The sequence below is a fragment of the Carassius gibelio genome, chromosome B1 (genome assembly GCF_023724105.1).
Source record: "Carassius gibelio isolate Cgi1373 ecotype wild population from Czech Republic chromosome B1, carGib1.2-hapl.c, whole genome shotgun sequence".
Classification (NCBI taxonomy): Eukaryota; Metazoa; Chordata; class Actinopteri; order Cypriniformes; family Cyprinidae; genus Carassius; species Carassius gibelio.
The window spans coordinates 6131076-6403053 of record NC_068396.1 but is presented as its reverse complement, the minus strand read 5'-3'; the positions used below and the strand labels follow the sequence as shown (position 1 = coordinate 6403053).

Sequence of the window (271978 nt, the reverse complement as noted above, 5' to 3'; positions counted from 1 at the left end):
TGCACACACACAGAGCAGTGAACACACACACACACACACACTGTGAATACACACCCAGAGCAGTGGGCAGCCATTTATGCTGCGGCGCCCACTGCTGGGGTTCGATGCCTTGCTCAAGGGCACCTAAGTCGTGGTATTGACAGTGGAGAGAAAACTGTACATGCACTCCCCCCACCCACAATTCCTGCCGGCCCAGGACTCGAACTCACAAACCTTTGATTGGGAGTCCGACTCTCTAACCATTAGGCCACGACTCCTGAAGCAATAAGCCCTGTGGAGGTCTGACATCCAAATTCTACCAATGGAAAGACCTTTCTTTTCTAAACTATGGCATTTTGTGAAGAAAAGCAAGTGCTCCTGAGACTAATCAAGATTGCGTTAGAGGTCATGGACCTCCCACAGGCATTCAGTCACTAATACAGATAATCCTCCATCTTACCCACGTCCATCAAACCAGCGCTTTAATCACCAGCAACAATGAAAACCTCCAGGCAGAAAAAAGTTCACTGTACAAACTTAAGGCCTACATGGAAAAATGTTTTCCCAGACAGCAGTAAAGTACGTAGTGGTTAATTATATGAGTCAGCGCCTACTTTCTTTATTCTTTCATATCTCACTGCACATTTATTTATTTTCAAACAGTCACAAGGTTATTTTTTTTTTAAATGCACATATTTACAAACCCTGAAGGAAAGAATGATGAAACTGGTGAATGTGTGAGTTTGATTACAAGGTGAAAGGTGTCAAAGTGAAATCTTGACTTTGTGAACAATTAGTCCAAGCAGCAGGGGTTGGAGGGGTTAATGACTCTCAACTGAGGATCCATTGATTCTCCAACATGCCAAAGATGATCACTTCTAAAGGGAAAATTACAGTCTTCTTGTCGTATTGAATGGAAACATGATGGAAAAGAATGAAGCTTGGTGTGTGGGTTGCATTCATGCACTCTTGAAGCGGGTAAACCTTCACAGTTCACCACAATGGAAAAAGAAACCCATGTCAATGAGCGCTGGTCATTAACGTAAATTAGAATCCCTTTGGTCTGTGGATGGAAAACTGCTTAATGTAAACCTAGTTTGAAGGCCAGAACGAGTATTGAGTAAATCTTGGCTTAACTATTTATACAAAGAATGAAATATTAAGCCTATTATTAACCAGAGGTTTCATAAGCAGAAGTTCTATAACTCCATGTGGTAGTGATACAGTACATGTACTGTAATGAGTTTGGACAAGACTGTTTAACAATGAGCTGAAAAGAAAGATAGTATTTCAAAGGACATACAACTAAACAATCATGTGACTCCATACTACGGTTACGTGACAACAATGTACTAAAAACATTTTTCCTTCACGTGTTTGCATACCAAAAAAAAAAAAAAAAAAAAAAAAGGTTAAAAACAATGTATTATTCATGCAAGACCATTTTGTAAACATGCATTTTAAAACACATTTTTGCCATTATGTAAATTAATTCAATCATATGAATTGAAAAGAATAATAGCTGCTGAAAATTTAGCTTTACATCACACACATAATTTATATTTTTAAATATATTAACATAGAAAACAGTTATATTATGTTGTAATACTATTCACAATAATACTGTTTTATTGCATTTTTAATCAAATAAATGCAGCCTTGCTGAGCAGACATTTAAAAGAAAAACAATACTGAATCCAAACCTGAAGTTTTGTTTACTGCTACTTAGTTCATACTCATTAGTTTATGCTGACAGACAGAATGTTATTATAAAGTTTTACCAAGAAAACATGAGGATACAATTCTGCTGTGTGATGGCACTGTTTTAAAATGTGTACAATGCAATGACAGCTTGTATGTGATGTTCAAATACACTAAAGTGAAAAAAGCTCATGTGTGGGTGTGAATAAATTAATGTCACCTGGAAACCTGAATCCACTCATGAGTCTTCTGTCTGCAGCATTTCTCTCAAGGGATTTAATGCAGCTTCTCTCATCTTTCTCAGTATTAAGTAAAAACACAACATGAAGGCCATAGCACGTAGCAACAGAGACAGAGAAGTTTCTTTTTAAGGCTTGGACAGGATGTTCTGCTATATGACATGCTAAACACAGACAAAGGCTTTTCAAGGACATATTTCAAATCAGCAAATATCAAACTTGGCTCCTTTTGTGCAACAATCTGAATTTTTCATGCTGGTCCAATGTTGAAAGAAATATTTCACCCCAAAATTAAAATGTCCCTTTCATGGTCATCCAAGATCAGTGTTGGGTTTAACTAGTTACTAAGTAATTAATTATTGTACTAAAAAAATAAAATAAATAAAATCCAATGAAAAAGTAAAAGATTGCTCTTTTTTTCAGTAATTTAATTACAGTTACTTCTTATGTAATTGAACGTGAAACTGAGTATAGAATGTAAAACATTTTTATACAATAGAACATTGGATTTAACACTAAAATTGTATATCTAACATTAAAATCTGTGCTTTTTATGCACCCTTTAAATACTTTAAATATTTTGGTGAGTTAATAAGAATATTGGTAATGCCTCAGTGTGCGATTCTTAGAATTAACTAGTTGGTTATTATGAGTATTACTGTTTATTATTATTTAAAAAGTGCATAATATCTTATTCTGCAAGACCTCATTTGTACAGCAATTTAAATACACTGTTGAAGATGTAAGTAATAACTAGTAATTAAGTATATATTTATTTTTTAGAGTAACTAAAAGATGTAAATTAACTGTAGATGTTGATTTACAGTAGTTTGTTTCTTCATCAGAACAGATTTTAGAAATTTAGCATCACGTCACTTGCTCACCAATGAATCCTCTGCAGTGAATGGGTGCCGTCAGAATGGGAGTCCAAACAGCTAGTTTCAATAATCAACAGACATCACAATAATCCACATGGACTACAAGTAATACACAAACTGCATGCTTATAATAAACAAATCCATTCATGATTAAGATGCGTTTAACTTCAAACAGGAAATAGCCTTTTGGGTGAACTATTACTTTAACATTAATTTTGCTCATGCACACAAGAAAAAAAAAAAAAAAAAAACAGCAAAAATTGTGCAAATTACGTAAATCGCATGCTTAAGAATAGCAGTTTAAATGTAGTTGAGATCTTTTAAAATGAATTTGCCCTATATTTACACCATCAAAACATTGCTCTGCGATCACCAGAGACTGAAAGACACTGGAAAGATGCATGACTAATCAGTCAGCTTTCATTTCTTTTGAGAGGATAATGGGCAGAGAGAGCCGCTGCCCTCATCAATCACACTGTCATCCACTTCCTGTCTCAATGTCTGTGTTAATTAGTCGTCTGTAAGGACAGTTTGGTGGAGGAAAGCACTGCGGCATTACTATGTTGATCACTGATGGGGTCAAATCAGTACATTTATGTGAGGAGCTGATGGAGGTACACATAAAGCTGTCACGTCGTTCCGTAAACGTACGCTGCGTCTGGACTGCAAATGAAAGCTGCAAGATGATGCGACTGTATTGCTCTCATTATAATCAATGATGCATTTTGCACTAGGAAAAAAAAAAATCATTAAACACTTCTGTTTTCATTTTTTATTCCAAATATTCTTAATTTTACATTTAAAACAATATTGGTGAGCACTCATTATTATAATTAGATTTGAAATCATCCATTTCTTTTACAAAGACATAATGGTTTGTATTGTAGTCTTTTTGTAAGCAAGGTAAAATGGCCAACTTCAGATTTTCCCCTAAAACTGGTACAATACGTGGTTAGAGAATAAATTACTGGTGCTGGATAAGAACAGATGTGCTTTTGTCGCTGCTGGGCCAAATCAGACATTATTTTTTCAGCGTTGAAAAAAGCAGCTGGTTCCTGAATGAAGCCATTGCAACATTGCTAATGTTACTAGGAACCATGTTTCTTCAAAGACTAGCCCATCTGTGCAACTTAAATTCCAATTATAGATGGTTCGGCTGGATAATTTAAGAGAAATGTTGGGATATCAATCATGTAATATTGAGGCTTTGGGCCTATTTGCTGCTTTTGTTATATAGGCAAGTTCTGCAATATTTAAATGATGTCAATATTTAGATTCTCCAACTCATCAATAAAATATGTAAATATGAGTATGCTTTTTTAAAATAAGAATAATAATAATAATTTAAAAAATTGCTTAAGCTCTTAATAATTAAATATGTGCCACATGGTATGAGCTTCTTTGACTGTTAAGACTTTCGATCACACTGCTGTAATTTCACATTAGTTTTCTGCATATTGTCTATTCTGCCAGAATAATTCAGTTTTCAGTTGATTATATATATATATATATATATATATATATATATATATATATATATATATATATATATATATATATATATATAGAGAGAGAGAGAGAGAGAGAGAGAGAGAGAGAGAGAGAGAGAATAAAGATATGCAAACCTGTAATCGTGCAATATTAACAAATGCTAATGTGTGAGTAGCTTATACTGTATGTGTAAGAATATAAGTGTACATATAAGCATGCTACTGTTAAATTACTGAATAACAAAGCAGATTGATAATGTTTTAATCTGTATATTTATTCTAATTTAAGATTAATCATTTAAAAACAACATCTGTGCTTCCGAATGTAATACTTTTATTTAATAGTAAGATGGAATGGTACTGTACAATTATTACTTATTATTTTGTAAACCATTATTTTTTATGATTATTTATACATAATGAATTGTTTTGTATAAATACTCATTTTATTTATTTACTCAGTTGTTTGTGTTTATTCATTTCTTTTGATATGTTTTTACTTCAGCAGGTTTGTCCTTTTGCTGATTTATCTTGGCTGCTTCATGTGAATGAACAAATCTTTGTGTTCTCCAGCAAAGGTGTTGTAAGCATTCAGTTAGCAGATGCTTTCATCCAAAGTGACTTTCTGTACACAATTTATAAGGACTATCCCCTGGAGCAAGCTGGAGTTAAGTGCCTCACTCGAGGGCTCAGTGGTGGTGCCTCTTGGTTTGCTCCTAATGGGGTTCGAACCAGGTTTGAACTTTAGTCATTATGTCACACTCCCAGAGGAGTTTGGAAAAGCAGAGAATTAAATCCTCAGAGACCTAAGAAACAAATTTGAATCTGATACTCTTTCATTCGAAGTGACTTACTGGAGCCTCATTACAACAACTGTGCCTCTCTAGCATCCCTTGGTTGAGTGTTTTACTCAAGGACACAGCAAAGGTGCTTGTAATTGGGAGTACCAACTCAGAAGAAAAACCACTGCACCTTTTTTTATCATGAGACTCACTCAAAAAGTTAAAGTACTTGGAAAAATTGAATTTGCTTTGAGTTTATTAGAATGTCTCAGAGCTGTGGATATACTGTATGTTGGTTTTCAGCGTCTCAAGCATTAAAAATGCCATTTGGATTAAAACAGTTCTCAACAGAAAGTTCACCAGTAATGTATGAAAATATATAATCTGCCTCCAGCATGTAATCACAACCTACACAACTCCTAAACTGAATGTTTACATAACTAATGAAGCATAAAACCTTGTTTTATGAGAGTGCTCTTGAATCTTTTAATGGAGTTTTATGTCAGCAGTTTGAATGAGCGCCTGGAGAGTTTTCAAAACAGCTGTGAAGTGCCAATCACTGCTCATAATGTCAACAGGTCCATTTTGCTCTTGATGTCTCATTTCATGAATTATTAATTTGTCATTATTTGCCCATGTATATTCTAATGAAGTCACTAATTTAGTGAATAATAGAATACTGTATTTATGTTACCTGAAAGATGAGAACGATAACGAGCGTTTGACATTCTCAAGTCTCAGCTTAAGAGTTTTGTACCAATTCTGACCAACCAAAAATAATTTGTAAAATCTTTCAGTTACTTTGTTGCCATTAAAGCATTAAAAAGAGTGAACAACATTGTTCTAGTTCCTGCTTTTTAGAACTGCATCTATATCAGGCTTAAAATAACCCTTATGTTTCCCTGGAAATAGACAGTCAGAGTTTAAATGAGGCCATTAATGATTCCATCTCTAGGTTACTTCATCCAAATATATTTTCAACAAAGCTTCATTTTCAGCCTTCTTGTGTTTTCAGGGGTGTAATGGTACTCATTTTGGACTATGTCGTCTATCAGAAAAATGTAATTTCATGAGCTCCACTTTTGATAAGAGATCAATTATTTGATTGTTCCAAAAAATTCCTGAGGATCTTTGTTTCTTAATCTTTTTCAGTCACTTGTCTAGGTCTCAGTCTTTAAATTTTGCAGAAATGCTTCAACATAGCTATAAATAACTAAAAACATATTCTAATCAATATAAGCAATATTCTAATCAACAATGATCTGCATTACGTCAAAGCATTAATACAACTGAACCAGCACAGCGTGATGAGTCACACCTAGAAGAAGTTCTGACTTCACAGTTCATCTGTGATTCTTTTAGTGCTTTGAGGAGTATGAATGTGTTGGATGATGGATACATTGGTTTATTGACATTTCTGTATATAGCACTTAATTTGAGGACATTATTATTTACATGTCTTAAAGAAGTCTATTATGTTCACCAAGGCTGCATTTCTCAGAAATAAAGTAAAAACCATAATACTGTGAAATAAAAGTATTTTAAAATAACTCTTTTCTATTTTAATATATTTTAAATGTGTTTAAATGTGTCTAAATCATTCTAATATCCTGATCTGCTTTTTAAGAAACATTTCTTCTAGTTTTGAGAACAATTGATGTTTTTTTTTTTTTTCATTATTATCTGATGAATATAAAATAAAAAAGAACAGCATTTATTTATTTATTTATTTATTTTAAATGTGTTTACTGTCAAATTTGAACAAGCTGTTTAAAGCTGAATTTCTTCTGAATCTGAGCAGTTTTTGATCAATGCCCTGCTTAATTTCAAGCAACAATTTTAGAAGAGGACTTGAATTTCATGAAGTCAAAGCTACAAAATAAAAAGTAAGAAAGAAGGAAGGAAGACAAGACAAACGAGTTCTTGCATAGAACATTTTTTCTTAATATTATTTTTTTTTTCTTTACATCCATACAATATAAACTGCTTTTTTATTATTATTATCAAAATACATCTTTCATTCTATCTCAGGCTTATGTTTTGAATTGTTGTCCATTTCATGTAGCCTCAGACAGCAAACCACCCACAAACCATCTTATCTATATTCATTGCATACAAATGTCCAGAGGTAATTATATATATAATATATATATATATATATATATACACACACACACTGTACTATAACACTGTACTAAATAATACTGTAATAAAATGGGTCATTTACATGTTGCCTGCAAAATAATAATAATAATAATAATAATAATAAAATAACAATAAAAAAAAAAAAAAAAAAAAAAAAAACATCAATTGATTTTTCAGCACTTTTGAATGTTTTTTACAGTCAAATGTTGTAGTTCTGACAACATTCACCAGCAGGGGTTAACAGGGCTATAAGCAGCCAAACTGTGACACCTGATGCATTTCCCAAAGGCATTGTTAGCTTAAGTAGATGGTAGATTGGCACAAATGATCTCTATAAATAGTACATTGTCTTACAGTGCTCTTGGGACATGCAAAAGGTTGGTCCACCAATAGTCTGGTTGCACTCTTCAGGGTAAGGCACCTGAGGAGCGGAGATGACTGAGGTCATGTTCAAGAACTGAACACTAACATAAACTCAATATTTTAATGCAGATAAATCCCAGGGATGAACATTCGGTGCTCACAGAGTGTTTAAGCTTCACTCTTTTAACCTGCATTTCTTTGGTCATCAAAAATCAATTCCATGAGAAGTGCCTTTGATATGGGAGTCAGGCAAGCCCAAATGAGCAGGCTTGTCAGGATACTGAAGCAGCTAATATTCCATTACTTAGATCTGGGCAAAAAATCGAACTCTCCGATGAGAGGCCTTTCAGCGGCTGACAGCAGCAGTTTCTGAAACTCTCCTGGTCAGAATCTTCACATTACCTATCTATCTATCTATCTATCTATCTATCTATCTATCTATCTATCTATCTATCTATCTATCTATCTATCTATCTATCGATCTATCGATCTATCGATCTATCTATCTATCTATCTATCTATCTATCTATCTATCTATCTATCTATCTCTTGATCCGATAGATAGATAGATAGATCGATAGATAGATAGATAGATCGATCGATAGATAGATAGATAGATAGATAGATAGATAGATGTTAGTGATTTTAAAGTATTAAAAGTAAAATAATAACAATAATACAAAAGTAATAAATACACTTTATTATTTTTGTTATGTTATGAACATTACAGCTAAATGATTAAATAGATAACACTTTTTAATGGTTTCTATAATACAATTATATATAAAATATACTATACAGGGCCGGGTTTCCCGATAACGATTGATCTTAGAGCTTATGAATGTTTTCTACGAATAATTTTACGATCATTCATTATTGTTTCACGTGTTTCCCAACATTGCACGTAAACCAATCACACGTAGCTGTACTTTACAGTCTTCCTCAGTCACTTTGGTGCATTTCTCAAATCAGAAATGAAATTCTCAAAACTACTTGTACAACCTCCACATCATCTAGTCATTCATTCACATCATAAAACTCAAAGGTTCATCTCATGAACCTTCAGTTGGAAAGCGTATACTGTATAGACAGAGGACAACACAAGAGTTACAAATTCAGAAAATTGACTTATTTTCATCTTTGTGCCAATATGTGCCTTTTCTATATCACAATGGCATTGAAAAGGTTTTTATAATTATTATTATTTGGGTCAGGCCACTAGTGAAAGTGTAACTGGGAATTCTATCCAGTCTCTTTCAATCAATATCCCACATACAGTAATGTGCAAATTTGTATATTTGAAATGGATATATGGCATACATAAGCATATGGCAGACTCAGAACTTTCCTCCAAAGTACACTGTTTTATTGACAACATGACTAAGCAATTTGACTGTCTTATCCGTAAACTACGACACAAGGACTTGTCATTCTGATGCCAACTAAGGATTTTGAGCAAGAGCCCAGCTTTTGCAGGTAATCCATTGTGTTTTGCTATCTGTACGAGTTGTTTTGAGATATTCACTTACTGTTTTGCAAATCTCAAGGATGATTCGAGAAATGTACCAAAGCAACTGAGAAAAACTGCAAGTGCTACTTAGGAGTCACTATCAGTTTGTCAAGTGCTGTATTGTCGCCATTTAGAATGGCTCTTAATTGCAGTACACTGATGTGTATTGATGCTAACCTAATGCTCCATTCCAACTATAATACAATACAATACAATACAATACAATACTATATTATATTATATTATATTATATTATATTATATTATATTATATTATATTATATTATATTATACTTTACATATTAATATATAATATACTTTATATACTTATATATTATGTTAGTTAAAAAAATTAGCCTGAATGCACTGTAAGTCGCTTTGGATAAAGGCGTCCGCTATATGCATACATTTATTTAAATGTATTTATTTATATACAGTATAGAGAGAGAGTGAGACATTATTTCCTGGGTCCAATGCATAGTTAGTTTTTATGCACTTCAGCAAGCCATTAACATATCAGTATTTGAAGCATTTCCTACATTATTTCTTTTATTCTTTTTTTTATTCTTTTTTTTTTCAGTCATTGAAATGTGTATTTCAAAAATTCCCTGCCCTTTTTAATTAATTTATTCATAAATTAATAATAATAAAAAAAAAAAAAAAAAAAATAAATATATATATATATATATATATATATATATATATATATATATATATATATATATATATATATATATATATATATATGAAGAAAACGAGTTATGAAGTGTACAATAAAGCATGATTTTGGGAAACAGACCGTAATATTAAGATCAGTCGTACTATAGTTTTTACGAACTTCTTAGGCTTACAACGTTTTTGGGAAACTCAGCCCAGATTAGAGGAGTGTAACTGACTGCTGCATAATTGTCAATAACTAACATATGAAATGTAGGATATTACTCAGTTTTGAATTGAGATATTCCTCAGCTTTTTCAATGTAGACAGTTGGTGAATCAGAAATGCAGAAACACACTTGCTCTTTGATCTGTGATGGCCCCATTACAGCAAACTGGCATCGGGGAGTGTAAAGATCAGTGTGTTCAGTCAGACAGGTTCACTTCAGTGTAACATCCTAAGGGACGGCAGCAGACGAGATTAGTACTGCACATTAATACTAATGCACTGTTAGATCAGACAGAATGACAGAGAGAGCAAGAAAGTAGAGAGTAGTAGAGATCTTTAGCAAAAAAGTTACTGAAATCAATCCCAGAGACGGTCAGTTCTAGTGACAGTGTGAGGAAGGTTAAAGTGTCCATGAGAAAATTTTCCAATAAAGGGAGCATACAGGTTTTGTTCATGTAAATTATACATTCCCTTTATTAGGTACACATTGCTAGTACCAGGTTGGACCCCCTTTTGCCTTCAGAACTGTCTTAATTCTTCGTGGCATAGATTCAAGGTGTTGAAAACATTCCTCAGATATTTTGTTCCATATTGACATGAAAGCATCACACAGTTTCTGCAGATCTGTCGGCTGCACATCCATGATGTCAATCTCCCGTTCCATCACATCCCAAAGGTAGTCTATTGTACGGAGATCTAGTGACTGTGGTGGCAATCTGAGTAAAGTAAACTCATTGTCATGACTCATGATCAAGAAACCAGTCTGAGATGATTTGAGCTTGTGACATGGTGCATTATCCTACTGGAAGTAGAAGAAGATGGATACACTGTAGTCATAAAGGGATGGACATGGTCTTCCACAAAACTGGTTGTAAAAAGTGGCTATTTGAGTTACTGTTCCCTCTCTATCATTGCTAACCAGTCTGCCCATTCTCTTCTGACCTCTGACATCAAGAAAGCATTTTTGTCCAAACAACTACAAATTGATAATTTCTCTTTTTCTGACCATTCTCTTTAAACCCTAGAGATGGTTGTGTATGAAAATCCCAGTAGTTCAGCAGTTTTTGAAATACTGAGCCCATCTGGCACCAACAACCATTCCATGTTCAAAGTCGCTTAAATCCCCTTTCGTCCCCATTCTGATGCTCTGTTTAAACTTCAGAAAATCGTCTGCACCACATCTACATGCCTAAATCCATTGAGTTGCTGCCATGTGATTGGCTGATTAGCAATTTGTGTTACGAAGCAATTGAACAGGTTTACCTAATATAGTGACTGACGAGTGTAGAGTAAATACAATAATAATTTGCATTACTTCATTTGCATTTGTCAAAAGTAATGTGATCACAAAATACTCAACCTGAAAATTCAGCATGCTTAACGCTGCAAATATGTCCTCAACTATGTGATCATAATAGTGTGGTGTCTGTAAACAACTGCTCTGTTTCTTGTATGATTTTAGATGCAACAAGTGAACAGAGACACAGTAAAAAGTTCATAATTATGAAGATAAATGTTGAATTTTCTTCCACAAAAAAATCCATGATCAAATTGTGTCTGAGGGGCTTTGAAACTGGACTGAGAGAATTATCAAGGAGGCTCCATTTGTTTGGCTCAACAGTTGATCTATAGCCTAGTCTGTTTATTTGCTGTATAGTTATAATGTATGAGCTGATGGTGCTGAAGGGAAAGCAGTGGTAATAAGATGTTATTGAAACCCTGAAGGAAACTGTGTCTCCATATTCTACAAAACAGAGCACAGCCTATTGCCCTCAGAGTGGCCAACAACATATTACAAACCACTAGCAATAAAACACAGTAAGGCACCTAAAAGCCGTCCTTTTTCTAAAGGCACAAATTTAGATGTGTTTGATATCCTGTTGAGGAATTACCCTGGTTACTTGTTTTGTCTGTTCCTTGCAGGGTTAAGGATCTGATCTACTGACCCAAACTTAGTGGTATAACCCCATGAATTTGTGCTTCAAATATTATTACACTGGCATCATTTTATAGGAGAATGACTCAAACTCATGCCGCCTGATTCTGCCCATGTTCTAACTTCAAGATCACCAGACACATTTAAATGCATAAAACATAACAATATGTTAATCAAGAACAAGTAATCAACTGCTAATTAACTATATTTTAAATTAATAAAAATAAGAGACTTAAAATTTTCCACAGAAAGCCTAGTTCATTGCCCATATATATATATATATATATATATATATATATATATATATATATATATATATATATATATACACACACACACACACACACACACACACACACACATTTAATCTCAATAAATTAGAATGCCGTGGAAAGGTTCATTTGTTTCAGTAGTTGAACTCAAAAAAAAAGCTTGTGAAACTGGTGTATTAAATAAATTCAATGCACACAGACTGAAGCAGTTTAAGTCTTTGGTTGTTTTACCAACAAATTAGAATACTTCATAAGACCAAAAAAAAAAAAATATATATATATATTTTTTAGTGAATTGTACTTATGAAAAGTATGTTCATTTACTGTCATCTACTCAATACTTGGTAGGGGCTCCTTTTACTTTAATTACTGCCTCAACTCGGCGTGGCATGGAGGTGATCAGTTTGTGGCACTGCTGAGGTGGTATGGAAGCCCAGGTTTCTTTGAGAGTGGCCTTCAGCTCTTCTGCATTTTTTTTTTTTTTTTTGGTCTCTTGTTTCTCATTTTCCTCTTGACAATACCTCATAGATTCTCTATGGGGTTCAGGTCTGGTGAGTTTGTTAGCCAGTCAAGCACACCAACACCATGGACATTTAACCAGCTTTTTGTGCTTTTGGCAAAGTGGGCAGGTGCCAAATCCTGCTGGAAAATGAAATCAGCATCTTCAAAAAGCTGGTCAGCAGAAGGAAGCATGAAGTGCTCCAAAATTTCTTGGTAAATTTGGCATTGACTTTGGTTTTCAAAAAAACATAGTAGACCAAAACCAGCAGATGACACTGCACCCAAATCATGACAGGATGTGGAAACTTAAGACTGGACTTCAAGCAACTTGGGCTATGTGCTTCTCCACCCTTCCTCCAGACTCTAGGACCTTGGTTTCCAAATGAAATACAAAACTTTCTCTCATCTGAAAAGAGGTCTTTGGACGACTGGGCAACAGTCCAGTTCTTCTTTTCCTTAGCCCAGGTAAGACCCCTCTGACGTTGTCAGTGGTTCAGGAGTGGCTTAACAAGAGGAATACGACAACTGTAGCCAAATTCCTTGACACGTCTGTATGACCTGACCCCAGCCTCAGTCCATTCCTTATAAAGTTCACTCAAATTCTTGAATCGATTTTGCTTGACTGTCCTCATAAGGCTGCGGTTCTCTCAGCTGGTTGTGCATCTTTTTCTTCCACTCAACTTTCTGTTAACATGCTTGGATACAGCACTCTGAACAGCCAGCTTCTTTGGCAATGAATGCTTGTGGCTTACCCTCCTTGTGAAGGGTGTCAATGATTGTCTTCTGGACAACTGTCAGATCAGCATTCTTTCCCATGATTGTGTAGCCTAGTGAACCAAACTGAGGGACCATATCAAAGGCTCAGGAAACCTTTGCAGGTGTTTTGAGTTGATTAGCTGATTGGCATGTCACCATATTCTAATTTGCTGATACTGAATTGGTGGGTTTTTGTTGAATGCGAGCCAAAATCATCACATATATATATATTCTGAAGATTAATATGTTAATTTGGCCCAATGAGTGCATCTACTGTACGGTGCAAAAGCCAGGAAAATAGTCAGTTTTAGCATTTGGATGGTTTATGCAAAGAGCTTCTGTGCAGGACATCAAATGAATCAGTAAATCTGTGATTCATTGTAGTGAATCACAAATTGTTTAATTGATTAACATGAGTGTACCTTTTGATATACATGAGCTGTCAAGAGGTACTGTGTGTCATTTTGCATCTTTTTGTTGCAAAATATTTGTTAGTATTACAGTGTTTCTGAATTGCTAAAACACTAGTGCTGTTATTTGATTTTGATGGAAGAGTCAGAGGTTTTGTGAATTTAGCTTGAGTATCTGGATTTGTGTTAAAGGTTTTGATAAAATGAGTGATGGTTTCAAGAAATGTGTTTTAGCTATTCAGAAAAACTGTAATCTTTCACCATTATTATTATTTTTTTCTTCCAACTAGATGAATATATACCCCTGCTTTTAAATACTGACAAGACAGATTATTAATTGATTATCAAAAGAAATTACACATTATAATTTTTACAGCATCTCAGTTTTCAGAGCACCCAACCAACAACACAGCAGCTAACAAACTAGAACAATAACTGGTTTAGACTTCCTTATTAGCAAACATTTCTTTAAAAAATATGATTTCTCATAAACATCTTGTGGGAGCTGAAGCCACACAGAGGATTGTATTTATTGCAGGACTCTCCTCTGTGATAGTAATATTGTTGAAACTTATTACTACTTTCTTAATACTTTCTTCCTTACTACAGCTTTGGGATGACATAAGAAAGAAATAGCAGCAAACTAAAGCTATCATCAAGACAAAGTGTTTTATTTTTTTTAACTTTAACAGTGACAAACCTTGGAAAAGCAGACGTTTTGCAGTACAGCTCAATATTACACATTTTAAAAAGCCATGTAAACTGTATATACAGCAGAAAAAACAGCATGTACCTTTTTTGAGGAAAAATTAATAAATCCTGGCATATGAATGAAATATATTACTGTATTTCTATATATCTATATATTATTTGGCTCACATAACCTCAAACAAGCTCACAATACTGTTGATATCAGACTTTTTTTGTTTTTTTGATGTTTTATTTCATATTTGCATAGGAATTCAGTTAATATATGTATTGCTGAGAACTGAATTGAAAATATCAAGAACGGATGATTGTAATAGAAAGAAAGAAAGAAAGAAAGAAAGAAAGAAAGAAAGAAAGAAAGAAAGAAAGAAAGAAAGAAAAAAAGAAAAAAAGAAAGAAAGAAAGATGTCCTCATGAGAGAAATGCTGTTGAATTAAATATACACATTTTATATGTAAAAGCTACAATATTATAATTTATCCTGATTAATTACAAACAATTATAAAATACTTTGTAATCTATAATTTGTAGCAATGTAATAAAATCATAATGAATTCAAAATCCAGGGTCAATAACTATGCAAGTATAATTTTGGAGTCAGATATTATCGTGTCATTCAGTTTCCATTATGATGATATGACAATAACAGGCTCTTAAAGTATGAAAAAAAGGAACATATTTAGCGTTAATCTTTTAATAATATAATAAAATATATGTTTTACAATATACATTAAGTGGGGTATATACAGTGTAAGTATATATATATATATATATATATATATATATATATATATATATATATATATATATATATATATATATATAATTCATTGAAATTAATCACAAAGGAAGTGACATAATTTGGACATATATATACCTTTAATTTGAGTAAAGACCCATTTTCAACAATTTTTCCTTTCTGTCATCATGTTTTTTTTTTTTTTTTTATGTTAGAGTGCAAAACCCTTGAGAAAGAATAGACATACACAGAGACATAGAGGCTAAATCTGATTTATTTCTTAGAATAGGACTCAACTATTTCCAGTGAAAAATGGCCAATGGCTGAAGAACTACAAAATCTCATTTAGAATGATGAACCAGTGCAAGTTGAATGAGGACAGTTGCTAAAATGGCTGAAAGAAACTTAAGAGAGACATTGTCTTTTTATCATCATTTGTTTCTGTGCTGAGTGAGCTAATATGAGCTGTCCTACATTCAGTGAGCCACACAGACGCCGGAATCAGCAGTGGCAGTGGGTGGGATTCACGCTATCCTACAGCCGTACACAGGTGACGGATGACTCTATGTGTTACTGCTTACCTGTCTCAGAGAAGATATTTGAGTGAGGACATCGATTTTCACGGGCAGGCTGTCAAGTGTGTAGACCTAGAAGATGGCAGCTGATAAAAAAGAAAGATACAGTGGAGTATAAAACAGCATTAGTGATTTATTTAAAAGGCAGAATGTAAGGTGAGGTGAATGACTGCATCCCAAAATGCAAACGAAAAACAGCTATTTCTTTTAAAAATTACATTCCTAACTTCCATAATGGGCTTTATACGAAAAAAATTATAAAAAATATGTAGTAATTATATTTATTTACAATATGACGACTGAACAGGATTTGTTGAATTATTGTGCATGTGAAGTCATCAGACCAACAGTCTAACATAGAACTTTTTTAAGTGTTACATATTTATTTTGTATTTTTTCACATGTATTCTATATAGGCAATCCCAGAATGCACTCCAGTCAGGTCAGTTAATAAAAGCTAACTGTGCCACAACACTACTGTCAACAAAATAACTAAACTTTCAATCTAAAAAGCACAGCAAATAGTTACAAAAAGAAATTTTGTAATAAAATTATCTAAATTATTTTTAATCAATATAATATAATATAATATAATATAATATAATATAATATAATATAATATAATATAATATAATATAATATAAAATAATATAATATAATATAATATAATATAATATAATATAATATAATATAAAACCAGATTTCAAATTGCAGTGAGTGCACTTTTTCTTGCTTTTAGTCATTTAGCATGTTTTTAATATGATGACAAAAAATATATAATAATAATGTATATATATATATATATATATATATATATATATATATATATATATATATATATATATATATATATATATATATATATATATATATATATATATATATATATATATATATATATATATATATATATATAAAGCAGTTTCTTAAATATAAATTAGAAATTATGTTTGACAAAAATAAATAAATACATTACTGGTAGAATATCTTTCTTATTGCAAAGCTATTTATGGGCCATCACAAACTCATATTAAAGCTTTGTGTAAACTGTAATCTTACCACCAGGGATTCATGAAAATTCTTGTTTGCTGTTGAATAAGATATAGATACTGTGAGCTTATCCTGACTTCATGTGTAAATAAGTCGCTGTTTGTTCACAGGCGCTCCTAGTAGTTAATATTCTATGTGCTGCGCATTTAAATTTGGCATTCTCCCCAACGTCATCTTTTTTTCAGTGAGCTGCTTGTGCACAGAAAAGCTTGCCTCTCATTAACCATGGAAAGAGAGCTTCATTGGTGCTGACTGCAGTCGTCTTTACACATTCACAAATAGACCCAACGCTGAATGCAAACGTAGAAGAAAACCGTAGTCCTGGTCAAAGGCCCAGAGTTTGATTCCAGGCGATTTAGTTGAAAATTATGCATGAATAGCCGGTTGAAATATAATTAATATGTGAAACTCATGCATCATTTATATAGAGCTATGACAGAGATGTTTCCAGATACATTGGATAAAGAAACGTCTGAAAAATGCGTACTTGAATGGAATTTCTCTACATTAAATACTTTAAGCTGGCTCCTCCTGGGTGGTGTCAAGTGTCATATCTCAAAATTTACTTGAATATCTTATCGTTAAATAAAATTATTTATGTATATATATATATATATATATATATAAATAATGGAGTTTGGGTGTCACCTGGAGGCTATTTTTGGCATAGTGCCTAAGCAAAATATTAAAGGAACCTCAATTTTTGTGACATCAACTTCAAATTTGAAACATAATTTAGTTAGACATGTGACTTTGATTGTATATAGCCATTTTAGATGTTTCAAAATGTTTTACATTTTATATATATATATATATATATATATACATATATATATATATATATATATATATATATATATATATATATATATATATATATATATATATATATATATATATATATATTTGCAGTTAACTTATACATCTATACCATTTAACTTTGTATTATGCTTACACTTTAGAAATAATCTGCTGACTGTCTTCTTTAAAAATAGACCAACATCCGGACACTATTTTAAAGCATTCCAGTTATAACCATTTAAAAGTTCAGATGTGACAGTTAATATTATTTCCCACATTTTAAATTACATTATTATTATTATCAACATTTACTTGATTACAGACCTAGGACAGATTTGTAAATATACAGACAAAGGGAAGAATCTTACATTAATTTAATGTTATAACTTTTTACAAAAAAAAAATTTCGATTCCAGATTTCAGTTAGGGTTACAAAATTAAAATTGAACTTGTAAACCTACTCGACAAATAGAATTAACAAACCCACTGGCTAGACTAGAATGTGGTTTGTGCTTCTTTAGAGCTGATGTGTTGGTTGATTAAGGGTTTGGATTGGTTTAGTACTTTACTTTTTAAAAAGTCTCTCCAAATTCTTACCTGTGGGTGGACGTACCCTTTCTGTCCGATTTATCATCCATTCCCATCAGGATTTACTGGTCCATTCACATTTGTTCATTTAATGGAGCGATTCCTCTTTCTACAGCATATGTTCAGGAAAGTGAGGGTCAATTTATGTGACTGACACTGACAGATTCCTCAATACTAAAGCCCAGAATTTACAACACATCTAAAATCAACCCTCTACCTGACCATTCAGTCCTCTTTATTGGCTGCAGCTTTTCAAGTGCCTGTAGTGCTCATTTTGACCTTCCACAGTTCAACATTGGAGTCTTCAGTTGTATCTTTAAAAGAATTATTACATTTTGAAACAGAATAAAGGCTAAGGTCACACTGTCTACAGCAAAAAATGAAAGAATAGAAATTATATGTTCTCTCTCAGATATACTAAATGAACAAATCAAAGTTTCAAAATAAAGCTAAGAAAATGATTTAACTGAATTAATCATTAACTTCCATACAGTGTATTTTAGAATGAATAATTTATTAATATGTAAACTGACTGATGATCTTATTCAATAATGAAAATAATTATATATATATATATATATATATATATATATATATATATATATATATATATATATATATATATATATATATATATATATATATATATATATATATTATTATTATTATTATTATTATTATTTTATTTTATTTTTTTATTCCTTGATAAAACCCCATAAGTGTCCAGAATTGCAGGTAAAAAAAAAGAAATAGACATGCGAATGATTCATTTAAAATATTTCTGGCATAAAACTAAATCCATAAAGTATTTGCACTCAATTATACTATCATTATATACTACCATTTATACTATCATATAATTAGCTAAGTGCAAATGATATACTGACTTGGGCTTTGTAAACTGAGTTTGGCAATAAACCATAGATGCACATTTATATTTTTCAACACTGAGGTAACATTTTAATATGCTGCTCGGATATAGTTTTTTTTTTTCTTCTTCTTCTTTTGTGGCTTCCAGGAAGCTTTTAAAATTGTTTGTCATTCAGTGGCACAGAAAAAGCAAAAGGGATGGTTCCAATGCCATCTGCTCTTGTGTTGAAGAATATCAGGGCTGCTTCAGCGACTGAAAAAAAAATATTTCTGCCAAGTGTAAGACTGACTCAAGCTGTTGAAAAAAAAAAAAAAAAATGATGTGGCTTTTGCCCTACATTTGACCCTCTGTGGAACAGCTTTCCAAATCTGTTTCCTATACAGTACCTGCTATTTCAAAGGCTCATGTCCAATCTCAAAATACACTTCCCCTGCAGTTAAAATGACTATTCTCAAAAGCATAATGCAAAAAAAAAAAAAAAAAATGGGTAAAATTCTACTCTGAATTTAATTCTACGCTTTTTGTAACAATAAGGAAAAGGCTAATTACATATTGTGGCAAAAAAATAAATAAAATAAAATTAGTTTTCTCTCTCAGATATACTGCATGAACAAATCAGTGTTTTGTAAGCAAATAATTGGTGGCATTAAGCTTAAAGGGATGCTCCACCCCAAAACTAAAATTTTGTCACTAATCACTTCGTGCTCATCGGGGGAGGCACAGCTTCCCCAAAGTTTTAAGGGGAAATATGAGGACGATTTAATGTTAATAAAATTCACAATTCATTTCATTTCATGTCTCAGAATGAATATATTTTTGTTTGTAATTTCACAGTTGTAATAACATTACGTGAAAGCTTCACTTTTCTATCATGAATGTGCCGAATCTGCTGATGTAATTACAACCGCTAAGTGAAAGAGAAGGGGAGGGGGAGGCCGGGAGAGAGATGAGCCCTCATGCCTCCGTTGTTAAAAAAAATAAGCATCAAGTGTTCACTTTTAGCACTGAGGAGTGTTAAGAAAAGGAACATCATAGAGGAAGCTAGCCTCCCTTCTGGTATATCAACCAATCATCATAGAGATGTAAATTACATGCTATTAGTTTGAACGTCTCCCGTAGCGTCCAGGCTGAAGTATTTATGATGAGTAGCGATATTGAATATGTTTTGTTTTGTTCAACATGGTTTATGGATCCCAAAATGGTTCACTGCAGAAACACCCTTAAGAGTGTACTTCAGTGACAAGTTGAACCCCTCCTATTCAAACTGATTCAAACCAGCACTTTCACATTTTGCTTGTATAAACAAACTGATTGATATGAATTTTGCATAAGCTGAGTACCGACTGCAGAACGAGAACCAGCACCATTATGGTGGAAAAGAGGTATTAGTGTACAACAGACACATTTGGTCATCATACAGATTGACTTTGTCCTTGTGTGGGTATTGTGTCTGAGAGAACAAGCCCTAGTTTCAGGAGCACAAAGACTTGGTCCACATAAAATATTCAGGCTAACAAAAAAGACTCCCTAGTTTTTGATGGCTGGTTCAAAGCCCATTACAACCCGTTTGAAAAGTTACCAGTGGGAAAAGTTCTTTAGAGAGTCTAAGAGGAGCAAGCAGTGATGATGTGGCAGCTATCTTCTCCTTTTTCCCCCAGAATCCCTGACAGAATACTCAATAAACAACATCAAGCCAGAGTCCTGATTTTCAGGGACTAAAGGGACTCAGGGATCAGTAGTACCTTTTCCTGCCTCGCAAAACTTGAATTCAGCTTCCTCTGTACGAACCCAAAAGTCATGGTGCAAAAACATTTGAATCTATATATCTATCTAAAATATCAGATTTTTATTTTTGCCATGTTGAATTAAATGTGAAATGTTATCCGAGGTCATGTTAATATGTTTCTTCATTTGTGAACAGCATAGTATTTCACACGGCCACCTTTTATGAAAACAATAAAACATAATGAGGAAATAAAATAAGTAATATCTCCTCAATTTTTTTTAATATAATACCTTCAAGTCCAAGTTAACTCTTCCATAATTCCTCTTCGATAACTGATTATATGCCCAGATGCATTAATCAATCACTTAAGTGCTAATTATTGCCAGTAATTTCTCTTCAGCGGTTAAATTCACGGCTACAAAGATGGAGAAAAAGTGTACCGCCTGCCTTTTATCGCTCTGTAAGATAATTATAAGCTTGTAATGCTCAATTAAATGAGACAGAACACTGATCGACATGCCAGCGGAAACTTTTTTTAACACCACGCCCACCTAACAAGAGCAATTAGTGCTATTGTTCTGTTGGTGGAGGGTGAATTTTGTGGTCAGATGCTCTGAGCTTAAGACTGGATATTTTTTAGATTAAACCATGTGGGTTTCGCAGACAAACCTGGTGCGGATCAGGCCCCGTGCTCCCTCGCACGACGTCTGTCTGCCAAGGGTGGCAATCTGGCACCAAGAAAGCATCAGCGAGGTCAGGGAAGCATATCTGAGCACACCTGTCAACACAGATGTGGATTAACCAACAGTTGTATTCAGGATTCGCACTACCAGACTCTGGCAAGGTTGACTGCAATATTAAGGCTAATAAATAAAAGATCAAGGCGACATTTCTTATTTAGCAAATTACAGTAACGTCTGATTTCCTGAAGCAGTCAAAGCATGTCAGTGAACCAAAAGTGTAATTACACTGATCTTAAATGCCCTATGCAACAAGGATATCCATAGAAAGATAGCGCTATTATATAAGGCACGTCATTTAGAATTGATCTTAAAACAGTCCTTGATCAAAACGCCCTTGAGAAGTTGAACAAGTCGGACATGACAGCACAGTCACACACTTTTAATATTCCCCCATGTCTCTCACCATCTGTATGTCTATCTGCAAACATGACATTCATCATGTCAACACCTCTGTGGATGTCCCTACCACACGTGTGTGTCTATATGATTTATGCCTCTGTCATTTAAATGTCTGCTATCTTCTGGTGACTCCTGTCTTTGTGATTTTCAAATCTGTATCAGTATATATTACTCTTGAAATTCTCACTTTCTCTAGCAAATACTAGTGCTTGCAAAACAGCAAACATAGCCCTAAAGGTTTTGATGACATGAGCTAGAAATGAAAAAGAAAACCAGAAGAATATAATGCAGCCTTTCAATGCTATAAATATAGAAATGTAGACACATGCAGAACTGATTCGGTATATTATACTTTTTAAACTGATTACAACAATACTGCTCCCAGAGTTCAAGCAGTACAATTTTAGCTCTATGATAATACTAATATGGAAATAATGGCATGAATATCATGTGGAAGGAAGAAGAGCCTAATTTTATGTCTGCGTAGGTCTAGGCAAAGCAGGCGATTGCCTGGAGCCTCAGGCTTTGAGGAGGGGCCTTCATAACAGTAACATCCCCCATACGCCAGTCCACCGGTAAAGACGGGCAGAAATACTAGCCTCATTGTTCACTGGATATAGTTCAATTGTCTCTCATCTGCAATTAAACCAATTGATGTTGCAGTTTCAATGGTGGTCCCGCCTTCTAGCTGCTCAAACAGATAAATAGGCATGCAAAGAAGTACAGCTCTTAATGGTGTGTGAGTTCTTGTAATCTATTTTGGAGAGCTAGCAATGTTTTCTAAATATAAACTTGTTCTGTCGAGCGTCATTTCTGTCATACAGATCATTCACTGCTTTATTTTGAGTTTAAAAGACCACGAGATGTGACGCTTTGGATTTGCGCGTACAGTGAATGACATCGTGTCGGGATCTGACTTGGCAAAATAGCTACAAAAGTAAAAGCAGAGATGTTTGTATTGAAAGTTAAAAAGCAGACACACTAGAACATGTTTTTTAAGGTTTAAATAAAGTATCTCAAGTGTATCTTCTAAATTTGGCTGATCATTAGGATTACTGCTCTGACATAACACTTATAACTAAATAACTTTTTTTCTGCTCAGTAACAATCGCGTCTTTCTGTTCTCCTTGATGTATATACTGTTTACAGTACATGGTTGTGTATCATTCATAACTGAAAAATGTTTTCCTGAATTTATAATAAATTTAATTTAGGGCTGCAAAGTGGAAATAGAATATAAGTTAAAACTTAATTGTAAGCATGCATTTAAGTTAACAGCAGTAGTGTAGCCAGAAAAGAGACTCTGGGTGTGCATATGAAAATCTGGGTGTGCCACATTTATTGTCAGATTACTGTGCAAAATTATGGGATAGTATTTTGGTCGCACTGCTTCTGTCCAACCATACGACATATTGCTAGCTAGCAATGTGCAATCAAAAATTATCTGTTTATAGGTTAGGGTTAGGTTCAGCTTTCGTGTGTTTGCTGGCACTGAGCCAGAGACGGACGTGTGCGCTCAGCGCTTGTCATATATCAAATTTTAAATTTAAATTTAATTTCATATATCACAATTAATATGCAGTGTTTTCAACCACATACTGTTTATTTTAGGTTTCATACATTTAAATATACATAATCACTAGTAAAACAATACATTGGTAGTTTTTTAAAATACACACTGATGTCTACGAAAGGGGATGGATGGGTGGACGGATGGGTGTTCGGTGCCTTGCTCAAGGGCACCTAAGTCATGGTATTGAAGGTGGAGACATGAACTACCCCCACCCACAATTCCTGCCGGCCCAGGACTCGAACTCACAACCTTTCGATTGGGAGTCCGACTCTCTAACCATTAGGCCACGACTTCACTAACAATCTAGTCAAATGTAATTTGCCGACGTTTTATTCATATATCAGACACATAGCAGAAAAATAAAGTTTACTCTAATACTCTAATTCTTTGTCCAGTTCAACAGCCACTTGCTTTCATGTATTTCGGGAAAAACTGGGGAATTCAAGTGCTGTACGTAAAATCCAACTAACAGGACTCTGAACTGCAGCGCTCATCTCGTTATAGATCAAGACAATTTATAAAGGTTTTTAAAAGAAGAAATGGAATATCAGATAGTTGACATGGTAAGCAAGTTTGTGTATACATTTTAATTTAAAAAAAATGAAAAACTAAATAAAACGAATACCGATAGTTCTGTTAGTGGCTGAGGTGTGTCACGTGACCATTATGACGCGTTGCCATGGAAACAAGGGGTCAGTTAAAATATTTGTAACTTACGCGATTTAAATATATATATAAGTAAACAACAATAGTAAAAAAAAAAAATTTGAGACTATAAAAAATAATTCTGCATCTATTTTTAGGTGTGCCAGCTGCCACTGTGGGTGCCACCGGCACACCCTGGCACACCCGTGGCTACGCCACTGGTTAACAGATATTACACAACTATAAAAATACAATAAAGCACATATCAGCAGCAACATATGCTGCTCCTAATTATATGAACCTTCAAAAAAGCAAAGAAAATCAAACTAATCTAAACAAAACTAATCTTTGAGTCTAATCCTGGTTTCCTGGTTTTTGTTTATTATTATTATTATTATTTATTTTGTTTATTTTTTTGTCCTGGGTGTGCCTCCCTCAGACCTACTGTACATGTCACATAAACACTGAGACTGTTGATGAGACTCATCAACTGCAGAACTATATGCAATATGTGCTAAAATTATGCCATGGAGCTTGTGGGGGTTGACTGTACACTGGTAGTATGTATACTTGAGCACTGAATAATTATCAGTTCCATATGTACTGTAAATAAATAAGTTCAGTCATTTTCATTTGTAAATAACCGCATGCACTCCCAGATCTCTGAGGTATATGTGCATCTAGCGTGGATAAACTAACTCCTTCTCTTTGACTCCCTCAAACATATGTTTGTCAATTGAAATCAGTGGCTTAGTTATGCTCAGTAAATAGCAATAAATGATATGCCTTATGAGTGTATAATGTTCAGTGAACCTTGAAGTGGATTCCATTACCCTTTTTTACGCTTCTGCATGGGTGCCAAAATATATAATTTCATTGGGTATGTGGATCCAAATGAACCCATTTAATTTATTTCTTGTCTTCTTGTTGCAGTCTAGCTTAAAAATGTGGATGTTTGTGGACAGAATAGAGAGCTAAGAAGAGCTAATCACTTCACCTGACAGAAGCTTGATCTATTCACTCTATGCTCTCATTTTATGCACCGGTCTTGCCCTGCAAATATCTCTTAAATGTCTAAGATGATCTAAATAACTGATTTAGCAGAAATCTTTCTTATATATTAAAATCACTCAAAAGATTATATTACAGTATGAGTATGACAAGCTTAGCAGTTATTCATTTCACTGGCATTTAATTACCCTACGCTTTTGCTCATATCTTATATCTTAACAGAAGATTCTGTCAAACTTAAAGCAAGAACCAGTAATTTTACAGTGTTACCCATTTATCACTTACCATTTAGCAAACAGAAATTTACAGTGCAATGCATGTAACGTATTTCATTTAATTCAATCTGACCCACACCTGATTTCCAAACTGCTCAAAATACTGATTAAACTTATTTCTTGAAATGCTGTGCAACTTTTTTCTTCTACCATGGTATTTGTTTTTAATTTAATTTAATTTTTTTTATTTTAATCCAGCAAAGGTGCATTACATTAATCAAAAGAGACTGTAAAGACATATGTTATCATATCAACTTGTGGAAAATGGGCATCCGATGACCCCTTTAAACAGTAGTGCATGACCTCTGAAGTGGCTCAAATGTCACATGACCTCAACAGTTCACTTCCTGGATTAATGTCCCTGCATACAATACAATACAATTACCATCTCAATAATCATCTTACATGTCTCCTTTAGCTGACTTAACTAGTCAAGCTAAATATTACCCATCTGCATACTAGGGTAGTAATGTCGAACTGTACGGTAATTATTTTTTGTCTGAACAGCAGGACTGACAGTTTCACAGAGCAGCAGTGTTAGTGCAGGCCATCTGTTTGAGTGAACTATGAGTCCAGTGACAGTTAGACAAAGCCAACTTGCATAATGAAATGCCATGTTCTACATTATCATTTGCCCTAAGTGACCCCTGACAAACCACAAGACCACCAAGAGCTCCAAGTTTTTATAAGGCAATTATGAGCCCAAATCTCAGGAATAGTCTCTCTCTCTCTCTCTCTCTCTCTCTCTCTCTCTCTCTCTTTATTCTTTCTAAATGGGATGATTTTGCCATTATTTTATTGACAAAGTTATTTAGTTGAAATACAGTAGACATTAGCTGAAATAACACTGACCTTAAACTCATTTATATTTCGGATAGCTTACATATTTTAGCTGAAGTACTAAAATAACTAAAACTTATATAAACTTACGGAAAAAGCACACAAGACAATTATTGAAACTAAAATGAAATTGCACCGCAAATAAATAAAATAAAAAAATAATCCTTAATTATTATGTTTTCTTGTTTTCTGGGACAACTAAAAAAATATATAATAATAATAATAATAATAATAATAATAATACATTATATATATATATATATATATATATATATATATATATATATATATATATATATATATATATATATATATATATATATATATATATATAATCATACTTTTTTTAAAAAGTATGCTGATTTAAGAATTTTTAGATATTTGTAGGACAAGACAAAAATTAGAAAGAAAGTAAGGGGGGCAAAATAATTTTTGCAGTGTGTAAACACAATCTAATTTGTTATGTTAGCAATAACTATTACAGTTATGTCAGTAATAGAAAAATAACACTGGTGATTACACACTATGGTTGCATTTACAGCAGCATAAATCAATACAAAAACCTTTGAAAAAAAAAAAAAACTCATAGTAGGTCTGGAAAGGTTTGTACATTAACTAAAAATATTTTGTTCTGTGGAGAAAATGAATGAGAAATGAACCTCCAGAGCCCTGCTGTTACACTCTATTATTTGACTGAATATGACCTCAGCGTCTTGTTAAGGGTAGAAAAAACTTCCCTCTGCCACTCTTTCACCATGTCTGAGAAAGTCGAGCAGCTTGGACAGCAGTAGGGAGACTGATTCCGCCGTGTGCCATCAACAGGCATGCTGGGAATAAACATGTCCACCTGCCATTCATTTTTGTCCCTCTATTGCAACACAGGCAAAACCGAATCTCAACAACAGGACCACCAAAGGCAAGAGTCAGTGCTCATCAAACCACATCGTTATACAGCCTGAGCACTAATGAGGAAGATGCTGTGAGTGTGACAGCCTCGGTCTTGAATATCTCTTGGGGGTACAGAGTGTTGAATGTAAACAACACAGAAGAACAAAAAGTCCATGAGGACCACTAGTTGCCCATATGTAGTCTTACATGGACATCAATGGAAATACGTAAGTCCCGCTTTGTGCCAACTCCATAGGCCATACACATAGTCACCCTCTCCGCTCCCTTCCCAGCCATCTGTGGACATGCTGAGCACCCAAATCATGCCTGGGTCTGCCACAGAAGCACGTTCCCTTCTCTACGAGAACATGGCAATGAAGTCATCCCTGTTGGTATCACTGGAATAACATCCAAAAAAAAAAAAAAAAAAAGAACCAATGTGCCTTAGCTTGCTTCAAGAAGAATTATTATCCAGTTTTCTGTATATGCATTTGTTTTGCTTCAACGATTTCATATTTAAAATATGTTTTATTAAAATCTTCTGTTGTTTTTTTATGTTTTTGAAAGTTTTTTGCATGTATTTGATAAAAAAAGAGTAAAAAGGTAATATTCAGAAATATTACAATTATTACAAAACTGTTTTCTATTGTAAAATATTTTGTAAATGTGATGTATTCCTGCGAATACAAAATAAATGTTTTAATTGTAATCTACTTGATCAAAAATTATAATTTAGATAGATAGATAGATAGATAGATAGATAGATAGATAGATAGATAGATAGATAGATAGATAGATAGATAGATAGATAGATAGATAGATAGATAGATAGATTGATTTAATAGGACACCTCTCCCCAAAAAGCCACGATTCATGTACAGCAGGCTGGCTTACTCAAAAAAAAAAAAAAAAAAAAAAAAAAGATTTTCTGCATGAAAAAGCAAATAACTAATTTAATGTGTTTATGATAAAAAAAAAAGATTTGAGTTCAGGAGGGACTTTGGTTCTTTGGGCTAAGCAGAGCTAGTTGTCATTCAGTGGCTGATGCTAGTGATGGGCTTGCACTAATTAATGAGGGCTTGTGTGTGGGTCTCTCTCATAGGAGTCGCCTAATGAAAGAGACTCCTGCTGTATTGCCCATTTACCCAAGAACAAGCGCAGCAGTGTGGAGATCCCATCTCTGGCTGTGTAGCTCTAGCAGCTGTCAATCAAACTAAAGCCTCCTGGTGCCTGGGAGGTGCAGATTCCATTGCTAAAGGCACACGGACTCATGTGCTGTAAGTGTGGAAAGCATGCTTAATGCAAATACCGGCAAATCTAGATGGTGAGAATGCTAATTTAAAGTGGTATAATGGCAAACCTGTGATCAAAACCTCATTTATTTCATGTCATTGAATTTGAATGCATTAAACAGAAGTGCATGTGTGTGTATTTACATATAAATAATAAATATACACAGTATACTACTACACACATATTATGCAGGATGTGATTAATCATGATTAATCATTTGACAGCATTAATATATATATATATATATATATATATATATATATATATATATATATATATATACACAACCCTATATATATATATATATATATATATATATATATATATATATATATATATATATATATATATATATATATATATATACTGTATATAGTATATCAAGTGCATTTACTGAACTAGTCAGTTCAGTTAAACAGAATCTGTGATAGCAAGGACTTGCTAAATGAACCAAGAGTGAACCTGTCATGAATTGACTTTAAAGACATCAGTAGCAAGGAGGAAGAGGAGGTGGCCTGGGGGAAAGAAAACACGCAGAACAGAGAGAATGAAAGAGACGAAAAAAGACAAGCAGGCAGAGAAGACGACTGCAGTCCCCAAGCTCTCTCTTCCTCTGAATTCTTCCATCTCTCAGTTCAACAGCCAGTACCCGCCGAATCTGGCTCTGGCTGATTGCAAATGTTTTTTGTTGTGTTAAGCTAATTGATTGGCCACTGGTCAGCGTAACCATAGCGATAAAACAAGAGGGACTGCTTTGACATTGAGCTGAATGCTCTACTGAAAAATATACCTCAAACCTGTGCATATTATTCAAATAATCCTTGGACTTTGTCTGCATGTTAAGTCACATCTGCACCAAGCTTATCCGTCATTCCAGCCATGTTGAGTCAGACCCTGAAGAGTAATCCATTTAAGTGTTTCCAGAAATTTTATTTTAATTTCCTCCTTAGCACCACTTGTTCTTCTTTATCAGACTACTATTTCTTAAAGCAACATGACTTTCTCCCATTGAGCACTGCCTTCTGTCAAAAAAAAAAAATGTCAAAAGACAGAACAAAAAATTCAAATTAGGTTTGAAACTTTCCATTTCTAATACATGCATGTACAAATAAGCTACATTTACACTTTTACAATTGATGTATTCTTTAATATTTAGTGCAGAATGAATATTAAATGTGTGGAAAAAAAAAACAACTGCTATTGAGATGAATGGGAATGCCAACAGCTAAATTTCATCAGATATTATATATGTGGTTTAAAAACAGTCATGTCTAATCCAATTACATTTGGTCACCTTTATTTCCTTAGTGCAAACAGCATGTTGAAGTGAATATATTTCGTTTCTATTTGTCCTAGCTCTGGTTATAATGACTGTCATTAGACTGTCAAGTGTGCGAATAGCAGAGATCAGTCTGAAGTAGCTCTCCTGTGGAGAAGGCGGGCAGAAATCCAGCGCTGGCTCACGGTCCAAACAATCACTGTAACTAAATACTGTAGTTTAGTCAATGAGCTTGTGAGTGCAAACCTTAGAGAGTGGCCAGTGGAGACTTTTACAAGGTCCTGAATAATTTAAAGCATCACTGATGCCTGCTGTTGATTAAACACTATAGGTGGTAACCATACTATGATGTGTCAATTTTATAACAGTATGTACATGCACACATACAAAAGACAAAAGAGTGTCATTATTTTACTTAATTTAAATAGTTAATTAGCAGTGTTGGCATTCCAAAGTTTATTTTAATTTACTAAATGTCAGTGTTGCAAGTTCATCAATTGTGAAACAAATTAAGATCGGCTATAAAGCAGCTCTACAGAACACAAGGTGTCATTACTCAGCTCAATTCAGTTAATTTCCAGATTTTCCAGATCCAAACAGAGGCCCTGCTGTCTGTGCATAACAGGCTGCTTTCCGTCCTGTTGTGACTAACAAATCATCGCCGTGTGAATGCACTTTGCTCTCAGTGGGAGAATGTGAACTCTCTCCACAGGCCTGTTTCTGCCCTCATTTAATGGCCATGTCTGAAGACCTGACACAGAGAGGTGAGTGCGTGGCATTTGTCATCATTACCTGCGTAATGTCAGAATGACTCCAGTGAAAAAGAGGACAGGGATGAAACAAAAGGTAAGGACATTCATAAACACTGTGCAATGTGCATGAGCCTTTCAGTTTCTATATCTTTATGTTTTAAGACTTTTACTCCAAAAAATATTACTCAGACTGCCTGTGAACAGAGCTCTTACAGTGCATCACTTCAGTCGGTCCTTGATATTGGGTCTCCATTAAGATCGCAAAAGCAATCTCACTGGTTCAAAAAACCTTACTTTAGCGTCTGATTGATTCCTATAATGTCTGTTTTAGTTAGATTATAGCATACAGATCCCTTTCTCACGTCCTTTTCTTATGTCTCAGTCCCCTCCACAAAGACCCGTAGGCAGTTTATCAGTAAAACAGCAGCCAAGAGACCTCATTCCCGTTTGGTTTTGATAGCATGACCAATCTGCGTCCTCCAAACGTCTCCCTCAGGAACCCGTAACAGTGGAGTGCAGATTCACGCTAGCTTGATGGAGAAATACCCCCTTAAAATAACATTGAGCACCATAATAGAAGAAACACTTTGTTGAAAATAATAATAATAATAATAATAATTAAAGGTTGTGCAATTTTGAAAACTGTTTGAATAAGGCCCATTTAAAGAGGTTTAAAATAAATAAAATTTGCACATCATGAACAATTTACTTTAGCGTAACTGCATTACATCTCTCTTCACTTTAAGGGGGGGGGGGGGGGGGGGGGGGTGAAATGCTCGTTTTCACTCAATATCCTGTTAATCTTGAGTACCTATAGAGTAGTACTGCATCCTTCATAACTCCAAAAAGTCTTTAGTTTTACTCTCCGCCTGCGGTTCCAACACACGATCGTGACCCTTTTTCGTTGGGATTGCATCATCCTTAAGAAATAAACGATACGCAAATCCGTCGTCAAACTGGGCCTTGTTTGTAAAACAAGCATCTTCGAAATGCAGAGAACAAACACAAACACTTGCACAACTCCGTTGATGCTCTGTAAAAATAAACTCCATCCACTGGTCCCTTAATGCTGTTTTTTCTTTGGTAATCTGTGCAGGGTTGTCTTGCCCTGGAAACCAAAAACACACTCCTTTTGTGACATTTCGCGACGCTCTCGCTCTGATCAGTGATTGTCTGTGCACAGCCTCTCTCTGCTCTGCTATACGGGAGCGCACGCTCTTCCGGCAGACGTGCCCTTAGGACCCATATAAGGAAATTCCGCTCCATCTAACGTCACACAGAGCCATACTCGAAAAAAACTTTCCGAAACTTGTGACAAACCGGAAGGAGTATTTTTGGAACAGAAGTACAACTTAATTTTTGAAACTTTGTCCATGTTTAGCATGGAAATCCAACTCTTTAACAGAGTATAAAACTCAGTATGCATGAAATAGCATTTCACCCCCCCCCCCCCCTTAATATTTAATTAATTTACCCCCACCCTGCCAAATCCATTTAAACATCTAATACAATATAATGTATATAATTTAATATATTTTAATATTTAAATTATAAAGCTAAACATTTTGAAACAGCTGAAACTAAAGACTTTATTAAAGTGAAATCCTCTTGTAATCATTCGTAATGATAGTTATGATAATGTCTGAATGAAGTGCGCTTTTGTTAATTCATGCATCTAGCTGCTAATAACTCCAATGCACACTATGAATTGCATGCTGCCAAACAGAAAACAGCATCATCATTAAGAGTCTTTCACTCCATTCACATTAACAGTGAAATGCTGACAGCATTTGGAGAGAATAGAAACAAATGGAATCACTGTGCCAGGGGCGTCAGAACACAGCCTCACACTTTCATTTGTCATTCATTTTCATTCAGCAGACCAGAGCAAAGCAACTGAGAACAAACATCTCGCGGCCAGTTTTGATAATTGATAATTACTAAATATTTGTCAATAATATGTTTTCAGAGTGTTCCATTAGCAGCACAACTATCACAGAAGTCGAAGAGTGGTCTTCAGACATCAGGAACACAGTAAACATTTCAAAAGGTTTATATTGTATGAACACCAACAGCCATCCACTGAATTGTCATAAAAGGGATTTTACTGTGATCTTTTTCTCAGTATCATGTCATTCAAACCTGCATTTCTGACTTTCCTCATAAAAACATTGACTGTCGAGGACTACAATTCACCATTAAAGCTGAAAAGCAAATTTATCAAATTTCATTCATAATTCTCCATATTTAAACTTGCTGCTAAATTTGTGGTTAATAAAGCTGGCAGAAGGGTAGAAAAATACCAGTGTGAGCATTTTAGCTAAGTAAACTCTTTTGTGCTGCATGAAAGACACTCACATGGGTTCAAAATTTTCATTTTAGGAGAACTATTCCTTTAGCAAAGTTAGACTGATCCTAGACTTAAATCTATTGTTTACTAAGTTTCCCAATTTATTAATCCTACCTTGTATCACTTTGACCAAATATGACCAGAACTTTGCTGAAAAACCTGTTGTTCACAATCTACTACAGTACATGCCTTATGTTGTCTAACTAGCGGTTTTTACTTTAAAGCAAGTAAAAGTAATTTCAGTATAATTCTTAAAAAATAAATAAAAAACTCCTTTCAGGTTGTGGTATATGTTGTAGGTAATATGTATATTAATTTAATTTAATTTAATTTAATTTAATTTAATTTAATTTAATTTAATTTAATTTAATTTAATTATTTTGTTATTTTTTAAATCTGTAAAGTTATTTTATGCAAACATTAAGTAAATGTAAGCTTAATGCTTGTTTATATATTTTATTTTTAGTATAGTATTATTTAATAATTCTGAATATTTGTTAATAATAACTATTATTAATAATATTTGAAGGTGAACATTTACTGGACTGAAGAGACTTAAGTTTTTTTATTTAAGTTTATTTTATTATATATTACCTGAAACAACTACACACAATGTGTAAAGAACCTCCACTTTACACTTTTTCCATCAGGACATACAGTTGGTCTGTACACTCTAATGATTCGGTATTGTAATTCACTTTGCAATCAAAGCATAAAACGGCAGTTAAGAAGGGGCACTGTGACTGATTGCCAATGTTAAAGGTGAAAAAAGGATTGCTGTACATCAGATTGGAATTATAATGGAATATTGTATAGGCTATTGGATGAGGGAATGCAGGGTCTAGGATTCAGAACACACATTTCAACTTAATGAGGCTTTGAAACCGGTGGGGTTCAATGTCACCCTCATTTGTCCCACTCAGGCCACCAGAGCATGAAATGTTGCCTTTCACTGTGATTGCCATCGGCTATTGCCCCTACCACAAAGAAGGTGCATCCCACAATAGGATGGGGACCAGTTCTGCTAAACCTTGCATTACCTTTACATTTCATAAACACGATAGGAAACATCAGCTAGTGGCCTTAATGGGAGAAAAGACCAAATTAATGCATGACTCTTCTTAATGCTTTGCCGAGCACTAAACACAAATCTCTGTGGTCCACTTGCAAAAAAAAAAATCACAACATCCATCAAAGCTAGAAACTAAATGAAACAAGAATGTTCTTCAAAATTGCAAACGCAAGAGATAACCGTCCCTCACCATTAGAAACTTGGCTGTACATTTGCCCCAGACAATCATAAAGCATATATGAGAATGGTACAAATGACCAAAAGTATTGTGTAATGATAAAGTACGGCCGTCTCTAACCACTTTAAATCACCGAGAGCTGCCCATCTGAGTTTTGAGTTGCACAACCGTTCATAAAAGAGTTTACAGCAAAGGCCTAAGAACACTGAAACTACTCGTCGGATAAATAAATCTTCACAATATGTGGGCCACAGTCATATTCTGAACCAGACCTCTCTAATAGGATTTATGCAATCTTGTTAGGTAATAATGATCAATGAGGTTTCACAGCACTGATGAGGCAATAAAAGATGAGAAATCCGTTAAGATCAGGTAAATATATTATTATTTCTGTGAAAAGCATTTCATTTTGGAAGATTATTATCTATTAGCTTTCAAAAATCCCAATGCTCCTTTGGCACAAAATATGCTGGATGGGTTCTACTGATGTCTAGGAAGCCTGTAGATGTTATAGGAAAGAGTAGAGGTGAACAAAAGGCTGTTTTGTTATTTATTTGAGAGTAAAACAGATCGACTAATTGCTCTCAAGCTGCAGATGTCTAAAGTTGTCTAGATATGAAAGAAAATATTGGTTCAATTCAAGTTGTTATTTTCTATAGTAACAATGCCACAAATGCTGTGGCTGAAGCTTAATTTCTAATGATCCACCAACTTTGCTTTTAATAACTCCAAAAAATAAGATAAAGATTTCACATTATAATCAAAACCAAACTGAAAACACATCCACTGCAGCACTGTTTTGTAGCCATTGAGCACATGGCTCATCTGCCATCTGCAAAGAATAAGGAAAGGGATAAGAATGTATTTTGTTTCAAAAGAGGGACTTTTAGGACCTCACAAAGCAGTTTGAGAGCCAATAATACGGCATCATTCAAGAGGTGGGAACTATAAGGTTTGCTTTATCTTTTAGGTGCCTAATTCAAGGTGTTGTAAATCCTGACATTTTGCCCCATTTAGCTACACTGACTGTGGATCTTCGAGTGAAACCCTCTGCTGATGGAGTAAATGCTTACTCAGGGGGATCGTGACTGTAGAGAAAGAGAGAGAGAGAGAGAGAGAGAGAGAGAGAGAGAGAAAAATGCACTAGATAATGTATAAGATGTTTCATTGTCTGTCTAATAAGCAGCTTGAATTCCTAACTGAAATACAGCATCCTAAGTGATTGATTTAAGATGCACATTTGATTCCAGTGCAGTTTGACATCATAACTGTTCACTAGCCATAAATTCTGATCCACATAAATTCTGCTTATTCTGGTCTACAATGGCATGTAAAATTAGTAACATCAGTTTGTGTTGTTTTCAAATGCAGTTTAGGGTAAATCTGAAATAGCAATGAAAATATCATTGGGACAGCAGTCTCTGAAAATGGTTCTACAAAAAAACTAAATAAAATAAATAAATAAATAATTATAATAACAACATTTTTTATAAAAAAATAAAATGATAAAAATTAAGCAAATTACACTTCAGTTTGTGAGATTAGTTTGTTGTTTTTTATACTAAGAACATCAAACAAAACAGTATTTTTCAAAGATAGGAATCCAGTTTAAGAAAATTTGGCAAACTTAGTGTTTAGTTGCTTCCTCACAAGTGCTCAGTCTGGTAACATTTAAACCATTGGAATGATGTTGTGTTCAGGCAATCTGACTGGAGTGTGCACTTTTTCATAAATGCTTTAGTGTTTAGTGTATAGTATTAATTAATCAGTGAATAGATAATCTGTGAATGAGGAGTTTGATACTCAGACTTATAGACACACATGTAATGTTGCAAAAAATATATTTTATGAGTAAGCTTACTTAGAATTAATTATTTTAGAATAGGGCTTGAGTAATCCTTTTTCTCAATAATGAATGAATTAATAAATAAAAAAAGACAAAAGTAAAACTGATATTTAAGTGTTTAAAAAAATGGTGATCCACTTCATATGAGTGAACCTAAACTGAACCTAGTGATGATTGTGCACCAGAAAAGTGTGTTTCAGCTGAAGCTGCTGTAAGTTTGGACTTGGAATAGATGAGCATATCAGAATGCCTGATCACACAAAGATCTGCACGAGTCTCTGAGGAGTCCTGAAAAGACAGAATCGAAAGATCCTGCAGGGAAGAGTTCTAAGAAAGCACAATCAAACACGGCTCTTACTGAAATGGAAGAGGCTTCCACTATTTGACCAGCCCGGAAGGTGCAATTCACCTACTTTATTACACACTCAGTCTTGCCCCGTTCCTACAAACACAGTGACACATCCCACCAACCTTTTGAAGTAAGTGTAAGCAGAAAGTGATGCTTTCACAAAGCCTTAGGTCATCGAGGGAATTTCTGAGAATTGAGGCTCTTTTCCCCCCTTTTTTGCAGGTCAACCTCTTCCTCTTTATCCATCCATCTATTTTTTTCTCTCTCTCTCTTTGTGGTTTTTGTGGATATAAGGTCTGAATCTGCATGTATATATCATACTGTATATTACATTCAACTGAGACTGCCTTGCTCTCAGTTGTTGAAGTTCTAAGACTGGCAAGAGCGGAATCCAAATCTTCAGTACTTCCTGCTTGATCTGTCCGTTGCTTTTGACATGGTTAACCACAAGATCCTCCTATCAACCCTACTGACAAAGGGCATCTCAGGAACCACACTTCAATGGTTTGAGTCTTACCTATCAGATAGGTCCTTCAAAATATCTTGAAGAGGTGAGGTGTCCAAGGCACCACATCTAACTACTGGGGTGCCTCAGGGCTCAGTTCTCGGACCACTTCTCTTCTCCGTCTACATGGCATTATTAGGTTCTGTCATTCAGAAACATGGCTTTTCATACCACTGGTATGGTGATGACACTCAACTCTACCTCTCATTCCATCCTGATGATCCGACGGTAGCTATTCGCATCTCAACTTGTCTAACAGACATTTCTTGCTGGATGATGGACCATCACCTTCAACTCAACCTTACCAAGACAGAACTGCTTGTGATTCCACCAAACCCATCGTTTCATCACAATTTCAACATCAAGTTAGGCACATCAACCATAGCTCTTACAAAAACAGCTAGAAGCCTTGGAGTTATGATTGATGATCAGCTGACTTTCTTAGACCACATTGCTAAAACAGCTAAAGGCGTGCAGGCGGATGATGTAGTACGTCAGCGCTGCATGGTTATTGATGAGCATGGAGAGAGAGCAAAACAGTACACTGGTCAAAAATTAGAAGCACAAAACAAGGATTTGTAAAGAACAACGTTAAAAGGTTGCAATATAAGCAAGAGGAGACTGGTTTTCCTTTGCTAAAGTAAGGGAACTTTGTTCCCTTTGCTCCTACATTTCCCAGAGGCACACAAGACACATATATCTTCCACCTGCATGTCTTCTGTGTCCCACCGTCAGCAGATGTGAGAAAAAAAAGTGTTTGTTATGTTTGAAATCTGGATTTTTATCTTTCAAAAACGCATGGATTCACTACTGGGGGCCTTTATTCACCCCCGGAGCCATGTGAAGGACATTTTATTACAGACACTTTATTTCATGTCATCAGACCTGTTGACAACAAACACCCACTTAGCCCCATTGAAAGGCTTGGAAGAGCAAGCATATTTTTTTATGTAACTCTGACTGGATTCGTCTGAAAGACAAAAGTCATATACACCCAGGATGCTTCGAGGTTGAGTAAAGCATGGACAAATTTTCATATTTTGGTGAACTAACCCTTTAATACATATATTTTTACCTTTGATAATTGTATTGTGCATGTTGTGGCCTCTTGTACCTTATTGGTTACTTAATATTAGTAAACATATAGTACCAAAAATGTATCAACATTTCGACAAGGGTTTTTTTTTTTTTTTTTTTTTTTTTTATAATTATAATATTATCTGAGAATCCTGGCTCAATCTTGCATTAAGTTTGGGCAGGACTATTTTTTTTTTTTTTTTTTTTTTAATAATGGCACAAATAATAATTGAATGATCGAAGGTTAGTAAATCAAATTGCACAATTCATTTAAATGCTTTCCTACTATACATTTTGTGTATAAAAGTTGGTTTGCTTTTAGCTGTTAGTAAATCTGGCCCCTGACCTTTCAGGCTTGCAAATGTAAAAAAATAAATAAACAAACAAAAAACACTTTACTTTTTCTCAGAAGCCCTTTTTTTTTTTTTTTTTTTTTTTTTTTTTTTTAAATGGGTCTTATACTGTAAGAAAATGTTATTGTATGATGAGTCTGCAAATCGCAAAAAGTTAAGGCTCTGGCTAAATATGTTTGACAGTTTCCAGTGATTAGATGTCTGTCCGCACTGAACTGCTGTACTAAGTAACTCTCTGTGATACATTTGCATGTATTTAATCTTTAATATAAAGCAGGATTTTTAACCAATGAAATTTAACAGTGGGTGGGGCTATATAAATAGAAATCAAAAGATTGATCGATTGTCTTGATACTTGACACATTTCTGGTTGGTTGGGAAAAAACTGATCAAAAACGCTTTTAGCATTTGTTACTTTGACTATAGGATATGGCAAAAGGTTAGTGGGAACATTCTTGATTAGTTAAAATTCCAACCAAAATTAAAAAATTTGCCATTATTTACTCACCCTCAAGCTGTTCTGAACCCATCTCCTCCATTACACACACAAAAGGAGATTATCATGGCAACAAAGACGCAATGTCCATGCTCCTTCTTTCTACTCAATGCAAGTGAATGATAATCAAGGTCTGTTAACTTCCAAAATAATTAAATAAATAAATAAATAATTTGATTAAATGAGATTATTTATTTTATTAATTTTATGCAGCACCATTGATTTACAACACTCAGTTTAATGATGTAAGCATGTGGTTGGCATTTGATGAAATATTTTCTTCTAAGTAATTACCACTGACTAGCTTTAGATCTGAATTTTGTAGCTTTTCTACAATTAGAAAGAGAAAATAATGGCCCAGGTGGAACGAAAGAGAGAGAGAGAGTCAAATATAAGCAGCCAGACCCGTTCATCATTATTCCATTATCTCTTTAGTCCACTAGCAGACTCAGCGTTCATTGTGACGCTCTATTGTCCCCATCTGTATGTTACCATGGCAACCAATGGGGACACCCAAGCCCTGGCATGGGCTCTTTTGTGTGCACTGATGCTACTGCCAGAGAAATGTGTGCCATCATTAAAGCTCTCTAACTCACCACAGACTGAATCTCTGTCTTATTAAAAATGTTTAGTGTGAAAATTAGAGCTGCCAAAGTTAATATCCTCACCTTTGAGATCAATTACATATGTTAAGGGGGGAAATATTTGAAGAGGTAATTGGCTCTTTTACAGAAGTTTTGTGCTAAAAACAAAGACATATACAGCACTGTCTGTGCTCTACAAATGAGTAAAAATAATCGGAACTTCACAAAACCATTCGATATACAGACACTTTCATTTATTAGAACACAATGAAGAAAAACTCCCATGATGTCTTATAAATTCTCGATAACTCAAATCCAAATAAATTGTCTATACATAAGACACCATGCATACAGTATACATGTGATGGTAAAACTGAATTTTCAACAGCCATTAATCATGTTTCTTTTATTTATTTATTTATATATTTTTTTTCATTAAACATTTATTATTATTATCAGTGTTGAATGCTGGAAACTTATTTATTTATTTATTTTTTGCAGGATTCAAAAATAATCTTCAAAAGAACGGAAGTCAGTTTAAACAGAACAATTTCTGAATAAAACTAAATAATCAAGTACATCCTTACTTAGTCAAATAATTACTTTCTTTTAAAAAACAATTTACTGACCCCAAATATCTGAACAACATAGTGTATGTTTATATGCATATACTATTGTTCAAAAGTTTGGGATCAGTAAGATTTTTATATTTTTTACCAAAGTTTTTTGTGCTCATCAAGGATGTATTTATTTGATCAAAAATACAGATTTTTTTTTTTTTTTTTTTTTTTTTTTTTTTTTATCAAATATTATTGCAGTTTAAAATTTCAGTTTCTATTTTAATGTACTTTAAAATATAATTTATTTCTGTGCAAAGCTGAATTTTCAGCATCATCAGTCTTCAGTGCCAAGTGATCCTTTAAAATGATTATAATATGCCGATTTATTATCATTGTTGGAAACATTGTATTTTACAGTATATTTTAACAGAAATACAATATTAGAAATTAAAATAATATCACAAAATATAAATTTTGTTCGATCAAATAAATACAGCCTTGATGAGCACGAGACTTCATAAAAAAAAATAATAATCAATTAAAAAAAAAAAAAAAAAATCTTACTGATCCCAAACTTTTTAATTATGTTCTGACTTTATATATACTGACTGTCCTGGTGAATACAAGTTTTTATTTATTTATTTATTTATGCATTTATCTGAAGGAAAATGAAAGCAATGTGGTGCCTCGGTGAGCAGTGCTAGGTGCATTAGCTCTTTCACAGTGGTGGTGTAAAGGCGATTTCCCCAGGCACTGCAACAGCTATAAAAGGGCTAGTCAGTTAACCTGTCCACTGGATCGGTGTCAGACTATATATGAGGGCTAAGGGAGCACTGAGAGAATGAGAAGAACAAAATAAACAGAGCAACAGAGGGGAAAAGGGGAAAGGCATTTGTCTGCTGACAGAAATCTCTAAATGATGCATCCTGATGATAGTCTTTGCACAGGATGGATGGGGAAGTTATGCATAAACTACAAGGAGAACCCGTTTCATCAAGGTTGACTGTAATAAAAATGCATTACTTTAGACATTCAGAAAGCCAATGCTTCTGAAACAAAGACAGCACATTCATACTCATAAGTTACTCACCTTCAGGTCAAGATGTAGTTTTTTCAACCGTTTGGACTCTCTTTCTGATGGCACCCATTCACTGCAGAGAATCCATTAGTGAACAAATAATGTAATAATACATTTCTCCAAATCTATTCCAATGAAGAAACACACTCTTTTATATCTACATCGGTCTGAGGGTGAGTATATTTTCAGCAAATTCACATTTTTAGGTCAAGTGTTTCTAGAAAAACAACTATTTCAGAAAACAAGCATTCATTCAATTGGACTTTTGATTCAAAATTTCAAACAGTGCTGAGCTATAACACTCCTCCCATCCTCTCCATCCTCCCCATGTGAAACTAGCTGCTACAACATGTACTCAATGACTGATCCGGCAATAAACTTTTCAAGCACCCCCACACATGCTCCAAATGGACTCCACTAGAATTCAATTGATGCATGATTACCATTTAAGTATCAACTGCTGCTTTAATTTCTTTTTGCTTATTGGCCATGTAGCACTGCTATCCAAAGTTTAATTGCAGAAAATGTCCTCCAGGAACAATCTGGGGTTAAGTGCGAGGCATTATTCTCAAGTTCATGATGACATCCATTTGGCCAGCACCACCCCCTGGCACCACCGTGCTTTATAATCAGATAAGAGTTGAAACTCTGAAACAATCATAATGTAGTAGTACTTTACTCAAAAGCTTCTCATGTATCAGAAAAGTCTGATTACGGTAATTATCCCTGAATGTGTTATTCAGAGAAGCTTTGAAGAACATTTCATAACTACAACAATAAAACAAGAACTATCTCTGCATGCCCTTACATAGCTTACAAGTTTAAGACACATGTAAAACAACATGCTCAGCTTAATTAGTCAAGGAGATTAAACTCAAATGCTAATGCTAATTGCATACAGTGAATATAACTAAGACCCTAGAAAACAAGACGTATGTGTTGCAGATCATTTTTGAGGGTTAAAACAATACAAATTCAAATTACGTAAACTAAACTAAGCATGTGATTATGCATACTGTAGTTAGCAAAAAGCTTATCTACATTAACCCTCTATAATCTATTTTATAGCAGACCTTAATTTGTTCCTCATGGTCTCAGTTGTGAATCATGACATATGACTTCAACAACAAAGATGATTTTCTTGTTCTTTAAACCCTCAATTTCCATTTGGGAAAAATTTGGGCAAAAAAACAACAACATTTCAACCAATATATATATTTATATATTTATATATATATATATATATATATATATATATATATATATATATATATATATATATATATATATATATATATATATAAATATATATATATATATATATATTTTTTTTTTTTTTTTGCCCAAATTTTTCCCAAATGGAAATTGAGGGTTTAAAGAAAAATGTAATCTTTGTTAATGATCTAATCAAACTATTATGGCCCAAATCTGTCACAGAGTAAAATAATTGGTACTACTAAAATGAAAAATGTATATAAAATAAAATAACGAATTCCAGTGATGTGTTGGATTATTGTCATTAAGTTAAAAATAAAACTATACATTTTTTTACTTGAAATAAAGAACAATAAAATAAAAAAGTATTTTATTTCAGCTAGTTGCAACAAACTAGAGTTAACCTTATTTAGAAAGATTTTTTTCAGTGAAAAACGACAAAATTAAAGTGAAAACTGAAAGAAAATAATCTGATTAAAATACTTACAAAAAGTACAACTACTGTACCAAAGTTTGCAATTAAAAGTCAGATTTCAATATAAACTCATATCTCACATAATTTTATAAGAATAAATTATCTTAAATATCTTAATAGTCTACTACTGTATGAACACAAATATCTTAACATGTTTTTTGACACAATATAACATTTTATTGTGTATATTATTTTTACAGTATACAACAGAACATAATTTGTATAGAAACAGAATTTATAATTAAATGAAACATAATGGGAAAGAAACCTACTGTAATCTGAAAGAGCAACCCCTGAGCAATAGGTTTTCTGCCTAGTCAGCATTTTATAAAAACAAAAATGTTCAGCTGAAACCTTCAAACATGTCTATGTTGAACAAAAATGCAGTCTAGAAAGGCAGCTTTCTAGGTTTGCAAACCCAGTCTGTTGGAAGAAGAAAACACTTCTGAGGAAATGTGAGACTATCAGGAGGTGCTAGAAAGACACAATTCCACTCTCATTTGTTATTCCAGAGTCTGACAGTGAGGTGGAAACAACAGGGACACAATCTACAGAGGGAGATAGAGACAGTCACAGAAAGAAATGTTTTGTGCTAAATGTTGGATATCAATTCCTGGTGTATTGTAAACACTGACAGTTCAAACAATCTCTCTGACATTCATCAAACACTAACAATATCATGTTTTCACATGCATCCCACTTATGATGAAGTACAGGAATATTTTATTGGCCAGAGGTTTATTTTTCTTATTTTGTTTCAAAAGTTAGAGTAATCTCTTAAGTAAAAAAAACAACACATAATTGCACTGAAATAATTCACATCCCGGAAGAATATATAGATATAAAATGAATACAAATAATTAAGATCATTTGATGCTGAAAAAAAAATGATGATAAATGTTTGAGTTTGAGTTCAGGAGATCTCTGACTTTTGATTACAGACTTTGGTAGCTTGGCAATTCTTAAAACAATGTGAGAAAATTATATTTTTATTAGGGTTCATTTATTCCCATTTCTGAGAAGACATATCTGAGAATTAGGAAAATTAAAGACATAGATCACCCAAAAAATAACATTTTCTCATCATTTCTTTTTATTTTATTTATTTATTTATTAACACAAAAGAAGCTATTTTAAAGAATGCTGATAATCAAACAGTTACTAGCCCCCACTGACTGTCATAGTATGGAGAAAAGAAAATATAATTATATGGCTACCATCAACTTTTCGGTTACCAACCTACTTGTATAAAATCTCAGTTTATATATATACTTTATATATATATATACTTTATATATATATATATATATATATATATATATATATATATATATATATATATATATATATATATATATATATATACTTTACTTTTGTGTTCAGCAGAAGAAATAAAATATAGTTTTGGAACAGCTTGAGGTTGAGTGACATGATGAGAAAATGTAAATTTTGAGGTGAACTATTCTACAGTTAATCCCATTAAAAATAAAAGGGTCTTATTTTTTATTAATATTTTCCTGTGGAGATTTCTTTATGTAAAAGAATGGCTTTGCCCTTCATAGTTCCTTAATTTGGATTTCATACCATGCCTGAGTAACAGTACACTATAATGTGAAACTACAGTAAAATACAGAAAATGTGTGCAGTACATTTTTTTAAGGAATAACAGGATGTTACTTCCTAAATGCATCATCCACTGCAGCAAACTCAGACATTTCCCATCATTTCATCAGCTTCTTTTAGCAAATAACCAGTGGACAATCCGCAGGCTGGAGAATCACAGCGACTGTGACCTCTTCACACACACACACACACACACACACACACAAACACAAACAAACTCAGCCATATTCACAAACTATTTGAAGTGTGCGCAAAGATTTCCCACTTACTGACAATATGAAGTGTTAAATCAATGACAATTATCAGTTGTAAGAAGAAGAAAAAAAATACTTTATTTTTTCTTGATGTTAAGAGGATTATGTACTCTATTCTCACTCAGTGATTCTTAAATTATGCGTCATGACTTGAAAATGATTCGCTGGTCGGTTTTAAAAGGGGGGAAATCTTACCTCATTTCCTGTTGTTTATCCATTTTAACTAGCATTCAGGCTCAAATTCATCTGCTAGAAGCTAAATTAGGCAGATGTCAACATAGACTGGCTGTGGGGCATGACCTCACTCTAAAGTTCAAGACAACACAATCTAAACCAACATTATATAAATGTTCACTTTCAGGAAGCATAAAAACGGTTTGTGCTTTTATTATTAGCCTGTAAGGAATCCCAAAATTTTTAAAATTATTATTATTTATAAAAAATAAAATAAAAAATAAAACAAAAATCCCTAAAATTTAAGTTTCCAAATGTTACACTGATTTCCAACAGGATATTAGGATTTTTTTATTTTATTTTATTATTATTTTTAAAATGCATTAAATTGATTACCGAAACTGACAGTAATTGCTTTCACATATGCCAATTAAGTTTGAAAAACTTAACCCTAAACTTTTTTTTTTTTTTTCTCTTATTATTCTAAATTGTGTTCAACATGTACAATACTTCATTGCTTTTTGGTTTGGATTTCCCTCACACACAAAATAAATGCTGTTAAATTCTTATAATCCACAGCAATGTCCTCCTGCTTTGTCTTACTGTATCAATTAAAAACTGTTTTCATTTCCTGGACAGAGGAGTTAACAGTCATGGAAAATTTGCAAAAGAGAATGAGAAATGATGCATAATAAACAGGGCTGTCAATCTATTTAAAAATGTGATCAAATTAATTGCATGACATGCCGATTAATTAACTGAATAATTGCATATAACAATATTAGCTGAGAAATTCCCACAAATGAAGATAATTCAAAAACGTTAGCCTAAATTATTGTGGCAGATGAGCCATAAATCACTAAACAGACATTACGTTAAAGACATTAGAAGTGTCTTTATAAGTAAATATAGTGTTTGTTACATGTCCTTCATTAAACATGGAGAGACCTACAGGCCACAGCAGTCGAGTTTGCAAACAAACCACTGAAACCTACTCTAAGAGTGTGATATATGGTGCACACAATCAATGTGAGAAACTGCTAAATGCCTGTCTTTAATCTGAAAGGACCTCTCCTGAGAAACATCTATTCTGGCCATGAACGCCCTGCTAAGTGTTCTCACGGCGCTAATGTGGATGCTAATTCAGCACAGCGCTAACTGTGCAGCACAGCAGGCCTAGTTAACGTGAATTAAATTAAACCTCCTCCGTAGTGTCATAATCATCCTCATAAACATGGAATGATGCAGAAAATGAACTTCAAAGACACTAAATAATAGCAGCACCTCCTCTGTTCATTATAAAGCACTTGATCTTTTTCACACTCTCATGATTTGCTGCTGGATTACATATTTGTCATAAATTGGTTAATAAAGTAAGCCAATGTAATAAATGTGATTTATTCAGACAAATTTTCTAATTAAATTTGGTCAATGTCACAAATTTGCTTTTTGATTAGTGACCTAGAAATAATGCAAAATGTAACATAATAATGTAATTCTTCTTAAACCCCAAAATGAAAATTACCCCATGATTTACTCACCTTCAAAGTCATCCTAGGTGTATATGACTTTCAGACGAGAAAATTAATAAATAAATAAATACATCCTCATTAATAAAATAATGTGTTTCAGTAACTCCAAAGATGAAACCAACTAAAAACCATTATAAAAAAAAAAATACAATAACAAGATTTGAAGACAGATTTTAAATGCCTTTAGTTGGAAGGAAGATTGCTTGTCATTATACTGTATATGGTTGCAGACATATAGATTATCTGAGGACGGTCAGTAGTTGGCAGATCTCATCTCATCAGTCACTAGTGTGTCAAATAAAAGAGAGGTGAGACAGAGGAAAGAGAGGAAAGAGAGTGAAAGACATGGTCTGAGGGATGCTTCATAATGCAGGAGGGATCTGTGTGAAAGAAACTTTTCATCAGATGTTGAAGGAGGACACAAAGAATAGGACAGCGAACAGATGAAGCACAAGACAATATAAAACAATCATCACAACAAATATCATATCACATGTCTCAACTATGCACAATGTGGTTCTAAAGATTGGGGTCAGTAAGATTGATTGATGGATTTATTATTTATTCATGAAAAGAAATTAATATTCAGTAAAGCCTGTTTTTTTTTTTTTTTTTTTTTTTTTTTTTAACTGTATTAATTGAATTGTGATTTGACTCTATCAAGAATAATCTTTACACCATGAACAGGTCACAGACCTTCAAGTTAAATCAGACACTATTGTAGTGCAGTTTGAAATGTTCATATTCAAAGTCATGAAATGGAATATGAATCCCCAAACAGTGCATTATCTGACATAATAAGTGCTTACAAGGCTGGGTGCATGGCCCTTTATAGTTGTCATGCTTGAGTAAACAGGAGGCAAAAAGAGCAGAGTGATAGGAAAAGAAGAGAGCAAAGCATATCTAAATATGTAAAAACATACGCTATTTAATGATTCATTCAGGAGCTGGCTAGCAGAAGATGAGAAGCACTCATCCTTCCTTACCCCACTCTTTTCTCTCACCTAATATCTGAGAGAGGGCGTTAGTCAATGACACTGAGCATTAACCTGTCTTTATATTAAAAAAGAGATGGAGAGATCTATCTCCATCTTTAGTGACAGCAGACAGGAAAATATACAGGGCAAACTGACTGAACAATGACCACAGAAGGATGTTCAGTAAATGTATGATTAAATCCAATACACTATCTATATATATATAATGAAGTAACCTGTTTCAAAATACAATATTCAGTTTAGTAATTGACAAAAAAAAAATACAAACTAAAATAATAATAATTATAATAACCATAATTTTTTGTATGCTTAATAACTTAGTTTTGATAATTCAAACACAATTAGTTCATAGAAAAATAAGCAGACTTACAGAAATACAATTACAATTATTTTCACATACATTTTCAATAACTTTTAAAACTATTTCTGTATTATTTTTTTATTAACTTGTTAACTATTACTAAGAAAATAAATAAATAAATAAATAAACAAAACACTGGTTGTGCTTGTAGTGCAGTGTAGTGTGCAATAACTTCCACATATTCTATAATCAGAGCTGTTGTCTGATTCACTCTGTTCGGATACTTTCATTAGAAGATCTAGAATATAACACACAAGTCATGTAAACTACGTTTAGTTTATTTATTTTCATTATAGAAAAAGGGACAGTGTGAACAATCTGCTAAACATTCTTTTTTTGTCATTTCATTTTGTCATTTTCTTAAGCACTATTCAAACAACCAAAAGGAGTTTCACCAAAATGCTATACAGACATTAATAAAACATTGGTATGGGAAAAATCAAATCATAAAACAACAACATAAAACCATGAAAGCAATTAAACTCAACCTTCTACACTCACAAAGGCTATAGAGAGGAAGTGGATTTTTACTTTTAAAATGGCTAATGTAGGAGCAGATCATCTTCCTATGAAAGAATAAAGAATAATACGATTTAACATCCATACAAGATATTTATGAGTGAATTTGTTCCTTTATCTCATTGTACATGTCAACTTCTGCAGATAATCTGCTAATCTAGACATCATTATATCAATTAAGCAAGAGCACATCTACTAATGAGTTCTTGATCCAAGCTAGACGCTGAGACTGACACTGTATAGGCACAAATAATGAATCAAAACCAATATCTACAGACCGGTTTGTGTGCGTGTGTTTGTGCCAACTGGTAGTCATAAATAACCTCAGGCAGGCTTTCATTTTCTCGTCCTTCTCCAAAATAATATCAGTTCATGTGTTGGATTTGCCTCTAATTAAAACACGGCCGTCAAAGAGGTGCCAGCAATTGTGTACCCTTATTGAAATTAGCTGCCCCAGCCCTCCATGGGACTTCATGTCAGAAGCATAATTATCCAACACAAGTACATTTTGGAAAACATAATTCCAAAACTATCAAGTTACACTGGCACAGCGAGCAATCAAGTTGTCCCAAACAAAAGTTGCTGCTTTGCATTCCGATGAGCCTGTTCCATCCCTGCCTTTTAAAAGTACTTCAGATGTCCCGTCAAAGTGAAAAGCCCCTCGGTCTCACAGTGTTTGAAAGCCAACCCTATGAAATTTCAAGGCAACTGAGAATTAAATCAGCTATAGTTCAATAAACCTATTAAAATGTAAGTAAGCTCTAATAAATGAAAAAACAATGGATACATTTTGATTTTGTAGGACCTCTAAGACCATGTTTAAAAAAAGGTTTAAAAGTTTTGAATGGATTTTTTTTTTATGTTTCTAAAAGAAGGGTCTAATGCTGCATTTATTTGATAAAAAAAAAAAAAAAAAAAAAAAAAATATATATATATATATATATATATATATATATATATATATATATATATATAGTAAATACAGTACTATTGCTAAATAGTATTAACATTTTAAATAACTGTTTTCTGTTTGAATACATTGCATAAATGTAATTTATTCCTGTGATGGAATGTTGAATTTTCAGCATACTCCAGTCTCCATTATCCTTTTGAAATCATTCTAATCATTTTAATATGCTGTTCTGCAGCTCAGGAATCTATTGGGAAATTGTAAATCTCTTTTGATCAATTTATTGTCTTTACTTAATAAAAATATGAATTTATATGCATAAAAATCTTTATAAAGGTCCATGCATTTACCACAAACTTTTCAAAAGTTGAGAATATTTACATGAAAAGCAGTTGTAAATAAAACACAATCACCTGGATCTTCTACACCCCAACAGATTTCACAAAATGCATTTTTGGCCAAGGACCTCAAGATTTCTCTCAAACCGAATGCTGTTTCATAACGTAGGTATGAAACTAGATTTGTACATTATTTTAAGAATGGTAACTTTTACATGTTGTGTTAGCTATTGCCTTCATCTAGTTTTATTCATCAAAATCATCTACCAAAGTCTGTTACAGATATAATTATCCAAGCATGTGTATAACTACATTTGCAGATGTACAGTCAACTGGCTTTTGAGTGTTCATGGACCTGCTTTGACAATACCAATATGCTCGATGACTTTTTTATAGCAGCCCATTGAAACAGCTGCTAATGAGGCTTCTGTGTATATGTCTATGGCTCTGGCTACTGCATTGATTTTTTTTTTTTTTTTTTTTCTTCAGTCCAAACATTTAAAAAGGAATCATGCTTGTATTCCTGATTAGAGGTTTGTTAAAAATCCCTAACCCTATAAGCAACATTTTGCCTTAGCAAATTCTGTTAATTAGCATTCAATTAACTGGATTGGCGGCAACAGATGCACTGAACATCACATCAAGTACTGGAGGGTCAGCAGCCAGACTTCACTTCAGACTGAGGTCACAGGAGACAAATCAGACACCACATGTGTCATAAACCAGCATGTGAGACACCAGCCTGCCTTGAAAAACCATTAATCACTTTAATATTCAATGTTCAACTGGATTTGTGTTCATTGACTGGGGTTTTCAATCCGCAGAACATGGGCACATCAGAGCTGTCACAGCGGCGGCTGCAGCACATCAGAGAGTTTCGTTATGTTCTTAATTAAGCTGAAATTCAAAAGCTGTGTGAATGGATGTACTGGAAGAGCAGAAAGAAGGAGCAACGTCTGCGCAAGAAAACAATGAAAATGAAAATAAAATGAAAATAGCCAGGCCCATATGCATGGCTGGATACATTAAATCTGTTGTGGTATTTCAATTTTAAGATTAATCAGTATGTTACACCTTTTGTTTTCTTCTTCATATGACATTGTATATTTTCAGTGTCACACAATTCTTCAATAAATCATAATAAAATGCTGTTTTGGTGCTCAAGATACATTTATGATTATTGTAAATGTTGAAATGAAATACTTAACTTTTTTTTCTCTCTCTCTTCTTTTTTTTTGGAAATTGTGATACCAGTTTTTCAGGATTGATAAGTAAAAAAGTTCAAAATAACTCAATTTATTTCAAATAGATATATTCTGTAAGTAATTGTAAATGTTTTGACTGAATTGCTGTCAGGATTGGAGCTGTTGTCATGTGTGTCAGTTCCTGTTTTTCCTTATTTGGTCTGTTTCCTGTCCTTGTATAGTTTGATTATATTTGACTCCCTGCACCTGTCTGTTCCTCGTTATCCTGCCTTTATAAGCCCATGTCCTTTCTGTTCAGTTTTGTTGGGTCTACTAGTAATGTATGTGTGTCTTCCTCCTGTTTTCCATGTTGGATTTACGCTGTGTTCCTTCCAGCAGAATAGTGTGACAATTTCCTTGAGCAAACGTATTATGTTTTTATTTCATATCTTTAAAAAAATACTTACCTCAGACATTTGGACAGTTGTGTATGTTTGCTATTAATAATTAATACAAAAAAATATATATATTCAGTTAAACGTTAAATAAATGGTTGGAATTTCCATGTTCCATTTTAGACGCAGTTATTATTGTAAAGAAATTATTTCTGAAAACAGCAGTTGAATGCTAGTAAACATTCTATTTCCAACCAAGATTCCATTTCTCTGCAGATGGCGATGATTTGTCGTGTCACTTCAGGTCACCAGAGGCATTAACTTTTAATAAAATGAGCCGGTGTGTGGAGCTCAGGGTTTCTCTGCTGAGCACCTGATGGTGTCTATTCCTGCCAGTTCCTCTCATCGCCAGAATTAATTAGTGACAAGAGCCATGCAGAAGTCACTGTATTCATCTCCAGCCCTTCGCCAGTCCCTGTTCCTCAGGATGTTTAAAGGCTAGTTAATAAAGGTAGCACTGATTGCATATATATCCCCATCATTAAGATGTCATAAAGGATGACAGATTTGAAGCAATAATGTCAAATTGGCTAATAAAATGTTTATAGGTTAGCTAGCAATTCATTCTTAAAGAATTAAAGACTATTCGCCCATCACCATAGTGTTGATGTGGAAGACATACACCTTTCATTTTTCATCTTCAAATCTGTTTTTGCACCTGTAGATGTTGATCTGCACATTAGTCAGAAGACACAAATGTTTTAAAGGAGAAGATAAAATGAGAAGTACATTAAAATTATTAAAACTCTTAGAACCATTAAGAAACTAGCCTAGCTGCTAGTATTTAAATCTTCAATGTATTATTGATGCTTAATTTATTATTATTATTAATTGATAATCACACACACACACACACACACACATATATATATTATGAATTCTTACCACTACCGACAAAAACTAAATAAATAAAATATAAAAACATATAATTGATGATAATGATAATTATTATTATTAATTGATAATCACACACACACACATTTTAGTTATATATATATATATATATATATATATATATATATATATATATATATATATATATATATATATATATATATAATGAATTCTTATCACTACCAACAAAAACTAAATAGATAAAATATAAAAACATATAATTGATGATAATTATGTTAACACATTATTTTAGGGTCTCTTAACTAGTTGCTTATTAATATGCATATTATCAGTTTATTAGTTTTAATTAAGCACATAGTAATGCATAAACTTAACAACTACCTTACTAACCATTAATAAGCAGCAAATCTATTGAGGGAAAAATCGTAGTCAATAGTGAACAAGTGTTCCCTATTCAGAAGTGTTACCATTATTATGAATTAGTTAATAATTTTATTATTATTTAATATATACAGTGCCCTCTACTAATATTGGCACATTTATGAGTTATTTTCTTCTATAATGCCTGAAGAGTTTGGAGAGCACCTGATAAGAGATCATAGACCATTCCTTTGGTCTTCAAAAAAATAAAGACCAAAAGCTCCATTTTGTGCTGTGACCCATTTTTGTGTTGATTCTGACGTTTTATTTGGAGTATTGTCCTGATGGAATATCACACACTGGCCCATTAGAAGATTTCTAACAGAGGCAGTCAGGTTTACATTTTTTATCTGTTGATAGAATCCATGGATGCTATGCATCTGAACAAGATGTCCAGGATCTCCGACAGGAAAAATCCCTGTTTGTACTAAACCCTTCTGGTGTGTTTGCAGTCAAAAAGCTTTTTTTTTTCTTATCTAACCATAGAAGCCAGTGTCATTTGAAGTTCCAGTTGTGTCTGACAACTAAATATGCTGGAGTTTGTTTCTGGAAGAGTGAGGATCATTTTTATTGAGAGAATGTTCCCTCCCCAACAACATGTGGTGATATAGAGACTGCTTGATTTTCTTTTAGGCTTTCTGACCCCAAGACTCAACTAATTTAATCATAATTATCATCATCATCATCATCATCATCATTACTGTTGTTGTCATTATTATTATTCATACATGAGTTCACTTTTGGACTCGGATTTGTTTGAACAGAAGTGGTGGTTCTGGAATAGTTGACCTTGAATGTGTCTTGATATCTGCTGGTAAGAGTCCCAGTGGAAGAGATGTGTGGTAGTATCTTGTTCTTTCCTCACACACACACATGCACACACCAATCCACAGAGAATGAATCTGATTAATTGGTCTGACTGGGTTTGGAAATGTTGTTGTGGCTGTGGCTCACCAGGGAGAAGCAGCACTGACCACACAACTGACTCTCACACACACACACACACGAAAACAGCTCGCTTCAAACACTTCCTGGACTCCACTGTGAGAGTCTCTCACTGTCTCTCATTAATAATACAGTTCAGCACAGATTCACCTTGCCAGGAGGAAAGTGTTTCATCACAATGGGTGGTGCTAAAGGAAGACACATGGGAACAGAACTGTGTTTGCATTTGAGTGTGAGGACACAGATATGTTCTCCAAAGCACCAGCCGACAATGTCACTACAGGTTTACTTCTCTTATAGTATTTAAGTAGTGTAATTTCATATGGCGAAGTCATACATTTTGCATGGACCTTTCAGCCAGCATTCTATAATTAGCAAGTATTAATAATGGACCACAGATCACCAAAAACAAATATTCTGTCAACATTTACTCATGCCTTCTTCTAAAAAAAACTTTCCTCATTTATTTTTGTATTAATTTTTTTCTGAACTTGTAAATATGAAAACTTAAATAATATATTAATTAAATATATTTTATTTAAATTAATTATACAAATCAATCAATCAATCAATCAACCAATCAATCAATCAATAACATTTATATTTATGTTGTTTGTTTGAAGTTTCTTAATTTTGAAATACTAAACTAATTATCATTGTAATAATAATAATAATAATAATAATAATAATAATAATAATAATAATAATAATAATAATTTGCATCACCTATGTCTATATATACGAACTATGAACTTAGAATCATCTTTTTTAATTAGATGATTATTTAAAGCTGGACATAATGATTTACAAACTTGTTTTATCACAGCGTTTGATTGACTGGTGAACAGACAGTCCTTTGATGCTGTTTAAGTTCATTTAACTGCATACGCATTTGCCGTATGCATGCAGTGTCTCATGCAATTCCAACCATCTTCAGATGTGCATTAAAAAAGATCCCATTTACACTTCTATTTAGCATTGCATTGCATATATCTAGTGCATCTTGATACGGTGTAAACAGGCCCTAAAATAGATCCAACAGATCCAGCTCAGCATTGTTCACACTGGGGCTCTGAGTTGGATGTGCACTGAAAGCCCACTTTTAGTGTGAATGAATTTTGTAGAGAAATTAACAAAATGTCTATTTTGGGGCTTACGGCGAGCTTTTATTCTGAACGGCACGCTAATTCTTTGCAATGTCTCAGTTGCTTGAACTCCTCCTTCACTAAAACACATTCCCGTCTGCTCTCCCCTCTAATCCAATTTCTTACTATTGTGAGCGAATAGCACATCAAACTCCCTACTGAGGGCATAAAGCACAGTCATGATGGTTTCTCAGAACCTCCTTTTGAAGAGCCAGTAATCCAAGGTCACACATCATCACCCCCACCTCCTCACACAGAGCTTTATGTGCCTTTAAACTCGGGGAAACAGCAGCTATATTTCTGCTGCAAAGTGACTGCTTTGCTCTTACTGTCACATACATGAAGCGCACGTTTTTACACACAAGCTCTGCTCCAAAGAGTATGGGGATTTAACACATTTACCATTCGAATATTCAAATAAGAAAACTACATGACAATGCCTTCCACATAAAATATAGATAAATATTGATTTAGGTATATTTACAGTAGGTCCAAAATTATTAGAACACTAGTATTTTCACCAGCTAAAAAAAAAAAAAAAAAAAAAATGGTTTTAAGTCATTTATTTCCATCTTTTGCTGTAGACTAAATACAGAAGAACTGTGGTGACGTATCCAAGATTCTTTGCAGGTAGGTTTTCTTGAATAAACAGGAATGCTAAAAATAATAAAAATAATAAATAAATAAAGATGACAAAAGACCATGGTGAAATTATTAAAACAAAAATAAAAATGGAAATGGAAAACTAAAACTTAAAACTAAACTTAAAATGTCAAAATTAAAAACAAAGTATATAAAATGAAAGTATATAAAGAAATAATACAAAATAACAAATAGTATAATTATAAGTATGTTGAAATAAAATAAAGCTAAACAGAAATATTTAAAATGATAAAAGCACAATAACATCTCTAAAACAAAACCAAATATGAAACCTGAAATATTAAAACTAAACTTAAAATTACAATATTCAAACTAAAAATAAAGTAAATTAAATGAAATATAAAAAAATAAATAATGAAAAATATGAATAATTAGTATAATTGTTCTGAAATAAAAGAAAGTTAAACAGAGATATTTAAATGACAAAAGCAAATGACAAAATTACTAAAATTAAAATTAAAAATGAAAATTGAAATACTTAAAACTACATTAAAAGTTAAAATAAACATGTAAATAAAATAATAATAAAATATGAAAAAAAAATCTAAATATCAAAACACTATAATATTATAGTACATTAATACAAAAAATAACAGTGCATTTTGGAATTGCCTTAGTCTCAATACCATGCACTTCTTCTTCAAAATTTGGTCAAAAAGAGATTATTTTATAAGTTGCCATTATTTTGATGCATTAGGAACATGCATGCGATGCCTAAGCATCCTAGATAGGCCATGCACTAGGTTTTGGAAAAGCTCCATAGTTGTGGTGTTTCTCATTCCTCTAGAATTCCCTCTCTCCCTAATCACTTCAAACAGCTGCCACTTTAAACACACACTCATTTATTACAGGTCACCAACACAAAAGGAGTCATTCAAAAGGACAATGCTGGCACTGCGCATGAAGATCATCATACCCAATGTACCGAGCGAGACAGGAATGTCTCACTAACTGATCCTGTCAAATAAACATACATCAGTGGAGCACAGGACAAGTTATGGAGCGCTCAGACCTTGAACCTTGCGTATGAGCAATAATAACAGCGCCATTTTTCTTCACTTGAAATCACTGTAGCAATAACATTTTGGCTGAAACTATATAGCATAGTGCAATGTTGTGATGCTGGAATAGAGAGGACAAAGAGAAACATCCAAAGGCATTCAGGAACAACATGGGTTGAGGTAAACCTCCATGTGCTGACTGTTTGATTCATTTACTGCCTCTGCCTAGCTGGAATAAAGCCTCCATGCAGAGATCAGGGAGCTAAAATACTCTACCTCCTTCACACTAGTTCTTTGTCTTATGAACAAAAGAGATAGCAATAAACGCTACTGCAGTCTGGGAGACAGACCATAATGTTTTTAAAAATATAAGCCAGACTGAGGGAAACTGAAACATAATCTGTTATTTATAATGTTGCCTTCATGGAAAATGATTTTTATTAATACGGTCCAGTGAAAAAAACAAAAACAAAAAAAACGTATTGGTGGATTTGGGTGTTTCAAATAATAATAATAATAATAATAATAATAATAATAATAATAATAATAATAATAATAATAATAATAATTCACTCCAAAATGAAAATTTGTTGAAAGCTTGTTCACCCTTAGGTCATCCAAGATGTAGATGAGTTCAGACTACATTATTTATTTTTTTTGTCGGTTACAGATTATGCGATTTTGATTCCTAAATCTTGTCATGAACAAGAAACATTTCAGACTACTCATTGTTACCTGACCATTCCTGGCACTGGATGTCTTCCACTCTGACAAACCATTGTTGTTTATGAATCCCCTACATCAAGCAGATCGTGCTCAAAATCAGGTAAAAATTGTGTAGTCTGATCCAGGCTTTATTGGAAAAAGATAAATGTAGCATTACATCACTTTCTCACCAATGGATCCTCTGCCGTGAATGGGTGCCGTCAAAACAGCTCACATCACTTTTGATGGACACATTTGTTTCTTACAAACACACAGCTTCTCACTTTACAAGATGTCAGTTGAAGGACTGGAGTGGTGTGGATTACTGTGATTTCATCAGCAGTTTGGATTATCATTCTGACGGCACCCATTCACTGCAGATGATCCATTGGTGAGCAAGTAATGCATTGCTAATTGCCTTAAAATCTGTTCTGATAAAGAAAAAAAACTAATCTACATCTTTGGGTATACTTTTTGAATGAACTTTTCCTTTAATTCAATATTATTTTCCATTCAAATAGCCTACTAATCGTCAGTTCAAAGAATAGTAATTAAAATAAATAAATAGATAAATAAATAAAAAGTAGCTGAAGCAGCAAAAATATTAATCTAACTTACTGGCGAATCTGATTCGATAACACCATGGTACACGTTTGTAAGGGCAAGTTCAGACATGATGGATTACAACTGAAGAGTGTTGTGAACAAGCTGGTGCTCGAACCATGCAACAACAAAAGAGCCTCACATCTCAGACTCTAGGAATTTAAGAACAAGTTCAAAATCTCAAACAAGACCTTTATTGTGTCATTCCATCAAACAGAATTACAACAGGGATGAGATGCATCTTTTGGAATAGCCCCAAAACAAACAACAGTACAAGGCAAAGAATAGATTAAAACAGAAAAGCCAAACAAATCTAGCTACATCTCTCATGGCAGTTCAGTCGAAAGCAAATCAAAGTTTCATAATTTCAGCATGGTATGTTTAGGACTAGATTTGCACAGTCACAACTTCTTATCTGCTATGACACTCTGACATAATTAATGACAAAAGCCCATTACAGTTTATAAAACATATGAACAGTTTCTCCCTGGCCACAATACAGTCACACTCTCACTGAGAGCAGGATACATTTCCGACAAAAGTATTTTCTGTCACAGTACATTGTAAAACTCTCCATTGGAGATCAGTAGTTTGAGTTTGTATTGTGCCCTCCATCACCTGTAATATTGCCTTCCAGAATGTATGGATCTTGCCGTTAAATTCATTACTAGATGAATTAAATACAACAACATATTTTCAATACATGGTTCCCGGCTCTGAGTGAGTCTATTTGCACATGGGTGGCTCAGTAGTAGTAAATATCCAAATTGGTTTCACATATATTTACAGCAGTTAAAGATTCCAGGTCAAATCACTCCATTGACACGTCCACCGATGCTTTTGTGCCATTGAGAAAGGCACTTATTTCCCATTAGCTCAAGAAGCTGTATGGCTGCCCATGTGCTCTTTCTCTGCCTGTGTATCAGATTTGTTAATAATTCCTATATACGAGTACAAAACTGGGGGGAAATTGGTAAGATCTTTAACACGAAGAAGAACTGAATGACTGAAAATAGCAAAATAGCAGTATAGTCCATGAATAAATCCACTACAGTACAAGAAGATGCACCAAATTACAATCCACATCATAGTCTCATTCACATAAGAGTTACGGTACCCCGGTTTTCTTGAGGGCGATCCTAGATTCACAATGCATCTGTGTCCTTCAGTCAAGAAAATGGAAGAGAATATAGCTTACGGCATCAACAGCAACAATACAAGATGGATGGAAAGTGGTCAAAAAGACAGCTGATCTAAACCACAAAGAAATAATAGTAAAGTCCTTTTCCTTTAAAAATAATAATAAAAAAACATGAGAAAGTGTGATTTCTTGTTTCTCTTTAAATTCCTTATCCAGTGTCCACAATGTTACGTTGCAAGAATCAGTCAGAGGTGAGAATTAAAGGGTTAGTTCGCACAAAAATGAATATTCTTTCATCATTTAACCCATGAAAGCACATAAGACGTTATATTTGAAACACTAAATATATTGTTATTTTGATATTTTAAAAGATATCTAAGATATTTCTGTCCCATCACCTAAACTTAAATATATTGTAAGAGAAATTAATATAAATAAGTTTCATCTAAATTTTCTGCAGATACATGATTGCTTAAATGTTATGATTTAATTTAGGCATTTATTCATAAACACTGATCAATGTACATACTGTACATAGAGCTCAGCTATCAACTATGGTAAATTTATGCTCAACCGTACTTGCTTGACACAAGAGAACAAGCGATTCGTATGTATTTATTTTACGATATCTTTATGAATGTTTTGAAAGTTTTGTTGAACACAAAAAAAGTGAAAAAAAAAACAAAACAAATAACTATCATTTATGTAAAGACCTTTTACTTCATACGAATGTAAATTTTCGGACTTTGGTCAAATTTTTCATTAATATTGAATCAAAATGTAAGGTTTTCACAAACCACAAATATATGGTTTAAGAAAAACTGAATAAATTTGACTTTGTTTGTTTGTTTGTTAGTTTTTCAGTGGAGGGACATAAATCACTCAGGCTTCATTAAAAAAATACAGTATCTTTATTTGTGTTTGAAAGTATTTTAGGTTTGGAGTGACATGAGGGAGAATAAATGATGACAGAATGTCCATTTTTGGTTTACACTTCCCCTTTAAAGGATGTACAGTAGATCTGATTAAATTCGGATTTGTTGGAATAGAAAAGATGGAATGGTTTTGGAATAGTTTAGAGGCACTTTGGTTAATCGGTTTTCCCTTTAAAGTCTGACAAGTCTCCTTCAGTAATTCCTGAAGCTGGGAGCTTTCTTGTTCCTCAGTAATTCCAATTTAGCATATGGTGCTGGTAAAAGAATCTGGCTCTCTAAAACCGCGGGGGTTACACTACCGTATTCCTGTGCCGGTAAGGTGGAGGTGGAAGAACCGTTACCGGCCTCCTGTTAAACTCGGAAAGATACTCAGGGTTGTCAGCCACGGTGATGCGACTTCGGATGCTGTGCCTGTAGAGATGTTTGCTTTTGCACACTTGAGTTGGATCTTGAGGGTTTGGTTGGGTCACCTTGGGTGGTAGACTATGCTGCCAGTAGTCAGGATTATCAAAATTCTTCTTTGACTTCCTGTCAACCATTACGGTCCCAGAATGACCCGTTTGAAGCATGTTACCTGGATAGACAAGGTGGCCGGGAAGGCCGGATATACTTTTACTAGTGACTGCAGATTTCGCCACTTGAGCCGGATGAGTTGAAGGGCCCGACTGATTCGTCAGAGCAGGTTGGATCTGTTGGCTGACGAAGGAGATTTGGGTTAATAAGGAGGGATTGCCAGACATGCTGGAGGAATTAGAATCTGCACCGTGTGGCGACTGGGAATGCTGGTCATTTTGGCTCATTGATCTTGTCTGGGGAGGCTGAACAGGTGGAACGGCGAAATGAACATGTGTTCCCTGGCCATGGTGGTGGGCTTTCCCAGTTTGTGTTGAGAGGATAACGTGGCTACTTGCGGTGTTGGCTGCTGTTGTCATCTGTGGTGGGACGGAAGCTCCATTTTTCCTCATAATCTCCTGGTTCGTCCCACTAGTGTTGTTGTATGTGTTGAGGTAAAGGGGTTCATTGATGTACTCATCCTCACCCTTGGGTTTCCTGTCAGGGGTGCTGTGGTAACCAGGGTTGTCCAGTGCAGTGATATTTCCATTTTTCCGCTGGTTTACAAAAGGATTCTCCTCGACGGGACTAAGATGGACTGTAGACACAAAAGAAAATTAAAACAGAATGACAAAAGATTTATTCCATTTAATAACATTCTTAAAAAGACTTAGCAATAGAGTTAGCAAAACTGGTATAAGTCGGATACTAGGTAAAATTCATTTTTACCTTAATCAAAAAGTCATGAAAACAAATGAACTAGATTAAGACCAATGTCCAGCTTTCATAAATCTAAACAGATATATGATTGTATTAATCAGAATTTTGGATCTTGTAAACACTAGTATGCATAAATCACCTCATAGAGCACTCGTGAATTGGTGAAAATACAAAGAAATATAATTAGTTTTTTTTTTTGTTTTTTTGTTTTTTTTTTAGGAGAAAAGGAGATTTAGATATTTTACACACATTAAAAGGTATTTTACAAACATTAAAAGGAACACAATACATTTGAACACATTTCATGACCTACATTTTACAATTCATTGCATTCTTGTGTGCTATTGTTCAGGAAATGAATGAGAATAAATGAGCTGATTAAATTACTGTTCGCATAATAAATAAGCAATGTCTCTAGTATTTCCAGAAGAGAACATCAGTGTTAGTTTATATCAAATATGCTGATTACGTGTGCACAGAAATATTCATTCAGTTGTGGAGCATGTGAACATCTTCAGAGTAAAGGCTTAAAAAAGAACTTGAACATTTATTGTACATTATGTAAATATGGTCACCAAAATTAGCAACACTACTTACTTAGCTACATTTTTCAGTTTTTAAAATAAAGTAGCTTTACCAGTTAAGAATTAGTTAACTCAAATAGTGGTGCAGCACGACAGCAAGCTACACTGATGTTTTTGCACATGAAGCATTTTAAATCTGCAGGCAATATTTTTTTTACAGAATGTCCTAGTTAGGATAAGTGAATTTGTTAGTAAATGTCATGTCATGTGACAATGAACACTGTAATAATGGCTTTACCTTCACATGAATAAATTACATTTTGAAATATATGATAATAATATATTTATTTTCAATTATATATATATATATATATATATATATATATATATATATATATATATATATATATATATATATATATATATATATATATATATATTACAATATTACTGTTTTTAACATTTTATTGACCCCAAGCTTTTGAATGACCTTCAAATGTTAGTGTCCTTACATAGCTACAGTTAGCCACTGGCTGTAGTTTAACTACTGATACTGGCATTAAAACTGTGAGTAGCCTAACTGTTGTAGTTAACCACCCACAATTCATTGGCACTCCTTAGTTTGAGGCCTCTTGAGGTGAAGGATGAGACCATTAACTGCTGCCAAAATTTGTAATGGAGGAACTCAGAATCTATTGATTTATCATCCTACTCAACCCACCACACTGGATTAATGTTTTACTCCAGACACCCTTTTGTTTTAAACTATCTGAGGTTGAAATGGAATGGCCGCGATATTATCGACCAGAGAATGTGTAATAAAAGACTTTCAGAGGTGATTTACACCAAACTAATTCCCAGTAATACCCAGAAGCGACATGCACATTCCCACACATATTTTTGCAAACATATTTTGAATGCAACTCCTCAAAAAGGAGACTGGATATTTCAAATTGCTCTCTTTTTTATTTTACCTGAGGCTGATTTGTTCATAGGACTCATGTAACCATCTTCACCAGTGGCCTTCGGAGTCCTTTCTCCGAAAAAGACAGTTGGGTCTGCGCTGTAGCGCTGGCCATCGCAGTCGTCTCCAGCGGACATGGGCTGTTTTTTCAAGCTCCCGTTACAGTGTTGTTCCTCAAGGGCATCGAGACCTGCACCTTGTGTGCTTATAGGAATGAAGATGCCACTCGCTGTACCAGCAGTATCATGAGAACAAGCTCCAATCCCGTCTTCTGGGCTAAAAACTCTTTCACGACACTTCAGCTGGGGCTACATGGGGAACAAAAATCAAGTTTAGATGGATCATCCACCTTTAGATGGACCATCCACATTTTGTTTTTTTTTTAATCAAAGGGATGATGTCAAGTTTCATTACAGGTGACACTAAAGGCTCCAGGGACATACAGAATTAGCAAAAATAGTGATTATTTCCAAAATAAGGGGTCAAGGTTTGGCCGGTTAGCATTAATAAGTAAATAAGTGAAATGAAAGACACTGTTTTCCCTTAATGATTCTGCAATCATTTTTCTAATAGGAATAATTTTGCCAAAATCTTCTGAAAGTTTACTCTCAGGTGAATAAACATCACCTTGTTGTCCTCTCCACCAACATATTTGTATAAAAGTGTTTTGTAATGTTTTCACCAATAAACTTCTTAATAAATAAGATTGATTATTGATTATTGTGATGTTTTTATCAGCTGTTTGAGCTCTCATTCTGACGGCACCCATTCACTGTAGAGTATTCATTGGTGAGCAAATGATGTGATGCTAAATTTCTCTAACCCAGTTTCAATGAAGAAACAAACTCTTCTTCATCTTGTATGCCATGAGGCTGAGTACATTTTCTGCAAATTGTCCTTTTCTGCCAGCCCAATTGTGTTCCCATAAGCGAAGATGACTGACTAAACAACTTCCATTGACATGAATGGAAACACTACTAGCTACCCCCTCCATCTTCCCAAGCTGTCTTTAATTGGACAAACTAGTTAATTCCTTATTAAACTGCTGTTAAACAGATAGTCCTGACCATAAACTCACAGTCTTTGTATCTACTGTATTTGCAGTCCCTCATTCTGATTGGTCAACAGCTGTGGTTCAATTACATTAAAGCACAGCTACGACCACTTCACACAAGGGTTCTATGTATCACATTCTTAGCAGCAATCAATACAGCATCAAAACTATTCTATGTATTAAGTATTTCAGAAAGATAAAGCTTTTTTTCTGTTATAATTATTGTACTGTATGTCCATTATGGTATGTACACCATAATGATATTTGCAAACTCACACTGTGCCACAAATTGGCCTGTTTTAAACTAAATGACAGAAAACAGAAATGTTATCATGCTGAGAGATAAGCAAATGTATGTGTGCAAAAATATCATATATGGTGCAAAAAAAAAAATAATAAAAAAATAATCACACAGCAGTTGAGAACTGTACCTATTCTATGTCTTTACTTGAATTTATTTGAAAGATAAAGCATGTTACACCAGAACATTTTCTTGCCATGTATTATTGTTATTTTTTTTTAGTAGCAGGACTGCATTTATTGAATTTACATCACAGAACTAAATTACATTCTAAAATATATTCAAACAGAAGATGTATTTTCAATTGTAAAAACATTATTTCACAATATAACATTTTATATTTGTATTTTTGATTAAATAAATGCAGCCTTGGTGAACATAAGATACTTTTTTCAAAAATATAAAAAAAATCATAACTATTCCAAGGTTCAGGCATGTAGTGTACAATAAAACGATTAAAGTAAAAAAATATTTTAAAAAAGCTTCACCGTTAAATATTTTATTTATTTAAAATGACTTGCACTGCATACATTTAAGGTATACATTTGATCACTTCATCAAGAGAACTGTAAAGAAAGCAAAAAGCTATTCTTACCTTACTGGTATCCATTGGTGGTCTTGATGTGTAAGAAGAGGTAGCGATATTGAAGGTCTGAGGAACCAAGTACTCCTCAGCATCCATCAGGTCATCCAGCTCCTCCTCATCTAGAAGACTCTGGAAGAACTTACTGTGGTTGGGGCTGGGCAGCTTCATGCGATCGTCCCCCTGAGAGCAGAAATGACACCATCATACTCTGCGATCACCTTGAGTTAAATGGGTGGTGTAGGACAAAATTATTGATTTTCAAGGTGACATGTAATACAAAAATAGTCGTATTCTCACCTGTATGACGAGGTATCTCTGAGGGTCTCGTGCCATGCGGCTGAACTCTGCAGCGAGTTCTTTAAACCGAGGCCGACTATCAGCATCAATCATCCAGCCTGGAGGTGAAGACAGTAAGAAATGCCATGTAGTAACTGCATTTGTCATATACACAGTTTTTATGGACAGTGCAATGCAGTTGCACAAATTCAGTTAAATTTTTTGTATTATTATTATTTTTTTTAAAGAGACAGACACAAAAACAGACATACAGAGATAGATAGATAGATAGATAGATAGATAGATAGATAGATAGATAGATAGATAGATAGATAGATAGATAGATAGATAGATAGATAGATAGATAGATAGATAGATAGATAGATAGATAGATAGATAGATAGATAGATAGATAGATAGACTATTTTTCATATCGGCGTTAGAATTTTCTCCAAATTACTGAAAGTTCTAATATGTGTCTGACAGGAAGTAACATGCCCTCACCTTGCAGCAGCCTGCTCCTTATTTCCTCCCAATTAATTTCCTGTCAGTTTTCACACTCCAACACATTATCCAAATGAGCAGCAATTACTCACGCAATCACACCACGTTTCATCTCCATCAATATTTTGCATTTCATTGTCCGTGGGGTTACAGATGTCACAGGGAGCAGAATCACAAACAACAGCTTACAGTCAAAATGTAATTAGAATTAATGGGTTCAATCTGCGTCTCATTTCATCTCTTTGTGTTTATTTGATTGAACCAGCTGAGAAACCCCAGCTGCTTATTTCCACAGTCCCCAAGACTGGCTGGCAAAACATGGTGAGCGGCTGGGCTAAAAACCACATGACTGCATGTATCTTGAGCTAAATAAAATATCACTGTGTTAGCAGAAAAACTATAGCATGGAAAAATCATGATAGTTCTGTTTTGTGGGCAATAAAGTTATTGTCATAGGTTCGAATCCAAGTGCCTTTCAGGATCAATCAAATGGTACACCAGACAAGTGTACTATTTGAATACAAGACGTATGTGTGCTAGCGTGTTAGTGCCATACTGAAGCATTTGAGCTGCTGATCACATTCAGGGTTCTGCGTGACACTCACATTTGACCATCACCATATAGACGTCTATGGTGCAGATGGGCGGCTGGGGCAAACGCTCGCCCTTCTCCAAGATGTCTGGAATATCACGTGTGGGAATCCCATCGTAGGGCTTTCCCCCAAACGTCATCAGCTCCCAGATAGTCACTCCTGAATGACAATATATAAAGTCAACACATCATGTTCTATATATAAAAAAATAAAATAAAATTAAGCTATGCCACATGCATCAAATGCATTTTATTTTTCTATTATTATATATATAAAAAAAATATTATTTATATTTTGTAATTGTATCTTATTTTAATGTGCTTTTATAACATGTTTTATCTATCAATTGTCAATACTATACTATCAAAATATTTTTATTAAATTAAAAATATAGAAAAATAAATATAATAATATATAACTATTAATTTAATTTAAAATATTGCATTATATAAAATATTACACAATGTAGAGCAAATCTGCAATTTTAAAACTTGTAACTGTAAAAGATTATTTATATTATATGTACAATATTATATCATATTCAGATTACCCAGATACCAACAGAGTGTTAAAGTTTGGGGTCGGTTTTGAAAAAAAGTATTTTATGCTCACCAAAGCTTGCATTTAATAAAAATAACTGATTTTATTTTAATTTACTTTAAAAACGTAAGTTTATTCCTGTGATTCAAAGTTGAATGTTCAGCATCATTCCTCCAGTCTTAAGTGTCACATGATCAGTCAGAAATCATTTTAATATGCTGATTTGCTGCTCAAGAAACAGTTAAATTGTGCTGCTTAATATTTTGTTTGTGGAAACCGCTGTACATTTATTTCTGAAAACAGAAAGATTACACGTCTTTGTTGTCACTTTTAATCAATTACTGCATCATTGCTGAATAAAAGCATTGAGCTCTTTCAAGCAAACAAACAAAACAAAACAAAACAAAATATATATAATAATATTAATAATAAAATAGGACAGTCTAAAAGTGTTTTACTCACCATAACTCCATATATCACTCTGATGTGTGAACTTTCTGTAATGAATGCACTCCAGGGCCATCCACTTGATGGGCATCTGCATAAGAGAGAATTCTCATTAGGATGTGATCAGCTATATAGTAATGCAATCATGCATTAGAAAAAAAAAATGCACTGCAGTATAAGTAGAAATTACATTTGCAATCAACTAAATACCATTCTCATAGATTAACATTGATTAATGGTTTGATGTCCAATCCACCATATGAATTACAAAATCACATTAAATCAAATTAAATAATAAAAATGTAAAGTTCAATGATTTCAAATCAGTGTGTCTCGGGTTTTAAACTCTTACCTTCCCTCCATCTGAATTATACTCTTTTTCATCAGCATCCAGAAGTCGAGCAAGTCCAAAATCAGTGATCTTGATGTGGTTTGGAGATTTCACCAGGACATTACGTGCCGCGAGGTCCCTGTGCACCAGACGCCTCTCCTCCAGATACATCATACCCTGCCAAAGAGGAGATCTAAGGACTTCTGACCAAAAACACGATGATTATCACAAATACAGCTATGAATCAGTACATTCAGAAGAGCAGAAGTCTGTTAAGGATATTCAACATACTACAACTGAAAACTAAATTAGCTGTTTTTGAAGTAAAAACTGAAATAACTTTTATTGACAAGTTTAAGTTATTTCATTGGACAAGTTAGGAATTCAAAAGAAAATGATCTTGATTGACAGTGAAAAGAAATAGATGAAAAACAAGATGTTATATCAATTATGAAGAATGTTTTAGTGTCTATGTAGTTATTGCTCATAAATCATCCCATCCAAAAAAAAAATATATATTTATTTATTTATTTATTTATTTATTCTGGTAAAACAACATTTTGCAGATCTTTACAAACATCCTTCCTTGTGTATACCCAAATTGTGACAGTGGTGTTTCAGAAATATTGCACTTAAAACAACAGATTTCTTTTTTTACCAGAAATATAAGCGTTAAAACTTGTAAAGAAACAAATAACATTGTGTAGCAAACAAATTGACATGTTTGAAACTCTGAAGACAGCAATAGTCCCTAGCAAGTTGTGTTTCTTTTGTTGCTCATATTTACTGTGAAAAATATTGAAAGGCACAGTGATATAAAATTGCTTTCATTTCAGTCAGTAATATTTCGCAAAGAAAGTTCAATAATACACCCCAAGGGACAACAAAAACGTTTCAAGTGTCCATTTGTATTGAGAAAAAAAAAATGATGAGAATCATGATGGTAGAACTGGTCTGAATATTTCCAATGTTTTTATTATGAACACCAAATTCAATAGAAGATATCAGTGACCATCAGGCTGTCTTCAAAACAGTAAATGTCTGAAAAGTGAGAAACAGTTCTCTGTAATACACTGTTCCATTTGCAACATTGTCCACCGTTTCATAGACAATATGTATATCTCTTTTTCTTGCCTAAGTGCTGCTAACAATTATTTAGACAGCAGCAACAGAAAAGAAGGCAGACAAAAGCAAGCACATTGTACTACAATGCATTTTGCCCTGAAACTTTTCAACATTACAGACAAATGTGAGAATTGAACCAAGGAGAAGACACCTGACACTGAGAGAGTGAATCAAGGACCGATCGATCACCAGCCACACATACACACACACACACACACACACACACACACACACCCCTAGGCCACAGTGTGAAACAGTGCAAAACTTTTTTTCCAATTGAAGCTTTTCAATTACTGTATTAATAAAAAGTGTACTGTACTGTATTAGAAACATTTTATTACTATCTGTATACAACCTAACAAGTCAACATGAAATATCAGGATATAATGTTACATATCTTGATACATTTTCAAACTTGTTTACAAAGAAATATGCGTTAAGTGTACACCACCCTTTGAAACGCAAATATTGTGAAATATTATTACAGTTTAAAACAGCTGTTTTCTGTTTTAATATATTTTAACAACTATGCAAAAAAAGAAGTAGGATTAATTCGTAGATTAAGCTAAGTTTAATAATGAAAGATATGTAGATTTATTGATTCATTCATTATGAATATGGTTCTTTTTGTCACTCGTTTACAGATAGAACAATATTTACTGTAAATGGAGAACTTGGCTTTAGATGTCCCTATCCCCATTTCTTACAGTTTATTCTCTAATTTAGCATGAATAATATGCACATTCTCCAGTCACTTAACAGCAATAAAACTTACCCACTCCAAATCATAACTGTGTCAACAGCAGTGCAAGCCCAGCATCTCTCATATGACAAATTACACAGCACTATTCTAAATGAGCAGCATCTTTCCGTAGACTTACAAACCATCCGTTTATTTTTGTATTAACCATTAAACTGAAATTCATTCCCTCTGGCTCGTTCCGCTCTTCCCTTTCGTCATGACCATTGCTTTAGTACTAAAGGATCAAGTGTTTAATGTCTTACACGCTCCATGGATTTCTAATTCTTTTAAACAGATACAGGACTGAATGAATACTACTTGGCTCAGGTATGCTGAGGTTTGTAGTAATCAGCATTTCCATTGGTTGACTGTCCAGTCCCAGAAGTAATCTGTTTTAAATACACTTTCATTTCACTGCACTGTAATTGCATTGGCGTGGCTCCATGCTGGCTCTCCTGAAGTAGCCAAATAAATACATGGAATAAAATTGCTGTTTACTTGTACTGTTTTGGCTGATTGGTCTGAAACATTTATCATTTATTATTGGCATCTGTTAATAAATAATGATGGTTATACAGTTATGTCGGCTAAACATCTTGATGAGGATTTGTTTCTTACAAACACATACTGTAGGTTGTCACTTTACAAGGCGGTAACTGATGGACTGGAGTGATTTTGGGGATTGTTGTGATGTTCTCATCAGCTATTTGGACTCTCATTCTGACGGCACCCATTCACTGCAGAGTTAATGAAACATTTCTCTAATTGTGCACATGAGACCAGAAACGCATTAATACTGTAAATAAAGTAATTTTGAACTGACAGGAGTGAAGGTTGATAAGTAAACACAATCAGATAAGAATACAGGTGCAAGAAGTCATTTGCTGTGTTATATTATTATTTTATATTATATTAATTACTACTGTGGTTGTTGCCAAGTTGTCAAGGTTAATATGGTTATTTGAATGGAAATGCTAATGAAGAGATTTCTCCATTTATAATAAGCATCCTTGGATGTTGTAGTGCATTTTTAGGAGCATCCATTGCTTTTAGGAGGCTTAAGCTTTTTTGTATATTCAGAGCTTTAACTTCACTTGAAAACAGAGAGAAAGAGACCGCATATATAAAACAGGCAGCAAAGAGCAGTCCTTTGTGTCCACTGTTTGAGAGCACCCAGATGAAAGTACGAGTAACCTAATCAAAACGCCGCCTGCATTTAGCATAACAAGCCATCTGCATGCCAATCCAGGGAGCGAGACTTAGTGCTGGTGTGAGGTGCATTCGGGGGCATTCATAGAGCGACTCCTCATCTCACTCTTTTATGCAGCAGCTTTTATGTGTGCATTAATAAAGGTTAAAGTTTCTGTGGAACGGAAGGGAAGAGGGTCCCTCTGTGCCCTATTACAACATATTCTCACCTCTGAATAGACAAATAACAAAATTAGACTCACTTGATTATTTGGAACTAATTAGAGAGTAAAAAAAAAAACCACAGGCGCTATGGTGAAAGCATGCTTAATTCTGCAGACAATAATGCTGACAAAGGTGGAAAGAGGAAGTGGGCTGGAACGAGAGAGAGGCTATACTCAGCATCACAATGGGAACGGAAAGTGAAAGAGAGGACTGGCATAAAACATACCGCAAGGACACATAGCAACATATGATATAGACCCAAAAATTATGGGTAATATGGACTGTCAACTATATTACTATTCTACAAGAACACACAGAAGACATACAGTATACAAAATGAATTGATCAAAAGGAATTGCCATCCACCATTTTTAAAGAAAATCCTCAGATTCAAAAAGACTTCATTCAAAAATACCTTTACAGTAGATTCTGTTGCATTTGTGTGTGCTCATCTCAAAAATGCAATCATTCTGAAATGTCTTGAAGGCAGCATCTCTCTATTTAGGGAAAATAATGAAACTCCAAAATGGGAAGAACAAAAATTGCTCCGATATTGCTCCAAATAATAATAATTAGATGTTTATTTTATGAACTTAGATATTTACAGACTTAGAACTCTTACAAATTCAAAGTGAATCAGTCATTATTAAATTTTTATATACATATATATTATATGTATATAAAATATATATATATATATATATATATATATATATTCCTGCCTCTTCTAAGCTTTATAATGGCAGTGAATGGGGATTCAGATTTTGAAACCCAAAAAAGTGCACCCATCCACCTTAATAAATACTCGACTCGGGTAATAAAGGCCTTCTGAAGTGAAGCAATACGTTTGTGTAAGTGTGTTGTACAAGCATTCATGAGAGACTGGTACTGAAGCAGATGACACAGGAAATAGGCACAGCAAAGGCTCCGGTGAGAATATGCTAGTTTTATTAGAACAACGTTTTTTTTTTTTTACAGCAAAGGTAAATCAGTGTCCTCTTGCTTATATCGAAATCCTTTATCGAAATTTGTACTTCTAATTCGTAACCGGTGTTTTGTTTTTTTCCTCCTCTGCCCTTCTACCTTCATTACTTCTCACCAGGGCTTATGCTACACCTTAATCCTACATTAACTGCTGAAACGCCTCTCTCTCGTGAATGAGCGTTTGACAGTTAGCGGAAGCTAGAGACTAGAGTTTATAACATTTTCAATATGGATATTTTTTTTTAAAACACACACATTGCTTCACTTAAGAAAACATGTGGAGTACTTTTATGATGGATGGATGGATGGATGGATGCTCTTTTTTTGGGCTTCAAAATTTCAACCATCATTCACTGCTAATGTAAAGCTGCGAAGAGCCAAGACACACACATATATATATATATATATATATATATATATATATATATATATATATATATATATATATATATATATATATATATATATATATATATATATATATATATATATATGATAGTAATTCTGATAGTATTTGCCTGAAAGAAGAAAGTTATACACCTAGGATGGCTTGAGAGTGAGTAAATCATGGGGTAATCTTCATTTTGGGGTGAAATATCCCTTTAAAAGACTAGCTTATTTCTGTGCTAATGCTACATGCTTTAAACTAATAAATAACTGCTAATCTTTCCGATAATATAAATCAATGCCAATCTATTGACAATTCTTACAGAGGAAATGTAATGGTAATGCACTCATGTTAGCTATATCAGCTATATGAGACAAAGTACTTTTGGCATCAAACTACATCAGACCAAAACTTACCAAATATGCAAAAAATACAGATGACATGCTTTTAAAGCTGCAGTCACATTAACCACATTAACCATAATGTCCTGCAGATTCATCACACTGGCCAGATATAGTGTCTTCTATGTGAGCTGTGCTCAATACTATACATTACTACACTAATGACAATATAAAATACACAATAAACAAAAGCATGTTTAAGAAACACAAGTTATACGTAACCATATGGTACATACTGTACAGTGGTCAACTACAAGAAATAAACAAATTTGAAATCGCTGAAATCATTCTGTGTGCATGACTGAGTGCTTGTTATCCATTTGATAACCAAACATGTTTGTATATATCAAAAGCGAAAAGACTGCACTTAGAGCCGTTGTATCCCCTAAACATGCATGAATCATACAGGAACTGCACTAATAAACTCTACATACTGAAACTGTGCACTGGTAATACAAGTATGAAAATCTCCCTATGGAGTCTCCTGAAGCATAACACTGTTTTCCAGAGACATTGTGAGTTTTGTCTCTACCCTAAACCTGTGGACTGACAAGAGCACAGCCGTGAGACTGTCCATCATCTGGATGGGTCTCAAATGACACCTATACTGTACAAGAACACACTGTTTCAGACGCAAAATAGGGCACTTATCTAACAGTACAATAGGTTTGGAGAGAAATAGACTCACTGGCAATGATGCAGCTTACGATGAAATAAAGACAAAAAAAAAAAAATGTAGTTCTCCAATGTAAAACACAAAACTGAATAAGTGAAAAGAATGTGACAGAGCATAGAAAAAGAGACTAACTTAAGGCAGTATCCATTTAAACAAGGTTTTCAGGATTATGTCTGGGCAGATTTTGACCAAAGAGAAAGGATTGCCCAGATCTGAAGAGCAGAGGTGAGCTCCTCTATTCCCAGAGCGTCCCACTGCCCCCTCTCATGGCATCTTCTGAAATGTCACCACTCAGGTAATAAAACAATAAATCTTTTTGATATTTAGGAGAGTAAATATCACGGAGTAGCCCTGATTTTTTGAGAAGGTAGAAACAAATAAAAAATGAAAGAGAAAATGTGGCTATTAATATTACAATACCAAAACTTCAGCTCAAGATTATTAGAGTTCGGCTTCGGCTCATGGTTATTAGAGTTAACTCAATCTAAAACCATGGAAAGAAAAAAAAAAAAAAAAAATAGTTGCATTCTCTGAGTTCATTACCAAAAGGTACACAAAAGGAGGTTAGAAATTATTGGTTTTGAGAAATGTTAGAGAGAGTAATTGTGGGCTGTAAAAAGGTTCTAGAACCTCTCTCACATTTCTTTGAGTCCCAAGAGAAGGAGAGGCTAAGATTAAATACCGTGAAAAGATGAAGGTGCAAATTAAACCAGAATGCCATTAATTTCCATGTTTCGTTTCTGGTAATGGCTACAATTTCAGTGACACTCTGGCTGACATGGCCTTGGCTTTTCGTTCCCATTACAAACTGCAATTATCTACAAATTAAGCCCAGTGTCACCAGTGGTGTCAACAGCTTACACAACCCCAAACTCTCCAGATGAAATCCTGCATTGTAACAGACAAATGGATATTTACACACTCATGTGTGGAGTCCTTCTAAGAGGCTCATTGAAATTTTTGTTTAGCAGTTCCTCTAATCTGTTAGAAACCATATTACCTGTATATGATACTTCAGTTGAGCAGAATCCACTGGTGTATTTGCTCCTGTGTCCCTCTAACCGACATAATATCATTTGTATTAGTAGGTATTTACTGTACATATAAAGTGTACAGATACCTTTTTTTAAGTTTAGATTCATGTCACTGTTCCAACACTGCAACGAGGAAATTATAATAAATAAATGTGCTAGTAAGTATATATTAAGAAAGAAAGAAAGAAAAAAGTGACAGTTTTCTAACTTTTTTGTACAAAAATCAACATTACTAAATTATTTATGAGTCAAAAAGAGCTCATAGTGACTTTTAAAAAGACTCTTCTTCTTTTTGAGGCTGATTTCTCAGTCCTAAGACTGTGTCTTACAATTTCACAGGAGATCTAAAATTAGTATAATGTTATTAGATTTGCCAAGATAACTTCAAAAGTCAAAGATTTCAGATTTCAGCTAAAGAAAAAAAAAATATTATCAAATACTTCCCACACAAAATTATCTTAACTGAAGTTGATACTTTGAAATTAAACATAGATTCATGCAGAAATGTGAAGCAAACATATCTAAAACCAGTTGAAACATAAACATACCGGAACACAGTTAATATGGTTAATCATCTTATCATTTGGAAAAACAGAAAAGTCCCTTTTGTGATTAAATATGGAAAATATATGTCGATAGCACGTCTAGCAGAGTTTTTATATAGGAGTCAGTCTGGAAAGCCATAAGTAGGTACTGCTCTGCAATATAAAAAATCAACAGTAGGTTAACCTGTATGCAAATGTGTCATAGAAACCAAGATAAGCTTCTCATTTGGATTCTCCACAGAAAAGCATTAGATGAATGAAAGATGGAATGAATAAGAGGTCTCTGGGACCTGAAGCTCTTTAATGAGGCCAAAGGAGATACGCCTGAAGCAAGAGAAAGCCAACTGTGCAGGGAAATTACACTGAGGTATTCACAATATACACCGGTTTACCAATCCTGCATCTCAGGAGAACACACAGAGTATGCAAAACAGGGAATCTTGGAAGAAGATCCCTTTGGCACAATGGGAAATTTCTGAGGGGTTCCTAACCGGTGAAACACTTTTCAAAGAAAGCACTCATAATGGCAGACAAAAAGAAACAAGATTACAGAAAATGCCTTATTGTGAATAAGAAAAATGATGTTTTGGAAAATTATGAATAGCTCCGTAATACCGAGGGTGGAAAAATATCAATTATAACATTTGCATCATTTAAACTCCCTCTTGCATGATAAAAGAACCACTGTAGGCGCAGTACTGAGCTGCTGATGGAAATCGAAGCATGCTGGGAAAAGATGTTTGTGTGTTGGAGGTCTGCCCATTGTCATAACTGTAGTGCACAGGGGGTTAACGCCACTTCTGATTGGTCAACTGAAATGTCTCATGGTCAAGAAGAGCTAGTTTGTTGCACTATTCACACTTGTTAACATTTCAGTTAAAAACTGAAGCACGTAACCTGCTTTAAATACATCATCTCATAATGAGCGTAATCTCATCCTCATGCCGAGGTCATTATTTCACTGTGTGCTGGAGCAGTTTGGCAGCTCAATGAGAATTTGGCCGGCAACAGCATTTTAACTTTTCACAGCGTGACCGTGAAAACCTCCAGCAGCGGGTCTGAGTCACCAGCAGAATTCCAAGGCAGGAATAGGCAAGGTTGTCGAGCAGTTTGCTCAACCTACAACCTGATTAATAGGTGCCATTAAGGTAAAGCCCAAAGCCCTGAGTTACAACAAACCAGCACACATCTCTTGAACTCAGCCAATCCATTTACAACAGACAGATTAAATGACCAGCTCTACGGCAGTGGAACGGAGGTAACTTAAACAGGAAAGCTGTGAAATACAGCTCAGAGAATCTCCGTTGACTTTTACATGACTTCTCCAGCAATTATTTAAAAAGTAAATTAAACAAAAAATTATATAAGGACTAATGTTGCAGAAAGTTCTGTGCTTCAGTGCTATATTAAGAACCAAATATTGCCGTCCATTATGTCCATATATTGAAATATTTTTATAATTTCATAATCTTAATTATAAGGCAGTGTTGCTTCAGTATTTGTAAAAAAAAAAAATAATAATAATAGACAAATAAAAAATACACAGCTATAAAGTGTTCAATAGCTCAGTTGAAAAGTCACAGATGGTCAGTTTTTTTTTCAATTAAAAGCTGAAATGAAGACTGATGAAAGCCTTTAAAATACATGTTGCCTTCATTTACCCAGCATGCCCTTTAATATAATATCACGCAGCAGACCAACAAATGTATTTGTACACTACAAACATTATTATTTTTATTTTTTTTAATTAACATGATCTTAGGGAATAAAGGAAAATACAAGCACGAATGTGTGTGTGTGTGTGTGTGTGTGTGTGTGTGTGTGTGCGCGTGTTTGTGTGTGTGTGTGTGTGCTTATGTTAAAATGCTGTATCCTACTTCTGCTTGATGTGCAGTACATACCAAACGTTGAAAGGCTGATATTACTTTGAAAATACTGTGGTGCTATTAAAACAACACTCTGTTTGAGCGATCTGAAATGACAGCATTGCCCTGGACATGGCCAAAGTTTATGCTTGCCCGATTACTGGAAGATGGGAAAACTACTCTCAAAAGATCTTTGCCACAGTAGACCTTATTCAAATGTCATTTAATTATTTTTTTTAGTTTGATTGTAAACATGAGATAGAAATGTGACACAAGAAATAATGATGTCTGAAGTCAGTAACTCTTTATGATTTGAGCTCTCCAGTGAGGGGGGCAGATTTTTGGTGAATAACAACTTAAATTTTGGACTTTTTCTCACAAAAATCTATTGTATGATTTCAAAAGACTGAAAATACTTAATACACTAAGTAATAGATAATCCACAGGTACTGTAGGTGTGCATTAAATTAATTTCAATGCATGGAGTTGAGGCAAAGAATCGACGCTAATTTAAAGCTGTCACTGATGTTTGAACTGCAATATTTGTCCATAAAGGTAAAAACTACTTTAAACCTGACAACTACTTTAAATCTGACACAGAGATAAATGGAATAACGGTTTCAGAATCAAGAATCAGAATGAAGCAAAATTCTAAAGTATTTAAAGGGATGGTGTCTGACCAGTTGCACAAACATGTGAAATGCTTCTTACCTTTGCGATCTGCACACACCAGTTGAGCAGCAGCTGGGAGCCGATGTTCTCCTGGTGTTCATGTACGTAGTCCAGCAGGCAGCCGTGGGGCATCAGCTGAGTTACCAGCTGAATAGTGGGACTCAAGCAGACTCCCAAAAGACGCACTAGATGAGGATGATCCACACTGGCCATGATCAGTGCCTCCTGTAAGACAAAAACAGAAAAAATAGGGTGTTGAAGTCACATCATAAAAATATTTCTCTGGAGATGTTTTCCCATTGACAACCGAAATGTCTCTTAAAGAACGTTAGAATAGTACTTCACAATATACACAGAAAAATGATTTTTGTGAAAACATGTAAACATCTTTTGCAGCATCTCACGTATGTGTGGGCATTTTTAATGTGCTGTTTTAATGAAATGTTTTAACTTTTAAAACATTAATTTTAATACACATCTTCAAAGTATCCAACTTTGCATAAATAAATAAATATATATATATATATATATATATATATATATATATATATATATATATATATATATATATATATATATATATATATATATATATATATATATATATATATATATATATTGAAATGCTTGTATAATGTGAAATGTATGTTTTGTCACTTCTGTTTACAATTTACAAACACCTGACTGCAATCTTTAATCTGTACTCTTTATTTTTACAGCACTTTTTATGATTACATTTTTATGAAATATTCAAGATAATTAATAAAATAAATTAGTTCAACAGAAATCAACATCCTGGACATTGAAAGCCGAAAGATTAGACAAATTATACAAAACATAACAAAATCTATAATATAATTTACAAAATGCTAAATGCATAAAAAAATTAATTCATTGAGACAGTGATTATCAAAGTGCAGGATACTCAAATCTTGTCCCCTTCATCACTTTTAAATCTGTCTCTTGCCATTATAAAAAAAAAAGAAAAAAAAGAAAAAAAAAAGAACATGGTGCATATTTTTTTTCCATTCAATTGGTTGTTATTTAAGGACAGAATTGTTCAAACTTGACTGGAGCTGACAACAAATCTTCATTTCATAGTGCTGTTTAAACAGAAGTCTTCATGTACAAACAGCAAATAAACAGCTCATTTAATTCAAAGGGTTGGAGAGAAGGTCAAGAACAACTCTTGGCGGCTAAAACTTATCATTATCATTACACAAAACAATGGCAAAAAATAATAATAATAATATGACCCCTTTACATTTTTAGCTTTATTTTGAAGCAAATAGCAGCACTATAAGCATAAATCATACACAAAGCATAACAAGTCTCTCTGCAAATACTATCGTACTCTTGCCTCCTACAGTGAAGATAACCTCCATTAGTGAGCCTGACCTCGCCAGCCACTGCTGGCCTGTCTCACTTAATTAGCTATATGTTTCAAAAGGAAAAAGGCCCTTCAAAAAAGCACATATAGTATATAAATATTTATGTGTTACAACGAAGACAAGGATGAATACGGATATTTCATGAGTAGGTCTGAATCATCTTGCCTGCTTATGTATGTGCACAGATAACAGAACACACAAAAACGCGCGTGCACACACACACACACACACACACACAAAGAAATTCCCTGGCAATCACAGTCAGCCGCAGCACATGAGGCTGCGTTTTGATGGCTTTTTAAAGGAGCCTGACCTCTCCCTGAATCTCGGGAGAGCAAGAAAGAGACAGAAAAAAAGAGTGACAAGAAAAAAAGGAGACGTGATATACTGTAGTATGTGATTTCTTGCAGTTATTGGACTCTTCTGTCCACAGATCATGGCTTCCTTTTATAGCATTTCTTTACTACATTTACCTTGACAATAAATTACAATTGATCTCATTTTATGTCTGTTATTGGGGTTTAATTACTTAATTAAAATGATATTGCCATAACATTTATAATGATATTATTTGACACTTCCATATTTATTAGCATTTATTTATTATTACTTGTACTTTTAAAGGTTTCATTGTTCAAAACTTCTCTCTCTCTCTGAATATACGTGTGTGTGTGTGTGTGTGTGTGTGTGTGTGTGTGTATTTTTTATTTTAAAAGAAAAAATGCTCAAAAAAGCTGAATTTATTAAATCAACAATCCAATAAACCAAATACAGAATATTGTGACATATTACATTTTAAAATAACTAGTTTCTATTTTAATATATATATTATTAATATAATTTATTACAGTGATCAAAGCTGATTTTTCAGTCTTTAAAATCACATGATTCTTCAGAAATCATTATAATATGCTGATATGGTGCAAAAGAAAAATGGATAATCAATTTTAGTGGAAGCTGTGATACAGTATTTTCAGGATTCCTTGATGATTACAAAGTTTAAAAGAAAAAATCCTTTGTAATATTTAACATTAATTTAATCCCTCTTTGCTGAATAAAATAATTAATTTCTTGCAAAAAATAGTATTTCAAATGGTAATATAAGGAAGCTACATCTCTTATTTAACTAGGATAAACTTTTTATTAGAATAATGTGCACAATATTATGTGATATTAAGACCAGGAAAGAAAGTAAATGGGATTGCAGTTGATTTTATGACTACCTTTATAGCTGAACTGACATTCAAACAACGCTTTATAGTGGTATTATAAGAATCAAAGTAATTAACTCACATCCATAAACTCCACATTGGCTTTAGGTCCTGTACTTTCATTGAGTATCTTTATAGCGACAGGAATCTTCACAGTTTCTCCTTCTGGAACCCAGATTCCCTTATAAATAAGACATCAGAATCAGTCAACAGCCCTTCAAATCATATAAAACAACAAATGCTGACAGGTACACACATTAAACGTAGAAGTGCTACCTTATAGACCATGCCAAAGGCTCCAGTTCCCAGAATCTTGACTCTCTTGAGCTCAGTTTCCTTCAGTATTCGCAGCAGAGCTTGGTTTGGTGCTGTACCACTGGGTGTCAACGGCTCCACCAACTGCTTAAACAACCAGGTCTTCAGTCACAACTACTGAACACCCAAAAACAGAGAGCTCCAAAACAAGCTCTTTTTTTTAAATTACACTTAACCATATTTTTTTGGTATTAAGTTTGTTTATGCAGCAGTCATTAGACTTCCCAGGAGGGAAAATAAAGATGTTACTAGATATTTACAGAGTAAACAGTTGTGAAGGGAACCAAGTGAAGATGAGAGGGTTAGAGAAGAGGTGAGGTTGAAAAGTATGTACAGAGACATAATTGCTAAATATAAAGTGGCGTTTGTAGTTTCATTAGGGCTGGAGCTGTGTGTGTGTGTGTGTGTGTGTGTGTGTGTGTGTGTGTGTGTGTGTGTGTGTGTGTGTGTGTGTGTGTGTGTGTGCGTGTGTGTGTGTGTGTCAGACATGTTTAATAGCATGACTTCATAATAAACAGACTTCAGACCTGAATAAGAAAAAGCCAGTGTTTTTCAACTATGCGCACTAGAGATTTAAAATCTAAATATTATTAATATAGTGGTGTAGGATATTACTGAAACCAAAAGACTCCAAAGCCCTTAAAAATAAAGTTTTAGGGATTTAGAACAATTAAGGAGTTAAATGAATTATTAATCTGGTGTGAACTATTCCTTTAACACCAGGTTTCTCCAGGGGGATTGTCCCTTTTGTCCACCACATAAACAAGTATTTGCTAAACGACAACTTAGTTATTGTTTTTCTGAATTGAGAAATTAAACCATTGACAGCTAAATAGCAGCTAAAAGAATTATATTTAGTCCCTGGATGCACTGTTCTTATTTATGTGAAAAGAAAGAGGAAACTCCCAGCACATCCTATACAAACAGTCCACTCAGCACTTTCAATCTTAGATAATTGAAAATACATTTTTATAGTGATATTTTAACAATCTATAAATGTGTACATTTGGTTATCCATTATTCATGGGGTTAACTGTTACTTTGTTTAACCAATCACAGCACAGACTGGAGGGATGCCACTTTGATTTATGAAAGTACAGACTAAACACACAATGTAGAACTGTCCATCTCTGTGGTGCTGAAACCCAGCATTCAGACTGAGCATTAGAAGGAGCTGTCCAGATATGTGGTGCTGAAAGAGAAATGTCTGTCAATCAAAAAATAGATTTATTGTTCCAATTGTAAAAGTACAGTATATGTGCACACTGACATAGCTAAAAAAAAAAAAAGCTTTTATCTTAGCTGAAGTAAATTAATATTTCAGGTTCAACAATCCCTCTGTTTAAGCAACAAAAGAGTAATGCACATAAAATGTAAATGCAGGGAGAGGACTTCAAAAGAGTTTAATACAAAAATGTGCAGATTCTTTATATATATATATATATATATATATATATATATATATATATATATATATATATATATATATATATATATATATATATATATATATATATATAAACTAGGTGGTCTAGACCTCGCCTCGACCTCGCAAAAACACACCACTTTCTACTTGAAAAGAGGCCTCAGGTTTGCTAAAACGGATTTCGGGATTCTAGTGCGTGAGTGTCTCTGTCAGCTTTTGGATACAGGGCATCTTCTCAGCCTGACAGCTGTCTATAACACTGATGCTCCACCTGCAAATTATCCAAACCAGCATAGACAGGCCATGTTTTTTAATAGGCTGCACAGTCATTCAGGGCAACAGGGCTATGCATTAACCCAACAAACCTGCCACACGTTTAAGGAAGGCCCTCCACTGAATACTTTATGGGCTATGTGTTGTGGAATTTTTAAGCATGCAGCTCACCAAGAAACAAAACTAAACGAATGAAAAAGCTGTGGACAGGGAAGGATTTTGATGCAAAGTGACAGACAGAAGAGACACAAGAAATAATGCATAATGTATGGAATGTTTCTCTTCTAGTCTGTGTTCACTGATTTAATCAAACTTATATGAGAACAGGCCACTCTCACCTCAGTCTCCAGGAAACGACGTAAAGCTCTCTTTTTCTTAATGCTCTTTCGACGGATGTAAACGGCCACACCCAGAGCTATGATCACCATCACAAAGAGACTCCCAATTAACCCAGCTGCAATCAGAGGAGTCCTGAAAGATCATAGGATAATAAACAAGTTGATTTTTCTATAAACCAGTAAAGCAACCCCCCCCCCCCCCCCCACCCCTATGATTATTTTTTATTATTTTATTAGTGTTGGTATTAGTTTTTTTTTTTATTATTATTATTTTTTTTTTATTGTAATTTGTCCTTTGTCAAAGCTGCACTTGTGAGATATCTTACCTGTCCAACATGCCAATGCAATCTTGTACTCTGGGTCCAGTACAACTACAACACAGAAAAATATATAACAATGAATAATTAATAGACTTGAGTTGCATTGCAACAGACTGGTAGATTTTACCAGTATTATTGAATTACTTTTCACCATGGTTTCCATTTCTTATTCTGTCCTGTAAAAAATAACAAAATAAGTAGCCTGAAAAAAAAACAACTATAAAAAACAATTAGCATCATACTAATATATGGTGCATTACAGTTATGTTAATATAAGACAAAAAATGTGCTAAACTATCTTGAAAATGTAAAAGATTAAAAAAAAATTAGCCTTCATTTTCTTCATGTAAAATATAATTTCTTAAATTTTCCTCTGATCTGACATGTGACCTGGACATTTTTTTGTAAGATTTGCCCATCCAGGTAAAAAAAATATATATAAATAAATAAAAGAAAAGTGTTGAGCGGAGAATAATAAATAAAGGCATGAAATGTGATTATTACAAATTAAACACTCAATACATGTTAATAATTGTGCATATTACTTAGTTTAGGCCATTCATTTAACCCCTATGCATTTCAGTGTTCAATTTTAACAGTCCAATAAACAATCTTATCACTGATGGATCATCACACAAGTCCAGCGCAAAATCTAGGTCCTGCAGCAAAACTATTCAAGAACCATTGATCTAGGAATTCAGGAACTAGTTTTTCTGCTCTCAAATCCCCCAGGTTCATGCGTCTAACTGAATGCGGTAACCACAATGGCTTTACCCACATGGTCAATTAGGTTAGTGCTCTAGGCATATTGTGCTTGATGTAGTTGAAGGAAGGAAAGAAGCTTACAAATAGATGTAAGTGCAAACACAAGCAAACAGTCATACCCCTGGGTGCAGTTGGGGTGGCAGGGATGGCACTCGTTGTTGGTCTCAGCATATTTGAAGATGAAGCTGTTTGCTCCCTGCAGACCATCAGGGCATTTCTCCACACAGTTGGGACCATCTTTGAGATGCAAGCACTTCACACAGTGATCTGGACCCTGTAATGGGAGAAGAGAGAAAGATTTAAGATTAAGAAATTAAAAGTGTCTCAATAGACTGAAGCATTGTTTTAAATGGGGAAAGGAATCATTTAATGAAATGTGTAATATCATTTTCCTAACACCTAACACATTCAACCACAAAAACAAAATATTTTGAAGTTATAAATGATTTTCTGGTCTTTAGATACTCAGACCCAACCCCGAACCCCCCATGTATATACTGTATAACATGATCTTTCATTAATTACTCTAATATGCCGGATACAAATAAAAAAAAAAAAAGGTATTATTACCATATTATTATAGTATTATATTGAAAACAGTGGTTCTGCATAATATTTTTATGGAAATTATATATATTTATTTATAGTTTTTTGTTGTTGTTGTTGTTTTACTAAGTATTCAAATGAAACTATTTTGTAACATGTAAAAGTTGTTTATGCATCCTTGCAGAATAAATAAACATACATCTCAAAATTTAGCAAAAAAAAAAAAAAATGTAATTTATGTAATTAAACATGTTTTATTGTCCAACAAACAAAAATATAAAGCTCATTTGGAAAAGCAAGTAAAAGCACTCATCTTTAAAATAAATAAATAAAGTAAACATTCATATAATTTCGATATTAATATCAGAGATGCAGAACAATTGGAACATGTTATGCACCATGGTTTAATTATTTGTTTAAAGGGATTTATCCCAATGTAAGTATAACATACATATTAAATGCAAGCACCACTTATAAACAACCTCTTTGCATCAATAACATGCAACTGCGTAATACAGCATGGTTAGCCAAGCCTTGCATCATCTAATACGGTTTGACAATACGTTCTGAATGAGGCTACAGACAGGATTTAAATTTGAGACTGTAAGTGGATAGTTTAATTTGTTTCTTATCAACACCACTCTGTTTCATGCTATATGCAGACTGGAGCTATGATGAGATGATGGCGCTTTTTCTGTTGTTTGACGTCAAGGTTGTGAAGTCTTAATACAAGCAAAAACAAAATCCAGTAACTAATATAGTCTCAGATGGCCTGTAGGCTCGTACCGGACCATGGCACGTCAAACTTTTCTCTCCAGCTTTTTCACACTGGCTGTCACACTCAACACAAACTGAGCCATTGGTGTACTCTCGAACATCCCTAGAACAGACAGAGATCAATGTGTTATGAGCCAATTATTGTATACTGTGGTACATTCTACAAAAACATGTATATAGCGAAATGCACTGTTTGACAAATATACACAGTTTGCATAACACTGAAGGCCTTTATACTCTGTGACCAGGGGCTGCTGTGATTAAATCCAAATCTAGGTCAACTAACTAAACAGACATACTAGAAAAGCAATACAAGTGGAAACAGCTTAAGGAGCTGTCAGTACTACTCTCAGTTGTTTCTGCTGTCGATAGTTTCATTGAGAGTATTCAAAAAGAGTTTCCAAAGAGCGAAGAAAGAAAGCTTATTGAGTCCTGTAACAAACATCTAAGATGTAATGAAATCTAAACTCCAGTGAATGAGTGCCAACGTTATGATGACTCAAAAATAATAATAATAATAATACTAATAATAATAATAATAATAATAATAATAATAAACATTTAAAAAAAAGTTACATAACTGTACAGTATATATAATGTTTTCATCTGATTTTCTGATATTTGTAATCCTGAATTAAACATTTTCTGAATTAAAAGCATTTTTATATTTATTTGGAGAACATCTTTCTTTTATTTTTATTTTATTTTATTATCTGACATTAGAGGTTAATTGAATAATAAAATGAATAATTTTTTTATTAATTAATAATTAAAATTTGCCATGGATACAAGCTATATTTTCATCACACAAGTAGTTCTTAAATTCTTAACTCAATCTTAAATGCCACAAACACATTTGCAAACAAAAGCCTAGCATTGGACATTTTGCCCGTTCCTTTCAAAGCCTGTATCCATGTCTCCATTTTATTTTAATTTTTATTTCGGCCTGCCAGAAAAGCAAGGGAGTCTGTCTATTCCTTTGAGTTATAAATAGCATTAAAAGCATTTTGATCCCTTGATCTTGATAGTCTGATCATACTGCAGATATATCTTTGGAGCCAGTGGCCCATCTGAACAAATCTGCATTTGAAAAACATATTCATATTGCACATCAGCAATTATTTATTTATTAAAAATAAGAACTTTGAAGAAAAAAAAATAGTTCTTTACATGAGCACAGATGATTTGTTTGCACTAATACAATACTCACCCATAATATAAGTTACAGGACTTGACACATGTCTTTCCTCGGCTGAAGTATTTGCACGAGAGACATTGGTCTGGACCGGGACCCCAGCATCCTTCCTCCGAACACAACGGATCACAAACCATCTGCTCTTTAGCTGGAAAAAATACACAGACACAGATGCACATGAACAGAAACAAAGAAAACACTGCAATTAGTTCATTCATTTGGAACTCCAACCCATAAATATGGCTGTGAATTGTTGATGTTCATGAAATATTTATTACACAAATTCCCTTCAGAAAGCTTGTCATGTTTCTTGACATGCTTTAAAAGGGTACTATTTTAGCTGTAAGTTACAATAGTTATTACTTTATTTATATTACTAATAATTAAAACCATTAATTATTGACAGGTAATGTTTTTGTAAGAAGTAAATAGTGCATTTGTTGAAGTGAATTAAAGTTGAATGAAATGTTCATGTTTTAAAAGATGACATTTAGAGAGCAGAGACCACATCAGTCAATTAATCAATCATGTTCAAAAGTTATTGTTCAAAAATATAAGTATATTTAATTAATTTAATAATTATATTTGTCTTCAAGCTTAATTTGTGCATAAATAAATGTGCTATACATCGAATTACTGAAGGTGGATTGTTTAAATGCCATGTCAGTAATTTATAAATAATCAAATATCGTTCAGCCTTATCATCAGGTTATCATTTTGTTATTACTTGTGTGTCAGTGTCACTGTACCTTAGATACAGTCTACATTTCAAATTCCCCAGCCATATAAGACATAGATCCTTGCTCCTCAATAGAGTTTGTAAAAGCATTGTTCTTTATGGATAAACAGACTGTGGGCATCTGTCTGGGCTGTTGGTCAGTTGTGTAGATCAGTCCGCTTTGATCGATGAAGTGGAAAAGAGGCTAATGAATGAGTCGGCTAACAGAGCCATTGATCCCTCACGTTACAGACTGATTATCACACTAATTACATCCAGCTTGGCGGTGTGCACTGGAAATGGCTCGCCGTCTGTTAACATCTTCATTAGCCGCACAAGTTTAACTTTCACAAGTTACATCTTACTGCAGTGGCCTAATTCCAGTTTTACTTTGAGGATAGACTTAATTTATGGCATAGACATTTGTCCCAATATTAAAACTTAATGAGTCTGTATATGATAAATATTATATATACTGTATATTATATATATTTAAAAAATATATATTTTTGCACTACAGCAGGAAATATATATATATATATATATATATATATATATATATATATATATATATATGCTTATCAATGCTGCATTTACTTGATGAAAAATATATTAATATTGTGAAAAGTATTACAATTTACAATAACTGTTTTCCATTTAATGTATTTTAAAATATAATTTATTCTTGTGATGGCAAAGCTGAATTTTCAGCATCATTACTCCAGTTGTCAGTGTCACATGATCCTTCTGATTTGCTGCTCAAGAAACATTTCTTATTATTATTTAACCGTTGTACTGTTTATCTGTTTTTATTTTGTTGCATAAAAAATTTCCAAAGAACAGCATTTGAAATAGATTTTTTTTGTTACATTATAAATGTCTTTACTGTCATTTTTGATCAATGTAATGCATCCTTGAGGAATAAAAGTATTAATTCCTTCAAAAAAATGTAAATATAAATACTGATCCAAAACAGTATAGTGTATATCAATTACATTTACTATACTGTATGTGATCCATATAAGTCCTATCTAAAGAATGTGTCTACTGTATGATAACTCACATAACACATATATGTTAAGTCAATATTCACCCAAATTCAATATTAAATATATAAAATAAGTTGTAATAATTTTTTTTAAATTATATATTAAATTATATATGATGTTATTAGTTTAACTCTAATAAATATACTATAACATAATAAGAATTTGTTCTTATTATCACCTTAAGAATCACCTGTTTTAAAATGAACTGCAGTTTTTGGAGCAAAACACATGGGTGGGGGGGGGGTGAAAAAGTATGGCAATAATGAATAACACTACAAATGTAATATTGTATTTCCTTGTGGCTTGAGCAGAACAGTGTATGATTCTTTGTTCCCTTGTATCAGTATCAAATTTACTAAGACATCGTAACATGCAATTTCATTTGTTGTACTTCTTGTAGTAACTAAATTACAGAAACTGATCCTCAAATTTCTGTCTAATTAAAGTCTATTTAAAAACTCACACGTCTGATATGGAAGATTTTCAAGCAAATGTATCTCTATAGGCTGCCAAGTTGTTTTATGCTTGCATCAAACATGACATCTTATTTAGAGGAAATCACAGTTACTGAACAGATGGAAGTGTGGATGAGAGCTGAGATTGAACGACACTCACTACACTCTCTGGGGTCCCTGTTGTTCTTGATCAGAGCTCTCTGGGTGCTGGTGCGGAACAGACTGGTCCAGTTCACCGTGTTGTAGAAGCAGAGCTGGCTGTTGTTGGTCATGTAGACGTTACCAGCGCTGATCTCTTTCAGAGACTGGAACTTGAGCGAAGAAATCCAGCGCTGCTTCAGGATCAGCAGAGAAATACCACTGAGAAAACAGAGACCCAGACAGCTAATTCAGCTTCACTTTTCTGCACATTAATGCATGATATAATTGTATGAAGCCCCTATTCATAATACATTAAAAGGGTATTCTTGAGGCATTTTAATGAATGCATAATGCATTATAAAAAAAAAAACTTATAATATGTTGTATCATCTCAAGAATATTCATAAGAACAGTTTTAATATATTATAATATTTACTTATTTGTGGTTATAGCTTTTAAGAGTATGATGATTCATAACACAATGAACACATTGCATCAACTTTTGCAATGGATTATACTTCTCATAGTTATAATGTATTATAAGTCTTTACACAGCTGTTGATAAGTAACTCTGCAACTACATGTCAACTAGCATTCATTGGAGTATTAGTATGTCTGCTACTGTAAAAACTTTCTTTTGATGGTCAACCAACAGATAAACTGACTATACTTCAGCTTATTCTACCATGCTAGATTCTACCATTCTTGAGCATACTGATACTCTAATGAGAGTTAAATGGCATGTAGTTGCAAAGTTGTTTATAGTCGATTGATTAAGGGGATCATCAAAATAAAATGTAACCATATAAAACACTGCATTTTTTTTTTTTTTTTCAGTTGGAGTACTAAGCTCGCATCAATTAATTAAAATTAGCTCCACAGGAAAGACTCAAATAATACTCAACATATAACCACTCACACCCTTTAGTAAGATACTGCGCAGATCTTAAATAAACAATGTCGAGATATGATTCAGTCCATTATACTGTAAATTAAGTAGATTTAAAATGGTGTTCATTTTGTGTTATAAATAATCATACTCTTAAACGTATAACCACAAATACGTAAGTATTATGATGTATTATAATTGATGTTGTTGATTATTCATGGGTTGAAATAACATATAAGATTTTTTTTTAATAATGCATTATGCATTCATGTATTATAATGCATGCATGTATTATAAATACAGGCTTCATAGAAAGTGTTACTGAAGATTTCTCTGATAAATGACAACAGCGCTACAGGAACTATTTTAAGTGTCACATCCAAAGGGGGTGAACATTTTCACTTGGATCTAATATGAAACAAGGGAATTCTTAGAAGTAGTTAATGAGGACATTTCTGAATATATTACTGAAAGAATATTTAAATCATTTAAAGTATGAGCAAAAGAGTATAAGCATGAGACAGGGAAAGTACACTTGGGACAACAACATACGTTTGCCAATCCTCTGAAAGTACAAAGACCTATTGGATTTCACTAAACTAGTCCAGCAGTGAATTTTGGACATTTTGGAAAACAGGCTTTACTCATGGGATTCATCAATCCACCATCACTTAGTTCAGTCACAAAACTGTGAGACAATGTTCTGAATGAATTTTCGAACATTTAATTAAACATATCAAACACTTCTATTATTATTATTGTTTTTGTTGTTGTTGCCATTTTTGTTACCGTTGCTGTTGTTAATATTATAACAAATTTAATAACAATTATTAAAATAATAGTATTAGTATTAGTAATAGCACATAATTTAATTAATAATCCTTTAACATGATGATAAATAATAATAATAATAATAATAAACAATAATAATAATAATAATATCAAATTTAATTACAAAATATCATATAAATAACATCAGCAATTACAGCAATACTAATAATATAACAATTAATTAACTGAAATTATAAAAATAATATTAAAAAAGAGAAAATGTTTTGAACATTTATTAAATAATGAATTATATTAAGTGGTCTTAACTACTATTTTCCTACATTAAAAAAAAATAAAATAAACACACACACACATAAATATATATATTTGTGGACTTATGTACATATTGTATAGCAAAACACTTTTTCTGCTATTGAAGGGGGATTCAGGTAAGGTTAGGGGCAGGTTTGACGGCATGGGTAGGTTTAAGGGTGGGTTAAGGTGTAAGGGATGGGTCAACAGTGTAATTATAAAAGGAATTAGAGAAAAATTTCAATTAAAAAAATGTGCAATGAAGAACATTAATGTACACAATAAGTGCATTGTATTAAATGTAGTATTGTCACTGTACCAAAATTTCACTATTCGGTACCAATACCAGTGAAAATCCACAGTTCTCTGTACCAGTTTCGGTACCAAAGCAAAACATATAAATATGTAAAAAAAAAAAAAAAAAAAATTCTTTATAATTATTTACAATTATGTTTAAAGTTTTTCCTACAAGTAATATAATTAGGAAAAACTGTAAACAAGTTTCACCAAATTTAATTTGTCTTTTAATTAATTAAATGTAAACACATTTTTTGTTAAATAAAGGTGTTACCGTTTCGCTGCCGGAAGGAACACGGAGCCGAGGAATACACAAAATAAGGCTTTATTATCTTCAACACAGGGAATATCCAACATGAAACTCAGAGGAAGACACACGTTTGAAGTAAGTAGCAATGAGACCCGACAAAACAGAATTGAAAGGACAAGGCTTATGTACAAGGGGTAATTGGGGAAACACAGGTGGATGGCATGACTAAATTAACAGGGACATGGAACACATGGGGAATAGAATAGACACACCTGGGAACTAATCAAACCAAATACGGGAGACAGAAACTGCGTCACAGGGGCAAAAACACACTAAATGAGTCCAGGTATGTCACAGTACTCCCCCCTCCCAGTAGGTGCATCCTCGCACTGTAGAAACAACAGAGTGAGGCGTGGGTGGGTACTTGGGAGGAGGTTCCGGTGGAGGACAGACTCCCAGGAGGGGGCCAGCAGACAGGGACCACGGAGGAAGGAGCCAGGGAGGAGACGATGGAGGGAGGAGCCATGGAGGAGACAGGAGCAGGAGGAGCCAGATGGTCCACCAGAGACCAGCCAGGACAGAGATCCATGGTGGAGTCGACGGTGGGAGGAGCCATGGTGAAGGGGCCGACGACACCAGGGGGCCTACAGGCGGAGACTGCACCGATGGGTGAGGAGCCCAAGATGGAGCAGCACAGCCGCAGAGCCAGGGTGACGTCGAGGATCCGGAGGGCCTAGGTGGAGCAGAAGGCTCAGGCGACCAAGGCGGAGGCGGGGTCCTGGAAGACCACTGTGGAGCCAGAGCAACTAAGGATGGAGGTGGAACCAGAGGGAAGGAGGAGCCTTACAGAGCCGGAGGGGTGGAGTGATGAGGTGGAACCAGAGGAGTGGAGTCCCGAGGCGGCGGATGGTCAACGACTGACCAAGGTGGAGCCGGAGTGACGAGGGAGCCCGGTGGAGCAGGTGGGATGCCAGGCCACGGTGGAGACGAGGGAGCTAAGAGCCAAATGCGGAGCTGCTGGGTTGAAGGACCTAGGAGGAGTCCAGGGCTCGGAGGCTGGAGGCGGAGACAGGGCCTTAACGCGCCACGGCGGAGCTGGAGACTGGCAGTCCAGCGGCGAACCATCGCGCCCAGATGGCGCGGACTGAGGGTGAGCTGCGAGACTGACTGGCACCAGCAGGGATGACGAGGAACTGGCTGGTCTAGGAGGAGGAGAGAGAGGAAGGATGGGAGGAAGGACAGGAGGATCAGGGCTGGACGGAACCAGCGGAGAAACAGGAAACTCAGGGCTGGGCGGAACCAGCGGAGAAACAGAAAATTCATAGCTGGACGGAACCAGCGGAAATGGAGCAGAGGAAATGACTGGAGGAGGTAGGATACTGAGAGGGTATACAGGGGAATCAGGGCTGGACGGAACCAGCGGAGAAACAGGAAAATTAGGGATTACCTCCATAGACCAGTCCATCAGATCCAGCAGTTGCTCCATATTACCCGAGACCAGATATAGCGCACCCTCAGTCGCAGGAGTGTGGGCAGGACTTTCCTCCACGCCCTCGATCTCCACGAGGACTCCCATGATGCACGGTGTAGCCGGCTCGCACACCTGGTCAGTCGCGCCTTCGAGATCCTGCTCCTTGTCACTGGATGGCTCGGCCTCTGCGGCGGGCTGTGGCTCTGTGTGCCGGGATGGTGGCTGGCTGGTCTCTGGGTCGGGAGTGGGACTCGAATGCGGCGAATTCCTCCCGAGGACCATCTTCGGGCGACAAAACTCTGCACTTGGAGTTCAGGCTGGTGTTATAGAAGGTGCAGAGCGCGTAGTCCGGGTAGCTGGTGGCATTCGCTAGCAGAAGAAACTGTCTGGTATGCTCCTCGAGAGAATGTCCTTCCTGCTCCAGCATGAGGAGGAGGAATTCGGGGCTATAGAGGGGATCCATCGACACTAACTACGGAAAGAAAAGACTGTGGAAAAAATATGCTGTGAGGGAAAATATGCTATTTTTAACTTTTTTGGGTCGGTCTTTTGTTACAGTTTCGCTGCCGGAAGGAACACGGAGCCGAGGAATACACGAAATAAGGCTTTATTATCTTCAACACAGGGAATATCCAACCTTAAAATTTAGAGGAAGACACACGTTTGAAGTAAGTAGCAAGTAGACCCGACAAAACAGAACTGAAAGGACAAGGCTTATGTACAAGGGATAATTGGGGAAACACAGGTAGATGGCATGACTAAATTAACAGGGACATGGAACACATGGGGAATAGAATAGACACACCTGGGAACTAATCAAACCAAACACGGAAAGACAGAAACTGGGTCATGGGGGCAAAAACACACTTAATGAGTCCAGGTATGTAACAAAAGGGGATTTGCTATTAAAATTAAAACATGTAAGAAATATTATGTGATTTATTTCTTAAAAATTTTATAAATTTTTTCAACAGTAGTAGCAGTATCACATACTAAATAATAGTAATATGCCATTGTGTAAAAATGTACTTATTTTGACAGGTTGCCGTGAATACCTTTAAACTGACACTGGTTTTACTCAAACAAAATGGTAAAATGCTTGTGAAATGACTCAGATCAGTTCTGGTGATGTTGTTTATGAATTTATGTCCTCATAAACGGCAGATGCTGACATTACTGCAAGTGTCACGCGCTTCAGTCTATGTAGTAAACAGACCATTTCTTTAATTCACACAGAGACGTGCAGAACATGCAGGATTCATATTCCAACCAACGTTTGCAGCTTAACATTTACAGATACTGGTCTATATGGAGATATGATTTGATTAATTTATGCAAACTTTGACAAAATTCCTTATTAAAATATTAATATTTATTCCATATTAAAATGTAAGTTTAATTTTCATGACTAGATTTTGAGATTCCGTCCGCGTTTTCTGCTTCGCGTAAATCAAAGCGATGTATGCATCAAGAACCGGGCTGACCGGGTCCTCGGTACCATCGGTACTTAAAGAAACCTTGTACCGTCACATTTTCATTTTTTTAGTACCGACTTGGTACCGAAGTATCCCGTCTCTTTACACAACACTAATTAAATTATTAATTTAAATGTAAGTACATAGTAGTAAAGGCCACTTAATATAAAGTGGGGCGATATTTTAATTGACTGTTTTCAATAGCTATAAGTTGTGTAAAATCATAAGCATCATGTTCATTCTTTACTCCTTATTAGGATTTATCAACATTAAAACCAAATGGATGAACAAATGATTGAATGTACACAACTGTTGTGAATCTGGTGATGATGATGATGATGATGATGATATGATGACTTTCAGCTAAAATTTTGTGATAATTTACCTATAAAGAGAGCGTCCTCCAATGGTGGCAAGGTTCGAGAAAACGCCAAGATCTGTCATGTTTTCCGGCCAAGACTGAATGTTCAAGAAACCTATAAAAAAGGAACAAATTAAAAATTACCATAATACCCTGAGAATGAAACAAATAAACAAGTTTGTTACTATGACAGCAGACATCGGCTCAGGATATTGCCACAGGTCCATTGAGTGCAATATTATTTACAGCCAGTCAGACAGTATAAAACGACCCCATTACATTGAAATGGAAGTATATTAAGGGAAATGATTGCGCTAATTAAAAGAACGCATTCCATTACCACAGAGTATCATTTCTTCAGATGCACATTGTTTTAATTAGCAGTTTGTTGTCTTGTATTGGGTGAAATTTGTCTAAACTGAGAGTACACCAATGGCGCACAAGAGAACAGCTTCTGAGTTTCATTTAGAAAACGTTGCCTTGTTGCTTCGCTCCATTAGCTATTTGGCACAGTCATAAGAATAAGTTGAAAGTGACAAAATGCTTTTAGCATGAGTCATAGTTCATTCCTTAGAGGCTTTATAAACAAATAAATATTGTGTACCGGATAAAGATAAGGATTCATGACAGAGAATCCCAACTCAAACGATAACATTTAAAGGGATAGTTCACCCCAAAATGTAAATTTGATGTTTATCTGCTTACACCCAGGGCATCCAAGATGTAGGTGACTTTGTTTCTTCACTAGAACACAAATGGATCTTTTTAACACAGACCGTTGCAGAATGTCAGTCTTATAATGGATGTGAATGGGAATTATGGATTAAACCTACAATAATAAAAAAAAAAAAAAAAAAAAAAAACATACTGAAACAAATCCAAATTAAACCCTGCGGCTTGTGACGATACATTGATTTGTAAAGACAAAATAGGATCAGTCTGTGCATGAAACTGAACCGTATTTATATAGTTATTTATTTTTACCTCTGATTCACACAATGTCTGAACTGTTAGAACTCACCTGAGAGCATTCTCAGCAGCACGCACATGAGGTTTCTTCTTCTTCATGCTTTATGGCGGATCACAGACTTATAAGTGCATTACTGCCACCTATCGCTCAAACTGACCATTGACACTCTATGAATAATCTCAATTAGGAGTGTCAATGGTCCATTTGAGAGATAGGTGGTGGTAATGCACTTACTGTAGAAGTCATCAATCCGCCAAATATTAAAGCTAGAAGAAGACATTTCAAATGCCTGCTGCTGAGAATGCGATCAGGAGGACGCGTTTAGGAGAGTTCTAATAGTTCAGACACTACGTGAAATCAAAGATAAAAAAAATTAAAAAACGTTATAAATACTGTTCAGATTCTTGCACAGGCGAATCGTTTTGTATCTTTACACAAATGTATCGTCATGAGCTTCAGGGTTTAATTTGTTTTAATTTGTGTATATATTTATTTATTTTAGTTTTATTGTATGTTTTAGCTGTGATTCCCATTCACCTCCATCATAAGACTGACAGACTGCAACGGATTATATAAAAAAAAAATATTTGTTTGTGTTCTGCTGAAGAAACAAAGTCACCTACATCTTGGATGCCCTTGGGGTAAACATCACATTTTCATTTTTGTGTGTACTATCCCTTTAATGTATGAAGAAATAAAGAAAGTTGATGGTTTTATGCAAGACTACACAGGTTTAATGGGCTGTCTTGTGACGGATGCTGACTGTCGCTCACCTGTGATCTCTCTGACTGTGCGGAATACATTTAGCCGATCAGGGTCCAGAGCTTTTATGCCATGAAACATGTCCCTGTTATATATAAAACACAAAACAGGCCAGAAAAACAGTTATAAAAGATAGACCATGTATAGGATATATATGCTAGCCAAAGCTTAGTATATATAGGCTAACAGATAAATAGATTGGACTCACCCTTTAATGCCTGTGATGAGGAAGATGAGGTTCCCATTGATTTTGGTGCAATTGACAAACTTCTCAATGTTGCTGGAATCTACAGTTTGAGCCGTTTGAAGACTGCCAGTACCTATACCATCACACACTGAACACCACAAACAACCAATTCATCATTTATACAACGAAACCTTTTTTGTCAAACCTTTGTTGTATAATTCTCAAAGGTTATTCTCAGGTGTTGTTAATGTTGACTAAAACTAAAAACTATTACAATTTAAATTAATTGAAATAAAATCTAAGATAAATATTACAATACAAAATTGTTGCATTGGAAATGAACTAAAGTAGAAACTGGCTGCAAATTGAAACTGCAATTTCAGACTCAAACAACCCAAAACAAACTGGCTGGAAGGATTTTACTTTCTTTAATTTTCAGCTTTTCTCAGCTGGCAGACATGTCAGAAACTAATTCCAAAAAAAAAAAAAAAAAAAGCTAAAAAATGTAACAATTTCATCCGATGTCCCCTTTAACAGATTCTCAAAGACATGTTTTAACAGCTTTATCATATTTCACTGAAGAAAGAGAGTTATTCAGACATCAAGCGAGTCAATTTCCCCCTCATTTTGAGCCTAATTATGATCAAATGCGAGGTATATTGAAAATAACTAATATGACCCAGTTTGGTGCCTTGGCCCATTATCACTTCTGCTTATTTTGTGGTCATCCCTCATTAATCTGTATTGAGAAACAACAAACTTTTGTTGCAATCATGACAGAGGAGACCAATAATGTGCTACACTATACAATTTTAAATGCACTGCAGGTATATGATTCCTCTGCTTCTTAAACCATCTGAAACTAGCAAGAATTTTCATGGCTGGTTAGTGCTGGTTTGGCTGGTTTATGAATAGACTAAAATGGTATTTCTGGATGATCAAGGTAGTCTTTTGTTGGTTAACATGAAGTCTGTTCGAGACACCAGAACACCAGCATCCAATGCTAATGACCAGCATCCACAACACAAAATATGCTGGTCTTTTCATTTCAGAGACAGACTAAGAAGCGCAGATGGAACTAATGAAAGGAAAATTAATGGAGGAAAGCATAATGCTTAATTTGGTGGACGAAGGAATAAAAGTCCTGCCTTTTATTTAAATAGTCAACTTGCTTTTTTGATCATCTTTGTTTACTCTCAAATTTGATATATGCATTAGCTGGATCAGCCTGAAAAATACACATTTCATTTTTTTTTTTTTTTTTTTTTTTTTTGCAGTACATATCCTTTGAAAAGATCAATCAATCATTTTATATTCAGGAAGGATGCATTAAGTTGATCAGAAGTAACAGTAAAGACAATTATAATGTTACAAAAGCTTTCTATTTCAAATAACCGATGAACTTTTTATTCATCAAAGAATCCTGATTTTTTTTTTTTTACTGTATCACAGTTTTCACAAACAAATGAATATACATATACTGTATATTTAAAATGTAATAATAATTGACAATATTTCACTTTTGCTGTTTTTTTTTTATTTTATTTATTTATTTATTATATTTTTTATATATATATATATATCAAATAAATGCAGCCTTTGTCAGTATATCATACTTCTTTCAACCACATTAAAAATCCTGAATGAGTGCACATTATATAGTATTATTTGCACTAAAAAGGAAAATGTACCATTACCTGCATGGCTGAAAAGTGAAAAAAACACAAATGTCAGGGCATGACAAAACCTCTCCAGGCCCCAAAAATACCCTTAGACTCCAGAGGGTTAAAGGGACTTTCTGGATCTATATATCATCGTCACGCTAAAGTAAATAAAATAACTGAACAACCTTTGTGAAAATCACTGACCTTTAGGACAGATGTCAGTGCATGGGATGCACATCTTGATGTGATTTTCCTCCACCTCCATCTTGTTGCTCGGACAGGCTCTGACACAAGAACTGTGATCCACCACAAAGTTATCTGAGATCCAGATAGCAGAATATTTGAGTATTAATGAGACAGCTGTGCAATGATAGTCTGAGGTGAGGAAAGAACATTTGGAATGTTCGGAATTTGGAAACTGGAATTTGATTCTAACAATCCTTTTTTTAAGAGTAGTGACAATCAGAAAGTGATTGTTTGTTAAAATAGTCATCTCGTTTTCCAAGAAACCTTACTTACGTGGGCATTTCTTGACACAGAAAGCTCCATAGGTGTATTTGGCGTTGGGATTGTGCTCGAGCTGGAAGGTTGTTGGATTGTAGACGAATGGTTGAGGACATTGTGTCACACAGGCCCCGCTGTCATTAAAGTTGGTACAAGCCTGAGAACAATAAAAAAAATTAAAAAAAAACAGGCATGTAAGTATGTGGTCAATCAACAAAACATGACTATAATAGAGAAACACTTCTGCAGAGTTTCAGTGTTTTCAACACACATTACAGTACAACATCACCATAAAACTACTTAAAAAAAATTAAGCAAGCAGGCATTAGTCAATACCTCTAGTACATTTAAAGTTAAACAAGATGTTGACATACAAAGCAGTCTGTGTCTTTGGGTCCGAAACATCCTCCTGCACATTCACGGTGACAGCAGTTACTGACGTACGGACCAAAACAGCGTCCATCACACTGCTCTGCACACACCGTCTTTGTCACTGTATGATTATGAACATAGATGGAGACAGAAACAGAGAGGGGGAAAAGTTTATGTAAAAAAAGGAATAATCATTTTTCTATTCCAAGTCGCAATGCATACTGTATGTGCTATGAATTCTTTATTTTCCCTCAAATAATGGCAATTCCTGATTCAACATACAAAACAATGATTCATTTTAATAAAAATCTCATGTGCGCACAGACAAAATAAAAATTAAATATATTTGACAAATACATTCCTGAAAATACTGGAAAATATATATTTAAATAATGACATAAACTAATGTGCATTATCCATTGCTATAAATAAATAAATAAATCTTTGTAGATGTTGGAACTGACACAATTTGGCAAGGTGGATATGATTTTGGCCGATGATGATAATCTCAAAATAGCCAAATATGTGCAATTAACAGTTTCTAGAAGATAATGTCATGCTTGAGTTAGAGGTTTGGTTGATATACGGCTTCACAGCCTAAATATAAATGTACTCTTTCGACAGCTAAATTAGTTAAGTGAAGCAGTGTGCAAAAGCAAAACAGACACTGTCAAATAACAAGTTTGTCACTCTGTCTCATCAGACAGTAGACTCCATGACTTGAAATACTTCATGCCGTCTCCAGCGGTCTAAAATGTCTCATGGAGTTAAAGTGCATCGATCTGACGCCCAGAGCTCAAGAAGAGATTATGATCACTGTCTCTCTCTGTCCTTCTTTCTTTCACTCTTTTATTTTGCTCTAATTACCACCCACACTATGGGCCGTATCACCAGCAGGTTACAGACAGTAGAGATACACTGATAACCCTCCTACCAGTTCATTATCTCTGCTACCGACCCAGAGGCTCAAACTGACAATACCAGACAGCAGACTTTTGCCTTTTATTAGAAATGGTGTCAGAAATGAAAATCACTAACTTCAAAAGCACATCAAGAAACAAAGAAAAAGAAAGAAAAAATAATAAATGTTGTATACGAACAAATACGAAAATATGCCTGGAACAACTATCAGATAAGCATATTATACAATTAGCATTCAAAAGTGCTTCTAATGTTCAAAATATTATTATTTGATACTTTGATCAAGTGTGATCTCGGTTGTTTTTTCTAGTTCAAAAAAAAAAAAAAAAAAGGTGACTTGTTTTTGAGTCTGTTTGACGCACAAAGCCAGTGTATACAATGCGTTCATATCTTTTATTATGATACTTTTAATTTTATTTCCCCCTAAATTCTATTTTTACATTTTAAGAAAACATAAGATGAAGTTTAAAAGAAAGCTATTACAGAGCTTAAAACTGGAATAGACAATAATAAAGTTAAGGTATATTGTATACGAAGAATGATGAATTAAAATAAATAAATAAATAAATCTGTCATCATTTACTCACCCTCATGTCATTCCAAAAAAATTATGAGTTGTTTTCTTATGTTGCACATAAAATAAGATATTTTAAAACTGCTGGTAATCAAACAGTTGGTGATTGGCAGTGACTTGGAAGTCAATGGCAACCACCAACTGTTTGATTACCAGCAAGCTTCAAAATATCTTCTTTTATGTTCAACATAAGAAAGCAACTAATACATGTTTGAAGCGACATGAGGGTGAGTAAATGATAACAGAATTTGAATTTTTAGGTGAACTATCCCTTTAAAACTCACAGCTTTGGCACTGGTCTTCCTGGTGACCCCAGCAGCGTCCATTACAAGATCTGTGACATCGTCTGCCTGCGGAAAGAAGCCAGAATAATCAAGCATGACATTGTGTGCTCAATATATTAACAGAACTGAAATGATCCATTCAAATGTATGAACAAAGATCACTTAGATTTAGTTCAGATCCTACATGTGGATTTGTATTTGGCTGTAACATTTATACCACATCTCGTATTCACTCAGCCTTCTACTGTTCTACTGACAGGCAGTTTCTTTCTTTTCTTTTCTTGTTCTGCACAGAGTAGTTCCCTATTGTAGATGTAATGGCTTTTGAATTGAGTTTGAAGAACCTGGCTTAGCATTCAAAGGATAAATGAATGGAACATTAACCATTAGTTCCAAAAAAGTTTTGTTTTAATGATTTGGCAAAAAGGCCATGAGATTTATCAAATATGTTCTGATGTGAAGAACAGTATTCCACATAATTTACAAATAAATGAAGACCAACAGGGTAATTAAAAACCGGTCAAATCTGCTTAATGAAGTACTCACATAAGTTGCCACTGTTGTTGGAAGGAACCACCAGAAGTTCAGAACGTGGGTTCTTGATGATGTCGTTCCAGTGGATGGTGTCAGCGTGACACAATAACTTGTTCTGATCCACATACACACCTCCATTCAGGATTTCTGGTTCAAAACATCACAATATTAGCTTGTTAAAATAAGAATATTAGCTGAAGGATCAACACTCAAATACATTGACTCCAAAATATATTTGGGAATATAAGTATTATGCATGTACTTGTGCTGATATAAATATATATATATATATATATATATATATATATATATATATAGATCCTAGATAACACTGGCATAAACACTACCATATGTGTACTCCAGTCATATGCTGGCAAGGATATTACAATGGAAGCCATCCATACTGATACTGTCTTTGTGTATCATTCAGTGATTCCAGCTTTTCTCCATAAGCAGCATACATTTCTAATCTCCAAAGTTTCTGTTATCCTGAAAAGTGTCTCTCACGGTTCCATGAAGCATTCAGATGAGTGGAAAGCATCACGCTGGTTGTGGTGAGCATGTGCGGGTTTGACGAGCAGAGATAAGTGGCCAGACAGTTCAATTTATCCGTCTCATTCTCAGTGTGTAATTACAATGATTAAGAATAAAAATCTGTTTTTGGCATCTCATTTCGACGTCCTCTATCTGTAAATGACCATAAACTCTTTCAGTCTTTATCAAGATCAGTCTGTGGTCCATATCTGCCTGGCTCCCTTCTGAGAGTGTGAAAAGGTGTATCAGACACAGCGCATGCTTGGCTGATCGTATTGTACTGTGCTTTCCAAACACAATGAATGAGTCTGGAAGGAAAGCAGACTTGGTGCTCATCCAAGCCAACACACACTAGCAATGTTCTAAGTCTCTTTTTGGCACGGGCTCCTTTTGTTTTGTTTTTCATTCTACATTTTTTGGCTTTTTTACGCATTATATGGTCTGTTAAAAAAAAAAAAAAAAAAACTAAATCACAAACCTCAAACTACTTATTCATATTTTAGATTCAGTTATCTTAAAATTTAGCACCGAGACCTTGCGTGTTAAGCTTCAAGAAACACACTTATCAGCCATACCAGCGTACTTGAAACCAGACAAACATCTTTGAGTACAAAATGTAGCAGCGCTCAACTAATAGAGATCTCTGTTAAAGTACAGAGATAAATCTCCTGTTTGACAATGAGAGCTACTGTAAATTAAAAGGACTCATCAAGTGTCAAGGGATAGAAATACATTTATTGACATAACATCGTCACATTATACGTCTTTTGACATAACATCATGGACTTTTTGGAACAATTTGAGGGTAAATGTAAGTAATGTAAATTAGTAAACGATGGCAAAAATTTTCATTTCAAAGTGAATTAACCATTTAATAGTAAGTAAATAAATAAATACACTTAAAAATAAAATAAAAGTAAAAAAATAAATAAAAAAAAACATGATGCCTTTAAACTGTGGCACACAACTCATCCTTGTACACAAACTAATTGTACCTCAGATCTGAAAGACTAAAATACTAAAATATATATATATTTTTTATATAAATTTGATTTACTGATCCCACTGTTTGTTCATAATGTATGCACAGAGTGTGAAAACCTAAGCATTGTGTGACAGATTATACAGAATATAAACAATAAATCCAGTTTACCCTCAGAAAAGATCCTTCTTTGGCTAAAAGAGCAAAAATTTGTCACTACATAAAACTCTAAAAGAAACGCCAGTGTTTTCCATTAGTTTCTTTGACAGCAGTGGAAAGATTGTTTTGCATGAAAAATGTGAGCTTATCTCAGAGCGTATACTGTGTGGAGGAGGGCCTCCTCATGGATATCCATAATTGTGTTGAAGCCTCCTGATTAAATTTCAGCCATCTTAAATGTTATTGCTTCACAGTGAATCAGTGTGACAAATGTGATGCATTGTCCTGATAACTGAAATAATATGCAAGGCAAAAATAAAGAAATAAATAACAGCTGTTAAAACTTTCTAAAAAGATTGCTTTGCTTTGTTTTTGCTGTCTTTTCAACTGGCAACTCAGTATCTTCCAGGTTTTTGTTTTTGCTGGCGTGAAAAACTTGGAGCGAATGGTCAAATAAATCATAGGCCATAAATCAAAAGATACAACAACATGTGGAGCTCATTATGGAAAATGCATCTACTGTAAATCCAAGTTTTGCAAATGGTAATTCAATAAGGTGAGCAGCATGTTGGAGTAGCACGCACATTATTATTATTTATTTTTATTTTTTGGACAAAACAGATGATGAATGGCATATTATTATACTGTTTATCCTTTGCAAACAAGTACGGCTGGAATACCATGGTCCAGTAATGGTATCAGATGACAATATTATAGTACTATGAAAAGCATTACAGTTCAAAAGTTTGGGTTTGTCTTTTGAGAAAAAAAAAAAAAAAAAGGATTTTATTCTCACCAGACCCACTTTGCTTGTTTTTGTTAATCAAAAGTAAAAACAGTAATAATGTGAAACATCACTACAATTTTGTGCAATTTAATTTTCTCTTTTAACATAAATAAAATTTCATTTATTCCTGTGATGCAAAGCTGAATTTTCAACATAATTATTCCAGTCTTCGGTATAACAGCAGTTGGGGCCTTGAGATGACTACATATAATTAATTTACTAATAATATAATTATTATTAATATAAAAAAACCTCTAACTCTAAATTAAAAATAAAAAAATAAAAACATTGAAAACATAAATTTATTATAATACAATACAAATACATAAATGAATATTATATAATTAAAAATACTAATAAAAATCCTATTTCTTATTTTATTGTATATGGTGCATTTTCCCCATCAATAACAGTTCTTAAAACTTCTGAAATCATTGAATTGTGGTTAATTAATTTAATATAGCTATACCTCCCATTTAGATTTTAAAAAGAGACTGAAAACAATCATCTTTGTCATAATTAGAACAGACACACCAGAAATAGCCTATATTGGAGAGGCTTTGAATAATGTTTTGAACAACTGGGGGACTTTGACACAAAAACATTAAGAAGCGCTACTTTAGAGTGCTTGACTGACTTGCCAATATCATCAAGTCACTTTGCAACTGCTTATTACATTTCCCTAACATCTATAGAGTCTGAAATGGTTGCTGAAGAAAACACGGCTCTATTAAAATGAGAGATGTGCCGAGTCACACTATTTATATCAAATAAATGCTAATGAAATTTCCAGTTCCATCTTGCCGTCGCTTAGTGCCACTTCCACTAATATCCTCTTCAGACTAGCATCATGATCCACAGCCCTCCGTCGCCTCCGCCCTCCACCCGTCCACATTCACCCTGCCTCTCATTATTCAGCCACACAGGGAGGAGAGTTTGGCTGGTGGAGATAGCAGAGCATCCCAGAAATCACAGCCAGCAGCAGGGTCTCAGGAGGCCAGGCTGGGAGGGTTGGTAGAGCCATGATACGACTGAAACCTCACAGACCATTTTGCAACTCCGAGCTCGCTGGTGCACCTCACATTTCTCACCTATTCTTTTTATGTTTAGTGAAAGGTGGATTTGATCTCACGAGCAGGTACCTTTGAAACTGGGTCCCTTCACAAAGAGAAGACAAAGATCAACTGGGATATTGACACTGCTGCTCTCCAGTGAATGGCATTGTGCTGATAATGAATGCGGGACATGAGGTGGCTTGCTTTATCCATTACGCTACATACAGTTTGATACAATGAATGCCATCTCGATTACCGAGACCCTGAAGAGTTCAAAGCAAACTGATTTACACTTACAATGCAGGCATTTAGTCTCACAGTATCCAATAAGACATTTCTCAATGTCAAACCACTAACACACAAACCCCTTTGGTGAAACAATCTGGCAACCTCATGGAATACGCAATTAGTTCTTGTCACAGTAGATTACGGTACATTAGGAAGCACTGCAGTATGCAGATATTTTCCTCCAACCACACTAGGTTGCAGCATTATTGCATATAATCTTAGTTCATAGAAGGCTTTAAAGGAATAATATATAAATATATATATTAAATAACTGAAACTGAATTACAATTAATGTCTGCCCAAAAGTTACAGTGTATGTATAGATTATACACAGACTGATTATGGCCATCATTTTTACTTCTCACTGGTGTCTCAAACAAGTATCTTGGAAAGATATGAATCCAGTAAATCCAGCAAATCATTGTCAACCTGGTATTTTACAAATACAACTCCTAGTTTCCAGAAAGACTGGCACATCCCTACTCCCTGAAGACTATCAGATTGGAAATGTCAATCTTCAACTAGCTCTTGCCATTTTGTGTGTGCAGTACACATTAGAAAGGCTGTTAACGGGCAGTGGGTGGCCACATAAGACTTGCACATTCTATTAATTTTAAGAAAGTTGAGGGGATTATTTACAACAGAACAGAACAAAAGTCACCTTAACAAACCTCAAGCACCTGAACGACCCAAAATAACATCAGTCTATTTCAAATACCTCTTCCCCTGGCAAAGACAAATTGCTGATGCCAAAAATGTCTAAAATTAACAGACCTCAGACTACTTCATGAACCATCTTGCAATTACGTTTGACATGAAATGCTCTGACTGCACTTCACAGGGACGATGAGTTAAATACTTAATGGTGGAGCTTTGCATAGGGCATTAAAAAACAAGGAAGGGCCGCTGAGAGAAGGAACACCCAGAAAACAATTTGCCAACAGAATTGAGTCAGGAGATCTCTTTATATCCCCACCGCAGGAAGTCCTCAGAGAGCCGTTTTAATCACATTCAGCTGCAATGAACGGGCTTTGTTTTTTGAGAGATTCAGAGGCAAACCAATTATTACCCACAAAGCGCTCTTCCTGTCCCCACTTTGTTCTTGACTGATGGTTGGAAAAACAGAATTTGCTGACATAATTTCATATTCAAGAAGTAATGCTATTACAATAGCTTTGGAAATAAAATCAAAGCACTTATAACTATCATTCTTTAAGGTGAGAGGTGGCAGCTTTAGAAAGCCAATCTACTGTATGTTCACGTCTTATTTCGGCTAGGCAAAGTATTGCTATGCTAAGAAAGCAGCTAAAGACCAAAATGGTGGCTGTTTATTGTAGTGTTTTGATTAAAAATAGAACAAAAATGTTAATGCCACACTAATGCATTTTCCTTTCTCCTTCTGTTTTGATTCATTTACCTAACCTGATCAAGAGCTGCATTTACATGGACCCTACTAATCCGATCGTAACAGGACTAGACACACAATCAGAATAAATAGTAACATGTAAACATGTCAATCAGATTGAATTGGCCAGATCTGACTACAATATCAATCCGATTATAAGGGGTGGTTTATTCCTTTTGTAATCCGAGCAAGAGGACATGTAAACACTTGATCAGACAGAACAGAAACTGGAAAGTACTGCGCATGCACTGTGACATAGAAAAAGCGTAATGACTTATGACGCGTGGAACGAGCTGTTCTTCCTGGCAAATAAAGTGTCATAAATAAGTGTCCTGTCATTATAAAACTGTATATATTTATGCATTGTGCAAATGTTAAAAGAGTAAATTCGATCAGAAGCTTGTGACATATAAACACGCATATCAACCTGATCACTTTATTCAGTGTTCATGGGAACACTACAGTTGGATTCGTCAATCAGAACTAATTTATTCCAATGGAAGCAAAACGTGTCAATGTAAACACACCTAATGACTGTTATAATTCTACCCAATTAGTTAGACAGTTATATTAATATTAATCCTATTTATTTGTTTGCTTATTTTGTCTGTTTTGCATACAATTGCAATCCACTGCGGAAAAACAATTAACCTAATTTGCTTCCACTGTTCCAAAATCAATCGAAATGCATGTTAAAGATCATACATTAAAAAAAAAAAAAATAGTTTTGTCAAATCAGCAGAGACAACAGACTATCAATTATCAATGTTTCAACTATTTATTTATTTATGCAGCATAAAATGGAAATCAATTGGAGGTGAAAACACTGAACCACATTAGCTTTCACTGTTTAGACTAAAAACATGCATTTTCTTTTTCTTGTATTTTTCTTTTAGTGTTTAAAGTATTTACTTTAAACAGTCACTGACTTCTCTAATTAGTAAGATTACAAGTTTCGTTGTTAAAAACAGCATGACATAAAAATATCCTATTTTCCAAATGCATGTTATAGATCTCATTGCTTACGATTCATATGTTCCTTATGTTGGATCTTCGTGTCATTTAGTTCCCATCTCTTCAAGTTCACATTTACCTGCCTCCTTTTTTGAGTGCAGCACCAACATCTCAAAATCCAACCAACAACCAATGCATGGAACCAAGTGCCCAACATATTTTTCTTTCTTTTTATATACAGTAACACACCACTTACCGTATATTTCATTGAAACTTTAACCAAGCTATTTCCTTAATAAGGTTCCTCTTTTGGAAGTGAGCATGAAATGACATGAAATCACAACCCACTTTGCACAACATAACGTTACAGTTAACCACACTGTATAAGTGACCTTGTAAACAAAAGTAGAACTCAAAAAAAATCTGTTCAAAAAAGCATTGAAACTCATCTACAAGATTGTTATCTAGAGAGTCTGCAAAGAAGCTGAACAATACAGGAGCCCAGCTGGATTAGAAACGTCAACACAATGAAGACCCAGCCTTGGGTTCATGGACAGAAGCTCAGAAGCAAGAAAGAGTTTACTAACTGAGCAGCCAAGGCTGTGTGGAGGAGAGCAGAGGACTGGACATGCTAGCCCAAGAGGTTCTGTGGGGGTGGGCAGCGAGCATGCTTCACATCAAGGCTATCGCATTAATACACTGCCAGGGATGTGCACAAGCATACATATGAGGGCACAAAGAGTTAGGTTGCATGGAGATTTGTCTAACATAATGAATAATTAGACAAGGTGGAATTGTGGAGTCAGCAAACATGGCTTAGACTTAATGGCAAAGCTTTAGAGAATAACTCAACAGGATTCAACATACTGTATAAATAAATAAATAACAATCAAATAAATAAATAAATAATATAAATAAATAAAAACATGCAATAAAGTGGAACGTTTGAATTTACATTTTCAGAATCTACATTTCAGACATTGCATTGCATTTTATCAGAATAACATTTAGAGAAGGTATGAACAATTCTGATAAATGTTAAACACAACCAAAATCAACTCTCAACCCTTCAGAAAACAACAAAGTTTTTTAATACGATTTTAGTAAATACAGATTTTTATAAGAAGAGAATTCAAGATTTTGTTTCTTAAAGGGGAAAAAAAGGCTGTTCATAAAGGAACAGTTCAGTGAAAATTAATTCGGGGGGATTTTCATAAGAAAGGTAATGCATAGTTTTTACATTAAAATGACTGTTTCAGGTTTTCATATGACAATGTTTCTATTGGAAAAGCATGCATTATATATACTGGAACGATGTGGTAATCTCTGCTGCACTGACAGTACTTTATAGTAATAGTGGCATCCAGGTAGTTCCTGGTGTGTAATTAAAGAAACTACTGTCTATGAGCAACATATAATGCAAGCCTTGATTTTTGAACAAGTTCTTGAAAGTATTGCGCATGATCCTTGAATTTGTATTATGCAATAAGCTTTGGCCACATGTGGTAAAAGATGAAGAAATATTTACATACAGGGATCTGCCCACTGAGTAATTTAACTATTTCCGGACAACACACTGCATGAAATCCTATCTTATGAGATTTTAAAAGGTTGATGAAACCGCCCTTCACGTAGCTGATGGTTATAGAGGTCATCTAGGAGGACATAGTCAAAAAAAGAAGAACATTTGATTGAAGGACCACCGAAAATAAGGTTACAGCCATCATTGTATCATAAGTTGCTTATGAAAGCTATTGATCATGCTGCAGAGCTGTGTACAGGAGCCATGAGAGAGGAGCACATGGGTGTAATCAAAGGAGTCATTCATCATCAATGTGCTGAATATCTCAAGGGGCTGAAGAACAACTTTCATCTCTTAAAACTCATATTGAAAATTGCAGAAACATGGCTATCATTGCCTCGAGAATCAGACTTTGCCAGCAATACTGCAGGAATAGAAAAATTAAATCCTAAAAAAACTATTCAAAGACTTTAGCGAAGAATTCAAAAAAGACGACAGTTACCTCAAATGTGCAGCTCTTCCCATTCAACCCTGCCAACCTTTGCTGCATTTTCTTGCTTATGATATACAGCACTGTCTTTTATGAAGGGCTCTGTTGTAGTATCATAAACAGTGTGCATCTTTCTGCAACACTGCGCTGGAACATTGTGTTTGCAAGCTTTTAGGTTCAGAATAAAAGTTACTCTGATTCTGCTGCACATTTCTAACTGTGGTTGTAAACAGTCACTTACTAATTTAAATGAATGCTCCACTATCAACAGCATCATTGGAAATTAAATAATATAGGATTGCCCTTCAGATTGTAAATAACAAATGTAAATGAAAAAAAGCCAAAATAGTGATTAAAGTAATGCACTTAAAGTCTGCAGTAAGACATTCTATATATTCATATATAATCTAAATGCATTTTTTAGCATACCATACAAAGGTTATCAGGTTTGTTGTCCTTTTCATGGGCATGACAGGATTTGATTAAATATAACTTTGCATATAGTTAAAAAGGTAATATTATTCATATGTTAACATGATTTAAAAATTTGAATCAATGTGTACTTGATGTATATCCTAGAGCAATGCTTTGCTTCTTAGACTTCCATTGTAAGTGCATTACTGTAAACACTTTTTTATTTTTTCTAATATTCTAAACCATAAAGGATGCACAAACCCGAAAATCCACCAATGCATGTATGCCAGCATCCAGTTCATGTGTTATCCTCGTATTGTTCATTAAAAGTGTTAATTCACCCCAAAATGAAAATTATGTCACATTGCATTACACAACGTGAATTTTCCGAATTTTCATTTTTGGGTGAACTATCTCTTTAAGCCTGACAAAATGATTTGTGGCAGTTAAATTGTGTGGATTCTTGAATCCTGAAGTACTCAAAGACAAGTGACCTCACACCCCAGTCATTCAAAGATGCCATCTGACACCTCATCACAATCAAGAGAGCAGCAATAAAAGCAAAGAGTTATATTTGAAGACACTAAGAAAAGAAGACATTGGCTTAATCTCTACACCAATATATTATTTAATAAACCATTAAAGTGCTAAAGCCATATTTGAGATTAATACTACATGATTATGCAAGATGCCTACTGGACATGTCAGTGGTTGTATTAATATTCGTTCCCTCACCTACTGTGACTCTGTACCACCTGTCGGACTCCTCTGGGCTTCTATTGCCCATCCATGACTCATCAGAAGTCAGACAAGCATTATCACGCCTCTGGCTGTTTTGCTGTGAGGTGCCACCAGCTTCTTCTATTTGTCTGTTGGTTGTTTGGCTCCTTGATCTGTTTCTGTTTCCCTCCATATTGTTTTGCTTCCCAACAGGGATCTGGAAATATTGTTCTAAGATGAGTTTCTATATTGCATGGTATAGAATGTAAAAGAAAGTCGCCCTACGAGGCAACCAAGAACGGCTTAAAAAAAAAAAAAGCATCTGTAAAACATGCTCAACTGAAATATAATAGACTGATAATATAAAAATGCAATCACATAATGAAGAGTGGCTAATTTGTATGAGAGACATCTTGTGATGTACATGATTATCATAGCTGCGCTCTGCACAGCATGAAAGACATTATTAGAGCCAATCTTATCAGACATGTGTTCGAATACACAAGTCCCTGCTATGCTCATTTAGACTAAGAGCACAACATACACCTCAGTCAGACATTAAAAGAGTACAAACATTAACTTTAGTTTACTAACTAGACAACCATTCTGCACCAACCCTGGCCAAATTACAATATGGAAAATTATTTAACAGATCTTATTTGGGTTTTTTTTCTATCCAGTAATTGCATACACACTACTGTTCAACTGTACCAGTGTTGAAAACAGTTTTGCTTCTTAATGTTTGTTTGTGGAAACTGTGCTACATTTTTGTAGGTTTCTTTGTTGAATAGAAAGTTACAAATATATATTTGAATATAAATTACAACTACAGACGAGATGCATATATATATAATCTTACGGACACCAAGTAGGGCGGTAATATTAAAACATGTTATCTAGAAAATATCTTAGCATTTTAAGAGGAAATTTCAAAAAAACTTCTTCCTTCTTTGATATTCTGCAGCATTCTAGATTTATTTGAGCTAAGAAGTTGTGCCACATGTTTTAAACTTTTTTGGATGGTTGTTTTAGGTTAATGTTGTCAGATTAGAATCTTATAGAACTTTTGAAGAAATAGGTTAGAACAGGAATAAATAACAGAATATACCTGTCAGGTTCTTGAGGCCGAGTTGTCTGAGGCCGAAGAATCCATCTCGTCTGTAGTTGAGAAAGATGGACAGGGCGTATCGTCCTTCATACAGTTTAGTTCCTCGGATGATCCGCAGGTTCTCCAGAGGAAGATAGTCGAACTGATTCAGAGCCACCAACACGTAACCCGTCACCTCACGGATGGACTGCAGAGATAAAAAGAAATTCACTAAACAAATGCATTCTACAGTCTCAGGTGATTCCCATGAGCCACTTGCTTTAGGTAGTTCAAGGATGTAGTTTGTCCTTTAGTCAAGGCTTTACCAAAACTTCTTCATCAAGTCTATTAGTCGATTCATCAGTCAGCCTTGATATAATTTGAAGAGATAATGTTTAGAGATCTAGAAATGCTCTGAGATCTGGGAAAGTATTCACTATTCCAGAGGCGAGTTACATTTACTTCGTTACATTTACTTGAGCAAATTTTTGGGGTAACTAATACTTTTTGGAGTATATTTAAAAATGGGTACTTTTACTCTTACTCTAATTATCTTGAGTAATTTTTTTGGGGGAAATCTGTACTTTTACTTCAATACTGTGGGCCTCGCTCCTCTCGTTACTTTATCTTAATGCAATAAATGTAATAAATTGTTCAGTTTGATCCAAATGCGCCGTCTACTTTTCTCTGGGCAAAGAGCGATGCCCATTTGTGAATGATTCATTCTTTTGAGTCAATTCTGTTCAAAGGCTTGTTCAAACCAGTTGGCAAATGAGTGAATTGGTTTGTGAATCAGTTTGAATGATTCGTTCAGTATCCTGCCGCGCGCACTGAGCGTTTGAAACGGTTCACTCAGAGTTGTAACGTTTAAGAACAGAAAGAGCGTTGAAGATGTGGCATGATCTGCACTGAATTGAAAGTAAATCTGCAAAGGCTATTATTTGCTTGCGATGAAGATCTGTATTGGATGAAAACCAAATGTGCTGTCTACGGTTTGATATATATATATATATATATATATATATATATATATATATATATATATATATATATATATATATATATATATATATTTATACACACACACATACATTACATACATTTTATCTATATATCCAAATAAAAATAGACTCAGTATGTATGAACCAAAGTAACAAGTAACTAACTACTTGAGTAGATTTTTTATCCGATACTTTTTTACTCTTACTCAAGTAAATATTCAGACTAGACCTTTTACTTTTACTTGAGTAAATATTTCCATAAGTACTTTTACTTTTACTTGAGTACAGTTTTTGGTTACTCTACCCACCTCTGTACTATTCTAACTATTACTTCTCACACTAAAATGACTTTATTCTGTCTATGCACTCCACAGGAGAAAAGTCACAGGAACGCATGCAAAGCACAGTAAATGTAAATGCAGTGATCTATAAAGGACACACGCACACACACACACATACACACACATACACACACACACACACACACACACACACTTGCACGCACTATATGACCGCATGAATACTGATATCCCACAAAGCTGTCCAATATCATGCATCACAAACTTATTAGCCGTAAAGGAGCAATAATACAGTGGTCAGCATTATTATGTCTAAGAATGGGCTCAAAACTATGTATTTTTAAACTGTAATATTGAAAGTTATAATGTATAATATATAAATAAGTATATACATGTATATGAATTGGATGCAATTGTTTATTTTAGTATCAGTAAGGTACTATTGTAGTTTGTGTTAATATTTCATTTTTATATTTTTCTGCTTTTGTGTTCATTTTAGTATCTTAGTATATAAATCCTTTAGTCCGTTCTTGTTGCTTTTTAATAAGTCGATATAGAGTTTATTCATCTTTTTAGAGTTTATCTTTATTTCAGATAACTTTATATTATATAAAAAGTACTATAATAGTACTATACTATACAAGTCTTATTGTAATAGCTTTTTAAGCTCTTTAATCACTTTTTTTTTTCTCTTAGATAGCAATGCGATTTAAAAAATAATGCCAAATAAGTCTCTAGCTTCCCAGCTACCCCAGTAATCTTGCACTCAATTTCTGGATATTTCTCAATGATATCTTAAACAGTGCACAGATTTATCAAGATATTTAGCAAAACTAAGAAATTTCAATATGAATATCTGCTATTCACATTCACTTTATACCTCTACTTTGTCCACAATTACTATTCCATAATATCAAGGACAAGATTGATGTTCAAATGTAAGAGAACCACAGTCTTCCAAGATAAGACAAATAAATTAAATTAAATTAAAATCATTGCCGGTAAAACATCTTCAGCAAATAATAAATATTTGGAGTTCTAATGACTTTATACCCTATATTTCATTGTCTCGTTTCAAATACTTGATTGTCTTTGGTGAATGCATGATGAAAGCTTGCTGACATCTTTATTGAGAACATTTTTTTTTTAAGCGAGATGACAATGAAGTAACAGGAGAATATTCAGAACAAACAAAACAACTCCAGTTACAAGCGAGAAAGTGCCAGAAGATCATTTTTCGTGAGAGATATGAGACGGTGACTGAGGAGGGTAGTTGACAGAACCCCGCAGTGAGAAGTGGGAAGAGTTTCAGGGTCACAATCATCCATTTTTAGATGACAGAATGTGGCGAAGGCGTCTTTATGAGCAGGCAATGTCTGTTCTATATTCAAACACAATATAAATGTCAACACTATTGTTGAATGCAATCTGTTTGTTCAACTGCATGTGGCAAGCTACATGACACTGCACATATTTGCCTGGAACGAGCTCTCACTGGCAAATATTAAAAATCCATAAAGGAAATCAAATTGAAGGGCTAAATTAAGCAACATTGAAGACTCATTTTAATAACAATGCATGTTGTAAGCAAAGTTTGGTCTTCCATAACTCAAATAATGGGACTTCTTTTAGCGCTCGGCATCTCAGACGATCATTACTGTCATTTAAATAGCAATCATGGCCATGAGAACAAACAACAGCAATCATTCAACCACTGGAGAAGAGAGCTGGCATATTGTGAATGATAAACCATAACTACATTTTGGAAAATTGCTATGAATCTTAAATGCATTACACTGAATGTGATTCATAGAAGAACGTTTTTTTGCAAACCAAGAAATGGCTTTACTGCACTGAATAAATTCAATCTGCAGGCAAGAAGCTTTCAAAAAAAGATTCTGTGTAATTGATTTAGAATTAATTACACTTCAGCTTCGTCTATGCCAGGGTCAATATTGTCTAATATGACAGATTAAGATACACAGTTCAATCATCATTCATATGAATGCTGTGCATTCAATTATGGTCATTTTTATTGTCAGCGCTTTTTGTGTAGCTGTAATAATTTCCAGGTGTCTATAATTGATGTGAGGAATTAATTTAACCTCAGAGATAATTTCATAACACTGGTGAATGTAATGAGACTTAGATAGCCATGTATAAACTGAATGGACACACTTCATATGATTGTTGTTTTTTTCTTAACTAAAACTAAAAATTAATTTAAAAAAAAAAAAATGTATTCAGAATAAAGTATTTTCTAATAAACCAAACCAATAATCTCTGTGTGCATGTCATACATTTTCGGTTTAAAGTCATCTGCTAATTTTATTGTTCATATTGATTGATTCACAAAACATGGCTGCATACAGATGGAGCACTGCGTCAACACTTTCCGTTTCTCTCTTTGTGTTTGTAAAACGTATATCTGATGCAGTCCTCAGACTCATCACTAAAAAAGTTACAGCAAGAAAATAAGTTGAACATACTGTATGTCCACAGAGCCATGAATACGGCCTTTATTTCATGGCATTTCAAGCATAAATTTAAAATGTAGTGTAAAGTGTAATTAGTAAACACTAATATGCTATGAGCTTGTAATAGTAATTTTGAGAAGGTGAAGAGACACTTAATCTAACAATGTGTTAATTTCCAATGAAAAAAAGAAGAAGTTATAATTACACTAATGTTAGTGAGCTTGCGGCTGCGCTGAAACTCTCTCCTCCAACAATGTTACAGTGAAAGTGCAGTGGGATAATGAGACAGTGCTATTAGCCCACAGACACAATTACCATTTTCTCCCATAAGCCCTCTTGAACCCTTCCTCTTTCTCACTGGGCACATTATGTCAGGCTGAAGTGATTTTAGAGGGTTTAGTGATAGCGAGGAGGTAGTGAAATTCTACATCTGTAAATGAGAGGTTCAGAAGTCAAGTAGCATCATCTCTAGTAAAATTACATCCTGGTTCATTTACCGCTCGGAAAAGGACATGCCCATACAGCAGCACACATTTAGCTGGTGAAATAACAGCTATGAGGAGGAAATGGACATACAACTTTGATAGATATTCTAAATACACAGAAATATTGGGTATATCTGAAACAGCATACTTACATTCTATTGTGATTTTCATGCTGTATGCACTATGAAAATTGTGAACAAGAAGTGTTTTTGCAGTATGCAGTGAATAACCATATGAAAATTGTCAGTTCAGTTTATAATACTCTTTTTTGAGAAGAATATTACCAATACGGTCGAAGTTATTTGATCACAAATGCAGTAACGTTAACATTAATAATGTGAAATATTTATACAATTTAAGTTTTCCATTTTAATATGTTAAAAAAAATAATGCAAAGGAGTGGTTGTGATTTTTGTGTAAAAATTACAGTGACAGACAGACAGACAGACAGACAGACAGACAAACAGACAGACAGACAGATAGATAGATAGATAGATAGATAGATAGATAGATAGATAGATAGATAGATAGATAGATAGATAGATAGATAGATAGATAGATAGATAGATAGATAGATAGATAGATAGATGATTATTCAATGACTTACTCATTAAAGGCGGGCGTACACGGTAAGATTTTTGCTGTCGTACGAGTTCGCATGGGATTTTTTTCAATCGTGTGGAAATCGCGTATTCTCGTATGGTCGCGGCTCGTATCATTTGCGATGAATTACGAGCCGAGCAGAGTGGCTTACGAGCACTTCCCGACCTCCCGATCATTTTTAAACATGTCTAAAAAGTCTGTGAGCTATCGGTTTGAATTCGTGCCATTTGTGCGGTTGAACGAGCCGATTTGTTGATTTATCTGAAGTTGACCAATCACGAACTACGAAAACCACAGAAGAAGAAAGACGAAGACGGCAGCTAAAGTCTGCCAGGAACAGCAAGCGCTGTATGATGTTTCTAGCAACGTATTCCAATGCCTTCTCTCTCTCTCCCTCTCTCTCTCACACACGCATATGTAGTTTACAGGGACTCTCCATAAACGTAACGGTATTCTATACTGTATATCCCCATACACTACCTCTATCCATCACGGAAAATGCATGTTTAAATTTTCTATTAAACACCGCATAGTATTTTTTAAAGCCATTTGGTTTACGAGGGCACAGTAATTGTCCTCATAAACCATGTTTACATTTTAATACCCATTTCAGATATTTATAAACCATATACAAGAACACACACACAGGGTAACCAAACGTCCCGGTTTCCTATTGCTGAAAAATAATCTGTACGTGTAGGAAACAGTCACGGCTCGTATCAATATCTTATATGCAGTTATGAGAGAGGGAGAGCAGTTATATTCGGCGCGTTCCACTTGAAGCAGCGCTTCACAGAATGATCACCTGTATAACAGTAACGCGAGAGAGATTCGAATGCATTGGATATGTGTGCTCTCTTATCGCTCTCGCAGTACTTTAATGTCATACAGTGATCATTATGTGCGTGCTGCGCTGCTTCAAGTCGAACGCATCTATCAACTTCGTGCGATTGCTTCTGGAATTCGCAGGTTGTAAAATCGTGTCGTATATCATCTCGTCCGTACGATTTTCAGATAAACTCACTCGTGCCGTGTGCGTGGACATACGATCTTCCGACCATCCGAATTCGCACCGTGTATGCCCGCCCTAAGTTATTCAAATTACTTATTATTTAGTATTATTATTTTTATGTATGAATTTATTTATTTAGCTTTTATACAATGGTGGAGTTAACAAAAGCTCAACTTATAATGCCAGTTATGTTGTAGGCTAACAAGCGTTCCTGAATGAATCAGTGTTTTTGAACAAATCGGTTACGCAAAAGATTGAATAAATACAGTAGTTCATAAAGTGACTCTCTTGCTACCACCTACTGGCCTAAGGATTTAACCTGCAGAAGGACTCCAATAGGAGTGACTTACTGGTTTCTGGGTTTGCAAAAGGCTTCAGCCTTGAAATATTAGTAGAGAAACCCCCCACACACAAACCTGTAATGAGGCTAGTGAGCTGGACAATCCCCTCTCATTTGGGTGGCTTTGATTAATGACAGGCCCAGTTTCTGATTACAACCTAATTAAAAAGGAAAGCAAATGGATTTTCATGGAGCATAAGAGGGAAATGGGTATAGAGGCAGAGCGTTTTAGTAATCGCACTTACTAAACTCATTCCCTAGGAGGAACAAAACTGTAAAAATAATATTAATACAAGCATAACTGTATGGGAGAATTGTAGCAAAACACATCATCACAACAATTTTTGCATGCATAAAACAGTAAGGTATGAATCCACTTTTAACAGCATCATAATTTCTGGATTGTTGTGGCTAAAGCCTTGAATATTATTTTTTCTAGGTCAAAACTATGACAATTTTTTCATATAATGGAGTTTTTTTTACAAGCTTGCTTGACTTCTGAACTCTTGCTGAAAGAGAAAATAGTTAGAAATAGAGAGAGCTCTGTAACAGATGGGTTCATTTGCGTACAGTGTCTGTTTACATGGTTGAAAATGCCCAATACTCCAGTCTGTGTCACTTTCTCTCTATGTTGAGTCAGTTAGTTGCTGGTTATGCTGTCACTGTGAGTATCTGTAATGTTCTCCTCTGCATGCCTTGTCACCCAAAATGCATTGCATTCAAGGCCACAGACTCGGATTTCCATTCAAAAAGCATATGCAACAAATGTGTAGTAGCCTACCTGGAATACATAAATAATATAAAATGCATAAATAAAATTTTTACATTAATTATTTATTGTGTGTTACATAAAACTGATTTATTAGAAATAAGTGGTTTATGCAACAAATCTAAAACTATTTTACACAGAAATGTTCCAGTTTTTTTATTAATACATGCATGTATGTATCGTATGGGTGAAAGTGATTTCTGATCCTGGAACAACATTCAAATCAATCAATCAATCAGAAATAAGAGTTTACAGGAAATGTCAATTGTAGCCTTACAACAAGAGTGAGGTGCTTCTACACCCTTGCTATTCAACCATAATCAGGTCACTGCAAAACTTGTGCTTTCTTGCCAATGGGTCTCGTATTGAAATGTGAGAAGGATTTTAACAGGGAAGGAGAAAACATGAGCTGAGAGATTTTCTACCACTGCATAGATCTGTCTCTCCACATGTACTGCATGTATATATATATATATATATATATATATATATATATATATATATATAAATGCAAAGAGGTGATTGTCTGTGGCAGTTCCTGATGTTAACACGAGTTGGCAGCTCAGACATTGAGCCACTCTGGTATTCCCACAAAGCTGGCATGGAGGAAGCCAGCAGCCTGATTGATCAGACCCTAATGAAGAGTCAGTCAAAGCCTGTAACATCATTAGCTTCTGCTGGAACGCTCAGGCCTTGACCAGGATAAAACCTGACAGCAAAGTGACACCACCTGCCAATACACACCTGGATCCTGGATGCTGGTAGATTGATTGGAAAACATCAGGGCTACAACAAGAGACCTTTGAAACACACATTCGTTTGTTCAATTGTTTCTGTGCGCAATGTGTGGCAAAAAAGAGGGAAGTGTCTCAATAAAATGCACAGGAGACGCATATAAATAACTATATGAAAATGTCAGTTTACTTCTGTAATATGTGAACCATAACCTAGACCACCTTTACAAGTCAAAGTCTGATGACAAAGACAGTTGTCCTGTTTGTTGCTGTTGCTTGTTTTGAGTTTGAGCTCTATCAAGTTAATTATATTTCGTCTATTTTTTCACCTTAAAATCTATTTTATACACAATCATTTTCGTTCCTATAGCATGCGAATATATCCCCTATCGTATTCTACAACAAAAACAATCGGAGCACCTTGTTATCACAAAATTGATTTCTTTAGATTTCCTCAGTCCACTATTAGCATATAGCCCTAACCATTAATTTATTAAGACTCAGGTCCCATGTGATTTCTCTGTAGATAAGTCATACACCTGGTTTTAAACAAGGCAGCCTCATAAAGCCTTTTTGCTCTATTTCTGCAGTTATACCAAGCGTGGAACCAGAGTAACATCCATTAATGCAAATGTAAAAGAGCTATTTAACCATCAGTGTTACCAGTAATTGCAGCACCCGTACAAAAGACTGCTAAAAGCTCCAACTGCCTTTGAAATCCAGAAAAAACATGATGACTTGCTCTCTAATGTCATGTCACTGGAGTGTTCATATTGGGAGCAAACAGTCTTCTGCTTTTTTATATATTTACATAGTATTCTGTTAGTCATGCATAATAATAGTTTGCTCATTTGTGTTATTTTAATAAAAGGCACAAAGCTGAAAAACACTATCTATCTATCTATCTATCTATCTATCTATCTATCTATCTATCTATCTATCTATCTATCTATCTATCTATGTCTATCTGTCTGTCTGTCTGTGTACTCACCTTAAGAAAAGACAGATTGCGGTTTCTTTCAATACTGGTGATCTCCAGATTACCCATGACCACCTCACAGTTCTCGTAGAACTTGCGAAGAGTTTTGTACTGTTCGTCCAAATCTGACAGCGTGCTGAGCTTGTTATCAGTGCCAGGACACACTATAGAGGAGAAAAAGAGACAGATAAATAGATCAGACTGTGATTAGGCAGTTTTGAACCAGAGGTTCATTAAGTGAAAATAAATCCACAAGACTATATAAATATTACAAAATATGACATTAAAAAGGTATAAATCACTTGTTTTTCTAAAGAAACACTGTCACATCGGGAGTTGGCATCTGCTTTGCTTCTAAGCCAATTCAGTTTAAACAGAACCCATAAAGCGTGCTGAGGGTTTTGTGGGGGGTAACTGAGAATGAATGGGAAAAGTCATCGCAATATGATTGGATATGACTGTTTATATTCAGCTGTGATTGGTTCATGCAATAAATCCTGTAAAAATAAGACCTGGAATGGATTGAAAACATGATCTCTGATAGTTTTAGTGTGTAATCAGCTTGGCTAAATTTAAAGTTAACATCTGTGTCTGTGACCAGTATTTACCAATGTATATCTACAATATAAAAGATGACCCAACAAATTCAAAAATAGTGAAATGTTAACTATTACAAATAATATAATTTCACAAATAAAATATATTGTATAAATTACAGCCTTGAGTTATTATGTTTAAAATATATGTAAAATCTCTAAAAACACAAAATTGATGAGATTCATATTTGGATTTAATAAATAGAATATTAATAACATTGTAAAAATAAATAATATTATTTATTTATTTATTTCTCACTGTTTCTTTTTCTGATAGTATATGTTTTTTTTTTTGTTTTTTTTTTTTTTTCAAGAATATGTGACTGGGACATGAATTTGATGGTAAAAAAATACATTTCAGAGCAATATATATATATATATATATATATATATATATATATATATATATATATATATATATATATATATATATATATATATATATATATATATATATATATATGTTGTATATATTGTACACACACATAAAGAGGTTCTGAAGCTGGTTTCATCAAGATGTCATTTGAACCTGTTCCTGAAAGCTGACAAGCTCGGCTCTTACCTCTATATGAAGACAAATGAGAGCTAGCGAGGACAATTCCCTAACATCATCTTTTAGATCATGGACCTGTGGAACCATGACCACAAACAGGGTATTTTGCTCAACAGGCTTAGCGAATAACAGAAACTCCAGTCGATAGTACAGTAGAGTTATAATGTGGGAGGCCACTGGGCTGATGGTGATGGTGATGCTTCTGAAGTGGAGGCAGGAGTAATAAGCAGTTATTGAACCCCGGAGGGTGACTGTTTCTCTACATTACAGCAAGCTATATTACGGCCCGCCGCCTGCAGAGCGGACCACTCCATATTATTGCTGTGGACAAATTACAATCTTCCCCACTAAATTCATTCACTGTCACAGTTAGGTAGTCCCAGAGGACATGGCGGTGCCATGGTGAACACAGAGAGAAGATTTAGACCTCTGCTGGACAAATGGAGAATAGATTTCCTTATTGAATATGCCACATATCTATGTGTGAGAAAAGCAGCTGGTGAGGAGAACAACGCCCTGTCCGTTACCATGTTTCTCTCAAATAGGGGTCTCCTCTGTGCTTGGGGTTAATTTGTTTCTGAGAAAGTGCACTAGAGAGGCGAATGTAAGACGTTGATCTTTTTTTCCCCACCCTTTCCTTCTACTTGCCTTTTTTTTTTTTTCAGCTACATTGCTTAAATTTGGAGATTGAGGCTACAAAGTACCTTAATTCGTAAAGAGTGTCCTGCTTTCACTTTTCACAAGGGTTTAATAAACAGAAAAGGCATCCTAGAAAAATGTATGATTGTAAATTAACACTTGGATAAAAGCTGTTAGATATGGAAGCATGTTTTTGCTTCAGAGTAGAAAAAGAAAGAAAGAAAAGAAAAGAAAAAAGTAAATAAGAGGAAATTTGAGTAAAATAAACATTACACTTTTTTGTATATGCAGTTACAACAATATGTAAAATTGCAATTATGAAACTATTCACTATAAATATGCACTACTGGAAGATATGAAGTTTCAGTTGAGAGACAAAAAGTCAAATTTACAAGAAATTATGATTTTGAGATATAAAGTTGTGTGTGTGAGATACGTAGTTACATCATGAGATATAAAAGTAAGAAGTGTGATTCAATGGTTTGCTTGTCTTTAACCCTCTGGAATAACTAAATAGTACTAAAATTACTAAAACTGAATTAGGAATGAAAGCTAAATAGAAATATTGAAAAACAATAAAAAATGACAAAAGGATACCATAACACATACAGTAAAATCAAAAGAAATTCAGGATAATAATAATAATAATAATAAATCAAATATGAAAAAAAAAATACAATTGTAGTTATGCTGCAAAATCACCAGATAACTGGTTTGATAACTAGTGTGCTTTATTTACAAAAAATGTACACACATTTGGCAATTTGTGAGAATGGCTATTCTGGTTATGCTACAGAATTTGCCTCAAAAATGTTATCTCTCCTTTAACTTTTAGTGCTCTGAGCTTTTGCTTTACTATGGTTAAGAAGCAAAAGGGTTTCAAATGAAATGTTCAATATAAGGGTGACTGATGTGCTCAAAATCGAAGAATGAAAAATGAGAATGTGTCCTTTTGCACCGTGACCACAATGACCCAATAATCCATGATCGTTTCTGATGCTAAGGGATTCCTTTCCATACTTCAATGGTGTTTGTCGACAGAAACTGAGCCCTTAGCTTTACAGACTTAAAAAGCCCACGTCAGAACTTCAGGATATGGGATCCAGGCAGGATCAATGGAGTAACAAACCACATTAACACCCATCCCGCTATTTCACACACTCATCATTTTTGACTCTGTAAACCCAAGCTCCTGGGGTGCTGATGTGCAACAAATCTGTTCATTTCATTTGATTGAGATATCCACACTTTTCAGGTCCCCAAGTTTGGACAGCTTTAATGTTTTCATCCAGGTTCTTATCATGTTTTATTGTAAATTAGCATTTATAACCCTATTGTAAACAAATAAATAATTCAATACATAAATCAGTAAATTTGTTATTATTTCAAGTCTTTTAAGAACAAAATTTGTATTTGCATATACATGACATTCTGGAAAAGGATATTGCAGTCTTGAATGGGGTAAATTCACAATAAGAACAATTATTTAATTATAAGAGGCTGAGATACATGAAAATAGGACCATTCTGAAGACGTGCTGAAGAATATGTGCAGCCTTTTTAATGAGATTAAAAATAGCCTCGGTTCTCACATTCTGAATCAATAGTAATTTGCTTAAACTGCAAAAAGAAGGGTGTAAATAGCAGAAATCTGACATGAACTGGACATTACATGATGCGGTCGGCCAGAATATAATCAGGTGACTATAAATCAGATTCATACAGTAATCCATATTCTTATTAAGAGTCACAGTTGCTGAATGTAATATAGTAAAAGTCATATCTCAGGTGGCCGGCTATTGTAGTAGATCACTGAAGCATAGAAATCATGTTGGGAGGTGGAATTATGTTCCCGTTCTGTCAAACTTGGGATTTACCAATAGCATTTTGCTTCTGGGAAGAAGTATATGAAGCAACAAATCTACAAAGAAGCGTAGGGAGGAATGGCAGTGCTGTGCACATGACACGCAACATTCGGTTGAGTAATGTGATGGAAATTGATGTTTGTGATAGATATAATCATGCATCTGCATTCCAGGCTTCCGAATGTAATGTGTTCCCATTGCAGTTAGGCTGTTCATATCAAAATTGACCGTAATATCCCTAGCGATGAGCAGGAAGTTTGATGGTTTCCTCTTGGAAATGAACTCTGTCAAGTGCAATAACATGAATCAGCCTGTGAAGCACAGAAAGAAGACACATCCCCGAATCTCATATCTGAGTATTGTAGATGCAACTGCAGCCATCAGTTTTTAGAACAATACTTCAAGTACAAGTTCATAAGATACATTCTGGTGCAGAAATATGGTTCACTCAAATGTTTTTCAAAAATGCTTAACATTCATAAAGTCTATATACTAGTCATTAAGTGTTTTGTTATGGCTATTCTATTTCTACTATTTGCATGTGATTATCATTTTTATTGTTTTTTTTTTTTTTTTTTTTTTTTTTTTTTTATTAGGACATTACCAAGCAAGTCCTTTTCATAATGCCCTTTATAAATATACTGATATATTATATTACTTGCACACTACAAAACAAGATTACAAGTTGGTTAATACTAATTAAAATCACTTCCAAAGTACTCTGAAATATTAAATGGAAGGTGTGATTTCTACTGATCTGATTAAAAGAAAAATGTATTAATTTAATCCAAAGTAATAAAGGCTGATTTAGACATCAAATAAAAACTCTCACTCGTTGGTCTAGACCAGTGGTCCTGGAGAACCCCCAACAAAGCACATTTGAGATGTCTCCCTTTTCAAACACATCAGCTCATTAGTGAAGACTCTAAGACCTCAAATGTGTGTGTCAGATAAGGGAGACACCAAAAACGTGCAGTCTTGAGAGTTCTCCAGGAACAGGATCAGGAACCACTGGTCTAGACTAATGTAGTCAGGCTGATTTAGCTACAGTATATTAATTTATTAGATTATTAATAGTTGGATAGTCGTAATAAATGATGTCTTAAAACTTGTAGATGCTGCCAATTATTGGTTTCATTGGGCTTTTATGTGTGTTTACATTTACAACAAAACTTAACCATTAAAATTCAGATCATTATAAAAATCCAGAAATGCAAGAAAATCATGACATGTTTTTGAAATTGTAATGTTTTGCTGTCCAAACATAAATAGGCACAAAATCGGGATAATGGGCAAAAATCAACGATGAATTTCTCTGCTTCCTACTTTCTTTTGAGATTATTTATTTATTTTAATTTTTTAGAGTTTGGAACGGCTGACTCCCAAGGTAATTCTGAGGCCTCAGCCCAGCAATGTGCAGTACAACAAATTAAAGAGGTCATCTGTCTCACTAATATTGTTAAAGTCCATCTCCTGTTGTCCTCTCACATCAAAATATTTGTTTAAAACTGTTTTTGACTGTTTCCGCTTTTAAACGTTTCATGATCTGTGCATATTTCTTTACTGATTGTTTCACTGGAGAAACCAATATTATGAATCGATGACTCATGTAGCAGGAAGAAAACATTTGGAGTTGACAATGTCTCAAAGATGGATTTGTTTCTTACAAACAAACAAACACGCATCTTTTCGGTTCACTAGATGTTAATTAATGGACTTAAGTCATGTGGAGTGTCGGGATGTTTTTAACAGCTGTTTGGACTCTCATTCTGATGGCACCCATTCACTGCGAAGGATCCATTAGTGAGAAGGTTATAGGGTGAATTGTTCCTTTAAATTATCCTGTAAGACAAATTGAACTCTGCCACATGCCATATTTAGGAATGCAAGCCAGGTCTTCAATCTCGAAATCTCCTATATTGAGTAGATAATGCATGATCCAAAAGTGTGAATTATTTAGTAACAGAGGTGAAAGTTAACCATCTACAGAGGTTAAAACCTTATTTAGAATATTAAATGTACATATGTAATGAGTTAAATTCCTGTTGTTCACATATGAGCTCATTTTCCAGAGCCAGACCTGTAGCAGTTCCATTCAGGGGTCAAGGTTTCATCATAGCTGGCACATTTGCCTGCAGTAATGTACATTAAAATCACTCCATTTTAACCAAGCGGTCTGGTTTCTGTGGACAAAACCATCTGGACATGAGCAGATTTTGTGTCAGCATGCTGACTGAGTTACTTCCTTCGGCTCTGGCGCTTTTGTGTAATGTTGTATTTTACCAATATATCTTTTATCTTACAATATATCTAATTTTACCTATTGTTTTTGGATTCTGATCTCTGATAATCTGATAATATTTGATAGTGGATTCAGGCTATTGCAAAACCTAAAGTTAAATAGGAAATTGTTGCACTGAGTTTTGCAATAAAAAAGTAATCACATTTAAAGCAATGGTGTGACACAAATATATCGGTTTAGAAGTGTAATACACCTTGCTTTCATTACTGCAATTATACAGTTATTTTAATTAATGCAAATATGTTCCTCCAGAATATGTATATGATTGTGTGCAAAAAAAAAAATGTATACATGATGATGCACCATAACGTTAATGGCACATGCAACAACACACTCGTCACACTGTTCTTCTTCGCGCACAGCATGCCACAGGAACACTACTGTTGTTTTATCTCCGGATCTGCTTGCAATCGCCAACCAACCTATCTATGATATACGGGCGGGAGAAAGGTTATGTAATTGCTATGGCGGCCAGAAATTACATCACGTTTTGTTTTGCATACAACAACATCATAAAACATGCAACAAAACAAGTGTTCTAGGCTGTTGCTAAGTTATTCTTTACTAGGCCAAGTCAAAAGAGCCCACATATCTATTTGTCTGTCTCTGTCAAGTGACACTTATGACTTTGGACCCTCCTTTAATGTTAGTCTATGGAATTCTTATACCCATTATATTTAATTTTCAAAGATTATGGTTGAAAATTTTAGATGATGGCATTTAGCAACAAAATTAGTAATGAGTGTTGTCAGTCATTCTGTTAAACAGCTGAATAATCATCAATATGTCAGTGGTTCAGAATCCATTACGCACTACATGTTGTGTACATCGGTTTTTACTTAACTCTTTGACACATAACTTACACATCAGCAAACTCATTAATCGCCAAGCGTTAATCGCCAACACTCTTCACACCCTGCTGTTTTAGCACAGGGCAAGTAACTACAGATTGCTAAACATACTGCAATTTGAATCACAGATGAGAGTTAGATTGCGTGACCATACGTCCTGTTTTTTCCAGATATGTCCTGGCCGGGATTTCCTTAAATGTCCAGGTTTTGGCTGTGTTTTCTTATTGAGATGCTCTCTACAGTCATCATACATTGTAAGAACATGCATTTGCATTGCTTTGATTTTCTCAGTAGATCACACCTTCCCACATGCCGCGATTGGCTGATAATCACTGCATGCTATGGTCAAACTACTTTTTTCAGTCATTACCTACAGCAAATATGGAAACAATGGGAAAAACAAAGCCAAAACCCGCAATTTTTTAGAAATAGAATGAAATGAAAATACTGTCATTATTTATTCTCTCAACGAATCACACAGGTCTTTTCCATACAACAGCAATTCTTAGTGACTGAATTTGCCCAACTGCAAAAGCATCTAAAAGTAACATAACTTCTGTGCTAAATTTAAGCTACATTGTTTTTACACAGTAGTTAAGTAAACAATATGTATATAATATGAATAACTTGCATTTCAGACACAATATTGCTAGTTACTTCATCTATTTTTGATGAACCAATGAAGATTCAAACAAAGACATGGCAGAACAGAAATCATTGCGAGTCTCAAAGTGAATCGGTGTTTTGAACAAATCGACTAGATGAATAATTCAGTGATTCACTCATGAAGCCAATTGTTGGATTTGGAGCAGCATAACAGCACACTACTCTTCCATAGACAGATATAAAAAACAGTAAGAGTGGTATGCTAGTAAGTGGTTCTGTACTCAGAAAATCACTTTTTTTTTTTCCCTGATTGAATTAGGGTGAATGAATGAATGATTCAGCCACAAATTCACTCACTCATAAAGACACTTGAGATAGTCATTTATTTTCATCCTATATTAATCAGTGTTTGTTAAGGAATAGGATGAGTAAATGATTCATTTATAAAACAAATGAGTTGAATGATTCAATCACTCACTCTTTCACACAGAGAGTCACTTGTTGCCACCTACTGGGGTTTAGATGTAAATGTAGGAGTCACGGATATGATAGTGATACTAACTCTGTTGACATTCGAACTGAATATCAGCATGAACTGTTTGTCTCATTGTCAGCTGTATTCAGCCCTGTGTGTGACATGCAGAGCAGACAGCTGTAATAGTGGGTGGGATTCTTTACCCGCCAACCTGAAGAAGAGTGTGACAGATGAGTCACTGAGTGAGGGTGTTCATGCTCTTCTTAAGAGGGAATATGTTAATAGCATTTTGCTATTAACATAAAGTTAATGGAGCTGTTCAACAAAAAACTTAAAGTATTACAATCAGTTTATTCAATCTAATGTTGTTCCAAATTTCTATGAGGAACACAAAAAGAAACATTCTAATTTAAGCTTAAAAAAGGTACATAAAGCTGGTCATATGAATTATGCTCTTTATTCCAAGTTTTCTGAATCATCATTTCGAATGAGAGGTTAACAACTGAGAATCATGAGCTGGATTTGTTAGATTCACAAATTAATCATTCAGACAGGTGTTGTGAACTGGATCAATGATTTGTCTGCATATTTGACTCAAAAGAACAATTTATTCACACATCAGATATTGCTACTTCTCTGAACATGCCAAAGAGAAGGATGTTTTTTGTGAAGTGAAAATTTCGGCTTCTCCTCAAATAAGAAAAAAAATAAAGAAATAACTTTAAAAGACTTGGAACAATCTTGTCCTTTGTGTCCAATGCAAAAGAAAGTATCATATCTTGACACAAGGGTATGGACGTGAGTTTCAACTATAGTATTATATATATATATATATATATATATATATATATATATATATATATATATATACATTTTTCTTGAAAACATGATATCATATCAAACAGTTCTCTCCCTTTTTATTACTTTTGGGTGGACTGTCTCTTTATCTATCTATTTTCTGTGTGGCAAAGTTTTAAATGTACCACTCTGTTCTACACATGACCAGTCGTAAACCAAAAGCTGGAGACAGGTGTGCTTGAAACCTTTGGTATTCACAGTCTTATTATCTCTGATTCATACACACATACACATGCATCCTAGCTGACTAACACAGTCGATGTGAGTCGCTGTCAGAACAGATTTGGAGCCAGCGCTGGGCCATTCATCACCCTGCTCTGGTGTTCCTGTCTAATGTACTAACAGCCGCACACAAGGGCCTGTCTCCAACTACTTGAGTTTCCATAGAAAGCATACACTGGACACTGCACCATTAATCCTAAACAATCACTTGGGTTGGAACCACTTGATACGTCTGAGTGTGCCAGCAATTTACAGCTGCTTTCTTCTATACATATATACCACGTCCTCGCTTGTCTCAGGCATAATGCTCCATCTTTACACCCCACAAATTACTTTGACATTTGCAAAAATGCTTTGGATTAATGTCATAAAATTTACTGTTACATAATGAGAAGTTACGCAGTAAATGTTCAAGAGTTGTTGTGTGTCTCTCTCTCTTTTCTGACTCTTAAAAATGGCACATTTCTGTAGCCCCATGATGTCAGGTTTGTAATAAAAAAAATAAATAAATAAAAAAGTACCCCTTATTCCAAGTACGAGCAATAATAAATCTATCAACATTAATGACTTAGACTTACATTAAACTAGATAATTTAGATACCCTATGACCCATTTTTAGGTTACCTCAGAAAAAAAGTTTCTACAATATAGTGAAATATTACAGTCATCAAATACCCCGTCAGTTGTTTACACACATGATTAAGAATGTGACTGCAGAGCGTGTCCTCATTACTGGTTCTGGTACTCACTCATTCACTCTTGGGTTCCTCTGTTCATCTAGGCTTACCCATGACTGACAGAAACTTTGTCAATAAGGCACAATGGAGGTATCCTGGGACAACATCACACACTAGTGGGCTACTGTCACACAGAGAAAAGAGAGAGGGAAACTGTTTAATGGCTGCCCCTCCAAATCTGACTGACCCTTTAAAGGGCTTCAAACCTCTGTGGACGAAAAAAGGCAGCACAAAGAAAGGTTGCCACAGATATAAGGACAAGAATGAAGGGAAAAAGATAAACTGATGAAAATGAAAAGAAATAGACCTAACTGAAAGGTTCAGCAGAGGATTTCTCAAGATGGGGACTTCGAAAGGACAACATGGAGCTAATGGAATGTGCAACTTATGTACACTGAACAAAATTATAAACGCAACACTTTTGTTTTGCACCCATTTTTCATGAGCTGAACTCAAAGATCTAAGACTTTTTCTATGTACACAAAAGGCCTATTTCTCACATATATTTTTCACAAACAGTATCTGATGTGATCACCATTTGCCTCACACAGTGCAACACATCTCCTTTGCATAGAGTTGATCAGGTTATTGATTGTAGCCAGTGTAATGTTGCTCCACTCCTCTTCAATGGCTGTGAGAAGTTTCTAGATATTGGCAGGAACTGGAACATGCTGTCATATATACGCCAATCCAGAGCATCCCAAACATGCTCAATGGGTGACATGTCCAGTGATTATGCCAGAACTGGGATGTTTTCAGCTTCCAGGAATTGTGTACAGATCCTTGCAACATGGGGCTGTGCATTATCATGCTCCAACATGAGGTGATGATCGTGGATGAATGGCACATCATTGAGCCTCAGGATCTCTTCACAGTATTGCTGTGCATTCAAAATGCCATCAATAAAATGCACCTGTGTTCGTTGTCCATAATATATGCCTGCCCATACCATAACCCCACCGCCACCATGGGCCACTCGATCCACAATGTTGACATCAGCAAACCACTCACCCAGACAGCGCCATACATGCTGCCATCTGCCCTGTACAGTGAAAACTGGGATTCATCCACGAAGAGAACACCTCTCCATAGTTCCAGACATCATCGAATGTGAGTATTTGCCCACTTTAATCTGTTACGACAACAAACTTTCTGACAGTTTGTGCAGAAATGATTTGGTTATTTATGCAACCCGATTGTTGCAGGAGCTGTCTGGGTGGTTGGTCTCAGACGATCTTGGAGGTGAAGATGCTGGATGTGGAGGTCCTGGGCTGGTGTGGTTATACATGGTCTGAGCTTGTGAGGCCGGTTGGATATACTGCCAAATTCTCTGAACCGCCTTTGGAGATGGCTTATGGTAGAAAAAAGAGCATTCAATTCACTGGCATCAGCTCTGGTTGACATTCCTGCAGTTAGCATGCCAAATGCATGCTCCCTCAAAAATTGCAACATCTGTGGCATTGTGCTGTGTGATAAAACAGCACATTTTAGAGAGGCCTTTTATTGTGGCCAGCCTAAGGCACACCTGTGCAGTAATCATGCTGTCTAATCAGCATCTTGATATGCCACACCTGTGAGGAGGATGGATTAATTCGGAGAAGTGCTCACTAACACAGATTTAGACAGATTTGTGAACAATATTTGAGAGAAATAGCAAAAACAAAAGTTTATAATTGCGTTTATAATTTTGTTCGGTGTATAACGCCAAATGAAGTTTATCACCCACAAATTAATGGTTACCAAAACACACAATCCAGTCTTTCTGCAGCCAAGTTAATTGGCCCATTATTTTTTCATCACAGAAGTTTATTCCAGTGAGTTTGTAAAAAGTAAGCAACAAAGTTGCCCGGTTACCCACTGAAGTTTTTTTTTCCCTTGACAGTCTATTAATTTCTTGTGTCATTATAACATCAAGAAACTGGCTTGTTTGAGTCTCCATTTTTCTTCTTTAAAGATTTACCTTTAAGTGGTACGAATAAAAACAGCTTCTTTCAATTATGTTTTCCAGGTAAAGTCAGCAAGAAAGAATAATTGCACTGGGTGTTGTGGCTCCCAGAGATGGATTACAAGCTCAAGGCAGAGCTGTCAGATGCTCCGTAGGGGACTTGGGGGAAAGTGGGTGTCTCTGGGTGAGTGTGTGCTTGTTTATGTGTGGTGAAGTGATGGTAGCAGAGTTGGTTTGTGCTGATTAAAGGGTTGACAGCTGTCCACATATTTTGGGTGGCCATGCAACTGAATCTAGGGTTTATGACACCTGTCAATATGTGCTAACATGTAGCCTAGTTCTGAGCACAACAATTGCAATAGTAAGGCAAATTATGTGGCACCTGTCTAGATCACACTTATCACAGCTTACATTAGGTAAGAAAAACAGAATAATTTAAATGGAACTCATGTATAAAAGCATTTGGGCAACACAGATGGTCTTCTTCTCTTTACAGCATATTTCAGCACACCAAAACATAAAGACCTCATAAAATGGTTTGAAATAAACTCATTTCATTTGCTGACTTATTTATTTAAACTGAATTCAAATACATTTTTCATATTTAAGAAGAAAAGCAAAGTGATGTTGACTCAAAACCATGTTTGAAAGCTTTGAAAGATTTAAAATGATAGACATTTGCTAGATAGATAGATAGATAGATTTGGTTTTGTGAACTGTGTACCAGCATAAATGTCCTTAAAGCTCACAGACATGGACTAAAAGCCGCACAAAATTCTCATTCTGATGTCATGGAGGCTTTAAAGGTCATGAATAAAAGACGTCTAAAAGACTTTGTAGTTTGGGTTTGAGAAGGTCTGGCTAGAAAATATGTCTGGAGAGATCCTGCATTTGTTATCTATAGTAACAACACAAAAAAGTACACCCACATTGTTTATCATAGTAAAAAAAAAAAATGTCTTTGGTTACACCACCTGTTCCAGATGTGGCACTGACAGATGTTTGCATGCATTAAACTGTCATAGGATTTTTTTTTTTTTTCGTTATGTGTTTGTGTATTGCCCTTCATGCCATATGTGAGTAATTTTATTGCACATGTGTAATCTTATTTCATAATAGCATATGTCAAGGTACAATGGCTTCATATGATTAGAATCCTAGATCTCCTCACAAACACATTGAGTAAAGAGGGATCACGCATTGTATCTCATATAGTCATACAGAAAAGCCAACATCCCATCGAAAACTTTCTACAGTCAGAATCAATTACACATCATGTCACAAAACACATTACCATTCATTTCTGATCAAACTTTCTCTGCCTCTCTATGCTTGAGATTTTAGGAAACTGGATGGATATCACATAATGGATATTCTGAGAGCCATCATGCATTACATTGGGTGGGGAATGGAGGTGATGCCTGAAGGGTGAACGCAGATGAGTTATTCTTGTGCCACTTCAATTTTGAGGGAAGATGAGCTTTGTTTTGCTTTATGCATATATTTTATTTTCCTTTCACCATCTAATATTTGTCCGAGCACATTTGCCAAGAAAGATCCATTTCTGTTTAGCCAAATTTTGAGCTAAAGGGGCTAAATTTGTGATGCAATTGCTGTCATATTTAATTAGTGGTTTGCCAAAACGAATATGCTTGGGGAATTTAGTCAGTGGCAACTTAAATAGATAGGAGCTGTACTTGAATGTCTAAAAAATGGCTGCCTGGAGGTGTTACAAAGTTGAAATCTCAAAGACTGCAGCTTTAAACAGGCCCATTTTTGAACTAGCATGTATATATTAAAATAAAGCATTAAACACTAACACATAGAAATACTAGCATTTAAACTGAAATCTTTAACTTAAAATTAAAACTCAAAATATGAAATAAATGTTAAACCTGTCTTACTTTCCATGCAGTTTAAAATGTAACGTTTTAAATCAAGTGAAGAACAGCAAAACGAGAGCAAGTGAAAATGTGAGGTCAGATGAGTTATTCCTGTGCCAGTTCAATTCTGATGGACAAAAGGCATCTAATTTTGCTCTAATTGGGCAAAATCTGCATTCCAGTTGCTGTCATATTTATTTAGTTATTTGCCAAACGATATGGGGATTTCAGTCCCCTATTTAAATTTCTATTTAAATAGAAAGAAGCTGTACTTGCATGTCTGGAAAATGGATGCCTGAGGATGTTACAAAGATGAAATCTTTAAATACTTCAATTTAAACAGGCCTTAAACATTCCCTTTATGGAACTTTCCAAGATGCTAAGTCAGGCACATTTCCATTCTGAAACTATTATACAGAATATGCCAGTTAATTAATGTTACTCTACTTCCAGCAGCAAAACACAAAGCAGACATTTTTGATTGCACATTTCTGGTTCGTTTTCTCAGGTGCACATATTAAGATAACATGATAAATTGAGTAAAGCACAACATCCGGTTATCTGACCCACTGTGCATGTTTAAGCGACCCTTTAAACTGCAGGGTTTAATCCTGTTGTGTTTTATACTTTGTCATTCTAAACTTGCGTATCATTCTGTGCTTCCCTAGAAAGGCATGCTCTCTAAAAACATCTCTCATCTCTCAGATAAATGGCAGCATTGATGAAAATAGAAGGGTAATCATTTATATGAGATAAGAGAAGCGTAGTGACCAGTCTTTGCCACCCAAAGTCTAACTGCATGGCAGCTCATCACTCTTCTTGACTTCTATAGCCATAATCTCCTGTTCACAGTAATGAAGGGCCAACAGAATGAAGAAACACTTATGCACTTCTGGGTCATTCCTACAGTTTGGTGGATATTTTATGTCCCCATGAAACAATACTGCATATTTTGCATAAATTTCATGCCACATAGTTTTCCATGCATGGATGTACCCCATTATCACAAATGCATTATAATTAAGCACTTGAAGAACTTCAAAGACAAATTCCCATGTCCCTAATCATGTTTTCTCAACTTCATGTTGAAAAATGTTACATATATATTTCTAAATTAACGAATGTATGAATTACATCTGCTTGTACGCTGATGTAAAAAACCATTAGTATGTAAACATATTTTTGTAATACCAATGTAAAATGTGTATAATCATTGAATTAGGCTCTCAAACTCCAGTCCACCCTGTTGCATTGGTGCTACTTGCCATTTAAAATCTTTGGTGTATGACCAAAATCACATGACTTTGTAGAAGTGTCATCATTTCCTTAGAGGGAAAGCAACTTCAAGAACAAAGTAGGCTATGCATTAGTCAAAGTATTTATCATTGAATATCTTTTAAACCCGTTTCAGATTTTTGCAATAATATTTTTAAAGTCAAAATTATTTTGAAGTAAAAAGCTCAAATTAGCCCCTTGTTATTATTTTTTTTTTAAAATGTAATACTTACTATAATTAATGTCAGTACACCTCAAAGAATGTTAAAATAATAATAAATAAATAAATAAATAAATAATTAGTCATGTTGCCTTTAACATAGATGACACCTTAAAAAAATATAAATATCAATAAGAATTCTATGAAAATGCATTTATACATTCTGCAAGGTGGTCTCTTTGCATAATTTGACATTTTATGCTATAACAACTATATAAGCCAATTGTTCTATTTCTATTTATAACACACTGGCTGATGCATCATCATCCTGCAAATGCTAACTTTATATCTAAATATGTTACAAATGAAAAGTAAATGCATTGTGTTCATTTTCCCCATATTACCCCGTGTATTAAAAATATTTCTATATACTGTAACTGTTACTGTAAAAATGTGATCAGGGTGGACAAATTTCTTGTGAAATATGTGATCAGAATTCTAAGGTTTTCCTAGTCTGAGCTTTTCTGATTGACAGATATTTTTTTCTCCCTCAGACAAGACTAAAAAATAATGGAATTTTGCAAACTGCTCATTCCAAAATCCACCAAACTGTACAAATGACCTTTCTGCTTAAGAAGCTGGTCTTCCTCTAGTTCTTTCTGAGGTAAAAGTCTCATAAATTTGCTAATTTAGAAATATATATGTAACATTTTTCAACGTGAAGTTGAGAAAACATGATTAGGGACATGGGAATTTGTCTTTGAAGTGCTTTGAGTGCTTAATTATAATGCATTTGTGATCATGGGGTACATCCAGGCATGAAATGTATTCAAAATATGCAGTATTGTTTCATGGGGACATACAATATCCACCAAACTGTAGGAATGTTTTGTCAACTACAAGTTATAGTCCAGCAAGGTTCTTCCAGCCAGGAACTCATCTGGCAAGCCACACAGTGCCTGGAGCGTCAATTACAACTATATTTTCACCTGAGAAGAAGCGGTGTAGAAATAGTATGGAAAACTTGACACTATCCCATGAACATTTCCTAAAAAGGCTGTATAAACAAAAGGGAGCCATAAAGAGATATGTGTTGACAGACACAGATGAGTGCTGATAGAGAAGGCCTTGATGTGTTGGTGATGAAGGTGAGGCTGAGTACACTGAGCACAGCTCCATTCATCTTGCCTCCACAGCAGACAGACTGCAGTAATAACTCCCCAGAGAACATGGCTCTGCTTCTGACCTTGGATACATATCTTCTGCCAGAGCACTACAACACTCCCTCGGGGACTACCTACCTAGCGTGTGTGGGCTTGGTGGGAAAAAGAAATCTTCGAAAACAGAAATAAAGTTGTTGTTGTTGTTGCAGTTGTTGTTGTTCGGCTCGTTCAGAGCAATGAGAGCGAAAAAGACTACTGAACCTCGGCCGATGATCAACACATCCAAATATTGTTAATATTAATGATTCAGCAGAGTGAATCATTTAACAGGGTTGGGGCTGAGAGAATAACTATGTCAAGACAAGTATGTTGTTTCTGTAACCATTCAATGCTCGCGAGTGAAATGTACACTTGTCGGGTTTGCAGGCCTTGAGTGGATCATGTAAAAAGCAGATTCGGAAACAGCAGTGCTTACAAGGCAGAACAAGAATTGTGCAAAAGTTTAGGAGCAAGTATTTGGGTGTGAGCTGCTGATTCAGCATTGTCAATGTCACGGTGCTCAGTCGTGTTCCTGGCTCCTGTGAATGAAAATCAACACATAAAATAAATGATGCACGACCCTTATAGTGAAACACAAAAACAGTTCATAGTGCAAGTGCAAGAAATAAGAGCAATCGCACAACCATGTGGCTCAAACAGTGGCGCTAGCAGAGAAAAGGTCATAGATTTTATTCATAGAGAAAGCAAGAACTGATCAAAAATGTAAATGTTTACCTTGAATGCAAGTTGCTTTGATTTAAATGTAATAAGAATCAAGACTCAAGAATCAAAATTCAGTATGCAAATAATGTGATAACGCTTCCATAGCTAACAAAGTCAATCCCCCTCATTCCCCTCAACCCCTCCAAAAATTTCTCAGTGGCAGAAAAAGCTTCTTCCCAATCAACGCACATTGAGTGTGTGGCACTGGCCTACAGACTTACTTTCCCATTGAATTCATCAGATTGGGTTTGATTTAAATCTTCAAATGCTCTGACTGTCAAGAAAGAAGAAACACTTGTTTTGATAGCTGCTACAAAGACTATCGTTTGAAAAATGAGGCTTAAAATGTCAAGTTTTGTAGAGTGGCTAAGAAGCAGCTAGTGGATGTTGACACAGCAATCCTCCCCTTCTCTGTAGAGAAATCTCTGACAGAATACTCCACAAACAAGATCAAGGCTGGGTCCCGATACTCAGGAACTGTTTGATGCGTCCCCTTTTTTCCAGCAAGGAGGAGCAAACATCAAAGAAGAGCTGGGAGGTCTGCAAATGTGAAACATTACCTTGAAAGCGTCCTCAAAGACAGCATCCTTAAATGATCTGTTTATTGGGATAAAAATGGCTAATTGACTATTTGAAAGTAGTAATTTCCCAGTAGGTTGTTCTGTGGAGGGGGAAGGCGAATAATTAGCAGAGGTCCAAAAAGTTCAGAAAACAAATATGTGAAATGGCGTTTTTGTTGTTTTGCTGCATCACAATAACCCAATTTTATAAGCAATACTGCATTACTTTTGACCAAAAAGAGTAGTTGTAGTATTGTTATTATAAAAGGTGGCAGACATTACAGTATATTTAAATAATAACTTTTCAATATATTGTATACTAGTATACTAACAAAAATCCTGCATCTTAATAAAAATAAAAATAAAAAATAAAAACATGGAGGGGCCAACAAAATTAGCATTACTAATTATTATTATTGTTATCGGGAGTAGTAGTAGTCGTTGTGGTAGTATTAAAAATGGTAGCACATTTTATTTTACTAACAATGGTTATGAATATTTTTTATATTTTCATTTTTATTATTATTATTATTATCCTCTATCCTCTAGCTACCTCTATCTGTGGTAGAGGTATATTATTAGTATTATTAAAAATGTAGCAGCAATTATATTTTAACAATACCTTAACAATATTTCATACTAGTACACAGTACTAACAATAATCCTACATCTTAATTAAAAAAACATGGAGCAGCACAACAATATTACTATTACTACTTATTATTGGACTGGACTAACATATAAGAAAAAGTACAAGGACTGTTATAGCCTCTAGATTTTTAACAATATCTTCTGAAGGTTTGCTAAAACCATGAAAGTGGCAATTGCTGTGTAATTTTGACCTTTATGACCTTTAATCCGGTTTTTGTTTTGGATTCATGTTGGGTTCAGTAACAAATTTGGCCAGTTGAAGTCCCATATGCCACGTATGGCAGCCACGGTTGAGAGGCTGGCAAAGCAACATTGGCACCAACACCAGGCCAAGCGACTGAACACACCTGTCAACACAGATTAGGATTAACAGACAGATTCATGTTGGATTCATCCCAGCAGGCTGCTGACCAGCCAGTATGAATGAATGCAGAATGAACATGGCAGTGAGAGTCAGATGTTGGGCCTGTAGAAAAAGTACATTGTTGCATCATGATTTTAAAACCTAAAATTGTATGTACTACAAAAAGGCAGCGCTGAGATACTTAAAAATAAATAAATAAAAAATTAGAATGGCATTAAACTGATCAAAAGTGACAGTAAGGGCATTTTAAGTGTCACATGATCTTTCAGAAACCATTTAAGAGTGGAATAATGGCTGCTGAAAATTCAGCTTTTTATTACAGGAATAAATTCAATTTTAAAATATATTCAGTTATTTTAAATTGTAATAATAAAAGTGCATTTTCTGTCATATACATGCAGATCCAATTCGAACCCATGTAGGCAGTGTCATGGAGCACAGCCCTTCATCCTATGAAGTCCTATAGAAGTCCTATCTACTATATACTGTAGGATGTAAACAAAAATGTCCAGATGACTCTGAGAAGGTGAGCCATGTGTTTTGTTGCCAGAACCTCTCAAAAGATTTTCTTGTGTCCTTCTCCATTCTTGTTCTAGACGCATCCATGCATTAATAAGTTAAATTAGGACACATGTAATGTATTGTGTCATCCCATATCACACCGTTTTACTTTCCTCTCCTGATTCCATTATTAAGTGAACTAATGGTATTTGGGCTCTCGGGCCAAAGCAGAGACTAAAACGATGACATTGAATTCTGATGAAGCTAATGCACAATGTCAAACAAGACCCACAAGAGGAGCTGTCATGCACAAGCTGTAATCTATAAACTCAAGCTGAGTGAAATATGAAAATTCACATTGTTAGATATAAAAATCATAATAGTGATAAATGAAATAACAAAAATAAGATATAAAGTTACAATTGTGCGATATAAAGTCAGAATTACCTATTTCAAATTTTTATTATGAGGTGGAAACAGCTTTCATGGAAATAATTCACACTGAAAGGCTTGAGGGAAATATAATTTGCATGTGCATGTAAATGTGCCATTTGCTAGGTATGTAAAGATGTTTATGTGTGGGTATACTTCGAGATGGTAATTTAGCCTATTAGCATGAATAGCCTCCTGTTTGTGTTTATTTTTTATTAGCTCAATGAATATATTATAACACTGAATGCATTGATTGTATTTATTCAGCATTTCACATCTCTCGTAATTAAGCAGCTAATTACCAGTTGAGGAAAAGTGTGTACAGGCAGAGTACATATGCCATCTGTAGTGTCAGAAAGATAATGCAACCATCCATCACATCTGTACCTGACGCAGCCATCCGATCTCGATCAGAGACAGTTTATAAGAGACATGTTACTTCCTCAATCCTCAATACAACTATATAAGGAAAACCCGTAACGGCAAAGATGGCGGCTGTGTGCACATGTCCCGCCCCTCCAGCTGGGAAGCCAATCATCTGCTTTTAACAGTCAAGCCGGGAAACATTTAAGCCTATCATCTGGTTCCACTGATGTATGCGCACAGTTGAGGAACCCTTGCACATGCGTAGTAAAGGTATTACCTGTGGGGAAAAAGGTGTTTTAAACCTTATTTTGGGGCAAAGTCATCAAATTTTTTTCAGCGATTTTTATCATATTTCACTGCTGTTTCTATAAATGATGTTTTTATGTCCCGGTGACCAGTGAAAGTGCAGTTCTGACTCTCTGCCCATTCATTTAGATAGGAGCTGGTCTTGTTATTCTGAAATAGCTGCCCAGAGGCGTTGCCAAGATGGCGGCCGAGTGGCATGACTTGCCTGAAAGGACTTTGGTTTAAATTAATAGTTCACCCAGAGTAAAAATAAATAAATAAATATGAAATAAATAATTTACTCACTCTCAAGTTGTTCCAAACCTGTATGCATGTCTTTTTTCTAAAAAAATATATATTTTGAAGAATGTGGATAACCAATTGCCCACTGTATTTTTATTTTATTTTATTTTTTTGGGGGGGGGGGTCATACTATTAAAGTCAATGTCAGTTGTTTGGTTATCAACATCACAATATTTTCTTTTGTATTGGGAATATTCTGAAGTAATGTCACCATTTAGTGTTAAAATGGAGTGCTAAATTGAATGTTTGCAAAGCCAAGAAAAAAAAAAAAGTTTTAAAAGCATATGTTTTGAACGTTTAGAGAACATTCAGAAATAACGATTTTGCACTGATAACACTGAAATATGTCCAGGGATAGAGGTTGGATAGTATTTTGAGCAACACTGACACACAAAGAGAAGTGCTAATAAACAACATACTGTATAACGTTTTTCCAATTCTGATACGTTGAGAAGTCATTTTGGAATTTGGAAGTCAATATTGATTTGGTTCCTCTGACTTTCCAAGTAGTAACTCTGAGTTGAGGGGGTGTTCCAGTTATAGGTTCCTTCTGAAAACTCAGAGTTTCCAATCCAAATACAAATGGAACTTAATGTACCATTAGTTTACATCACAGCCATAATACTAGATTTGCTACTGTAGTTGTCATAGCCATTGCTATTAGGAATACACTTGCATTTACATAGCCTCTAACAGAAAAATCCACAAAAGCCCTATTTTAATTTCATGAGGTCTTTTGAGCCCTTTCACTGTCAAAACTCAGCATTAGAAGAAGATCTGAGCTCTGAAGAGAGAATAAAGTGCAGCCAAAGGCATCTCAGCAGCATAATGAGTCTTACAACCATACACACTGATAGCTTGTAGCAGCAGCAACACAGCAGGACAAGCCTGCACTGGCCAACATCATCAGCCCATAATTTGCAAAGCATTAACTCAGATGTGCTGAACTGATCTCTACATTTCTGTATTTGCTGGCACAATCGTGCCAATTGACAATTAAGAACCACTTCACATTATTAAATAAGGGCTTTTTAGCATCATTAAATGCTCCTTGAAATACTGGCAAGTCTGTTTACATATTTCCTGTTTAAAAAATGTCAGCAGCTTGAAAGGGTTGTCCCTTTGTTTTTATCAAGTCACGTCAAGTCACCTTTATTTCTATTTCACTTTATACAATACAGATTGTTTTAAAACAGCTTTAAAGTGGTAAATGAGAAAGTACTGATTCAATGATGCAAACAGAATTGTTCATCAGTTCTGAAATGAGTTTAATTCATTTATAAAGCAGTGAAGCCATCGTTCAGCTCACTTCAGGTCTCACCCAATAGTGTCTGTGAAGCCTAACGGTTTTAATTTATTTATTTATTTGTCACTTTGTAAACAAATAGTTGTTAGTTTATGCATAATTTTGAGCAAGGATATTCTACATAATATTACTAATCAGAGGTAGATGTTGTTAGAGAGGCAGTGGAATTGTTTTTCATATTATTCATATAAAAAATTGAATTAGTTTTATTTTTATATTTACAGTAATTTTGTCATTTTGAAATAGCTTTCATTTATTTTATTTCCATTTTTAGTGCATCAACTTAAACTTATTTCAGTTGTTTGCCAAGTTAATATTTTTAATTTTCATTTAGATTACATTTAACATTTATATCTTATTGCAATACACAACAACAACTGAGTTGTATATTTATTATTTTTTATTATTTGTATTTGACAAATTTGTATATATTTTTAATAACTAAACCTTGTATAAAGTGTGAAAATAACCTATGGACCCATCATTGCCATGGTCAATTTTAATATTTTCTTACTGAATTGCATATGTTCTTGATTTGTGCATGTATTTGCATTTTGTCATTTTATTTTACAATAACAACACGTCATAAAGCCAAAAGTTAACAGAAATGAAAAAAATCCACAAAACTCTAATTCCACTCATTATGTATGTATGTATGTATGTATATATGTATGTATGTATATATATATATATATATATATATATATATATATATATATATATATATATATATATATATATATATATATATATATATATATATATATATATATATATATATATATATATATATATATATATACAAGCAATATCCCACAAATGCTGTTTATTTTGCTGTATCCCACAAAATCTGTTTATTTAACTACACACATACTGCCTGAGAACCACATAGTCTAATCATTTCTGTGCAGGATTATCAGTGTGAGCTTCAAGCCAGAAATGAATGCAAAGCCCCTAGTTGGAAGCTTGCCCCACACCATGATTGTGCATGAAGACTTGCACACCAGGGAATCAGCATATTCCAGCATATCATCCCAAAACACAGACATTTGTTGACCAATCAAGCAAGAGAACGCAGCAAGAAGGTGTAAGCTCCTCATAATCTCACTAAGCCAGAGCTAAGCCAAGACCTCCCTTGATTTTTACCAAGGGACAAACAGGTGCAAATATTCAGTCACCTGGTGGATGACAGATTCACCCAACAGCCCTTGAAAAAAAAAAAAAAACCTTATCTGATCAACCTTCCAGCACCAACAACGCCAACAGCAGGAAATGAAGATTTCCCATCTGTACACCTAAGTAGATATGTCTTTAGTCATCATACAACAATTAAGTGCTGACACCTTCAGAGGATAGAGTTTGTAATGAGATTAATCTGCTTGTTCTGAAAATTAGGATGGTCTCAGTCTTATTAGATCCAGCTCTTCTGACAGACATCTTCCAAACAGTCAAATACTGACCTCAGAACTAAAATATCTCTAGAAAGAGCTTAAGAAAGATCAAGCAAAAATGTTTTACCTCCATCAAAGCCCTTCAGTAAAATGTATTTTGAAATTGTTGTTTTAAAATCTGACCTGATAAGTTACTGTAAGTTCAATTTATTAAGCAGCAAACTGCTACAAACTGTACAAAATGAGGAACCACCAAAAACATTAGTAGCTTTCTGCAATGCTCTTGCAACCACCAAGTGTTAAAATAACAACCCAAAGTACAAGGTGAAATTTCTGCAAAATTATATTTAATTGTTTATTGTGCATTTTGTGGCAATTTCAAAGTGAAATGCCCAGGATTGAAAGAGTGTTGAGTTTTATTCAAAATACAAAATTACACAAATTGACTCATCTCACGGGACTCGTACCTGTTCACATCATATCAGAAGTACAATGCTGCACTGGGTTAGATACTGTACAGAGCAAGTGTATTTTGTTGGAAATGAAATATACATGGAGCTGGTTATATAATGAAAACATAAAAAAAAAAAATAGTTTACAAATTATGCACTGCACTATGGTAAAAGTGTTCTGATGTATTGTATGTACAGAAAAAATTACTGATGTCAATAATGCAGACTGATGAGTCTTCATTAAAATATACTCAATACAGTTATTTTACAGTGATTAAGTGGGTTTGATTAAGTTTTGCACTGTCAACTTAAAAAAATAAAATAGCTTAAGAAAACAGGTAAATGTTTTAGATGTCAGTCTTGATTCATTTAATGTAAAAAAAATAATAATAATAATAATAATAAAAACAGGTTCAGATAAACCATTTTAGAGGAACAAGAGCAGCTTGGGCAACAGTAGGGAGACTGTATCAATCCTTTGCCAGCAACATGCATGCTGGGAGTAAACGTGTCCACCTGCCATTCATTTCTCCCTTCTCTGAGCACGACTGGCACACAGAGTCTCAGCTACACACAGCCTGTGTGGGCCGGCAAAGCCAAGACAGAACCGAACAGATCATTCGCCACACAGCCAAAATACAACTGATGGTGACGCATTAGTGAGCACAACAGTTATGCAAACCACAGGGATGATATACAAAAACTCACTAGTACTCGAATGCTACATATAACAGACATGAACAGCGTGTTCGATTATTTACTCAGCTCACCCGTCTGTAAAGCTGACAGTATACCACTACTTGTTGAATGGACTAGCTTGAGAAATGACACCATTTGTAAATTCAGTAAGCTACTGTGATGCTAATGTTGCTTAGCTTAGTAAAACTTGAATATCTCCACTGGAATGGGATCCTTATCATTTTATCACATCATCACTGACACCATGACAAACATTTTTTTTTTATTAATTTACTAAATAAGTTCTATAAAGTCAAAGAATACTCGTATGGTTGTTCATTTATTTTTGATTAACATTTTCTGTATAAGTAAATATATATATATATATATATATATATATATATATATATATATATATATATATATATATATATACTTATTTTTTTCCTTCCTCAACTTGAAAATATAATCTACAAGCATTTGACTCTACTCATCATTGATGATTATTTTAATGCCTTTGTAACTGTCATAATAAAATATCCAAAATACAATAATATGGTAATATACAGCACACACTGCATTAGGCTAAGCTGAAAATGCTCTTCATTATGCATCATATTTAAAGAGGGGCTCACTGCTCCTTTTCTCTATGCACCAAAGGGTCTTTAGTCTGAAAAAGGTGAAGGCCCTATAGTATAATCATTACTAACCCTTACCCTGTAATAAAGAATAAGCACAGAGGAACATTAATCTGAGCTGGAAACAAACTTATTTCCCAAATGGCAGTCAAAGTCATGTTGTCCGAGTTGTGATAAATTTATGCAAACACTATACAGTATGCTTGACTTCATATCTTTGAAACCTTTTCCCACAATGCTAATAACTGTAACGTAGTGATGCTGAATCGTTCAGGAAAACTGACTTCAGCTTTCAGACAAATAAACAATCACGCTCTACCTGTCAAAGCTTAATATTAAGCCCTGCAGATCCAATACTTAAATCGAGGGGAGACTGGGTTGTTATTGTCTTCTGACAAGCCTCAAAACATGGAGATCTAATGCATGCCAAATCTGTGTGGCTTGTGCTGTCCAACCATCTGTGGGCGCACTATATGCCCAAATTGTATCCAGCCCTGCCAGACCCTGTTACCCAGCGCCATGCTGTCTTCTCACTATGAATATGGGCAAAGTCTAGGAAATCCCTGCCCAATGTGTGACTGAATCACTGATGCAACGCCATTAATCACATGTGTGTTAGAAAATAGCACACAGCTAAATTGCTCATCAACAATGCTGTCATTATGGCATGCATTAGGGATGCTACTTCATTTAACAACATTAGATTTACTCATTGGCAGGTATGTTATATACAAAGTGACTTGCTTTGCATTTTAATTATGCATTTTCCATGTCAATCCCTAGAAAGTGAACTTACAACATTTGTGTCAGTGCCATCGAGCTACTGAAAGTCTACAGACTAGTATCTATTTCTACATGTCAGACAGTTAATTATGTGTCTCTTGATCTTAATAATAATAATAATAATAATAATAATAATAATAATAATAATAATAATAATAATAATAATAATAATAAATAGTATCAGCCAAATACATTAAGATCAACTAAACAGTTTTATAATTTTTTAAAGACATTAATACTTTTATTCAGCAAGGACACATTCAATTGATCGATAATGCCAAGACATTTATAATGTAAAAAATATATATTTCAGATAAATTAGGTTCTTTTGAACTGTTTAGTTTAAACATATTTTTTACTTGTAACACTTAATATAATATATGCGACAAATAATAATATATGCTCCTTTATTATATTTTTGATCAAAAAAACTGCAGCCGAAAAATCTTACTGACCCCAAATTTTTAAATGGTTTTACATATAATATGTAGTACAAAAAATTCTAAACCGAACATATTTAACATAAAATCTAAATCAAATACACCAATTTCCCCGGGGCATTTTGGGTTTATTAGAGTATTGAGCTGATAACCCACCAGAATGCTAATGTGATTTCTATTTCTGTTAATGCAGCCACAATCTTAGCAACACAACAAATGATGTACTTGGATATAGCAAGAAAATGTCCTATCTGCTTGAATAAAAAAAAAAAAAAAAAAAAAAAACATTAATACAAATAATAAAAAAACACTGTTAAGCTAACTTTCAAATCACAAATAAAGTCTGAAAAAATATCTTCTTAGCAAAATAATAATAATAATAATAATAAAATAAACACACACACACACATACTTCAAGTTGATCCAATCAACACTGTTGTTTCTCATTAAGGCTCTTCTGAGTCAGTTGTGAAGTATCATTTACGTTGTGCTGCATTCGAAAATTGCCCATATAGGCAGTAAACAGTTCAGCAGCTCACTAGAGTTTGGAGCAGAGCCCTAGTCCTCTGGGATCAATAAGGAGTTAAATGCTTGAGAAGTTAAATGATTCAAAGTACCTGAGAAAAAATAGGGTTTTAAAGAGGGACCTCAAGAGCGACCACACATCATCCTGTCTGTCTGAGCAGCAATAGCTTTGTGCTAATTAGGGAGTGTGTGTGCTGGTGGTTTCTCTCAGAGGAACCTGCTTATGAAGGAAGTGACACGTGCATGAGCTCTTACTGTGTCACACTAGAAGCTGTCAATCATTTCCATCTCTTCTGGTCAAGAGATGCATGGCTGCTCTGAGATTTAGCTCTGGTCCATAAGGATGTTTTAAAATGTTACTGTCAGTCAAATTATGGCTTCTTGACCATTGCACATTATTAGTCTCTGTCTGTCCTGACACGCTCCTACAGAGCTAAACATGAACTTATTTACTGTGTTGGTTTATGCTCCATTAGGTGGCCATTATTGGTAACTAATTTCTGTTCGCTTCATTGAGCAGCATTCAAATCTCCAGAAATAAATTATTAATTAGATACATTTGTACACACAGAGAAATAATAGTTGTTAAATCTAAAGTATTAAAGTTTGAGAGATGAAAATATTTTTCCACCAATCTCTAAAATGAATTAGTTTTTTCTTAAACAATTGGTAACTTTTTAGGTAGTTCAAAAAGAAATGTTAAAGATAAATAAATCTTAGCGAAATCTGTTACAGAAACAAGTATTATCACTGAGTTTGTATTAATTATAATGATTATATATTTTAATTTTAGTTATGTTTTTTAATTAATTTTGTTGTGCGTTTTAACGTTTATTAGTATTATGCATATATATATATATATATATATATATATATATATATATATATATATATATATATATATATATATATATATATATATATATATATATATATATATACACCTATTGTTTCTTTATACATCATCTTTCAAATTTTGGACAAAAAAAAAAAACATTTATATATATTTATATATTTATATATCAAAATAAATATCACACACTCAAAAATGCATGCAGCTGAGTCCCATTTGACCTGGCCAATTAGAGAAAACAGCCCACTAAGCCCCGCCCACCTTTCAAATCCACTTCATTTTAACGATCATTCACCACGCATACATGCACACACAAAAGGAGAGCAATAAAAAGAGAGCTTACGCTGCTTACGGGGCTGCCATGCAGTACAAATGATGCAGAATAAACCCTTTTCTTCCCCTCAGCAGCACTCAACCCCAGTGACAGGAGACGGATGAGCCCAAACTGTGAGAAAACTCTACAGTGTGAAATCCATAAAGCGCTTAGAGGACATGCTTTATAACGGAGAACTATGGCGGTGAGACCTCTGTGTTTATCTCAGAGTTTCTGCTGCAACAGTTAATAATACATGCATGCATCTGTTATGTGCGAGGACAGAGGCCTTTCACAGCGACAACTCTTTCACAACCTACAGAAGATGGACATATTGAAGAGAGTCAAATCTGTGAGGGCACGCTCTGACGACATGGTGCCAAAAGCAGTAGGGAAATAACAGCACAGGCGTACACGGGGTAGAACTGTGAATGAAGGAGTTTGCAGCTAAAATTGTGTTAATTAGTCACTAACTCAATGGGGAGTAATGACATGGAAAAACAAACACAATCTCAGTGCAGCTGGCATCTTCATCCAAAAGAATAAATAAATAAATAAAAAACTTTCCAAACCATGATGTGCAGCACTGTGAATTATGGGTAAATTTTGTATCTATCATTTAAGCTCAAATCTAAGGTCAAAATAAATCCAGACATTATTTCAAATATTATAGATAAGATGGAATCAAAAAACATGAATAAATAAATAAATGTGATGAATAATAAATAATATAATAAATATTGAATTTATCTTACAAAGAATGTCAGGTATAGTTTCCACACACTCAAAAGTATTTTTTTTTTTTTTTTTTAAGTCAAAAGAATTTCAAAGTAAGGCATCAAAATAAAAACAGAATAATTGAAGGTGGAAAAAAGGAGAAAATAAAACGTCCTGATAGCTGTATTAACAATATGACATGTACAATATTAAGCATTTACATTGACAGTATTCAAATGTATAATAATCAAGGTTCCCATTTAACATGTTTAATTTGATTGATTAATTATAAAACTAGATAGATAGATGGTATACCATACATTCAGTGTAAGACTGTATCAAACAACACAAGACCTTGTTTTTTTAGCCTGGTCTGAAAAGAGTTTGATTTACAGATGAAATACCTTATTTGAAACCGCAGAGACATTTCGGTAGCACTTTATTTTACAGTCCTGTTCCTCATGTACATACTATGTACTTATTATAGTAATTACAATAACTATGTAATAACTAGGTACTAACCCTAAACCTAACCCTACCCCATGTAGTTACCTTGTGTTACCAGAACTTTCTTAGATAAGTACACTGTAAGTACACTATAAGTACATGTTAGCACACGTACTGTAAAATAAAGTGCAACCGACATTTCTCTAGTGCTGTTAAATGAAGTCACATTATTATAGACTGCTGACTAAAGGAAGACTGAGTCTCCAGAGCATTAGCTTTTAAGACATCAGCAGTAGGGCTGAAGACGAGGTGGCCCTGATACACTTGTGCCTGTGGTTTACAAAAAGAGCTCAGTTTTTTTTTTCATTATCTGACTGGCCTCCCCACAGGCACAAACACAGGGGGAAATAAATATATAAACACCCACTCCAATCATATCCAACTCAGTGACACTGGCACTGCGTAACATAAAACACCTTCCAGCACTTAAACACTAAAAGCTTCTTTCTGAAGATTTCTTGAGATTTGCTGTTGTAATTGTTCATGGTGTAATGTTGCAGATCCATTGGTGGCTAAAACTGTAAAAAAAAAAAAAAAAAAAAAAAAAAAAAAAGGAAAGCCTTTTGATCACTAACTTTGTTCAACTTTGATTTCTAAAATTGAATGATTAAACAAAATATATCATTATAACTACTCAATGAAGGGTAATTTTTTTCAGTCAGGAATAAACAGAGGTTTAAAATACTTCACAATTTAAACATAAAGATGCTGCCTTTATGATCTCCAAGATTAATCAGGTTTCGTCAAACAAACCTCAAGAAAAAACTAAATCACCAGCTATAAATGTCATGTCACTAATTTCTCCACAGCTTCAGAAAGAATGATGCCATGATGACACTAATTAGCCGATGACACCACAAAAATTTCTAGAACATAACCTTTCCTTAAAAATAAAATAAAATTCAATATATGAGGAACAAATGAAATTTCCCAAATATTTACCCTCTCTGGTTGAATGAGCTGCAAAAGTATAGGGATAAGTATAAAGAATAAAAAAATAAATAAAAAGAAATTACAAACAAACAAACAAACAAAACAAACAAATAAATAAATAAATAAATAAATAAATAAATAAATAAATAAATAAATAAATAAATAAATAAAAAAAATAAAATAGATGTACAAATCAAATTTCCCAAATATTCACCCTTTCTGGTTGAATAAGCTGCAAAAGTAAAGTAATAAAATAAAATAAAATAAAATAAAATAAAAAACACTGGTAAAGCATTTACTACAATCTTATAAAATATTTGGTGTTGTATTTAGTTACAGTTTTTACCAGCAGGGGATAATTTTCAAAGCTGACAAGCAAAACCCTAAGCTTTTTTTTGCTGAATGAATGACTAGAGTTTGTGGTGAAACAAACTTGTGGTTGACAGGAGGCAGAAAGAGGATTAAAGATTGAAAATAAAATATGAAATATAAGCCTACATAATTGCAATTTGAAACTCTTTTATATGGTGGTAGCCTAGTTGCTGATGCATTCAGGTGCATCATGGGTAAAAAAAAAAAAAAAAAAAAAAATGCAGAATCAAGCCTGTGCAAATTTTTGAAATGTTACACCCAGAAACAAATATTCTGCACAAATACTAGCAATTTAATGAGATGGAATGATTTTCTACTGATACATGACAGTATGTTTTTTTACACAGCTTGTTGCAATGCATGCTGGAAAGATCTGTTTGATTCTGACTTGCAATTTGGCCTAAACAAGGGATCTTGCAGTTTCAAACAGTCAGGAGTGTGCCTGTGATGCCTCGCTGTCTATGTAGGCAGCTCACTAGGTTTTGGATCAGAGCCATTGTGTGTGGCTGTAGTTGAGAGCTGATTTCCACAGCCATTGCATTCTGGTACTCCAGTCTAAAAGTCAAGACAATGATGTAGAGGAGAATGTGTGCTATTTAATACACATGCGTTCAACAGCACCATCCACATCACAAGAGGAAAAAGCCAGCAATTATGAAGCCTAATGCACTTCTCCCCTTCAGAGGCTGTCCTGTTGACATTTCCATGTAATATCACCGCAGGTATTTCAAACAGATATGTGAAGATGAGGAGCTTTATATTATTAGGAACAGATTTTTATTTTTATTTTTCCTTAGCATCACCAATTCTAAACTATATTAATCTTAAGTACTTTTTTGTATATAATCATTTATACGTGATACATAATTTTTAATGAGGGCTAGGGTGAAAAATGGTTTGTATTCAGATCTGTATAATTATTATGTTTCACATTTCAAAGGATGAAATGACATCTAGCATTAAAATTGACTGTGCTGTTTATAAAGGAAGCCCTTAGGTGTTTTAGCTACTTTTTTTTTTTTTTTAAGCTTTCATTTTTGTGTTATTTACAAGGTTTTGTTTTGACCTGTATTGCCCTGGATCATCTTACTCCAACAGTTCTCTGTAATTTTCTTCAGTTTGTCACATTCCATAAATGTCTTGAGCAGTTCATATCAGGGAGGAGAACCAATGTCTCCGATGCCAGCGAATAAGCTTTTAATTTAAAGCAACCTCTTCCATTAGCATTGTCAGCCAGTAAGAACTCTTCCATTTCCATGCCGTTCAGATGATTTCATAATTAGTCGATTAATCCAGTGAGAGAGCGATGAGGTTACAGTGTTTCAGTCTGTAATTAATTCAGATCGGACTCTGGGGAAACAGAGGTCAGTTTTAAACACCTCTCCAGTGGAGAAGCCAGACGTGTTTGAGATGAATAGTTCTCCCGCGGTCAGTCACAGCATAAATATTGTGACTAAGGGCAGCAATCTGGCCGCTCTGATAGCTGGTGCTTAACCTAGACACCCTAAATAATGGAAAAGTGGATTAACTTTGTTTTGACTGAAATTAAATTGCTGGTCACACAAGTAGTCTCATGTAGGCTTAAGAAAACAGAACTATCCCACAGATATCACTATGTTATTTTTATCTATATATCTATCTATCTATCTATCTATCTATCTATCTATCTGTCTGTCTGTCTGTCTGTCCTTAATAAAAGAAAGAAAGAAAGAAAGAAAGAAAGAAAGAAAGAAAGAAAGAAAGAAAGAAAGAAAGAAAGAAAGAAAGAAAGAAAGAAAGAATTAACCATAGGCGGAGTTTCACTTTTATGCTGGGGGTGGGGGATGGGGGGTAGACGAGTCATGGACACTTTTTTATATTTTATACATTTCATATATTTATATAACATATATTCAATATAATAAATGCATAAAAAAACAGAAATACATACCTAATGCTCTTTTTCCAAATTGCATAGATTACCACTGTCTTACTTTCACTATATTCTTTTTTTCAGTCAAACAGTTCTCTATATGTGCAGTAAAGAAAGATCTGAGAATCTGCCCTGTGCCCATGAAGATTGGAGCCAAATTCTCCTCATAACTGAGTTTACACAACAACGGTGTAGTCAAAAACTGAAATATTTTCCCCTTTTATTTTTTAAAAGCTTCACGTATAAACGACAACATTTTCTAAATGATTCACGCTTACACATATCTTCGAAAACAGAAAAAAATGCAGTATTACATATGCCAGACCAGTAGTTATGCTGTCACCTTGGTACCTTGAAATGGACACGTACCGCGCATGTCTACAAACCTACATACTGTACTACAAAAAATTTATAAATAAATAACGTATTACGCACGCACATAAAATCACTGTTTTCAAAAACTCAAATTGGGTGTTTACACAGAAACGATACCGGTGGCAATTTTCAAAAACTTTCACTTAGAAACCCATTTTCAAATTAATGCAATTTCAGTCCTCAAAATGCCATTGTCATGTAAATGAACATGCAAAATGCATAGAAAGTTTCTGAAAATGTTTCTGATGTAGCCGAACTAATGGGCAGCACGAGTGCAAACTGCAGTAGTCTGAAAAAGTTTGGATATTTGACCTTCATCTTTAAGTTTCCCAAGAGTAATCAGCGATGCGATCGCACATTTCACAAGATCCACTTCAACTGTCACAAGCCGAGGGTGAATCTTAAGGCTTGCATACGTGCTTAAACTGAATACTGCATCACACGCCACACTCAAGGCCATCACTTCAAATCGCCTGTCCGATTCAGACAGAAATGGCTCAGTCCACCACATTTTGATTAGCGGGTTTACATATATATATATATATATATATATATATATATATATATATATATATATATATATATATATATATATATATATATATATATATATATATATATATATATATATACAGTAAAGACCAAAAGTTTGGACACACCTTCTCATTCAAAGAGTTTTCTTTATTTTCATGACTATGAAAATTGTAGATTCACACTGAAGGCATCAAAACTATGAATTAACACATGTGGAATTATATGCATAACAAAAAAAGTGTGAAACAACTGAAAATATGTCATATTGTAGGTTCTTCAAAGTAGCCTCCTTTTGCTTTGATTACTGCTTTGCACACTCTTGGAATTCTCTTGATGAGCTTCAAGAGGTAGTCACCTGAAATGGTCTTCCAACAGTCTTGAAGGAGTTCCCTGAGAGATGCTTAGCACTTGTTGGCCCTTTTGCCTTCTGTCTGCGGTCCAGCTCACCCCTAAACCATCTGGATTGGGTTCAGGTCCGGTGACTGTGGAGGCCAGGTCACCTGGCGCAGCACCCCATCACTCTCCTTCTTGGTCAAATAGCCCTTGATGCCTTCAGTGTGACTCTACAATTTTCATAGTCATGAAAATAAAGAAAACTCTTTGAATGAGAAGGTGTGTCCAAACTTTTGGTCTGTACTGTATATATATATATATATATATGTCTGAACTGTTAACCTGTAAAAGGCGGAAATTAATGAAAAGAGAGTCCTCTCAAGTTGAGAGTCATTCACAACCTGCGAGGATATGGGGCTTAAATAATTAATTTAGCCCAAAACTTACTTATTCTAACGACTAAAATAATGAGATAATACAAATAACATGAGAAAATGTGAAATCTTTAATTGTTATATTTTATCCATAGCTCAGACAAAATCATTATTGGCTCTCGTGAAATTTGTCTTGTCTTTTATTTGAAATATACCTGATGAAAACTCTTATGTTCATGATTGTTTTCTTACATGGAAAGTTTTACAAGCCAATCTCTTTGGAACAAAATAAAGACTCTTCCATTGATTTGCAACCAAATCCCTACATAGCTGCTAGCACAGGTGCATTTATCTTAATACTAAGCCAAGGGCTGTGTTTACCTCTGTTTCAATTTCCAACTGAAATCTAAACATATGATCATTAAAAACATCCCGAGGGGCCAAACTTGGAGCAGCTCTCAAAAATCCTATCATTTGGTTTGGGAGTTTCTTGGAAAATGTAAGAGTTGACTTACTTTTTTTTCCCCGATGGTTGTTTGCAACCTCTCACAAAAACAGACACACACAAATAAACAAATGACACACAAGGACAACATGACTTGCAGACCAAGACTAATTAACTCCCTTTCCCAAACAAATTACTGCTTAGGAATTGCTACATCTGGGATCTGGCTCGAAAGCATAAAGGGGACAACCACTGCGAAGAGTGATGCGACAGACTGCCAGGGAATTATGGATGCAAATGGGACTGATGCACAGCTGCCAAGATGCACCTACAGAAATAGATGTGGCGTTCATGAGCCTAACCAACTGAGCTCAAGTCATGAGCCGGCCCGCATACACAGAAAGCACCTTTAGCCAATGATCGGAGATCATGCTCATTTCCTGCCATGTAAATGTTTGGCATTGTGACTTCCCAATAAGAATGTAAGTGGGAAGCATCACATTCATGCTAAAGTCAATATGAAAGATCTGTGACCCAATTCTGTAGTGTATTTCAGATTCAAATGCAAAAAAAAAGGAACAGTGGAAACTGATTTTATCATGTCAACATTGACATACTATTCCAGCGAGTGGGTTGGAAAAAGTTTTTTTTTTCTTAAATGATTTATTTTTTGTTATTTCAGACAAAAAGGAAAGTTTATTGTTGTTTTGTTTGTTTGTTTGTTTGTTTGTTTGTTTGTTTTTGACATACTAGAAGTTTACATGCTTAAATTACTAAAACTGTAATAATTGGTAATAAAATAAATGAAATATGGCTTTAAAACTTTTTACAATTATTTTATGTAATAAAAAAAAAAAAACATTTATTTGAAATAACCAATTAACTGTCCATCAGTGTGGTTATTTATTTATTTAGATATTTCGGGTTTTTTTTATCAATTGGAAATAAGTAATAAAATTACTAAAACTAACATTTAAATTAAAATATCTATTAAAAGCTAATAAAATAACAATTATTATGATTTATTTATATATTTTTATATACAAATAGACTGTAGTAAACATGTATCTAGAATAACCTAATAACTGTCCGCCAGTGAAATTATTTTTAACTAAAACTAACTATTAAAAATAATTTGGGGGGATTTAATTAAAAATGTAATAACAAAAATAATAATAGTAATCTTAAAATTGTCAACTAAATACATTTGTTGAAGTACTACAATTACAAAAAAAATTATATTAGAAATAAAACTAAAATAAAACAATAAATGTGTGCAATAAATCAAACTGATAAATCAAATAAATCCTAAAATTTGATTTGCTCAAAAAAATTCAAAATCTTAAATGTTGCAATAACTATCTGCAGATTTTCATTCTAATATTCATAATGGAACCTTATAGAAACACATTTTAGACTTACAATAAGATTAAAAAAAATCAAAAAATTAAAGAACATCGTAACAAAAAGTTAAATAAAATACATAGAAACTGCGACTTGATGAAGCACATGTGTTAGCAGGTTAACTAAAGGCCTCATAAAAAAATAAAAAAAGTGATTTGAGTAGATTAGGCCCCGATTGAGCACGACCTTCAGCTATTTTCAGCGCAGTGTGCGTGTGCATTAAGAGCGAGGATATGAGAGCAAAACCAGAGAGTGTTGTCTCACCAAGAAGCCAGACACATTTGCATATTAAAACACAATAGTGTCTGTGCATGCATAATGGTGCTAAGCAGATGGAGATGAGCTTGAGATTTTTTTTTTTTTTTTTTAAACAGTGAAAATGTCAGCTCGTAATGACTAAACTGAGACATTTTTGCGAAACCATACGGAACAACACAGATCTAGACTTTGATCTTGGCTGCAATACTTTATTAACGCTGCTACACAATGGTCACGCACAAAATAACAACCTGTGCAAAGATGAAAACGGTTCAAACGCCCCTCCAGAGAAGCGCATTACAGGCTGTCTGCGGAGAATAATGCTAGGTTTATAGGATTAGCGCTGTGTGGTGAAAAATAGACTGCATTTTGGCTAAGCTAACGCCTCGGTTTAACCTTGCTAGCTCTAGGAACACCCTTGAGACCTCATCATCCAGTTCAGCTCCACCAGCGAGGACGCGTTTCTGTCCTCCAAACAGCTCCCTTAGGGGCATCATCTGAGAGCCTCTTCCCTCCTCCCAGCGGAGAGTGGACTAGCGCGATTACTAAGAAGAGCAGGAGAAATGCCCTCCAAGCATAATTACTGTGGATCTCAGTGGCGAGCCTTATCGCTGAATTAGTCGTAATTGTGAGAACTGTGATAAGCCAGAACTGTGGGGAAGACGAATAAAGGAAATGTGAGCCGAGTTCTCCGTGTGCATAGCTAAGGGCTGTTATTAGCATAATGGACATGTTCAGTTGAGAACAAAGTGCAAGCTGGGTGTTTTAAGAGTTCACTACTGGATATCTGTATTATGGGGTGACGCCATTCAGATGGAAAATGGTAGAAGAGCACTCGATAGTGTCTTGTTTTTTTTTTCTAAGAGTTGTGAAGGAAGCTGTAGGGAGCGCTCGTCACTCTACTAAACGAGTGCACTATAAAAACACCTTAACAAAATAAAGAAACTATTTATAATTTAAAATATTCCCTTGGGGACAAAAATGTCTTATTAAATTGCACTAAACTTGTTATAATGGCTGTCATTACCAATCATGAGTCAACAAAAAGCCTATGCTTTTTGTGCAAAAAAAATAATTAATAAAATAAAATTTAAATTTAAATTTAGGAAGATGAAAAAGGTCAAGCACACAGTAATACATGGTTTGAGAAACATTTATAATGTTTTTTTTTTTTTATTCAACAATTTCATCAGGATTTTTTAAATGTAATTTAATTTAATGTAATATTTTTTTCGTTATTATTATTATTATAATTATTAATCCCTTTATTTTCAGTAAACACTGATTCTCAAGCTAAAGTTTGTTTCCACCACAGAAAAGGGGGTATTTGCAATATTTTCTCTCACAATTATTTTTTTCTTCAAAATTCTGAGAAGAAATTTGTGAATTACGATATAAAAGTCTGATTTGCAAAATATTAACTTGAAATTAGAAGTGGCAATTACCTTTCCTATTTTTGATTTCAAACAGGGGGAAAAACTCTGAATTGTGAATTCTGAGATTAAAAACTTGGCGTTAAAAGGAGTTTATATCATGCAATTTTTATTTATTTATTTATTAATTTCCCATCAGAATTGCGAGAAAACAAAGTTACATTTATTTATGTATTTATTTATTTCCTTAACCTAGTTGTTCAAAATTTAGCTTGATAAGCTCATCAACAGAGAAAAATTGTTTATTTGTTATTGTTTATTTCCGAATGTAAAGTGACAGTTCACTATTATTTTGAGGTAAATAAGTAAAACAGTGGGGAATTAAAATCACAACAGATACATTACATAAATGACTCTTAATAAAAAAAAAAGAGAGTTCATCAGTTCATCAGCAACCATATTTGCATTTTAATATAGGAAATATTTTAATATTTATTTTAAATAAAACCTCTATGACTATAGCTAAATACAAACAGTAACTATTATGGGAATATGTTTTTTTTTTTTTTTTTAACAAAATAAGTTTAGAATCATAAGGAAATGTATTTAATATAAATGTGTATGTAAAAGAAAAATGTTGTTTAGTGCAATCCATCAAATGTTGTTGAAAAAAATACTGCTTCCTGGAATGACTGTATTGAAAAGAACTTGCAGTCTACTGTAAGGCACCTTAGTGTACTCGGTAGTATATACATGGCACTGCAAGTGTGGGAGTTTAGCGCGAGCATGCTGGGGAAAGTGCCCTTGGGATGTGTGTGTGTGTGTGTGTGTGTCCTCAGGCCCTCACAATGGGCTTCGGTCTGCAGGGGCTCGGCAGGTGAACTGATGAAAATGTTTGATGTCAGCTCTGAGCCGCTGTGATTAACACAGTCAGGGTTTCCGTATCTGAAAAGTGCAGCGATTATACTTCAAACACAAACCCACGCAGAAATCTATAAGAAAATTCAGGTGTTCATGGATCTGTAAACCATGTTTGCACACACTGCTGTTACACACAACACTCCCAGATCTATTGCTGCTTACCTAGACTAATGATAGTTATTAACTCCGTATTCCCTGCTACACGGACTTTAAATGTGACATTGATATCATATCACATTTCAAGATTTTACTCCTCTGAACAAGGATATAAAACAGTGGTTTGCAGATCGATTTCCAAAGAAACTGGTAATGGATCTCGCAGAAGATTTAAACTGACAAGATACTGTGCACAAATGACCAACACAAGCAGACTTGAAAATTAACAACTTTGTTTAGTATTGTGGTTTTGAGGGAATATTCTTCAGCAACTTAACGTTCATGTAGAATAAAAAAAAATGCATGTGAAATAATCAAGCCCCTTGACCCATATGTAGCAATGCTTGAAACAACACAAACATTATAATAACTATTTTTCCATGTCTACTGAAAAATCTGACAATGTCTTAAAGTCTTTATATATACAATTCACTGTAAATATTAATGTATGCAGTGAAAATTTTGTAAAGGATCAGCATATTATGCAATTGATTAAAATTGAAATTCAACTGACATGCTATTGAATATACAGGTCCTTCTCAAAAAATTAGCATATTCTGATAAAAGTTCATTATTTTCCATAATGTAATGATAAAAATTAAACTTTCATATATTTTAGATTCATTGCACACCAACTGAAATATTTCAGGTCTTTTATTGTTTTAATACTGATGATTTTGGCATACAGCTCATGAAAACCCAAAATTTTAAATTAGTAAATTTAAATTAGTATTAGTAAAAAGTTACATTTTTATCATTACATTACGGAAAATAATGAACTTTTATCACAATATGCTAATTCTTTTGAGAAGGACCTGTATAATGAACAAAATTTTACTGATTCAAAACTAATACAGGTTAATAGGCTGGTGTAAACCAGGTCAACAAAAATATGTTCTGAGTATGTTTTGCGAACATTCCCAATAAGTTATGTAAATGTTTTATTTTTATGTTCTCTGAAAATATGAACATTTTGAGAACTCCAAATAACTTAGAACAAACATTCTATTAATGTTGCTGGAAGAATGATTGAACATAACATTAGATAGAACAATAACCAAACCAGAACATTCCCTGTTAGCTGCAAACACAAATTTCACACCACACAACCATTTTTTTTTTTTTTTTTTTTTTTGGGTGGAAACGTGTGGAAGGGGGACAGATTGCTCCTGTAGCTCTGATACCATGACGTTGGGAAAAGTGCGTGAGATCTGTTTTACCCGTGCATTGAATCTAAAGTGCTTAAGATGGAATACAAATGGTGGATGCGGTAAACCACGTGAAAAATCAGCTGGGCTATGCAGAGACTCATTTACAGTTGGCTTGCTCTCCATTTGCTTGAATTTTGAGCAGTTAGCATACACAGAAACAAGCAGTATGCATCTTATGTCATCGGGGATAATTGTTATATGGAAAAATAAAATTAACGAGCCATGGAGACTCATTAGCCATTAACTAGGTAATTATATAGAGTGTGCCATAAATTTCCTTTTAAGACTTAAATGCTTTAATTACAATAAAGCTTCTGAGATCTCAATGGGTCGTATGTGTCATCTCTTACATATTTACCTCCCATAGCTAAAGATCCACACACACACACACACACTTGTAACATGCATTAGCAGAGTTATTCTATCACGAACAGAAAAGACAAGAACAAATGATTTTGTCCATTTGCCAATCAAACATTTTAAATGTTATCAGAGCTTTCGTCATATTCTTTCTTCCTTCTGTCCGTCCTTCTTTTGTCTCTTTTAATTCCTAGTCCAGTTGGCATGATTCTCCACATGACTCCCACATTTCTGAATTATTAATTCAGCCCTCATCAATCATTTGCAGAGCTGAAATCTTTATGTATTAAGAAAAATGAAATCGAATAATTTATTCAAGGCTGAACCCAAGCTATTTCAGGAATGGCCTTTACTGGAAATTAGCTGAGACATATAGGACCAAGTTAAACGGCCTGGAGAGGTTTATCATTTAGTTTCAAGCTTTCAAAGTCTACCTTGCAGTATATGTCCCTGTAAGCTTTGTTTGGCATTCACCAGTGAGAACTGCTAATGAAGCTTTCATCAAACAACCTTGGTTTTCCTCTGATCTTCCTCGCCATTCCTGTTGGGCATTCTGGGAACATCATGTGCAAGTACGTGATATGCAAATATCTAGACATGATAATCAATCAAAAAAGGAATATGAAAACACTCATGAAGACCTCATTAGGAATAAAATGACATGTTTGTCTTTAGTAAATGTTTTAGAGCTCTCTAAAATAACTAAAGGAATATCTAAACCTCTTTCATGCAAGATGCAGAATCAAAATGTGTGTACGATCAGAATACGTGAATTGCATTGTCAGTGAAGACAGAAAAACAATGGCTTTGGAAATGTTAGGACATGCTGTGATATTCCTTACACAGACTATAGATTAATAGAACTTTGTCATCACTTGGGTTCAATGTCACTCTAAGTCAAGGCACCAAACCATGAAATGGACCCTTACTGGCCTTTCTCAGTGTTATTAAACGATAAAGAGTTCAATTACAACATGAACTCGGAGTGCTGGTTCCATTTCATTCAGTATTGTTTGCTGTGATAAAAGCCAACAGGTCAGCCATATACTGAACAGACATTTATGTTTTTTTTTTAAGAATAGCCTATATACTCCTTACCATTTGAAAGTGCTCATCAAGGCAGTATTATAACATATATATATATATATATATATATATATATATATATATATATATATATATATATATATATATATATATATATATATATATATATATATATATATATATATATATATATATATATATATATATATTTTTTTTTTTTTTTTTTTTTTTTTTTAACAATTCCTATTTTAATATAGTTTAAAATGTAATACATTTCCATGATGATAAAGCTGGATTTTCAGCATCATTCACTCTTCAATGTCACGATACCGCCTTTCATGTAAACTGCTTTGAGTGCGTAGAAAAGCGATATATGAATGTCAGGAATTATTATTATTATTATTAATATTATGCAAAAAAAACCACTTATTATCAATGATGAAAATAGTTGTGCTGCTTATTTATTTTGTGGAAACTGATATATTTTTTCAAGATTTATTGAAAAGTTCAAAGGAACAGAATTTATTTAAAATGTTCTGTAACATTTTAAATGTATTTTACTTCTGATCTGAATAGCCCTTGCTAAATAAGCTTACTGTAGTGAGTTTCTGTACAATAATTGTTTAAATGTTCTAATTTATTCATCAAAGTAAAGCATAATTGCAAATTCTGCGAAGCTGATAAAAAAAAAAAAAAAAAAAAAAAAAAAAAAAAACTGTTCTGACACTTGCAGAAAGGTACACCATCCAAAGCAGCACATAAAATCTCCAGCCAACATTTGAAGGAGATCTCTTTCTCCTGGAGCCAATGCAGTATCCTCTGAGATCTCCACAGACACCCATCAGCAAAGCCTGAGGGACGAAAACAATTAGCATCTCTAATTAGTGTACTAAATCACATTTCAACATGCTTTCCACTGATGTGATGAACTGAGGCTGAATTACCAGAGGCTTTAGTTGAATGCCCACCTATAAAAGAATTTACTGCAGAGCGCCAGTGCCTGGCAGCTACCCAGTGTGTACATAAATCTCTGGGAATGGCCGTCGTTTTTTTAGCCCTACTAAAGCCCCGGAGGGCACATCACTTCGGCCCTCTTCAATACTTAAGCTGCTTACAGAACACTGATCGGTCAATAATATCCGAGTCAGTCAATGAAGCTCACAATACTGCTAACAGTCAGTTCTTTGAATGGATCTGAATTTCAATTGCAAAGAACCGTTTATGATTACTTTCTTGGCCTTGACAATGGGAGAAACTTTATTCTCAGAAATCAATGTCAATGGCTCTTTAAACCCTCCTTGTTTTAAGAACTGGGGGGGACTACGCAGTCATACAAAAGCCACCAAGCAAGCCTCTTGTCACCAAAAAAAGAAATGGTGCAGTGTTTTATTAAACAGATAAGCAGAGGTGTAAAATGAAAATGACTGAACAAAAGCCTGTTTTCTGATCTAAAAAGACTGAAAGCCATGCTCATGACAATATACCAACCGTGTGACAGTGACAAAAGAAATATTAGCATCTCGGCAGAGATAACCCGTATTTTGAACAAGTATGAAAATGAAAAACATATCCTCCGTCTAGGTTCATGCTAGGTTTCCTTTAATAACAGCACAGTGTCAGTACTCAAGAAGATTGTGTTTTAGCTCAATGTTATCTAGATTTGGTATTTCTAAAAAATACTTGAAAAGAAAATCCAATTTCCAGCAACATCAACAAAAATATATAGATTTTTACATTGTAAACATTTATATATATATAATAATTTAATATTATTCATGTCCTTTATTTATATAACAAACAGTTTTTATTTTATGTTTTACTGTTTACTTATTGTTTATTTATTGTTATTTAAAAATGTTATTGTTTGTTGTATTGTTATTGTTTATATATTATTTATCTCTCACCTGAATGAGGCTGAACACTGTGAATATCAAAAAATTAAATTAAATTAAATTAAATTAAATTAAATTAAATTAAATTAAATTAAATTAAATTAAATTAAATTAAATTATTTTTGTTAGTATAAACATATAATTTTTCAATTTGTACAGGAGTTATTTAATGATTTAAATAAAAGATGTGCAAATAAACCATCTTTTAACCTGCATAATTAATTTTATGTGAAAATTCTAAATGCATCATTGATGACAATAAAGTGATCTATCCGATTAAATGGAAGACACCAATGCATATGTCTGTTTCATATCAGATATATGAATAAGGTCTGAAACCGATTTGAGGACTGGAGTTGAGAAACACTAAAGAAGCTAACAAATGTATGTAAATTCTACACTGATTAACAGGCAAGGCTCTACAAAAGAAAATGCCTTCTTGTGACGTCAGAAGACCATTAAGATCCCTATCAATGTTCTTTCACATGCATTGAAGGAATGGAGAGAGGTAACCGACTCCTTTTGTTGCTCAGCCTAAACCTGTCAGCAGATAAACAAAGGCTTGCGAGTTCTGCGGAGGTTCCCCGTCTTGGCATAGACGACTAACCATGTGGGTAAAAACCTCCATCATCCATTCTCATCCGATCCACAAGACAATAGCAATTTAAAGATAGCATCTTCACAAGTGATACACGCACAATAACCAGAGCGATGTCCTCTAAAAACACACTCAGCTGCAAACTACATCAGCGTCAAGCCTCGGTTCACCAGCATGAGAGGAACAACTGCGCATTCAGCCAGTACAGATGTTGGCTGTGTGATATTTGATGGCCTGCTCTTATATCAAGTGCTTCTGTTTCAGACTCAAAAGGTCAGTTTGTTTGCGGTTGCGTGTACGTGTGTGGCTGGAAGCCATATGTGTGCTTGCGTATGACTCAGGCCGAGTTTCCCCGCTGCGCTTCATTAAGCTACAGGCGAAGAGATCTACGTCTATACTGCAATATTACACTCGGCTGTTTGGACTCCTTACGGTCTGATTTGAAAGCTGCTGAATATCAAAGAAGTGAGAAGATCAACTTTTACATATTTAAGACCTGCCTACAACGTTGAACCTCTGTACTTCACTAACTTCACATGACGGGAATATGCAATATGATTCAATATTAATGACACTGACTACATAGATTTATAAAAAAAATAGTGTGCGTGCAATAGCTGTCTGCTCTATCTATCTATCTATCTATCTATCTATCATCTCTGTCTGTCTGTCTATCATTTGTTCTTCCATCCATCCACCAAGTTATTATTCTATCCGTCCTTCTACCAATTTACTGTTCCAATCATCCATCCATCCATCCACCAATTTACTGTTCCATACATCCATCCATCAATCTACCAATTTATCCATACATGCATCCTTCCATCTATCTAGGAATTTATCCATCCATCCATCCATCCAGAGTTTGTCTTGACTTTTCAAGTGAAAACATAAAAATAAAATAAAAATCTACTTATTTTAATTGCAATAATAGAGTTGATTGCTACTTCAGTTTCCCCTGCTTGCTACCTGACTCACATTCAAAACTGAGAATTGATTGGGAATTTAAAAGGATTCCACAGTTCAAATCTGAATGGCGCACAACCTCTCTTGACTGACTTGTTTCTTTCTCCATCTGGCCTTTGCAACTGAAGGAGACCATCACTATGACTTTTGTTAATCAGTACAATCCCTCTCTGTCACTCATCGTATAGATTACAAGCCCACACAATGTGTCAGTAGCGCTCACATTCACCATCTTAATGCCTTGTGCAGTTTCCTCCAGTCAGGCATTTGTAGCTGATCGTTAAGGAGGATTAGCCTCTCTCCCAAATGGAGTCGACAGTCACACACATGACCTTCAACCGAATGGTTTTAATGGTGGTTGTTGTGCCTTTCGCAAAGCTCCAGTTACGAAACTGTTGATCTGCTCTTGGCTCGAGGGAGGACCAGATACTCAAGAGGTTGTTGTGGTGTTGTGTGATGAAAAGTCTGCTAACAAACTACAGAAGAAGGTGATGATTTTAACTTTCAGAAATAGTCTAATAACATCAAACTTTTCAAAATCGTCCAAAATAATTATATATTCAAAACTACTGGTAATTTTCAGAGAGATATTTGGCATTTTATGGCCCATTTTAATGTTAGCTTTATAATGAAGCAATTTATTTTTATTTTGTTTTTTAATTAAATAACCTTTTCATAAGTTGCTCTAACAATTACCAGCCACTGAGATAATGTAATAAAATATGCTAATTTATTTAAAAACAAAATGATGCAAAAATATTTTTTTTATTTGCTTTTTATTTTTATTTTTATTATTAAAATATTGCTTTTGTTTGCATGTTATTGTTTACATTTCATTTTAGATTATTATTATTATTTAAAAAAAAATAAAAAAATAAGTATGTCATTACCTAATTACTTTTGATATGCAGTTCATCCCTGTCATACACTATACTCATTTTAGTGAATGGTGAACTCTGCTGATAAACTATGACAGGTGTTCTGTGGTTCTCAAAGTAAATATATAAAAAATTGTAACCCCCATACACTTACAATAGAAGTCTATGAGACAAACGTACAATGATTGGTGCCCACACCACTGGGCATGATGTACCGACAAAGATACAAGTTTAGGAAAGAGTCTGTGTACAAGAGTAAGCACTGAGGGAGGATGAAAGTACAAGAAGCCAAGAAAGGCAAGAGAAACAGATGGGATTTCAATAGAGAAGAGAAAAAGAGGAGTACAGAGATAGAACAAGAGACCACAAAAGACTCAGATTCTGTTCGATATCAAACTATATATCCATATCTATTTGCAGTCCAAATGCACTTTAAGGTAAAGCCTCGGGTTTAGCTGCTCTGTTTTTCAAACCAATGAGGACATCAGTTGGCTTGGCCCATGATACAGGTTGAGATCAGACACAGATACTCTCAAATCTTTGCTGCGTCTCAAAGGAGCGCTGAAAGAGCCGAATCAAAAGAACCATCAGAATAGAAGTCTGGGAGAACAGGATCAAACACGCTCGCGCTGAACAAATGGAGGAGGCTGTTGCCGTTTGACCAGCCTGAAAGGTGCACTTCAACCGCTTCACACTTACACAACTCTCAAGGCATCATTAAAAGCAAGACTTCTTCTGAATCCTAGAGCACAGTGTATTTGGGGGATTTCACGGAGTCAGTCAGAGTTTTTATTTACAGAGTCTTTGAAAACTGCTTTCCTTCCTCTATCCTTTCTTTTTATTTGTGTCCATCATTCTTTTTTTCAATAAATACTCTTTTCAGAGTGGGTGCTATTATGTAAAAAGGCCAGAGACATCAGCAGCACCACGTCTATCTGAAATGCCACTTCTGGACACATGACCCAGAAGATTATCTAAAAGGTCAGTATTTTTTGTAATACCATTAAAAATTATTTTTTATTAATAAATATGACAATGAACTACTCATCCTATAAAGCATTGCTTATGTTATCAAATAAAAAAATATGCATAGAGTATGCCCATTGGATAGGATTATGATTAGAACATGTCATCCTGAATCTTTACAATTAAGATCCACAATCTGTTTTTCTTTACAGCATAAATTATGCACAGTCATACCCAGAGATGTATAGTAACGAAGTAGAACTACTTCACTACTGTACTTAAGTACTAAAAGGCGGTATCTGTACTTTATTAGAGTATTATTTTTTTTTTTACTTCAGTACATATTTTCGCTGAGTTTAATACTTTTACTCCGATATTTTTTTTATGTGCTGCATCGTTACTCATTACAATTATAAAAATGTTACGAATCATTCCATTACAAACCACTGCCAGAACTGTAGATGGCAGGTTTGATGAAGCTGGCACATCATTGAGCGAAACAAGCGATTAAGAAGACTGCGCATGCTGACTGAACTGCTGTGAAGAGAGAAATGAACACCGAGCCGAGCCAGATAATGACTCGTTCACGAGTCAAAAACCGGTTGCATCGGTTCTCGGATGACCAGTAACATTAGTTCTTTCTGACAGTTCGATTCAATAAACCAGTTGAAGAAAACAGTTCACCGATTCTTTTGCGCTCGACGCAATGGCGTCATTGGCGTTGTCTGCACATGGGCTCATAACATTAACACATAATCAGTTCAGAATCAATCACCAAAAGAATCAGTTCGGTTCAGACGCTCTGTGTGTCGGTTTGCTTCACGCTAAATCACACATGCGCAGTATCATCAGCTCCTCGGTTCACGAATCGGACGCGTCTGACAGAAACGGTTCTTGACTCGTGAACGAGTCATTATCTGGCTCGGCTCGGTGTTCATCTTCAGTTCTCTCTTCACATCAGTTCAGTCAATGTACTGTTTGAGTTAATCAATTACTCCGGGATATTGGTTTGTTTTAACTCAGAGGGAGTGTCAGACACATTAAACAAGTTAACAGCTTAATTCATCTGTGGATTAATGCGTATTGGAGACGCGAACCGTTTAAAACGATTCAGTTCGATTTGGTGAACTGTTTCAAAAAGTTCCGGTTACATCGAATGATTCGTTCGCGAACCGGATATCACAAACTGCTTTGTTTTTAACTGCCTTACAACAGACACAGAAGAGAAGACAATGCTGAATAAAGTCATAGTTTTTGCTATTTTTGGACCAAAATGTATTTTCGATGCTTCAAAAAATTATAAATGACCTTCTGATGTCTTACGGGTTTGAAACAACATGAGGGTAAGTTATTAATGACATAATTTTGCAAATTGGGCTAACTGACCCTAGTAACTGTTTTTTGTTTACAAAAAATTACAGTCAGAGGAATTGTGATTGTCCTTTAGGTTAATCATTTGAAATAGTAAAAACAATATGTTCAAACTTTTGACTACTTTCTTTAATAACTACATAACACAATACTTCTACTTTTACTTTCAGTACTTGAGTAGTAAATTTAAAAAAAGACTACTTGCAATACTTAAGTACAAAAAATGTTGAATACTTTAGTACTTCTACTTAAGTGTGGTGCTTAAAGAGCACTTCAACTTCTACTCAAGTCACTTTTTTGATAGAGCACTTGTACTTTTACTCAAGTATGGGTCTCTAGTACTTTATACATCTCTGGTCATACCCCAAACGTGAATCTTGAAGTGATTTTACATATTGTAAGTGGAATATAAGTTACAGTTCACTAGAATGGTTTCTCAATATTGATAAGTTTTTAAACTTCTAGAAGGTGTATTTCAAAGACTGCTTCACTGGAAACCCTTGAGGAACCCACTGCTCCAAAACCCATGGCTGAACAGCTCTACTGCTGTACTGTAATTGGGATTTTGGGTCCTGGTCGGCATAGCTTACCTTTCCCTGCCCATAAAGCCACATGTGACAGAGAGAGTCAAAGGTGGCATAGAAAAAGAGCAAGAAAGTCCCGCAGCATTATCTCTTTATCCCTCTGACAGACTCAGGACTCACCATGCGACTATATTGTCCTGACCTTTCTAAAGCTACTGGCATGGGCTCCATTGTGTATATTCTGTGCCATCGGCAGGTAATGGAAAAGTGAACCAGTCATTTGATAATTTGTCCAAACTCACGCGGAGCAAGACTTTTAATGGACCATAGTGCTGGAATACAAGAAACGGGTTCATACTGGGCCACGTAAGATGGAAGGCAGCTGTCGTGGGGTGAAAACCAACTGGTAAGTGCATCTGTGTCAATGCTGCAGGCAGTTTGCAACGAGATTTTCGGGGGGAAAAGAACATCTTCCCATCTCACAGCTGTCTCAAAACTCTTTTATGTTCAATGGTTGTGTTATCGACCTTAAAAATACAAGTGCCTACAACTATAGCTCTGTGGTGACATTACACATTAAAACAAACTTTCTTCAGACAAAACCCAACAGATTCCTTTCAAGTCATTAAAAGCCTTTTGTTTCACTGAAACGGCACCCTGAAAGTTTAATTTCTTTCAGCTTATGCACTGCAGCTATATTTATGAATATAGTGCTGAACATGGTGATTATTTATATATTGTACATTGCACAAAACCCTGTATTTGAATAATAATAACAACAACAACACAAAATAAATTATTACTTTTCAACATCAATCAGTAGTGGATGGCACTGTATTACAAAATCAGGGCTCAACAATAAAGATGGCCTACCAGTGTTATTTTGGTAACAATTCACAATAATGTTCCTTTTCTTAACTATATTTAATGCAGGATTAGTTCACTTTCAAATTAAAATTTACTCATAATTTACTCACCCCCATGACATCCAAGATGTTTACATCTTTCTTTCTTCAGTCAAATAGAAATTAAGGTTTTTGATTAAAACATTCCAGTATTATTCTCTTTATAGTGGACTTCAGCGGCTACTAAACAGTTGTAGGTCAAAATTAACAGTGAAAAGCAGTGCAAGGTTCAATGGTCCTAACAGCCTAAGAGCAAAAGAAACAAAAAACACAACAAAACTGGCCAAACAAATAAATATAGTAAACAAATGGATAAAAACGACAGATCATGTCAGAGTTTTGTCACAAAATGATGTTTTATTATGCAGAGAGGAGCGTACGCTGCTTGCATTCAGCGGATGTTCTCCTAATGGTGCTATGGTGATGCAGAAGAGAGACACAGAGAAGACGAATTGTTGAATGATGTCTTTCATACTTTTCTGGACCTTGACGGTGTATTTTATTTGGCAGTCAATGGGATGGACACAAGCCTCCCAGATTTCATCCAAAATATCTTAAACTGAACAAAGCTTTTATGGGTTTGGAATGACATGTGGGCAAGTAATTAATGACAAAGTTTCATTTTGGGGTGGAATATTCCTTTAAGAAAAATACAGCTGCTCATGGTTAGTCCATATGTTAGATCAGGTGCACTAAATAACATTAATAGATACAACTTTTGATTTTCAGCATTAACTATAATTAATAAATGCTTTATAAATGCTTTTTTTTAAAGGGTCATATGACGTTGCTAAAAAAAATAATATTATTTTGTGTATTTGGTGTAATGAAAGGTGTTTGTGCAGTTTAAGGTAAAAAAAAACATTATTTTCCACATACTGTACAGTATTGTTTCTCCTCTATGCCCCACCATTTCTGAAACGCATCGATTTTTACAAAGCTCATTGTTCTGAAAAGCAAGGTGTGCGCTGATGATTGGCCAAATGAAATGTTATGCCATTTTTCATACTGTGATGCCGTGTCCCAGCGTGACGAGACAAAACCAATAAATCCTATTACAAACAAGGCATTTTTTGCATGCAATGATGACATAATTACTAATTATAATGACGCATTACACTGCATTGCATTGCATTGCGCTGCATAAACTTAAAACCATGTCTGCATGTGTGATCGGAGAAACGAAAAACAACTAGCGCTACTCTCAAAACTAATGTTTGAATCATCAGCGGCAAATTCTTTAAAAATTCAAACATACTTACAGACTGTGAGTCAGAACAGCTGGCATTGTAGCGTACTATCCCAGGATCAGGAAACAGTCCTCTTCCTCCATAAAATGATCTGAACACATCTGAATATTTGGATTGAACTGATCTGGAACAGTGTTGTAAATCCTTATAGCAAAAGTACATAAATAGTAGTAGTTTCAAATCGTTTGTGAATTCATTTATCTGTATATTTTCTTAAAATAATTTTTACTATTAATGGAAAAATATTAATAAAATACTTCTTGTTGAGGTTAAATCTGTCAAACATTCTTCCAATATAGCCAAATAATTGTCTAAAGTATTATTTTTGCTATCTATATATCTCTTAAAGTAAAAACACTTTGACAGCTCTCCAAAATGCTGCTTCCATCCTTAAATATCACGTCAGCATAACCTGAGAAAAGTCAATTAAATCAGAAAATTATCTAAAGTGTAAAGAACACACGACATAAGACCTATCAAAACATCTCTATTTCACCATGACCGGCGGTCACGCCACTGATGACAGTAAGCGCTGAGCAGTGACTTACAGCTCAGCTCATCACCCGCTTTCACAGAACGACAGAGAAAAAGCCTCATTCCCCTGGTACTGAGAGGCCATATTAAAGGGCACATCAGTTAACCTGTCCACTGGATTGTGTAAGAGTACATCTGAAAATCCCAGTGAGTATAGTACGGGTCATGGAGGTGAAGCAGGAGGATGGGGGATATAAACGAAAACAGCTGAAGAGAGAGGGGTGAAATAGCCACTGTATGACAGACAGCACTAAATTACTTGATGGGTTATGCAGAGCAGTGGAGCAGTTTGTGTGGCTGACAGATGACATGGTGCACACGATGTAGAAAACTCATCTCATCATGGCCGAAGATTGCTAAAAAGGCATAGTTTAAGAAACAGACGGAGCAAATCCCTCAGACAGCATCTGGCCTTTAACAATAATACAAAACCCAACAAAAGATGAAGGATGTAATTTCTGTGTGACTATCGGCAGGGAATGAAATCGCAAAAATATCTAGCCTTTTAAATGTTCACAGTTGGGTTTGTCCATGCAAAACTTGTCGCCAAAATACTAAAGTGTTCTGGGTGGTTTCCAGCATATCTCTAATGCAATTTCTAAGGTCCTATTAATAGTTTTTAACATATTCTAAAAGGACTAAAGTAAAAACAGCCTTTTATCTCTTAAATACTACAGGTAAAAGCTAATTTTAACATTTTAACAACAAATTTTATACATGCATCTCAGAAAATATTTTAAAAAATGCAATTCGTGATTCCTTTAATATCTGTGAAGTAATTGCATTCTGAAATAAACAGCATTCTGTCTTGCATGTTTTGACTTCTTGCTCTTGCAAATCATCTTTAATAAGTAACTTTACTTAGTAACATTGTCAGTTATTAATATTCTAATATATTGCATTACTGAAATGCTCTAACTTTATGTTCTAATCATTGCACATGTCTAACTCAAAGCATTAAATACGTAAATGTTTTTACACTGCATGCGAGTATCTTATTTCCATTAACTAAAATCTTTGACAAAATGCATTGCATGTTGAAAAATTTGTATTTTTACCATGTTAAATACAGTAGTGAGATAAACCATACTGTACATACTGAGTTAAATCTACTCTTAATTACGTTTAGTCATAAACATACACTCATGAGCTATTAAGACTTACTAAGACTAACTTGCAGCATTCTTGTATCCTTCAGTCTACTGCTAATAATATCATCTGAACTGATGCATGAGCACTATGCATGATTTTTACTGCACTGAATTGCTATGTAATGCAATTAAATAAAATGTTAATAATCTGCATCATTTAAATAATAACTGCATCACGCTAATAACAAAGAAAATGAAAAGTTGGTAAGGTATAACATTTATAGTATATAGTATAACATTTATATAGTATATAGTATATTTCACTTTGCAGGATTGTTGCACACAATAAAAAAGGCACACTTCACCTTCAAACAGATAGTCCTGCATTAAAAAAGCCACGATGACATTTTCCTACACCTCAGTTCAGTTTTATGTTCTACTGAGTAGAAACCCATTAGTTACAGTTCCATCCCAGCAGAATACCAATGCCCAGGCCTTCACGCCAATGGTGCAGGCGCACGCTACTGGTCACCATCCACAATGCACTAGCGTGTGAACACATGGTGCATCAGTGACCAGCAGCCCCTCGGTCTCTCCCACACATTGCTCAGCTCTCCAGCATGGCATAAGAGCTCAGAGGCATGAAATTAAATACAAGATGCTGCAGTTTTGATCCCAGGCCAAGTCTGAATGGTAATGTAAAACTGATCCACAGATGCGGAGGAGGGTTACACAGAGCGCAGAGCTTTTATCTCAAAAGTAAAATATTTGGAACTAGGTAATATTATTCATATTCACAAAGAAACTACAAAAAGCCTTTAGGATTGTTGTGAAATTAACTGTACATGGATCCATTAAATGCCTGTTAATCAGCATTGCCGTCATGTCATGATTGTACTATTCAGTTTACTTTGATATTGGTCGGGAGTTAATTAATCTGAATTATTCTGATTATCTCAGTGATTTATGACTCTTCGTGCAGGTTACCAACAGTGAGTGTTATGAGTGAATCACTGAATTATTTACTCAAACAATTCCTTAAACAAGACAAAAAAAAAAGTGTTATTATTCATGGCTAAAATGCAGACATTTCTAAGCATAATAATTGTTCTCCCCACAAATGACAACAAAAAAAGATAAATCAGAATGATAAAATATTTGTAAAAAAAAAAAAAAAAAACTAAATTCCCAAACTAAATTCCACAAAGTTTGTCAACACTAGCGCAATGGATGTCATTCTTGGCCCTAGTCCTTATACTGTTATCCTCTATATTGTACATTCTGACATGAAAGATGTTGTTATTGCACACATTAATTAAGATTTTCTTCAAAATGTTATTTTTCCCTGAACATTATTTAACCTGAAAGAGACAACTACAATTCTAATTCAAAGCTAATGCTGCTTTCAAGTCCATTGTGGCAACACTAAAAGACTTACATTACATTATGAGTCATGTTCTGACACATTTCAGAATGCAAGAAAAAAAAAAAAAAACATGAAAACGAGCTACCATACAGAATCTTAGCAATGCTTGCCAAATTTCTTAAGGCTAACAGTGCTTGTTTAAAAAGATTAGGTATAATTAAACAAAATGTTTCATTTATTCCTTCTAAAACCCAAATCTGCATTTCAAAAGTTTATCAAACAGAACGAATGGGAATTTATTCATGCAACAAGTGTAGCACAAAAAAAACGCAACAGTTTTCTATCCAAATCATTCCTTCTTTCTCTTTCCCCACAGACAAAACACGCAAACCAGCCTGCCCACAACAGCAGGGCAATGATGAAGCCCATTTCCTTGTCAAAGTCGCCACTTTCAGGTCCCTCATTAGGAAAGCAATTCAAACCTTGTGATGTCTGGTTCTGCATGTCTGCAGTGATTTGACTTCATTATTGGATAGCTGCTAGCGGCGAGGACACTTAACCCCTATTACAGCTTCACCTCCTGAGCTTGAACTAAGAGATAATTAATCTATTTGCACAGAGGGGGTGGAAATAAGGACTATTGCAGGAGTAGTTTAAGCAAATATCGAAATGTTTAACCAAAAATGATACATCCATTTTTGCCCACTTTCTGTGCAGACATTTCTGTGAAATGATATTGTGCTGCTTCTAGTACATTTTGCAACACTTTCAAAGTGAAATGGCCAGTGAATTGCACTAAAAGCATGTTCAGTTTTATTTGAAACAGATGAAAATAAATCTTGCAAAGCTTTATTTCACTGTTTACATATCACAGCAGTTCGGAAAGGATCTGGTGAGTGTCATGTTTGAAAATAACATACCAACTACATAAAACATCGCCAACTGTGTTAAAAAAGCAAATGTGAGTTTCTGAAGTAACTAACCATTTTAAATTGCTTTTATAAGTATTTGAGCTGTTTCATCAATTGTCAGGACTTTCACCCGAGTGATTTGTGTCACACTGTACTGCAGTACTGGGTGAGCTACAGAGCAATTTTATTGCATAAGAAAAAGTTATACATATGGAGCTGGTTGTGACACAAATGTAAAAACGCATTCGAATATAAATCATGCATTTAGGTAAAAGTATTTTGAGGTCTTAAGCCTTTATTTTAGCTATCCTATAAGATCACTGCAAATCACACAGTGCAACATGTTTATAATTAACTTGGGTATGACATACATGTAGACTATACTGTACGTTGATGACACCTATTTACTCATATGTTACGACGCGTGTTTATTTCATGGAATAACACGTCATCAGCATGCGCTAGTGGTAAACAAAAAGAGCATGATGAATCACACTTTAGTAGTTGTAGTTTTTATGTGTGCAGAGAAAGAGGAAGGGATAAGAGGTTGAGGTAAGCAGTTTCATGCTTGAGCGCCATTTTGCGTTTTTATTAGCTGTTCAGTAAACTTGGGTCATAGCAGCAAACACACTCTGCGATGATCACGTGAATTTCTGACACTTTCAAAAAATACACGTGCGCACGATTTAGCAAATCGAGGGAACGAATTAGTAAATCATGTGCACAATTTATAAATTGAGTGAACAAAATAGTAAATCGAGGGAACGCAATAGCAATCGTGTGCACGTTTTAGTACATTGAGGGAACGAATTAGTAAATCGTGTACACGATTTAGCCTAATATTTTTTCCTGCATGTCATGTGCGGGGCTCCGTAGAAACTGAATAAAAGACGTTTGTGTTTTATTGCAACTACCATTAATTTCCGCTGGAAACTGTGATGAATTGTATGTATACGTTTTTCTGGAGTTTTGCAACAATGTAGTTATTAGGCACATTTTCCAATGAGTCTAAGTTACATTTTACCCACTTAACACTAAAGGTTTCATTAGCCTTCGTTGTGACTAGGCTACAACTTTTGTCCAAACATGGCCCCAAGAATTTTCTACATTAAAACACTCATATATTAGATTTTTAAGTTATGATAAATGATGGTGCTAGCATGTTGCTAAGCAAACACAAAATGCATATAAATATATCCCAGGAAAGTTATTACTTTTCAGATGGAATGCAATTCCACAATACAATTTGGATTGCATAAAATTATTATATATATATGCACATGGTGCTCATAAAAAATTAAGTGTTTAAACCCAGTATTTTTAAGGGAAAATCCTAGCTCTCTTACAGACAAAGTCTCCAAAATCCAAGCTTTTTCAATGTTTCAGTATTTCCATAACTAGTCCGATGTTTTTTCCACAAAAATCTCTGAGCTTAAGGTTTAAGATTTCACTAGTAACCTAAAATGGTTATCGAGATTACTGTGACCTTTTTTAAAGGTGTGTAGAGCTGTGTATAAACACAAACATGGTTGCCAGGAGTTGTAAGCATGTCACATGATGGCTGGCCAAGGGTATTATCACAGTGAGATAAAAATGGCAAGTCATCGTGAATGCACTATAGTTAACCATGCCTAATATATTTGCCTCATCCAAGAGAGCGCCTGACAAGCCAGCTGACACTTGGAGAACAGGGATGAAGTGTTGTTCCTAATTTCATATCCAAAAACGGTGCATTAGAGAACATCTTCTCTCGTACTTTAAAAAGACACTAGCTGAGTTAGAGGCAGTCTGAAACAATATTCAATTAACTTGCTTATATTTATAACCAAGTCCATAATAAGAGGTTGAATATGAGCAAAGTAACTGCTGCATACCGAGACGAAATAGAAAAACAAATTTGCTTCCTCAAAGTCACATAAACACTTTCGCCATCAATGAGAAGTCCTAGTGATTTCCTCATTTCATGCCATAATATCACGTTGAGAGCAATTTGCTGCTAGTATTACTGGTATGTTAGAGGATAATTTATCTGGCAATGATGTATATTCATGGCCCGCTGTGAAGCACATCAAACATTCCTGGCTTCTCCATTTTATTGCTTTGACAATCATACCTCATCTTCAGGTCAGGCTATTTATTGAGCGCTATTGTGCTAGATATAAATATCCTCTCTCGATTGCATATCAAATATCTTGTTTGTGTTGAGGTGTTGTTGTGGTTGTCATGGAACAATAAGTTGCTCTTGTGCACTAAGGGTAAAAGGGAAAGCCGGGCGAATGCTGTTTTCGTCCATGAACCCCCCAGCGCATAGCAACACCATTTAATAAAAGCATACAAAACCGCTTTAGACATCACGAGACTCACTCTCATGTTGCACGTACAGTAGGATTTACCTTCATTACTCAAATATGAATAACATGAAACAAGCCTTGTTTCTTATAAAATCTTATACTTGCCGGTATCGACTTACTTCCATTGTGCTGGTTTGTGGTTCATTAGCACGCAGCAGGAGGTTAAGTTAGTCAATATCCTCAGCAAACACTCTCTGCTGAGTAGTTAGGGGCAAATTAGAAACTTCAAGCATGAAAAGGAGAAATCTTTGCTCATTAATTAGCCAAGAATAATGGGAGAAGCTTTGAAACACAGTTATTAAAAATAATAATAAAAGGATTTTGCTTGCTATTTTCTTTTAAAACCCCATTTATCATCCATCATTTACTGGGGAAGTAATAAAAGACTCTGTTTTAATAGTGAGCCAAAGATAAAGCCATTCCAAACAGTAGACAACATAGTCCCAGAAGATATTCCGATGAGGAATATTGTATTACGATTTCATGTCCATGAAAAAATGAAAAAATAAAAATAATAATAATAATAATAATAATAATAATAATAATAATAATAATAATAATAATAATATATCCAAGATGGTAAACAAAGCAAAAATGCATAAAATATCATTCATACAATAGAATTATTATATATATAATTATTATATATTATATATATATATATATATATATATATATATATATATATATATATATATATATATATATATATATATATATATATATATATATATATATATATATATAAAAAATGTACATTAATAAAAAATGGGATAAGGATTATTCAATTGATCAAAACTGAAAAACACTTTTATAATGTTACCAAAGATTTATATTTCAAAATATTAAGCTTTGTAACATAGACTGTATAGATTTATTATTATTTACAAAGTCAATCAAATCATAACATCGCTGTATTGCATCTTGTTCAGACAGACACATAACAATGGATCGGTGTCTTCTCAAACCCCTGAGACTAAGTCTTTATTATTTTTAGCAGTATGTGAAGGTCCAGATGTAACACAGTATCAAAAGGTTTGTCACGGCCACGACCTCTGTCTCACTTGTCATGTTCACTGAGGAGAAAGATACACAGCTTGGAAAATAATGACAGTGAATCTTTCAGGTCAGGTTTAATTTTTCTGTAGACAATATACTGTAATATATATATATATATATATGCAACAAAGGCTATTTGAACATGAAAAAATGTAGATATCATTGCAGTGGAGAGTTGATGTTTTTTGATCAAATATTATGAGGGTACATTTAAAAATGATGTGTACAGATAAATCTTTTATAACTGCAATATTTTGTGAAACAATATATGAATTATCAATTTCGATTTGGTATTTTTAAAGTGGTTGAAAACAACTTTCTCTCTTGCGCTCTTTTATATTACCAATGAGAAACATTTTTTCTTTTTTTATGTTAAGTGTCATCAAGATTTTTTTTTTATTATTTGTATTATTATTCTCTAATTCTTTAGAAAATGTTATATGTACCAGTGCTTTAAAAACAAATTTCTGATCTGAAGAACCTCTAAGTTTATACTCTCCAAACAACCATGCAGGCAACTCAAGTGCTTCTTTCTTTCCTTTGTCCGTGTTACAAATCCATTAAAGAAAAACATGGTTCAAGGCTGGATAAGGTCCTGAATAACATCTCCACTGCATAAACATTTCAAAACAACATTTCAGCTTTTCTGAGTGATACAACTAGATTGCTTCAATATTATGATCAACAAAATTAACTCCACTATACAGAGATTCCAGCCACTTTATTGTGCCTGTTCTTCTAAAATAATAAAATAATCTGTGAAAGCCCCTTTACTACACATCAAAACGTTTATCACACCTTGCATCTCTCCTTTTTTTGAGTCCAGATGAGCTGAAGATCTAGAGCAATGGATCTCATACTAATGAACAGATTCATAACAGCCCCTAAATTGTTTATTCCACCCACAAATACTGTATTTTCCGGACTATAAGTCACACTTTTTTTCATAGTTTGGCTGGTCCTGTGACTTATACTCAGGTGCGACTTCTAGTCCGAAAAATACATACATTTTCACATTCTGCTACAGGTGTAAAAATGTCAAACCAAGCATCAGTAACTGTATTAGTATGGTAATCTTGAAAAAGGTTCTTTATTGGCATCTATAGTTCCCACTAAGAACCTTTAACATCCAAGATACATTTTACATTGTCTCTTCATGGTGGAAAAATATTCGATTAATTCAGATTAATGAATTGTTTTTATATTGGCAACCAAAGAACCATTTTATTTTTTTATTTTATTTTGTAAGAATTCTTCAATGAATGGTTCTTTGGGGAAACAAAAAATGGTTATTCTATGGCATAACCCCCCCCCCCCCCCCTTTTTGGAAATGTTATTGTTAGGAATGGTTACAATTCATTGTATTTGTTGGTAAGTTGAGAGCCCTGATCCGAAGCTTCTCTAAACTCTCTTGATTCTACAAAGCTTTGTACGGTGAAAGGCAAAGCCCAGGGGGAATGTCAGACTTCAGAAAGTTCGCCTAGTCGTACTGTCGTAACTATCTCCAATGACTCATTATAGATTCTGCTAATCTTAGCACTCACTCGATCTCTCTGGAGGAGTCAAAAGAGATGTGGTGCTATTTAAAGAGGATGTTCAGATAGTAAAAGTCTAATCTTTACAAATACAACTGTAAAGCACTTTATTGAAGTTCATTGCTGTATTATATGCTTGTACTGTATGTGTGTGTGTGTGTGTGTGTGTGTGTGTGTGTGTGTGTGTGTGTGTGTGTGTGTGTGTGTGTGTGTGCACAAGTCTTTCGTCTGCAGAAAGCACCTACTGCATAAATGCAAACAAAACACAAAGGCAAGCCAATCTCACTTCAAAACATTTCTTTATCAACTTATTCAAGGTTTATTCGTTATCCTATAAGGTATTTACTCAATGATGAAGCACATCTGTTTATTCAGGGGTAACCTATCTTAGTGTGCTGCATGACTAATATCAGATTATGAATATTATTCACTCTGGGGAAATGTGAACGGCTTCGAAATGCACACTGAATATGTAACAGCCGCATCAAATTATCAGATACATTTTGCGAAAGGACACAGGTATTAGTCACAGTTATTGTGACAGTGGGGGAATATCTCATTCAGACCTCACCAGGAAACATTCATAGAGTAAGCACAAAGACGTTAAATAAAAGATACTGTCATTTGGAGATTTGAGCCAAAATTGCTGCAGACAGATTGAAACGAGATATTGTGATGTTAGTTAGTGCTATCAGCACAGTTTTTTTTTTTTTTTTTCAAAATGGTTTAACTTTGGGGAATATAATGTATTAATGTATCACAATTACATGTTAAATGAATAGCCTAATAATATAAAATACATGTAAAAAGTATCACTATTAAAATGTATGTATTTGCTCCTTACATACATTTTGTAATAAAGGCATTTACTACACTCAGAAAAGAAAAAAATAAATAAATAAAAGCAGAAACGAATACATAAAGTACATACATATATATTGTACACAAAACAGCTAGATGTAATGCATTGGCCAAAGAGACACATCTACATGTGAAATGGCATTCATGTGAATGAACGATCAATATCACAAGCCTGAAATTGCAAAATTGAACCCAACACCTTTGAATATAAATCATTATTGTAGGCTTACCATATGATCTAGATTACTGTATGTACCTTATGCAATTTAAACATTTATTTTCCTTAGTGAGAACTGAAAGTACTTGCCAGATTTTACGGATAATGCAATCATAGATGCACAGAAAATTAAAATAATAATAATAATGATAATAACATTTTAATTAGAATAAATACATTTCATATTTGCTATCATCTTGACAGTACTTTATTGTGAGCTGAAAAAAAAAAATATTACAGCACTTATAAAACATCATTTTCCTTCACCTCTTTCATCAGTCGGAAGCCTTTTCCCACTTCAAAGTAAAAAATAAATAAAGCTCTTATATTTGCCAGTTTATATCTTATGATTTCTTATTAATGTTTAACTTAAATTGCCCTTATTTAAATGTTTTACTCTGAGGTGTAAATGGTCTGGTGTCTCCGTATACTGCTTGTCTGAACCAAAAGAAAGATCAACACTAATCTATTTTAATAACACTCCTTTTGGAAAATGATTTTTTTTTTCCACCCACATCTGCTCAACTTTGTGCACCATTTTCAAAGCTGTGTAATATTGTAAAGCTTTTATACTCTCTCTTACCTCTGTAGGTAAGGCGAGGGGGATCTGGGGATCGATTCTAAGGTGACACAGGGCATGTGGTGGACATTTCCCGAGTCCTGACCCAACAGCACATGGGAGGTAAGTCTGTTACTCAGAAGAAAGGCTCAAAGGTCACTGACCGATCAATACTACACACTAACATCTTACACTTAAGCACCTATGAGAAAACACAGCTACTGCAGTTTGTTTTGTACCATTTTTCTATATGTACAGGCTTAAGAGAGTGAAGATAAAGTTTCAGTGCACCCGTGTGGATAACGTTAGTTCACACTGGTGTGCTGGCCACAATAAACTGTGCATAAATCGCCTCTTATAACAAAATACCACAGTATAAACCATGCTTTTTACCCTTCTGACATAAGGGCTGTAGCAAAAGCTAAACAACTCAATTATGCAGAAGCCTTCTTTTGGCCAAATTATAAGGAAAAATTGCTTTCATTAAACCATTCCTGGAACGCACTACAGAGAGCATGGTGTGTGTGTGTGTGTGCGTGTGTGTGTGTGAATCCATAAAATGCTAACTTGCTAAGTTTTGGAACAAGGCTAAACAATGTTGTTAATACAGTACTGTTAAATATCCGTTAAAGAATTAACTTCATAGTTACTAACTAGATCACCACATAAATGAATCCCTTTAAATGAGTGGAATTTAATAAGGAAACTTGGATGTTTACCAAGTTTCCTCAATAAACTGCTAGTATTGATGCTAATTCAACAAATTCCCAGTGTGAACAGAACAAACCTCACTTGGTGGACTGCAGCTCAACTTAATTTAATTAATCTGCCTTTATTAAAAAGGCAGAGCTTTCAAAATCCTCCACTCCAAGGAAATGAGAGCAAACAATGCTGTTCCTCTAATGCTGCAAAGTTAAAAGTCTTTGATGACATAATCAAACAGCATTCTGTATTGTTTCAAGTCTCCAAGTTTCCAATTTCCAAATATATACATATATATATATATACTTTATATGGGAGTTGATCAATTCTGAAAAGGCCTGTCAATGCACCAATAACCGTATAACTGTCCCAGTAACTGTACATAGCTTAGTTATAATTCATGGTTATGAAATCATTGTTCAACTGTCCCTGATGGAGAACACCACCTGGCTAGCGGCACACGGCTAATTCGAGTTTGAGACCCTTGCATTAAGCAGTCTTGCGTATTGCAACTGACAGCAAATCCATAATTTCTAACCCAAGAGCTTTAGCTTAATGTTGGCATGTCAAAGCTATAGGACAGATTTTGAAGCTGGAGGGGATGCATCTGTATCGTAACAAATTTCCAGGGTGCTATGAAATTGTTGAGTCACCGGACACAACATGATTAAAGGAGAATGAAAACAAGGGCTTGGATTATTGCAGGCTGATTTGCCTAACTAGGCTGTGTATTGTGTTACATAAATGAGTCTGAGCTGAATAAGCAAACACAATTTTCAAAGATGGCAAATCGTCCTAAAAGGCAAATGAAAACATTGGAGGAAATGAGATGTGTGAGACATTAGCCTGTTGTTTAACCACAGCAGACAAAATCCTCTGTACTGTCAGTCACAGTTCTTTCTCTTGACAATATTGAATTTGCCATCATTCTGAAGGATGTAAGAGACTTTCATGGCTCCCTAAGAGACCTGATTAGCTGAGAAAACCCTGCATAATTCACTCAAGCCCCACTTTTTCTACTTTTCTCAGGGTCAGCGATTGGAGAAGAGTCATTGGAAGTCTGGATAACAGTTCAACAACAGCTGTGGATGCATTTACTCACCCTTAAATGCGGTTCAATTAAGCTCTCAAATCTCATTTGCACTTCCACATAGGCAAACTTTCTTCAAAGTGACTAAAAACCAAAGGTTTTAAAATCATTGATGTCCAACCTGGAGTAACGACTATAATAAGTATTTATGTTTAGAGTGTGTTTATAGTTTTATGTGTTATGTTTATAGTTCTAAAAAATATATATATTAAAAATGTATTTAAACACACATCCTTTTAAAACATGTTTTCTTAAAATAAAAAAATAAAAAAAACTGTAAAAAGTGAATATTTAAATTACAACTTTTTTGCAGTATAATTGTATAATTGGGACAGAGATATTTTTTTTTAAATAAATAACAAACTTCAGTTGAATTAAAAATATTTTTGATGTGTTTTTTTCATATTGATATCATTGTAAAAATGCACCATACACATTTAACCATGAGTAATTTATTTTAAGAAAATAATTACTAATTTAAATAAAGTGAGTGTTTAGGAGCTTTGGCAACCATAAAGTAACCTGCTACATATTTTATTTTTTAGTTTTGTTTTAAAAATCTCTTACACTCACCAAAATATACTAAAAGAATAATATTGTACAATATTATTACCACTTAAAATAACTGTTTTCTATACTTGTCAAAATGTCATTTATTTCTGTCATGGAAACATTGTTTTTCAGGATTCTTTGATTACTAGAAAGTTAAAAAGACAAGCTTTTATGTGTCCTTGCTGAATAAAACAATTCTTACTGACCCCAAACTTTAAAATGGTAGTGTCTCTAAATCTTTTCATGACTTAAAATTACAATGAGTTGAAAATATACAAAAGAAGTTCACAAGAAGAGACTCACAAAGAATACAATATTAAAAGCAGAAACAAGGCAAGTTGAGGCCAAGCAGAACAAAAACATCAGCTCTGTTTGACCAGAGCCTCATGTTGGTTTGATGTTACTCACAAGAGTCTCAAATGTTGTGACAATGCGAAAGCAGCATTAACTGGGCGTAGCAGAAGCCTAACACACACTGAGAGAATGTTATATTGATGGATGGATGAAGTGACAGGACACAGTAGGTGTAAACACATACATACAGTTCTTTCTCTTCCCTCTCCGGCTTTGACACATAAAGTATGTCAGATGACAGAGAGAGTGTGTCGATGTGTTGCAATGAACCCACTGAGCCTCCATTATTACGCCCATAAATCTTGAGCCGGATCCGCAAACACACTGTGGCGAGGACATTTGTGCGCTTGCTTTTATTGTGTCGCTTTCTTCTCTTGTGGAGCTCAGGTGTTTAATACAGCCCGAGAAAAAAAAGGGAAAAAAAAACTGTACAATATTCCTCTAAACATATGAGACCGCCCGTTATTTTGTTGAGTGCTACAGTAACCATTTGTACCCACATTCAACATTTGGCTCCCTAAACTTCACATCACAATTTTGGAAGGGACATTCCTGGTGCAAAGGCCACTTCTGCGGTGGCGCCCTGTGACTCCATTAATCTTAAACAGGATAAAAGCACCTCCTTGGGAAACGCTGAAAAGATTTATGAGTCTCATAGCTTTCGACACAGTGGTTAACGGCCAGTTCAGTGTCTGGTGAACTAAACACCATCATAGCACAATAATAATAATAATAATAAATAAATAAATGCTGCTCCCTAGTTTTAATTAAATGCAACCAAGCCTTATCGGAAAATGTGCCTCTACCTACATGTCTGCAAAACCTACCTTTACTGTACATATAATTCACTGCAGTTTCCAGATGAAATGAAGACTAGCGGCAGTAAAACACTAACCACCTTTATTCCTTATCTCACAATTTACAAGTGCAGGACAGATTATTAGTTAATAAAGACTTAAGACCTCAAAACACTATTACCATAGTGCATGATTTGAAAAATAAAACATTTGATTGATTTTGCATCCCATAACCGGCTCCATATGACTTTTCTGATGTAGTAAACTTGCTTGTTAGCTCACCCAGTACAGCATGCACTATAAGTCCCATGAAACATGAGTCACAGGTCCCAAAATAGCTTAAATACTTGTAGAAGCAAACTAAAATTGTTAAAATTAACATGGTTGCTTTTGTTTTTATTTCACATTTGTTTTGTTTTTTGTTAACCCCATGGGTTAAGTTAAGGGTATGGTTAGTGTAGGCAGGACAGTACGTTCTTTTCAAGCATTAACCTTTTAGACCACTCACCGGACATTTCATTTCCAAGAAGCCACGATGTGCACACAGTAATAAAAACATTACCAGATTCACATACATTAGTTTCATATTAAACTGAATATTATTTAAGCACCACTCACTGGACATTTCACTTTGAAAATGTCACAAAATACACGAGAACCAACATATTATCACATCGCCACAGGCATGTTTCTCCAATGAGCCTGGGCTGATTAAATGACAGCGGGTGCCGGATTATAAACCTGAGATTAAATCTACACATCCACACTACAGTATGAAAACTTGCTAATAATGAGATCTAATGCTAAACCAGCTAGATTGCACCATCAACATCTATGTCATCCTAACATTATTTGAACCCACAGTAACATCAATCTTGCATTCAAATGTAGAGTGAATCTCACGAAGAAACGTACAGGTCATGAATTATGTTTCAAAAGGCATGAGTGAGGAAAACTGATGCTGCTGAAAACAGGCTTAATTCTGTTTAGGCAAACCAATTCCTGGTTTCCCCTCATTTGATTTGAGGTTAAATACACCCTGTACGTGTTTCTGTGAGATTCACCCAAACGTAGATCCTGTTATACTTCATCCTGCTCCCGTTAGCAATGTATCACAATGATAGAGAGCATGTTCTGTTTAGCTGCCCTTTTTAAAGTGCAATACAGCCCCATGAGGATGCTAGACAAACAGCGCGGCTGAAATTGAAACGGCACTGTTTCGCTCAATAGACAGCGCGGCTGTGAAATGACATGATAAAGGGGGATAGGACGACTCTTGTGACTGCTTGGCAGAAACAGATAGCATGCTAACAATGTTGATTTCCTGTCCCTCTCTGCAGCACTATGTCAGCACATTTGTTGGTCCTGTCTCTAATTAAAACATAGCCGTCAGTAAAGACCTAGTGCTTGTTTACCCCTATTGAAATTAGCAGCCCTGCCGCCCAGGGGACTGTACGTCATGGACACAATTAGCCGACACAGGTCCAATTAGGAGCCTGTTTAACGCTAACAGCATTGCACTTCTCTGATACGCTGGCTCTAAGAACAAGCGTCCTAGTGAGACACTAGAGAATAAAAAGACACTAGAAAAGAGAGTCTGCTCATAGTGCGGTGGAGTTTGGGTGTGTGCTTGTGCTAAAATTAGCATGAGTGAATTTGTATGAAATAGAAACATCGTGCATGTCTTCAGCATGTTTATTTTAAGAGTTATTGTGAGGCAAATCCTCGATAGCACACCTCTGCAATATGGCGTTAATAAGTTCACTGCCGGAAGCAGCACATAAAAACAGAGCACAATGCTTTACGGATGATGCATTCTTCTCTAAACTCCCCTGTGATGTACATACATCAAAATGTAATGATACTGCTGTAATACTCAAACAGGCATAGGCCTACTATGATACTTAGTTTTCCAAAATGCACACATTAGTAGATAAATATCTTTACTTTCTGCTAATGCAGTTCTGATGAAATGTAAAGATGCATTTTGGGAATTTACAGTATTTGATGCCAGAGTGCGGTACTATTCAAAAGTCAGACAAAATACCAAACAGGAACATGAGCTCTGAATACCCATGAGCCAGTGATCATTAAATAACAATACACTCATATATGCAGTTAGCACATTTCTAATGCTATATAATTTTATTTATTTATTTTTTTTTTTTTTGGCAAAGCTCGCTGCTTTAACCAATCTAGTTAGCATAGAAACCTCCTTTGGTTTATTAGTAATGAGGGAAAAATCACAAAAGCCTCTAATCTTCTCCCTGCAGGTCAGTACACAATCAATAACTCTCCTCTGGACTCACAAACATCCAATTAAGCAGAATGGAGGTAAAGTCTGCTGCGGGCTCAATTCTTACTAGCTGATGCTAGACCTCCAACTATGTAGCACAGAACTAATACACAGTAAGAGAAAACCTCCAGGGTCTAAATATTAAGAAAACACAGAGAACTGATGATACGGCACAAAGCATGCTGGATGTTTGTTCTGTAGCTTTGCAAAGTCTCATTCACTTTAGCAGATTAGTTTGCATCAGTTAATTGAATGAAGATTAAAAGATTCAGATTCATGTGAATCATGACTCATAAGTGTGCCTGGAAGACCCTGAAAAAAACACATTATGTTCTTTTGTTGGTGGTGGTGTTTGTTTGTTTATAATTCCTGCATCTCCCCAGAGTTATAGCCAACGCACTTCCATATAGTCAAGTGATTCATAAGCCCTTTGCAAATCTGAAGTATTCATTAAAAGGAAGAGGTTTAATTGAACTAGTTGTTAGTGAATGAGACATTAGATATGTTCAGAAGATATGGGAAACAACATACAGTGCTATGCAGTATATCTTGAACATCATGGAAATTAAAACCAACTCAGACATGTAAAAAACTCAAAACCTGTTTTAAATTAAATTAAATTAAATTATATTATGAGTTCATACTGAGCTGCTTTTAAGACAAAGATATACGAATCTCTTACAGAATCGTTGGCACTACATTTTAACACTAATTTGTTTTACCACATGAAGCATATCAAATCAGTTAAGCTCACATTCTGATGACGTGAGAATGATCAGGCATATAGGTAATATTTCTCTTTCTGTGTTCCTTATTCTTCCGAACACCTTTCTCTTCTCTTTGGCTTTGTTAAAATCGTGTGAGCAGAACTTAAACACAAGTAAGCAAGCATGAGAAATACTAAGTGTTTTCAATAGGATAATAAAGGAAAACACAAATATAAATGAGTTAAAAAGAACTGCAGTTGACTATCATGTTGTTTGTCTCCTGCTGCGCAAAAATCAGAGCACTTTTGAAGAGTTTGGTGTTTCAAGCTGGGCAGCAGATTAAAAGTAAAGATCAATGCGGCTTCAGTTTAAGATGTTTGCGCAGGAACGAGACTGATAGAACTGAAATGCATGAACATTCAAAATGCAAGCATAAATATATAAAATATGCTGCAAGTGTACGTGTTTAAGGGATTCAATATAGCAAAGCAAATATTACCTATACAGAAAACATGATGAAATTATAACCCGCAAGCAGCAGTCACTTTGCAAACATACAGAATCCTTCTGTCACCAAATTACTTTTTTTTTTTTTATGATCACAGGCACAAATTCCATGTTTTCTTTTTATGAGCACTATTAGATACACTCACCAAGGATACATTTAGTAAAAAAAAAAAAGAATACAGTAAAAACTGGCACAATTTTAAATAGTTTTCAACTTGAATTGTTTGAAAATGTATTTCTGTGATGGAAAAGCTGAAATTTCACATGATCCTTCAGAAATCATTCTGATATGCTGATTTGCTGCTCTAGAAACAATTATTGTTATTTTTATTTATTTTTTTAGGGTTCTGTGATAAATAATTTGCTCCCACTTTATATAAAGTGTCCCTAATACATGTGTACTTACATCTGTAGATACTATGTACTAATGTGTATTTACACTGTGGTTACATACAATGTACACATCTAGCTACTCTATGTACAGTAAGTGCACGGGTATTAGAGACACTTAAAATAAAGTGGGACCAATAATTTTGTTTTTGTTTTGATTTTTCACATTTCATCTCACTTTTGTTCAATTTAAATCCATCCATTTCTTTCAGAGAAAATAAATAAATAAACTATATATTGCTGTTGCAATGATAAAAGTCACTACAGCAATGTTTCCCCGTGAGACTGTGCTAATATAATTTAGAGAAATATTCTTCAAGGTATTTGTCTTTCCTCTAATGTACAAATAATTTGTGTTCTTAATGTGCATTACTGAATGTGGATTTCTTTAGGGGAAATACAAAAATGAAGGGGAAAAGAGAACGTCGCTAATTAGTCAGGTGAATTACCCGAGAACAGCACAGAACAATAAGCAGACGGCCTTATGCGGCGTGACGGTTCTTGCCGGTGGCGGCGCGCTGATTCATTATAGGTAGTATTAACAATATGAGGGCTTATCTGACAGATTGCTCATGTTGACTGGCCTGTTTTATGCCATCTTATGAAAGCTGCAAAGCCCAGCTGCGTTCACCCCGCTGTACCCCGCGTCTCTATCGCTGGCGGTTCAGGCCGTGCATATGAAACCTGCAATGATAAGGAGGCTCAAATAGTTTGCAGGCACATCAAACATGTGTTGTGTTTCTTACACAAACACACAGGATGCCTTTGAATTACAGCTTAATTAAGAATGTAATTAAATTCTCTGTTGGATTGCAGTTGCTGCAGTGTCAGACCTGATTTTCCCCGTTTCTTTCAATCCACACACACACTCACAAACACATACATGCATACTTGGCTAAATAGGGAAATAATATTGACTTCTATTGTTTTTATATAAAGTTAACTGCAATTAGACTAACCCCAGTGCTACAATATTACATGCATATTGAAATAATTAAAGCCAAAACACAGATTTATACCAAGGATTGGAGGGGAAAAAAAATAAATAATTGCTGTAAAATAATTAATGCTTTCTTGAGCAAGGTAATTTATTTATTTGTTTGTTTATTTATTTATTTATTTATTTTTTATCTATCTATCTACCTATCTATCTATATATCTACTGTATCTATCTATTAATCTTTTTTTAGCTGACAATTATATCAGCTATTCTTTTTTTTTTTATAACATAAATTATATTTTGCGGTAAAGAATTATTGTGACATTGCTTTTATAAGAATTTAAAACATAAATTCTCACAAATTTGCCATAATGTACTGTATTCAGCAGTATTAAACTAATAAGATAAACGATTGATGAATATTTTTTTCTTCCTTTTCAGACACATCACTGATAGTGAACTTAAGAATCAAATGTGCTTAATTATCATAAAAATAATGTCACAGTGCAAAAAAAGGGGTTCGTTTGTTTCATTTCTGTTAACTGTAAGTTTTTCATGAGATTTAGGCTCAAATACAATGCGGATGTCTTGTGTAATTACCGTAGAATGAAACAATGAATATTAATGTGATTAATGACCTTAAGCGGTTAGAGGTTGTCTGGTGGGATGGGGCATTAAACTATTTCATGACCTTCCTCCGTCAAGCTCAGCTGCTCAGTTCATTCTAGTGTCTCGCAGAAGACCACCTCCATGAAAGTGTCGGGAGTGCTTATGATTCATTTGATCCTGCCCAGCTTGTCCTAATAAATGACCTGGAGAAGCTCTTGAGCAGAACCATTACTGAGAATATCCCAGCATCCCCTGTTAATGGTTTAAATCTCAGGCTTTTTAAATGAAGCTAAGCAGGCTAAGTACTGTGCATGAACTAAAGAAAGAAGAAGAAACGCTTGAATCTATGAAAGTGCATCACTATGAAGTGCATCATTGCACCAGTTAAAAAAAAGGGCAATGGAATAAATGTATGGGCCAAGAAGCAAAAAAAAGTACACTGACACCCATTGTAGCTACTGCATCTGTTAATTATTATAAAGTAGTCTTACGCTGTTGAATTTGGTGGCACCCCAAAAAACTGAAAAAGTAATGAATATTACTTAGAAAGATAGATAGAAAAGATTAATAGAAAGATTAGAACTATGATATTAGAATGATTTCTGAAGGAACATATTTGGCAGAGTTACATGACAAAATTTGGGTTCAGCCTCTTAAACCATCTAGCGCCACCTAGAGTTGCCATTTGCACTTGCAGAGTTGTTAAAATGCAATTGTAATGCAATTTTTTTCCAAATTACTAGATGTGTGTTTTTAAAAGTCCCGAAAAGTGCAAAATTTTAGTGCTCCACAAAGACTACTTGCACACCATTCATCACTATCAGAAAGAAAAAAAAAAAGATATAAATGTCACTGGGACAGATAAGTTTTCAAGAGGTACTAAAATACACCATTTGGGTACTAATGTGTACTTTTAAGGTACTAATATGGGTAAAAAAGGTCAAAGGTGTACATTTTTCAAAGGGATACCACTCCATTGACAGCCTTTGTCCTTTTTTTTGTTGTTTAGTTTTTTGTCTGTTTACGAAAATTACTAAACAAAATCAAAGTAATCTGATCAAAATAAATATTACAGGTTTAGAGCTTGAAACTTCATGCATCAAAAACAAATAGGAAATATAAATAGATTTCAATAGAAAATTCAGACAATCTCACATTATGGTTAGTTAGGAGGTTATGCTTCTTTCGCTGAGCCTTTGTGAAACACAAAAGCGTTTTAGGCCATATTCTGTAAGATAAGCATCCCAAACACCCCAACACTAACAGCATTTTATCTTACAAAACATGGCCGTTTTGGAGGATTCATTACTTATCTTTAGATCTTCAGGCATTACATTTAGCTGCATTTTAATGAAAAATCACAAGCTTTTCAAGAGGAAACAAACAGTCAAACCGCTCTCATAATCACGCACATTAAATCAAATCCCTCTCTTCTTACTTTAATAACTCATGCAGAGATGAAAAACTATCCCTCGGGGCGAGGTGAAACAATGGCGGATCGGTTACAAAGGAGAAACGGAGGCAGAGAGAGCTCAAAGACTAATTTTAGCTGTCAGGTTCAGGAGACGAGGAATAGGGTGTCTGAGTGCTTGAGCTGACAGGGCAACGGTTGGTTCCCCTCGAGTACAGCGCCACCATTGCAAATTTCACAAGCCCTAGTCAGGCCAATTAATCACCTTGTCTCTGAAGACATGATGTGTGTGTGTGTGTGTACATCAGTGAGTAAGTGCCTAAAAGAGAAAGCAAGCAAGAATAGATTAGAAAACCTATTTTAGAATGACTCATAACTAGATTTTTGCATTTTTCTGAAGAAAAGTCATATGTTTCTGATCAAAATGTTGGTGTCATTCTGGTAGAGTAGAGTGGACTGGTTGCTTTGTTGATCTAAAGTGTGAGCAATGTGACACTGAAGACTGGGGTAATGATGCTGAAAAAAATGTGTTTCACATCACAGGAATAAATTAAATTGTAAAATATATTCAAATAGAAAACATTTAAATTGAAATATTATTTCAAAATGTTTCAGTTTTTACTGTATCTTTAGCCAAACAAAATGACTCCTTTGCATGCATAAGATACTTTGAACATTTAAAAAATAGAATAATCTTACTGACCCCAAACTTTTAAACGGTAGAAAAAAGCCAGATTTGAAGAAACCCTAAAGTATGAGCAGTATGAACAGCCACATTTCTAAGTAGTGGATTTGTATCTAAAAACCAAGGCCATTTTCTTCTGTGATCTGAGAACTCAGACTGGGACTTCAAATAGGAGCTGGATTTTGATCAGGTCTTACGACTAATAAGTCCAGTCTTATTTGACTTCCTTTCAACTTGACACACGTGCAGCTGGAGGGCAAGTGACTTTCCTGTGTGTAGGATTCACCTTTGAAGAAAAGAGCTGCACATCAATATTGCTTGCATGATTGTACAAATAAATGATGTGCCAGTCACAAGTTTTTGGACGGATCCGATTTCTTTGTCCTCTCATTAGCCTTTGACTTCATTTTAACCTTAGTGGTTTATTCCAGTTTTATCTTGGGCTGGTGGGAAGCCATGGAGATGTAAGAGTAAACCGTTCTGCAGCCTATTAATACGACATGCGACAGCACGACTGTTTTATCCATGCAATTTCTCAGAAGAGGAATAACAGGAAATATATGTGGCATCTGGACTGAAGGAATACTCCATTAGATATAATAATTTAGTATTACACTTGCTGACCAGAGCATATATGGAGCTTTCACTTCTATAGAGTCTATAGTGTGGGATCACGGTCTTGAATTTCTTCAGAACTTGGAGATCATTAAATACAAAGGCATTTACTGTAGCTAACTGGACTCAACATATAGATGTGATATTTATATGTAACCATTTAAAATATGCTCCTGGCTTAAATTAAGAATAAGCATAAGCAATTGATCAGATGTTAGAAAAAAAATACAAGCAGAGCTGCAACTGCAATACATTTTAGAAAGTGGAAATCCTGTTTATTTTCTTCACCGGGTAATAGCTTTTTAGCAATGAAGTATACACCTGTCAATGCAGACCTGCAATGAACTCCAGAATTAAGCAATGGAATATACTTCTGTAGGGTCTTTTGATTTTAAATGTGTTATATCAAATTTCCAATCTACATGGTTCAACTATATTTCCATAGTGTTTATACAATGGTTTTGAAGCAGCTTTACATGTACAGACAAGAAAAAGTGATTCAGTGATGATGATAGATCCACTAGAACCACAAATCTACCAATCAGTGAAGTCACTATCATGGAAAAGGATCATGTTGCAAAATTGTTCATAAATGACCTCTCAAACCCATGAAAAATTGTAAATGACGTGATGACAAATCTCTTATTATATCAAATTCCTTGTAATTTCTGCTAAAGCTACATTTATTTTTACAAATATCTGAAAATTATGCAAGTAATTTAAATAAATATTCTATGTTATTGTAATCAATAACTCAGAAACTCCTTGTTCCCTGTTCAGTATGACTATATAATAATAATAATACTACTAATAATAATAATAATAATATTTATGAAGACACACTCACCTAAAGGATTATTAGGAACACCACACTAAGCCTTAATTCTACGTGGCATTGATTCAACAAGGTGCTGAAATCATTCTTTAGAGATGTTGGCCCATATTGATATTATAGCATCTTGCAGTTGTTGGAGATTTGTGGGATGCACATCCAGGGCACGAAGCTCCCGTTCCACCACATCCCAAAGATGCTCTATTGGTTTGAGATCTGGTGACTGTGGGGGGCATTTTAGTACAGTGAACTCATTGTCATGTTCAAGAAACCAATTTGAAATGATTCGAGCTTTGTGACATGGTGCATTATCCTGATGGAATTAGCAATCAGAGGATGGGTACATGGTGGTCATAAAGAGATAGACATGGTCAGAAACAATGCTCAGGTAGACCGTGGCATTTAAACGATGCCCAATTGGCACTAAGGGGCCTAAAGTGTGAGCATGTTCTCATTCTGTTTACGCCAAATTCTGACTCTACCATCTGAATGTCTCAACAGTAATCAAGACTCATCAGAACAGGCAACATTTTTCCAGTCTTCAACTGCCCAATTTTGGTGAGCTCGTGCAAATTGTATCCTGTAGTGGAGATAAGTGGTACCCAGTGGGGGTTTCTGCTGTTGTAGCCCATCCACCTCAAGGTTGTGCGTGTTGTGGCTTCACAAATGCTTTGCTGCATACCTGGGTTGTAATGAGTGGTTATTTCAGTCAAAGTTGCTCTTTTATCAGCTTGAATCAGTCGGCCCATTCTCCTCTGACCTCTAGCATCAAAGGCTTTTTCACCCACAGGACTGCCGCATACTGGATGTTTTTCCCTTTTCACACCATTTTTTGTAATCTCTACAAATGGTTGTGCGTGGAAATCCCAGTAACTGAGCAGATTGTGAAATCTTGCACCATCAACCATGCCACCCTCAAAATTGCTTAAATCACCTTTCTTTCCCATTCTGACATTCAGTTTGGAGTTCAGGAGATTGTCTTGACCAGGACCACACCCCTAAATGCATTGAAGAAACTGCCATGTTATTGGTTGATTAGATAATTGCATTACTGAGAAATTGAACAGGTGTTCCTAATAATCCTTTGGGTGAGTGTATATTACTATAGCAATACTGCTGTGCTGTAAAAACTAAACAAATAAATAAATTGCTGAACAACAAAATAAAAAAAAAAATATTTATAGCTGTCTAAATTTCTCTGCTTTAACTCTATATTGGCAGAAAACCACTAGGAGACCTTTTAAAGCATTTATTTTGTTATATATATATATATATATATATATATATAAATCCTAGTCAGTTCCTTGCTGAAACAAAGCAGATGTGGGAGGTTACTGGTGCACTATATGCAAGATTTCAGCAATAACCGGCTGTAGCAAATGTCTTTTCTGTCTGATTTAGTCATTTCCAGCAGAAAAAAGACTGCAACATGTTTCCAGCCCTGAAAATAAGTTGCGACTGACAGTGTACAGAAGAAGAGGACCAATTCTCAGTGTCTCTGAGTGAGATGCAGAGAGCACTGTCACCCGGCTGAGACTTGATGATGGGTTTCAGCCAACACAATGAATGCACCTATGGGCAGATGCTATAATAAAAGGCTTTCTATTGCGACTCTGCCAAAAGTTTGAGTCAGCCAGCAGGATGTCTTTATTTAGGATCTTTGCCTGGGGAATCCATGAGCTCAGACAACCTGCAAAGCCACAACACAGCTGTGACAAACCTTTGATTCTTTCAGCTGTGTGCGTGAGAAAATGCATAACCTAGCCATTCTCACAATGAAAACGTCGCTCTAGCGATGCTTTCTCACGCACGACTAAAACATCTCACAACAGTAGTTTTTAACCTCATTTTGAAGGAGCCACAGTTATTGTTAGATTCTATTACACAGAGACTAGAACAGCATATGTAGTCATGCATTACAATGACTTGCAAACGTGGGTTTAACATGCTAACTGCTAATATACATGCTAATATACAACTGTAATGTAGCACGTCATTTACAAGCATGCTACCATATGCAATACAACAAAACAAAAGTATTATATTGCACTCCAAATTTCCCTTACGTTTTAGGCTGAAAATAATACAGTACGTTTAAAACCATGTGGGTTGGTATGGCTGACTGAGTTTTTTATTCGGCAAGGATGCATTCAATTAATCAGAAGTGACAAATACAGTTGTAATGATTTTAAAAAAAAGTGATTTAAATAAAATGCTGTTCTTTTGAACTTTATATTTAAAAAAAAAAAAAAAAAAATCCTGAAAAAGAGTGTCACAGTTTCAACAAAACTGTTAAGCAGCACAACAGTTTTCAACATTGCTAACAATAAGAAATCTTTATATCAGTATATTAGAAACGCTTTTCTGAAGGATCGTGTGACAAAGACTGGAGTAATGATGCAGAAAATTCCGCTTTTCATCACAGAAATAAACTACGTTTTAAAATATATTCAAATAGAAATAATCATGATAATAATTAACAAGATTACTGTTTTTAACCATCTTTTTAAACAATAAATGCAGCCTTGGTGAGCTTAAGAGACTTTTAAGAACATTTTAAAATATCTTACCAACCCAAACTTCTGAATGGATTATCATTATTAGTCATTTTAAAGAAATTCCACATAAACTCAGACATAGCATGACAGGCTCTTAGCAAACTTTTAATTGATGACTGGGGCCTAATAATTATCTGTGGAACACAACCAGAACTTATCAAATTAAAATTACAGACGTCTGCTTTTGTCTTGCTTTATTGTTCTCCGCTAAGACGCTGTCGCTTTAAATTACAGTCACGCTCCTCTTGAATTAGAGTGTGATGTTTACTGCTGGAACGAGTGATGGATCAGTGGAGATGAACGCCAGCCCTCCGCTGAGAACATAAAGCCCAGACATAATGCCTCATGGTTTTAAAGAAACACAGAGCCAAGGTCAGGGAAACAGCAACCTTATCTACAGGACAGACCAAACCGAGACCAAATAATATTCCTCAGTATTGCTGTTTTCTATTGCATTTTTGGTTCAATAAATGCAGCCTTGGTGAGCATAAGAGACTTCTTTCAAAAACAATAAAAACTGTATCAACCATAAAATGTGCAAAAAAATTTAGGCAAAAGAAGAAGAAGAGGAAACACCTCTGACAACACCTTAGCAACCATCTATAAAATGCTTACAACCAATTACAGCACCCTAGCAACCGTATAGCAACGATTTGACAAGCACCCCCAAACCAAAACGGCGACAGGAGCTCACTTTTTCCTCTGAAAACGTAAAAGTTACAGTTTTATTGTCTCAAAAACATCAATTTAAACCAAAGTTTCACATGCGTTAAAACTGTATAAGCAAAATACAGTATAACACTTTTTGCAAAAAAATAAATAAATAATAAAACGTAAGGCATTAGGGGACACAATTGATCTCTGTTTAAAAATCTAATGCCTGATGCTCAGAAAGACATTGATGATCCCACTTATTGGGCTTCAACACCTGTATAAACCAATAATCGCGTGCTCGCAGCGAAAGCTCAATAAGAAATGCAGGTCTGCATCACACACAGGATGAGGAGAAGACTAGCATTACAGCTGACTGTGAGGGCACAGAGCCAGGCGCGCGGAGAAGATGCTGAAAGAGAAACGGATAGGGAGGGTGAAAGCGAGCCTGAAAGACTCGTAGAGTGAGGAGGGGGTATTGGCAACTCTGTCCTACAGAAAGAGCCCGAAGGCATTTGTTTTCTGAGAGGAATTACAAGTGGAAGAGAAACAAACCCTACAGCCACTGAAAAGAAAATCCTCTCCGCTTTTTTGCCTTCCTACCATTCTTAAAAAAGCGGGAGTCTGTGGATTACAACAGGCTTTATTGGTTTACTTCGTACCGAGAATCTGGAAATTGAAGATGTCATTCCCTCTCAAGCGCCAGGGACAATAAGAGGTTGCTGAAAAAAAAAAAAAAAGAGGCCAACCGTTTGCTTTGGCGGAGAGTCTGAGCTCAGCTTGAGCTCAATTGAATAGAGAAAGAAGCCGTTTCGCTGTTTTGCACACATAGGTCAAGGGCCAAGTGGCAGCACAGTCAAATCCTGATGAAAAAAGAAACAAATAATCTAACAGCAGATACAGACAACAGTGAATCATCTTGTTTTTCATGCAAGAAAATAAAGGAAGAAATAATGTCACATCTTCAGTAATGCACTTTAAGGCAATGCAGTGCACAGAGACACATTAAAAACACGTTGTTTTGAAGGAATAACCACAAGACTTTCACATTAAACACTACTGGCCAAAAGGCATTAAACTGAAAAAACAAAATGACAGTAAAGACATCTTTCAAAAGATTACCTTTTTTTAATTAAATGCTGTACTTTTGAATTTTCTATTAATTAAAGAGTCCTGAAAAACAAAGTGTTTCATAGTTTTCACAGAAATATTAAGAAGCACATAACATTGATACTGAAGACTTGAGTAATGGATGCTGATAATTCAACTTTGCAATCACAGAAATAAGTTACATTTTCAAATATACTCATATAGAACAAAAACTTAGTAGTGTACAGTAAGTAACACAAAACTAATCTGATAAAAATCACTTTCTAACCCAACAGAAAGGGACTTCTTAGTTACATCATGAAAAGTCCACACAAATTGTTCATCCTAGAAAAGTAAATCTGACTCCTAAAAGGGTGATTTACAACTCCAATACTACACAAATACACTTAAAAATTCATAAAAACATATATGCAAAATTATGAGGTTAACATTTTTGCCTTTAAACACCCCAGAACACCTTGCCACACATACTTTTATTGTAAGTACATTAATGTGCAAGCAAGCATGTTTTAACAAACTGAGTAACATGTCGAATACGAATTAGCTTAGCTTGTATTGAATGCTGCATTCAGTCCATCCGATAAAGTTTATAGATGCAAAAGTGACTGAGGCCATCAGTCCAAAACATTTTCTTTAGTGTTCCACCAAAGAAAGAAACAAAGCCACACAGGTTTTGAACAATGTAAGGGTGAGTAAACTGTGTCTTTAAATACAGATGATTATACGCTAAGAGCTGCAAACATCGTGATACCTGTGATCAAAAGACCAGATGGGTGAATAAGTACTGTATTAGTAAAGATAATGATTAGGTCAAAGAATGTGATCCATATTATGGGCTGTTATAAATCATAATAGTCTTAATCTTGGGATATTCTACCAAGAAAGAAACTTCTTCTGTTCTACATAAAGTTCACGTCTAGACATCAGAGCAATGACTACATTAATTAACAGGAAATATTCTCACTCCCACAGCTCGCATGAACTCTCCAACCAAACTTAATTTGGGTTGAAGATGATTAATAATTTGATCATATTCTCAGGTCGACCAGCAGTAATTTTCTATCAAACTTAAATGTCAGATGGAAGCCTGGGTCAAATGTGGTGCCATATGGTTCTCGACAGAGGTGTGAGCGGATGCATAAATGAGAAGCATTTAAAGGACACACTTTAAAATATGATTTTCTACAAAACCAGACCTATGAAACAATGAAAAATTAATGTAGAACAAATTTACATGCACAACTTTTGGAAATGAGCTCAAACCACAGCACTGTGCAAATAAAAAGATTATGCACTACAGTCAGCATAGCTCAAATTGTTGAGAAAAACACTTAAATTAGTTTATAAATATTCAATGTTCTGATATTTTGCAGGTGCAGTAACCTTGAGCAGAGGCAGCCAATAGAACATCTAACATTATTTTCATTGGTGCATTATCCCATTATTAATATAGCATTAAAGTAGATTTACTCCAAAAGTGCTGAAACTAAATTTATTCTCTATGAAGAAATGAAAAAAAAAAAAAAAAATGTCTGAATAACAAATCAGACAAGTCACCTCAAGCATACATGAAAAATAATTAGGTTTATTAATAAATAATTAGATAACTAGAATTTTCTTATGAAAATATATAAATTATCAAAATAAATAAAATCGTTAATAAACTTATTAAAAAGACAGAATAGCAAAAAAAATATTCAATTTCTGTAGTATCAATAATAATAATGTGGGGTGTTCTTTAAAGAACAGCGTGGAATTTTCTATGAATGCATAATGTGTTAATTCTTAAAGGTTCAGAGCGCTTCCGCATTCATTACACATTGAGAAGAAAGATGCGTAAAAACGCAGGGCTCCGCGCTTCAGCTGCCCTGATGTTTCTCGGTTGACTGCCACCATCGTGTGGAGAAGAAACGAAATAACTTTAACTGCTCATTCACTCTTCGAAAAACAAAAATCAGTGAAGAAACAAGATATTTTCAAAAGAGACGGACTGAGACATATCCGTACATACAACAGCGTGCGCAAACGCGGAACGGCGGTGCAAACAGTGATTTATCATAACTAGTAGATTTCTGGTGTCAGTTTCCCCTAAATATAGATCTCTGACGATTTTTTTTTTTACATATTCTTGACTTCTAATTATCATTAAACACGCATATAAAAATGAATTACATCATGAATTGCGCACGGATGTAATTTGGCCACTTGGAGTTTTGGATGCACAGAAGTATTTGCGCTGCTGAGTGAGAATACACGATTACTGCGAATTCACGGATTAGAAAATGTTGAATGCATGACATGTTTTCACACATTGAATTAAATGCTATACCAGAACACAAAGCTATCCAGCAAAACTGATAAGAGGGCGGACAAGCACTTTTACGCACGGGAGTTGGACGCTCACCTGACTGCGAGGTGCACAGGGGAACAATCACAGCAGTGAGGAAGAGGACGATGATGATGTCAGATCGCATTTTGATCATATGAAGAGGCTGCATATCCATTTCTTCACATGTCCACTCCAGTGTCCCGTTGGCGAGCTGTCAAATGTCTTTCAGTCTGTGCGTCTTTTCACAGCTGTTCACATACAGCGCATGGTCTGTACTTGCGCCTGAGTTTATGTCTGCAAGTAAAACTGGATCAGATGATTAAATGGCAGAACTGAAAGTGAGTTATTCCTTGTCTAAATGTGACTGCGTTGGCACTGTCATCACTCTGCACTGAATTCCGGACCGAGTTACGGTCTCCGAGCCCGGGCGCGCGCCTTGAGCGCTTGAACACCGCCCATCTAAACACTGATTGGATGGAAGAGTGACTTAATTAAGGTAAAACACGCCCCCAAACACATCCGTTATTATGAGGGAATTTGGTATTTATACTATAGAATTATGAGTCATAGTTTTTACGGAATGTATATTTAATTCCAATCGTTTTCTAAAATGTAGAAAAATTGTTTGTTTTTTTACTTGGAACCCACGTTAACACAATGTTTTCTGAACATGCACAATGACAACCTACTTTCCCACGAAGAACCTCATAAATATCATGGAATAAGAACAGAGTATTCAGTGGCGTGGTATTTCCACATAACCATAATGATTTTAAGGGTTGAGGCTTATCCTATATATTTACGTTTCAAAACAGAAGACGAGTAATGTATATCTGATCATATGGAAGTATTCCTTCAGCATGTTCTACGTATATACAAGCCAGACAAAATATGCAACACCATTTTTGAAACAATAGCGCCACCTGGTGCAAATATTAAAAACACAATGGCTGTGCTCGAAACCTTCGTTTGGAATAGCATACTATTCATACTAATTCTGCAGAAGGGTGGATTCTGGATTGCAATATATGTGTAATCACCCTATATTGTATACCTACTATGATTAGCATGCTGGTTTTTTTTTTTTTTTTTTTGCATGCACTGAATACCAAAAGTGTACAGTATACAACCGAGGGCTACTGTGAATACACTACTGTAATGTGATTGTGCAGATATCCAGTGTTACTGTACCAGACACAATTAGAGATTGTTATTATTATTGTTGCTATTATTATTATTAGTTTACAATGTTAAAACATTTTTACACAAAATTAGACTATTTAAAAGTATTATTATTGAATTGGAACTGGAATGTATACAACTTTTAAAATCTGAACAGATTTTAAACACTAGGTATCATAAACATGCTGACTTTGTAAATGGTTAAAGAGGATAACTACCTGACTTTACTCCAAACAGTCCCTCCAGACACAAACTCACACAAAAATGTGTCTTGTTGCTAGGAGATGCATGACAAATGAAAACAATGTGTGTCCTAAAATCGGCTTGAAATATCAAACCGGTTTAATATTCTCAGATAGGATGAAATCAAAGTTAAGACATCGGGAGTCGGTGCCCATCATGTACGGTCAACTTTCAACAAGTTTCTGACTTCTGGCAACTAGCACAACTTCTCAAAACTGCAAATCTGGACAACAGTCATGCAGTGTATTCCAGCCTTTAGTGAGCTCCAAGCCTAGACAGCAGTTTGGGCAAAAGACATCTACATAGGAAGATTATTGCGTTTTGAGAACCAGCCAATGATAAAAGGAGTCCAAATAGCTCTAATTAGCCAGGACAGTACATGAGTATTTCTTTCCAAACAGAGCCATAATCAGCTGCCTACCAAGTTAACATGCAAATTTATATTATATGAATACCAAAAATGTGTTTCGGCAGGAAGCTCACCAAGTTCAGACTCAGCCAATGTTAATAGACACACAGGGACAAAGCTCCACATTATATACCCTTTTCCACTTATAGCTCTAGTAGGCCAACTACCTAGACAGCAGTTTTGTATGCAAATTCTTGTATTACAATGCCTGAAAATGCTGTCTAGGTAGGTGGCTTACTAGACTAAGACAAAGTCAATGATAAGAAAATTCATATACATATATATGCAAACTGTAAAATTAAGCACAAATTACTCAAAATCTTTACTTAGTGGTAGAATTCTTCTTTAATATACTTTACAAATGGATATACACCTCTAAGGAGAAAAAGAAATCAATTTAAATAAAGTAAATCCTTCCTAATTAAACAGGCTTTATGGCTGAGCAGTTCAGTAGCCCAGTGCATGCTACCAATCAGACATGAATTAAAAACACTGTCTCTCCCGCTCAAACACACACACACACACACACACACACAAACACAGTACATGCATCCAGGTATTCTTGTATACATGCATACATCAGTAAAGCTGAACGTGTATACACTGATGGAAATGAATCTCACAAACTCGTCCTGAACATGTTTGGGTCAGATTTCACACAAACATTAGAAGTACTAAATAATATTTAGCTTTTTTTGTATTATTTGATGATAATTAACTTTTGACAAAAAAAAAAAACTCACTGCCCCAAGGCAGGAAAAATTATATATTGTTTAAATGTGGGGAAAACATGCTTAATTTATAAGCTCAAAATCTTTATCAGCACATCTTCATTACATTCAAAATAGAGTTTCTTGATTTTACCATGTGATTTGTGGGTAAATAGTAGTAAAGCTCCTTTATGCCATGGGATTATAATAATAATAATAAGGACATTGTGACCTTTTTATCTTACAATTCTAACTTTTTTCTCACAATTCTGAGTTTCTTACAGTTATGTTCTTAAGTCTTTAACCTCGTAATTCAGACTTTTATTCTTAGAATTGTTTATTCAAAGAATAAAAATCCAAATTATGAGATAAAAACTCATTTTTAATTACCTTTGTTTATTCTTTATTTCCATGGCCAAAAAAAAAAAAAGTTGTTGAGAGTTGTGCGATGTAAACAGAATTTGGGAGGAAAAGTCCAAATTCCAAAAGTAATTCAGAATTCTGACTTTCTTGCAATTCTGGGTTCATCTTTTTCTGCATATCAAGTCAGAATTGTTAGATAAAAGGTCACAATTAAATGTTTTACTTTTATTTCATTGTGTAAACTGGCTTTCATAGAAATGTGACCCGGACAATCACGAGATTCACCGATGAACACCTCACATATTTGAACTGAAACGGTTTCATGACTCATTCAGAGGCACCCACAGACATTTTTATATCTGCGCGTGTACACGTGATACTGAGTAGTCCGATAAGTGCAGTGATTTTACATGGAGAGGTGCCGAGTTACATGAAACAGCTTTACAGAATCCGCTCGGAAACCCACCGATGTATTCCATGGGACATCAGTGCTATATATTTTTGTGATTCCTCATCGGTTGACTCCTCCCCCAGAGCGAATGAACCAATGGAACTTTGGGATTTCTATGACATCACTTATAAACAAATCAATCTCAGTGTTTGTAGGTAGTCAAGTTTTGAGAAGAAGCAGGCCGCAGAAGTCGGCTTACAACGTGTGTCCAGTTATATGTGGCAAAAACAGAGGCACTAGCATAGGAGGTGACATCAGCGAGGTTATACGTCCTCATTTTCACGATCACCGTCTTTGTACTTTTTCTTTTCTTTTTTTTTCTTCTTTTTTTGTGGGTGGGGGTAAAAGCAAACTTGATGAAGTAGCTGCATGATTGTCCGCTTCAAAAAACAAATAAAAAAAGCTATCGAAAATGGAAAGTAAGGCCCACACCCCCCTCCCAAATCTTGATCAGGGACTTGCAGGGTCATTCAATATGCATTTTTACTTTCTTCTGTCCCCAAGAATGTTTTAATAGTTTGAGATTTTGTCTCTGTTGCAGTCTGGATTGATGTACATCTGCAAAGTCACATGCATGTGAGTGTGGCTCAACAGAGACATCATCTTGCATAGTTTCTGATGAAGTCCTGAACTTTGTTCCTAAAATCCTCCTAAAACAGGAAGCATCAAGGAAATTGATGGGTTTGGATTAAACACATACCTGCAAAGGCTCTGCACATAGGGCTGAGCGATGTATTAAGCATTTATTATATATATATATATATATATATATATATATATATATATATATATATATATATATATATATATATATATATATATATATATATATATATATATATGTGTGTGTGTGTGTGTGTGTGTGTGTGTGTGTGTGTGTTTATATACTTAACCAATACACATAATATCAGGATGATTATATTTAGTTTTTTTTCTTTAACCAATAAATAAAAATAAAAGTTTGTAAACATGTTTAGATGTGCGCTGGTGCTCTACCTTGTCCCGTAAATGATGTTCCGCTGCATCTATATTCAGTGGGTCATCAAAGTTAAGAAGATCCTGTGAAAGAAACAACACATATGCTGACCTTCCCCCTGGAGGATAACAATTTTAACATAAAAAAAAAAAAAAAAAAAAAAAATACACATACATACATATACATATATATATATATATATATATATATATATATATATATATATATATATATATATATATATATATATATATATATAATAAAAGATTCTTTCATGTGTACTTACAGTGAAGAGTGAATTCAGTCCCCACACTACATCCTAGAGACAAATAAATTGGTGGAAAACACAGATTAGCCATTACATTTAACTTGAGCGCCACAGTTTTTTGAATGCAGTGTTATGCACAAGACTCTGCAAAAGATGTGAGACATAAGCATTTGCCTTAAGACAATGGTCTATTACATTTACATAGAAATACAACGAAAAACCAGGTTAGTGGAATGCAAAAATGAGTTTTGTGTGAATGGCCCCTAACACGCACGCATAGAAAAAAAAATATTTTTTGTAATAGATTTTCTAAAGAAAATATAAAATATTAATGCTGGAAAAACTTCAAAAATTAAAATGATGGTTTAAAAAGCTGTTAACCGAAATATTATTTTACAAATCGTTAGTTATTTAAGGGCAAATAAAAGAAAAAAAAGAAAGAAAGAAAGGATATTTTATATAGAGAAAGAATATGAGGCATTTCAATACAGTTCTGCATAGAAAACGCTAATGAATTTTTCCAAGAGGCATTACAAAAACACAAATTACCTTTAGAGTACGAGTGGGTGCCCATCCAGTACCATCAATTGAATGCTCTCGCAATAGACTATTAGAGATTTTAACATTAATATAATATCATTCAAATAACACAAAAACAGCTGTCCAAATAAAATCAATCTGGCTTCTGATGCATTAAAATGTGAATAAACTACAAATACAGATACATACCTCAGACAGATCTCCCCAGTTTCTGCAATGTTTGGATGCCATATCCGAGTCAAGCACTTGACTCTAGGAGGCTGTGGAAAGCAGAAAGGAAAGCAGTTGTCTTACAGCACACAGTTTGAATTTGTAAAGTAAGTAAAGTTAATCTCATTCTAAAATTGTGTGATTTTAATCACTTCAATGGAACAAAAAAAGATATGTTGCAGATTGCCCAAGCTTTTGTACACGTAAAACAAAAATGAACAAGACTAAAAGCAGCATCCAATTACAAAAGAAATAGTCTCTAAGAATAACTTAGAGACTTCATTTTAATTACTTCTAGTCACTTATTTAAGCTATATAATCACTGTATAAATGTTATGCTTGATGCCTTTTGCCTCAGTAATATTTCATGATTTTGCTCTAAACTTAGATACCAGGGTTGAGGGTCCATGTATGGATCTCTGCACAGCCTTTACCAGACTATTACAGGTGCCTGCAAACATCTATTTAACAGCCCCGCATACAAATGGACTAATAAAATCATCGTAGCACTGCGAGGGAATAAGTGTGGCATTACCTCATTACTTCATGATATGTCACAGGCACTTACCACCATATTATAGGCTTCGGGAACTTCAATCTCAAACTGAAACTTTCCACCAAGGTAATAGCCTTCATCTGATGAGGTGTTTTGCAGAAATGTAAGGTTATATTTTCATTCGCAAAACAGATTAACATTTAACAGACACTTACAATGAAATGGAAGACGAGCAAAGGACTACTTGCAGAAGGAGCAATGTGAAAAAACAATATGATGTGAAAATCGTTAATGATTTTTGCTTGTTCAGGACACATAACCCAAAAAGATAATAGAAAATGTTACCAAAAGACAATATCATATTGGCTCACGAGGTTATGTGAATTTGAAGGGCATACAATGTTTTATTTTAAATAGTTGTGATCTGTACGCATGGGCCTTATATAGGGCATGGATAGGTCAGGTAAACTCTTTCACACTGTTCAACAGCATCTGCATTTAATGGATGTTCACAATTTAATCTTTCAGAAAAGAGGCCAGAATTACCTGGTGAAATGGCCAACTGGAAGTGACAGAGTTTGTTTTCATCAGGAAACGTTAATTTACAGGTATCTGCAGAAATGTTTAGAATAATGCATGTTTAGAATAAGAGTTCATTAAATCACACACACACAAAAAAAAAATTTACATCTGTATTACAGCTGGCACATCCAGACAGGTTTGTAGATGTATAAAAAAGAAATAGCGTTAGGCATACACCTTTAAAACCAAAGCGGTACTGATAAGCCAACAATTATTTTCATGTTGTTAAAAGAACACAAAAATGAATCACTAAAAAAATTCAAACCAATAATTTCATGTGATTTCAGATAATCACAACACTCTAATGTACAGTGTGAAAATGTATAAGTTTTATTTCTTGTTGAAATGTATGAAATTATTGATTTTTAAAGACGAATTACAGCAATAAATAAAACATACATATATACTGTCTTTACTCATTTAGATTTGTACTGTCCTTTAATCAATAATAATAAGTTAGTAGTATCAATATATTGATCATTCTTAAAGAGCATAAAAAATGACCTGAATATACTCACTTGGAAGGTTAGCCTCAAGTTCTGAAACATCTGTAAACAGATGAAAGCATGAGTGTTGTTTAGTACTGATGGGTAACAAAGACACTTAAAGAACCAGCTTTTACTCATCTTCACATTAACAGCTTTTTTTTTTTTTAGAATGATATACTCATTTATTCTTTTCTGAATTTGTTATTATTGGAATTATGGTCTCTAGAACACAAATACAAGACACAGCTCTCTCTGTGTATATATGGCCACCTGCTCTCTCATGATACCCTCTCTAAATGTTGATTTGGGCCTCACTGATTCAGAAAATAGCCTGAGTGTTTGACTGTGGAGGGGAAGTGCTTTTTAAGCTGCTGGTAATAACATACAGGCTCCTCCTCTCAGTCTGTTATAAATAGAGTCTACAGCTCTTCTGAACTGGCCTGCATCACTTCACCTTACACCAGTCTACTCCCTGCAGTCACCGCACAACACAACACACTCATTCAGACTCACACTACTCTTTCAAAAGAGACTGGCACAGTGTAATTAATGAGCCAGTGACAATGTATTGAACCGTGATAAACACACAGAACAATTCACAGAACGATAGATAGAATGACAGAGAGACAGACGACATATAACAATAGAGTGATAGAACGAACGAACGAATGATAGACAGACAGATAGATAGATGACATTACAATAGAATGAGAGAATGACTGATATAACTAATGAATGACAGACTGATAGACAGACGGACAGACATATAGATAGAAAGATACAAAGACAGATGACTTAAAAGAATGATAGAATGACAAACAGAAAGACACACAGACAGATAGACAGATGACATTATTATAGAATGATAGAACGACTGATATAACTAATCAATGATAGACTGATAGACAGACGGACAGACAGACATATAGATAGAAAGATACAAAGACAGATGACATAATAGAATGATAGAACGCAGACAGACAGACAGACAGAAAGATAGATAAATAACAATAGAATGATAGATAGAATGACACAACATAGCAATAGAATGACAAACAGATAGATAGATAGATAGATAGATAGATAGATAGATAGATGACATTACAATAGAATGATAGAACGACTGATATAACTAATAAATGATAGACTGATAGACAGACAGACAATCAGACAGAAAACAGACATAGAAAGACAGATGAAATAATAGACATATAGATAGATAGACAGACAGACAGACAGATAGACAGATAGATAGATAGATAGATAGATAGATAGATAGATAGATAGATAGATAGATAGATAGAGACGATCACTTTAAAGTCCGAAATACTGGTCATGAACCACTGCTTCAGTGTCATGATCGCAGCAGACAGGAGGAGTGTTTGGTCAGTGATTGGTACCTTTGATGAGCAGTCGGTCTCTGATGGACACTCTATGAGAGGCATCGTTGGGGCCTGCAGAGGTCCGGCCAGCCCTTACACCCTCCTCCCTCTTCAGCTTACTGGCTAACGTCAGCATACCAACATACACACTCTCACACACACCTGTGAGAAACACACACACACAAACATGGTGACCACCAGGGTCACTGTACTTAACTAAATTTAACCTCTTTGTTGCTTGAAATAAAGTAAATGTTAACTCAATAAAATAAAATATTAAAAAAGGGGGGCTAAACATTTTCCACACTGGAGTTCAAATGAAGCATAAGACAGTTGTTTTGTATGGACTCGCATTATACTGACCATTACATAGCACTGCATTACTTAAACAACAACAAAATGATAGTGGGAGGAAAAACAGACTTGCTAAATATTTGACTACATTCCCAAACTGTACACAACTTTAAATTGCCCACAAAGGACCAACACCTTTCTAATGTGAAAGAATCGAGCACCATGGTACTAACGTTACCATGTTTTGTTTTTCACGGTAATATCATGTCTCTAATATGAACTAACTTACAAACTACCACATTTTGTGGACGTGTACAAAAGCAATACCATGTTTTCTACACATGTAATATGTCAATACCATGGTATTCTTCAAGTATAAAGTACAGCTTCCAAGTTACCTTGGAACCCCATTTAACGTTAAATACCATCGTACAGAAATAGGTTAATTTGTCCATACAACTACATTTATCAAAGTACCAAAGGAAGCTGCTACCGCTACAGCTCTTCCTGTCCAGAAATATTAAAACTCTTAAACCATTTCTATATAATGGGCGTTATTAGACACAGGTGTTATGAAATAAAAGAATAACAGGTTCATTAACAACGACACCTTGATTCCCATTACAGGGTGTATTATTTATATCGAGACTGAGATGGATGTCTTGATATATACTGAAACACGGGGGTTAAAATGTCTTTACATTGATCATAAAACTACTCTAAAAATGTCAAATAACTCGGCTGTGCTCGATTGTACACTTACCTGCAGCTGTCAGGGTCACTGAACTGCTCCGTTTACACCATAATCAGGAAGCTCAAACTGAATTTCACACGGTTTCACACCAAATAACTTCTAAATTTAAGACGTTAGATGTCGTTAAAAAAAAAAAAAAACAGAACTGAGAATGCTGCGCAGATTAGTTCCGCTGAGTTTAATGATTTCCGCTGCTTGAGCTGTTTAGAAGCCGGAAGTTGTTTCGTTCATTCAATAAGAAGTCCGTACAGAATCAAACGCCACAAAGAATACTTCCGCTCTTCTGTGCAAAGCTACTTAAGATAAGAGATTTTCATAGAATCATGATATGTGACCCTGGACCACAAAATCAGTTTTAAGAGTAAATTTTTCAAAATTGAGATTTGTACATAATCTGAGAGCTGAATAAATAGCATTGATGTATGGTTTTCTAGGAAAGGACAATATTTGGCCAAGATACTATATTAAAATCTAAAAAAAAAAAAAAAAAAAATATATATATATATATATATATATAGAGAGAGAGAGAGAGAGAGAGAGAGAGAGAGAGAGAGAGAGAGAGAGAGAGAGAGAGAGAGAGAGAGAGAGAGAGAGAGATAATCACCTTTAAGATTCTTAGGAATGCATATTAATAAACAAAAATTAAGTTTTAATATATTTACAGTATACAATTTACAAAACATCTCAATGGAACATGATCTTTACTTAATAACTTAATGATTTTTGGCATTAAAGAAAAATCTATCATTTTGACCCATAGCCTACAATGTATATTTGGCTATTTCTACAAATAAACCCTAGCGACTTAAGACTGGTTTTGTGCTCCAGAGTCACATATAATAATGCAAGTTTGATGTTAAGTGTTAAACATTTCCAGAACAGGAATAAAACACAAATGCTTTATTTATTTTTTTTAGAATTATTGAGAAAAGTTTTTTAACAGATAGGGCTCCATGGGATTGAAACATAAATTTAGGATTTCTGTGGTTTAGATGCTAATATATAGAAATATTTCACTACAACTGTTACTTCTGTGTCAGTTGATGAGGCTCCCATTTCTTCCAACAACCTGAAAAAAATATATATATATATTTAGAACAATTAAAATAAAATAATAAAATATAACTCAGTCAAAAATTATTAATTACAGTATGCTGTTTTATAAATATTATATATACTGAAATATGTAAATTAATAAAAATAAATAAACAAATAAATAAAAATGATAATGTGTTGACTTGATTATTTAGATTATCACACCACTCTTGATAATCTGTTTTAGTATGTTGATTTGATTTAATTTAATGCATTACACTGGAGCAAATCCATTGGCTATTGCATGATCATTCAGAGCATGATTTTTGATTTATGAGTTAAGATTGTCTGTTTTACCGGTCTGTGATGGTCTGAGACAGTCTCTTGGCCTCAACAGGATCTTTCTCCAGGAAACCTTGATAGGTAGAGAAGGTTTCAACCAAGCCAATAAACCCTGACAGTGGCATAATCATCCGACACCTCAGACATTCATGCCTTAAAACAAATACAAGAATTCTATAAAATATTATATTTTTTTTTTTTTTTTTTTTTTTTTTTTTTTTTACAGGATTATTGCGCATGCAATAAAACACACTTACCACTCTTTATCATTGTATGACACAGAGTCATAAATCTTCTTGTAGAGATCTACAGAACTGGACCCTATATAAGCTTTCCGAAAAGGGTGCAGGGCTGCATAGAACTGTGAATCAAAAAATAACATTTTCACTGAAGATCTCAAGTGCAAGGATACCATTAAATTAAAATAATGCAGCAGGTCACAAACGTGTTGTCTCATATCAAGCACTTATAATGCAGGTTTCCTGAACAACAACCCATAAAAATTTTGTTAGTTTATTTAACCTCTTGACAGATTTCATTGAGTTTGGAGGTCCTTTCTCCATATTCCAGTTCAAAATCCATGGTGTAGCTGAGCAGAGCGAGGCAGCCTCCTGGCCTCAGAATCCTGTCTGCCTCCCGCAGGAAGCGCGGATGGTCAAACCAGTGAGCGGCTGCCATGGATGTCACCAAGTCTGCCGCATCATCCTCAAAGGGCAACTCCTCTGCAGGGCTCTGTCTAATGGAGCGGAATAAACAGAGTTATAAATAGTGCGAGCATAGATTGTACTGGGAAACAAAATGAGAAAAAATATATATATTTTTTAAAATGGATAAGAGGATAAATAAAAATATAACAAAAACTGTAAATTTATATTGTTTTGTACATTTTGTATGTATATATTTACTTTTTAGTTAATAAATGTTCAGGATTTAAACCTTACTAAAGTGGAGAAAAAATGCATGAGAATTTCCATCTCAATTAATTTTACTTCATTTTTTTTTTTTTTTGTGTACACTTCTGTATATTAAATCAATTAGGTAAAATTGGGTAAAAAAAAAAAAAATTCTACGCTCTGAGCGTGGCTCGAACCCAGGTCTCCGTCATGGGAAGTGGACGCACTAACAAGGAGGCTAAATGGCTACAGCCACTAGCGTCTGTTGCTAGTGCGTTTCTTGAGATTGGGGAGTGAGGTTTTACCTGCACAGCACCACGTGCTGGCCTCCGTTACATACATATATATACACATACATATATACACATACACACACAAACACACACACACATATATATATATATATATATATATATATATATATATATATATATATAGCCATTTATAGCCACAAAAATAATCTTAATTGTCCTTTACATTCATTTATTTATTCATTCATTACCTCATCCATTCATGTCAGGTTGAAAGTGACCTGAACGCACTATAGTGAGGTTTAATCAAGAACATTCACTAGCTAATAGGTATATATTTTTATATAAAAATACGGTATTATCATTGCGACTCTAGATATGCAACTAGATATGTAACTTGATATTCTTTGAAGTATCTTGTCAGTACTTTCGTATATGATACTCTCGCCATATTATTGTTATAGTTTTTAAGGATCATGAAATGAAGAATTGTTCTTCAGGTTTATATTTTATTGTAGGTTATTGTATACCTGTAACACACATTTGCTGCATGCTCTTTGGAACTAGCTATCTCCAGTTGAGCTGGACTGACATCTATCCCGACCACAGTGAGAAAGTGAGGGGCGAGTAGTTCTGTGCCCTGTCCTGATCCACAGCCCACATCCACAGCCAGATCAAGATAGCCCTGGATCTGTTCAGAGAGGTAATACAGAGTAACGCTTGTGTGTTTTAAAATGTAAAATATGTAGTAAATCTTTTGTTTTAGTTTTATGCCTTTCTATTGTCTTCTGAAGTCATGCGATCTGAAAAATCTGTCATTTTGTGTCCAACTAAAGAAATATTTTAATAAATAATACATTTATCTAATTACCTTAAATGAGAATAAATATTAAATTATATTTAGCTTATATTTATTCTCTTAAACCACAATAATACCAACAAAAACATGACAACATAATTATAATAATAATAATAAAAATAATAAACTTAATTAGGATATTGATTATAACAGATTTTTGTTCAGTGGAAAAAGGACTCTATTGTCCATTTGTTTTGTAATTGTGTATACACAAGGAATTTCTGTGTGGATATGGAAAATTTAATTAGAAGGAAAACAAATATTATATTCAATTTAAATAATTTTGATATATGCATAGTATTATTCCGTTGAAAGTGATAAAAACAAATAATAAAAAAAAAAGAAATGGTTTGTACACTCTGGCATGTTATGTTCATTTTTGTAAACTGTTGTATATTTTTGTTTTGATTAATAATTATATTGATAATAATAGCCTAATAATAAAAAGAATTTCAGATGCCACGAGAAAACAACAAACGGTGCTAAAATAGGCCTATATTCACAATGTGATTCAATGTTACAAAAAAATATTACAATCCTAATTTTTTACTCCATACCGAAATCCCAGATCAGAAAATGAAAATAAATAAATAAATAAATTGTGTTTGGGATGCCGTGAGCAAGGAGACTGCAGGCTACTCTACACTGTAAGTAGAAACGTTTAGCTGAAATATTTAATATGAATAAACAGTGCTCATAAACTGAGTATTCTCAAGTGAAACGAGTTAAGGCTTGGACCCAGAAACAGCATTCCTTACGTCAGCACTTGACAAGAGGATATCGATCCCGAATATGTATATATATATATATATATATATATATATATATATATATATATATATATATATATATATATATATATATATATGCGCACGCTCGATTTCTTTGATATATTATGCTATAATTTGCTTGCGTCAGGGATCTAGCCTACTGTATATCAGTATGCGGAAAACTAGAAGAATACATATTTTTATACATATTAGATTGTTTTATAAAAGTCTACACCTACCCCAACCCTAAACCTACACTTACAGTAATGCATGTACATTAAGTGTTGTTCAGCATGAGAAAAGGGACGCGATTTTGATGTGCGCATGCGCAGTAAACTCTGGTAGGAAAATCTGACGGGTAGTATTAATGTCAGGACCCCTGGACCTTCTGGGAAAGGTGCGATGTCGCTCAAGAGGTTCAATGTTTCAAAAGATAAACAATGATAGAGCTTTGATTCTCAGTTCCTTGATTATTTACTATAGTTTAGCCTCAATAAAGACAAGTAAAACACCGTCATGTGCACAAAATGCTGAGTCATTCCAGAGCCTGAAAGGACTTTGGTCATTCTTAGAAAAGTATAAACACATAGCCTACTCTTTTTCGAAGGAAGTTCAGCACTTCATCTATGAGTTCCTGAGGTGGAGACACACGGTACCGCTCATAAGATTCAGCCTGTTCTTTTCCCTCAAAATGCCTCTGAGCCATTTGCCTCTCCTCGAGCTGCACAGACCAACCTGAGACTGACTGGATCTCCTTTCAGAGTTATTCATTAATACAACACCTTCAATGGGTTTGACTTTTGACTCTGTACTTCCTGGACAATCCAGAAAATGATTGACTGATTGATTGATTTTTGTCGCTGGTTTCATAGTGATGGATTATAATTATTTTAAACCTTTTATTTTTATAAGAATATAAGCTTTTAAACAACGTCTTATTTTACAATCCAATGCTGAAGTGTGTGCGTGTGTGTATATACACACATAACAAAATTATAAATGCAACACTTTAGTATTTGCCCCCATTTTTCATGAGCTGAACTCAAAGATCTAAGACTTTTTCTATGTATACAAAAGGCCTATTTCTCTCAAGTATTTTTCACAAATCTGTCTAAATCTGTGTTATTGAGCACTTCTCCTTTGCCGAGATAATCCAACCACCTCACAGGTGTGGCATACATTTTATATTTTAAAAAGTATATAAATATATATTAAAAGCTTTTTTAAATGTAAAATGTATATTTATTTGCAACAATTACGCTAACAACAATAAAAATACATTTATTACAGTAAAACAGCGACATCTGCTGACGTACACCGTGCTGTGTTGTCACGGGAGCATGCCAGCTGAAGATAATGAGAAATTTACGTCTCTCCCTTTGCCAAGTGCATTCCGAACACGTGCCCCCTTCTCACTCCAATGGCCCCACTCCAAGGGAATAGGGGTGATCACTTCTATTTGGAATTTTCCCCCTGAACCCTTTTAGTTCAGCATGAGAAAAAGGACCCAGTAGGGCTACAGATTTGCGCATGCGCAGTAAACCCTGGTTGCAAAATCTGACAGGTAGGATCAAATGTCAGGACACAGCACACCCCTACTGTACAACTGTAATTGAAGTATGTTGATGCAGTATTCTTAATCATTCTAATAATATTTAATAGCATTACGTTCTTTAAACATTTTTCTAAAATAATAAAATATTAAATTAACATTCACAATGTTGTATGCTGCAGTCCAATTCTGAAATTCAATAAATAAATAAATACATAATTATTAAACAACTGTAATTGAAGTATGCTGATGCAAAAAATGACAAACCACTAATGTCAACATAAAGTTTGTATTTATTATGTACTAATGTCACTCAATAATAATAAAAATAATAATAATTATAATGTAAAAAAAAAAATAAGATAATGGAAACAGGCTTTATTTAAAAGATTGGGAAAAATGCATAACTTATGAATTGCCATTCTGAACATACGTGTATTCTGAGGAAGTCGTGGCCTAGTGGTTAGAGTTTGACTAGGCACCGAACCCCCAACTGCTCCCCGGGCGCTGCAGTAAAAATAGCTGCCCACTGCTCCGGGTGTGTGTTTATATATATATTATATACATTTCTTATATATTTTAAGATTTGTCAGATTGTTCACTGAACAAAAATCAGTGAATGGATTTATCAGTGAAGGGTGGTTGTGTCCACACACTGCTAGGACACATTTAAATGCAAACACCATGTGAAAGTTAATTTTATTTAATATTTAAATGATCTGGAATAGCAACAGTAGAGGCATTAATATTTGCTAATTATCTCGCTTCATTTCATAATTCAAAATAGCTCTGTAGTCGAAAGCCTAATTAAGAACTTGCAGCAGACTGATTATTATGGTGAAAACTTAAAAAAGCCAATTAGCAATTTATGTGGGGTTGGGTTTTCCCATGTAATAATGTCATATCTATAAAAAAAAAAATCAATTCTGCTGTATCTTGTAAAAGCGAGTAAAAACATATTGAATCTAAGGTTTTTCTTTATAGGCCTTTTGAGATCAGAATAAATTATTTTTTTTTAATGCGATGAACTGTACATTAATAAATCACAGCAATCCCATGCTATGAACACTGTCATTGATTTTCAAACACTGAAATGTGATTAAGGCACTTATATAAAGTCTTCTAAAGGTCTTTTGGACCTGGATCAGGGTAAAGGTCACATCACATACACATACACATTTATGTCTTTATTAACCCTAACATGTCTTATGATGGAGAAAAAAATGGTCATTAAAAAAGGTTTTCTGTAGTATGTTTTGGGACATATTCCATTAGGATTTAGTGGTTTTAACAACCCTCCAACAGAAGGCGACCAAGTACCAAAATAAACCCACAGTCATTACAGTTTCCATTAAAACCAATGCAAGTACCATTATAATCAGTAAAACCCTTACAAATGTTGTGATGCAGTGTAATATGTGTTATATTGTTTTATTCAGCTGAGTAATATGTGTCAGCACGTATCACCATAGTTAACTAATCTTAACAATGATGAATAAATACAGTAACAAAGTACTGAATCACTTGAATCCTTAGTTAATGTGTTAACCAGAGGTAGCTAATGAAACCTTATTGTGGTGTTACCATAATAATTCATAAAAAAACCTAATGTTTAAATTTGTTTTTATGTGATTTTTATGTGATTTTCACACATAATTAAAATACTTTAGCTTTTTTATTTTCTCATTCACAGTACTAGTATTTCACAGAATGTATCTGTGCTTAATTATAACCGAACAAATGGCATTCCTTTTTACAAATGGCATTCAAAAAAATTTCATAGGCCTACAGTATTAGTGTAGTCCAAACCAGTTTTATTAGCTTACTAACATTATAAGTGTAATAGCTTACATCTCCTAAACCAGACCACTAATAGGCCTATTAAAAATCTGTTTACATACATATAAGTGAATATCAAGTGTCTTTTGTTCAGAATGCTTTCTCTCACACTTCCAAGTACTCATTATCATTTGTACTTCACTTATAACTCCACCTGGACGTCTACTGGCGATTTGACCTTTGGAACATCTGTGCATTTTACAGAGCAGTTGATCTAAATTGTTTAAAACTTACACTTAAACTGAAAGATAACGTGAGCTAAAAGCTGCTTTCGGTGTCTCTTCAGAGCCTCAGACTGTACCTTGAACTGAGATGAACCTGCTCAGGTTTATAGTAGGCCCTATTAATGTATTTGTGTATTTTACAAAAACAACTTCTTGAAACAGAGTAACATTTTTCCTGTGCAATAAACGTGCATGGAAATGTACAATAGTCTGTTTGGCAATCAAACAAACAAACCTACACTGAGAAATATTGACTGTAGCAACAGTGCCTCTCCTCAAGAATATGCAATGAGCAGCAGGGGGCGCTATCTGACAGCGGAACATGTTCATCTGCTGCCGGTACACTAATAAATACATTTTCATGCATTGTGATTTTAACACATATACAGACTGTCATTACAAATTATACTTCTCTGTTTGTTTTATTTTAACCTTGCTCAAATATATCAAATATAAAGTACAATACATAGACCTCAGTGTAATATAATGCACTCCTGATTACACATAATGGTTGCAATAAATGTATTTTGACTCTTCAGAATTAAAAGACAGATGAGAGAGAGAACCCCTCAACAAATCGTGAGTGTCACAAACAATCTGTCAAAGGCAACAAAGGATCTACTATATTAGATTTCATGCACGCTGATTGGATGAATAATATTAACAGCTCCGCCTACTCACGAAGCCTCTGCTGACTTGTGTTTGGCTGTCAAATCACCTGCGCTATTGACATGACAGCTGCTAGACCGTCAATAAGTCAGAAAGCTGGTCATCGTGCAGCCAATTCCCCAAGCCGCATGGGTTTAAGGGTTTTAATTATTCATTGGTCACACGTCTGGTCCATACACGAATCAATCAGAGCAGCCTGTGTTTGGATGGGTTTATAGGTGTCAGGGCAGAGAGGCCTGGACCCGTGGACCTCAGCACCGCGCAGCCCTGCAGATAAAATCAATCACTGCTGATCACATCAGTCTCTGAATCCACCGCTTCACCTGTCAGGGAGAAACACACAGAGAGCATACCCAAAAAGAAGATGCACTTTATTTATTTTTGAATCTCTAAACCAGTGTTGGAAATTAGTTCTTTAGGTCTGAAATATTTTAGTGAACCAGTTCATTTGGACGGTATATTACAGCGACTCACCCAAAGGTGTGAAAGCTTATTTCTGCCATGGAATGACATTATTTCTGGCTAGCCAACATTGAATTTAACAATGAATAATGAAGCTGTGAGGGATAGACTTAAAGTCTTTACAGTAGTATAGACTGTATAAAGGTCCTTGATCGCCTAATTTTCACAACTCACAACTTTTAAACCTATTCTTATAGCGGTTTTGTCTACTTAAAGTTTAATTCTGAAAGATGTTTCATCAGCTAAAGATTTGATTTATTGTTAAACAAAAGTTAATTCCATTAAATACACTGTCGGAGTACTTCTCTCTGTCACAGCCTTGTTTTCATTCATACTCTTTGGAATAATGCAACAAAAATGTCATAATACTGTGTCGTAGCAAACTTTCATAACTTTCAAATGTCTGCACCATTAAGACGAATGTGTATTATTCATGTATACTAGGTATATATTTTTTTTTTTCAAATAAATAAATAAAAAACAGTACAGCTTTTTGAGTTAAAAGCATAGGCTATGTTTCATTCCAGCTTGTGTCTACACTGTTAGCAAGCAGTGTGACGTTACAAATTAATTCACACACTTTATTATATACTTCTATTAAACCCTTTTACTCATAAACGTAGGCACACAGGCCTTCAAATCACAAAGGTTTTAGAAATGCATGAGTCATTAGACCTTGTGTAAAGATACCAGATTCATTCAAGCTGAAATCCAAAAGAGGTTAGAAAACAATTTTCGCAATACCACACAGAACAATTTCAATAATAAGCTTTGGCTGTAAAGAGAAAAGGTCATTTTTGCTCATTGTTTTTTTTTATGCATTCTTGAATGATGCCACTCTTCAGAAAGATTAACGTCATCACTGCGAACATTGAAACGGAACGATAACTTTTATAGCAAAAGACTTCAGCCTTGTGGACATAAAGAGCTATCTTCCAAATAACTTTCTCAAAGGCCAGTTTTATGAATGCATTTATATCGAAACTAATGGCCAATATCCTGATGTTCCTCTGGTTATTGCTACAGGAACATTCATATCTGAACATACACGCTCTAAAAATTCAATAGAGCGAGAAGAGGAACACGTCTTTCTAATGAACATGCTCTCACTAGATGCTTGGGGTTAGTGATTTGAACAAAATGTTCGGTCCGCAACGCAACCCACTACAGACATGAATGATTTGACATGAAATTGTTGAGAAGAGGTGTGCTATTACTTATCTAAGAGATCAGAATTATGATTTTCCTCTGGCAGACGGGTAGAATACTAAACTGTAGATCTACATCATCCACCCTAAATTTACAAGCAATCACCAAGCAAAACACCATGCACAGCAACTGCATAGCAATAATAATAATAATAATAATAATAATTTCAACAACCATCCCACAATGATCTGGAAACCATCAAGGACACTCTAGCAACCATTAAAAAAATAATATTTATAAAAAAATTGGTTATAAGAATATTTTCTTATTAGTATGATATATGGAATATAGTTTACCTAAAAATGAAAATTCATTTACTTCATTTACTCACCCTTATGTTGTTCCAAATATGTATGAATTTCTCTTTACTGTTTAACACACACACACACAAACGATATTCTAAAGAATAGTAATCAATGTCTTTGAGTTTAAGAGAATTAAAGTGCTGTTTGTTTAGTTATTTGGGTCTACTCTGAAGCCTACATACCAGGAAAAAGTACTGTACCATTATTAAAAATCTAAATGCACTGTATAACACTGGAAAAACATGCATTAAGAAGATGCAAACACTGCTTTTCTTATTCAAGCATCCATCCACAAATAACATGAGAGGATAAAAAGAGACAGAAGGGTATTCTGAGTTGCATGTATGTGTTGGGCAGTTTAACTTCGTAATAACCAATTACAATTACGAGTGCTAGATTATTAAACAAATTTCTCATCATCTCTTAAATGCAATTGATTAAAGTGAAATGCGATTAAAATTTGTTTGGGTTAAAATTATAAATCCTGATTCAGCCATTTGCAGGTAAATGGGGATAACGATTAGAGTGCAGATGTGGTTGCTTTGATTAATGTGGTTTTGTCAATGCCCGTCTCTCTGCTGTCATCCAAACCATTATGTCCTGATTTAAGCGATGCTGCAAATTCCTCCTGATTCTCATTTACCGTCACCTCAAAGCCCAGCGTCTGACCGACCCCTAAATCTGACCTTGTTAGTATGACTGACTCTGGAGACGTACGTGTGTGCGTGTTTGGCTAAGGAAAATAGTGTGCTGCAACATTTAAGCCCCCTTTTAATTACTGCCCAACACCCCATAATGACAATTAGATGAGATGCAGTGGCAAAGGCATATATCAAAGTCACTGATGAATGGGGGAAAGAGAGATCTTTGTGCGTCATTCCTTGATTGAGAAGCCTGAATGGTTATTCAATCATAGCGAGATTTTGATTGACAGAATCTAAACAAATTTTGGACACGTTTTAATCGATGACCAGTACCTCGGACAGTGGCATTAAAGAGCAATAATATGCAAAGCTGGTTCTAGGCCTAAAGGAAAATGCCATTAATTTAATGTTAATAAAATAATGTTAATATTGCAACTAATTTAAACAACTAAAATTTGCTTAATGCAGGTGGTAAACTTGAATTCCACGTGATGGATTAAAGTACATCAATAGTGAATATGACCTTGATCCATAATGAGTTCATACAAACATATAACATTATCAGGTGAAAAAAAAATAGACAAAAAAATCATGCAATAAACATTTAATAAACATAGAATGTAACATACAGTACAACACCCTAATGTGCATACAGTAAGTCGTACTGTCTTAGAGTGAAATTACTTCTAAACTTGAATAAATTATATATTCAACTCCACCATCTTCAGTCTATTAACATTACAAAGAGGAAACCTTAAAAAGATCACCTAAGTTCTGCGATTATGGAGAATTTCTTTAAATCAAAATATCTTTGAATAATTCCCTACTCCTGTCATTACAGATTCGGTTCAAATTCTTTCCAGTTCTTCACATTTTGTGGAGTGTGGCCAGTTCAAATTCACACTCATATACCGCAAAGAATTGTAAGATTACGATGTTACAGATGAGCAAAATTCACAATTGAAGAATATGCTTCAGTTGTGAATTTTGCTCATCTGTAACATCGTAATCTTACAATGGTATTCTTAAACATGCACCAGCTGCATTATGGATAGATTTTCAGTGTCATCTTTTTAAGGTCTCCTTATTTGCAAGCATTGTGTCATAAAAACTAGTTTCCTTTTGCTAATGTTGATCTATTTAGTTTCTTGCATCTAATCCCTAAGAGGCAGCCTTGTGTGAAATAAGATAAATTGATTTTGCATTGATTTGAACTCATTCTTTTTAGTTCATTCTGGTCGTGTGTGGAGGGGGCGGATCTTTCCCCTTCAGCAGAAGCAGGTGGCTAATAAATCAGGTCTAATGTTTAATGCATTCACAACCACGGTGATGGTAACAAGGTTAAACATATATTTTTCAAAAGCACTGACCTGTGCCTGTGCTCCTTTGTCATCACTTCCTTAATGAAATCCTTTGATCACTGTTGTTGTCGTGCTGCAAAGACAAAAGCAAATGGATTTGTTGAGCAAGGGATACATTTTGGGTTAGAAAAACACTCATACCTCTTTGAATGCTTACCACCTCCATGCTCTGCTTTATGAATGACTGTATGCAGACATGATGTCCTTGACATGCCTCTTTAAGTGACATGGTCAAATTCCTGCTTTAGGAATTTAATCAAAATAGCATTACTAATTTGATTGATTTTTTTTCCACTCTTCCAACATACGTCAGCCCTATTGATGTATCGTCACCTCAAAGTTTAGGTGAACATCAATATTTAATGAGCTCCTTACCAGAGAAAACGACACCCGTCACTTTACATTTGTCTCCTTTAAAAAGATTGTCATTATTTATCAGGTTTCCCAGACCAGAAGATAATTTAATTTAAATAATTTTCCTAAAATTCCTTACAAGAATTCAAAAATAGACACATGTCAGATTATGAAGGTCTTTTGCATAGAAGAATCATCTCAAAAGCAGAAGATCTCAGTAAGGAGACACATGAGATTATGAGGTTCTATTTCCTAAGAGAAACATCCGAGTAGCAGAAGATATCAGTAAGATGTCACACATGAGCATATGAGAGTCTTTTTCGTAGGAGAAACATCTGAGAAGCAGATCTCACTAAGGTGTCACACGTGAGAATATTGAGGTCTTTTGCATAGGAGAAACTTTTGAAAAGCAGACGATCTCAATAAGGAGACACGTGAGATCACGAGGATCTTTTCATAGGATAAAACAACTGAAAAGCAGAAGATAGGTTCCACTTAATCTAATTTCTATCTAAACTGCAGATTTTGTATGCTTCCCATATTTAAATGTCTGGTTTGAATCATCAACTCATTACCAAATAAATGCATGAATTGAACTTGTCCTGTCAGATAAGGGAGAGATAAAAAATGTGCAGAGCTGAGTTGAGAACCACTGGTGTAGAACATTACCAAATACCTCCCTTTTGATTTCCTACGGGTATTTCCTGCCTTTGCTTTCTTCAAACTCTTTAATAAGCATCTGGGTAAATCCCCGGTGGAAGCAGGGGCTTCCTCCAGTTGAATCACTAACAGCCTCTTATTTTGATCAAATCAGGAGAGCATGTTGATCTGAGAGCAGAATTCTGTTCCATCTCGGAGTATGATCTTGTTAAGGGGTTTGGAATTTGCAGTCTGGTCCTGGATCAGTGCTGATGGAACACGCGGGGTGCAGATAGCTGATGGCAGACAGCTGGAATGCCATTAGTTGTGACCCAACTGCTGGCAGCTCATCAAACCATCCGCCGGGGCACTGGAGTAGAGGGGTTGCCATGACAACCGCTCCTCCGTTACATAACCTGCAACCGGAGGAAAATGGAGACCCAGAGTGAATGGAGGTTTCAGGCTTACAGTGTGCATAGTTTGCCTGAGGGAGTTATTGCTGTGCGGTGAGAGGTGTGAGGACTCCTATGTACAAAAGACACTGAGTGTAAGAGGATAAATAGAGTCAAGTCCAAAAGCACCGCTGCCATTATATAGTTAGCGTACTCAGAATCAATTTAACTAAAGCACACATTTGAAAGATTGAATTTGAAGGGATAGTTCACTTAAAAATTAATGATACTTAGGTAGGGAGGAAGACAAATGTTTGACTGAATAATGATTGAAGATTTCAGCCTTTTCTAGGGATAGGGATCATATTTTTTGTTTCCAATCCAATAAAAAGATTCCATGGCATTAATGACACTTTTCTTTGAAGCACAACCCCAAATGCCACGCAAATAAGATGTATAGGCTAAATACTGAAAACTATTATTTTTATTTTAAATTATCATTACTATTACAAAATTAAAATGATTATATATTACATATGAAATAAATAAATAAAAATACTATATTTATATATATTTTTACTTATCATGCATTATTAATAACATTTAAATGCAATAATAATAATAATTATTATTATTATTTAAATACTCAAATGTCTCTCTTTATTTGTACTTTGCTACATAAAAATCCAGTCTGTAATAACAAATCTTAAATAAATATGTAACAAACAAATAAATAAACAAATATTATATACAGATTATGACATGCTCTCTCTGAGAAAAATATGAGATCTAGTGTTGTGACAAGGTTAGATCTACCCTTTTATTGGTGCACTGACTGGCTGAGTGGAGCAGAGATTTTATATCTTTATTTTAGGACTTAGATAATGATTTACCACTAACTTTATGGAATAATATTAAATAATGACATGGGTAGATTTAACCCTTAATAATGGGTAGATTTAATATATATGGCACATTTTTCCTCTGAGAGTATATATACACCTTGATATAAGTTGATGGTGACCAATATGGCTACTAGTCATCAACCACTTTCAAAGTATGGAAAGGAACAGCCTGGACATTCTTCTATACCTTGTCCCAGAGGACCACCAGGACAAGACCACAGGAAACAGATTATTCTTCTGCACAATCTGACTTTGCTGCAGCCTGGAATTGAACTTCTGGTTTCGTCTGGTCAGAGGAGAACTGGCCCCCCAAATGAGCCTGCATTTTCCCAAGGTTTTTTTCTCCATTCTGTCACCGATGGAGTTTTGGTTCCTTGCCGCTGTCGCCTCTGGCTTGCTTAGTTGGGGTCACTTCATCTACAGCGATATCATTGACTTGATTGCAAATAAATGCACAGACACTATTTAAACTGAACAGAGATGACATCACTGAATTCAATGATGAACTGCCTTTAACTGTCATTTTGAGTTATTGACGCACTGTTTTGCTAATGAATGTTGTTAAATTGCTTCGACGCAATGTATTTTGTTTAAAACGCTTTATAAATAAAGGTGACTTGACTTGACTACACATCTCTTTTAAGATTCTACAGAGAAAAATAAATAAATAAATAAAAATAAAAGATTGTCAGCTGACAATGGCAAATTGGATAATTTTTGGGTGAAGCAGTTCTTTAAGCTTGTCTTGTAAGACATCCACACATCCTTTTTCACTTTGGCAAAGGCATTCTGTTCAAGCAACGGTTGCCATGAGATCTGCTGACTAACACTCTCTTTATTCGCATTAGCAATACAAAAGCCTTTCAGAAAACTGTGACAGATGAACACTCATCAATTAAAGCTCTGCCCGCTCAGCGTTTGCTACATGCAGTCTAGACTTACTCGAGACACGTTCTTCCACCGCTTTACCGGCCATTCTTCAGGATTAACCAAGACAGAGCCCATTGGCCTCCTCTCCTCTCTTCCACATTCTGATCGTGCTCCAATTTTCCCGGAGATTATTCAAGTCACATGCAACCTGTCCATTTCCAGGGCATCTGTCACGGAGTAAGATGCAGCCATGGTCATTGGGAGATTGATGGGTGGTCTGGGACTTCAGGGGCCTGAATTAATTTTTAATGGCTGCCACATTGCATCCACCCTCCTTCCTCCTTTGCACACACCCACCAGCGCTTAAAAGCAAAAAACGATGGCTCAGCCCTTTTTTCAGTGCAACAGAGGCCAGGATGCTGCAGGTGCTAAGCACGTGTTTGCTTATTTGCGAGAGCACATTTGCCATTGTGGAGGGTAGTTAGACTAAAAAGGCATTTTTCCTTTGTTTAAATCCATCATGTTGTATAGAACCCCATTCCAGCTCCCCCATTCTAGGATTTATTATATATTGATTAGATTTGAAATATGACTGGAAAATTGATACCAAGAAGACATTTACATTTATTCATTTAGCAGATGCTTTTATCCAAAGGATACAACTGAGGAATGCAGAAAGTGATTCATCATAAAGAGGCAAATAAACATGGGTAGTGCTTGCAATACAAAGTTTTAGGCATTGTTCAGATTAGTACAAGCTGTACTGGGAGAGATTAGGGAAAGTGAAAGCAAAGTCGTTGTTGTTTTTATAAGATGAAAGAATCAAAATCAAGTCAAATGGTGACAGAGAAGAGTTGTCAGGGAAAATTGTCAGGGATTCAGCATGCCGGATGGGGTGGGAAGTTCATTCCACACCAGCCAGAAATGGTGAACAAAAAAGTTATAGAAAATGATTTTGTGCCTCTCTGTGTTGGTACCATGAGGCGTCGCTCATTCATAGATCTCAGACGTCTGGAGGGGATGTTGATTCTAAAAAATGAGTGGAAGTCGGAGGGTGCTGTGCCTATGGCTGTTCTATATGCAAGCATCAATGTCTTGAACTTGATGTGAGAGAGTGTGACATGGGCCCTTTTGGGTTCGATGAAGACCAGTCATGCCACTCCATTCTGAATAATTTGTGAAGGTTAGATTGTGCATGACGAAAGTCCAGCTAGAAGAGCATTGCAGAAGTCCAGTCTAGAAATGACAAAGGCCTGGGCAAGAAGTTGTGTAGCATGCTCCATTAGCAGGGGCCTGATCTTTCCGATTTTGTACAATGCAAACCTGCAAGATTTAGCAGTTTTTGCAATGTGGTCTTTGAAAGTCAGCTGGTCATCGAAGATAGCATCAGGATTTCTGACCAAACTTGATGGGGTAATTGTTGATGAACCTAACTGGATGGTGAAATCATGTAGTAGAGTTGGAGTGACAAGGAAAACAAGAAGCTCAGTCTTTTCCAGGCTGAGCTGTAGGTGATGTTCTTACATCTATGCCGAGATGTCCGCCAGGCAGACTGAAATCTGTGCAGCACCCATTGGTTCATCTGGGCGAAATGAGAGATCGAGCTGTGTGTCGTTAGCATCAATGGTAGGAAAAAACCATGTGCCTGTATGATGGGACCCAGTGATGTAGTGTATGTGGAGAAGAGGAGGTGTCCAAGAACTGATCCTTGAGGAACTCCAGTGAGCAGTTGATGTGCTTTGGAAACCTCCTCTTCCCAAATCACCTTGAAAGACCTACCAGTTAGACAGGATTGTGAAGTAAAATCCCTGGGATGACCAGTGATGAGAGGTTGAACAGGAGGATCTGATGATTCACAGTGTCAAAAGCAAAAGATAGATTCAGCAGAAATGCCCTAGCACCCATTTTCAACCACCTAGCAACACCCTAAAAATCATCACACAAACAGTACACATGCTATAAAACATCTAGCCTACTACAAAACACTTAAAAACAATGCAACCACCTAACATTCACACAAAACACACTAGAAACGCCTTAGAACATCAGCAACCACCTAAAATATTTTTTAAACAACTGCCTAGCACCACCCTAACAACAACACAGAACACACTAGGAGCTGTACAGCAATGCACTAGAAACAATATTTTTTTAAACAAGAACACAGGACATCCTGAAAGCCAAATATCAACATGCTGATAACATTACCTAGCAACACCATACCAACCACACAGAACACTCTAAAAGCATAGCAATACACATTTTTAAACAACCACCTAGCAACACCCAAAAACCATACAATACACTGTAGAAACCGGATTACATGCTAAAACATTCTGGATTCTTAAGGAACCACCTAGCAATGCCTTAGCAACCACACAGTGGTTCCACACAGGTGGAATGTTCCTACTATCCACATATCACTACAGTTAAAACAACTTAGGACATCCTCCCACATAGCAAGACCTGGCAACTAACTCAGCACTCTTAGATAATATAAAATCTACAATTGTTCATTTATTTTGATTTCACTAACATAACAGCTAATGTTTCTTTTTTCTTTTCTAATGTTTTCTGTTTCTTTTCACCTTCAAAGTGCAGCCAAAGAAAGAGAAACATTTGACAGATATGATGAATAGAAAGTTGTGTTTAGTGAAATTATAGCAGTGTTTTCTTTTCTCTCTAAAAGACAGAGAACGGTAGAGCAGGATGGCGGAAATAAAATGTGTGGCGAAATATTTGAAATTGGACAGAGAGGCTATTAAGGCTCTGCTGACAAGCTTCTTTTACGATGCAGCTATCAAACCATCTGCTATTTTCCAGTCAATTAAACCATTATAGGATTTGAGATCAATTAATCTCATCCAGTAATAGCTTTATATCCTTGTTTGCTTTCTTATAGCCCAATATTTCTGTGCACTATGTCACAACAAGGCAAAAAATAGTTAATGGTCTGTTGCTTCTCTTTTCATTATTTGCTTTGCATTTAGCTCTCGCCAGGATTTGTGGGAGTTTTTTTTTTCTTGACACATCACACTTAAAAGCAAACAACAACAAAGCCAAACTGACTCTCTCTAAATAGAGTTTATGATCTCCATCAAACATGCTCACATGGGACGCACAGATAGCAATATCAACATTCAGTACTGATATAAAATGTCAACACTTGCATATAAACCAAGAGTGACAGCAGCAAATTTATTTGCCACATAAGAAAACATGACAGAATAACAACAGAGCATTATGATTATGCATGATTTTATCGGTACTAAATACACAAAAGCCTCTAGGATAGTTCAGTTCATGCCCGAAGCTGTTTTTGGGAACTAGTTATTAGCTGCAATACCAACCTGGACCTGTCACAAAAAGGTTTTCAAGCTAGTTTTAGGAACATGATTGCTAGACGACCAGCCATTGACCAGCTTAGACTAGCCACTGAATAAAAATGTCACTTATGTCTCATCATTTTTAGCATTATACCCAAGTAGACAGCTATTCTAATAATTTTATACATAACTGTATTACTATAAGAGTATTCCTCACCTATCAGTGGATTTCATCCTGGCATTGGCTATTGGTCTGAAGATGATCTGCATTCAATAGGTCAGACAGTTGGGATCTTTCTCCACACTGACAGTTCTTCATGATGCATTAGTGGTTAAGCACACATAATACAGATTTCCAATGGCTGATTTCACTCTACAGGCCAGGAAAGATTCTAGATTATCAAAGCTCTGCAAACATTGGTTGTTTTAAAAAATGTTAGTCTTACAAAGCCAGACTATCACCAAGCCTCATATATTGTAGGTTCTTCAAAGTAGCCACCTTTTGCTTTGATTACTGCTTTGCACACTCTCGGCATTCTCTTGATGAGCTTCAAGAGGTAGTCACCTGAAATGTTCTTCCAACAGTCTTGAAGGAGTTCCCCGAGAGATGCTTAGCACTTGTTGGCCCTTTTGCCTTCTGTCTGCGGTCCAGCTCACCCCTAAACCATCTCGATTGGGTTCAGGTCCGGTGACTGTGGAGGCCAGGTCACCTGGCGCAGCACCCCATCACTCTCCTTCTTGGTCAAATAGCCCTTGATGCCTTCAGTGTGACTCTACAATTTTCATAGTCATGAAAATAAAGAAAACTCTTTGAATGAGAAGGTGTGTCCAAACTTTTGGTCTGTACTGTATATATACTGTAACAAACCAGTGAATGCAAATATAAAAAGTGCAACATTACTGTAAAGAATAGTTGACCACAAAAAAACAAAAAACAAAACAAAAATCACTTTCATCTCATTCTAATCATTTACTTTATTTTGTGAAAAAATAAAGGAGAATTTTCAAAGGTGCAGTGCTCATTCTTTTTAATGCATTTATATATATTATGTTTCAGAAATGACAAAGAAACACCATAAGTGTGTGTGTGTGTGTGTGTGTGTGTGTGTGTGTTTGTGTACCTACTTGACCATATTTTGGGGACAAATTTGTACCCAAAAGGGATCTAAATCTGACAAAATCTCCAAAAACCTCCCTTTGGGGACGTCCTCATTTGTCAAACTGGTATTAAAAATAAAGTAAAGGTTTTCTTTTTTATTGTAAAAATAAAAAAGAAAAGAAAGTTTTCTGTAAGATGGTAGGTTTAGGTGTAGGGTTGGTGTAGGGCGATAGAAAGTATAGTTTGAACAGTATAAAAAACATTACGCTTATGGAATGTCCCCATGGTGTGTGTGTGTGTGTGTGTGTGTGTGTGCGTGAAAGAGAGAGAGAGAGAGAGAGAGAGAGAGAGGGGGGATATATTATACACCACTTGGAACAGAGTTATTGAGAAATCCGGAGCAGTCAGATTTCTGAACGAATCATTCAGGCTGGTTTTGGGATCTGAATCATTAGATTCATTGAAAAGATCCAATTCAATAGAATGATTTAGCAAGAATCATGAATAAGACATCAATACTTCTTTCATGAACTCCCATTAGCTGGCCAAATAAAGCAGTCTGTTATGATTGCAAAATTCAATGCAAACTAAAACATACAACATAATTTTAGTGAAATTTGTACATATCTGCTTCTGTCCCTCTCCTCATCCAGGAGTCTAATGCAGTTATTGCTCACGTCATCTGTCCAGTGTCAACAATGTCCCTCTATCTCTCTTTTTCCACTGCCGCAGAGAACCCTTCCCTGACCCTGCCTGTAATTGAATTAAAACCACATTAAACAGAATGAATAGGCTGGGATTTAATTAGCCGCTGACGAAGGCCACAGGGTTCCTGGGACACGTGTTCTCTGTTTAACTCCTGCGCTGCATGCCTTAGAGAAGCCACATGGATGGACCATGAGAAGTTTTCTCTGCTATGGTTTAATCAATGCTTTTGTAATCAAGGCCAAGTGTGACTTTTGCTACTGCATGCAAATATTACCTTGAAAATCACTCATAATTTGTCCTGTTCAGTTAAACTGCTGACAAAGTTCAAAGGTGCACAAAGAAATTATTAATTTAAAGTAATACTGAAATCAAATTACTTTCTCAATTGCATGGTCAGGTCTCACAATACCATTCAAAAGTTTGGAATATTTTTTTAAAGATTTTTAAACACATTCTCATGCTCAGTTATGATCAAAAATGTTGAGTTTCTATGCTTTATGGATAAAATCTAGGTAAAATGTTTTTTTTCGGCTGTCCAACCCTAAACCTACCCCTTACACAAAACTTGAGAAAAGTCACTATTATTATTTTTTTTTTCTGTAGTGAAAACAGGCATCCATAAAAGACATCTTTCAAAAAAAGTCCAATTTTAATTTAGATTTTTAATCAGAATTTTTCTTCCACTCCAGATTAACACATTCAGTTACTTTTTAGGCAGATAAAAAAAGTCAATATGTGTAGATGAAACGTGGAACATCCTATTTATGCTAAATCCAGTATGAACCTCATCTCTGGTTTAGTTTTGAGCCTTATACTAATGATTCTGTGTGGCCCTTCAAAGACAGTGAGGAAGCATTTATATCAGCAAATGTCAAATCTTACATCAAAAAAAAAAAATATATATATATATATATATATAGGAGTAGAAGGCTTTGTATAACAAACCACCATTATCTGATTAAATAACCTTGTATAACTGAGAGTTTAAAAAGGAACGTTCTTCTAAGCACATAAGCATGGAGATGAAAGGCGGATGACTGTGTAAAGAAAGCATGTAGATTGATTCTGGCATCAGATGAGCTTCTATTCAATGAGTAGAACAGTGAGATCTGAAGAGCATGTGTCTAAATATTTCAGCAGTCGTCATGAAGTCTATCTGAAGTGCTTGGAAAAGCGTTATAAAAGGGGAGGGAAAATAGTTGACTCCACTTTAATCAGCCCTTATATTCGGTTTTGGCCTTGGCCGCTCTATGTCGTAAGCCAATAAAAGAGATTTAGATTCACAACAAGACAATGAGCTGTTGAAAGAGACTGGAATGATGGCACCGGTGTCACTTTAACCTGATGACCTAATGTTCACTCACAAAACACAGCTCTTTAGTATTCAGCACAAGATTAGCAGAAGTGAAAGAAAGCAGTGTTTAATTATCCTATTATTTTTACTAACTACGTCCATTTACATTTTAGTAGGAGTCTGCATTCTAAAACAGTGTAGAATCAAAAGTTCCATTGTGAACTCTGCAACTTACTTGTGTTTTCATTTAAGGACATATTTTTAAAGAAATTCTGGCCAAGCTCAGACACTTAAACTTTATTAATTATTAATTGGATTATTGGCACAATGGATATAAAATGGACAGGGTGGAAATAAAGAGCTAAAGTTTGCTGTGACCTCACTGAGAGAAATATATATCAAGTCGAGTGTGCTTAGCATTCAAAATGCTGGAATGATGTCACTGTATTTTTTCGTACTGAATTGTTATATGGCTGTTCTTTTTTTCTTCTATTTAACCATCTATAGTAGCCACACTGCTGATTATCCTAGTCTGAACAACTAAATAGTAATGTAATGTTATGAAAGTTTAACAGTAACAGACTGTTATACTGTGATACTGCAAGTAATATGACTAGAAATACACGTATACATAAGTTTGGTTTGGTTTTGTAATGGGTTTTGTATGAACCGTGATTTTCACCCACTATATCACAATATAATTTACAGTTGGCGATCAGAAGGTTGCAGGTTCAAACCCTGTAAGGAGTAACCCATGACCCATCAACATTGAGGCTTTAAATCAGTCACTTAACCCCAGGTTGTTCCGAGGGGATTGTCCATGTAACATGAGTGCTTTAAGCAGCTTTGTACAAAACCATGGCTAAATGACTTTCTACTTAATTGTAGCATTCTATTCAGCTCTGAATAGAAGCATGTTGGTAAGCTGATGGAAGCTCTGATCAATAAATGACAATGAACAGATCCTGCCAACCTGGATGATTAAACCTTGATAAGTTGGCATGAAAATGAAAACGTATCCTTTTTTATATATATATAAATGTTTGTTAATGTTTGACAAATTAGTTTGCCTCAACAACGCTTCACCTCAGAGCAAACACTACTAAAAAAATTAAATGCAATCAATCAAAATGCAATAAAAGCACTTTTAATATTTTTCTCAACCCTAGAATAGTAACTGAATTTACTATGTGCCACTTAATTAATTTCCAGTTGTATATTGTACTTGTAACTCATATTTAACTCATCTGCTGTCATTAAACACAGATTCCCAATTGTTGAGGCAGGTGCGTTTAGAGCGAAAACACAGAGCCTCAGGGGTGCTTTGCGGATGATGTTGCCCACCACTGGCCTGGAGAACGAAACCCGATCTCATCGCATCTCTCTCATTCTCTGTTCTCATCTCTATTAGCCCACCCAGAATCCTCTTCTGCACACTCAGCACAATCCTGCACTGCTGAATTACCATCAGAAGAAGCAAAGGCCTGTGTTCTAATGAAGAGAGACAGCCACTGTCATAGCGTAGTATAAACCCCAGTGAAACACTCACCTCCCTGGAGAGAGCGGCTAGCACTTTCAGAGAGGTAGAAATGATCTCGAGTCCTGGTCAACCATTTTTCTTCCCCTATAATAAGAGAAAAGAGAGAAACGGGGAGAAAACGAAAACCTTGCTGCCCTCTAGATCCCTTTATGGAGAGCGGTGAGCTGAAATCTAGGGCAGCTTCATTGATTTCCAGCCTGCTGTATTATTAGCCATTGCAGCAAAGGTTATATGAGAGGTTCGAGCTAATATCCTGTATACCCGACGGTTGGGGAAAGGGGGGAAGGCTTAGACGGCCCTGCGCTCTCAATGATAACCGCTGGCTTTGGTGTGCAGCTGCCGTATTGGATTGCAAACCCTTTCAGCGGTGTCCGTCTCTCAGGGGAAGTGTTTGGAGGCGTGAGCCTGCCAGGCTGGCTAAATAAGATAAGGGAGTCATTGTACGCGACCGTCAACAGTCACTAGCTATCAAATATTCATGGGCGACTGCCAATTCTTAAGTAAACAGGCCAATTTGTTCTGGTAGATGTGCATTAAGATACGTCAAGGCGATAGAGGCCGTACCCTCGGGATCCCCCTGCCATGAGGTTCCCTGGCTACTCCCGTGGACCTATTAGCATCGCGCCCTGGTCAAAAGCAAAAACTGAATGAACAAGTTTCATGCTAATAGAGGCCACCAGAATAGGCAGATTTTCCATTTAGTCCGAAGATAGGTGATGGACTGAAAAGAAACAGAGAGCAGGGCAGATAATCCGTGAATAAGTCGAACCTGAATGGAGGTCGTGGCTTGTGTGGGTAACCAATCTATTGAAACAAGGGCTGAAAGAACCTATGGCGTGGTGAACAGAAGCTTTTCAGAGCCCTATGCGTTAGCACTGCCAGGAAAAGTTATGCTTGGACGAGGACATTAACACTAGCAGTGCAACAACACACAAGTGACTCGCGACTGGAATATGCTTGGCAGGAACAGATATTTATCAAATTGAAAATGGGAGCGGAGAGACCACCTCAAGAAAATTGTCTCTGAAGTTGTATTTCCATACGTCTGTTGGAGCTTCGGCCCATAAAACTAGGGTCCCTGAAGCAGCAGTGTTATTTCCAAACTAATCACCTCACATCTTTAGGAGATTATGGCCTCGGTTGGTGCGCCGCAAATGCCTCTGCGGGTGCAAAGTTGACAAACTGTTGCGGCATATTTTTTATGGAGGCGGTAAATACGGCGAGATTCGTTTGATTCTCGAACTCCCTGCACTGCTGCACCCTGGGGGTTGGAAGCGAAAGATGAGCTGAGCTAGCTGACTGAAACAATTCGGAATAAAAAAATAGCTATAAAACGGTGAGCTATAAAACTGCCCATCAGTTTGCGAATGCATCCCTGTGGGGCAGTTCAGCCGGTGACAGCGGTGGGCTCCGAGTTGGAAACCGAGCGGGTGGTGAAGAAATTAGGTCAGTGCCAGCAAAGCGTAATGGGAATTGGAGGAGACAAAGGAGCGTCCGACGACCACAGGCTGGCCGCTAGTATACTGGCCAAGAGAAACTCTGGGGAATTAATCAAGGCACGTCCGGAATATTGAGTGTGACATTCTGCATTTACCTCACAGCGACAGGGAGAGGGAGAGGAAGATAACTCAGATAATGGAGCAGGAAGTGAGAAGGCTGTAAAAGCCAAAATGCATTCAGAAGAGACGAATACGAGCAAGACGACGCCGTCTGGATAATGAGACCTCTGCAGATGTGAATGTCAAGTGCCTTGATTCACTGGGAAGCCATCTCTGTGCTGTGGCTGATTACTGCGCAGGGTTGAATCGGCGATTTGTCTGGGGAAAACTGGAAGCGGGAAACAAATTAAACGGCAATATTTATTAATTCCAAATTCGAAGGGAATCTGCATTGTTGAAGTGTAAAAGAGAAAACATTTGCACATCCAGCAAAAACAATGAAGCAAATTATGATTCACTTGAATCAATCTTGAGAAAATTTAGTTTAGCTTACGGTAAACTCTGGCGATGTTTAATTCATATTCTTAAACATGCTTGTTGTTTACTTGTCAGCTAATTAAATCCTGCTGACATGCTGGTTTGTATAATAGCAATGCTAAGGTATTATCACCAAGTTTAAGTCCTCTAATTTGCATACATGTTGGAATTGTAATGAATTTTAAATTGGCTATGAGTTTGAAATGTTGTCTCCAAGGGAAAAAAAATCTGAAATTTCTTCTGGTTTGCTGTTTCCATGCCAATAACTCCTAACCAGTACAGAAGCATCTAACTGCTTTAAAAGCAGAGCAATAAATATTACCTATTATAAATATTATGAATTCATGACACTCACACTCCAATCTGGTAGCAGCATACTGTATATAACAGACCACTGTAGATTAGTAACATTGTCAAGGTTCTTTTTTCTTTTTTTTTTTCTTCACACAAGACCCTAAACTTAAAGGGGTGGGGGATGAAATGCTATTTCATGCATACTGAGTTTTTTACACTGTTAAAGAGTTGGATTCCCATGCTAAACATGGACAAAGTTTCAAAAATTTATTTGTACGTTTGAAGGAGTATTTCTGTTCCAAAAATACTCCTTCCGGTTTGTCACAAGTTTCGTAAAGTTTTTTTTCCGAGTATGGCTCTGTGTGACGTTAGATGGAGCGGAATTTCCTTATATGGGTCCTGAGGCACTTCTCCCGGAAGAGCGCGCGCTCCCGTATAGCAGAGCTCTGAGAGGCTGAGCACAGACTCACTGATCAGAGCGAGAGCGTCGCAAAAATGTCACAGAAGTGTGTTTTTGGTTGCCAGGGCAAGACAACCCTGCACAGATTACCAAAAAAACAGCATTAAGGGACCAGTGGATGGAGTTTATTTTTACAGAGCATCAACGGAGTTGTGTAAGTGTTTTTGTTTGTTCCCTGCATTTCGAAGATGCTTGTTTTACAAACAAGGCCCAGTTTGACGCCGGGTTTTTCACATTGTTTATTTCTTAAGGATAATGCAGTCCCAACGAAAAAGGGTCACTGCCGTGTGTTGGAACCGCAGGCGGTAAACTGCTTCAAATATATCTGTGTTGTTAACTTAGCTATCGGCGCGTAAGCACATCAAGTAAACACCATGCGATGTTGTCATCAAACTGCACTTTCCACATGTACAGCTTAATAAAAAAAAAAAAAAAAAAAAAAAAAAAAAAAGACGACATAAAGTGGAACTTAGTCATTTTCCAAAACCGCTATGAGCAAATATATACAGTTTTAGTGCATACCACATAGAGACGTCGTTTGCTGATGCTGCTCTTGTTAAATTTCAGTCTCTGGATCTGTGTCACAGCTTCCAAACGCTCTCAACGCAAAAGCCTACTGGTGCTCGTGATTCTTTAGCTCCGCCCACACGTCACGCCTCGAGCCTGTCGTGTTTTTCCGGGAAAAATCGGTACAGACTATCTTTCTCTTATGAATATAATAAAACTAAAGACTTTTTGGAGTTATGAAGGATGCAGTACTACTCTATAGGTACTCAAGATTAACAGGATATTGAGTGAAAACGAGCATTTCACCCCTCCTTTAAAAAGGCAACACAGTTGCATAGAAATTTACTGAAAGCGTTAACACTTTAGAATAAGGTTCTATTAGTTAATGTTAGTTAACTACTTTAGTTAACATGAACTAAGCAACAACAAGCCTTATACAGCATTTATTAATCTTAATTAATGTTAATTTCAAAATGTACTAATGCATTATTCAAATAAAAAGTTATGCTTGTTAACATTAGTTAATGCACTGTGAATTAGCCATGAACTAACAATGAATAACTGTATTTTCATGAACTAACATTAACAAAGATTAATAAATACAGTAATAAATGTGCATGTTCATGTTAATTAATACATTAACTAACAATAACTAATAGAGCCTTATTCTAAAGTGTTACCCTGAAAGCTAACTAAAATGCTAACTGAAAGCAGACTTTGTGTGTCTACCAAGATCAAAGTTATTCTCACCAAGAAACGGTAACTCATTATACTAATGGACCTATAAAAATGAACATTTTGTATAATAAAACAATTAATAAAATGGAGCTTATATAAATGTTAGATATAACACTTATTAAAATGTGTTCACACTTTATTTAAAGGTCCAATTCTCTCCTTTATGAACCATTAAGTATTCAATTCGAGTTTATTTGTATAGCGCTTTTTACTATACAAATCACTGCAACTTTACAGAAAATTAAGTTGGTGTTTTTTTAATTAACGGACGGACGGATAGACAGACAGACAGACAGACAGACAGATAGATAGATAGATAGATAGATAGATAGATAGATAGATAGATAGATAGATAGATAGATAGATAGATAGATAGATAGATAGATAGATAGATAGATAATCCTTGGGTTTTCAACATAAAGTTGCTCTGCTTTGCTATCAAAACATTTCTCTGTTTATTTTAGAATGAAACAAAAACATTGACTCAACCAATGGCGTGAGTTTGGGGTGTGACCATCTATCTGTCTGACCAAAGGCAGGTGTGTTTAGAAAACCATTTGTCAGTTCTGTTTGTTGACACAAGTTGTCCATTAAAGCAACACTTCACCTTCAAAAGGAAACTGTGCTGCCCTCAAAGAAATCCCTCATCATGCTTAAAACCTATTGACCTCAAGACTGACATAACAACCACCCTGTTGTCAACAAGGCCTGAAAAAGCAGCTCTACAGATTACGTGTCATGGATGATTAAAAGTCTTGCTCTGGCAGGACCCTTGCTTGTTGACAGAAACCAAAATGATGATGATACTATCAGTACAATGTCTTCATTATTCACATATTCATCCCAAACAAACAATACAAGCATATTAGCTCAGGGGACTTTATTATCATGTGTACACATCACCCAAGCAACTGGGTTAGCTGCTTAGCAACCGCATATTTGACCCGACCACACATGGCAGGCTCGATCTGTATTCAGTCATGTGATACTCTCTCACACTTCTACTCTGGTTTGTTTGGGTGTGCGATTATAACATCTGTTAAACTTATGAGTCACCTGCTCCCCAAGGACAAAGGAAAGTCCCTTATACACAGCACACACTCACAAACGCTCACAAAAAAACACACATGCACTCCAGAGACATTTCCTCTAAGGAGGCAAGGGAGGCAGTGTCTCCTCAAAATAATGCATAGAACACACACACACACACACATATATATATAGTACAGAGTACAGAAAACAGTGCTTCTATGACCTTATGATTGGCGGTATAAACCTGTCAATTCAATAATGTCCATCTATGTTGGCCAACGGTCCGAAAACTGACATCAGCTAGTGGAAGTCAAAAATGTGGAAACAAATCAACATTTCATAAGCAACTCAACTGCATGGGTGTCATCATTTTTGGTTACTTCCAAATTACAACTTGCAAAAGGTTTTAAGCTATGATTCAGCTCAGAAGAATCAGCTCCTGAAAAAGAACACAATATTCCAATTCAATATTCAAATTTCACAATATACAAAATCAAATTCACCTATTTAAATTCGAGAAACAAAACACCTTTCGGCATCAACATCAAATGAAACTGGAACATGAATTTACATTTTACTGAAAAACACTGATACCCACGGCACACCACCTCTGCCCTCTCGCCGCACTTTCTGAACCCGTCATGGCACAAACATGGCAATCCAAGGGAGGGAGAGTAAGCCCTGCGTCTGTCACCCTAATGAGTTCCCACAGGCCTTTAATATGCCACACATACAGATGACACTTGCTGCATGAGTGGGCGGCTCACATAAAGAGAGACAGATCCGTCTGTTATCAAGAAATACAGAGAGAATAATAGCATCAAAACAATCACTAAATCAAAAGAAAATTCACATTTGAATGAGATTGTCTGAACGCGTGCAAAGTTGTGACATCCCATGGTGAACTTTTTTAGTTTTCATTACATAGTCTTATTAATTACGCAGATCTTTTAAGTCCGACGCTTTATTTTTTGACATTTTAGCTCTTAAGCAGCTTGAAACTTGTATTCAATGTGTCTGTCTCTCTCCCCATTATCTGTCTCTCTCTCTGCACTTAAATATTCCAGCCTCAGTGCCACTATGTCCTCATTGTCACCCTGGTCGAACTTTTAATTTTTATGGCTTTAAAGATCACATAACATGGAAGCTTATTTCCACCGTGAAATAAAAATATTACATTAAAAAAAGTTAATTGTGAGATGTAACCTAAAAATTCTGTAAAAAAAAAAAAAAAAAAAAAAAATTTAAATAAAAATTGGGATATGTAAACACAGAATTCTGGAAAACAAAAATCTGAATTGCGAGATGTACACATTGTAAAAGCAAACAAAAACAAAAAACTGCCAGAGGAATTGCAATAAATAACTTGATGAGATGTAAACTCAGAATTCTGTGGGGAAAAAAATCAGAAGTGTGAGATATATACTCAGAATTCAGAAAAAAATAGTAAAAGAGTAAATAAATCTGAATTATGACGTAACCTCAGAATTCTGAGAAAATATAAACAGAATTGCAAGATGTAAACTCAGACTTATGAAAAAACTCAATTCAGAATTGTGAGATGAACTCTGAATTTTGGAAAAAAAAATATCTAAATTATAAGATTACAAATCTGAATTGGGTATTAAAAACCCATTACACAATTGTGAGTTTATAGACTTTTTTCTCAAAATTTTAGTTATTGATTATGAAATGCAAAATCAGATTTCTGGGAAAAAAAAGTCTAAATTATGAATGAAAACCTCAGAATTCCCTTTTGGGTTATTAAATGAGAGATGTTAAGACAAAACTCTTGAGAACAAAAATCAAGATTATTCAAAAAGTCAAAGTCAAAAAGTTAAAGTCAAAAACACACCATTCAGGATTTTATTTTCTCTACATTATGAGTTTATACAGTATATTAAAATTACACAGAGTTATTAACTGTGAGATGTAAACTCATGAATCCAAATTGTGATAAATAGTCCTGATAACATTTTATGTATTTTATTTATTTGCAGAAATAAGCTTCCATACATTTTCTCCCCTAAACAATAATGAAGGTGTTGTTAAAGTTATTTCTTTTTCCCAAAAAAATAAAGTTTACAGCATTATTTATGTGATCTAAAAGTGATTTTACTGTGTCATTTCTGTCTTTCTCTCTCTGCCCTCATTGTCATGCCGCATGACCATCTGTCCTAAAGCCAAGGTTGCGCGTCTCAGCTATAAAGATGGAGGCAGGGAATAAAGAGAACGGAAAGAGAGACATAAACCAAAAAGCCTTACAATTCACGCAAGGTACAGCCAATCTTGCAGGTTATGACATAAACTGCTCGCCATTTAAAACAGAGAAGAACGCAGATAAATCTGCCAAGTGCTATGAGGAAAATAAATACAAGGTGAGGCAAAAATAGGCTGGAAGACAGGTTTAGCGAGTCAAGGCCGCGCTGGGATTTACAACAGAGCAAGAGAATGACCAAGATGCCTTCTGACGCTCAACCCGCAGAGAGAAGTGCGACTCGCTCAATTACACTGTCACACCGGATCGAAACTGGACATGTTTATCACAGAAACAGACATAAAAACAGAATGAAAAACGGTAGGAAAGGAAATATATAGTTGACAATTGTAGTGCAAATGGCATCAGGACCTCGGGTCCTTTTAAGACGCCTTAGGTTCGATTTCCTTCTCCTGGCTGGTTCTGTAAAATGTGGTGGCCGTTTTAAAAGCGTTTTGTGTGAAATTTGAGAGATTGTTAAAATCATATCAGGATTTCATCTTGCTCATAAACATTTTAGCTGCCAACTTAGACGGCATCCTAACTGTCAAGGAACCAAGTGATTGATTTGGAGCACTCTACAAATAAACAGTTATCTTATAATATACACTATTATGTTAAAGTTTGGGGTCAGCCTTTTTTTTTTTCATTAATACTTTTGTGCAGTAAAGCCTTATTAAATTAATCAAAGGTAGCAGTAAAAACATTCATAATGTTACCAAAGATTTCTATTTGATGTTCCTTTGATCCTCCTGTTCATCAATTAATCATGAAAACAGTATCAGGCTTTCCACAAAAATATTGATCATCAATGTTTTCAACAGTGCTAATAATAATAAATGTTTCTTGAGCAGAAAATCAGCGTATTAGAATGATTTCTGAAGGATCATGTGAAACAGAAGACTAGAGTAATGATGCTGAAAATTCAACTTTTCATCAATAAATTACAATTTCAACTGTATTCAAATAGACAATTGTTATTTGAAATTGTAATACTATTTTACAATATTCCTGTCTTTTCTGTTTTTGATTTAATGAATGCATGGTCAGTGAGCATGATATACATTAAAGTCAAAAACATAACATGCAGACCTTTTAAACAATAGTGTGGTTATATAAACAACTACAAAACAGCAACTCTGGAATCATTTTATTTATTTAGTTGCACGCTAAAAGTTAGGAGTTTTGAGCAAACTATTTATAAGAAATACTGATCAATTGATCCTACTGATTTCAGTCTTCAAATTACAGCTATGCTTCTTGGCAGCTCATTTACATAATGCAGCCTAACCTTTTTGAGGGTTATCTAAATAGTGATATTTTTTGAGGAACAGAGTTTTCAAGAGATCCCATTCAAAGCCTCCTACACTTTTGACTTTTGGAGTTTCTCCTAGTTCTCGGTAGGGTTTACACAAGGGAGCCTCTCATGCAATTAGAGACACACTTCAAGATGGCAGTGTGTAGCGATCGCTTTAGGATGCGGTGTGAACGCTCCCCTCCTAGTTTCTTGGCAGAAGTTGGGCAATTAAACCACAGATTCAGGATATCAACCCTGCAGCATATAGCCGACCATGAGGCCATGATACCTTACAATCCATATAGATCAAAACCTCAAACGAGAGCAAAGAGAAAGCGATCTTGAAGTCCACCAGCCAGAGATTCTTTCCTCCACCGGTGCCAGTTCCCACCAGGGCCGGATACCCACAGTTACATGCGCCTCTGTGCCATCCTATACCAGCATGCCTGTGCTTTAATTAGGATAGCCCCCCTCAGGGCAAGGCATCGTGGGATGAAAGGTGGGGTTCCTCATCCACAAATCCCTTTTCCTCTTCTTCGCCGATGACAGACTTCAAACAGAAAGCGTCCGCTATCTACAGAGCTGCCTTTTTCCTGCGATGGAAATCGAAAGGCGCTGAGAGAGAAAGCGCGAAGCTGGCGCAGATGCTGAGAACCATCTTTTTTATGCCAGCCTGTGTGTCACCGACAAAGCACACAGAAAGGTTATGCTGATTAACAGAAGCAGAGACGAGCAGAGCTACAGGCCCTTAAGCTCAGAAATAGACAAGAAAGAGAAAAAGGGAGAGCGAAACGAGGCAGAGAAAGAATGAAATGAGGTAAAAAGGTGAAAATGAATTGCAGCTACAAAGAAGTGCCGCTGTCATTATGAAGAGAAAAACATAAATATTTGATATTTTTCAGTTGATTATGACGTGGCAATGTTGTCATTCTTTATTCGCTCATCATTGCGTTGTTCCAAATGCAGATGATTTTCTTTTTTTCAGTACTATTCCAGATATTTAAACTTATAATCGGCTATGAAAAATGCCCCTGTTGAAACAAGCATAACACATTTAAATATACCAAAAGAAAAATACAGAAATGCATTTTTTTTTTTTTTTTACAAAAATAGAATCTTTCCATTAAAAATAAAACAGTTTCTAGTTGTTTAAAAACGAATCTACACCTTTTAAAAAAATAAATAAAAAATCGATTTATTATTGTTATATATATATATATATATATATATATATATATATATATATATATATATATATATATATATATATATATATATATATATATATATATATATATATATTGTTTTATTTACTTATTTTTATTGGTTCAATATGATTCTCTCATCTTTTTTAAAAGAAAAATATGATACGCATCAATGCATTTATTTGATCAAATATAAAATATATTTAGTCAAATTTTTATAAAATTCAAAACAGCCTTATTTATTCCTGTGATGCAAAGCTGAATTTTCAGTCTTCAGTGTCTGATCTGTCAAAAATCATTCTAATATACAGACTTGCGGCTCAAAAAAAATGTTATTTTTATCAATGTTGAAAACTACAGAGCCCCGCACATGACATTCAAGAAAAAATAAAAAAAAAATAGTGCACACAATTGACTAATTCGTTCCCTCAGTGTACTCAAATGTGCAAACGATGACTGTTTTATTCCCTCGATTTGCTAAAACATGCACACAATTTATTAATTAATTATCTCGATTTCTAAATTGTTTGCACAATTTATAAATCGAGGGAACAAATTAGGAAATTTTGCACACAACTGATAAATTGAGGGATCAAGTTAGTAAATTGTGCACACAACTGAGCCTACTATTTTAATCCTGCATGCCATGTGCAGGGCTCCGTAGGAAACAATTTTGTCACTTAATACTTTTGGGGAAATCATGATGCATTTTATTTCAGAATTCATTGATGAATAGAAAATTCTAAATAACAGCATTTATTTGAAATATAGAAATGTTTGTATCATAATAAAAGTCTTTACTGTCACTTTTGATTCAGTTAATGCACCCTTGCTGAATAAAATATGAATTTCTTTAAAAACAACAAAAACTTAAATGTGTAAATGACAGAATGTTCATTGTTGTGTCAACACAGGAATACAATAATAGTCATGAAACATCTTGCAAAAACATGTCCTTGATCTCACAAACATCAGCATCCCCCACAGTCTTAAAAAAATATCTGTAATGCCAAGAAAACAGCTGCAGTGTGGAAACTTGGACGTTGCCTCTGGCTTCTGTTAACTCTGCTTCTCCTGACATACTGAGCGCTTGCTCTTCACCACAAATCTCCCACCAGATGGCTATTTAACTTTGAATTTTAATCTGGCATTTTATATTCAAGCAACTGGAAAGGAAAATCTTATGTCAGTATTTTCCTGCATAGGTTATATGGGTCAAAGAGGCTACCTTTGGTCCAAATAATGTTTGTCCACCATTCACTGTTAACTTAGGAGAATGTTCTGGGTTCAAGTGTCTTCAATCTTGAAACAATCTTTTATTGCCATTTTTCTGTCTTGGCGCTTACGTCACTGCTTTTTAAACTACAGTGCCTTTGAGATTTTGAGTATAACAAGCCTTTGCTCTGGAGCTGACCCTTGCTGTTTGCAAAAAAAAACCAATGACTTGAGCTGGCGTAACGTTGACTTGTTCTGTTTTCCATTACAGCATATTTCAAAATATAACCTATAAAAAAAAATGAATATTTCACCCAGAAATGAAAATGTGCTGAAAATGTGTACTTTCCCCTTAGGCCATCCCAGATATAGATGAGTGTGTTCTTCATCAGAACAGATTTTAAGAAATTTAGCAATACAGTACGTCACTCATCAATAGATCCTCTGAAATGAATGGGTGCCGCCAGAGTCCAAACATTTCCAAAACGTATTTCTTTTTGTAATCAATTTATCATCAAGATATTATAACGGTTGCACTTTATTTTACAGTACGTGTGCTAACATGTACTTATAGTGTACTTACAGTGTATTTGTCTAAGAAAGTTCTGGTAATACAAGGTAACTACATGGGGTAGGGTTAGGTTCAGGGTTACTACCGAGTTAGTACAGTTATTGTAATTACTATAATAAGTGCATAGTATGTACATGAGGAACAGGACTGTAAAATAAAAGTGCTACCATAACTAGCTTTTGCTTCTGACTACAATATTAGTCCTCTGTGCACACTATTAGTTTCTTTAGTGAAAAAGTAATAATGTCTGAATCAGGAGAGAAATATGGATAGATCGAGCACAGATAATATGCATAGTCCACCAAGGTTTTATACTTATATGACGGTGGATTTTGATGTCAAAGGACAACAAGTCTGTTTCCAGGATGGCCAAAAATAGTTTAAAATAAAAATGTCTTAATGGTTTATTTGTTTCACATTTGTTTTTCCAAATCTGTTCTGATTAGGAAAGTGAGTTACCAAAGTTTTTTTTTTTTTTTTGACAAGGAGAATACATGGAGGCAAAAGCTCCTCTAATTTTTTTTTTCCTCATGAGAGGACCAGTATAATTTCACTTGTTTTCTAAAGTTTCAAAAGAAATCTGAACAATTTTAAACTGTGCTCACATTCATCAAATGCCAAGTCTGCCATCAAAAGTCAGAAATCTCAATATAAATGCCAATATTTCTCATTTGTTCACAAGACCTGAGCTTCTATTTCATTCATTGTATAACTCTATGCTTTTACGGGTCATTTGTGACATTTTTTCTTTCTCCTAATGAATTTCAGGAGAAACACCTGAGACAAAATAACAGAAATCTCCATTAAGTCTCATGAGCTTTAAACGATCAGCCACTAAACATTAAAATATTGTCCTCTAGGATCTTTATATTGTGAGGCGTGTTATTTTTACGCATTGAGAAAATAATTCCTTGACAAAGCAAACATTCCAGGCACTGCCATAAACTCAAACACAACTAATCAGATTTTTTGTCTACAAGTCTCCCTCAAGACAAAGATACATTTGAGGCGTGAGAAAACCAACTTGTTTTTTTGACAGCAAAACACCCAACAGCTTTATTTTCTTCTCATGCTCCGACTGCCTTCATTCTCCTGATGTTTTATTCGTCTTTATTACAGCCAGTCAATTATCCTAAAGCTCGGATGCTGGGTTTCAGCCAGTGGGACTAGTCAAAATGCAATTACAGGTTTGAGAGTCTCAACACACTGCGGAACATCTAATATAATGGCGGGATACTGTGCAATAAAACGAGCTCTCAATATAATTCGACCTGCATGACCCAGGTGGGGTTTGTTGAGAATGACAATACAGTTCATCATTTACGCTGGCATAGTCCTGGGTGGTATGATGATTGTATATATAGCATGCAATCGTAGAAAATTTGTCAAATGTGTTACATTGTACCATGAACATCTGAGTAATTATCAATAGACATGGATGAGTGATTGAAGCTATTTGCACAAACAATGAAACATGAAATAATGTGAAAATAAAGAACTAAAATTTGCGTTGAGATTTTGCATAAAACAAGCCTTTGCTCGAATTGACCATTGTTGTTTACAGAAAACAAGCAAGGGCTTCTGTTGTTTAGCTTCTCTTTGTAATTGCTATGCAGTGAAGGAATCGTTCACCAAAAAACCCAAACCTGTACGGCTTTCTTTCTTCAATGGAATACAAAAGAAGATATTTTGAAGAATTCTAGTAACCAAAGATCTGATTGACTTCCATTGTAAGGTCAATATATAATGGAAGCCAATGGGAACCAAAACTGATTTGTCATCATCAGCATACTTCAAAATATCTTCTACGGTAAATGGAATGACTAAATCACGACATAGTGAACGACTAAATTACATTAAAAGTTGTGGAATGGAACCCAGTGGGAAAAAAAAGATCACAAATGGGATATATTTGGTGTTTCCCTTGATTAAATGGAGAGCAAATGGAGACTTTTGCTAAAAGATTCTGCTGCTCTGAATTTTTCTTGTATATAATAAAATAAATCTCAGATGACTCAAAAGACTTGATTGTACTTTATCTTACAAATAAGTTGTTTTCATACATTTCATATGTCAATGCACAAGCAGAATGTTCTCATTTGTTTATACTTAAAAACAGGAAAAAGTCTGCCTGTGCAAATAAAACACACTTAAATAAAAAAAACAAGTCTTTATATGTTACGGAATACTAATGATTTTGATAAACAAATTGGAAAATTAGATAGAAATTTAGAACAGAGTATTTTTGCAGTGCAATATTTTCCAGCAATTTAAAATTTCTTATTTGCAATTTAAGATTTTGAATACACCCCTCTCTCATGTTGCTGTTATTTCCCTAAATTGACTTCTGTTCAAAGGCACAATAAGATGAATGCTTAAATACCTCTGATGTGTAAAAGAAAAATGCAATAATGGGAAAGGGAAAATATCCCAAATGTACACTAGCGACCACGCAAACCTGATCTGGTATTTCCTCTTTGTATCCCCCAAGCATGGGTCTATTACCTTTTCTTGTGTTTACCTGTCAAAATGAAAGTGTTGGAGACTGACAGACACAAAAGGGCTTTTTGAGATTTGTGTTGACTGGAGGAAACAGGCTTTCCCTGTGAATTTGAGAGCTGACAGTGATGGAGTATTTGTCGACTTCACTAGCACATAGTGCTGGGAGATTCTTCAAAGAGTCGAGGGCTGCTGACGGTATCATTAGCTTTTAGTCTACCGCTCTCTCTCTCTCTCTTCCCACACCTGTCTTCCTCTCTTGCACACAATCACACGATATACGCCAAAGCCGAACAGGTGGAGGTTAGCGCAGGGACATCATTACACAGACAAAGCAGCACATTCATTCTCCTCCATTGAGTTTTTTGCGGCGCTCGATTGTATTATGCAGCACTCACAGTGTTCATCTAATGCTAATAATGTCCGCTGTCTGAAGGAACCTGAACCATATTCTCAATATTTGTAGCAGTTGAGTTTTTAACACTTTCTCAACAGTGTGAATGTATGGGCAGACGGAACACCTCACTGCACACTGTTTCTAATTCAAGACGCACAAAACGAGCCTGATTTGAGCTGCAAACACATGCACCACCGATTCACGGGTCGCATGGGGAAACTGAGGCTGCTGTGCCTCTGATATGATGCCTGATCCATATGATATCATGGAATTTGAAATCCTTCTGAAGTGCTATTATAAAATCTAAGCAGTTTTATTGGTGGAACGATTCATGGTAATAGTGGAAAACAGAACAAACATAAAGCAAGATGTGCATTCCTCAAAGTAAATGCCAGTGCTTGTACAGCAGAAAAGTTGTATATTTAGGTTTAAAAAGACACAGAAAGTCACCAACTCAAATATAGATTGCTATCTTTCTGCATTAGTCACACATTTATGTGTGTAAGCAGAATTGTACAAATGCTACATATAAGGATATGTACTTAAATGTTGTAAATAAGATACAAAAGTGTATGGGTTTGTTGTACTATTTATCTGAATATCAAAATGGGCAGCATACATGCAAACTGTGTGGAATACTGTATCCCATAATGCAATGCACTTGACCTGACCTGACATTTCAAATATGCCAAATTACCTAAAGGCAACATCACCCACAACTTTTAACAACATCTTTTTCACCACTTGTTTAGAGCACCAAAATACATTTGTATACAAAGTTAGAAGCTACTTTCAGAGATGTTTATGTAATCTAATGAAGTCAAAGTGAATACAATGTCACAAGCTTATGTTTGAATTCATAATAATTGCATCATGCATGTTATTTCGCATGCAATAAAAAAAGGAATAATTATATAGTCCATATTTCAAATTATACCAAATACAATTACTCGTTATTTATAAATGACGTAACTCACAAGATTAGTAAAGGCCTATCTTGATTCAATATGCAAATATTACAGAGATATCATTCCTGGCAGTCAGATTTTAAATGGTAAACTTTTTGTCAGTGTTAATTATTATTATTTTTTTACACCTTAACATTCAGTAAAATAAGAGTTTAATATTAAACCAGATTTGGGCACAAAGCCAATCTAATGAATAAAAATACTTAACTATACCAGTATATATACACCAGTTAAAAAGGTGATCAAACTGATCTTGAACAAGCAGTCAAACTGAATCCAGACCCTCCAGCTGGTGGTTTATAGCTGGTTAACCATCTAAACCACCTAATGACCATAAAAACCCAGTCTGAACTATTAGAAACCAGCTAACTACCACATGAAGCTGTTTTAGTCAGAGAAGCATCACAAAGGTGATTCTCACACCTCAACTAACAGCCTGCTGGCCCAGACTTCACCCTCAAACACTTGGACACAACAATGACTCCTTGTTTCCCTATTGTTTCACCTCAGGGCTGTTATTCTTCATGTTCTGATAAGACTGGGTCGTATTGACCCCCAGCGACTGCACGTGTGTGATATTGCTCTCTGCTGGTGGTGAAGAGCCCCGCTGATACAGGCTCATCACATCCCTTTCAAAGCCCTGAGCATAAGACATGTTCTAATGAGACTATAATTGCTTGTGTGCTTTAGTGGGCCAAAATATAAAAATAAGCCTCATTCATATTTACACAAGGGTACAAAGAAACAATACCACAACTGCTTTACAAAACCTGATGAGCCGCTGGGCTGCATTCCGAGGAAGCATCCTAACTAGCAATAAACCGATATGAATATTCTGGCCAGTATGATACAATGATAAATATGGTCATGTTATGTCTGAAAACCAATAAATAATATAACCAATAAATACTACCCTATTTTTTCTCGGAAAAAAAAAAAATAAAATAATTAAATCAGTCACTTTTCTAGTGAATTAAATTAGGGAACAGGTATTCACTATTAACTAAGAGCTTTCCCTCAATTAACTCCTAATTAGCTGCTTATTAATAATAAGTAAGATAGTTGTTAAGTTTAGGTATTGAGTCAGGTTAAGACAACTAGAATATGTTTATGCAGAATAAGGCATTATGTGCTTTTAAAATACTAATAAGCAGCCAAAATGGGAGTCATATGCATGCTAACAAGTACTGTAACTAAAAATGAATAGGGTTCCCTAATCTAAAGTGTAACCAAAGTTTTTAAAGACTGACTTTAAATAAGTGTTAGATAGCAGCAAAGGTAATACAAATGAAAAATAAATGGGGAAGGGCAAGCACAATTACATATTCAATATCTGATTTTACCATGTTTTTAAGATAACAACATAATACTACTACAGAATAATACAGATTTTTTTTTTTTTTAAATACACTACCGTTCCAAAGTTTGGGGTCAGTAAGATTTTTCAATACTTTTGATATAAAAAGAGTGCATTACATTTAGAGACTTGTACATTTTAAATGGTAGTTTTCTCAATTTTTAATCTATCTGGAATAATTTCTTCACTGTGCCTTCAATGCATTCTAGGAAGCAGAAATGTGTTATTTGATAGGAATAATGTGTGCTTTTTAGAGGTAAACAAGGTACAAAGATGTACCTTTATGCTTTTGTACCTTACAGGGTGCCACCTCAGTGATAGTTTTGTATCTTTTTTTTCTGAGATAGGTACAGTAGGTACAGTACCTACCACAAACAACCTTCCATCACAAATATTCACTTACTCAAATAAGATGCAATTATCCTCAAGGACATACTGAAGCAAGAGTCTGCATGGAGCAGCGCTTGGCAATTTTTTAGGAGTTCACAAAATGTTCCTTGACCTCCTCCAGACTGAAATATGCCTCTGCAAGGACTTCTACAATTACAGTATAAGCAATATGCAGTTGAATAAAGCAGACAAATACAAATTCATCAGTAGTGGAGCAGGAGTTGATTAGTAATTTGTGATTCTCTGGAACGACAGTAAAAGGGATCTGAAGCATAAAAGAATGGTGTGGCTCTGTGTAAATGTACCGTGAAGTATTTGCAGAGTCATGTTTGATGTGAATCGATAACAGCCATCAGGGTTTGATTTACAGTCTTGATGATGGATTACTGTGGCACCACAGCCTACCACAGTCAGAAGCATCAAATTAGACTTTGTTTTATATTAGCTGCAATGGCTATAGAACCTATTAGAGAGACACATGATTGTTGTCCCACTTTTACTATATGCTAGTGGATTTTCTCAGGATAGATTAATTTTTAAAGGCCAATTCTGAATGGACACACAATAAAAAAAAAGCTATTGATACCAAAAGCATACACTTCTTTTAACACACATAACACTTTAGCTGGGCATACGGTCAGACCTACTGCATATATTAACACTGATTTCAAAATTATATGCATTTTAAATTATGAAATCTAAAGCAGTGGTTCTCACGCAGGGGGCCAGCGCCCACAAAGGGCTTCAGCAAACATAATGATAAAAAACATATATATGTCATACAGTAGTTACTGATATACAGCACTCTGAACAGCTTCCACAATATGTTTTTGTCCCTAAAAATAAATAAATAACTACATAAACATGCACTGTTGCAATTTTAAACCTTGCACAAAAATTATTCACCATAACCCAAATCACAAACATGAAAACAACAGGCACTTTTCCTATCAGCCAAATTTAGTCTTGTTTCCAAACTTTTAGCTGGAGTCACAGTGTGATGAATACACTTTTCCATTATGTTGCTTGAGTAAAGAGCGCATGCATTACCCACATCCATTTTGTACCTTCCAACCCCTTCATTTTCAGAATCAGAATCAGAATCAGAATCAGAATCAGCTTTATTGCCAGGTATGTTTACACATACGAGGAATTTGTTTTCGTGACAGAAGCTCCGCAGTACAACAGAATGACAGCGACAGAACATAAAACACATAATAAAAGAATAAAAATACAAATATGTAGACAGTGAATGACAATATACAAATGACAATTGTAGGCAGGTATATTACAAAGTGAAGTTATGTATGTACATATATATTGTGTGCAAAATTAAGTGTATACTAAGTATGTGTGTTAGATAAATAAAATGTGTGTGCATATAAATATAAAGTGTAGTGTGTTCGCCATTATTATCAGCTGTTCAGAAGATGGATTGCCTGAGGGAAGAAACTGGTCCTGTGTCTGGTCGTTCTAGTGCTCAGTGCTCTGTAGCGTCGACCAGATGGCAACAGTTCAAAGAGGGAGTGTGCTGGATGTGAGGGGTCCAGAGTGATTTTGACAGCCCTTTTTCTCACTCTGGATAAGTACAGTTCTTGAATAGATGGGAGAGTTGAACCGATGATTCGCTCAGCAGTCCGGACTACTCTCTGTAGTCTTCTGAGGTCAGATTTAGAAGCTGAGCTGAACCAGACAGTTACTGAAGTGCAGAGGATGGATTCAATGATGGTGGAGTAGAACTGTTTCAGCAGCTCCTGTGGCAGGTTAAACTTCCTCAGCTGGCGGAGAAAGTACAACCTCTGCTGGGCCTTTTTCACAATGGAGTCAATGTGAATGTCCCACTTCAGGTCCTGAGAGATGGTGGTTCCCAGGAACCTGAATGACTCCACTGCAGTCACAGTGCTGTTCATGATGGTGAGTGGGGGGAGTGCAGGGGGGTTTCTCCTGAAGTCCACGATCATCTCCACTGTTTTGAGCGTGTTAAGCTCCAGGTTGTTGAGACTGCACCAGACAGCCAGCTCTTTTACCTCCTGTCTGTAAGCAGACTCGTCACCGTCCTGAATGAGGCCGATGAGTGTGGTGTCATCTGCAAACTTCAGGAGCTTGACAGAGGGGTCCTTAGATGTGCAATCATTAGTGTACAGGGAGAAGAGCAGTGGGGAGAGAACGCAGCCCTGGGGAGCTCCGGTGCTGATTGTACGGGTGCTGGATGTGTATTTTCCCAGCCTCACTAGCTGCTGCCTGTCTGTCAGGAAGCTGTTGATCCACTGACAGACGGAGGTGGGCACGGAGAGCTGATTTAGTTTGGGCAGGAGGAGGTTTGGGATGATCGTGTTGAATGCCGAGCTGAAGTCCACAAACAGGATCCTCACATAAGTCCCCGGTCTGTCTAGGTGTTGCAGAACATAATGCAGTCCAATGTTTACTGCATCGTCCACAGACCTGTTTGCTCTGTAGGCAAACTGAAGAGGATCCAGCAAGGGCCCAGTGATGTCCTTCAGGTGGGCCAGCACCAGTTTTTCAAATGACTTCATGACTACAGACGTTAGAGCCACAGGCCTGTAGTCATTTAGTCCTGTAATTTTGGGTTTCTTAGGGATGGGGATGATGGTGGAACGTTTGAGGCATGATGGGACTTCGCACAGCTCCAGCGATCTGTTGAAGATCTGTGTGAAGATGGGGGCCAGCTGGTCAGCACAGGATTTCAGACAGGCTGGTGTAACACAATCTGGGCCTGGTGCTTTTTTCCTTTTTTGCTTCCGGAAGACCTGGCGCACCGCATCCTCGCTGATCTGAATTGCAGGTGTGGGGGAGAGGGGGGATGCAGGAGGTGTTAATGGTGAGAGTGCTTGATTGGAGAGGTGTTCAGGATGGGTTGCAGGAGCTGTTAATGGTGTGAACGGTAGTTTGGAGAGGCATTCAGGGCTGGTTGCAGGAGTTGTGAAGGGTGTGAATGGTTGTGTGGGGAGGCGTTCAGGGCAGGTGATGGGTGTTCTTTCAAACCTGCAGTAAAACTCGTTCAGATCGTCTGCCAGTCGTTGATTCTCTACGGTGCTGGGGGCTGGTGTCTTGTAATTGGTGATGTTCTTTAGACTTTTCCACACTGATGCGGAGTCGTTGGAAGTGAACTGAGTCCTTATATTTTCAGAATAATTCCTCTTTGCCACTTTGATCTCCTTTTCCAATGTGTATTTAGCCTGTTTATACAAGACATTGTCCCCCTTCACGTAAGCATCTTCTTTGGCCTGACGGAGCTGTCTGAGTTTTGCAGTGAACCACGGTTTGTCATTATTGTAAATTAGTTGAGTCTTTGTAGGAATACACATATCCTCACAGAAACTGATATATGATGTTACGGTCTCTGTGAGTTCATCCAGATCGGTGGCAGCAGCTTCAAAAACACTCCAATCAGTGAGGTCAAAACAAGATTGTAAATCCTGCTCTGCTTCATTAGTCCATCTTTTTACAGTCCTTGATACAGGTTTAGCTGATTTTAGTTTCTGCCTGTAGGACGGTATTAGATAATATATAATTAGATATATATTATCTAATTATATATTATCGGTATTAGATAATATATAAAACGGTATTTCCCCTAATGTGTACCATCACGACAAACAGGTGTACCAGCCAAAATCTATTTAGCTTCCGCACAGATGCACAACAAACACACACACACACCAACCCAATGCAACCATGGCCTTTCCTTACCTACAAGAACACACACACACACACAAACACCGCCCACACGTGAATACCCACACACACATACTCGCGGTGAGCATCTGCCGTACACATGTCAAGCCGCAAGTGCACAATCATGAATATTTAACAGACTGTCGTCTACACGCGCTCCATATATGTCACCCTCCTCCTCCACTGGTAGACAGTCTCCTCTCAAATGGGAATATTATCATTGAAGGAGACTTTCCCTGCCAGTACTGAGATGGAATTTAAAGGTAAATGTGTGTGCGCAGATGCACTCGCTTGCATTCACGCTTATGCAAGTCTCTTGAGTATTTTACTGACAATGCAAGGAAATCATTGTGTGCATGCACGAGTGCGTGGATGTCACAAGAACATGTGAACATGTATGTGGGCTTTCCTAGAGCTTTGTGAGAAATCTAGGTCAGGGAAGAGGGCCGTCTGAGGAGGAGGATATTGGCTTGTCACCTTGGACTGTGAGTGGGCAGACAGGGAGCAAAACTCACTACGCTCCTCTCTGCTCTCAGAAACAACTGGAAAATGTGCACATTTTAACAGTACTTTATGACAACTAAGATAAATTTCCCCAGAGGAACATTTTATTGCACAGATGTTTATAGCTTTGGAGACTTAATGGGGTTCGCATTATGTTTTATTTAAACAACGGTGTGTCCGAGGTTGTATTTGTTATTTTTTATTTTTGTAGAAAAGCAAACAAGTCCGGGTCATTCAAAGGAAATGGTGCTATTTGCACCTGAAATAAAGAGTTTACCTCGGGTCAAGGGTGGTAACTGACATATACAATATTGTTCCACATCTATTTAGATTTGTGATCACCAAATGAGTTTCACAGTGGCTGTTTCTCGAGCTATTACGCCTGATACAAAGTATGTGGCTCTGTTTACCAAAGGTTTTTTATCATTGCTAACCTTAAACCATTGCATTGTGTTAATCCTGTTACAGATTGTGAATATAGGAATTTCAGACTTCAGTTTACTGAAAATGTACTCACCCTCAGGCCATCCAAGATGTAGATGAGTTTGTTTCTTCATCAAAAAAATAAATAAAAAAAACATTGGAGAAATGTAGCATTACATCACCTGCTCACTAATGAATCTTCTATAGTGAATGGGTGCCGTCAGAATGAGATTCCAAACAGCTAGCTACATTTGTGAACCTGGGCCACAAAACCAGTCATCAGGTATATTTTCAGCAATAGCCAAAAAAGCATTGTATAAGGGTCAGAATTATCGATTTTTCTTTTATGCCAAAAATCATTAGGATATTAAGTAAAGATCATGTTAACTGAATATATTTTGTAAATTTCCTACTGTAAATATATCAAAACATAATTTTTGATTATTAATATGTATTGCTAAGAACTTCATTTGGACAACTTCAAATGCAATTCTCTCAGTATTTAGATTTTTTGGCACCCTCAGAATCCAGATTTTCAAATAGTTGTAAAACATATATAAATAGAAATCTTATTTATTTAACTTTCAGTTGATGTATAAATCTCAATTTCAAAAAATTGTCCCAGCATCTGGTCCAGCATCACATTTACATTTTACATTTCATCCACAAGTAATCCACACTGCTCCAGTCCATCAGTTAACACTTTAACTTTAAACATTGGCTTCTGTCCAAAATACCAGTCTGTAATAAATAATAACGCCTCCTTCGATAAAAAAGCCCATCACCTGTTGTTCTCTCACATCAAAATCCACCAACACATTTGTTTCGAACTGTTTTGTTTTCACTTGTAAACATTGCTTGTTCTGTGCATATTTCTCTCCTGATTCAGACAAGAATACTTTTTCACTGAAGAAAGCAATATTATGGATAGAGGACTCATATTTAGATTTTGAGTTCAAAATGTCATAATAATGGATTTATCAAGAACACGCAGATTTTAACTTTGCAAGATCGTAACTGATGGACTGGAGTTACTTGTGGATTATTGCATTGTTTTTTTTCCAGCTTTTTGGACTCTCGTTCTGACGGCACCCATTCACTGCAGAGCATCCATTGGAGGAAAGGAAAGGAAAGGAAAGGAAAGGAAAGGAAAGGAAAGGAAAGGAAAGGAAAGGAAAGGAAAGGAAAGGAAAGGAAAGGAAAGGAAAGGAAAGGAAAGGAAAGGAAAGGAAAGGCAAGGAAAGGAACCATTAAGCCTCAAATAGTCTCAGCCACAGAACCAGAGACTCACGGACCCAAGGACCGTTGGCTAAACATCTGATGCATATGGGACACAAAAGTGGAAACACTTCATCGGATTGGTTGATTCCTACAGTTTTTCATGAGATGTTTGTGTCGCATTCTTTAAAGTTCCACCTGGAAACAAAGATACGGTGATCCCAACCCCTTCACGAAGGAAGAAAGCCGCCGTGTTTACAACTGTGATGACGAGGGCTCATCAGGATCAACTAAACAATGGATTTTCAAAAGTATGTGAAATATTTAAAGTTTGCGACATGGAATCTTTAAAATATGTCAGAGAGTTTTACACACTGGTCTGTTATTGTGGCGACATTTCCATGCCTCGAAATGTGATGATGAACGAAACAAACAGTGATTGGTTGTGTGATATGTCGGTCACATGGCCTCGTGGGCAGGCCTTGGCCAATGAAAGCTGCCATGAATTCCAGACCTTCAGTCTGAAGCTCTGGCTACGCGAGACTATAGGCCACGAATGCCCCAAATTGGTAAGCAGGTGATGTAATGCAAAATTTTTCCAAATCTCTTCCAATGAAGGAAAACATCTACATCTTGGGTGTCCTGAGGGTAAGTACATTTTCAGAAAATGTTCATGAACTATTTCTTTAAAGTAGGAACATCCTAGAAAAGACAGCAATAGTTCAGATACCCTCCAGCCCGGTCAGTGAGGTGAAGGTCTGCTGGGATAGATAACCAAACCGAGAGATACAGCAAGAGAATGTCTTTTTCCGAGCTGAGAATACTCTATTTCGACACTCAGTGACTTTGGATAGTACGACAAACCCTTGAAGAAAACCATAACCCCACATGTCAGGAAATTACCTGCTTCAAAGCACAGGGAATAAGAACCCTATTCCAGACCTATGTACAAGATATGCTTTCATGCACCTATGTAATTGCATTTCTAAATGAACCACTTGTATTAGTGAGCTTGATAACCGCCAAGCCATTTGACCATGTGCGTATGGCAGACATTTGCATATGCCACCCGCAAAGACCAAGAATGCTTTATATATGGAAATACTGGCATAGGAGGGGGGTGTCTTCTCATTTTTATCTTTCTCCTCAAGCAACCTACAGACGTCTGACTTTGAGAACTGAAAGGTGAGTGAGCGAGGCGTCGTTGTAAATGACTCAGCTCTGCCACGTGTCACAAGTTGTTTCTTTGACAGGCATCTGTCATATTGCATTGCTCCTAGTCTCAGGAATTTTCACTTATCTATGAAAAAAGAAGTGCTGCACAGTACAGCAAAGTGAGCTGCGGTGTGTAGGCGATACTGTCGTGTCAAAGCATGGATCCAACCACATACTGGGACTGGGAAGGGTAGATTTATTAATCAGCAACTGAAAAACTCATCCAGTATTCTGAATATTGGTGTCTATGGTGGTTATGGTAACCTGTCAAAGCCTTCTGAGAGAAAAATGCTATAAATAAATTGAAATTCACAGATGCATGTTTCTACACAATTCATCACAGAAGCCATTTTCAAATGATAGAAGACAGTTTAGTTTGCACTGAACACGTGATGTCTCTCCTGGAGAAACACAGTATGCAGCTTTATACAATTATAAGCATCATATATCGCTACTTACTGTAGACAGCATATTTTTCAGCTCAAGGAATAACCATGCTATGAACAACATGCAGTGTTGTTTTGGTTAACTTAAACTAAAATTTTAAAAGAAAAAAAGAAAAACATTTAAAAATTAAAAATAAAATAAACAAATGGTGCCTTGCCATAAATGAAGTACTAAAACTGAAAAGGAAAGAAATTAAAGATAATAGAAAAGTAAAATATAATAATAACACAAATAACTAATAACAAAGACACTAATAACAAAAAATCAAATTATAATTATAAAATAAATAAACTTACTTAAAATGGAAATGAAATAAAAAAAATTGAAAAAATAAATTCAAATTATAAAAATAATACAAATGAAAAAAAAATACTAAACCATAATAAAAATAAAATATAGAAAAATAAAAATATATATTAAACTATTAAAATTCTCATTACAGTAGACTATATAAATAATATTTAAAAATCCTAAAAGAAATAGGTTGAAGTGCCTTAATTACTAAAACTAAAAACAAAAAAATGAAAGATAAATATAAATTATTAACAAAATAATAAAAAGAGCAAAAGTCCATAAAAAATTACTAAAACCTACACTTAAATTGCAAAAATGAAAAATAAAAAATAAAAGATAATTTAAAGAAAGTTATGCATAGATTTAGAAAATAGATTTATCATTGCAATCTTTTAAGTACATTGAACAGTTTTAAGTATATACAATTTTACCTCTTGATTTTTTTTTTTTTTTTTTTTTTCAGTTACACAGTACAGTATTACTGTGTTTTTCTGGACATTAACCATGGTAAAACCCTTATTTTGGGGTAATATGGCATACAATACCATCAATCCACAATAAAATCCAAAGTACCATCATAGTGTAACAATCTAAAACCATGGCTTTGTACACCTAAATACCTTTTCAGTGGCACATTTCAAAGGAACATCTGACACATCTGTACCATGGTGACATTACAGTATGTAAGTTTAGGGTAATTGAATCATAATCTTCAATGTTTTGGTACACAAGAACATCCTGACTGGAAGTACGGAAGTGTTTTATTCCATTAGTGCAAACACACACACACAGAGATTGTCATCTCCATCACTAAGCCTGCTGTGAAGTGGCATCCGCAGGTTAAGTGTGCATTTTCTTCTTCTGAGCTTTAATTTGCGCCATGCTCATCAGTAGAAATCATCCTCGATTAGGGCTGACAGGGATTTGATCCTTTTAGCCAGTAATCCAGATTTACATTCATGGATCTGGCTATTTCAATGGCATTAGCATCTTTAGTGTGGATAATGCCAGGCGGGTGTTTAACCCCACAAACTCTTTGATGGCTTTACTGACTATTGTGCCCGGGGTGACGCTGGGGCAGACATCGTAGAGTCGAACAAAGACACTAGACTACACAGATATTAGTTTCAGTATGAAAAACAAAGGGAGTTTCATCAGAGTTCATAGTTCAGTCATGGATATAATGACAGAAGCAGCTGGGGGGAATAAAATCGTAAATGAGATCTTTTTAATATCTCAATTGCTTCCCTTAAATGGAAAAGATTAAATGTAGAGCATAAGTAGACTTTTGGCTAATCACAAGATTCTCAGATGTTCTCCTAAAAAAGACTCCTAGTAATCTTAGGTCTATCTTCTACTAATTCAGAAGAGATCTGAGGTCTCAAACTGTGTTCAGATGTGTCAAGATGAATCCAAAAGCTCAGCAGATGCTATTTCATAGCTCAGGAGATTTAACTGAGGTTTACTTGTCTCAGGTTCTGAGAAATTGTTGACATGCAATTAAAATGAACAGCAAAGTCAGAAAGAAGCATCTTATGCTCACCAAAGCTGCATTTATTTGGTCAAAAATGGTCAGTAAAATTGTGAAATATTATTATAATTTAAAATAAGTGTTTTCCATTAAATATATTTTAAGATGTAATTTATTCCTGTGATGCAAAGCTGAATTTTCAGCATCATTACTCCAGTCTTCACATTTTCATATTGCTGCTTAAGAAGAAACATTTCTTATTATTCTCAGTGTTAAAAATCTTTATGGTCACCTTTTATCAATTTAATGAATTTTAGTATAAATCAAAAAAAAAAAAAAGTCTTATCCATTTCTATTAAAAAGATGAGATGTGGGAAACGTTTCAAGATGTACTCAAGTATTTCTCATTAAATTCGCTGATTTTTTTCCAAGATCAAATAATTTTAGCTATGCTGTGAAGACTACATTTTTATCTCCTGAGCGATGAAAGAGCAACCTCTCAATAATATTTTCCAGTGGGAATTTCCTTTTAGGTCGACCAGACACATGGCCGTCCCAAAATAGATCATGGATGTCATGCCATTTTGATTATGGTTTTGAGAAACAGCCATAAAAACAAAGCCGCTCCCAGCTCACTTCCCATCTGAGCGCCACATGCTTTTACGCTGCGTCACATAACCTTCCGAGGTTTGATAGAAATAAACGCTGTTGTCTTTCAAATCTGTTGTCTGGTGAATGCAGCATTCTAAAGCTTGCAGACCGCCGTCGTTTCGGATTTATTGACCTCTTGCTTCTGATCCCCAACCGCAGAAAGCGAGCTCCACTGTGACAGTGCTGTCAATGGGTGCTGACCTCTGCTGCCTGCTTTAGTCAGAGCGATAACCCCTGTGGACAGCGTTGTTTCCTGCAGGACCGATTCACGGATCTAATGCAGGCAGGCTCAAGGCACAATCGATACTCAAATGGGAAGCATTTCAGACTTTCTACACAATGCAGGTTAAATAGGGCCGTGTAAAAGTATAAGTGCGCATAAGAGCTTTGAAAAGCTGACGGAGGAGTTTGTTGGGTTTTTAAGGCTGGCCGTAAATGTGCAAATGTTCCTTCTGTCTGTGGACACTTAAAGGAAAAGTTCACACAAACATATCAATTCTGTCATCATCATTTACTCACCCTTATGTCGCTCCAAGCCTTTCTTTCTTCTGTGGAACATAAAAGAAGATATTCTGGAACATGTCTCAGATTTTTGGATCCATAAAATGCCAGAGTTGTTTCGACTCCAACATTCTTCAGAATTATTTCGCGTTCAGCAGAATAAAAAGAAAGACTAATAAGTTTGGAACAACATGGCTAACAACATGACTTTTAAAAAAAAATTAATGTACATAATTTTGCACCAACTACATATGTAGTAGATGCATTCACATAGTTATAGGATGATGTATTGTCCAGACTGATAAATCAGACAATATTAAGCCATTTTGAGATTACCTGTAATAAAACGGAACACTAACATAAATTATACTGTACAGTGGATACAATTTTAGTACTATTCTACTGTTTATATATAATATTGGGGCCATTAAGTAGTTTTAGAGAAATTAAAACTCCAACACTCAAATTAACACTAACACATGTAACACATGAAATTGTAATATACAATAATGGCATTGTATCCCTGTATTTTAATAGATATTTATTTCGTACATTCATATGAGCAACATCCAATGTAACATGACAATTCAATTCAATTATCTCATTTGCTTTTGCCATTTCCTATTCTGCTTCGTCTGTTTACATACTACATTGGCAGTTTGCATGTTATATTTCAAATTCAATTTGGCCAACAAAGTGCTTCCATAATGAAAGAATATGCAGTATGTAATGATAAACATTTTAAACTGTAGTATCTTATTTTTACATGTTTAATTCAGCGACAGTGTCTATTTATAACATTTAGTACACATGGTTATTTTGCATTTTAATCTTAATAAAAATGTCTAGCTCATTTTTCAGAAAAAGTGGCCCAATTATATGCATTGATCCTAATCAGTGCAGGACATTAACTGAAACAGTAGTCATTGTTCTATAAAACATCAGTTCCCTACACACATAAAAAACAGGGTACAATGTACTGTTTTTAGTATGAATCATCACAAAGCATCACAAGTTCGTATTCTAGTGCACACAATGCAGAAATAGTATAATAAATATTATAGCATGAAATTCCTAACAAACCCTTTGTTTTGAGCCCTCTGTACGTGGTCAACGCTGATACTGCAGGCTTTCTGTAGTGGCTGTGTGTTCAGCACAGAGTGTGTAAGGTATGTAAACCGTGTTTTAGAGGGCCGCTGTATGTCTTAGGGTTCCCGCTGGTAAAGTCCAGTATCTGCCTGACCCTACGGCCCTGCACAGACGCCTGCTCTCAACCTCACTACCCTTCTCCACAGGAAGCACTCATCTGCTCTTACTCTTCTTGCTTCAGAAGCAACCGAGGCTGAGCAACAGAGCTCTAGTGTGACAATACACACAGGGTGAAATGTGGCATACTGTACTAACCATCTGTGAGTATGAGAGTCTATGTGCGTTACACTTTTTATTCCCTAGCTATAACAGAGCTGTGTTTGTGATGCAGTTGGTGTAGTGCTGCTATAGCCTGTGTTTCTGACTGCAGCTCTGTTCCAAAACTTGCGAGACGCCTACCAAGGCAGCATTTTAAGCCATCATGAGCTATGTTTCCATCCGAAGTAACGAATGGAATAATCGCATAAAAATTTTTGCTAATACAGCAACAGATCAAAATTGTTACTTTCTGGTAAACTGGCACCAAATATCAGTACAAAAAATGAAAGTTGCTGCATCATTTTTTACCTATATAATAAATGTAATAAATGTTGTCACATTATCTTGTGTTCATAGGCATATTCCCGTCTTGTGAGATGGTTCTGGGAGGAAATTATACCAAACCACAGACTTTGGCTTTTTGACATTTTCGAATGACTAAAGAAACAGATGCTGTGCAGTGAAATTTGCATAAAAATATGTGGATAGAAAAAATAGGTGCACTTCACATTTAAAGGCCTTTTTTATTAAAAATCGGCATAATTATAATTATATATAGATAAGATGGCAGATGAGTTGAGAGAAATATTCTCAGTAAGTAATAAGAAATGTTTCTTGCGCAGAAAATCAGCATATTAGAATGAGTAATGATGCTGATAATTCACTTTCCATCACAGCAATACATTACATTTAATCAAAAATATATATATATTATTAATACTAAAAATATATTTCAAAATTGTACTGTTTTTACAGCATTTTTGTCAGTTATTTAAAATTGTATAAATATAATTTTATAAAATCTTACCAACTCCAGACTTTTAACAATACGCATGTGTTTTTATCCTTAATGGAGTATTGTGTCATTAGCTTAGCAACACAATAAACTCAAACTCTACTCAAAGCAATTCAAGTTCAGAGGGTTCATGCTGATCACTTATGAGGAACATTTCCTTACAAGGCAGCTGCCAATGTTGACAGCAAGCTCACAGGTTCTGCTGCAGAGCTGGTGTGTGCATTTGTTCTGTGCTTTATGCTGCGCGTGTATGTGTGCGTGCCTTGTGACAGCGCAGAAGACTTAAGATGGATGTATCAGGGAGCTGGAGTGCAGGGGTAATCAGTGGAAGAAAGTGAGAGAAGGCCAGTTCACTCCTACGCATCAAACTTGCAGTTTTTCCCGCTCCTGCAAAGCTGTGATACCAGCCATCAGAACACAGACTACACAGATCCATCACTAACACTTCATATTTTATTATTAAAGGAATAGCCCACCATTCTGTGCTTATCTACTCGCTCTTATGTCTTTTCAAGCTTGTTTGACTTTCTTTCTTTTGTGGAACACAAAAAAAGAAATTCAGAATTCTACTGGTCGCTCTCGTCCACAGTTACAATCAATAAGAACTGCATGGAGAATTTTAGAGCTTCAAAGGATACAAAAGCTCCATCTGTATAATTTATGCAAGTCTTAGTTAGTAGCTAAGTGGAATGCATCATCCAATATATTAAGGGTATATTTACTTCAACAAATCAAAAAGTTGTCATACATTTTCATTAATTCCGTAAAATTTGAATTTTTGACTATGTGGTCAAACAACAAATTACATAGCAATAGCGATGTATGTAAATTACAGCATCTTATTATATAAATTGTTTACAAATAAAAGAACACTTCAACCCAAAAAAAAAAAAATAATTGCCCTCATTTACTTGTTCCAAACCTGTATGAGTTGCCTTTTCTGTGTTGAACATAAAATAAGATATACTGAAGAATGCTGGTAATCAAACAGTTGCTGGTCCCATTGACTTCCATTGTATTTCTTTCCCTGCTATGGAAGTTACTGTGGACCAGCGATTGTATGGTACTTCAAAATATCTTCTTTTGTAGTCAGCATAAGAAAAAAACTCATACAGATTTGGAAGGACGTGAGGGTAAGTAAATGATGACAATTTTTATGTTGGGGTGAATTATTCCTTTAACCTCAAAGCTGTTCAGATGGGGGAAAAATGTTGATGTTGAGATGAAAAGACAAGATGAATAATGGCATTACCACTCAATAAATGCATTGAGATGCGGCTGAGCGTGGTCAATCAATGTGCTCAATCAATGGGGGCATCTTACATCACAAAACAACCAACATGTTTCCAAATTTCTCCATTTGTGTTAGAAGGAAAAACGGCACATGTTTAGAATGACATTAGTGGTGAGTAAATAATTGCAGAAAATGTTCAAATACAGTCAAAGAAAAAATCAGTGTGCTGAGCTCTTTTGCCAGTACTGTCCATTTCAAAAAGCTAAGCACAAAGCCCAGACATAAGGACGAGTTCTGAACTGTAGAATATTTAAATGAGCACTCGATGACTGACAGCTGTCACTTATGACTCACAGCTGGCTAATCCACTCGTCTCTGTGGAGTGGGTTTAAAGGTCTCTGCAGTTCAGGGCACCTTCTGGCAGGTTCCACTCTGGAAAACTAGGGAAGCAGAGATAAATAATTCACACATCTCCTCTCTTCCTGGTGGGATGGCGAGCGTGTTTGTGTGTTAGCGTGTGCTGTTTAGGAAGGAAGGTTTGAGTGGGAGGGGGGTTTGTGCGTGTGCTGAGGATGTTTGTCAGTGTATGTGGGTGGAAGTTGCGTGTGTGTGTTGGAGTGGGATGCGAAGGCAGCAGAGCTCAGCAGGAGGTTAAGCCCTCTCTCTGGTGTGTGTAGGAGCTGGAAGCCAGACACAAGATGTCTCCAGTCCTCAAGCTATCCCAGGATCCCCTGCCACCCCAGCCCCCATGTCTACAGCATTTCCTGTGAGCGAGGGACGGAGCAGCTTCGGTCTCTTTGTGTGATAATATCTTGTGTGCTCAGGCAAGATCACTATTTCTATTTCTCATACTTGGGGTCAGTGATCTAAACAAACCTCAAACCACAAGTATTACATTTTGGCTTGTAAATCATTCTGCATGTTGCCTTAAATAATGTGGATTACTACTTTTTTTTAAGTAGTGAAACTTTTCCATACCTTTTAATGATAGAACAGACAAATATCTATATATTTAAGAGAAGCCATGCCAACTCCTCTGATTATTTTAATGGGGAGTAACAAGTCGAAATACTAGAAAAGATCAATTTAAACTTTACTTTAGATATACTAAAATGGACTCAGGTTTCAGTCTGTTAAAAAACATTTCTGACTGTGTTTGCTGAGTAATATGATTTCCTAACAGGATTTAAACCAGTACAACTACTAAAATATTTTTAAAAGACTCTTGACTATAAGTAAAAATCTTCATTTGATATTAAGTAGCTATATCCGGACAGCTGTTGCATCACCAATGCATATAACTGGGTTAAAAACTTAGACACTACTGAAATGTTCTATATTATAAGACTTCCCAGTTGGTATTACTCTCTTGCTCTTACAGTATACAGTTCCTGAATATTTATTATTAAAATATAATTTATTACCACTGACATTTTTTCAACAATACATCTGTTTGCAAAACTAAAGCCGGTTATCAAATGAATAAAACTGAGATGTCATTAAGAAAGTAAAAAAATAAAAGTCAAAATAATCAGTAATGCAGTAATGTTTGGAATGTGTCAACTGGCAGAAAAAATATATATATATATATATATATTTTTTTTTTTTTTTTGTGTGTGTGGCACATACATGTTACTGAGAGCTTAAACACTGCTTTTTAAATGCTCTGGTGCAACCTGAGTTTCATATCGACCTTGGTCAGTACGTAGCCATCCAGAGCACCTTTACAAGGCACATACTGTATCAATGCCTAAATAATCGGCACAACAACTGGATAACAACTTAGCAACTGCATAACAATGCCCTGACAACCACCCACACATCTTAGCATCATGGTGAAGACTTCTGCCTGGGCGAGCACCACACAAATTTCCATCCGAAAATGTAAAAATCTCACATCAGACAGTCTCTAATCAGGCTTTAGAACATCAATTATTTGTGGTTATAGTTTTAATTCAGTAGTATTTTTCTCTCTCCTTCTGTCTTTTCCTGCAATCCCCCCTCGCTGTGTGTCTCAAGTGGCCTTCACCCAGCAGAGACGCTGAGCTGTTTTGGTGTAAAATGTCCCCTTAGGCACAAATCAGCAGACTTGTCTTTAACATGGACAGTAGACTCAAGTCTCGCCAGATTGCCTCAGCGCTCTCATTAAATATTCTGGGAAATCCAGGATAAGTAAGAGAAAAAAAACACTGTAGACGCTCACAAACCCAGATTAGAAGGACTGTTTTTACATATCCTGCAGCTAACAGGAAATACACCAAGCCAACATGTACTGTCTGAATATAAAGAGCTTAATTGTTCAGTGATTCATCATTATAGTTTCATATGTTTAGTGTTGCTGGCTTGCTGTTGTACGTACTAGGGGTAATGGGTTTGTTCAAATCTATAACCCTTATTATTCAAATTTGGCAAGCAACACTAATAGAAATTTCCAAACTCTGAAACAATGATGAAATAACAAAAAATATAAATATTCGTAAAAAAAAATGACTTACAAAACTTGCCAACTACTGAGATAAGCTGAAGTACTGAAAAAACTAAAACTGAAATAAATATATATTAGAGCATTATTGAAATATATACAGAAAAAAAATGATAAAAAAGCACATTAATTTTTTAAAAAAGTTGTATATATATATATATATACGTATATATTATAACAAACATATAATACTAAAATAGCACAGTTGTTGTTAATAATTGCATAATACAAAACAATTAGTTTCAATCTATGAAAATAAGTCCTCATATCTTATGCTATGTTGCACTGTATACAGTAATTAGCTTTTCATCTCAAGTAAATGCATATTTTATATATATATATATATATATATATATATATATATATATATATATATATATATATATATTATGGAATTTCTGATATTTTAACCTGAAAAATAATTGTACAAAATCAAATTCAAAATTAATTAATATAAAATTAATATTCATATAGCCCAGAAATTATGGGCACTGCTAAACCCACCACACACAGAAAGCCTTTTAGAATAAGGCTTAAATTATTTTGCTGCCATCTGAAAGGCTGCAGGTCTATGGCTGGTCTACAACATTTCGTAAAATGATGTCAGTGTTTATAAGGCTAAACATAACACACAAACCTTTTCCTTATTCATACAAGCCAGAGAACACAAGGTGAGCGCAGGTTCAGCGATCCTACTGACACAAAGTAATACCTTTGACATACTGTTTACTTAAGCAGAGACTGCTGTCTGACTGTGGTAAGATCATTCTCTATTAAAGGCACATCAGATGCCATCAGGATATTGCAGTGCATGCTGAATGAGAGCGCATTCTGAGGGAAGAAGAATGATGCTGTGAATATCTGTTAGTGATACAAGGTCAGTTTTATTGAGATCTACCTGTGTTTGATGGAGTGTGGCGACTGTAGTGTTCATTTAAATGTGAAATTTGATAAACACAATTGATGTCTTAAAATGAATTAGCCGTGTTGCTTGCTTTGAGCCCTGCGATATGGGCTGGATTGTGTGCAGGTGGGAGACAGGTGTTAAGTTGATTACTAGCCGTTAATCAGGTTTTTTTATGAGGACATCACAACAGAAAACATGCTCTGATCCAGACACCTGTTTGTTATGACATGACCTAACCTACACCAACAAAACCATTATCCATCCTTCCATCTATCCTATTCAACATAAAAGATGTGAAACCAGGTCGATTGATGGTTCCCATTGAACTTTTTCCATACTATGGAAGCCAAAAGGAGTCCATCAACTGTTACCAACGTTCTTCAAAATATATTATTTTGTGTTCAACAGCTGAAAGAAGTTAAATAGCTTTAGAACAATATGAGGAAATAATGATAGAAATTAAATTTTTGTGTGTACTATCCCTTTCAACAAAGTGTATGTTTCTTACTCAGTTTTTCTTCTTTTAAGTATATATCTAACAATCTTTAGTTAGGTTTACACTTAAAACGAGAAAAAAAAAAGTCAAAATACATATTTAAGAAAATGCAGTACAAGAGAAGTAAAGTTTTTAAAATATATTATGATCAGTGCAAACGCCTCTAAGTGCCATTTTAAATTGTTTTCTAAAATTAGCATTTTTCTCAGGCTCCTGTTTATGTTCAGCCATTTCCCTTTAATGGCAATGAAAACAGCCTATTCATTGCCATTAAAGTGAAAATACTGAACCTACAAATAGGCGCCTCATAAAAAATTATCATTTTAGAAGAAAATGCCAAATTACACTGAAGCTTTTGCAGCTGAACTCTTCATACTGTGTGTGTATATACATATATATATATATATATATACTGTATACCAGCATGAACATGAATGAAAATACTTTTCAAAAGCTATAGTCCAAATGCTAATTTTATTATATATATAAAAATGTTATATTAAGAAAAAATTGAAAAAAAGGTAAATTTTCCCAGGTAAATTATCTGAATGTCCTTAAAGGTATAGTCCACCCACAAATTAAAATTAGCCCATGATTTATTCACCCTCAAACCAACCTAGTGTATATGACTTTCTTCTTTAAGAAGAATGTAAAAGGGGTTATATTTAAAAATCCTGGCTCTTCTCAGCTTTATAATGGAAGTGAATGGGGGTTGAGATTTTGAAGCCCCAAAAAGTGCATTCATCCATCATAAAAAGTACTCCACATTGCTCTGGGAGATAATAAATGCATTATGAAGTGGAGCAATGCATTTGTGTAAGAAAAATATAATTGTTTTAAAACTTTATAAACTGTAACCGTTAGTTTCTAATAACTGTCACACTCATGTACAAATGGACATGATAATATTAAGTCCAACCAATGCCACATGTCTGTATAACATCAGATTCATGGCAATTGTCTAAAACGTATCTGGCTGGGTGCTGAAAAGGGGCTCATGCAAAGCAAGCCACCTGTATGTACATCCCATGTGTATCTAATTCATGCCGACCAAACACGGAGCATTATTAAAATAAGCCAGCACCTTCTCTAGAAGCAAATATTGAGTGAGTGGCTCTCACATGTGGCCCAAACAGAGCCATCTGTGAGGCGGCAGATTGGCCGAAGAGCATGACTGAGACGCCACATCATCAATTAGAGCTGCTGGGGCTGAGAGGACGACACATACAGCTCAGGTGACAAGAGCTCGAGAGTCCAGCTGCTCGCTCTCAGCTCATCTCTCTCATACCCATCGTCTCGTTTTCTAAGTCATTCTATGGTAGGTGTAAACATTTGCTAAGACACAATATAGTAACAACAATGATGCAAAACACCTGTTCACGGCGTGCAGAACATTCTGGTGGAAATTATACAAAACGATTTATAATAAAGCCTTCCATTTAATAATAATAATAAAGTGAAAAGTGAAAGTGACGTGACATTCAGCCAAGTATGGTGACCCATACTCAGAATTCGAGCTCTGCATTTAAACCATCCAAAGTGCTCACACACAGACACAGGGCAGTGAAAACACACACACACACACACTCTAACCATTATTTTCAACATTGCATATTAGAATGCAACAATGCAACAAGCATATTAGAATGATGATTTGTGAAAGATCATGCGATACTGAATACTGGAGTAATGATTCAGAAAATTCAGATTAATAATTTGTTAAAAATATTAAAAAAGAAAATGTAAAATGTATTTTTTTATTTTTGAATGTTTTATCATTAATAGACATATTTTTATATAATTTTTTCATATCGTTATTAATAAAATACAAATATTATATATATATATATATATATATATATATATATATATATATATATATATATATATATATATACATAAAACATATAACATAAAATTATCAATGCTAGTGGGGTTAAGCAATATGTCATTGCTTAAAAAAATGCAAAAGAGGTTCTAAATTATTTTCATGAAAAATAGTAAATACTTGCTGATGCATCTGGTGTCACCACCTGTCATAGCAACATCATGAAAATGTGTGGTGCAATGCTTTTTAATAGTCATTGAGAACTGCAGTTTATGGAAATGATAATACTCTGCCAAATACAAAACCATTAAATTATAGTTTTTACAGTTTTGTTTTGTAGAACTTTTACACAATCTGCTTATAAAAACCCTCTCTGTCTCATCTGATGTGTATCATTCTCTCATTTTCTTTCTTCATCATCTGCGCCTCCTCTGTTTACCTTTATCTCTCTCATTTTCTGTCTTCCTCCCTCCTTCTCTTCCTCCTTCTGTTTGAACATGTGGAGGGATTAATATCTGAGCTGAGGTGTTTTGGAGCTTATTTGAGTTAACTGAGTCCGCTTCTCAACGACAGTACCGGAAGAAAACAGATCGTGAGACTGATTAGATCAGCGCAGTTAGCCTGGCTGGTCATATTGCTGTTATTGTTTTGATGGAAAAACATCATCACACAGTCATATCTGCATCACGCCGAGCAAAAGCCAAATCAACATTTTAATAGTCACAAGTGATGAGTCTATACTCTCAAATCTGGGTTTGATTAAAAAAAGAGGGAGGATATTAAAAACGAACAAAAATAAGCATGACGTTAGTGGCATTTAGAAAGCATTTAAAGGGATAGTTCATCCAAAAATCAAGATTCTGTCATCATTGTGTCATTCCAAACCTGTAGTATGACTTTCTATTTTCTGTGAAACACAGAGGAAATTCTCACAGTTTAAACACAAATTACTCTTTGCCATTTACAATTTTTATGAAGCAAATCTTTTAAGCTCAGTCACACACACTCACAATAAGAGCATCATAAATGTAATCCATGTGCTTTATTTCCGCTCTTCTGAAATAATAGCATAGGGTTTTGTGATGAACAGAATTAAGGTGTAGGCAAAAAATGATCAGTTTTCTACTGTCAATAGTGTAGTGACGTATGAAGCACTGCTCACACAGAAGTTACTTTCAAACTAAGCAACTTTTCAATCGCAGTGATTTCTATTAAAACTGATTACATTTCTCCATATAATTTTGCAGAGCAGCTGCAAATGTAACTGTACCTTAAGATAAGTAATATATTTTATTCACTGATAATAATTTCCCTTTAGTTTTGAGCAGAATATTGAATCAGTAAATTGAGCCTAACCTGGACCAGCAAAATCATTTTCTGAATAGAATCATCTGATTCACTGAAAGTATCCAACTGTAAAGAATCAGTGAGTTGAACCATAGAATTTGAATCTATCCAATTTGTGAACAAATCATTTTGTAAATCAAATGAACTGATTCCTTGAAAATATCCAGTTTTGAAAATTAAAAGCTGAATCAGTCCAATTTGTCAGTGTGTATGTTTTTAATTATTCGACAGAATCAACCGATTAAATGAAAATATCAAGCTCTTAAGAGAGTTAAACCTGAGCACTCTATTAAATTCAATTTGAGAAAATCATTTTGTGAATTGAATCAGCTAATTCATTCAAAAGACCTGATTCAAAAGAATCAGTAAGTTCACCCAAAGTACTGAATCCATCCAGTTAGTAAACAAATCATTTTGTGAATCAAATCAATTAATTAATTGAGAAGATTAAACTCAAAAGAATCAGTGATTTGAAACGGAGAACTGAATGTTTTGAAAGCTAAAAATAATTATTTTTCACAAATATGTCAGTGCTACTCCTCTTAGGATCAATAATCAAGTTTTGGGGTGAATAACAATTTCAATTTCAGTCTGTTTATCAAAGTTATTGTACAGCTTTAGAAGGCTTGGAATATACTACATTGGACATTTTAACACTTTTATATTTTATGTTGCTTTTAAATCCTTTTATAAAGCTTGAAAGCTTCAGTGTCCATTTACTGTAACTGCATGATGGAATAAAAATAAATAAATAAATAAATAAAAACCTTTTTCCATTTGTGGTCCGTCAAAAAAAAAAAAGGTCATCTACAGGTTTAGAACAGCATGAGGCTGAGTATATAATCACAAAATTTTCATTTTTGTGCAAACTATTCCTTTAACATCAGCCAGCACTGCTCGATGATGTTTAATATGATACCATTAACTGCCTTAAAAAGTATTTTTTTCTGTTCAAAGAAAGTTTATCCCGCATTGGTTTACCTTTAGTGTCATATTGCAGCTTGCATGTCTCTCTGACATGCAGTGCCTGGTTCACCACCAGAAGTGTCTTTTCATCCTTCAGTGCCTTCCAATTAAGTAAACACACGCCGTGATTGGGCTGGCTGAGAAGAGCTGAGTGATAGAAAGTTTGTCAGTATGCAGAGCCTCTAGCCGCCGCAACATCCAATTTGCATATTATTCATCCTAAATAGTATGTGAGATTAGGATTAGTGTGTCTCAAATCATAGTATGATGAAAAGAGTGCCAAAGGTGTCTCGATGGTATACAATTTCCAATGGATTTGAAAAGTGTGCATCCATGCATGATTTTGGGGTAATATTGCCCATAAATCCTTGCGCTACAGAAGTTTGTGACAGTTCTCTGCCAACTTTTTTAGCTGTACAACAACGATGAGTAATGTGAGCTCAAAGCTGCCACATCAGTTTTTTTTTTTTTAAATGTATGAAACAACAATTTGCAGTATATACCTCAATATGTCACAGGGTTATAATAATTAACCAAAACTAAAAAAACTAAACTTTTATAAATTAACCCCCCCCCCCAAAAAAAAAAATGGGGGGGGGGGTACTTAAAGGGGGGGTGAAATGCTATTTCATGCATACTGAGTTTTTTACACTGTTAAAGAGTTGGATTCCCATGCTAAACATGGACAAAGTTTCAAAAATTAAGTTGTACGTTTGAAGGAGTATTTCTGTTCCAAAAATACTCCTTCCGGTTTGTC

The 271978-nt window shown here is 35.0% G+C and overlaps 3 protein-coding genes across 4 annotated transcripts; all 3 read right to left on the bottom strand.

The window, feature by feature from the left end:
- Nucleotides 1-57596: 57596 nt before the first annotated feature.
- erbb4a (erb-b2 receptor tyrosine kinase 4a) lies at nucleotides 57597-199821 on the bottom strand. Of its 2 annotated transcripts, none has more exons than XM_052544869.1 (27): nucleotides 199361-199821; nucleotides 119365-119516; nucleotides 110675-110861; nucleotides 100269-100403; nucleotides 99723-99788; nucleotides 97946-98064; nucleotides 97587-97728; nucleotides 97272-97385; nucleotides 95425-95551; nucleotides 95228-95301; nucleotides 93509-93599; nucleotides 87678-87877; nucleotides 85311-85443; nucleotides 84110-84203; nucleotides 82897-83051; nucleotides 82019-82063; nucleotides 81693-81825; nucleotides 79617-79742; nucleotides 79423-79521; nucleotides 76778-76963; nucleotides 66915-67070; nucleotides 66578-66653; nucleotides 65588-65734; nucleotides 64500-64597; nucleotides 64212-64382; nucleotides 62272-62569; nucleotides 57597-60651 (listed from the first exon to the last, which is right to left on the bottom strand). In XM_052544869.1, exons 1-27 carry the CDS (start codon nucleotides 199458-199460, stop codon nucleotides 59792-59794), a joined length of 4284 nt encoding a protein of 1427 aa, XP_052400829.1. In that variant the 5' UTR covers nucleotides 199461-199821; the 3' UTR covers nucleotides 57597-59791. The 2 variants fall into 2 exon arrangements, with proteins under 2 accessions (XP_052400829.1, XP_052400830.1); XM_052544870.1 differs by having other exon boundaries at nucleotides 79617-79739; nucleotides 199361-199819.
- Nucleotides 199822-201440: 1619 nt separating this feature from the next.
- ube2f (ubiquitin-conjugating enzyme E2F (putative)) lies at nucleotides 201441-209089 on the bottom strand. Its single transcript, XM_052544875.1, has 10 exons — nucleotides 208643-209089; nucleotides 207604-207747; nucleotides 206234-206263; nucleotides 205680-205745; nucleotides 205206-205273; nucleotides 204617-204687; nucleotides 204437-204494; nucleotides 203906-203938; nucleotides 203640-203702; nucleotides 201441-203293 (listed from the first exon to the last, which is right to left on the bottom strand). Exons 2-10 carry the CDS (start codon nucleotides 207719-207721, stop codon nucleotides 203243-203245), a joined length of 558 nt encoding a protein of 185 aa, XP_052400835.1. The 5' UTR covers nucleotides 207722-207747; nucleotides 208643-209089; the 3' UTR covers nucleotides 201441-203242.
- A 429-nt stretch (nucleotides 209090-209518) lies between these two features.
- si:ch211-93g23.2 (uncharacterized protein LOC100005086 homolog) lies at nucleotides 209519-213554 on the bottom strand. The gene is made up of 6 exons (XM_052544874.1): nucleotides 213379-213554; nucleotides 211685-211845; nucleotides 210533-210746; nucleotides 210268-210371; nucleotides 210026-210163; nucleotides 209519-209702 (listed from the first exon to the last, which is right to left on the bottom strand). Exons 1-6 carry the CDS (start codon nucleotides 213487-213489, stop codon nucleotides 209606-209608), a joined length of 825 nt encoding a protein of 274 aa, XP_052400834.1. The 5' UTR covers nucleotides 213490-213554; the 3' UTR covers nucleotides 209519-209605.
- Between the last annotated feature and the right edge of the window lie 58424 nt (nucleotides 213555-271978).

Coding starts and splice junctions, on each gene's coding strand:
- erbb4a (XM_052544869.1), bottom strand. CDS start 199,460: ATGGATATGCAGCCTCTTCATATGATCAAAATGCGATCTGACATCATC. Junction 67,071..76,777: donor GGTGTGTGCAGATCGCAAAG/GTAAGAAGCATT, acceptor CCTCTTTGGCAG/GGTATGATGTATCTGGAGGA. Junction 64,383..64,499: donor AGAGATACCTCGTCATACAG/GTGAGAATACGA, acceptor TTCTGCTCTCAG/GGGGACGATCGCATGAAGCT.
- ube2f (XM_052544875.1), bottom strand. CDS start 207,721: ATGCTGACGTTAGCCAGTAAGCTGAAGAGGGAGGAGGGTGTAAGGGCT. Junction 205,274..205,679: donor CCAGTTGGCCATTTCACCAG/GTAATTCTGGCC, acceptor ACACCTCATCAG/ATGAAGGCTATTACCTTGGT. Junction 203,939..204,436: donor CACCCACTCGTACTCTAAAG/GTAATTTGTGTT, acceptor ATTTGTCTCTAG/GATGTAGTGTGGGGACTGAA.
- si:ch211-93g23.2 (XM_052544874.1), bottom strand. CDS start 213,489: ATGGCTCAGAGGCATTTTGAGGGAAAAGAACAGGCTGAATCTTATGAG. Junction 211,846..213,378: donor TGAACTTCCTTCGAAAAAGA/GTAGGCTATGTG, acceptor CTCTCTGAACAG/ATCCAGGGCTATCTTGATCT. Junction 210,747..211,684: donor GCAGCAAATGTGTGTTACAG/GTATACAATAAC, acceptor CCGCTCCATTAG/ACAGAGCCCTGCAGAGGAGT.